The sequence below is a fragment of the Enoplosus armatus genome, chromosome 18, assembly GCF_043641665.1.
Source record: "Enoplosus armatus isolate fEnoArm2 chromosome 18, fEnoArm2.hap1, whole genome shotgun sequence".
NCBI lineage: Eukaryota > Metazoa > Chordata > Actinopteri > Centrarchiformes > Enoplosidae > Enoplosus > Enoplosus armatus.
In genome coordinates, this window is record NC_092197.1 from 13,363,320 (window position 1) to 13,608,671 (window position 245,352).

General features: G+C 40.4%; 5 protein-coding genes and 1 pseudogene across 6 annotated transcripts; 5 read left to right on the top strand and 1 right to left on the bottom strand.

Moving 5' to 3' along the window:
* The first annotated feature begins 17,996 nt into the window (after positions 1-17,996).
* sfswap (splicing factor SWAP) lies at positions 17,997-63,382 on the top strand. Of its 2 annotated transcripts, none has more exons than XM_070924554.1 (19): positions 17,997-18,291; positions 19,961-20,124; positions 21,821-21,952; positions 23,863-23,939; positions 26,265-26,490; positions 26,711-26,811; positions 27,577-27,727; positions 31,163-31,424; positions 31,600-31,755; positions 31,935-32,028; positions 38,187-38,256; positions 39,242-39,345; positions 39,478-39,607; positions 43,450-43,646; positions 49,566-49,951; positions 51,745-51,876; positions 52,318-52,458; positions 56,327-56,399; positions 62,672-63,382. In XM_070924554.1, the coding sequence occupies exons 1-19, from the start codon at positions 18,092-18,094 to the stop codon at positions 62,735-62,737; spliced, it is 2,862 nt and encodes a 953-aa protein (XP_070780655.1). In that variant the 5' UTR covers positions 17,997-18,091; the 3' UTR covers positions 62,738-63,382. The 2 variants fall into 2 exon arrangements, with proteins under 2 accessions (XP_070780655.1, XP_070780656.1); XM_070924555.1 differs by having other exon boundaries at positions 31,603-31,755.
* Positions 63,383-104,579: 41,197 nt separating this feature from the next.
* Positions 104,580-173,057, top strand: mmp17a (matrix metallopeptidase 17a). The gene is made up of 10 exons (XM_070924776.1): positions 104,580-104,717; positions 141,353-141,485; positions 142,525-142,660; positions 155,865-156,151; positions 162,139-162,315; positions 162,814-162,916; positions 165,375-165,457; positions 166,146-166,298; positions 166,504-166,761; positions 172,732-173,057. Exons 1-10 carry the CDS (start codon positions 104,580-104,582, stop codon positions 173,055-173,057), a joined length of 1,794 nt encoding a protein of 597 aa, XP_070780877.1.
* A 9,229-nt stretch (positions 173,058-182,286) lies between these two features.
* ulk1b (unc-51 like autophagy activating kinase 1) lies at positions 182,287-204,439 on the top strand. Its single transcript, XM_070924211.1, has 27 exons — positions 182,287-182,646; positions 183,684-183,776; positions 184,195-184,236; positions 187,343-187,375; positions 188,188-188,224; positions 189,644-189,817; positions 191,075-191,148; positions 191,388-191,489; positions 192,454-192,512; positions 193,063-193,145; positions 196,209-196,259; positions 196,689-196,780; positions 196,971-197,136; positions 197,441-197,495; positions 197,678-197,764; positions 198,403-198,546; positions 198,633-198,781; positions 199,704-199,963; positions 200,076-200,281; positions 200,762-200,883; positions 201,197-201,322; positions 201,775-201,962; positions 202,365-202,558; positions 203,093-203,211; positions 203,361-203,518; positions 203,923-204,058; positions 204,356-204,439. Exons 1-27 carry the CDS (start codon positions 182,557-182,559, stop codon positions 204,409-204,411), a joined length of 3,096 nt encoding a protein of 1,031 aa, XP_070780312.1. The 5' UTR covers positions 182,287-182,556; the 3' UTR covers positions 204,412-204,439.
* Positions 204,440-208,400: 3,961 nt separating this feature from the next.
* Positions 208,401-212,345, top strand: ccdc74b (coiled-coil domain containing 74B). The gene is made up of 7 exons (XM_070925254.1): positions 208,401-208,754; positions 209,694-209,741; positions 210,147-210,264; positions 211,475-211,664; positions 211,797-211,897; positions 212,008-212,067; positions 212,219-212,345. The coding sequence occupies exons 1-7, from the start codon at positions 208,463-208,465 to the stop codon at positions 212,343-212,345; spliced, it is 936 nt and encodes a 311-aa protein (XP_070781355.1). The 5' UTR covers positions 208,401-208,462.
* Positions 212,346-217,513: 5,168 nt separating this feature from the next.
* On the top strand, positions 217,514-228,392 carry crkl (v-crk avian sarcoma virus CT10 oncogene homolog-like). Its single transcript, XM_070924446.1, has 3 exons — positions 217,514-218,651; positions 219,419-219,893; positions 226,022-228,392. The coding sequence occupies exons 1-3, from the start codon at positions 218,341-218,343 to the stop codon at positions 226,154-226,156; spliced, it is 921 nt and encodes a 306-aa protein (XP_070780547.1). The 5' UTR covers positions 217,514-218,340; the 3' UTR covers positions 226,157-228,392.
* Positions 228,393-232,511: 4,119 nt separating this feature from the next.
* On the bottom strand, positions 232,512-235,971 carry LOC139301738 (T-box-containing protein TBX6L-like; annotated as a pseudogene).
* Between the last annotated feature and the right edge of the window lie 9,381 nt (positions 235,972-245,352).

Below are 245,352 nucleotides of genomic sequence, written 5' to 3' on the forward strand. Positions count from 1 at the left end.
GATGGATGAATAGACTGTGTTGAAACTTTAACTTGTGTTTTTCTTGTGCAAGATTTCTTCAAACATAAAAACTCCTGCACATGTAGAGTCAAACTTTTCATTTGTTTTCATCACTAAACATTCCAGTTTGTTAATTTCATTACTGAGTAACATCACTGCTTCTGAACATTAAATCCCGGTCAAAAGACACATTAATATTTTACCACTTACAAGCCTAAACTGTGTTTTTTTTACTCCAAACATTTTGTCTTCTGGCTTCCTAGGGAGATGAACCCAGTGGGCGCTGCTCTCCAGCTGCACCTCTCACTTTTGCCTCTCCTTTTCCAATTACAGTGATGGGGGGTAGCTGTTTACATTTTACCATCAAGTATGGATTGGCAGGGGTTATGGGATTTAGAAGTTGTGCAGAGGGGTTTAAGGGGTTTAGAGGTAGCACGTAGCATAGAGTTAGCAGTGTTGGTTTATGTGAGGCTGCTGGTGACATGAATATTTAGAAATGTGTCTGTGAACATCCGTTTGAGAAAGGCACATGTGGGTGCATCTGTATCCTAATGAGGGGGCTTTTCCTGTTAAACAGAGCAAGGCGGCTGCTCTTGAGAAATTCTATGGAAATCAAGGACCCGGCCTGCAAGTTCGACTCTGATACAAGGGAGGTACATTTTTCAAAGGCTGGCACCTTGACAGATCGAAAGACAGATTAGGAAATGATAAACTCCTCCTTTGAACTCATATCACATGGCTTTCATTTGGACATTGAAATAACACCTGGATTCCTTTTCATAATGGTTCCTTTCAAACGGCAGATCCACCAGGTGGTAATTCCAGGCAACCCACTTCCTGGTTATATTTTTACATTTACTGAAGAGATTTAATTCATTCTAATCTGTCTGCAGTTGTTTAAGGGAATGAAATTCTGTGAGGGATTTATTGATTCAACTCTGGAAGCTGTAGTTTGTAGCGCTGTGAAACTATGTTTAAAAAGTATCCTGATATTTACTTTAAACTAACTTTTTGACACCGGTCAGCCAGTAAGAAACAAGTCACATTGAACTCACTGTGATATAACATAATAGCATCAGTTATTTTTTCTGAGAAAGCCAGACTGACCCAGTTTTGAATCTCAGGCATCCATTTATAAATGTTTGATTATGTCTGCAGAAAATTTGCATTGTTCTTGTACTGTCAGATATGTAAAGACAATGTTCCGGCACTGACAAGCAGCAATAATCAGCATGTCCTACTGCAAACTACAAAACAACACATCATCACAGCTTAATACCTCCACAACTCTCTCTCTCTCTCTCTCTCTCTCTCTCTCTCTCTCTCTCTCTCTGCAAAACAGGCAACCCATGCTGCACACATTTCCCTGGACCAACATTTCTTTGTTCCTTTTTTAGTACAGACGAGTGCACACACTATCAATAACTGCTTTCAGCTGCTGTTTGCTCTAAAGCTAGATTTTTTGCACACGGAAAACGGAGTCATCTTTTTCCATTTTTCCATGAGATGGTGAGACATCCATATCCCTTAATTGCACAAATCCGGTAGCACCACACCACATATTTTGTCTTGTGTATTAAGTTTTACATTCACCCAAAGCTTGTAATGTTGTGTAGTGGTGAAGCAGTGATGTACTACAACCTGCTTTTTGGCAAATGTGTCTTTTATAGAAGCTTGTTTAAGAGATGCTCTGGAAGTGAGTGAGTAGAGGGGACTACAGGGCAAGCAGTTGGGTTTGATGGTTTTGACAGGGCTGGTATTTGATGCCCTGTTGATGCATCACGCTTGGCATTGTGACCCTCAATCTACAGGCTGTTTGTTTGCGTGTGGAAACTGCATGGAGGCCCCCGCTGTTCTATACTGTGGCTTGAATTCAGACCTCTTCATCAGCTGACAACCATCATTTTTCTTGAACTGCCCAGAGCCAGCGTTCTGCTCATTGGTAGGATCTGGTGAGTTAAAGTATGCAGCCAAGCAAGGAGACCAGAGGATGATAACCAATAGTAACGACTGATCCCCATGGAGTCTACATCTGTTGACAAAATCTATATACATAATGCCCAGCTGCTGCAACTGACCGATCAGGGATGGGTATCCTAAACTGCATAGGCAGTATAGCCTACTGGCCACATTTCTGGACAAAAGCTACTTCAGTGAAGCGGGGTGTCTTTGCATTTTTCATGTACACACAAATCATGGCTTGACACATCTCAGACAAAATATGCTAGTCATTAAAAATGTGAAAAAAGGAAAGAAAAGCATAATTGTAAGAATGACACATTTTGAAACATGACTGCAACCAGTTGTAGCTGAAGACATGTGTCCCAGGTGTATTGAATCAACCTCTCCACACATTCTCACCCGCCAAAATTTGAAAAAGAAAGATAAAATTAAGCTAGAGTAGCTAGAGTATGCAATGCAAATTCAGTCACTGTCCTAGGGCATTAACAAGAAAGGAAAGAAGAAGAGGAACCGTCTTTGAAATAATATTGAACAGGTTGTTTTGAATGTGTGTGTGTTCAAACTGTAAATGAAAGCGTGTCCACACCTTGCTAAATTAGGAGTGGCATGGATTGAAATGTCAGAAACTTCAGCGAGGCTGAACACTCAGCATGCAAACGTATGCTGACAAGTGTGTACCTACTACTCACATGCGTATGTGCTACACAAGCTCACATATACATTTGCATTTTATGAAAGTTCACCTTATGCAGTTCACTGTTAATTAGTTAATGTCAAAAGGAATTTGGCAGATTCAGATTAGTAGTTCCAGATGTCATGCAGGCGCTGCAGCAGCTTCTTTTCAGGGAGCTTAACCAGGACGTTGTAACACACACAGACACACAATCAACTGTGTTCACCTGGCCAAGATGAAAACAGCATGTCTTGGGATTAAACCTATGAACACTTCGGAAATTTAAAAAATAGAAACGTGTTTTTTTCTCTAAATTTAGATCAAATGAGTGTGTTTAAACATGTATGGATTACAAATGTATGACATACATATCAAATACAACTGTACACTCTTAGCATCATGGCCAGCTCCATTTAAACAATAGTACACGAGATGTTCAGCACCAGGGACAGGGACATGGTGCAGGTTTAGCCCAGGTATTAAAGTGGAAATCCTGTCCAGATGTTCTGCTTCAAAAAGGGGATCATGCGCCTGGGCATACCTGGGACCAGTTCCCTAATTACCCACCCAGAGGCTTTCACTGCCTCTCTCTGTAGGAGCCAAATCCCTTGGCCCTCGTGAAGCTCAGAGCTGTGGAGACCAGACAGCATGAGATAGGACACTGCAGCGGTGGGTGAGAGCGTGCTAATCAGCCAAGCGATCGAGGAGATGGAACTTTGTGTGTGGTCAGTAAACAATGCCTCTCTTACAAAGTCTCTCTTTCACCCAAAGCAGTACTACTATAGCTCATGAGTTGCAGAGAGCAGCTAATTCACTTCAGTTTGCCGGGATCACTGCTCTTTCTATTTTTCTAACAGAGTTATAAACTTAGTACATTTACTCAAGTACTGTACTTAAGTACACTTTTGAGGTTCTTTACATGAGTTTTTCCATTTTATGCTACTACTCCACTACAGTTCAGAGGGAAATATTGTACTTTTTACTCCACTACATTTATTTGACTGCTGTAACTATAGTTACTACTTACTTTTCTGATTAAATTGAATAACAAAAAAACATATAATATGCTTATAAAATAAAATGCATTGTTAAAGTCAAAACAGTTGTTCCTTTTTGCCATCCTTTTTTGGCTTGCAAACCCTTACAAAAAAAGTAGTGTGTGGCTGGAGTTCCTTCTCATGTTTCAGAGTTGTCAGTTCCACCAAAAGTGATTTCCCCTCTAAATGTTTGAGGCCAAAAGGGGTCAAATGATCTAATATTTCAGACAAAAAACATTATTATACAAAGGTTATAGAAAAGTCCAGTGCAGCGGAAATTTGGTTTTACTTCCTTCCTTTCCCATGAATCATCTTATGACCCCTCAGATTTACCTTGTGACCCATTGAGGGGGCCTGACCCCTAGGTTGGAAACCACTGCACTACACTACTTAAAGTAACAGTATAAGTAGTAAAACCTAGCAGCTACAGCAGTAAAATGCTGCTTACACATTGATGTATCAGTATAACAATCTAATAATTATGTAAATAAGAATATTTCAGCCAAAGGGGACATTTTACTGCAGAACAAGAAGTACTACTTTTACTTTAAGTACATCCGACAGCTGATAATGCTTCTGTTTGCTGGTAATGGATTTTTTAGACTGTTGTATTGGTACTTTTACTTAAGTAAAGGATCTGAATACTCATCTACCACTGGTAATTGAACAAATACAGGTACACAAAATGCATGTATCCTTTTTATTGTTAAACAACAAATGAGCAAACAGGAGATATATTGATGGAAGAACTCGTCAGAGGTGCAGGTGCAGCACACACAAGGATTACAATATACATTTCCTTAAAGCAAAGCAAATTTGTCAGACTAACGCTTCAGAAATAGCATGTCTAGCTCACTTTTATTTCATATTCTTTTAAAATAGTTTCTTCTGCGACTGATGTTCAATTCTTTAATACTTTAAAATACATTTTAACGACTATGTGGTTGTGTAGTACATTTTTCACGTCTTGAGGGCTTACAAAACTTATGAAAGTTCAAATCAAAATCTGTGTGTATTTATTTTCAGCATGGTTACAGGCCCTTTTTCAAGTTAATAATACATCGTTTCCAACAAGTAACCAAAATATGCAACATAATTCTAAACAGATACAGTATCTGTGGGTGCGCAGGTATGTTTGCACATCTTCAGCAGTTTGGGGGGGTTATCTTTGCAAGAAATAACGAGGAGTTTGTTTGCGTGGACATATATGTACTTCATAAATGGTTCATGATAGCAACAAAGCTGTGTGAAAGAAAGTAATGAATGCTCCTGCTGTCATTTAGAAGTAAAACAGTACATCAGTAAACTTTGTTGTATCTTTTGACTTTTGTTTTTCCTCTAAACAAACAGAGAACAGGTAGCTGTATATCACATTTCCATAATGCACGGCAAGATTGAGCTATTTATGAGACTTAATTACACCATCAAAACAAATTAAGATTCTGCTCTCCATCTCCAGTAATGAGAGGTGTGCCTTCCAAAAAACACATTATTGACAACAGAAGGAACAAATTGACTCATAAATCAGATTCTGTGGGTGGCTGCTGCCATGTCTAGCTGCAGGCTTGATAGTAAAAATACAACAACAAAAAAGAACAAGGCAACAGGTGCCACAAACGCAGCACAGGACACCCATGTTTTCATACCTGTTATCATGCATATGTCATCATGTTGTTAGAGAACTGACAGTGAAAAGCAACAGGAGAAACTGGAAGAGGATGTTATGCTACCATGTAACCTCAACATACATGCCTAATATGGCTAGTCTAACAACATTTGAGGGTATTCAGTGCAGTCAGGAGCTTGAGACAAATAACTCTCTAATTTTGATATTAACTTAAATCCACCAATCTGTTTTGTGATAACCAAAACCACCTGAGCAGAGCAGCAGAAACCCTTATAAGCAGGCCACAAAACATGGCTGGAAACATTTTCTCTTTTCTGCTCCCTCTCTCTGGACCATCTATCAGATCTCAGACTTATTAGGTGTCAAATACTGTGTGCTTAATCATCTATGCAAGTCTTGTTTTCTCTGTGTCATTCTGACAAAAGAAAAATGGAAAATGCAGACCTTACTTTATTCCTGGTGATTAATTCCGCTTTTGCTGCTTATGCTAGGCTCAGGATTTGCTGACTGAATGACTCCCTGTGGGCAGTAGTGATTACAGTATTTCCACTGTTTGCTCTCTCATTATATGTGCATACATCACCTCTCAACAGGTTTATCAGCAAAAACTGAAACATAAATTAACCTTCATGTGGACAAATAGAAATTAGATATTTTACTCTATTTTTTTTGAGTGTCCAAAATGCCAATTCAGTGCTAATTTGTAAGTGCGTTTTCAAGCATACAGCAAATAGCATGCGTATATCTCATAATCCCTAGGAAATAAATGATGGAAATCTAGCTGTTCCCTCTATCTCCTGTAGCCCTGAGCAGATGCTGCTTCTGTTGCCTGTGGGTCTAGACAGAGCCTGGGGATTCTTTCTTCTCTCCTCTCCTCTCCTCTCCTCCCCTCTCCTCCTTCTCTATTCTTCTCCCCCCTCCCTCCAACCATTTCCAGCCCTGGTGGACTGTGGTGGAATCATATCCTCATTACTTGCTTGTCTATACGACGCCTTGCAGCATTCTCCACCAATCCACACAAGTGATCATTTTCTCACAGACTGCTGGGGAGGGGGAAAAGGAGGAGGAGAAGGAGGAGGAGAAATGATAAATGAGATGGAGGTTTAATCCTTTTCATATATGTAACATCTGTGCCTGCGCTGATAGGACAGAAGCGAAAAAGTATTATGCTTACCAGTGAAGTTTTGCAGCAACAAAGTGCTAATTTACCAGATAGGTGTGGAATTTTGATTGCAGTTTTGTTCAGTTCTAACCAAAGCACATTGTGTGAATCCTTCAGGCTTAACAAACATGATGAATGCATTTCCTTCCTCATAAAATATTTGCAAAGCCTTTTTTTTGTTTTGAAATCTGCTTTCAGTTGTCTCTTTTTATTGGCAAATTAAAACTTTTCACGCATCATTACTCCCATTAGCTGTTGACAAACACTACGCCCCCTGTAGTCAGCCAAAATCTATATACATAAATATGTATCACGTAACCCCCTTTCACTGGATAAGTTCTTATGAGTGCATCCATGTTTTGTTTGTCTCATGTACGTGCACGAGGAGACGTGCACGTTGGTGGCACGATACACAGCCCTGCTGATTTTATCACACTATTCCACTGATCTACAGGTGGCGGTGACGCACCAAGAAACGTAGCAATGTGCCAGCAAAGGCAGAGAAGAAGAGAACTGTTAGCGAGTAAACAATGCAGGTTTGAAACTTTAAAGAAGAAGAAGAAGATTTTTTAAAGAAAAATCTGCTTTCCAAACGTTTTATGAGGAGGAAATATATTCAACACGCTTGTTAGATCTCAAGGATACACAGTGCGTTTTGGTGAATAACACTGAATGTTAACATAGCTTTTTCTTTGTTTACAACAAAAATCCACAGGGCATCTTTAACTCCTGCAACTGCATATGATAGTAGAATGAAAGGAGATTTTTTCAGTGTTCATCTTTCATGCCCTTTGGTCAATCAGTATAATGTTGAAAGGGCCAGCCAAACCCTCTAGATTAATCAAAATCCAATCACTGATATCTGTTTAATCAGAATCAGAATCAGAAATACTTTATTGACAAACAAGTGAATGAATAAAGACAGATCAATCTATGGTCCCCTGTCAAATCCATCTACAGCAACGACAAATTACAGCGACCAATGGAAGACATGATCATCTGTAACAAAGTATGTTTGCTGAGCAGTCTGGGGTTTGAAAGAAACACGGCGTGTAATAAATTATCCAGAGACACCAAACTCTAATTTGCTCTGTAGGATGAAAAGAAGTGGAGGGAGATAAGGACACACTGGACACAGAGCAATTGGCTTCCAATTGATTGTCTCTGAACAGGGACCTCATTACATCTCATATACATGATCAATTCAATAGTTGCCTTTTAGAATCTTGTATACTCAGGTACAACACAAGCTCTCGGGCCTGTCACAGGGAGTTGAACCACAGTGGTGAATTAATTCTTCAGCTAAACATTCCCTACAGCAGCAGCTGTGCAGAGATGCCATATGCTGGCTGCTTTATACAAACAGCGTAATGGAGTGTGGGTGCAAGACAATAAATCATTTTTCATGACACTTTCAACAGGTAGCTATCTTGAGTTGAGACTGTTTCTTCCAGTCTTTGTGTGTCCTAAGAGGAGGTATAGTGCTCTTTTTATGTGGTCCAATTGCTGTTACCTTCTGTGGCTGTGTGATGCGATGTGAGATCTGATAAACATATACTAGTTACCACTCTAATATCGATGTGTCTATGATGAATGTGAAAAAGGTTCCTAGCAACCACTGCAGCAGCTTTTGTGTCAACCGTAAATGACTTTGGTGCAATGGATGCATCACTCGCTAGCGATTTAGTTAGGGCAAAACAAAATAAACCAACTTTCAACAGAAAATCAGCTAAGATAAACACAATGTCTGTCTATATGAAGGAAGTGGAACAAAAAAGGCAATTCTGATAATCAGGCTATCATAAGAGATATCCATGTTAAATGTAGTGCATAGAAATATCTGACGTCACCTTTTTCCACCAAGGCCTCACCCAAACTGCCTTTTAAGCTGGTTAGGCACTTGTTTTCCCACTCAGCAGTAATGCAGTAACTTTGTGAACACCACAGCAAGGACCAGCTGAGCAAGTCAGCAGGCTGTGACGTCTAGCTTTGCATCTACTATGTTGATTAAGACGTAAACTGAGTGACTGAATTATCCTCAGTGATGTCCAGTATTTGAAATATGCCACTGTTCTGCCCTCCCCTGCCCCCTCTGTCACAGACTGTCAGGCTGCCATTCCATTAGACTCCAACCAGGCCAAGATGAAGAATGAGTCCTTTGCAGTGTACTGACCACAGCCCAGTCAGTGCCACTGAATTGTCCTATTTATCATTTGCTCGGGGAGAGGCTCACAGTTTCCAAAGATTTCCCCCCAGAAACACTCAGTCACATCTGAAAAGAAGCAAATTTCACCAGTATCTGTCTGCTGGCTGTCCCAGTCTGGTGATCACCTTTTGACTTTCTCTCTGCCTCTCTCCCTATATTTATTTCTGTCATTTTGCATATTTGGCTTTTTGGCAGAAGCAGAGGCAGAAAGTTTCTTTTTTACTTTCTTGCTCTCTTTCTGCTATTATGTATCTTTGTTTCTGTCTTTGCAAAATATGTTACTGTAAGATGAAAACCAATTATGCCCCATGATTGATTATAAATTGCAGGGGTAATTATTCGCAACAATCAATACATCCTAACAATAACTCACAGTAAGGCACAGATGGCAAAAGAATAAATGAAGGCTAAACAGTTCTGTTTGAATCATTTGTCTCCTGGGTTTCATTTTGAAAAGAAATCTGCATATGAATGCAGTGCTGTTGAGCAGCCAATTTGGAAGTTATGACTGTTACTGTAAGATCTGAAGACACAAATACAACATAATAATTATTTCTACAAAATGACTGCATAACTAAGTCCAAAAGCCCCACAGCCACATCCCTAACAAAGCTGTTTATAAATTTTAACAAAACAAAAAAAATAGCTTAAATGCTAACATTAGCACGGCAACATGCTAACAATGACATGGCTGACATGCGCGTGCTTAGCAGGTATAATGAACCAAACTAACTAGCACTAAACATAAACATCTGCTGACGATCCAAAGTATGGGACAAATTCAAATATTCAGTGATAGATAAAGAGTCAGAATACCACCAAAGTAATCAGGTGTCATTCTTTGGGGACCATGAATGTCTGTACTGTGACCCACTTGTGGTGCCACTGGAAAAGTCAGGGGATCCCCGAAGTCAGGCTTCATCCTCAGGAAACTATGAATGTTTCTACAAAATTTCATGGCAATCCATCCAATAGTTGTAGTTCAGCCGACATTGCCGTCTCTAGAACCACGCCACTAGCAAGGCTAAAAAGGGAGGGAAGTTTTACTCTTATGTCTGCTCTGTGATCAGTGCCAGCTGAGGTGTTTGGTCTCCTGTGCCATCACAGATACTTCCTGTGATTAAATAACTTGGTCCTGCAGCTCAGTGAGTGAAATGCCAAGTCTGGGCTTTATGGAAGCATCTATATATTCTGAGACAGTGGTCAGGATAAAATGGGCTTTACTCCGCACTAATTTAATCCTGCCGAGAGCTGCTGTCACATAGCATTTCAATTATTCACGGGAAAAGGCCACAGGAAAAGGTCAATTTACTGAAAGAAAGCTTCTATTGATTATTGAAATGTTACCTTTAAATAGTTAATACAATAATAAGTTTTGATCATTCCCACAATAAAACTTTAGTTTACTACGAATTTATATATTTTAAGATCTCCCGTGTGATTTAGGTAGAAGTCTATTCATCTATTTATGTGGATTATGTATCTGATTGACTTTGACTGTGGAGACTGGATGAGGCCTGATAATTCTGATAGCTCTTTTGATTTTAGTGTGTAATTTCCCTCTATGACATTGTGTGACAAAAACATTAGCATTACTTGAGAGTCCTTGCTCAAACCAATGGCTTCTGCTTTCCATAAATTAATTGAAGTGCAAATATTGGTTGGTGAAATTAAATCAACTGGATGACAGTGGTACCCTTCTGAGCCTTAGGTCTCAACAATTACCTGTTTCGTTACTGAGGCAGAGCAGGTCTGAGAACCCATGGAGGCAGAAGCTTCCATGAAATTATCAATTTATTACTTTTATTATTTTTTTACAAAAAAATGGAATAGTAATAAGCTGTTAGAAAGTTAGAGATGAAGGACAGAGACTTTGAGAAAAGAGACAAAGACACAGAAAGTTATAGAAAAATGAAACAATGGTCCAATGTAGGAATAGTCTGATTAAGAGACTGCAAAAAAGAAAATAAAAGTACAAGACCTGCACCAATGGAAACATGTCAATTTATAATACAGAAGATTAACCCACAGCAGCTTCACTCAAATAAACACGTGTAATTTAACAAATACTGCAACTGTCATTCAATATGTCACATTTTCCCTTCAAGTCACATTAACCTAATCACAACAGAGATCATATACAGAACGTATTTAAGTAGTTTTACACAATGCTTTCTGGCTCACCTGATTCACATCTATCTAAACATTTCTCATCCAGGAAACTCAGTTTCATGTCTGCAGCCATACTGCATGTGATTCTGCTGAAATGCTAAATATGCGTATAAGGTACATATGGAGTTATGTGAATATGGAGGATTGGATTTAATGTATAAACACACAACATAGTGCACACAGAGCTGAAGTGCAAGATGTTGATTCATGCTCTGGACAATCTTATCCTCTTTCTATGTTTTTCAACATTACGTTGCACACGTACACTTGCTGGAATATCTGTGTGAGTTTATGTGCACCGCTGAATCACTTGAAGACAAATCATAAACACCTTGACGACAGCACCTTGGTGGCTAATAAAAGCTAAAAATCTGTCTGAGGTGAGACTTAATCACAGCATTAATCACTCAGATATGGTGAACAAAGCAGATAAACAGCCCTGAAGGTGCCAAGCTCAAAATATCTCATCTACACCATTCTGACAAAAAAAAAAATCCTGATGGATTAGCAGGGCCTCATTTGAGCGGGCCATAAATATTCATAAATTCATTTCATACTTTGTTTAACCCCACCTGGAAGGGTTGGCTCTTTGTGAAATAATGATAAGAGCCCAGGGGTCCCATTAAGTCTCTGACTAATCCCAATAAATCCACTTGCCTCCGCAGTGCAATCCAACTAGACCTGTCTTGCTCCTAAATGAAAGTGACAGCTGCAACACCAAGACATTTGTCCTTGTTGGCTCATGTCCTGTCCAACCTGTCACTCATGGATGCGATCACCTGGATTGATTGCGCAAACCTTGATGTGAAAAGCGCATGAGACATGTCTGTTCTCCTGTGGATGTGTGATACAGCATGAAGCAGGTGATGAGGGGAGTCAAAGCGTCACTTCTAACAGCCTGTTAAAGACGGAGAAGAGCTGACTGTGCTTTCCACAGTCGGTTGCGGTCACTGGATCAGTAAAACAAGCCATGCTTAGTCATGAGAATTTGTTCAGTGCGCTGCTGGATGCACGTTGCTGCAACAATAAATTCAATTTTCATATTCAATCTTTTTCATGCAAGGCTTTCAGATTTGTCTTTCCCGTCACCCTGGTGAATTTTGACATGTTGTGCCAAGCAGAACGAGAAAAAACAAAGTGTCTAAATGTGGAGAGATTTGCATTTTTCATTCATTCTGCCACACAATCGCTTGATGCAACAGGTTATGATTCTCACTGCTGGGAATTGGAAGATTTATATTATTCTCCACAGAGGCGAATCTATCTAATATGACAGTTTAATCCTCTCAGAAAACTATTCAGCAGGATCAAAGAATAGTCTGAATAGCGTTCAAAGTTTCCTCATGTTGTTGCTGCAGTCTAATGCCCTAATTCTGAGGGGTGATTACTGAGGCATCTTCCCTATGTTACTCAGGAGACATTAATACCATTGTTTAGATATATTCTTCAGCCATATTAAGTATTAAATACTTTCTCTGAATCCACTACTCAGATCATGCAAAACCTATTTGAGATGAAAACTAATATTATTGTGAGACAGCAGGTGTTTAATAATACATTCTATAAATGTAATAGTCAAAGTAATGGATCTGTGTACCCATGTTTTTCTTTTTAGTAAGAAATACTGTATACAGAAGGCAGACTAATAAATCATGGATCTTTTGATATATATAAAGACCTGTAAAGAGAACTTTTAAAGGTTTTTTTATTCCCAGTTCTCAATGTGGACTCACTGCAAAGCCATATTACTGAGGCTCTATATACTGACTGTAAAGAAGAGGCACTTGGCTGGACCCTGTAATCTCGCCATAATAGGTCCTGTAGAGAAGATATCAAGATGTGTTGTTGGACAGGAAGCATGATTCACCTGCAACCTTATCTAAATGTTGAAGTGGTGAGTGTATTATTGCATATGTGTCTGTCACGGCTGGTGAGTACAGGCAATAAGGGAAGGACAAAATGCAGACAGACCAGGTGGGCAGCAAGAGTTCAGGAGTGTATTGATAAATTAAAGGTATATGCAGGCAGACAGGCAGGTTCAGGGTCTGGTGGGAAGTGGAAACAGGTGAGCAGGTGGGCGGGGAAGGTCAGGTTAAAGGAATGGCTGAAAGGGGGTACTGCAGGACAGGATGGCATGGCTGGATGTAGGGTGAGGTGAAAAAGTCTGAGGGCATTTGGTGGACAGGTAGGGAATGGCAATGAAGGGACCTGTGGAATGTGGGGAATGTGGCTGAAAGGAAGGACAGAGAGGCACACTTTGTGACAATGCCAGTATGTTGGCTTTTTGACAGAGCTTTCATGGTAGCTTGCTGCCATCAGTGAGTGTGTGTGTGTGTGTGTGTGAGAGGCAAATTGTAAAGCACTTCGGATAAAAGTGCAAAATAAATGCACTCCATTCCACTCCATTTTAGTCAGTCTGACTTCTCTGTTAAAGCTGCCAAGAACGGAACTGTATCCCAGCCCACATTAGAGGCCTGGACACGTTCTATTCATTTAGAAATTATACACCGAAATTGTTAATTAGCGGTCAGCATTAAAAGTCAATCACTCCTCGCGTTATTCAGTCCGCCTGTGGGATGTCCTTATGATATAGGGGTGGCAGTGTGTATTGTTTTTATTGTATTTATGTATGTTGTGTACTGTACTTTGTGCCAAATAATATAGAACAACGTTGTCTTGTTTAGTGCAGATTTCTATTAAAGGCTGAATGAGTAGGATTTTCCTAAGGCATGTGCACCATTACAATAAAATGCAATCAGAATGCAACACAAACGTGCAATCCTCCTGCTGTCACATTACTAAAAATGTTATTTAAGCCCTGACCATTGAGCTGTTTACATCTGGCCTTCTTCACACACACACAGTGATACAGGCGCAAAGAAAAGAGGGAGTCAGCGGGAGAGAGGCATAAATTATCCACATAAATGCCATAAGAGTGGGGGGGCTTTGCTGCCTCACTTAACATCTGCCTACCAGCTTCAAAATGGCCCTCTCACTCTCATGGTTGGTTCTCTGTCCATCTGTGAATACAACTCCTCAAGGTGTTTAATCACCACCTAGTGATGGCTTATTACAATGCCTATGAAGGAAGCCCAGCATGACCTACGTACCAGCCCTTGTGAACAACACATAAAAGATTTATGTATCAGTATGTACCAGTGGTAATTAGGGCAAATTTGTGTTACTTCATGGTTTCAAACCTGTGGTTTGTGAGTACAAAATGTACTTAGACTGCACTGCGTATTAATGACTGCTAAACTTGAATAGTTCATATTCTAAAAACATTATTTTAATGTGGAAAGATATGCAGTTTTCTTTTTTTAATATGGACTTCTTCTCAACTCCTGCTTTTGTTAATAAACTGCATAGTTCACATGCACCAATTTACTCTAATTATTTTATCTTTTATTTTGTTTCAGTCCATACTTAATATTATGCTGCATTAATATTCACAAGTGAATCTTGCATATTAATGTGCAATTGGAACCGTGTAGACTTCTGTATATATGTATACATACATATGTTCTAGTTATACTAGTTGAACTAAGATTGAGAATGGGTTTGTACAAGATACACAACTGTTTCCACTGCAGTACTACAAACCATACTCCAACTACGTTAATGCTCTTTGGCCCACTTGTTTCATCCTCTGCTTTCATGAGTGTGTTAGTCTGAACCTATGAACACAATTTAACAAAACACAGTCAGCGGCTGTAAATAATAGAAGGGTGAGATAAAAGCTTTGTGGCAAGGGCAAAGCCACAAAGCCAATCTGCTCCATCTCCTTTATGTGACTGTGGTACACCAGCTCAGCTGTGTACTTCATTAGGCCGAATGAGCTACTTAGATTTTCCGTAATGCATAATTTGACATTAAATAGAATTATTGTTTGTGTGCATGCAAGTGGTGTCAATGCTGCAAGCATCCACAACAAATGTTCTTCTCGCTCTTTATTATTGTTATTGTTCCACTGCTTTTTTTGCAACTAGTTCCACGTATTTTTAATGTGGAAACTACATTCAAAAATCAACATATTCAGCTCAATTAGGACATTACTGCTATCACTTTTCTCATTCATACCTTTCATACTTTCTTAAATATATTCAATGTTTCCGGAAAAATTTCCATCCTGGCTACTTAGACTGCTTAACTCTCAGTCTAATATCCATGCTGGTTCCTCTCAGCCATTTTAAGTAGCGTTAATGCTAGCTGGTGGCTAATTTAGTTCATCCCACTTGATGGCGCTGACTATTTACTGGCGGTTACCAACTGACCAGTTCAGACCAAGCATTTATGATGAGACAAAACCATATTAGAGTGTTACAGGGAAAAGTTGCAACAGTGTAAACTGGCCTGTCTCAGCCCGACTCAAGCGGCGGATGGCGTCGCCTGTAACTCAGCTGCGTCAGTGGCTGGTTTTAGAACGTGAGGCACATCACCTGTTTCAACAGCCAATCAGCTCGTAGCAAAATCCACTGGTCAACTAGACCCTCTCTTTTTTTCTGTGTTTTTGGTGTTTCATCAATACTAGAAATGCAAATGTAGCAAGTAACTCACAATCACTATATAAGTTCTTCTACACTCACCTCTAATATGTGTGATTGTTATTCAAACCTCTCCTCCCTCACACCTGTCCTTTGGCTGTGTAGGTCAGATGCTGTACAAAGGTTTGATACCCATGTTGCTGATGAAAAATATTTTAAGACACATAAAAAGTGAAAAATTAATCATGAATGTCCCGAATGGCAAGAGAAAACAATAAGTCCTTCAACATCATATTGGGAAACAGGTCCAGTATGCTTTTTATTCCCAAATATTTTTGGCGCCAGTGCATTCATCAGAGAAAACAATGGACAGTGACTGCTTCAATTCCACCATCTGTACTGCCAGATTTGTGTGATTACTGGTACAGAGGCATGTTTGAAAAGAACATGACCTGTTCATTCTAAGCCTGGGAAGGCTTAGAATGTTTTCCACAACTGATCTTAGTTTACCTGTCTAAATAAATTACTGGAAATGAAAATCAACGATTTAATCCAAATCAGGGACGCAACTAAATTACTATAAATAAATCTATGGAGGTAATCCTTTCTACCCATCCAAAGGATGGAAGAGTACCCTTTATGATCTGAAAAACATTTCCAGACATACTTCCCTTTCACCTGTACCTTGTACCTCACCATGCATGTGGCAATAAAACCTAAATATACTGTATGTTAGATTCATAGTCTAGGTCTAGGGGTAGCATCAATCACTGCCTGTAATACACTTGTATTATTATAAATCTCCCAAAAATACCGTATGTAATGAAACTGTTGCACACTTTATCAACATTCATTGCACTTAATTGAATGACAACTTGAATGTTACCATCAGTGTTTTACCTTATTTTATTGTCCACTGTGCCTGTTTTTGTGTCGACCTGCTTATTTATTGTGTACACAGAAGCACTGAAGGAAAATAATCTGTGCCCCTGTATACTGAGTTTTGTACACAAAAACGGTGATAATCAAATCTACCCTCAGCCTGATCTTGAAACATCTTTCTGTGCCCACTGAAAGTGTAACCTGCAGTTCCAATTTTTGGCCACTGGCTACTCCAAAATTGCTGGGGATTTGGAAAGAAATCTTATACAAATCTAAAACAATTACGCAATCTGAACATGGTCAGCAGTAATGAAGAGTGCAATATCCATAGTAAACTGACTTGAACATGGAAACCAATATATATTAAGCAGGGGTGGAGGAAGTATTGAGATCCTTTACTACTAGTAAAAGTACCAATACCACACTGTAAAATGTACTTTTCAATTTTAAGAATTAAAATTAAAAGTACTCAATGCAGAAAAATGCCCCCTGTAACTGTTATACTATTATATATTATATCATTAGATTATTATTACTCATGCATTAAAGTGAAAGCAGGATTTTACTGTTGTAGTTGGTTGAGGTGGAGCTTATTTTTGACTATTTTGTACTGGACTGCAACTAATGATCATTTTCATTATGGCTTAATGTCCTGATTATTTTCTTGAATAATCAATTCGATTGATTGTTTGGTTTATAAAATACAAAAAACAAATTGTGACACCTTCCCAATGCATGTTTAATATTTATGCATTTTTACTTTTTATTTTTTTTTTATTTTTACAAATTATTATCATAATAGTTGCCATTCATTTTCTTTCAATCAATTAATTAATTAACTAATTGTTTTAGCTGTACTTTATAGTTTATAACAAAACGTCATGTTTTATAAGCTATTCATATGTTTTGTATGTAAAAATCTAAGTATTTGTAAAGTAACTAGTAACTAAAGCTGTCAAATAAATGCAGTGAAGTAAAAAAAAAAAAAAGTACATTATTTCCCTCTGAAATGTAGTGGAGTAGAAGTAGAAAGTAGCATGAAAAGAAAAGACTCAAATAAAGTACAAGTATCTCAAATCTGTACTTAAGTACTTGAGTAAATGTACTTATTTTACATTCCAACACTGAGAGGCCTACTAAGCATTTTTTTTCACCATCACGCCAAGTCTATGAATGGGGTCATAGAGGATTTGACTGCATGGAACTATTGATGTTATGACAGAAAAACAGCACTGGCTTCCATGCAGGGGGCAGAAACTACAAAAGTCTGAAATTTTTAAAAGAAAAGATTTTGCTGATTTAAACTCAAAGCTTAATCTATAACAGTTATGTAAAACTTTACATTATCTCACGTTTGCTCACATTATCTTTATCTGGGGTAATGCGATTTTTTAAAAACCTAAATACTCTTGCCTTTGACTCGTAATGCTCTTCATGCTGCGGATAATCAGATGTAATGTTGAATGTTTGAAATGTATCATGTGCTGTGGGTTAGCGGTTCAGTTCTGCTGTAACGGCACAGGGTCGGGTCCATTGACCACCAGCACATTCGACAGATGCGAAAACGACTAAACCGGCGAAGATACGACTAATATACACAATGTCTACTTTTAAATAAAAACATACGGCTGAAAAAAAAAATACATATTTGCAAGTAAATATTCCACATAAAGTTAAGTCGTAATGAGTCAGGCAAATTGTCGTAAGTGCGGACCGGAAACAACGCTGCATTTACTTGCTTTCCAACATGGCGACTAACTGCACGTAGAATTTTGTTTTTGGGTACAACATCACGGATTATCGTAACATTTGGACCACCTGCAAGTTATTTGGTTCTCAGAAAACCACCACTGTACCGTCGTTTTGTTTTGACGAGTAATTTGGAGATGTATCGTCGTGGAGCAACAACGAAGGACCACAACAACAAACCGGTGAAGAAGGACGTGAGTGACAGTGATAAATACGCCGACCTCTTGGTGTTCGGCTATGCCTGCAAACTGTTTCGAGACGACGAAAGGGCTCTTTACCACGAACATGGAAAACATCTTATCCCATGGATGGGGAACAAGAGCATCATGATTGATAGGTCGGTTGAACAAACTTAGACCGAAACATTATGCTAACCATCTATCATGTCCGCTAGCCTGTTTCAAAATTCAAGGGACCACTTGGAGTTTGTCTTGCAGAAGCTTGGAAATACTTGCAAACTGACGACGAATATTGTATTTCTTGCCTGTTAACTTGTTTTTGGATGTCCTGAACTGACAACAAATGGTATCTGAGTTTTCTAGAATAACATAAGAAGATGCAAATCCCTGCCAGTCTTTGCTAACATTAGCCATGATGCTGAAGTATCAACATACATTCCGTTGTCAATTCATTAGGCACACCAGCTAAAACTACTGCAGTCTAATACAACAGCACGGATACAAATGGGGTGGAAAGTCTAACGTTAATTGACACCACCGTAAAACTGTGAAAATGAAACTTTAAAACCTTCACGAAGATAGGATTTATGGCAGAGCTGTTGTATTTGACTGCATTAGTTTGTGCTGTGCACCTACTAAACTGGCAATGGAGTGTATTTTGGAAACAAACATGAAGATATTTAAATTTCATGACCTTTTAAGACTACTTAAGTTAGCTCTTAGGTGGGCTTTGCATCTTGGCATGTTGGGAGAATTTCCTCTGGAAACTTTCACTCTGGGACATACTACATAAGATAAACTGAAAGCAAAAAAGGAGTTTGACACAGAAGATTTTTCATTCTTTCTGTTCGAGTTTTGCCGAAAATGCCAATGTGTTCACAAAGCAAATGACCTGGGATTTTATTATGCTTTGCTGATACCCACAAGGCCAGAGCAAATTCTAACCAAGACTGAAGTTACTGCAGTTAAGGTGATTCAAAATATCACAATGTCAATGTGAAACAAGGGGGATTGACTAAACAAGAAAAGGTTTAAAGGTGCGTTCAGCCTTTCTACAAAATGTTGCTGCATGTGATGGAGTAATGTTTTATTGCCAACTTCGTGCAGAACACCTAATAATTTACTCTAACTTTTAAAATAGTGCATTTATTCTTTTGAATCACCTTGATTTGCAGTGGCCCAACTTGTGTTTCATTTGTACAGCCTTTGTATGTGTGTCTTTATCACATAACCAAGTTTTTTCCCCAGCAAGGTAGGCTAAGGGGTCCCGCCAAACCCCGAATGCCAACCACAGCACCCCATTTCTTTGTCTTCATGAAGAAACTGCAACTGAGAAGTGGCGTAGAGGGACGAACCCTGGAAAATGTCCTCCATTTGGGTTCTTACGGATAGGTATTTATGTGCTCGGGTTTGTGTGAATGTAACTTTCTTTGCAGATGTAGACGTAATGATGAGTGTTACAGGGGGGAATTGAACCCTGTAAGGTAAGAGGCGAGTTGCTTTGTTTTTTTTTCATTCGTTCTTTCTTTTGTAGGGTTGTTGGTTTGTAAGAAAATAGCAGCAGAAAGCTTTTGAGGTATCTTAAGAGCACGATCGACAATTAAGCCCAAGGACTTAATTAAGACATTATTGTGTTGTCAGTATTTTGAGAAATGTTCACAACTTCTAGTATTTTACAAGTATACTCCCTAATGACAGACTTACAGAGGTAGAACATTTTTGATGTTGTAAATTTTGGGTTTTAGGTCCCCCTTGGTAAGTAGCTCCATGTTGTGTATAAAAGGCTTTGTCGACTTCCGTCTCTCTAATCCTTTTATCATCCAACAGATACGATGGGCGTGGTCACTTACATGACCTTTCAGAGTATGACAGCGGGTCATGGAATACATCCTACCAGCTGTCGGAGGAAGAGGACAGGATTGAGGCGCTGTGCGATGAGGAGAGGTACCTGGCTCTACACACTGACCTGCTGGAAGAGGAGGCCAGACAAGGTGGGTAGAGTGTTAGTTCTGACATTGGGCAATAAGAATATTTAAATGAGGGGGGGTTAACACTCACGCGTATAGCACACCTTAATGTGACTCCTTAGTGGGTCATGCTGGATGATATTGAAGTAAATATCTGCTTTCATTACTTGAATGAGTCATGGCCTTTCCCACTTAATGAAGGCAAACAGCTAGCTAGCAGACGATGTAGCTATGCCTATATGACTTGTAGTACAGAAGGTAGAAATTCAAAAGGTAAATAAGTAAATGTGACATAAATCAAGAAGGTCATGTGTTTTTAAAATGAACAATTGCTGTTATATATTGCTGTACAATATATACGTACATTTTGTTTACATGTACTTTTATAAAAATATTTATTCATTTATTTGTTAGCCGTTCAATTAAACAGAAGGAAGGGCTTCTGGTTAAAACATGACTGACAAGAATGTCCCTTAAGGTTTGTTAAATTGCTGCAACATATCTCTGTGTTGTTTCAATGGCATATAGTAAACATAGTAAACATTGACATATGTTGCTACTTTCCTACTAGCATAATGTTATGACCCTTACAAATGGCTTGAGTGTGAGTGTGTATTTTGCCAGCAGTTACTGATGCTTGCAGGCAGCCGTCACTTAGGCTGAATGCTTTTGTAGTAGCCAAGGTTGCAGGGCAAGCCATAACTTAACACAAACTACCGACATGGCACAGCAGCATGGCCGCTGTCAAACTGAAATGCTCCCAAAACAACTCTTGAAATTGCTGTATACTTTAATCTAGGCTTCTGAACAAAATCTTGATTTTTCCAGGACAAATCTTCAACAGACTTACATTCCCTTCTAAGACATGTTCAGCTTTCCGTCTCTTTTAAAAGGACTGGCTTTGACTCTGAGCTCAAGAGCGCCCATTTCTATGTAAATCACCTTCGACTCTATGATACTTGCATCTCAGTCCTCTTACATTATAATGAAACTGGCTGTTTTGATGACAAAGCACCCTTCTGAAAGACAGACTTAATGACTGTAATTGAATTAATAAGCCACAGTTTTAAGTGAAATATGGTGTCTTATGCCCAAACTGACAGGACAGAATGAGTCAGCTAATGATTTGTGTCACACACACACACTTACACACCCACTGTAGAAGGTTCATCCCCCAGGCTGGTTTGCCCTTGAATTTGGAGGCCTGACCCCATTCACTCAGGCTATTACCCATCTGTCCAGTGAAGGGACAGCAGGAAAGCATTAGAAATATTGATAGTTTTAGTGGAAATTTTGCCCTTGCTTCTTTACTAAAGAAATAGTTTGCCATGAATTTCATGGCAAACTATATCTTTCCCACCAAAAGGGATGGTGTCTGGGGCCAAGTAACGATGTATATTTGTGGGGGAAATCAGCATTTGCATTATGTTGCCTGCTTGATATTTTCTGTGTGAAAAGGAAAACATTAACCAATTCATCCACTGATTCGGACCAGAGCAAACAAACTATAGTTTTGAAAATGCCCCAAGAATGACATCAATCATTTGGTACCAACTTGTGATGCTACTTAATTATTATAATTGATACATTATTCTTAATAGGTGGATGTTGTAAGTTATCCAGGGCTACATCGAAATATAAAATCATGATCATGGATGTAAAATGATCATCAACATTGTAGTAAATTTTCCTCTGTTTTTTGTTTCCTTGTTTTCCACAGAGGAGGAGTACAAACGTCTGAGTGAAGCTCTGGCTGATGAAGGCACCTACAATGCAGTGGCCTTCAAATACAGTGCTGACTACTACGATCCCTCTCAGCCCACTGAAGAGGAGGATGCGAGAAAGGAAGCTGGTGAGAACTCGCATCACTCACAAACTGGCCTAAGGAGTCACATAGTTAGTTAATCACTCTCAGGTACATGTGAGGCTGTTCAGTCAGTTGGATATACTCACAAATACACACACACTTTGTGTAGGAACGATGTGACAAAACCAGGAAAGTAAAATGCATAACACTTTTAGAGGTAGAACTAACACTGCAAAGTACAGGAACTTACAAATACAAGTCTCACTATTTTCGTGCTCCTACATGTTTCCTGTAGGCTACCACACATCCCTCTGGACTTGTGGTTTTTCAAAGTAATCACGTTATAGTGTGCATGTAAATGTACTGCTTGAAATCTTGGATCTTTGATAGACCTCTTGTGTCCTTGACATGCTTGTGGTGGGATGTGTACCATAGCTGCTTGACTTTTGAATTTTTGGCTGTTGCAGTCTGCTGGGAACGACACAGCAGGTCTGTCTAATCAATGTGCAGAAACGCACCCAGGGGGCTACTGAAGTTTAATTTCTGCCTGCAGAGCACACAATGAACGTATTTGAAATGTTTCATTTAATTCAATATTACGCAGCGATATTATATTAATAATAATAATAATCACCTTTGAACATCAGCGCCAACTTTGGTTTTCATCCATCCATATCTGATTTCACACACACACACACACACACACACACACACACACACACACACACACACACACACACACACACACACACACACACACACACACTCACTCACTCACACACAGTCCTGAAACTTTAAATATTTGATGTAGAGATAGCTGGAAGCACTTTGTCCCAGCCAGTGGCCTGACAGTTAAGCAGACTAGATGCCTCTCCTCTGGGGAGATTGTAGAGCTGCGTCCAGGGTATGAATGCACTTGCTAAAGCTCCTGATGCCAGTAGAATTGGTCTTTTGGGAACAAGTCAATACGGGTCATGTCACACTGGCCATTAATATTTTGCTACAGTTTTAGGTTTTTGTCAGGTTTTTCCCCTTCTCTTCTTTAAACATTCTTGACATAAGTCCCCACCACAATGCAAATGTATAGCCACAAAGAGAGACTGACTATGGAAACACATAATCACAATATTAATCAAGCATTGTCACTGTCATTAGCTCTTGAGTGAGGCATAATACCCAAAAGGTTAGTTGCAGTCTAATTTATTATTAATTCATTTATTACATCTGTTGTCTGTCTAAACATGAGGTCTTATCTTCCTGTAAAACTCACATACAACACACTAATTGTTACACAGTCATTTCACAATACACTCATCAGTTTCACATTCTGTCAAAATATGGAACTTGATTGAATGTGTTGTATATCTATTAGCTGAGCTTATTTAAATGTACCCTCCTCATCTACACTGAAATACCTGATTTCCACATATTTGTACCTTTTGGGACTGTTGGCTGTCCTATTCAGCCTGTATTTCGTCTTTCAAAATTGGGGCACTGTTTGGAAGGCCTTTGTATGATAATTAAATTAGACATAACATGAGATGGATTGAACACATGGGCACTTTGTGGATTTCAGGCCTTGCCAAAAGCTGATATCAAAACAAGCCAAGTGAAATATGTAAGAATGGCTATGTCTTCAATTAGGGGCCTGTCTCCTTCATTGCTGTGTAAACATAAAAATATGTTAATCTAGTTTCCACTTGATCTGTACATTTTCATCAAGTGCAGATGAAACTAAAGGATAGAGGATGAAGTGTGTAGTTTACTGTGATATATTTGTATAGTGGATGGAATAGCGGAGGGCATGTGGTTCACCCACTTTTAAAATGTTTTAGGAACGCAACATTAAACTCAAGATACTGTTCAACTGGGTATATATCCAGCGGGGTATATTTGCTTTTTGATACAGGAGTTAATCTTATTCTTTTTGTCCTAATATCTCTTCACTTGCGTAGAAGAGGCAGAGCCCGAGGAGAGTGAGGAACCATTCGTTGCTCCCCCAGGGCTCGCTATCCCTTCTGATGTGGAATTGGTGAGTATTAAATATCCAGCTGGCTTACTGATGTGGATCCCTTATTGTGCTCTTATACGCAGTGTATATATGCACATAACATATAAACATGCATATGCATAGTGGGTTTACAGAATACCAGGAACATCTGTAGGCTATAATGGAATTTAATACAAAAATACTTAATAATATAAATAGATAATAAATACTTCCTCTGTGAAGCCTTTCATGCTCAGATATTATGTAATAGTCCACATGATGAGGAAACGGATTCTGATGTCAGTGTCAGCCATTTTTCTATTGGCAACTTCTAACCCTAACCCTAACCCTAACCCACTCCCAAAGCAGTAGTTTGATTTTGCACTATGGTTTATTTTGTAAACAGAATAAATGTTGTAAACTGCGAAGGCTGCTGGAAACTGTCCATCTCTATACTTATCCCTGCTGCCGTCGCCTGCTCTCATCCCCTTTCCAGACGAAGTGCAATCTTGTCCAAAGACATTCAGTTTACTATCATAGAAAACTAAGAAAACCACAGAAATCAATTTTACAGATTCATTTTCTGTGGATTGACTTATTCATTAATCGTTTCAGCTTTAGTAGAGATGTCTGAAATGAAAGAATGGTTGACTGTACAGGATTTCCACCAGAAATTGATTAGCAGAGGTGGTAAGCCACCCAGATACTGACACATCCCATCTCAGGATTAATTTAGTTATTAGAGGACAGTCTAATCAATAGCCATTCAAAAGTGTGTTATGTGAAATAGCACCTCTTCTTCTTTCCTCTTAAAGTGAAAAGTGTATTCATCTTTATGTTGTTAGCACACTTCTGCTTCAGCACATATTCGTTATATAAAAATATACTTCTACATTTATGCTTCACATTGACATAGCATCCAATAAAAACAACAGGCAAGAAGTAATAAACTATAAAATGTATTGCTGTTGTTTTGTTCTGGGTTTTTTTTTGTATCAGACAATCTTCCCACAGGAGCAGGCCAGTCCGCAACCAGAACCCTCAATGACCCCCTCCAGCTGCTGCTTTCTTATGCATGAGAAGAAAGACTAGCTTTAATGTTGGCATGGACTGTGTGCATATTCAGTATATATCATGCTGGGTTTAAACAGCCAAAACACCCTTGTGCATACATACAGAGCACAACCTGGCTGCAGTACATGATATGCATTTAATATTATTGACTGCTCCCTAGATTTTGAAGGAATATCCTTCTCTCTGTATACATTTCAGTGTAGTGTATTTCTCATTATTTCTTAAGACTATTCTCATTTTATTTGACAGTTACAGCAGAGAATGACAGGCAGCATGGATAGAGAGCAGGGGAATGATTCGCATCAATGACTTAGCCAGAATCTAACTGGGATGTTGTGATGCATCTCAGACCGCTACCTTACCAGGATGCAAATATGAATTATTTCATTGCAGTTTACAGTGCAGTATCAGTTTATTGTTTATATGTTTATTTATCAACCTTAAGAATATTGTAATGGATTTTGCTTTTACTAGACAGTCGACAGTGGTCATAACAGAGAATACAATATGTGATCAGATTAGAAAGGATGTCGTAATTAATTGGCATGGACCTTAGTTGAAGGCCAAGATGACTCTTCTTCTCTGTGCTTACATGAGATAACAAATGACTGTAAACTGTACGTTATACTTTCAGGATGCTTTATGACTATTACACATTAGTTATGCTATTCTTTGGGTCTTTGACGTGGCAGCGCTGTAGCTCAGTTTCTTTGTGTATGTCACGTCAATATAAAAAAATGTTTTACACTCCCTTTTTACCTAATGGCTAAGTTCTGAAATTGGAGTGCGAAAGGCCCTTGTATGTCAGGAAGTCCTTGGCAGCTTAGAACACAATAATGGCCTGTTAGCATTGGACATTGGCATCTTTTTGGCCAGTGTCTTGAAAGGTAGTATTTATTATGACTTTCATCTTGATGAGATATATGTGTTCTTTTGGAGATTGCTGCACCTTTCTGTACTCGCTTGGTAATGACAATGATTAATCATTGAAAGCACACAAGGGGAACAATAATGAATGAATAATGGACCATTTCTTGTTCCACTGATTTCCACCCCATGTGTATTTTAAGAATTAATGTTGTCACAATGAACATAAGAGTGCCTGGCAGGAAAATGCTTCTGAGACAAAATGGCCTGTGTCCTTGGTATGAAGAAGCCATTCATTAACTCTGCATTGTATCTTAATGTTATTTGCAGCAGTCATGTTCGCACACTGTTATCTGTAGTACTGCTGCTTATTTGTTACTATTTTGCTTGAGCTTCAAGAGTGTTTCTTTCTTGACTGTTTTGTAGCCGGCAACCATCAAGACCCATAACATCATCGAGAGGACAGCCAACTTTGTATGTCAGCAGGGGGCCCAGTTTGAGATAGTCCTGAAAGCTAAGCAGGCCGGCAACTCCCAGTTTGACTTTCTTCGTTTTGACCATTACTTGAACCCTTATTACAAACACATCCTGAAGGCCATGAAGGAAGGTCGATACAACCTTGTCTCCGCCAGCAAGCAAGAGCAGTCGCAGGGTGAGTTATAGAAAGCAGTGACTGAAGCCATAGGTGTTGTATCCTCACACAGACATTACACTTGCAGAATCGAGAAGTGTCATGTACGGTAATCAATGCAGAAATATATCAGATCTGTAATACAAACAGAGCAGAAGAATACATTACAAACATTAACATTCTGCATTGATTATAATGTTAAACATTTGCTCATACACATATTCATTAATTTTTACTGTAGAATCCCACTCTGATGATTCAGATGAGGATGGGGATGGCAGTTACCTCCATCCCAGCCTGTTTGCCCCTAAAAGGAGCTCTCGCCTGGAGGAGCTGGTGAAGGTAATGTACATAAAATGTTAACCTGTTTGACACAGTTGCTACTTTACATTGCAACGCTGTCATGTGAAAACCTTGAATCTCCAAACATTTTAATGAGCTAGGAAAAACAATCTGAAAGGGGGGTTTAAACGACTTATGTAGCTTAAGATGTAGGAAAATGGTCTTCATTGGACAATGACTCTTTATTATAATGTTTTGAAATATGCAATTCTAACTGGTCGGCGACCACTGGCCTGCCATGTAAATTATATTTACATCTTCCTAGTACTGTCCATGTCTGTTACTGCATTCTTTATTCTGTTTTCTTGTCAGTCATTAGTCTTTGACAGAGCACCATGAATGGAAGCCTGACTTCTTACAGAAACATAATGAGCTCCTTTTAGTAGCAAGCTGACTTACAGTTGCCTCCCATCAAGAGGGATTTTCTTTTCAAATCAGCCACTCTAATTTTTTACTAATGATTCGTTTTTCATATTTTATGGGGTTAACGCTTAAATTCTGTAGATCTCTTTATATTGCACCAAAGAAGATTAATGCATAAGATTCCTTGCAGAGTAATGCTTAAATATTGCACTGCATTTTGTGGTTTCTGACTTCAGAGAGCTTTGAATATTTGGTGCATGTATTATATTATTACTGTAAAATAGTTCTGTCTCCTATAATACGCATGTGGTTTGATCTCTATGACGTAAGCATTCCTTTACAAAATATGACATAATGGCGTCGATAGACTGTTTTTACCAAATAAGCCTCATTCTGCTGCAGCCTCTAAAAGTAATGGACCCAGACCATCCTCTGGCAGCTCTTGTACGAAAAGCCAAACAGGAAAGGAATGGCACTGCAACAATGGAAACCAAACCAGAGGAAGTGGCAGACCCAGCTGCATCCAGCACACCAGCGCAGTACACTGCTGATCGTGAGTATAGATTTATTTTTCCTCTGAGAACAATACACAACACATCTGAAATGTCTGCTCTACTTGATTTTGTTCTGTCTTTCTCTCAGCTGAGTATGGTTGTTCTTGTTTGTCTATCACTGAGCACAGAAATGAGGGAATTCTGGGAGGAATTTCATGTCTCATATATATATATAAATATATTTATAAATATATATAATCCCTGCCCTACTGTACAGGTATTAAAAGTGCATTTTCATTATTGTTTCTTTGTACTGTTGACCACAGAAAACAGACATTTGACTTTTGGACCATTTTCTGCTGATAGTGTTCTGCCGCTGCTGGTTGTGCAGTACAGTTCCCCACTACTTAATGCTGACCATAGTTGATGTGAAGGCATTTTCAACACCTTTCAGCAAAGTAATATTGAGCTTAGAGCTGTTCTGGGGCAAACTTCTTGAAAACCAGAGGGCCTGACCTGAACCACCTCTGAGGTGGATCTATACTTTCTAGTCCACCTGGGTTCTGGGTCAGGTTTGATAACATGAGCAACACATAGTGCATCTCTAGTAAGGGGATCTTCATTGTGTTAGAACTTGAGCATATTACATTAAAGGGATAGAAGTAAGTGCTCTCATTCTTGCTTGGAGACACTAGAAGTCAGAATAAATAAATATCTAAGTTCTAAAATTACATCGCATACATTCACATTCTTTGGATGCTCACCATATTTAATTGCAATCACTTTTCCCTCAGATAGTCTTAAATTAAAATGAACCTGTACCCAGCAGCCTACCTTAATAAGCCTTATTTTTATTTATATTTATATATAAATATATATTTATATTTATTTTTTGATTATATTTAACTTTATTGCCATTGGACCGAGTACAAGTACTGAGACAAAGAAATGCAGTTTAGCATCTAACCAGAAGTACAAAAAGCAGTAAAGTGTGAGTAAATATATTAACTGTGAGGGTTAGATATATACAGTGTGCATAACATGTGCAGCAGTTACAATAGATTGTGCAGGGTTAAGTGTGAGTATAAAATATATAGTGCAAGTGCTAATATGCTAATTATTTGACATATATACGGAATAAAGAGCTAGAGGTATGTATGTATGTATATGAATACAGTGTATACACTATAGGTCTGATATGTACAGTATAGACAATACTACTACTACTACTACTACTACTACTACTACTACTACTACTAGGTGGATTGTAGCAGTGAACTTTTTGAACCTAGTCACAGACCTTGGTAAATTACATTATTATGAGCTACGTAAGAAAATCACATGAATATGACTAGCAGTATTGAGGCTAATGTAATTGCTTGATCATTCGCATACATAAAATATTTAACATTCAGATGAAAAGTCATCCAAGAGATTACATTTTTAAACTGAATGATAATTAAATTTTCAGAAATTAATGAAACAAAACAAGAATGCCTGGCTTCTATACATACTATATGCAAGGTCATGTGCGTATCCATCCACGATGAGTCACATCCACCCCCACTGCACGTTATTCATCACTCTGTCGCTTAAGCAATTCCTTATGTATGTGTTCATCCTTCCCTGAAACAGCTGCTTAAATAAACCTATAGTCATGGGCCCTCCTGACCCTTGAGTGTTTGCTTGTCCATTACTGCAATTTATTCATCCCTGAGACAGTCATGGAAGGTGTCCTTTGACTTGGTCTTTGCTACAGAAATAGGGCTGATAATAAATTGGTTGTGGATGCTAGCTGCTTAATGCTGTTGATATGCATTGTTGCTCAGAACATGCTTTTAATTTGCCCATCCATTTGGCAGTGGTTTGTTTGGTCCAATGAGAAAGCCCTCTCTTGTCTTTTGAACATTTTTTTGTTTTGCCACTTTGGATGTTAATACAGGGCATGGATAATAAGTTGCTTCATTACCTCTTTTGTACTGGACTGCCTCCCTTAGATTCGTGTATGTAATGACTATGCTCAAGACCTAGCAATAAGAGCAATTCCAAAAACTCCTGCTAACTTCAACATGAAAGTCAATCTATGTAATATATCTAGCTATCTGATCATCTGTCTATCTGACTATCTATCTGTCTGAACAACCATTCAACTAAATTTCCTTTTTGGCCTTCCACTTACACATCTTTAGTCTTTATCTCAGCTGCAACATTTCAAGTTTTGGTTTCCATTTTCCTTACTGGAGAAAATAGGATATGTCATTAAAGTCAACCAGCTCAGTGACTAATGTGTTAATATCACACTGTCTCCACTTTGACACTATCCATTTATTTTGTCTCTGTCCCTGTGTTGCCCCCCTCCTCTCCCCCGCTCTCTTTTCAATAAGGGGTCTTTGTAATACAAACCCACTGATAGTGAAGAGGACCCAGTCAGCTCCATACATATTTGGACAGTAACACTATTTTTGTTATTTTCGTTCTTTACACCGCCACCATGGATTTAAAATAAAACAATTAGTATGTTCTGTCAGTGCAGACTTTCAGCTTTAATTCAAGGGTATTGACAGCAATATTGGGTGAACTGTGCAGGAATTACAACCATTTTTATACATAAACCCCAGATTTCAGGGTACCAAAAGCAATTAGACAAATTAACATAATAAGAAATAAGTCATCATACTAAATAGTTGGTTGCAAATCCTGCCTGAAGTCTAGAACCCATAGACATCACCAGATGCTAGGTTTCTTTCCTGGTTAGCTCAATTTGATTCAGATTTCACTTAGTCATCTAGTTGTTAGGTATAAAATTTGGAGATTGCATGCCTGTGTATAAAACCCCCCACAAATAGCTCACATGGGGTCATTGGGGTCAACTTAGTACCTCAAAAAGCTCTTGGAAAGGTTTCTGCGGTCATGAAGGTCTAAATCTTTGTCCAGCTTTTCCATTTTTCCTGCCTTGAAAATGTAATTTCAGCATAGTGACTGAGCGCAAATGTGGCATTTTATGTTATTTATAGGCTTTCTAAACAAGCTTGGTTTTGACAGTTTCCATTTCCAGTGGCAGATGACTTTTCCCTGACCTGTTGATGTTCTTCACCAAGGCTGAAATAGAAAGATTGCCGTGACAAGACTCTGAAATTAATTAGTAAATCATTCCTTGACTGTCATGAAAGCACCATCATTTCACATCAAATCAAAACAATTGTTTCTCTGTACGTCCCGCTTTTCAATGTAACTGACACAAGAGCAACACCCTACACTATAAAGCATTACAGCATATGGTCACCATAGAGTTGAATCAACGACTGTGACAGTCTCAAGCTAAACATTATGATCCTCTCAAAGCTATTTATTGCGTGGCTGTGGAAATGGATGGCATTATATTGTGCAGTTTGTGTCCACATGAAGTAACAGTAAATGTTTGTCCTTTATCAGGCACAATTGAATCATTTCTGGGAGGAATTTCATGTCATAATTTCCGGCTCATTTCTTTACAGCCAATGCAGCAGCAATGTACTATGGGTACTACATGCTTCCTGATGGAACGTTCTGCTTGGCCCCGCCTCCCCCAGGGATCGATGCCAGCTCCTACTATAACAATATGCCGTCAGCTGTCATGGCTCCTCCTACATCTTCTGGAGCTTTGCCTAATCTGGGAACTACACCCACCCCTCCTGAAACTATCGCAACGCCACCACCAGCTACAGCCCCCTCTCAGGTCACCAGCTCTGCTGCTCCTGCTGTTGTACCAGAAACCAGGTCGGAAGTAATTCCTGTATAATACTATTTTCTTCTTGATAGTTTTAGTGGCATTTTAAATGAGTCACTCACGTAAATAAAACACTGTAATTTGAGGAATTACACCAAGGTAAGAACCAAGCACACCTGTTTTAATAGCTGAAACATTTCTGTCATCTTCAATTGTCCCCGAAAGCAGTTCGAAAGCCGAAGCTCCAGTTTCCACACAAGCAGCACCAGCCATCATCCCCCCACCACCGGACATCCAGCCAGTCATAGACAAGCTGGCCGCGTACGTTGCTAGGAACGGTCTTAAGTTTGAGGCCAGTGTCCGTGCCAAGAATGATCCACGGTAAGTGTTCTTACCAGAAATAAATCTGTTGCTCCGGTCAGGTGTTGGGTTTTAAGAACTCTTATCAGTAACTTTCCCGTCAGATACTGCAGAACCTCTTCATCATCCTCTGGCTCATCTTTTATGAGTGCTCACCTCTAATCTTATACAGTATGTGTTCTTCCCTGTGCCTACTATAGGTTTGACTTTCTGCTGTCTTGGCATCAGTACAACACCTATTACGAGTTTAAGAAGAATTACTTCCTGCAGAAGGAAGGAAAAGGCTTGCCAGAGGTATTAATCTATGTATATTTATGTGTGTGTGTGTGTGTCTGTGTGTGTTTTTCTTTGCATAAGAATTAGATAGAGCCCCTCCAGCTTTTTTTAACCACTTAACATTCCTGTCCCATTTTTGGCACTTGAATGTGTTTGACACAGTTGACCAGTAGCAAAATTGTTAATGAATTCTAATGGTTATGGTGACCGTACCGCAGCAGTTGTAGCACAGCTGCCACAAAATCATAAATTACTCCTTTCTTTCCTAGAGAAATACTTTCTTCATAACAGACATTTTGAAATTCATTCAATCATGACATTATTTTTTTCTCTTAATATTTTAATTTTCTAGATGTTTTTGCTAAGTAGACGCAGGTAAAAGCTCAGTAATGGCTATGCTAATACTTCACCCTGGCAGGTGACCTTCACACCTACGAGCAACACTGTTCTCCCATTTGTCTCCTGTCATCAACCTCCCTCTTCTCTACACCTGTATGTAATTCCGTTAACAGCATTTGCAGCCAAAGTTTAGACATGGGAAAAGGTTGTCTAAGCATTCACTGCACTTACAGTCAACCTTGAAATTAGCTGCTTTTTTGTTGCTGATAAGCTAGGACCTACCATGCTAAAATTAGAGGTGTCCTGATCCAAAATAGGGGTGAGAGTGACGCACAGAACAAGGAAGAGATTAATTGTTGCCAAAAAGTAGATCCAGCCCTCTTACTGGGTAGTCTCGTTTTCCACCTTCAAGACTTAAGGCTCAAAATTTTACCAGTGAGGTTATTCCAATTGTTTCTAGTACAGTCTCTCGTTTCAGGAATTTTATACAATCGAGTTTCAATATCTTGAAACAAAGCAGATTTCTGCATCACTATCAAAGCCTAATTCTTGAAACAAATTGATTGACTGCCCATTTGCAGACGTTTCGTTTGTTGTTGTTATACCTACTCTCCATCACTGTCTGTACACCCGCATCAGAACTGAAATCCAATAGTGGTGTATCAGGACCTTAATGAGGCATCCCACCCAATTAGCAGCAGTGGCAACAGACGCTCTCACTGACTCTTCTGGCTGGGATGATTGTTTCCTGGGATACATTCCCCTTGGCCTTAATTGTCCTTAGTAATGGGCCCCTGTGTCACTATTTTGAATGAGGCTCTCCCTTTACCTTAGTACACAATCATTCTAATAATGTGGTGTCATTATATTCATCATATAATGTCGGATTAGTCAGACACACTAGACATTGTATTACTGACATTTCATTAAAATCACTGCAGTGACATGTAGTCAGATACATTTAACAAACTCTAACATATAAATATACCGTCACATGACTTTTACACATAAACATAACACTTTTCAAGAGAGGGATAGTAACACAAAGAGGGAATTTTATGCTAAAAAGACTTGGATGATAGCCACTTGATTTGACTAACTCAGATGGCTGAGGCCTCATATTTATGTCAGCTAAACTTAATTATGCAATTGCATCAAGGACTGTGTATTTTGTCCCCAATCTCTTATATTCAAATTGCATTAGGAAGGGATCCCTTCACAGTCAGAATGCAAAGTAGGGACAATGACAGCAACCAAAACCTGTTTGAATGCACATATGGGCATGTTAGTACTGTTTTAAGATTTGTGAAAATGTGAACTTATTCTTTAAAATTAACTTTACTAAAGGGCCCACTAATAAAAAGAGGTATATTATATTTTCTCTGTACTGGTGATAAATCTTACATACTGCGCAACATCAAAGCAATTATGAGCTCAACTCCTTCAAAGCACAACCTGTTTTCCTGCCAAGGTGCCTTTAGAATCTGATCTCATGATACCATTAAAGACAAATGGACTTTGTATATATACCAATAACACCCAAGGCCATTTTTTCTATCTCGAGTAGTTGTAGTTGGGTAATACAATTGTTGCTAATGCAGATAATATTGGAAAACTTCTCCAGCATGGTTTATGTGAATAACCGAATGGCGCTTTAGCCCTCATCTTTCAGCTTGCTGTTAAGTGTAAATGCACCATTTTAACAGTTCACTTACTGAGGGAAAATTTCACCTTTTTATTTGAACAAAAATGCGCCAGAATGTGTGTTTGTTTTTCAGGTCTCATAGCTCATCTGTTATATTCATAGTGTGTTTAAGTTCACAGGAGCCCCATCAAGCCATCATCCCCTCTCAGAATATGTGATTTGAACAGTCAAATAGCTGCGTTGACAGATATAGATGGGTAGATAGATTGATGCTTCTTATATATGTACATATAATGCATATGTATACTTACATATATTCAAGGGTTGTTGAGTCTACTTTGTATGAGAGTGAGAAAGAGAGGAGTGGGCGAGAAAGTTCTGTAAGGAGCAATTTGTCTTCCGACGAATCAAATCAATTAGCTTGTCAGAGTGCAGAGGAGTGTGGCCCATTATGACACAGCACAGGCTGCTCCAACAAGCCGCTGCTCGGCTTTTCTATCAAGAAACCTGTCTTGTATTTGTGATTGGTACTGTGGGTAATGGGATGCAGATATCGCTGCTCTCAGTCAGTGCCATTATTTATAGTTTCGTAGTTAATGAAGAAAGTGAGAAAGGGCTAAAATCAGTCAAAGCAGACCGCAGCAGGGTGTCGGGCTGCTTTTGCTTTGTATAAGTATCAATAAAATCTGTAAAATCTTCTAGAAATGGCACTTTTGGAGTGGATAAATAAAAACTGTTATCTAAAAAGGAGCATTTTGTAAATAGTCCAAATCATCAGTCTGCCTCCTGTTTGGAGAGCTCTACTCATATTGTGTATAGAAAGTCACCAATTATGCTTGGTTTAATGTGATACTGTGCGTAAATCATCAAACACATTTTTTTTTACAGATAAAGTATATGCTTTCAATCTGTTCTGGCATCTAATAGAAAGCTGAAGTCTCGCTCCACTTCTGGGACCACCTTGTCCTTTTTTCAAAAACATAAAACACCAATTGTTTTGTTAGCATTCAGCTGCACTCATGTGGCTTTGACAGTGCGTTTGTGGCTAAGATGAATGGAAGCCTCAAAAAAGGATTGTATTGTAGCCAATTAAAAATAAATAATGAACTTATGTGAAGTCAAATTTCTGAGAATATTACAACAGGGAGACGAGTTGACACGTTCACCAAAGGCATTATTCAAATGAAGTCTCAACAAGACAATTAAATTTGGGCACAGCACAGCAGTTTTCATCCCCTCTGCTGTCAGATTATCTCAATTGAGTCAATTGAACATGTAAAGTTCTATTCTTGGCTGGACATATCACTATAATCTGACAGTTTTTCCTTTGCAGTGAATTGATTTAATTTTCGTGAACAAAATGTAACAATGACAATGTTTACTGTTGATTATTATTATTTTTTTTTAGAATTGAGCTGACAATTTAATGCCGGTTGGCAGTAAAGTCACTTTTGACCAAATCTGTGAAATGAAACAAAGCAGAAATCCCTAGCACAACAGTATCATTTAGATGAGGAGGGGTCAAACGCAGGCTTTGTGAAAGTATCCAAAATGTAGAGCTGCACTTGGGTCATTTCCATTTTTCATTTGCAGCAAACATTTTACATTTTTAATTCCTGTGAAATCTGACCATTTGCCTTTTGTAGTCTTGGTTTGCAAAGCTCATGAGCTCTAACCAGCACAGGATTTGCAGCCCCGCCACTGGTGCTTGTTCCCATTCAGAATGGAGGTTTATTACCTTCTGAACTGTCCTGTGTCTAAATGTTAGAGCAATGCATGTCAATCAAGGTAACTAAGGATTCTAAAGGCTAAGCTCAAGGTGTGTATGGGAACACGGTCAAATTCCAACTCAACTTCTTCTTCTCAGAATGGGTTAGAGTGAGTTTCCTCCTGCTTCTTCTCCTGTGAACTTTGATTTTTAGAGTTTTTTTAGTTATATTCTCAGGGGCCTCTGTAAAGTGCTTTGACTGTTGAAAGCACTGTTCAATTACAGCTGAATAGTAGGAAGCAGCCTTTGAAGCATTCTTCAAACATGGTAAAACGTACCTCATGAGGTAAGGTTTTTTTCCTCTTGTGGTATTGGCTTCATCACCACTTTTTCCTTTCATCCCATCAGCAGTTTATATTTGGGATAGCGGCTAAGAGCACTTGGTCCACAGGTATTACTACAGAGGGTTTCTGGTTATCTGGCCAGTGCACACAAGCCAGCTATAAGGGCTTTGTGAAGATGCTTTGTTGGTGTGAGGCGTGACAGACCACACAGCGGGATATTAGAGAGCCATTTAAAGGTGTTTAAAGCTATTTAAGCTATTTATTTACTGCCAGATAAGTAAATGGCACAGAAAAGAGAGGAGAGTAAGAAGTAAAAGCAAACAAATAATATCCTGATCAGATATGTGCAGGACCATTCAGTGAAATAATGGGATTATTTACATGATGACATGACTTTCTACCTCTCTAAACCCCTGCACGTTGACAACTATTAGAAATAGGTGTTGCATATGTAAATGTTAGCCCCATTCTGCTACTGCATCACCAACACTCTTCATTTCAGGTTTTTACTGAAAAATAAATACATTTACAGAAATATGGTCACATAGATTTTATGTTCAGTTATGTTTCCTGCTGCAGAAATAACATTGTTCATCACAGTCTACAATCAAGAAGTGTCCTGCTGCAATGATTACAGCTAGAAAATTCTTGGAAAAATGGGGGAAAAAAAACACAAGTTAGCTTCTGATTATACACCAAAGTCAAACAATTAGTATATTGTTAAATTACTGTCTTTGTACTGTTCATTGTTTAATTAAATACTTGAATAATTAATTTTAATTAATATATATTTAAATAATTTTTCAAACAAAAATCGTGGCCTGTGTGCCTGGCCAATTTCTTGTTTAAATGTGGTGGATAGTTTGTTAACTCTTTTCACCTCAAATTGCATTCAAAGATCAATGCCATTCCAGTGAGTGGTGAGTTTTTTCAGTCAGGTGTGAGAGGAGTTCATGTTGATGTGTGAGTGAAAGAGACTCATGTTGCTCAGATACACAGAGAGGCAAAACGTGACCTAACCCTTGAGACACTACTGCAGTACACAAGTTAATAATTTCCATTGTCTGCTTTTTTTCCTTACTTTCCATTACTGTGACAGTAGTTCTTCTCATTTTATAGGATTGGCTCAACTTTAAAGAGCCTGTGTTAATGCTTGTGTTAATGGTCCTCTGACCTTTTCTATTCTGCTCAGCACCTCTGCATGCTCCACTATAGAAATGTAAAGTAGGATATCCATTAGGCCACAGCCAGAAGTTTCTGTTCTCCACAGTTGCTGTTGGTACCTCCACAGCAACATTTACTGTAGCACATGATGTCTTCAGAGGTGTAAACCTTGACTGTGGATATATGCTGGTGAATAATTACAATAATTAAATGCAACAGTTAGAGTTTAATTGGAAACCAAATCAACTATTTCAATAATTGATTAAACGTTTCATTTTTCAAGGAAAAATGTCAAACGTGCTGGTTCCAGCTTCTTAAATGTAAGGATTTGCTGCTTTTCTTTGTCATTTATGATAGTAAATGAAGAGTCTTTGGGTGTTTAATTGTTGGTAGGGCAAAAGAAGCAATTTGAAGACGTCACTTTATAGACTAAACGATGAATCGTGAAAATAATCAGCAGATTAGTAATGACATTAATTGTGAGTTGCAGCCCTACAGAGAAGTGAGTCATCCTAACATTTCAGATCTATCCACCGGTGATATTATACAGTGAAGAAGCACTCATACCATGGATGCGTTCTCTTTTTGTATTTAACAAACTAAATGACAACAAGCAGATATTGTAGATAACCAGCTCCTCTGGATGGTTCTTAAAAAACTTAACTTCCTAACACCAACTTTTTGCACACATTGCTGCTACACTTCCAACCCAGAATGGAAGTGCATATGTAAAAATGAAGAAGAGCAGGTTTCCAGGGAATTGCATTTTCAGCACCATCTGTGTCTTGTCACACATAACGTGGAAACACTGTAGGAAAAACAATCAAGTTTAGATGGTATGTAGAAATTGTGTGGCCTCTGAGACATGTTACATGTTTAACAGTGTACACTGGAACCAGGAAGTTGATTCAGATAAGTTTACAAGGTATATTTGCTCTCTTCCTCTCTCTCTCTTGCTCTCTTTTGCTTCATCCAGAGTGAGACAGTAGATGACGGTGATAAGCTTGAATCAGACACGTCATTCAAGGAGTCCAAGCTGACAAAAGGTAGGACATTAACACAAGAAAAACTCCACAAGTACACACAACATAGTACTTCCTCTTCTTTAGTATATTCGTTCAGTAAATGAGATGCAAAATCTCTGGGTTAATATTTTTGAGACTATACATGCACATATATACTCTGGTGTGTATGTGTGTGTATGTCATATGTTGGTGTTTATGCACAGCTGTGTGTGAGTCTTTTGGTATTTATGCTTGCAATTTCATTTGGTGATATCAGGCTGGAAATGTCTATGCAGAGATGAAAGAGTCTGCTTACCACAACGCTGGCGGGAGCCTTAAACATGCACATATATGCAAATTAAGGCATGCACTCACACAGACAGGAGGAGACAGGTCTCGGAGAAGGCCAGGCAAAACTAATAACTAGTTCAAGTAGCGCACAAGTAAACTACCCAGCCTTTCATAGTGAGGATCAAGGTTCTATATTAAGGTTATTTCTTTAGGGAATGAGGCACACTGTCTGCCAGAGCAGACATATTTGATTTGCAAAAAAGAAATCAATGTGACACACCATTGCTGCTTAACATCTAAACAGTTGCTTTGTGGCCGACTCTCTCTGTCCTGCTGTTTGTCTGTCTGTCCATTTCTCTTTCTACATATTCTGCCGCTTGTCCTGTTTGTTTGCCTGTCTCTCTGTGTCTGTGTCTGTCTGTTCACTGTTTTGTAAACTCTCTTGGCTCCCCCTTTCTACTTCTTCTCCTTCCTGTTGCTCCATCTTTCTGGCCACTCTCTGTCCTTCCCTCTCTTAATTCCTCCTACAGCTTCTGCTGTCTTCTTCATCTCCAACCTTTTTCTGCACTTGTCATTGTCAAGAAGAAGTCTTAATTGCTTTAGTCAATGCATTTTTTATTTTTCTCTGAATTTGGCCATGGTGTACTTGTCTGACTGTTATCAACTTGTACACTTCTGAAACCTTTTCGTTTTCTCTAAACCACAATTCTCCTCCTGTCTCTCTGTGCCACTACAGCCTCTTTTGCCCCCATTTGTTTTGCCATCAAGGCAAAGGAAAATGACATGCTGCCGCTGGAGAAGAACAGAGTTCGATTGGACGATGACTCAGACGAGGACAAGGTCTAGTTCAACTTGGTTTATTCAATGCACGTAGATCTAGGGTTGATTTGTTGTGGATAGCAAACTGGTCCTTGAAAATATATATATTTACCTTGAAATTAACAATGAATTATCATACATGTTTGCCTGAAGTTAAAGGAGGAGGAGGGGCTGGAAGCTGTGATGGGTGGGCCTGAGATGGTTGACAAGGAGCCTCCTCCAGTTAGTGCACCAGAAGAGAAGAGACCCTCCCTCAGTTTGGAGGAGTTGGAGGCAAAACAAGGTAATATCATCAAAAAGATTATTGGGGAAATTTAAAAACTCTGTTGTAAAAATGTTTCCTGCACTGCTTAAGGCACTGTACCTCTTTTATGATCAGTTAGTAGGCCGCACTAATATAGAAAAAATTTCATTTTTCATTTAAAGGAAAGGACAGATAAACAAAGTTTGATTTTGGGTTTGTAATAATCACTTTACTTAGTTTATTAATTACATTCAAGTTGAAAACATGTTTCAAATTGAATCTGACCGCATTTAGACTCTTATTTCCCTGTTTCTGTCTGTTAATTTGTGTGTTCAGAAAGCAGTCGGCCTCATTCTGCCTGTGTGATTGACAGGCTGTTAATACAGCACCTGATGATGGTTATGACGGAGCCTATTTTTTCCCCCTCAGCTCAATGGATATTTAATGTGGGTGTGCTTGAATTTAGCATCAGCATATAAGTACAGGTGCTTACAAGACATCTCTGTCACACCCACTGGCATGCTGTTACTTTCTTAGGAGGGTTTGGAGTTGGAGGAAACACGAGGGGAAGGGAGGAGATGAAAAAATCCATTGAGTCTCAATTATAAATTCTCTGAACAGGGTGTACCCTGCAGTAAGAGACGAGCAGTGTAGTACAGCAAACAACAGTCATATATCGCTCCAAAGGCCCAGGCCTGCAAGAGGTTTGCACTCTGATCAGGATTTTTAGTATATATACCATAAAGATAAAATATAATAAGAAATCTAACTCAGCTGATCTAATAAGATCACTGCTTGGTTGATGAGAAAGAAAGCTTGCGCATTAGGGAACGAGAAAAAAACACTTTTTCCTCATGCATGTTGCCAATTTTGTTTTCAAGGTTGGAGTCGCTTCTCTAAAATATTCTTATGTATCACTGGCTATTAATTTTAAAAGTCATAGGCTTTTTTAATGGAAGCTATTGTACTTGAAGTTGATTCATTGCTTGTTGTTATACTTTTACACCAAAATCTGCAATTGCAACCTTTTAGCTTAAAAAAAATGGACAGCTTCACTCTCCTCTGCATGCCTTTTTCACAAAGCCAAAATATAAAATGACACTCTCACATCTCAGAATAGAAACTGACAACCAGCAGATGCTGATGGAATTGCGATTATCAATAATCCATTTGAAGATTTGTACTGTCATCTCAGAAAATAACCATCATTTGTCTGCGTGAGTTGATCAATACCAATGACTAAATTACTTGAGCAGATATCTGCCTCTCAAAGTCTCCTCCATGAAAGCTAAAATACGTCATTCTCAAGCCAAAAAAGCAAATGACAAAGAACAATATTATAGTTGTTATATGATTACTTTTTTGCGAGAAATTTCTGTCTGATCTCTTATGTCTGTCTTGTCATAGATTGCTCTGTGAAGAATGCTAACGCTTTATCGTGTATGTGTGCTACTTCAACGCCCCTGAAAACATATTCTCTCAACCAATCAATGAAAGTAGTGATGTCATGTAATCATGATTTAGCATTATTCAAATCAAAGCGATAACAAGCCACTGTCAATCAAATGTGCTCAAACCACACCCACAAGGTCCTGATGAAGCAGATCGGCTGACTGTTTGAGAGTTAAACACTTTATTAATAACTATGGATGTTTTTCATTGCTTATTTAGTGATAAATATTTAGTTTATATATCAAATGAAATACTTAAAATTTAAGTGATTAAAATACCTGTCATTCTTGTGTTCAGAAGTACAGGCCATAAAGTACTTTGCTTCCTAAATGTCTATCTCCATGTTTGCGCTTGAGGTAATGATATTTCCCACAATGGTAACCATACTGTACTCTGATGCCTTGCAGAGACACATGATTGTCAGTTGTTCAGCCAAATGCCCTAAAGACAGTGTAAGTCTGTAAAGACGCCGATTTCAGCATTTCATGAGATCTCGAAGGACAGAGCAAAAGTGTGGTAATCTCCCTTAGACCAGAAAGACAGTTGCAAGATAGAGCCAGGAAAGATGGACGGACAGACAGTTAAGACAAATGTGCTACTTTTCAGCATCAGGGGGGCTGACAGGTCCCGTTTAGGTTCAGTGGAACAGTCTCAGAGTGTAATGTTCTCTCTCTGAGCTGACAAGCGGCAAGAGAAAGAAGCTGGAAAAGCCTAATAAATAGCTGACTGAATTGGCTTTGCTGTGTGGCAAAGTGGCTGTCAGTCAGCAGGCCTAACTTGATCAGATAGCAGGAGAATAGGGGGCAGACAGCAGAACGCTAATCTGTATTGATGGGCTGGAAAACAGCCACACACTCTAAATGAGGTTTCCAATGATACATGAATCGTTTGGGTCGCTGCAACATTTCCCAGTGGAGGTGTATGTTTGTTGTGGTGGTGGGAGACTTAAAATACCAGTATATCTTAATTTACTGTAGATGGAAAAAGTTCTAAAAACCCACTCAACGCCAAGCTGCAGACACTCAGTTATCTGTAACTATGACTAGACTGACTCAGTAACTAGCTGGTGAACATAGTGGAGGATTTAGCAACTAAAGAGCCAGATATTTCCCTCAGGAGTTGGTTGAGACCAAAAACAGAGCTAAAAGGAGAGTGAATATTGGACTTACATTTGCCAGGTGGCCAGAAACAACTCCAAATGAAGGATTATGTTGCCCTCTATCTGCTGGATGTGTAAATAAGTGTAAAATGCCAACAAGTTTGCCATATCACCTTATAAGGGATGATATGTCAATGTTGTGTTCACAACTCGTTTCCACTGTATCCAAGTGGCAAAAACTGTTACTAATGGTTATTTTCATTATTAGCCTGTCAATTCATTTTTTGATCAGTTGCTTAATCGTTCAGTCTTTAGTCATTACAATACAACAATGCAAATTCCTCCATGACAAGCTGGAATCAGAGAATGTTTGGGATTTTTCTTGATAAATGACTTCAATGATCAATGAGTTTTCTAAATTGTTTTGAAGTCATTTTTTTTCTCGATCACTATAGCTTACCATATAAACATACAGGACAAAAGAAGTAAAGCAAGATCCTTCATGATAAGTTGCGTCACTGTCTGGAGTACAGATGGATTCTGCTCCACTTGGCTATTGTTCATACTGTACTCAAATATGATTTGCCTCGGCAGCCAGCCTATTTTTAATCCTGAAGAGATAACAGTAGCCCCAGCGGTTGCATAACTTAAACTTGTTTTCCACAAGCATTTGCTTTATACGTCACTGTCTTGTCGTGTTTTCTCTCTCTCACTCATCCTGTTGCTCTCTGTGCCCCATCTCATTCTTGTGCTCTCCTTACCTATCCATCCCCCAACTGTCTCTGTCACTTCATCTCCTTTCCTCATCTCTCAAAACTGTGCATATTTTCATATTTTTCCATCCCCTTTTTCACGCCGCTGTCTCTTCTTCTCCACCCACATGTTCCCTCCTACTTTGCTTTTTCTATATAAACCTTGAATTGCATGAAATTATCTATCAGGCCTTATCATTTAGAGCAGGACCTCAATTCATAGCAGTTGGACATCTTTTCTTTATTTCTGTCTTTCACTTTTTGTCCTGTCTGTCACTCTGACATTTTCTTTTACGTTTCACTCATCATCTCTCCATCTTCCCTCTCTTTTAATTCTTTGCCTTCCAAAGCCCATTTACTTGTTGTCAGAAAAAAGCTGACCGAGTGAAAAGCAGACCATAACCGCTCTTTCTCTCCTTTTCTCTTGTTTTTTCAATCACTTTCCCCTCCCTAACAGCAATTTTGTAGAGGTATATCCAGCTGCGGTGAAAACAAAAAGGGGACAATAACTACAATTTGTTTCATCTTCATTCAACTCTGTCTCTCCTGTTTTTACCCTCTCATCTCCCTGCCCTTAGCCAAGCAGAAACTGGAGGATCGTCTAGCAGCGGCCGCCAGGGAGAAGCTGGCCCAGGCATCTAAGGAGTCCAAGGAGAAACAGCTACAGGCGGAGAGGAAGAGGAAGGCAGCGCTCTTCCTACAGACCCTCCGCAGCCCCTTCCCTGGGGAGCCTGAGGCCAAGAGAGCTGAGCTAGACTCTTCTGCGCAGCTTGAGGTATGTGAATGGTTGTTAAAGGTGCGTCAGTATTTGTCATGTGTCTATGCATTTACATGTTTTTAACTAGAAGCTTAACCAAATCACCTTTGCTCAAATCATGACAAGTGGTTGATCCTAAATCACAAGTCCATAGTTCTACTTAAGTGTCATTTCAAGTCACATGTTGGAACATGCACCGTGTATTGTATTGCATCTCAAGAGCTAAAACAGTGTAAATGAAGTAGTGCTGTAATGAGTATGTGTGCATTTAATGACATCTCAATTACTGTAGGTTGTATTAATGTATGCTAATGATGTTGAGACAATACCAAACTGCTTCATCTTGCAGTTTGGGACATCATATCAAGGGTGAAATCATTTTAATATCACATATATCTTGTAATGGGAGACTCATACCTGCTCGGTGTGATACTTTGCCACCTGAAATCAGGGGCTGTGCTGTGAGTCACTTTACTGGGCTAACTGCTACAAGTTGCCGTCAGAATGAAAATAGGAGTTGCCAGTTATGTTGGAGGAAAGACACAGTGTCTACAAGAGCTGCATGTCCAAGTTGTTTCCAAGTGGCAGAATTGCAGTGAAAAATGTCACTGCATTATCTATTTTATAGGTAAGAGAGGATGGTTGTGTGTTAATCCATTCAAATTCAAGTTAAATGTATGTAGACATTTCTTCAATTGATGATGTCATATTTTATATATGCAGAAGCATGTAATCTTACAATTTTAGGAAAGTATATCAGCGTAAACAAATATTTTCAACTGACATGCATACAGACTTATTAGCCCTCCTTGACATATTACATAACCTACCACTCTGTGAGATTTTTGTACAGCTACAGTCAAATTATTCTTTTTTTGTAATATGTAGTAGGATAATTTGAGGTAGAAGAATTACACCCACTAATGCACCGGTGATGATAAATAAGTGCAAATTTTGTCAATATAGAATTGGAAAAAAATGGAGCCTGCTACATCTAATTGCTAAAGCCCACACTCCTGGCTAGACCTGTCCACTCTGATGGTGGTTCATTATTGATTATGTGCAAATGAAGTCACAGGCACCTACAGCTGTTAGAACCTATCTGTGTGTGGCTGTATCTAAAGCAGTTTTCAGTTTATGTAACCATGCAATAATAGATTAAGAGATGAATGCCTGGGTGCTGAGGGAATATCTACATGTACATCAGTCGCATATATGTGAATGTTGGGGAAAACGGCATATATTTAAAGGTCTCCTATATACAGCAGATATCGCACATTGTTATTGAGGGAAATCTGTGCTTAACTCACCACTTAGACTGCTCTCCATGTACAAGCATATATTCTGGGTTGTGACAGCAATTTCAGTTAATCATTTCTAAAAGAAATAGGAGGTGGGATTTGTATGCTGAATATGTTTATCACTACGCAGCTGTTGGCACTTATAATGAAGCCTAGTATCTTTTCTTGGATTCATAATGTACTGTTTTAAACAAAGACTTACACAGAGGCAGAGGGCTGAATCTTTCCCAAGATCTTAAAAGCTTTTTTTGTAGGTTTTGTAGGAGTTTTCATAGAAATCAGTGTGTTCATCAAGTGATCAATTGTTTGCTATTTTTGTTTGGCACTCTTATTAGAACATGTTTAAAAGTGATTAAACAAGTGCCAACCAAAGGTTTTTTGGCATTATAGCAGCCTATATTTCAGTATTATCTGGAAATTGTTTAAGTAATTACCCATTCTAGTAATTATCAAGAAAATACCATATACCAAAATAACATCAGTAAATGTAATAATACCATTTGTTGCATGTTGTTTTGTGCATTTATTGAGATCATTATTGGAAGGACACCTGACAATGTAGGAGAATGGCTGCAAGATCACTTGCAAATTTCAAGTATCATTTCAGAAGAGTCAGAGGTGGAAAATCAACCAACGTGGTTCCTAATAAAGAAAGATAAAAATGGAATCATAGAAAACTTTCTTCTGTCCACCAACTTCCCTGCTCTTTGCTTTGGTGCCCGAGAGGTAATGCACGGTATCTCTGTTTTAAAATTCTCTTTTGTTAAATTTCATAGGAGTGCTGCAATAATGCAAATTTTAAAAGCCTTTAAACATAGACACAAAAGGCAAGAATACTTTATAGTGTAAATAAGGCTTGTTGGTGGTCATTTGATGTGTAGATTGCCTGTCCATTTGATGGATGTTGCATGTCAGCTCCTCATGTGTGCCCAACTGATGCGTGCTGAACTGGCCTAATGCCTGTTGGGCCAGGTGGCAGTGAGCAGCCTCCTGTCACTATTGCGCCAGCTCTGTCGCTCTTCTCCAGATGTTCTATGACTTCTGCAGTGGCCATCAGAGCGTTCGTATTCTGAAGGAACTATCAACATTCAGTTCATCGGCCTACTAATGAATATATGGATGTTGTGGTTGAAAAAATGGGCAGTTAGAGTTAGTGAACTAGTAAGTGCTCAGTTTACAAACTGTATGTCTGGAAAGACTTTGAGAGACCAAAAAATATATATTTCCGATCTAATCAACATTAAAATGGTAAACATCGGACAATCCATGTTGAAAAGAGGGTTTCCATCAGGACAATGTGCAGTATCTGCTGGGGTGAGAAGGACAGTAACATGGACAATGACATTAGAGGGTCTAAGCAACTACTTTATGTAACTATAGAATGGCTGTCATAGAACATACATGTGACTTTTAGTGTGTAATTTGGGATATAACTGTGGAGCTTCAAGAGAATTCTGTTCCCTAATTGCAATGGGGAGCTCAGTGAGAAAAAAATGTATTCTGTTTTTTCCCCTCCTTGATTCTAGGGGTGGTAAGGTATTGAGCATTCTGCCATCAGAGAGCATGAGGGGGCATAGAATTAATGCTGAAGTCAGATAAATAGGACACAGTGCAAGTCTGTGTAATGATTCGTTCATTAGTGGAAGCGCTTTGAAGAACAAATTTCGAGCAAGTGAAGGGAGATCAGATTGGCTTTAAGGTGTAGTGAATATTCTGGCGGCACGTAAGTAGATGTGGTATTTAGGAAGACAAGGGCACAGTATGTTGGGGCTTTTGATTTTAGAGGTTTGGGGACGGATGTGAATGCTGATACCAGGTCTTTGTAGAGTTGGCTGACTTGGATCTGTTGATGTAAGCTCTCCATGTTTCCCATCGTGCTCATCATGTTTATTGGACAGCACTGTAGTAGCTACAGTAAGCTGCCATGAGTAAGCAGAACCTGCTGAATAAGCTTTACATGCCTCTTTGCTTTTGTAAGTGACTCTTTTAGTGTTGTGATTCTGTAACTGTTTCTTGATATACATTGGCCCATCATGATATGATGAAGGTGGTGCAGACACAGTAAGTGGTCAAGTTGCATTGTGGGTAACGAAGGGCCCAGGGTTTGACAAGGAAAAAGAATGCGTGGAATAAAAAACTGTCCTTTTAACCTGTCACGTTTTAAACTGAAGTGCAATGCTAAATCGTTCAGTTGCTGGCTTCATCTGTCTGTTAAAGTGAAAAGATTGGGGTTTTTTTGTCAGTCAGACATAGGTAACTTCAACATAAATGTTTCTTATGGGTTCACTCAGACATGACAAGATAGTTACATAAAGAGCCCCAATGGCTGGGAGGGGAGCCGTGGCACTGTTGAGATCAGCAGTGAATTGGAGAGTAATGACATGAAGGAGTAAGAGTGTTCTCAGTTTTCTCACAGGCCGCCACCAGTGATGGATTTCCAAACTTATTTTTCAGTTGAAGCCTTAATTAATGACCATTGTGAGCATGAGGGAGGCTTGCCTGCTTCTGACAGTGAATCTCCTAATACATTTTCTCATCAATTTCCTTATTAATTAGATAGAGATTTCTGCTGCCTAGCCTAATTTCTAATTTCCAACAGTGTGCGAGCACAGAATGACAAGAAGTAAATGTAGGATTGTTGTATGTAAACTGAAAATATAGACAGGGAGTGCTGCTCTGATTATTATTGTGATTGTAAGCTTTTTTTGTTTGTTAGACTAATATGACATGAGAAGAATCTCCTAAATAAAGTCTTTCATAATTAATTAAACTAAGTGATGCATTTATTACTGTGGTTTTAATCAGGCCAAAATAAATGTGTTTAATCTCTCTGTGCATTATTTGCCTCATGGTGTTGTAGTATTTATGTTAATCTGAAGATAATTCAATTCAGATTTATGCCGTGTTGAAAATTATAGCAAAAATGTTCAGCTTTAACAATTAGATCGACAGGACTCCTGTGTTCCTCCTCTCCTCTCCTCTCCAGAGAATTCCATCTTCATTTCTCTTCTCTCCCATCCTCTGCCCTCCTGTCCTCTCTCACCCAGGGACTGTAACTTTTTATTGTCACTGCTCTTACTGTCCGAACTTCCATATCTTGCCAGAGCAGGTGTGAGAGGGCAGACATTTTCTCACCCTAGCGTTGGGATAAGCGTCCCCATATGTCAGCCCGAATTTTAAACCAAACCTTGCTTCCTATCATTTCATTATCTCTCCCTTAGCCCAGACTCCAGATAGCGTGCAAACAGAAAAGTGTAATAAATATTCTTCCTCTCTCTGCTATTGATTGTCATCCGTGAGCACTTTCTCTTGTTTCTTTCCTGCCTTTTCGTCTTCGCCTCATTTGTCTCCTACTTTCATCTTCTTTCATCATCATCCTGTCCCTCTCTATTTCTGTCCCTCCCTCTCTCTCCTTTTATGCTCCACCCATTTCTTAAAATTTTAGCATATGGTTAATAGAGGTGGGGTGATTGAATTAAAGACATGGAAGTCACAGCACACATTAATTGCCTTTCTGTCTTCCATGTTCATTACTTATCACAGGGGCAGTCATATCATTTATGTTAATGTTAGCATATAAAGTATGCCATTTGATGTCTGTCTTTATCCGAATGATCTTACAGTACCATACATATGTAACGTGAGTGACCCCAGGAGCAATCTAAGACCTAACCCTGAAAGATAAAGTCTGACCTTTGAAGATTTAGTGTGATGTTTAATCCACTGATGGACTGAAGCTGTCTTTTTAGTGTGAATCCAGCTCTAGGCCCATCTAATATGAGCAGACAGACACACATTGGAGTCATTAGAGTAACTTTGCAGCTGACAGTTGTAACTCAGTGTGTAGCCAGAGGGCTGCACTGTGTTGTGTAACTCACACCATTTAATCAGTTGAGGTAGCCGGTTTTGATCCTTTGCCCCTTTTAGTGCACGTTTCATTATTTATAGTACTGCCTTTCATAAAAATCTGCTGATTTACATTTTATACCACCTTCTGTTGTTGTAGCTACAGCCACACTGCTTAATATCGATAAGAAATCAAGCACAGATAATAATTCTTTTTTATATTTCATTCTGTTAAATGTTCCTAAACAAAGTATGTAAATATGTGACAATAAATATTTACATTTCGCAAATACAGGAGTAGAAGCACCTGAATTATTAAAAATCACACAATGAGATAAGATAAGCAAACACTGTTATGTTGTCTACAAGGGAGCTGAGAAAAAGTATTCCTCAGTTTCTGTGCAGAAGGTGGTTATCCTTTCAATCGCGTAAACTCAATGTTATTTTTTCATCTCATTTGTATTACTCTGTAACATTGACAAGGATGGACACAGGATTATTGGATAGATAAATCTCTATACAAAGCCAACCTTGTGCATCTCTGCAAGCGGACGGGCCCTGATATTGATTGTCCACAGATGTACAGAGATGTCAAGCACTTAGGAATTCATTCAATGTCCCTAATGTCAAAGAGGGAGACCCTGACTGACGGTGTAATATAATCAATACAGTGTTTGTTTCCTTTTTATCTTTTAAACCAATTAAAAAGAGAAGGTCCCACGTCCAGATGTGTCTGTCAAAACAATGCCTTCTCTGATATTTTTCTTATTCTGTATTCCTTTGTCTCCAGATGCAAGAGGCCCTCTCTATTCTGTCTGACCCTGCACCTCCTCAAGTGACCTCTGCACCACCTGCGTATCCTCAGGATCAAAGACCCCCCACGGAGAAACAAGGAGCCCATCGCAGCAGGGAGGCCCCATCCAGCTCGTCCTCCTCATCCTACACTACCTCCAGGGGAGCGGCCAGAGACCGAGACCGAGACAGAGATAGAGACCGAGACCGAGACAAAGATAGAGACAGAGAGAGAGACAGAGATAGAGATAGAGACAGAGACAGGAACAAAGGGAGGGACAAAGACAAAAAGAAGAAAAAACACAAGAGGAGGTCAAGATCAAGGTCAAAGTCAAAGAGCAGACACTCCCTTCCCAGTGCCTACAGGAGAACGCGCAGGTCTCGGTAAGACACCGTGGACGCAGCCGTCTACTCAATCAAAACTGTCTGTGGTTGGGAATCTTTAAGTATTCAACGATTCAATTTGATCTTGATTCAAGGTGCTGTGATTTGACCACACAATGTTTCATGATTGCAGCTCAATTTTTGATATACATGTTTTTCCTCATTGTATGACTGTGTCATGTTAACTTTTCCGTCTCAGCAAGATAAATGAGCCTTTTGTGCTGACAGTGCAGTTGCCCAGTTCACGTTTATTGGCCTCTGCTGCTCGTTGCTACAGACACAGCACCTTTGTCTTCTGTTTTATTGTGCCTTTATTGTTTTTATGCCGCCTTGCTGCAGAAAGAATTTCCTTTTGTGGGACAAGATCTGAACTGAACTATAATCTTTGAGCAAAATAATCGTATTTTTTAACAGGGCAAAGACCGACATATGTAGTCCATATTCCCAGTATTCTCCTGGTTTATGCACAATAAATTGTTAAGGAATGAGCCAAGAAAGAATCTTTTTTTTCATCTCACTTTTAACTTTCCCTGGATAGACATTTGTGTGTATTATTAATTTTATTTAGGACCACTGCAGACTCACTAACTTGACATGATAGTCACAGTGTTGCAAAAATAAAATTCAATTATTTCACATCATTATATTTGCAAATCATCATGACCAGGCTTTAATATCTCCACAAACAATATAAACAATATTACTTACCGAGTTGGAGCAGCAGGTCTGTGGTTGGTGCTGCTGCTGTTAAAGGTATGAGACATGTAATGTGACAGGCTGAGAGCAAAATTAATCACCGTCTGTTTTATATTCCACTTCAGCTGAACCTTTAGTGCACAGCGCACTGCATCCATATGAACAACACTTCTCTTGAAAGAGGAAGAAAGAAAGTGTGAAAGTGAAAGAATGGAGAAAAAAAAATAAAAAAAAAGGGAGAAATAAAATAATGTATGAGAAAAAACATTTGAAGAGAGAATTAACACAAAGGGTAAGGGTTGAGAGAGGAAGTAAGCAAAGGTACAGATTGGGATGCTTTGTTTGTGCCGTTTATCTATTTGGCTAAAGTGAACAAAACTGACCAGACAGCTGTGTTTTGCCACCCCAGCACAGGCTGACATTAACTCAGCTGGCCTGTCCTTTCTGGCTTTGTTTTTAGAAAAGGGGTATAATTTCCTTCTCTAACCCTGGCTATTTCATGTTTGTAAATGACATGCATGCTCTGCATACTAGCCAGTGGGAGCATTTAGTTCTGCCCTTTATGGAAAGAAATCTGAGAAGTGAATTAATCTCTTGCATAAATATTTAATACGGTTTTCTTTTCAGACTAGTTCGGAAAAACTGTGTTTACATATTGAGAGTCCATGTAATATAATGGGTATTAAAGTAATTCCCAGAATTATGATATGTGTTTTTGTCCTGTGGCCCAGTTGCATAGACTGTCTTTAACTGCCTTAATGTAAGTTGTGCCACATTCGGGTCTTCAAATATCCTAATGGAATAACTGCAAACCTTTCTCAAACCCTACTGTTCTTGGTTTTAAGTTCCTTGGAAAACCAACTGCTTTATTTCTTTATCTTCAATTCAATTCAATTCAATTTTATTTATATAGCGCCAAATCACAACAAAGTCATCTCATGACACTTTACAAAGTAGAGCAGGTCTAGACCGACTCTTTATAATGTTATTACATTATCTTGCACATCACCTCAGTCTCGTTTCTCTTCTGTTCTGGTTCTTCATTTCAAATTCATCAGCATTTGTCACACTTTTCTTTTGTCCTCCCATCTGGCCAGATCCCGCTCACACTCCCCCGGGAGAAGGGATAGGAGCGGCCCCTCATCAGAGAGGAGACGTGAAGAGAGAGAGCGGGAGCGCCATCATCCCAGCAGCAGCTCCAGCCTGCCCAGGGGGCATTCGAGATCCAGGTAAACCTAAACAGCAGGTGTCATCAGTCTGTGGTGAGAGGAAGAGCCACTGAAAGCATTGATTATTACACCTGTCAAGGCAGAGAGGGGGCAATAACACTGTCACAGTAAGGTGTTCAGTCTTACATGTTTATTTTTCATTTGTTTATCACTAAAGCCATGGGGAACCTCAGCTTGGTAAACTGATAACTCTGTGTATATCTACTATACATTGAGCAGTGATTGAGATTGTGTCTTTACATGTAGCTTTAGCCAACATACACCTGACGACCACTGATGGAAACTGCAATGGACAGCTTCCACTTTCATGAATTTAAAGCAGGACTTTGCTGAACACACGAGCACTGCCTTCAGAAAGTATTCCACGCCCTTGATATATCGTGTATCCTGTGGTGTCACTGCCTGAATGTGAAATGTTCCCTCCTCGCGTTTGTCTCCCAGGTCCCCTCCTGAAAAAAGGAGGAGCTCCTTGTCAGCCTCAGGACCGATGCAAACTGCGGGTTCCTCTCTCTCCCCATATTACTCACCCAGCAGAGTTGTGTCCCCATCAGCTAGCCCCGCCTCCAGCCTGGCCCACTCCAGGTAACCCTCCACAAGCCTGTCAGTCAACCAGCTAAGCATTCAGACTGCGTTCCCAAGTGTGACTGAAAGTCTCTTCACTGAAGAGACAAAAGGTTGTTGGGAGGACTTGAGCGTAAAGCTGACAGCTGAGAAGATTTATACGAATTACACTCCTTTTGCTTTTAAATGCATCTTATTTGGACCAATAAATTTCTGCTTCCAGACCTGTGAAGCAGCAGAAACAGTATCATCAAATAGCTCAGTACTTCAGAAGTGGGATATTATAGCAACCTGTCAAAACTGTGCTGATGCACCCTGTCAAAGGCCAAACTGAGGATGATGCCCAATTAATTTCCTCTCTTTGAACACTAACATGTTTGTACTATTATTTTTGTCATCACATTCACTGTGTAGTATTTCCCCACTGTGTGGGAGCAGGTCCAGGGTGCCACTATATCAGAGTGTAGGGTATTTAGCGGCTTTGTTCTGCTCATTAGCAACCCCAGCCAAACTTGTTACGTCAGATAGCGTTAAGTTCATCAAACACATTAATCCTAAACCCTTAAAGCCTTAAAGCAAAACATTTCAGTGTTTGAAAATATGAACAAAAGCATAAATCTAACCTCTGTCTTGCTTGTCCAAGTATATCAGCCACACAGTTATGTTAGATCTAGCCTCAGTCTTTTAGCATGATATTAAGTATGTAGCCATCATATTTATGACCCTTTTTAAAAGTTAGCTGGAACAATTAAGTCAGCCACAGAGGCTAAAATTAGCTTAATTAGCTAGGCAGCTACAGCTGAAACAATCAGCCAGCGACAGGTGTTTGTTCCAACTGGCAAAATTGATAGTTGCCGGCTAGAAATGGGAAGCCTACTGTTGTCTACCAAGGTGTAGCAACAGTAACTAAGCGGGACGGGGTTTAGTAACCAGTCAACTAATGTATGTGCTGGATTTCGTAATGCACTGCTCTCCCATCCAGAATTCAGGAGACTGCATGAGACTGCACGTCAGTTTATCTTGTCCTGTAATTTTCATCCATATGTAGTGTGTGTGCTGTCATTATAAACAGCAGTATCATCCAAAAGATGCATCGAATTCTGAAAACTGTAATACTAGCTTCGTGAATATGAAGCTCCAGTAGTAGGTCAAACAAAGCTTGTCCACGGTGTCCAAGGAATTCTAAATCCAGAATGGACAGAAAACACTTGAAGCATTAAATCCAAAAGAGCCAGTGATATGATGGCTTAGAGCCAATATCTTTCAGCTTCAAGGTCTTAAGACACAAAGGCATTCATTGCAAGGGACATAATCTCTTCTGATGTCTTGGGGTTGTTGGTTTGCTCTTGTTTAAAATATTTAGAAACAATTAGAACTACATACATTAACTTTTGACTGTCAGAGGGCAAAATGTTGGGCTACATGGACTGCAAAATGAACTTGGGGCTAAATCGCTCCCCACCTTACCCTCCCTGTCTGTTCCCAAACAAAAATGTATGCCCACTGCACTACGGGAGCTAAAGTAGGGCAAACCATTTGCAGCACCAGACCATGGAGGATAAAAACAAAACATTCCTTTTGTATGCACCAGCAAAGAAATCACTGTTGTGCGCTCAAACATGACAAGTGAAACAATAATTAGTTTACTGAGTTTTTGTAGAGATTGGTATGGAGGATGGGGCTGAAGTGGAGCTCCCCATCAATGCATCAAGGAACATAAGAAAGCTGGAAAGTGGCAGTAGACAGGCTGGCTTGCAGGTAGAAAGGAACACAGAAATGCTGCCCTTCACATTGCATTGGGTCGCATCACTGCATGCAAATGTCAATGTTAATTTATGCTGCTCTCAAATCTTTACACATATTGAAGCAATTAAGTTCTCCAGAGCAGCGGTGTCATATGATAGATTGGAAATGCATATCAGTAAAATCCATTTGTAGGTGCCTGAATATCATTGATATGTCATGCCGTAGGTGAAGGAGCATCAGCCAGTTGAAAAAAAAACTGGCACCTCAACTGAGGCAGGATCTGTAAAGATGAGATCTGGAGCACACGGTTATAGTAAGAGCTTTTTAGGTGCTGCAACTAAAGTTACGACAAAAAGCCTGCGCCCAGGTAATGGCTGCCTCTTATTGGATGGACAGGTTCTGCTTATGCAGCATTTTCAGAAACATAGAACAATCATAAAACATAATAGATACATTTCTTCATTTACTCCATATGGCTCAATGATGATCAGCATCTAAATCCATTAGCTTTCTCTGGATTATGATGTCCCCTCCCCATAGAGGATGAGGAAATACTTTCAATACCCCAGAATTTCAGAGTAGAGGCCGATCCATGATTTGCATTCACATGATGACGTCTCATCACATCCTCAAGATTCTCAGTGCTTGTTTAATTTGGCCGACATACACAAGACCAACTGGATTTGGTAGTTCAGAGGCTTTTGACTAGAAATCATCTGCCTCACTACAGTTTCAGCGTTTCCTGAGAAATTGTCCTACTGGGGTGTTTTTAATAAAGTTCCTTGAGTAATTACTGGTCGCTGTGAGGAGCGTGATTTTGCGAATTGGTTTTTGAAAGAGTTTCAGTCTGCCGTTGTCACATATGTAAATCATGAGATTTAAAAAGTTAACATGTCATGCATGAGCTTTTGTAAATCATACACTAAGAACACAAAAACAGAAACACCTCTAGGCCAAATGCAATGCACTACAAAAGTCATATCTTGTATAAGGAAAATTCTGTTCTTTTCCAGCCAGGGACTTTATCAGTTTTCATAGTTGTGAAAAGTTGTTTGCGAATCTTCGATTTGTGTAAGACAGTGTCATTTTTAAATAACTGTGATGTTTTCCTCCAAAAACATTTTTGAATGGAGACACACAATGTAAATATTTTTTGCTTGTACAAGAGACAAATATAAAGGCTCCTTATTTTGTGCAGGGGCAGCTTGCTTATAACTAAAGTATTTCATAGACCACAATTTCATGATTATAAAAGCGTTGTTTTTGTCCAACAACATCTAACCTCACCAGTAGATGCCCTTTGTTAAGGTGACAATGCTTTTATTTGTTTTATTCTTTTTGCTTTTGTTTGGTTGTACGCAGTTATTGGTCTGTCTTTTCAGAGAGGGCAGTTAATAGAGCTGGCCACATAAACAGAACCCTTCCAGGAGGAGTTTGGCTTGTTTTTCTAGGTTTTTGTTATCAAAAGTTCTGCGTAGGTGGCTCCCCAATAAACCGTTTGTGTGGATGGAGCTGGTTTCTGTCAGTTTGGGTTTAGAAGTTTACTTTCTGCTAGAACTAGAGCAGCATACCATAATAATCCCAAATTATGTATGTAAAGGGGTGTAATACCCAAGATTGACATTCACAGATACACACATTCCAGATCGTCCCACTTTTTCAGGGGACTGAAGCCTGAAAACATCAGCAGCGGTCTGTTCTGCAGTTTCTTGTCACCTGTTGTGTTCAATCAAGTTGATGCGCGTGACTTCTTCTATTTTAAAAATCCCCTGATGAATTATGAAGTGTTAGACGGTAGAGAGATTAAAAGTTTTGGGCAGAGCCATGAAGTTGAATTTGAGGCCTGCGGTTTTGTCACTTTTGCTGTTTGTCTGCATGATTATATACTCGGCTGCGTTTGACATTGCTGATGTGGTGGTTTTGGCTCTGGTGGATATATTAGTTTTTACAGGTCACATGCCATTCCTCTCTTACCTCTCTGTCTTTCCCCCGCTCCTCTCCTCTCCCTTCCACAGCTCTTGATGCCTGTCCAACTCTGAACATTTCAGAAGATATCATGAATATTGTATAGCCTCTCCTGTTAACATGATTGGTTTTCTCCCTCTCTTTTCTTTGTCTCTCTCTCCATCTCTTCTCTCTACAGGGGTGGTTCTCAGGAGAAAGACAAGGCAGTGTCCTCATCCATAGTATCCTCTGTTCAGTCCAAAATAACTCAGGTATTGTTCTTTGCTTTTATCCCAAATATGTCCTCTATTGAACTTAAACAGCCTGCAGAATGCAAGTACTCTGTGTTGTTCTGCATTTCCATCATGCAAAGAGAAAGGAAGGCGTATGCTGTTTGACTTGCACCTTCTTGGGAAATGTTACTTGAATTCATTGTTTATTCTGTCTACATATTCTGCGTTATCTACAGTTGAGCTTGACTTTATTTTAGGCTACAGTTTCTGGTGTTGTATTGCTTAACATAATTGAAAGGTATACAGCAGGTGTCATCAACATGAATTCAACGCCATCATCATCACTATGCGCTACCATTTTAACGTGCTAACAAACAACTATAGCATCTAATTTCTGGCTGATATTGCACTTCCAGCCCCTGCACTCCTTCTGGGAACGTAGCCAAGAATTTAGGAAGAGAGAGGCGAAATATTTCTTGATGCCAGTTGAGCGGCAGGCGAATGCGGAGGCCTTGGTGAACTTGCCCCTGACTCTCTTTGGAAGTGGATTTCACTCTGCTGAGGGAGGACGCAGAGCTAATGTGCTGTCCTGAAACTGTTTGTCTTCCAGCAAATTCAGAATAAAAGGGGAGTTACTACTTTTGCTGGGTCGCTGGAGGTGAAGAAATACATTGTTCCACCCAAAGTTGTAAATGTATTAATAAGTCAACCTCTCATCTTTTTGGGTTTGGGTTTAGAATTGGGTTAGCGAACGTATTTTTTTGTGATAACAAATATCAAATGGTAGTGTGATACTGTGAAATGTGTCGCTCATAGTGATGAACCTACAGAGAATTATCACCTGAATCTGCAGCTCCACTCGCCTTTACGGAGCTTTATAGCAAATTTCAACTGTTTAGCTCTCTGACTCCCAACTTAAGTTTGGTTCACTCTCATCGCTCTCATAGCCTCGTTTTCATGCTCCGACACAGTCAGCAGACGGGTACAGCTGGCAACTAGCTGGTGAATACAAAGTTGAGCATTTAGCAGCTCAAGAGCCTGATGTTTTCCTCAGAAGTTGGTGGAGACTAAAAACAGAGCTAAAAGAGAGTGAATGTTGGACTAGCTTTCCTCTGGTGGACAGAAACACGACTCCAAATGAATGTTCATGTCGCTCTATAACTGCTGGATTTGTAAATAAGCAACTGTTTGCCATATCAACTTAAAGGGTGATGATATGTCAGTGTTGTGTTCACAACTGGCCAAAAAAATCAGTTTGCAGGTTTAACAAAAACATGCGGTGGTATGCTTTTGACATGGATGACTGCCGCTGTCGTCAGGGACAGAAGCCACGGCCTCCTGTTGAGTGTTAAAGACAGCTTAGACAGACAGATAGACTGCATGCACCCACTCTCTCACAGTTATCTATACCAACTGTCAGAATGAAGATGCTTTGTGCATTTTACTTGTCACATCAGTGTCCTGCTGGAGTAATGTAATGCACTTGTAACACTTATAGAAAATGATTTCTGACACAGTCAGATTGAGGTGGCACAGACTTGGAAGATGGCAACCGTCCTGTAATTTTCTCCCCTGGACAACGGCAGCTAGAATTTCCCAGACTGAAAACACTACTAGCCCACCCATTCATTTTGTTATTTAGAAACACACCACACGGCCAAAAGCATGTGAACACCCAAACATTACACTCTTTCTGAACATGTAATTCCAAAACCAGGGGCATTAATATGCTGCAATAACAGCCTCCACTCTTCTGAAGGCTTTCCACAAGAGTTTGGAGCCTGGCTACAGGGACATGATCCCATTCAGCCACAGGAGCATTAGTGAGGTCTGGCACTGATGTTCGGTGATCAGGTCTGGCCCACATAATGCTTGTATGTGACATATTAAACGCAGCTAAGTGATTTGCTGTGTCTGTGGTTTGTTTAACTATGGAACACTGTGTTCCTCATTTGGGTGTTAAGAGCTCACAATAAAGGGAAAACTGTGTCTGAATAAGTGGTACACACGTTACTCACAATGCAACCTCACACACTCTGCAATAAATTGTGACCCCGGTACACATTCTCCCTGCTCCACCCGGTTTAAAATTATAATGTCTGATTTGTGGCTGCTGTCATGCTGCTTTCAGAAATGCACCTTGATCAGATGCATGCACACGTAGCAGCTCCGGGAGAAAAACATGTTGTATGATTGCCGATAAGCTGGATAGACGACTGGAAGGAGAGAAGAACGTACAGATCACCAGATGTTATTTTTCTTCGCGTCACCTCACAGCACGTTTGTGTCTCCCTCGCAAGTTGTTAAATGAGCAAAAAGGCTCCCAAGTGCTATCAATACTCATGTGAGCTGCAAGTCGATGCTTGCTTCAATCAGTTATCATTTAGGCAAAAGATCAGACTGTTCTCTCTTCAGTTTACTGTTGTTCTTTTAATTTATTTTCGTCTAACTTGCCTCTCTCCTCCAGCACTTAAGTGCAATATTTTGACACACTGTTCATTTACTTAATCTTGACTGCTGTGGAAACACGAAGAAACATCCCTCAAGACAAATTTGAGAATTATCTACCTCAATTTGTCAAAAGCCGTAAATCAAGTCGGAGATCAAAGACATTTCTGGAACTGTCCCGTGACTTAAATTATACGTGCTTCTTTGCATTTTCAGCCTAGATCACCATCCTTGATTAATAATCCTGAAACGTCAGTAATTTCATTTCTGCTTGTCACTGCGTTGCATTAAGTGATGTAGTATTGATTCTCATGCAACCAGTGTGCAACTAAATGTACTAAACATGGAGAGTAGGGCCCAGTGTGTGTAGGCATAGAGAGTAAATATGAACTGTAGCTTCAGTAATATCTCGTAAGTAAATTATTCAGCATTGAAAGTATAAAACGTGTGATGTAGGAACAGTTATACCTACGAGCGAGAAAACCAGTGTTGCTTCAGTGTAGGTCAGAATCCAAGAAGCATTGGGACCCAAGCTAATGGAGGTCAATAGAGTGTGAATGGAGAGGCAACACAAGCTATTCTGGTATTCTCTCTCGCTCTCTCTCTGGGAGAGTGACAGTGTGTGTCTCAGAATGAGTGTCCAATGTTTACTCCCCAGATGCACCACAGATACAAAACCACACATTTCACATAAACTTCTTTCTTTCTTTCTGTTTCTCAACAATCACAATTTCTTTTCCTGCCTTCCTCTCAACATGCATCAACATAAGATAGCTCATGAAAACAACTCGCTGCTGTTGCAACTTGCACAGATTCACAACCACTAACTACTTATACCCCATCTGTGATGTTTTACAAACACATCTTGAATAATTCAGCACGTCCTCATCTGCCTAATGGTCTCTTCTTCCCTGAGGGTGCCTGGTTGCTATTCGCCTCATCCCGTCTTTCATTTTGCTCCTGTTTGTCTTTGTTCTGCTGTCTTCTGTCCCCTCTTCTTCTCTGCTATACATTTGTTGTGGTTTACTCTGTTTGATAGATGCTCTGTGCACTTTGAGAATAGCTTTTAGACATGCATTTTTTTTAACATTGTAGTATGTTGTTGTGTTTTTTAGGGGGATTTATTTTTGGATGTGTAACAGTATGTGTTCTTTTGTTTTTGAAACTTACGATGACTGAAAGGCTAGGTACAATCTCACTTGTCTTCAAGAAATGATAACAGATAAAGGGAAAAGTTGAGGAGAATTTATCCCAGGGAAGTGTGTGAATGTGTGAGATGGCGAGAAAGCTCAAGATGTTGCATAGCTCCCTCAAGATATTTCTAACAGCATATCATAGTATTTTTGTTTAACCTTGCAGTGTGGGTCTGTTTGAAATTAGAAGCAAATTCATGAAATGTCTTCTTATGTTTGTGATGCAGCTATATAGGATTTTAAAACTCCTGTAATTTGAGCCTGGACTAAGGCTACTTAAGTCCTCAGTAAGAGTTTGAAGCAGTGTAGTGATTGCACAAATTTCCCATGAGGTTAATTGTTTCCTTCTCAGACCATCACCGCCCGGTTCTCAATAATAACTCCTTTTTTACACAATCCAAAGTGTGTGTTTCAGTTTTAACTTCTAACTTGCATCTTTGCGAGTTAAGAAGAGTAATACAAGACAGACGGAGAACAGGGAAGAACAACCTATAAGGAAAATAAAGGGGGAAATCAGTTTGAAAAGTAAACCAGCTACTGCAAAGTATTGTGTCCTTATAATATTACTGTCATTTAAGTTATAATCCTTAAGATTTCAAGCCATTGTTAACAGCAAGTGCAGGTTAACACTACAGCCAACACTCCGCCAGCAGAAATCCAACAGAAGAGCAATGGTGTGTCTGTTTACAGTGCAGCCATGCTTCCTAAATAAGGCTGTGGGTAAGGGAGGAATCTGATTACTGACCAGCAGCATTCATACGGGGATTTATAGTTACCAGGTTACTTCAGTGCATGTAAACTCACTGAGGGAGAGAAAAGGAGAAACGGTAACGCTGGATTACATGCTGCATCACTGCCTGGGAATCCCTCGTGTAGGTAGGCAAATATGAATCCCACAAGCATTGAAAGCAATGAAACTACTACATAAAGAGCTAATTACAGAATGAATACATTGAATGACATGAAGATTTTAAGGATTCTAACTTTTAAAAAAATGGCATGCAGTTGCTGCATCACTTTTAATGCCTCATGATGATTCTAAAACCCAGCATATCGCCTTTAAGTGACGCCGTTGCAGACTTAAAAATACAAAGGTTGCATGAGGCTAAAAGCTGCAGAGAAGAATCAGGTGGACTGCCTGTCGCCTGTTACCACAGGCCGTTTACATCCCACACTCAGTTTCACTTCCAAGACAGGGTCAGTAATTTGGGTGTCCCCTTGAATTAATGACACAATAAGAGAACATTCCAATTACAGGACCACCGCGGGTAAAATGTACCTCATGAAGTTTAAATATGCCACTGCAGACTTACAGTGTTGCGATAACAGATCAGTGTGGAGTACGTTGTTTCTCAGTCAGCGGTGGGTTTGGGTTATTGAACTGTTTTCAGATGTAATCTTGCATTTATCTTTAATAAAATGTCGGATGATATAAAGAATATTTAGGTTAACACCCTATGTATTGTTTATTGGACTTCTTTGTCCTAAGTGGGCTGCATCCTTTTTCAGTATTATGTAACCACAGCTGGCTATCCTGTCTGACAGCTGTAATGTAACTTGTGATGAACTATTAATGTAATGCAACTTCTGCTGCATTTCCAACTTTCCACTCAGTTGACAATTATTTGGAGCATTGTTTGTTTGTCACATTCTGTGAACACTTCTTTGTGTGTGTGTGTGTGTGTCTGTGTGTGTGTATTTGGATACACTAGGGTTTAGAGAGAAACAGCCTTTTGAGTGATTTGATATGACAGCTCCTTCCCTCTGTGATTACAGCTGTTAATTTGTCCCATCTGTCAGGAGAGCTCAAGGGTTGATATTTGCCCATGCGTGTATGAATCAGTCTTGGGATGCAAATTAACACTTCCTGTTCAGCAATACAAGCATTTGCCTCCTGGTCAGCAAAATTTCCATTTTTACCTGAAGAGGGAAAGAATGGAATTCCGCATTTTGGCAGCTCTCTGCTTTAGATTTCTCTGTTATACTCTATACTCATTTTTTGCAACTGCAGCTTTCTACAAAGAGTTGTTTTTTCACATCATTGACTTATTTATATAATATATTTACTGTTGGCCACAGAGCAGGTCAGCTGCTGAAACCGAGGATTAAATGCCTGTAGATGGAAGAGTTTGGAGAGAAGGCATCTAATTTTCAGTGCTAAAAGCCTCTGAAAGCTGCAGACTTGGGAAGTTGATTCCCAGTGGGAACAGCATTACTGGCAGCTCATTCACGCTACAGGGAGTAATTTAAATCAATAATAATAACAGGAATGTTTCTTAAGGAGCTGTAATACACTGGAAATAGGAGAATAGAACATTTCTCTCATTACCAGTTAATCCTGTTTGTCAATTACTTAAAAATAAGATAATTTGCTCACTGCTACTCCTTCAATACTTTCAATGCACCGTGTTGATCCAGCTTAGTTGTTGATTCTAGATCAATTGGATTGTATCATAGCAGTTTGTTGCAGGAGTTGGAGAGGGATACAGAGGTGGTTTTAAGTCGAATCAAAAGAGAGAATGGAGAATGCATTGACAATAACATCATCATATCATCAGTTGGTGCTTAAAGTCCATTCTCGGTTATCCACTGACACAAAAAATATTTGTGGAGATGTGTAGTGCATTAAACTCATCTCTCTCTTTCTCTTTTTGTCTTTTCTGTTTTCAGGATCTGATGGCCAAAGTGCGAGCCATGCTTGCCACCTCCAAGACCTTCCAACCTCCCAACTCCTAAAGAGAGGGCATGGCTTTCCGTTAGCCACGACAACCTTGGCCAATCAGCAAGCGGCATTCTCCGATTTCCTGGAGATTTATTTGGCCTGGTTCTGTTTCATCTCCCCATTTTATCCCCGATTTATTTTTTCATCTTGATTTGTGCCGACAGATTCAGTTTGGCTTACATTATGTCGTCTGCAGCGTTGCAGGAGTGACGTGAAGGCACTCCTTGAGCTGAAATATCTGGTGTCTCACCTGACCTGAAAAAGCAGCTCATCAGCTGGGAGATCATGTCAGCAGTTGACATGTGTTGGGGAGAATCAAATGTGGGAATAATCCACATTATTTTGCATCCTGTTTTAAAACACTCACACAATACTTTTCAGCCGCGTGGTGGCGGTCATTCTGTGCAGCGCTACCTAAAGCTGCTGGAGGTCTGTATTTTCTCCTTCTATGAAGGGTTGCGTTGTTTTGATCATTTCAGTTCTCTCCTCCCTCATCTGCTGTTCTCTGCTGTGGTTTATTTCCACCCCCAGCCGTCTTCTCTCTCCAGCACCTCACCATGTTTTAATTTTCCTCTCTGTCCTTCAGCTCTAGTGCGTGGCCTTCTATTTCTGTTCCTGGTTTGTACTGTAATGAATTTAATGCAGAATGACTTTGTAATCCAAACTGTCAATAAAGTTTCAATTATGATTTACTTGTAGCCGTTACTCCTTTCCTTTTTTTACCTTTGGGTAGTTGTAAATTGTAAAACGGATGAAAATAGTTGGACACCGTTTTATTGATCATGACCCCCCCCCCCCCCCCCCCCCCCCCCCCGTCCTACTCTTCACTGTCCTTTATTTGTGGTACACTGATAAGATGGAAGAAATGATGTTACTGCCCCCAAACCTTCACCTCCATTGACTGTACCAAGTTTAGTGACTCAGCAGCATTCCTGATAAAGCCGACAAGCATAACTGTTGATCGGCTGATATTCTGCGGGTGTCTGCTTGTGCCCCAGTGAGCTGATAAACTGGGGGCACAGAAATTGTTAGGAGACCAGCCTGATGACCTCAAGCAGATTACAAGCTCATAAGGGATTAAATGTTCAGAAACATGACCCTTTCAAGGCCATGTAGTGTCTTTAAAGTAATCAATAAAATGTCAGAATCTACTCTAAAACAAACAAATGAAGAGACACGAAAGCAGGGGAGATATGGTCCTCTCTCCACTCTCATTTAAAGTTTTGCTACAGCATTCTGAACGTACTGGTGCTGTCCTGTTATTGGTTCTAAAGGTACGTTAGGTCAGGGACGGAGAACGACGTCACCTGTCAGGAGATTTATGACGGTCTGATAACCCACTGTGGGGTCTAATGATGACTCAATACATCATCTAACATAGGTGCTGGGCTTCTAAAGGTATGCTCACCCAACTTTTGGCTCATTTCACCATGTGTAGATTTCCTCGGGTGCTTCTGGTTCATAAGTGAATTATATTTTTCACACAACATTGAACATTTATGCAGAAACAGCTTGACTCCAAGGTACTGCGGTGTGTCATCAGCGAAGCATTGTCTTCAAATAAGGTTAGAGAATACCAAAGCGTGAGCACAAACGGTCTTCACTTCAGAGGGGCTGCGGTTGCTCAGGGTCTACCCGGCATATGAGCTGACATTAAAAACAGTAAAGTAGGCGCAGCAACTGCTCATCCTAAAGAAAGTCAATGCATTCCTGCCCTCAAACCCTTTCACAGATGCAACATCAAAAAAGCATCCCGGCTGCTCCGCTGACGCGAAGGCTCCACAGAGGACAGTTCAAACCTCCTCTCACTGCAGCAACAGTCAGTTCTCGTCTTCACCGTCAGGGAAAGTCTACAGGAACATTAGGACTCTGCACCAACAAAGTAAAGAGCTGCTTCAGGCCTCGGGCCATGAGAATGCTGAATATCTCCCTCCCTCCTGACAAACAAACAGCTGACACAAACACAGTTTGGCTGCTGATGCTTTTGCCCCCCCACATTATTATTTTCCCGCATTATGTCATTGTTATATGTACACGTGAGTTCATACACTACTATGCTGAAGTCAACACGTGAGACATCAGGACTTAATCATTTTAACTTAGTCAATAATCAGCTAAATTCAATTTAAATAATCATTAATACTCGCAATTAAAATTTTCATTGGGAGAAATGGACTGGAAGGAAATCGGTACTCTGCTATCCAATTATCAATGTATCTAATTATGTAACCGATTTGTATGTCTTTTTTTTATAATGATACAAAATGTAGACAAAGCATCAATTCCAGTCTCAAAGGGAAAATTGGTTTGCACAATCACGGCACTACATGTTTTGTATTAAAAAGTAAAAGAATATAAGAAATCGTTAATTAAATTGATTAAATCTGTTCTATGGATAAAGCTGATAGTGCAGCATTTGAGAACCAACATCACCGCTGTGATCCCTGCAATACATCCGCTGATCACTGTGGTTAAGACCAAAACACACACACACACACACACACACACACACACACACACACAGGCTCTGTAGCACGTTGTAAATAGAGGTTTGTGCCTCCCAGCAGGCAGCAGCACCTGAAGACTGGGTGTCATGTAGTGATGTGCCTGACCCTCTGAGGCAGTGTTACTCTGTCAGACAGACAAAATGCACAATAGTGACATCTTAGGCAAACAGCAAAACCTGACCACTTTGCAAGTTCTGCTGGTGATTTTAGAGCCCTCACTTTTTTACTCCTCCTCCTGTGTTTCAGGATGGAGGTGAACGTCTTGTAGAAAAGGCATTGCGGGCATTGCTCCTAAAATAAACCTGTAAGCTAATTTGGTAGCAAAGATAGCAGCTTAATGGCTGAAAGATGATGACTATAAAACAAGAAGAAAACTATTATGGGACTCATTTTATTTATTTTTTTCTTAATTTGGCCACTCTCTTGTACAACAGGCCTAATAAACAAACACAATGGCTTGCCTGGTCTGTCACTCACACCATTTGAAAATGAAAGTGGTCTCTCAGAGTGATGCCGTAGGAGGAGATTGTTTTTTAAGTTATTACAAGGGACCTTTAGCCTACCCACAGGTTTTTCAAAGACCTCTTTGTACCGAGTTCTAAAAAGAATTTCAAAAGCAGGTGTTTCCCACCAGCTGGCATAAACTAAAAACATCTGCCTCTACATCACTTGAAAGTTTCGGGAGAGAATGTGCAGCAACAGTTTCCCGCTGTGTGTGAATTAATGTGGCTTGTCTCATACTCTTTGTCACACTTGATGAAGTGCTCTCTGAAGACCCGCTGATAGGCTAAAATGTTCCATGTAAATGTGACGGCGTGACATCACTGCAAGGAACCACTTTTGGTTAACTTGCTTGCATTATCACAACTTGATCATTTAGCACATTTGGGCAAAGACCTTGAATAATACAAAGTTTCTTATTGTTTTCATGGTACAATGTGAAAATCTATGTTTTTATGAGATGAGAAACAGCTCAATGAATGACAAAAAAGAAGATAAATCAGGAATCTCTGCCATTATTTGATTAACACTATCTGAAGTTAGTCAAATCCCAACTGTATAGCTTGGGGAAGGTAGCGGACAAATGGACAGTATGCATTGTCTTCTTGCTTGTTAATTTTAATACAATAAAGGCAACAACAATACACATTTTCCACCATTTTTCCACATTTTTGAATATGAATTATTTGACATCATGGTGTGAATTCACTTGGGACTTCCTCCCATCAGTGGAAATGACAACATTTTGTTTTGACTTGATGTTGTACCACATGGATTAGTGATCCAGACATGTTTGTCCACATAATTAAACAGTTGTAATGGATCGATGACACTACTTTAAAAATAAATCCATCTTTTGGTGTGCGGCTGCACAAACCTGTTAGACCGCCTTAATAAGTTTATAAACTGACAAATAAACCACTTTTTTTTGGCATTCCTTACTCGTATCAGCAAGTTGCCTTGTCTTGATACTGTACGACACATGGGTCAGAAATTCAGCAAGCAGTTCATCTGGCCAATCCAGAGTGTGTGTGTGTGTGTGAAAAGACACTTATTTCATTATTTCTGCCCTTTATCTGTCTGTACAGCTGCAGTGGCTTTGATAAGGCAGGCAAGTGATGCCTTATGCAGCATTTTCCAACGGGTAATTGTGCGCTACCGCTGAGGAATAGATAAGTATGAGTCAAACAGTCTAGTGAGAGAGATTTGTACGGGGGATGAGCCTGTAACCCTTTACTACCGAGGCAGATAGTCTTATGCTCCTTCTAAGCATGTATGACGTTTGTGTAACATTCAGCAAAAGGCTGTAAAAATCTCTTTGGGAACTTTGGTGTCATGTTTAGCTTTGTTTAGCCCCTCTAATAAGAGTGTACAAGAAGTGAAAATGGTCGGAGTCATGGAGTACGACTTGAGGAGTCTACGTCATGATATCAGGAGAAATAGTCTCGTTTCAGGTGTTATGTGTCCTTTAAAATCCTAAGACTTCTCAAACATATTGTTGTTAAGGTCAACAGTTTAGCTGCAGGTATCCATGGCAATAGCGTTAGCAACAGTAACCTGTTTGCTAGCAGTTAAGCTAATGCTAACTGGTGAAAGGGTTATAGCCACGGTTTATATTGCTGTGGACACTTGTTTTTATGTTAGCAATTTCAATTCCATAATTTATATAAACGTATCAGAACACCTCGTCCGGTGTCATCGCACACAAAAACACTGAAAGCATACAATTACTGCAATCTAGTAGATCCTGACACCCACAAAGACCTGGGGAGACATTGAAGTGGTCATCTCTGTAACAGCTAAGTTGATGATTTTTAACATCTCACATCTTTAGAAGACAATAACAGACTTCCAAAAGACTCACAACAGTGTCAATACTCTATTCTTATTACCCGACACATTAGTGTCAAGAGCCTGTCAAGAAAACAACAAATAAGTCATGTGAATAGTCACTTATGTCTTGCCTGTTCATACCCCCATCAATGGTGACTTTAATAACCACAAGGCCCCAGCCAAACATTAAATCACAATTTTATATCTAATCAAATCGAGCTCATCACATCTGCACTGATTGATTCTTGACTAACTTGCTGCCTGGCATTTGCAATTTCATTAACTCATACTGGCAGTGTGTGTGTGTGTGTGAGTAATACATTGAAAGTAGGGGCAGGGGAAAGTGACTCTGGGAAGTAGTTGGAGAGAAACATGAGGGCAGGCAGTGATTTGTTTGTTTTACGGGACCTGAGTGCGTCATAAGTCAGCGGGACATCTGAGGAGATGACAGGAGGAATAAAGGACGGTGGTGGTGAAGAGGAAAGCGTCCGTTCCATGCTGCAATTGATGTTTATTAAAAAGAATAATTGCCCATATTAATGACTTTATAGCCAAAGATTAAGATGATTCAATCCTCAGTCTAATCTTTTTTTTGGTTTTGTAAACATTACACTCATACTGATTGATGATTTAATTCAAGTGACTGAACCGTGAGAGGATGTTTCCAGTGCATGGCTATTTGATGTTTCGCTTTGAGGAAATACTGCCGTATTTTTGTGTAATCATGGTTCACGGCTCCAATATATTTCAATATATATATTTCTAACTCTGGGGGGGGGGGGGGGGGTTGAGGACTTCGGGCACCTTGGCCACAGACCCAGACAGAGACACAGTGGTCTAATTAAGACATGTGGCACGGAGAAGGAAAGCAGACTGGCAAAAGTCCCAGCAGTAAACAGAATCTAGGATGAGACAAGCGTAGAGATCTCATCTATCTATCTATCTATCTATCTATCTATCTATTTTATTCTATATGCTCTGTTTACCGCTGGCTAGACCGAGAGTCGGAGACTTCTTTTAGATTCCTCTCTGCCTCGTTGCCACTGGTCTTAATTAGAGCACTATGTCTTTGTCTGGGAGAAAGGTGCCCTCAGTCTTCACTTCCTGTAGCTACTACTATATAGTCAGTGGTTTAAAGTCTGTCCCGCTCACAGCAAAATAGAGGAGACAGCCTGCCTCACGGCCCCCCGTCAGACCCGGTTACAGTTTTTTAATTTCTGTCGCCTTGGTACGTTTCTTAGATCTGAATGGAAATTCTCAAAAATAAATGTTCAACCTCCATCAAGTCGCTTGTGCATGTCATAAAAGCAATTTCTCATTCTTTTGGACAATGTACTATTGTCTCCTTTTCCCTACATTATCAATGTCTTATGTCATGTTGATCAAAATGTATCAAACATCTGACTTCATTGCATAAGTCATAATCTGTCAAACACATTTTCTACACATTTCTATTAGACTTTCTTTGTAAACGAATTGCTCTCAGGTGAATCTCGACTTTCCCTAAGGAAGGGGGACGTGTGAAGCGTTAGATAAACCAGTTCTCTAAAATAGCTCATACCTTCAATTGGCAAGCATATATAGACAGAGCACAACACAGCGTTACAATTTCTGACAATGGAAGAGCATGAAGGAAATGAACAGGGTCAACAGCCAGGAAGAATTCTCCACGCAGCGCTGCATGTACAGTTCTGGCCTAAGGGGTCTTTCCTATGTTTACATTTCTAATTTTGTACTTTTTTCCTTTGTGCTCTGCAGTGCTGTAAAACAGTCTTTCCTGTTTTTTCTCTTTTCATCTCTTCTTTTGCAGGTACTCTATTGTGTGGTGCTGTTTGTACACATTGTTTCAAGAAATGCAGTTACAGTTTTGCGAATGTTAGAGAAATGTAACAAAGCTGTAATGTGTTTACCGTCCTCAATGCGCCTGGATATTCTTCCATGATAGGTTACGCCGAAAAGGGCCGTTTTATTTGATATGCGTTAGAAAGGAGTGTGGAAGATCATCATAGTGCTTGCAGAACACATCTTGCTTCAATATCAAGATCCATGTTACTAATGAGATTGGACATTTACTGCTAGAGTTGGTGTCTGGCCAAATTCCTCCGCCTGTTGCTTTCTTTTGGTTTCAGTGTTGAATGAGGGGATGAACACAGACAAAGAGATCCCCCCTGAACTGAAACACACATGGTTTCCTAACAAGCACACATGCTTATAATGGGCTACCCTGTGTTGTTAACTGCGTCTTCAGTGTGCGTGTGGTTCTGCTGTCAGGGTGAAAATGACTGTTGACATAGTGACGTGGAACATGGCTTCAGACAAAGTACCTTGTAATAGGTTTTTGGCCTAAACCAGTCACCTGTGGCCGCTCCTCGTTCCCCTCATCAACCTCCCAGTATAAATAGAGGCCGGTCTTCAGTACCAGTTTGTCTGTGCTGTCTTTATGCTCCAGCATTTTAGCCATTCCTGTCTGTTGTGTGTCTGAAATCTGATTTATTCTGATTTGATGTCGATGTTGATACCTGCTTTCACTTTGATTTCCACCTGCCTGGCCAACCCCAACTGTTAAGCCTGTATGACCAAGTCAACTTTCTTTAAATCCACCTGCTGTGTATCAGTGTCTGTATTTGGGCCTATTGCCATTTAACCTTTATTTCAGTTAGTTTAAATGGAGTTAACTGTTATTTGTACATTACTAAACTAATTCTTAAATGGTTTGTGACATTTTGTGAAACTATGTTTGTGAGGTCTAATTCTGCTTAGAGACTCAGAAATGGTGACTCTGACCCTGGTGTTTAAAACCCACAAAAAATGTTTGAAAGTTTGAATCTCAGTTCAAATCTTCTTTTGGCTTCAGTACATCACGCAATAAACGTTCACCACACCTGACTGCTGCCAGGACAACGCCTCTGCGGGAGCTGCTGAAAGAGAAGCGCTCTGGGAGTAAATGGTGGATTGTTGTGATGGAAAGGGATTGCATTCTACTTTCCCCAGCCAGATTTTCTGGCCCACTGCTTCTGCCAGAGTTTAGCTTTGGGACCCAAAAGAATAAAAGGAACATTACCCACCCTGTGCCACTATGTGACGGTTGTTGTAAAAAAAAGTTTTCTTTTCCTGATAAGAATTTCAGCCAAGCTTTTGTCAAATAAGCTCTGAATTTGCAGGATGTGAGCATGCAGCTGAGTTTCATGCACAACACTACCATGACCACTTTGGATTGTGTTAGAAATAAAATAACATGTTAGAAATCCTTCCGTCAAACACGCAGACCTTTTGTGGAGATTATGTATTTCACAATCAGCAGTGTGACAAACAGTGCTGCGCTCACAAACACACCTATCGTTACTCCATTTATATTTAGTCACATCACATCCCAGTCTCCCTGCAGCAGCAACAGGATAATAGCCCCTGGGATCTGAAAGTCAACACATCTTCTTTTTTTGTCCTGATGGAAGAATCAGAAAAAGAGACGAGAAAACCACAATTTAGAAAAAAAGGGAATGTGTGCCGAGAATCTCAGTCAGAAACTATTGAATAGGGGATTTGGAGGATAGTGATGGGAATTACAGCTCTTTGAAGGGAGCCGATCTTGTGGCTCCGTTCCTTTACGAGAGCCGTTTATTCTTTTTTCTCTTTTTTTAGTGGGCGGGGATTACTAGTTAAGTTAATGTTAATACTAGTTAGGATAATGACAGGATAAGATTTGGATCAGATTCAAACTCAGAGATCCCACCAATGTAATTCAATTTCGCAGTGTGCACTAAATTAACTGCCAGAGCGAATGTCAACGATCTGCGGTGTAAACATTACACAAGGTGACGCCGTGTCCCTCTGCTTTCTCAGTGAATTTACCACTTTGAATTTACCCTCTGTATAAAATGTGTTCCATAAATAAAGTTGCCTTGAATGCAATTCGTGCAACACTGTGGCTGGCTGGTTCTCACTGTTCATGTAAAGGGGAGTGGATTTACACAACGATAAAGAATACAACTCGGTTCCCTTTGTTTGTACTAAAGAGCCGCTGGAAAGAATCGGATCATTGGCGAACGTAACCTCATCCCTGACATACTTGATTGTACAGCGTAATTACTATAATTTGAATCATGCCCCATCATGTGATCTAATCTTGGCTCCGTTGGTGCCACACATTTAGCAGCTATAGTCTGCAGTGACGACTGTTCATCATTACAACTCTCTTGTTTGTCTCTTCAGCCGGCTGAATGCAAACTGGAGCAGCGACAAATTCAGTTCATCCAGGTTTATGCTACCACCTCAAACTATGATGTACTGGTTTTATTGCAGAACTTGTCATACATGGTAAATAGGTGAGTAGTTTTTATGTAAGAAATTGTAGATCTTATATATGCTGAAAATGAAAAAAACGTTTTGTCTTTATTGTGTATATATACAGTGCTTAACAAATTTATTAGACCACCTGTCATAAAAATGAGAAAACACAAATATTTTAGAAATCTGTCAAAAACGTGTTTCAAACTAAAAATTGTATTGTTATTTATTAGGCAAATAACAAACTGGAACAACTAAATAGTCCTTATTCACATATATTAACCAAAAATCTTAATATTTTGTATGACCTCCTTTGGCCCTGATAACAGCTTGCATTCTTGCAACCACTGTTCAGGAATGCAAGTAAATAACTGTAATTTGGCATCTCAATCAAAAAATAATAATGTGCTTCACTATTCTTTTCTGCTTTTTTGTAAAACAGTAAATTTGAGAATTCATGGATAACAACAATAATTATATTTTAGCATTAAAGATATCATTTTGATTAAAGAGCTTGGCTTGCACATACTGGTGGATTAACCATTACAGAAACATAAAATATTTTGGTAATCAGCAATACTGTTAATTGAGGGCAGCGGTGGCAAACACCTTACACTGGGTGGTGGTCTAATAAATTTGTTAAGCACTGTATATATTTTTTCCTTTAATTTCTTTTTTGTCTCATTTATCTATCTGATGTAATGCATATAACGCATGATGTGTGTACTAAGCTATGCAATTTCACTAAAAAAACAGTTATAAACAAGCCACACTTATAGTTGCATCTTTGCTACAAAGAGCACTTTGCTTTGCGGCCTTATCTTAACTAAATGTATTAACTGTAAATATAAATATTACCTGAGAGAAAAGCGTTGAGTAAAGCAGAATGGCTTAAGAATGAAAGTTAAGCCTTGACCTTTGATACCATACTTGACAACACAATCTCACCCCAAGCTCTCTTTAGAAGCTGTTCTTGACCTTTCCATTGTATTGCATGATCTTCTCGCAGCAGACGGAGCTCCATTTTTCTGTGCACCATGAGGGCGTCATGTCCGTGTTGGCTCAAAAGTTGTTGAAGGGTGAGCTGTTGTGTGAGATAGTTTTGAAAGCTTCTGTTTTCATCTCGAACTTTTAAGCCAACATGGACAACGTGTCTTCAAAGTGCTCAGAAAAGAAGGAGATTGGATCATCTACAATTCCATGACAACTGTACAAACTCCATCTGCTGAGGGAGGTTGTGTGATCATATCAAAAGCTACTAAATTGACCTCGAAGTGAGACTGGTTTGTCAGCTATCTTCTATAGAGGTTTTAGTAATCCTTCAGTAGAAACGTGTTGTCGAGCAGTGAGAGATCTTTGTAAAAATCAGAGTCAGTAGCAGCGTTATGGAGCCAGTTCCACTCTGGGTCACCGTGTGAGTCTGAAAGAGAAAAGAGAGTAATGAAAAATGTGACTTTTAGTGAACTGAAAAAGAGCGGAGACGGTCAACAGCTTTTTGTTTTCTGGGCCAAATTTACATTTCAATGGGTTTGGCAGAGGTCCTAGTTTCTGAAAGGTGAGACAGCGTTCAGAGTGGATGAGCGGGAGGAAGGCTAGAGATTTGCTCCTTCTGGTCTTTGCCCACATTTTATTGACAGCAAGCAAGAAGCCAAGCACAGGATTAATTTGTGCAGCCGGTGTTTGACCTTTTGGGGTTTAATTTAAGTCTGCAAAGAAAAAGTATCCTTTTTCAGACGCACTCTCCTGGTTTAACATCCAGGCTGCCACGTGTGAGACAAAGGCAGACTGTCTCTCTTTCTCTCTGCTAACCAACAATCCCCATCATGCCGCTGAAAAATTTAAACTCGTTGAGAGATATCGAGGAGAATTTCAGTCCCATTCGTCGCTGAAAGGCAGAAGTCTGAAAGAATACTAGTGTGTACCGTGGAGAATATTTGGTGTTGGTAATGATGCTTGTAGGGAGAAGATGAAGGGAATTCCAGTCTGCTCTTCACTGCTGAGAGTTGGTGTTGTTGAAAGCTGTCAATGAATATATAGTAGCCTGCTTTTTGGAGGCTCAGGAGAGAGCACGATAAGTAGCGAGGTTCGAGGTTGGCCGGTTTCTTATTTTCTTGCTGTGACTTTACGGTATGGATTTTGTTATAAATTATCATCAGTTTTTGTCAGTGCTTTCTTTGAAAGTCGGCGCTATTATCGACAATAAGATTACCATCCAATGAACTCCGGTTCTTACCTTCCATCTTTTTGAGCTGTGCTCTGATTTGTGGGTAGAGTTCAAAGTGCCGCTGCGAAAGGTCTTACATCCACACAAGCAATTTTCAGTTTTGTACAATGTCTACTGTCCACTTCAAAACCCCAAACCAATCTGACCATCTGCCATGGAGTGAGACCCTTTTTACAAACTGCTGCTTACTGTATCTGCTCGTTCTGTGTGTGATAGCATTTTCAAAAGGTTCATTTTCCACATGCATGCAGTTGGGAGTATGTATGTGCACTTGAGGCAGATCAATCTATACATTTTTAAGTTTTGTTTTGCTGAATTTGACCCCTGTGGTACAGATTTCGTACAACAACATATTTGTATTATATGCCTGGATATTTATGTTGTTTGTTTTCCACAGTGGAGGATGCAGTATTCAGATCTGTTCCTTCAGTAAAAGTACCAATACAGCAATGTAAAAATACTACATTTAAAGTAAAGTTCTGCATTCAAAATTCCGAAGTACAGAAGTATTATCAGCAAAATGTACTTAAAGTATCAAAGTAAAAGTACTTCTAGTTTTGCAGTAAAATGTCCCCTGTGAAGGAAGAAAGTAAAACCAAAGTTCTGCTACACAAATCTGTAGTGATTCTTTGGAATTTTCTTAGTTTTTTCTGTGAAATATTATAATAATATAATTTGACGTCTTTGGGCCTTGAACAGTTATTTAAATGAAACGTTTAGAGGGGAAATCACTTTTGGTGGAACTAATAAAAACTCTGAAACATGACAAGGAACTCAAACCACACACTTCTTCTTTGGGAGGGGCCACAGACAGATCAGATTTTTATTTAATATCTTAATACAAAAAGTAACTAGCAACTGCAGGTCTCAGATACATGTAGTGAAGTAAAAAGTATATATGGACTGTAGTGAAGTAGAAGTATCAAGTAACATAAAATGGAAATACTACACCAAAATTGTACTCAAGTACAGTACCGGAGTAAATGTACTTAGTTACTTGCCACCACTTGCAAGACATGTAGGTCATAACATATTAATACTGTATGTGGGGGGTCATTGTAAACTGTCATATACTCATAGATTAATGTGGTATGAAATGTGCGTGTACAAATACCTTTACGATTCATAAATCATTTTTTGAATTTCTTCAAATGAATGAACTGAAATATCTGATATAAACCTTCCATCCTGCTACATCAAAGCCCCTCATCATCACGTCTTTCTCTCTCAATCTGTTATCCAGACACATGCACACAATCTTATGCACACTACACATGCAGACAACAATGATTCGCAACAGAAGAGTGAGCAAGCTGCATTCCCGTGCCAATTTTCACCCCGAGGACTGCTGATTGCAATGCAGAGTGGCACCTAATTTCACCTGAGAATACATAGCATTGTGTTGTGGCATTGATTGTCACAAGTAAACAGAAAGAGAAGGAAAGAAGAAAGTAAGAAGAAAGGAGAGACATTTTCCAGATATGGGAGAAAGACAGATATATATAATATACCCCTTATTAGTTACATTAAGTTCATACTAAATCTCATCAGTCAGAATCAGCTGAATGTCAAGCGTATGTACAGGAATACGCCTTGATGTCACTGCAGCAGTGGCATTGACAATGAGGCCAGTGCTGCACCAGGCTTCCAGGGAGAAAGAGAGGGGTTATATATACAGAGAGGGATGGACACAATAACAGCAACAGCTTAATAAAATACAAATAAAAACCTAACTCCCCTCTGACACTCGTTACGCTGTGAGCTTCAAAATGTTGTATTTATTGCATTGCTATGTAAGATGTATCTTGCTTACACACACACACACACACACACGATAACCAGATCACAAAATGCTCCAATGAGTCATTAAAGTTATTTTATTTTTATTTAAGCAAAAAAAATCAAAAAAATAAAACCTACCTACATTGTTGTTTAAGTGCGAGGACTTGTATATATCCAGGCTTCCCTGCAGGTATAAAGTAAGGATGCAGGATGTGTAAAGCTGCCGTGACATCAGCCTCACCTGCCCTTCTCTTTCCTTACACCCCTGCCAAGGCTTGGCATCTTTACCTGCCCTCCTCCATCTGAAACACCTCGGCTCAATTCCCACTCCTCCAGCGCTTTGCCAGATTGCTATGAAATCCCGGCTAACATATTGACGTTGAAAAGGTGTTGACACAGCTGCTGCCTGCCGAAATACCAGAGCTCTGTGTAAATATACTATAGCGTTGAAATCAATGTTAAGTCCGTTTGGAATAATGTGACTGTTATAGATATTTTCCCAAGGTGTTTTAATAGGACTTTTTTTTACTTTATAATCAAGCTTTGAACTTTTATTTGTACTTTTATATTGTATAAACCTAAACTTCTGGGCTTTTGGCCGCTGCCTGCAGGTCACTGTGCACCAAATCCTCATGGGGCTTAAAATGTACTAAACATAGACGCACATGCACACCCTGATACACTTATTTATGTGAGTACAGCTACGGTCAGTGCTGAGCTTTATCTACTTTTTTTCTTTACCTTCTTTCTCTTCAGCAACTATTTTACAGCCATCTGAAAATGTCTGAGTGCCTTCAAGTACACGCTTCAATTGTTACACTCCTCTTAGTGGAGCAGCACAGCAGGGAGACATCTTCCCATGGTGCTTTCAAAACCACTCTGTGCACTCTGTACACACAAGTGTAGAACTTGGATAGCCATTAGTTTTAGTCCTTCACACGTTCTTTTAGCTCTCATTATGAATGAACTTTTCTACGTCGTCTCATGTTCAGTACCTTTTTTAAACTTGTCTTCTTTTTTCTGTTCCTGTTTGTCTGTTTGCCCCTCTGTGGCGCTTTGTCTATCATTGTATTTCCCTGTTTTCTCACATCACTCTCTCTGTTTGTGTCTTCGCTCCTTTGTATTCTAAAGGAGGAGGTAGCCCAATCCATCTAAATGTGATTCTACATTTTTTTTTATCTGAGAGCTTTTTTCTTAACGGTTGCAGCTAGATGTGGCCTTGCTATATGTCCTATTTTTGGGGGGCTTTTGTTGTCTTTCTCCTTCTCTTCTCTCCCTTCCCATGCAAGAAGGACAATCAAACTGTGGGAGAACACAGGGGGAAGGAACGCTTGGGTTTCTGCCTGAGTGTGAGGACATCCACAATGGTGCTGCTCCTGCTCTCAGCCCACTTCTGTCCTCTCCTGGTGTGTGTTGCAGTCTCTTGGCATGTTCTCACAGACAAATAGCCCTTGCTTCTCTGGACCCCCACACACTGTAGAGCAGCCATTGTTCCCCTAAAAATATAAACTCCTTCATATCCATCCTCTCAGGCTCCAAACTCTGGAACATGGGCAGAGCTGTCTAAACAATGGCCCCTGAATAACCGTGACGCTGGATGTGCAGACAGCTCCACTGTAATTGGAAAAGACCTCTAATGAGTGGAGCTGAATGCCTGACCATGGGCCACCAAGCCTGAAGCCCGGGAGTTTGTATTGTCTTTCTCCTCTGAAGGCTTTTTGGATGGGACCATTTTGGCATTGTCTGTGCATGTCAGCCTGCATGTGAGGATTTGCTGGGTGAATATTCATTTGGGAGAGCAGGTCATTCCCACAGTGCACATCCTACCCTTTGGTCTTGCCTGCTTTGCATTCACTCTAAAAGCTGTACTGCTATTCACTCATCAGCTCACTAGTCTCTTCCTGTGCATCCTAACTACCTTTCTAGGAATGCGCATGCAAATCCCTTTTTTTTTTTCTTTTACATTTTATCAAAGACTTTTTATATTCCTTTTCTATTTCTCTCCCCTCTCCATGAATAGACGTGGTTAAGGACAGCTTGCTGAGGTAATGCAATTTTTTTGATAATGAGCTTCCAGTCAGCGGAACAGCCCAGTCACATCTAATATCTCCTAATAAAAGGAGTGGTTGCTTCCCTCAGCAGGGAGTGCTATTCAGCTCAGACTTGTTGGAATGGCGGGTGAGGAATGCCTTTTAATCAGGGTTATTAAAACTCAAGAGGGAACACTATGGAGCCTATGGGTGCCATGTGTTCATGCCTCCTGTTGACATCTGACCCTGAATATTGTATCATCCCACAGACGTTCTCTTGGCTGCCAAACGATTAAAGCGAAACATCAACCTCTTCTCTCCCATGTAGCAGAATTTCATCCTCTCTCTGTTACGGCTTCTTTCTTTCACAGCAGAGCAGCAGTGGTTTACTGCCTGCTCTGATATTACACGGCAGCCTCTCCACATTCGACAAAGAGCAAGGTCGCAACCTGTCTGAGCTTCATTCTGACTGGCAGGCGTGATGGCCCTGCTGGGTTTCCTCTTAATAGTAGTAGCGTGCATTTGATCCGGCTTTTGACCAACCAGCCATGTGTGTGTCTATAATGGCATAACCTCAACCACCTACATAGCAGCAAAGCAATAACAGAGCTGTGACACTGTGCCCCTCTGTGTTTCCTACAGGGAGTAAGACTTTTCTGTTTTTTTTTCTTTTCAATCTGATGACAGCTGTATTGACCCATTCCCCTGCGGCGCTCTCTTTATATTATTATTGTATAAATACACCCGGTTGTCCACTGTATAAATAAATAAATATTATGACTGTAGTAGTTCCTCTTGACAAATCCTCAGCACTGCAGTGTCAGTAACCGTGAGTGAGGTGAGCTAAAATCAGCGTCCCTCAGCAAGAGGCTTTCTGCGACCAGCTGTGGTCTCCAGCAGGCGGGACCACTGAGAGTTTAACAGCCGTGTCAGTGCTTAATTAGAGAGCCAGACCAAAGGAAACAGCTCATGTTCCTTGTTAAACATGCTGAAGGCCACAAGCCCACTGCACAGACTGTCTGGGGGTCAGTGGGTCAGACTGGGATGAAGTTTCCCATACGTGTTTTCTGAGGTTCGAATGAGGTAAGTGTCCATTAGTAGCATGTGTTATTATTCACCAGCTGAGTATCATCATGGTCACTTGAATTCTAGCTTGAAAACTGTGTATATCCACTTTAAATCCATTTTTAAATCAGTATTTCCTAAATATATACGGAATATTGTCTTATAAAGCCGTCGCTTTGTTAATCTATAAATTAAACTTCATGTAAAATTGAATACATGGTGTAGTGTGTTGATGCTGAGTCATGCCTGGTGCGACTTGTGTATGCTTCTGTTTGCCTCTCTTGCCATAGCGTTAGCTGCTTAGTGTTAGCTGCATGCAATGCAGCAGAGAAGCACTGTGGCTCAGTGTAAACACTGTTTTGATGCTGATCTAGTTCCATGTTCAGATTAAAAGTTTAATATATTTTTATAATTGATCAGAGGATTGTGCTACTGCATCTGAACTCCATAACTAATTACTCGCTGCATGAGAGCTGATACAGCTCAGAAGTTAACAACTAATACACATATGGACATTTTAAGTAAAACACACAAGCATTAAAATATCAATATACTTGAGGCACAGGTACCAAACTTACATACTCATACTCATACTCAAGTAGACATTTTTTACTTGCATTTGTAGACAGGTTGTTTATGTTGAGTGTATCTGTAAATGCTTTTTTACATGACCTACAAAGTACTTTTTCAGTTGCCTCTAAACAAGTTTAAACTGCCCACAATCTGTGTTTCCAGTGGCTAGTTTATGCAAAAATAGTTATTATTTAAGTTATGATTGCATTTAGTTGGCAGCACAGTTTCATTTAAGAGTACAGTTCATGGAGAGTTCATTAGGTATGGGCAAGGACAAAAAAAAACACATGCTAACAGGCTACAATTGTGCACATATTTTAGGAGTGACCATGCTACACACACACTCACAGACATTTACCTCTCTGATAGCACTCCTCCACTGTAGCTCCACGGCCTACAAGACAATTGTTGTGTGTAATGACCCGCTGTCCTGTTACTCTTGGCTGATCCCTCTCTACCATCCCTGGGGTGTTTTATTTTGCCAGCCTGATCGAGCCTGTGCAGTCAGTTGGATCCACCAGACGAACCCAGACAGAGAATCATAAAACTTTAATCTGGGATGAATTGTCATCTTGGTTCTCTTCCCAAACCACATTTTTATAGAATATGTTCCGGTTGGTACTGTAAAATACATGTGCTAGATCTATCTATCTATCTATCTATCTATCTATCTATCTATCTACATGCTCTTTTAGGATAATTGATGCCAGTGCCATGGACATTTTGAACATTATTCCGCCCTCAAACCTGATGTTCCTAATCTGTGTTAAACTCACAGGGGAATTTTGGTCTGCCAAAAAAAACCAAAAACGTAATTATTCAATTCCTGGCTGACTAATGACTTGAATGACGTTCCTCATAGGATTTAGCACAAATACCCTCCAAAAAGATTTGATGGATTGCTCTTAGCCGTTTTAATTCACTTTGGAACCTTGACGGACAGGCGGACATTTCAGAAATGTAATTGATGTGCAGCTGTGCAGCAGACTACACACTGCAGACTAACCTATGCACTGCAGATAACCTATACATTGATACATCTGTCTCTTTAGCATCCAGATGTTTCTCTTGGCTAAAGCAATTTTAAATTAGAGTGAATCAGTGGAATAAGTTTAAAGTGACAGAATACCAACATTTTAATTTGCTCCATGGTCCTAATCATAGGAAGGTGATTTAAGGCCTACAGTATGGGGTAAAATTAAAACGTAGAGGAGAGTTTTACTGCAATTAGATTTTGAAAAAAGTTTATGTGATTCAGTTGAAAAAGAGGAGCGTGTGGAACTTGTTTTCAGCTTACAAGGGAAGATGAGGAGTGACTGTGCAGCCGTGAATAGAGGGAAAAGGTCACCGAGAAGAGAGAGACAAGTGGCTGATAGTAACAGAATGCTGAGATTTTTGACTGCACCACAGCCTTGGTGTTAGGGAATAGGTGCCATCACCAGAGGGAAGATGTAGTGGTAACAGGGGAGGATAGAAGAGGCTGACATGCTGCAGTGTTCTTGAGGAATGGAAGGGGCTGAATGGAGTTCAGGAAGTCAGCTATGAGGGAGTTCCAGTTTGAATGGGAGATGATAACTCAGTGATTATAACTGAAGAAAGAGCTGGGCAGCGTCCCTAGTGAGTAAGGATCGCATTCAATCTGTGGCATAGAGTGCAAACACACAGTAACAGATCAGACTGTAGCAGAAATCTGGGGCTGAACCACCGTTCATAGAATCATACTAGAGGATGTTTAGAGATCTTGAATAAATTGTAGAAACGTAGAAATGGACGAAGACCTACAATGTGTTAGTCCGTCACTCAAAACTCTCTGACTTCCCTACCTTGTCTGTGGCCCATTTGTTCTTTAAACTAGTCACAGATTTCATTTTTAAAAGAAGTAATGTCCGAAAACAGCGAAGAAAAATATAGAATATCGACAGCCTTGTCCTTTAATTCAAGACGTGCACTGTCAGAGTCTGTGAACAGAAATGAAAATTAGAATAGGGTGTCATCAGGTAGATAAAGTTATGGGAGACAACAATAGACCTTTATTCAACTGTGAAGTTCAGGTTCAGATAAGACCAGGGAAGAGAAATTTGGAGATGCCATGATTCACACTTTTTAAGCTATTAATCAAATGAAAATACTGCCATTTAGAATATTATTCTTTATTTGTAGTCTGTTTGGTAGGAAGGAGTGTGCAGCATGCAGGGTGTGTGTTGCAAAGAATAATATTCCTCATCAAGTCAACTAAAGTCAATTGTTAGTATGTTTTAGAATATGATTTATTGGAGTCATGGTACAATGTAAGATGCCTTATTTTAAATGTTATTTCCATAAGTCTGCATTTCTGCTCCGTTCACCTAACTCACCTTGTATGAAAAGGATAAAGGAAAGCGTCAACGATGAGCCGCCTCCTTAATATGGTGCGACTGCAACAGCAAGATTGGAAGGGAAGTTGATGTATTAGAGATGCAGAAATGAATACATAATACATCCAAGACGTCTTATAAAGTCATTTGAATTTTGTCAAAATCTGACACAATGAAGGAGATTATCATTTTACAACTGGTGGTTAAAACGTCAGATTTCTGACAGTAAAATATGTACATATTCTGTTTTTTAATGATGTATGCATTTTTTCCTTGTATTGGGCATCTTAACCTCCCATTTTCAGCTCCTTATTATGTCTCCATCCTAAATTCTCTGCTCCTCATGCCCCTTCCCCCCCGTCCCCTTTTGTTTTCCTTTCTCCATCACCCCAACTCTTGCCCTGCCTCTGTCTAGAGGGACCTCAGGGGGCCCAGGTGGAGCATTAACACTCAAAACCTTGGGCTCCCAGATCTGCTCAACCATTCCAGCCACTGACCTGCATACACCACAGACATCTCAGTAAATGACTGAGCATGTATTTCCTCTCAAAGTGGCCTTTGTAAGTTAACAAGAATAAGGGTTTTCAGCCATGCTAGAGGCTCTGTGAGGTTGTACTTGTACAGCAGTACTTTGAGTTGCTAACGTCGGCATGCTAAAACAGTATGCTCACAACGCCAATGCTAACACGCTAAGTAATATATAATAGTGTTCATCATCTTAGTTTGGTGTGTTAGCATGCTAACATTTGCTAATTACCACTGAACACAAATTACAGCTGAGGCTGATGGGGATGGAATCAATTTTGCAGATAAATTTAAACTTTGACTTGATGATGGATCTAGATGAAAAGGTAAAAGATCACCAGAGTGATTATAATTCTGTGGAGACACCAAATTTCATGGCAATCCATCCAAAAGTTGTTGCGACATTTCACTGAAATCCACAAATGTCAACCTCATAGTGGTGCTAAAGGAAAAGTCAGGTGATCAGCAAATTGGTTAGGTACCCAGAGGATGAGGATTGCTATAAAATCATATATAAACATGTACTATATATCTCTCTTGATATCCCCATCCCAACACAAAAACAAATTGTTTAATACGAAAGACAAAAGTTCCTGTTTATTTTACCAGAGATCTGCAGTCATGGAATGCAGCATTATGTTGCCTGGAACTACCCCAGAGATGTTGTGGTTGCTGGCAGGCAAGCGGGTATAATCATTTTCAATTCTAAATGGAAATGTAATCAAAAGATAATGGAAGTATCACAAGTCTCTGTATGAATCAATCTGCATTTCAATCCTGTGTTCACGGTGCATTGGTTTAACAGTGCGCTGAGAATAGAAATGGTGTTATTTTCGTAATTCAACTTGACTTATAAGGCTGGTTTTTATGAGAACAGGAAACAGTTTTCTCTAAGAACCGTGCCTTAATTAAAGCATTTGGTGTCTCTTAAACAGTTGTTTCAGAATGTTAAGTGCATAGCCTAGGGCGGAGATGAATACCTTGTTTTAAATGCAGACAGATAAGTGCATCTTTACATGGATAGCCCTTGGAATGTCCTTGCAGATGCGTAAGACCAATGAATAGCCTCTACTACAATGGGTCTTATCTCCTCCTGTGAAAGAGGGCTGCATGCTGAAGTTGGCTGCCTCAAGACCATCCCACAAGAACGGAGGGGAAGGGAGAAGAGCAGTCAAATCCTCTCCTCTGATCCCATTGATGTCTAAGCTTAACTCTAATTGAGGAGGTGCTCACTTGACAGAGCATGAGTCTCTCCTATATTACTCACTTAAGCAGCTCTCCTTGAGCTGCAGAAGATGTCCTTTACTCCCTGGTGTCCTGCAGTCAACTTTTAAAAGATCAATTGTAATTTGGGCTGAATAACCTCAATGACGTCTGATGGATTGCGCACATGGGCTCATGGGGATCAAGGGATCGATACATTTTAGAAAATGAAATAGGCGAATGAGTTTTCTATGTTTACTGCTATCAAAGTGAAACACATACTCTGTTTAGCTCCATCCCTACAGAGGCTGGCATTGAGTTATAGATGAATGAGTTCTCTAATAACAAGTCGGTATATAGGCATGGTTGTTTCATGTGGGGCTGTGGGAGTTTGTGCTGCCATTTGTTCATTTTGAGGCGCCGCATGTTGACATTCATGGTGATTTGGTTAGGTTGTTACAGAGAGCAGCAGAGTGTGTGGAGCTTGAAGGGGTTTTGTTGCTGTTTGGGGTTTACTGATGCTTGTTTAGATTCATGATGGATTGATACCTAGCTGAGAACTGCTTTTCCATGTTAAGCAGAGGAGAGATGGCAATATGACTCCAGTTACAGTAAACAGATGGACTGGCTCTAGCAAAAGACTCTAGACTGTGTATGTGATGGTGCATTTTCGTTGCTAATTTTATATGCATGGTTAATGACGAATATGGAAGACAACATGAAGACTTCTAATTCATTCAGTGAACAAGAAAACAGAATATTTGCAAAAAATGCAATCATGCTACACGTTCTTCCGTCTGTGTAAACCTGTGTATAGCGGCTGTTCGAGAGAAAAATGCTTGAAACATCCTCTTCCTCGTATGAGCGACCTCTTGGCTACCAAACTAGCTTTAGTAAGGTTGCACTCAATAAAACCAAAAGAAATTGAGAAGGAGTTGAAAGATGATAAAATGCTCCGAAACGGTGAAGAGTTGGGTGATAATTATCTGTGTGTTTGTCACTACGAGTGACACTTCACACACTAATTATTAATTATATATATTATTAATATAAAATATTGATTATTGCAGCTTTGTTGTAAGTTGTTTTAGTTGCCGTAAGCTAACCAAAACCTTAAAGGAAAACTACAGTTTATGACAACTTGGTTTTATTTTTGTTCCTCTGGCCTTTAGTTCTGTCCGTTATGATTGTACTCAGGAAAGTAACTACTGAGATCTTGGAACACGGCACCATCGCTAAAATAAGCTCCAACAGGGTAACGAGCACAAGCATTACTCACATTAGTCACAGTTGCAGACTTTTTGGTTCAACTTTGACATATACCCCCTTGCCGTGATTGTGCGTACTCAGTACTCAGGATTATTAACAAAATTACAGGTGTGCCCCAATAGTGATGGTCTGACTACTACAGTTTGTTGCCCTGTTGGGACAATTTTTCGTGATGCAGCAGCGTCCTGAGATCTCAGCAATTAGAGCTGAAGGCCAGAGCAATGAAAATTAAACCCAACCCACAGCCATATGAATTATAAGCCTTACACTGCTCATCATGACACCAGTTGCCAGAGATATAAATAAAAATGACACGTTCACACAACAACCAACCGTTTGAGCGCTCCGCTCTTCTGCCAATTGAACATGAATATGTGCAGTACCGGAACACCAGATTCCCCCATTTGAGTCAACTGGTACAAGGAATTGTCTTTTGCTCCACAGGTACGTAATTGGCATAGCTTTGTTTAACAACGTGTCACTGGTAAGGGATTTTCATTGTTGCCCTCAGCTGAAAAAAAAACGCCTGTACCCAGTGTACAAAAAGACACTCAATTACGGAGACTAGATCAGTGGAATATGGAGTGACTCTGTGTGCCAGCACCAGAGAATGGGATGAAGGATGTGATGTAGTCCTCTTAGAGCCTGTGGGCAACTGATCCTTCTGAGGGGAAAGCACAGATGCAATCACGAGCTTGCTTATTTTCAGATAAAGTCACAGTAATAAAAATGACACATGCAACAAATCAAGGAGCTTGTCCAGTGAACCAATCTCGGGATTAAGGGTTTAAGGGATCAAAGGTTGTTGAGCGTGTAACTGCTAGATAGCCTGTTCTCTATATGTGTCGTTATGGTCTCTGCATGTGGCAGCATCACACTCCTCAGACTTAACATCACCTTAATATTTTGCGGTTACTTTGAGCATCTGTGGAACAGCGCCTCTTCTTCTTTTCTGCTTTAGTTGTGAGCAGATGCACAGTGTAACTCTCTTTGTATCTCAGATCCATTCCACCCATGGCCAGTGATGCTAGACTAGAAGTGGAGTCACCGGCCCATCACATCTATTATTCAAAAGAACATGTGTTGGCAGCTGTTTATAGGCTCATTAGACAGAGATCATACAAAGACAATTTTAGTTGTGATCTGACTTGTGCTTTCAGTCAGGCAGTATGGATGCCACCATCAACACCACCGTATAACACAGGCCGAGAGGGAAGAACATAAACAGATGTAGCTGTTTGCAGAGACACTGTCTTGTTTTGTTACATGCCAGAAAAATCTTCTGGCGCGCACTGTTTCTCACATTTTAATTTAAAGACATCTTATGAATGATTAATGTTGATCAATGTGTAGCATTTGTAAATTGTGAGGACGTTAACACAATTAGAAAGTTAAATTTGGAGATGAGCAGATGTCACTTTGTAAATTTGGAGAGGATCGTGATACTGAATGTAAGATTATCATTTGTTTGATTTTTCTTTTGGTCATGTTTTAAACAAACAGGCAATGCACACACACAAACACACATGCAGGATACTACAAGAGGATGTGAGAAGATTCTGAGATTAAAATCAGCCACAGATCATTTATTAATGCCATGTAAACATACAGAACATGTTTTCAGGCCGTGCTTTCCTGCCATTTTACTACAGTTTACCTAAACTTAACCTCTGATGGCTGGATTATACTCTACAAAGTTAACAGGATTAACTAGAGTTGAAATGTGTATGATTTTCAATGTACAGCTCTTTACAAAATTCAGTTTCTGATATCCTCCTGCAGGATGACGAAGGGGATTAGCTCTGGTAACATAAATAACATCAATGACATAATCGGCTCTGTAATATTTAAATTAAGCTAAAAGTGAATGCTGCTACCACTCTGATGGATTTCTCATTAATTCAGAAAACAATGTGATGTCAAGACTGCATAATGCAATACAGTTGAACTAATGACCGAGGTAATGCTTCTCCATACTTGTCAAGCTGCATCCATCACACACAAAGAGTCACAAAGATACAGATCATAAATCTCTACCCGTGATGAGAACTGGAGGTTCAGATGGAAAATCTGCACTGCTGATGTTACCGAGTCAGCATCCCCACACGATGTTTCCAGCACCTTGTTGAAAGGCAAAAGGAGGTCTTCCACTGCACAAGGCAACAATTTCACTGTCTCGCTGACTACTCCTCATTTTTCAGATGAAAAAAACGTTTTAATTACCTATTACCGTATGATATTTTTCTATTACATGACGTGTTATGGGCCACAAACTGTGCTATTAAAATGTTTAAAAATGAGTGCCGCTACTGGAATAAATCTTTATCATAATGAAAAGATTTAATGCGGATTCCTGAAGGGTAGTTTGCCCATCCAGTCTACATGTGTTTTGTGGACTTGGAGAAGGCTTATGACCAGTTTTCATTTCAGATTCCATTAAACTAGTTCCTTCAAAGAACATCATCAAATGAATTGTTGCAACCAGAAAACAAATCTGCAAATCCTTTTCCCTCTTTTGTAATATAACACTGAGCTACACTCATCATTCTCTAGTTTTACCTCCATGGGCATTTCCCTAGACTTTCTGCGACCCAATCTATTCATTTCATTCCAAAACTGTTGGGGATTATGAGCTTGTAAGTAATCAATATGCAATGAAAGACCTCTATTAAAATTACATTTCACAGTGCGTAACCTCTTGTCAAATTTGGTTTGCCTTTTCTTAAATTCTATCTTCAGCCCTTCCCTGAGGTTTTTGTTCATCTGAGAAATCTCATCTAAATCTAATTCTTAGATTGTCCCATGAAGGATGCAAATCTCGATTCCAGTAGGGTTTTGTAAGATTATCTAAAACTGTTATGGCTATTAGATATCCTCTTAACACATGTATACTGCTGTAGAGACACAGCCACACAATCTATCATAGCAAGCATCCAAATCCCTTTGGCTATTTTTCATACACCCCATTGAATAGAGGACAAAAATTTATCAGGGAATCGCTTTTGTGAATCCTCTTTAAAACAATAAGGTCTTACTTGAACCTTTGACATCATTAAAAAATGGTCAGGTAATTTACATCTATCACCCAGTTGTTGTTTACTTTAACTTCATAAAACTCAAACAGTTTGTTCTTAACTAGATCTTTTGAGTGCCTTTATGTTCATTGTTCCAGGTATAAGCCTGTAAGTCAATGACGTCATTGCGTTTTAGATGTGCTTCATTAAGTGAGATAACATCAGGGTTATGGTCAAGTAGTATTCTTTTTCTAAGGTCACAGTTCCAACACTGAGAGACACAGTGGCTGCAGAAAAGATACAAATGATGGAGAAATTCTTCGCTTGCCGCTTGGCTTGTGTGGGTTATGGACTTTATTACACATGCTCTTTGATGCCCCTCCTGTCTCCTCAGACACCGGAGTTAGAGGGGTAATTAAGGGAAAAGCCCCAACCCCCCACTGGTCCTCTCTGGTACGCTCCGCCCTGCCATTTACTGGTATCCAGCTGCTAATTAACAAAGTGCTAGGAAAGGGTTACCCAATCAAATCACTGGACACATAAATCAAAGACTTTTTCTTTTTTACTATGGGATGCTGGCAGTATCATTGGAGCGAAATAATGTGATAATAAGAGATAAATAATGTTGAATAAGTGTACTTACTGGCATGTGTTTGAATGTTCCTGGGAGTGAGCTTGAGTACAGGCACATTTCGATTTGCACGTGCACGCGCATGTATGCGTGCATGTTTTTGTCTGCAGGTCGGTACATGCACATTTTTGTGGCACTTGCTCTGATCGGTTGCACAAAGGGCTGGGCCCATTAACCAGATTAATTTGAGAGATTGGATGAACGTGGAAGTGCGGATGAATGGGAGAGGGGACAGAAGCCATGACAGCAAAGAGGGAGGGGGGGGATGAGACGGACTAAGAGATTGATCGACAGCTGTGTGGGACTGTAAAGAGACCCGAGGAGGGAAACAGAGAAAGAGAAAAATAAACAGAGATGAAGAGAAGTAGCAAGAGGGGAGGATAGGCTCATGGGAGAAAAAGCCAGAAAGAGAGAGTGAAAACAGGTAGGCGGCAGAGGAAGATTAAAAAGTGAGACAGCAGGAAGGAAGGGGATATGGATGTGGGATCTTCTTGTGGTGGATAATGGCTCCCCTCTTCTCTCTCCTCTATTGCTCACTGAAGGGCACAGAAGTGTCTGTGGGCAAATATGTATCAGAGTCTGTGCAGCTTAGGCAATTTCATGGAGCTAAAGAAGATGATGATAATCCAGTTAAATTGAAAAATGGGAATGTCTATGGATCCTCGTTCATCCTGTAATTAATCCTTTCTTACATTCATGGAGCCAGATAGTTTATATGATTAGGACTGACTGAGGATAATACTTCCCTCAGTGCTGCCCTGCTGAAATGTTATTCGCTGCCATGCAATGTACAAATTTTACTTCAACAAACAAAATAGGCCTGTATTTGTAAAGCAGGGTTTTAAGTGTGCTTCAGTGATGCTTGGCCATAAATAAAGCACCTCTAGGCCCTCTAGTGTTTAATGGAACAGTTAAATGGGGTGTCACCAGGACGGACAGGAGAGCTACTGAGGTTTCACCCTGTGTGTTTGAGTGTGTGTGTGTGTGACTGTTTTGTGTCACATTTAAGGACCAATTTTGGACTTTAAACCAGTTGATTGGGGAAAGTGTAACTGGGGGCAAAACCAGCATCTCCAATTCTTTTTTCATTCATTCAGCGTGCAGTAAACAAAAGTGTGTCTTTGTTGGGGGATAAGGTAAATGTAAAAGCAGGCAAAGTAAAAGTTGTCAAGTATTTGTGGTAAAATGTATACACACACATACATGTTGGGAAATAAGCTTATTTGCTTTTGTGCAGAGAGTTAGAGCCAGGAGATGGTTGGCTTAGCTTAGCATAAAGACTGGAAGCAGCAGGAAAGCTTTTGCCTTTACCTTTGGATAGAGCAAAAGGCTAGCTGTTTCCCCCTGTTTCCAGTCTTTATGCTAAGCTAAGCTAACCATTTCCTGGCTCTAGCTTCATATTTACCCAACAAGTCCTCCCCATTAAACAACAAAATTGTTTGTTCATACCCTCTAAAACAAGTGTTTTCTTCTGTGCCTTGCAAAATTGCTACAAATCATTGTTGAAGGATAAATCAGTTTTGTGATGTGACAACACTATGGTTCAGGTTTGGTTAGGTTTAGGCACAAAAACGACTTGGTCAGGTGTAGGAACAAGTGTTTCGCTACAGTTAGGGAAACATTGTGGCTTGAGTTAACTTGGGAACGATAAAACTATATTCACTCACGGTTAGAAACTGAAAACAAGCAGCTGTCTCTCGTGTTAAAGTCAGGTGTTGTGTGATGTAATACCTCACCTCTCTTCTCTCTCTTGCTCGTGTTGTAATTCCTACGGCCACTGATGCTGCCGTTCTTCTTGGAGGACAGTCTATTTACCATACAGACATGAGAGTGGTATTGGTCTGCTCATCTAACTCTTGGCAAGAAAGTGAATAAGCGCATTTCCCTAAATGTGACTAACTCGCTCCTTTTCTAAAGATGTGTTTAGTATGAATATAAAGCTAATTTTCAAGGTGGCATGTCTGCATACAAAATCAATAGAAAGATACTAGTGGACACAAAAAAAATGTAAGTTTGCTCGAGGCAAATTTGTTTGTACTACAGCTAGGACTCTACTTCATGAATATACAGAGACAAGAGGAGAAAGGAGAGGTTTTGGAGGAAATACATTTTATAGGTATCTAGGAGCTAAGTAGACTCAAGGTGCAACATGAACTGCAAAAACACTCCAGCGTTCAAATGAATGGCAATAAATGAAAATTTGCTTTACGTTCAATGTGAATGCAAATTCAACTAGACATGTTTTAAAAAGATTAAATGGTGCAGACCATTTTTCTTGGTGACACTGGCCTAGAGACATATGGACAAAATTATGTGTTTCACAAAAACACATCCGGTGCTGTTGTGTAAAATCAGTTTGAATTCTCCACGCAAATGGGCTGAATCATCCTGTAAATGATCTAGGCAACATTAAGGCAGCTCCCCTTCAGAGGTGTTGCTACAAAATAGCTGAAGGTGATGAGCTGTATCTCAACGGAAACGTTTGCCTTACCAAATATAATCTCTCTACACTCATTTGTGCCCCAAAGAAAGCACAGAGGACATTTTCCAGATTTATGAGGGACAACAACTTCTTAGAGAAGCTGCTTAAAGATTGCCAGTGGGTTATGCTTTACTAAATCTAAGAACTGACATTTTGAAGGTCTGACCCTTCTGAAGGGTACATTTATCTTTCTAAAAAGCATCACGCAGTATTGTGGGGCCACTGTGCTCTCTGTCTCAAGTCAGGTACTGTAATACTGGAAGAAATATTTTGAATGCTGTCTTTTAAAAGTGTTTTCAACAAAGAATTGGGCATTCAGTTAGATTATTTATATATAGTGACCTCAGATACGATTCAAACTCTTTACTTTTTACACAATTAGATATGTTACAGACATAGCTATATTGAGTCAATTTGTTATGATTTGGAAAGGCATGATGTAACTAAATAAAGTGCACATTGCATTTCTAAGCTGAAACATGTCTTTGTACACCTCTGACTTGAGGCAGAAATTACCACAAACAAAGGGAATAAAGAGATTGCTAAAACATAAAGTTTGTCAGGAGCAAAGTGGAATTCATTGTTGTAATGATTGTAAGTGTGTGGCACAATCAGAATTCGAGCTGGAGCTGGCTGTCTGGCTCAGACAAGACAAGAAGAGTGTTGGTCAGAGAAGAAACCCCAATGGCCCCTCTAACAGGGCATCTGGGCTCCTCTGAAACACTGGACAATCAAGAAATTGTGGTAGAGTGGCAAGATTTCAAACACTGAATGGCACAACAGCACAACTGGGGTTTTTAAGGCACTTTAGGACTTGGAGCATGAAGGAAATTATTGCCGGCTTGAGTGCCAAGCTCTACATCTGGGGAAAATCACGGACCGTGCATCCCTGAATTCTACAATCTCTATGGTGGAAGTATGGAGGACCCTGAGTCCCTAGAACCCTCAAACAGAAAGAAGGGCCAACCCTGAAATCCTCTAGTGGAGTGCCTTTCAGTACTACAACAACAATGCTGGAGTAGCTTAGAGACTCTCTGAATGTCCTTCAGTTGGACTGTTAAAGCCTGTCCCTCCATAGCCACTCTGACAAAGGCAAAGAGGAACAACTGTGTGAACATGACAAATTATGGAAAAGGTGAAAGGATCTGAATATTTCAAAAGCGGATGCTGTTGAACCACTGAATCAACAGAGCAGTCCTTCTAGGCTCCAGGATTATTTCTCTCTTGCTGCAATTGACTGAAACAGCAAAAAATATAACTTCTTTGCTCGTCATTTATTCCCATGTGCACCCTGAAACAAACACTGAAATCCACTAAACACACATACACACACACACACACACAAACACACACACACACACACACACACACACACACACACACAAACACACAAACACATAAACAAGCAGAATTTATAAGCTGGACTCTGGGGGAGATGAGGATGGGGTGGAGAATAACATTATTTATTTATCAAACCAAATGGAATTTCAAAATGAGGAGCTGAGTTGATGGCCGGTCAGTGCTGCCTGTGTCAAAAAACATCATAAAGTCTCATCAAATAAAGTTAGCTGTTTAAAGCTTAAAAACGCTAAGATGATGGATAAACAGCAGAAAGACCCGGGAACAGAGCCGAGTGCACTCAAGCAGCACAGAAACGCTGCACTCTGTTTACTTGCACTCTGATGATTCCATTAATGTTAATTTAAGGGAGGAATCAAAAAAAGGAAATGGAATATTTTAGAAAGCCCAGAGCTGGGCACATTTATCTGAACAGTGTTCATATGAATAAATAATCAGGGGAAAGGTAAAGACAGGTTATTCTTGTGTGCATGGGAGGAATCTCTAACACCAGACAACAGATTTCTGAACTGACAATCATATCAATAATAAGACCCACTGTTGTTAGGAGAGCACCTTGTATCTCCAGTGAGTATGCCTTTTTCATGAATATGTGTAACTTTTTCTATCAATAAGTAATTAGGGACAAGGTTAAAACATGATTTTAATTTATTCATGGGATGGCTCTCGAACACCAGATTGACAGACTGAATAATGACTTTGTACTAATTCTGACAACCTCCCTGAACTTCTTTATCAGAGTCAAGATGTCTGATCCAAGCAAACTTTACAGATGTGATGGTTCCAGCTTTTCAGAAACAGCTGCTTTCCTTGGATGTGCCACATTTGCCTAAAAATTACCCAGAATGTGGCATAAAGAACATGAATCCAACCTGCTTTGTGAGGGGGTGGGAGCGTTTCTTACTGGGCTCCTTGACACCTGGTGAGGATGCAACAGTGCACCTCCGCATTGTAGACTAGGTTTATCCCTTTATGGTCACAGTGTCACAGTGTTACTTTCAGATGCTTCTTGCAGAATGATGCACCATGTCACAAAGTATTCACCATTTCATGGTGCTGAAGTGGCCAGAAAAAGCTCCAGGTCTCAGCCAACACAGCACCTTCAGATTCAGGTGGAACATGAGGATTGTAGGCTAAATACAAAGCTGAAAAATTCTATTAAGACAGCATAGACCAAACTTCAAGGGATCTACTGTTCCTCTTTGAATCTCTGCCTTAAACATGCAGGCTTTTTCTCGAGGCAGCTGTAACTATTAAAGCCTAATAAATGTCAAATTTCATTTCATCAATCTGTGGATGACATTTGGACCTAATGTACATTTAATCTCAGACCCAACAGTGGTGCAAGCACAGTATTCCGGTTTCTAGACTTGGCTTCACGGAAAGTCTCGGGCCGTTCCTTGACAGTTTGTTATCTGAGCCAAGAGCCAGGAGATCTTGCCATGCAAATTTTGACTTGTGATTACCACATTGTGTCTTTCAATTCACTTGTAATTAGCTGATATTCAGGTGGGAGCAGGTGACAGCAGGTTTAATATTCATGAACTTTGTTCAAGATTTCACTGTACAATGTTCTCATTTCCAACATCTTAGGGGAGATAAACACACAAAATTTGTATTTCCTATGAATGCCTTTAATCTTTAGTAAGTCTTGAGTCTCAATAATATAACATTACCGTATCTCACACATCAGGAAAGCAAAAGCAGAATACGTAAACTAATTGGGGGGGAATGGGCTGATTAATGGTTTGCCTTTTTAATAAATACTCAGGGGTACTGAATGTAATTAATGAATTAATTTATTAAAACAAGGAGGCACCAGTGTTTTATACACTTATGCTCCTTGTGCTTTATTTCTGTGTTTATATGCGCAAAATAAGCTGCCCATAGTAAGTCTTCCATGGCATCAAGGGGCAATGACTGCAGAAAAGAGCCTTTTCAGCACCCTTTCTTGAAGTATTTCATTATATTTAAGTACAGTGCTATTATCCTTCAAAGATGTCACGCCTCCGACTCTCACAGTTTTGGATGAGGACACATGGAGTAGCAGGGCGCTGGCAGCCAGCATAGTGCAGTCAGAACTTCCTGCTGTCTTTTCCCTTATCAGCATTTGCTAAACCGCCAGAGGACATGTCAAGCCTTTAACACGGCCTGCAAAACTGTCAAAGCCCAAATATTTGGCATCGTAAACTCCTCCAAACAAGTAATAGGCAAAGCCTTATGGGCACTCTTAATCTATCTCATTCTCTTTCCTCCATTGAGTATTTCATTGTCTTTTCTCATTGTGTCACATTACGTCTCCCTTGCACCCTCAATAAAAAATCAACACATTTTTTAATTATTAAACTATTTGGAGGATTAAAACTTTATATTTGACCAAATCTGCACCTCCTGCACTCTGTGCCGGGATAAGACACAATGCACTTCATAGAATCGCAGGTCTTTAAACACACCACTGTGGAAACCTGGGCCCTGTAGGACTTGCAGGAATCTGCAGGCTGGTAATTAAGCTGGATAACTAAATAGCTATTAACCCCACTGTTTTTACTGTTGCTTGTTAATATTAGAACCTTTAATGGGACTCCTTAGGGTGTTTCCATGGCCTAATTCTGTCTGTTTCATAGAAAGTGGAGGGAGCCATGTACCAGGCTACCATGATAAATTATAAGCAAGCCTTTGAGGGGACCATATATTTAGTTGTGTGCCGATAATAATAATAGACTCATTAAAACACAGTTTTTTTTTCCTTTCCATATACTTTTTCCTGTGGTTACTCCTGTACCAGTGTCACCTAGTGAAATGCATAACAAGTATTCTTGTTCATCTAAGCACATGCACTTTCCAGGGCTGCAGAACTCCTTTGGTTGTTGAATAGCGTGTAACCTTGTAGCACTTAGGCACTGCCTCACACACAAAACTATGCAAATGAGGTTGGAGTGATCTTTTCTTTGAACCGCTCTACTTGCTAAACACTAGCTGCCGATGTTTTTTTTTATTGTGTTACAGGCAAGACAAAGCAGACCTTCAAAGGCAAGCGGCGTACACTGACAAATACAAATTATGGGAATGACATGGGCGATGGACTAGCAGGATGTGTGAAAAGCAGATGAAAGGGGAATACAGAGAAGAAGAAGAAGGAGGGCAGAGTGACTAGACCATTGCTTCCATGATGCATTGCTTTGCCGCATCCCCTATGGTGCAGCTGTTTGTTATCTGTCAGAGTCCCAGCACCGTCGAACTGAGGGAAAGCAAGCAATGTTAACTAGCCCTCCCTGTGCTGACATTTATTAACACTGAAGAATGGAAGCTAAATAGACCACCCAACACGTAAACATACACAGGGAATATTAATTGTCATACAGTATGAAGTTACTGAATGAACTTAACGTAACATAACATAAGGTGTATCCATTGTCACAAGTTCTGCTTTATCAGGCATTCAGACAGAAAAGAGCCCTGCGTAAAGAGGCGCCTGGATGTGTCTGTTAATTGTGAGTTGTCTGAACACGGCCTGAGCCTCCTTTGCTCTCCATGTGATTTTAGGAGGAGGGCATTTGCCACATTTTCGAAGTGATACTGATTAGCATTTGAGGGAAAGAGGAAGCTGAAATCGGCGGTAAAAAAGTAAAAGGTGTACCAGAGAATAGTGTATTTTGGAGATTGGGAAAATTGGGAAAAGGGAAAGGGGAACATTGAGAAAAACGCGACGCATAGAACACCGTTCGGCTCATATTTGTGAAAAGTCCCAGTTTGTAAAATACATTTAAAATACAAAGGATCATTTTTTAAAAGTTCATGGAAAGTCTTGGGTTGCAGGTTTGTTGTAAGTAAATTATAAGTTCTTGTAGTGGAAAACATACCCATTAGATTGTTCCTAGATATGACTAGAATTACTTACAGTATGCCATGTCCACTGCTGAAATCACTATCACAGATCCTCTGGGCACAAGTACCCACCGGAACTACACTAGAGTGATTAGCATGAACAGATGAGAGATGTATATCTACAGCTTGTAGATCTACACCCTCTTGACCTCTCTGGTGTTCATTCAGATTCGAGAGAATAGAGGGGAAGGAGATGGTAGATGTTAAACTTTGAATGTTCAGCTGTTTTTTACAGTGACAGTGTCTGCATGCAGCCCAAAATGTCAGATTTCATTACGGTGTGCTGCAACTGGGCTGCAGCCACAGATTTAATCAAGCGTGTAATCATACTATTGCCTCTAACAACAAATGGAAATGCATTCTGTGATCAATATGCATGTCAAGAAAGCAAAGCAATACACTGTAACATTAGTTCAATGACCATCCTCTTACAGGCCTCTCAAGGCCTGGCCGCTCATCTCTTTATCTCTGCACAGTGAAAATTTACATGCACATGCTCGGCCAAAGAGCATTAGCCCACAGGAGCACGGAAGCTGTGGTCCATTTGTTGCACTGCATAACTAATGTTCCATTTCAAAAAGTCAGAGCCCTCTAATGGAGCTCCTTATGGTTATAAGGCTAAAACTGATAACTTTGTCCTCTGCAGCTGAACTAAATCCTAACACTTTACTGGTCACACTGGCAAGGGACGCCACTTGCAGCTTCTCAGCAAAGGATAAGAGGACAACAATCTCTAACTCCAGACACAACCCTGACTGTCACTGTGCAGGAAATCAGGCTGAACCACTACATCCCACTTATCCCTGCTGCCATGCAGGAGCTGGTGGACTATCTATCTGACTCAGAGCTGGTGGTCTGTGTACATTAGGTTTACTTCTTCAGCTATTTTGAAATGGAAATAGGACAGCAAATTTCAGTAGCTCATAAAAAACATATAGTTCACATTTCAGTACCTCTTAAAAAACATTGTGCTTTCCAAGACAATTCAGATATATGGTTCATTGTGAACTTGTTATGCAGTTTGCAAATGTCCGCAACATTTCTGTGGCTTACACCAAAATAGTATTTTGGTGGATGTAACAGTTTGTCTCATCTCTCTGTCTTCTGCCGTGGTTCCAGACCTCTGAATCGCCGCCCACATCTCAGATTTGTTCAGATTTCAAATAGGCTCAGTGTTGTGCCCACTGACAGCTGTTTCCGCCAGTTGACTCAGTCAACCAAGGTGATATTAAGAATGGGGAAGGTATCTTCCTACTCAGCTACCCAGCCACATTCATGAAAGATAGTGACAGAAAAATGGCGACAAGTGTGGAACAGATCAATGCAGCTACAAGTTGTTGTTAGTCTACATACAGAAATAACAGCTGTTAAGTGAAAAGGTTTCATGTTGTTGTTTTGGGGCGAATAAAAAGAAATGGCCCAGCAGTGAAATTTGTGCGAATAATGGAAGGTGAAAATTCACTTCACTTTCTATCTGAACACACCTTTAAGCTGGCTAAGCAAGGCTTAAGATGCTTAGTGTGTAACCTTCAAGTCCCACCTTTGTCAGATGTCATTTTGCTCCTCCTCTAACATTTCCTGACTCTATATAGTAGCAAATTAGAAGCAAATCACCCATAGGTGCCCAGTATTGTGTGTGGAGTCTGATAAGAATCTATCCAAAGGGCTTGCTATCGAAAGAAAAAATGTTTAATTAAATCTCATTAATTACACTTCTCTCTCAGCACAACGGTTTACCAGGCCGAGAGTATGATTGATAAAAAGATGTTATACATTGTTGGGGAAGCAGAGTGAGAGTGAAGGTCCTTTTTGCTTGTTGTGCCACTGTAGGAAACAGGAGGACAATTGATAACGTTTCAGTGATGAATGATGGCGCCAGCACACCTGCGGATTCCTGTTAAGGAGCGAGGAGGAGTGCTGTTGATCTAAATCATTGATGGCTCTCTCCGATGGCTCACGCTGAGGTCCTGCTGATGAGACGAACCAGTTCTTAACACAGAGCACGTTTCCTATTAGAGCAGTCACTGTAACAAGACAGGAGCAGGTGTGGGGCTCTTTTCGCTGCTTCGACCGCTGTACTGTAACACTGACAGTAACAGACACCATGTTTAGAGGACAAATGTTTTACAGGATTTTTGTGTCCTTTGGATACAAGCATTGTTTCTCTTAGAAACACAGGTCACACATTTCTTCCTTTCTAATGCTTACACGCTGAATGATTATTTGTCTTACTGCTTTTGTAATCTTTTGTTGCGTGTCTTGAAGTTCTCCTTTGTAGTGTAGCTTATGTGTCTTATAAAAGTACCTAAAGGAATTGTTTGACAATTTTTATTCTCTTTCTTGCCAAGAGTTAGATGAGAAGATTGACACCACTCTCACATTTATCCGTTAAATATGAAGGTGGAAGCAGGAGACGGTTAGGTTAGGTTAGCTTAGTGTAAAGATTGTAAATAGGAGGACAATAGCTAGCCTGGGTAAGAAAATCCACCTACCAGCATAAATCTAACTAAGCGATACTTGTATCTCATTTGTTTAATCTGTACAAACACATGTAAGTGTAATAACGACATATTGCAGTTTTAAGCCGGATTGTGTTCTCATCTGTTTCTTGGCTCTAGGCAGTGACTTCCTGGATTCTCTGCTGGTTGCCTGGCAACCACACAGTGATGACAAGACTCCAGAAAGTTTTTTGTCCCAGAAATGTTTCAATGTATTAAACAAACAAGATATAATGTGTTCATTTGTGGGCTTTAGCTGTGCTGGTAGGCAGAGCCAGGCTAGCTGTTTCCCCCTACTTCCATTCTTTATGCTAAACTAAGCTAACCATCTCCTGGCTCCAGCTTCATATTAGATAGGACAATGGTATCAATCTTCTCTTCTAACTTTTGGCAAGAAAGCGAATAAGGGCAAGTCTCAAAATGTCAAAGTATTCCTTTAATTTATTTCATTTAAGCTCCAAAACTTCCATTTAATAAAGTTATTTCCAGAATTACTAAACTAACCTAAAAGTTTGTCCTTTATCTTTGGAACAGGCACAACTATTAATGAAAGTGTCTTTGTTTTAGGGTGATAAGAAAATCCGACAGATTTGCCCCTTATAAAATCCAACATAAACTTTATTGATCCCAAAAGGAGAGATTTTAAAAATGACCCTCATGTAGGACTTAAATGGATACCCTGGTACTTGCAGGGGGGGACAAGGATATAGATGGCGTGATAAATATCCAAACTGATAGCTTTTATGATGTTGTTAAGAATTAGGGTGATGCTTTATCATTATGCTAATGGATACACAGCAGCTACATCCTATTGTGGGGGAACACACATACAAAAACACACACTCATCGCTATAATATCTGTAAAACAATCTCATGGTGTAACGCAGCTCTAGAGAGTCTTTCAAAATGAGGCCCTCATGGTAAGAAGAGTACAGTACTCCACATACTGAAGTGGCATTTCTCTGGCCTTGCATAATTCTAGCTTTTCTGTCTGAATAGAGCAGTTTTACTGACAATGAAAAACAAGTGCTGACTACTGTAAGTCGTACAAACACATAACAGATACTAGTCTGTGGTCCGTCTGGTCTTTCACCATGTAACATTTATCACTTATCTATTGCTATCATTGATTCGGAGGCACTTTAAACTGAAGGTTTTCCAGACATACATTTGCAGAACAGAAGACTGAGTAAAATTTTCCATTTTCAAACCTCCACCAGCTGACAGATGTTTGATTTGCATTCATCAAAACTGAATTTCTCTCGACCCATGATAGACCAGTGACCTCTCCAGGGTGTTTCTTCTGCATTCTGCCCAACGCATGCTGGGATGAATAGATAGAATTTTCTAATGCCCTGTGCTCCTTCTGTATTTTAAACAGCTCAAGAAGACTCTTTTTTTTGTATAAGAATAAAGTGTTGAGGGGTGTTTTTTTTGTGCTGCTGCACCAGAGTGAATGTGAATGGAGCAGTAGGATATGTTCAGCAATGTGACAGAAATGCAGTCTTTTGAAAAAAAAAAGTTGAAAAAGAGTTTAGATAATATGACTTGGTCTCTGGGGATCAATGTGGGAGAAGCCTTTTAATAAATCCTGTCTCCCATCGGCATAAAAAAATAAAAAAAATAAAAAAACAAACAAAACTATTGTTTTTTTATTTGTTTTGAACCTCGCGCAGTTTTTACTTTTAAATCCCCTTTAAATAACTTCCTTTGGGTGCACAGGTGGTACAGGGGTAAAGATCCCATCCACCACCACAGAGGCCTGGGTACAATTCCTGGTACATTCATCTCGTTCACAAACTGGGTGGCTCGCGGGTGAGAAGTTGGTTCAGGTCCTTGTAGCTGCAGTGACTCCTCGGTTGGTCATGGTACTGCATGACCTTCCTGTAAAAACCTACCTTTGACTTGATCCATTCCTGTTATTGTTTGTCATATTTGTCCTGAAGTACCAAGTAGTTTTGTTGCCTAAACCTAACCAAAATGAAAACTGAAAATAATTATAAAAAAACATTAAAATAATAAGTCAACTAAGTCTAAAAATAATAAAGCACCTTTGTCAAACTTTGCCTCACACTGGAATTGAACTTTAAACTCCTCAACGCAGGGCCTGTGTTTGACCCTTTCATCCACCACAACCTTCTCCCCTCATAGACTTTATACTATGTTACCTGACTTCCTAAGCGCTTTCTGCCAGAAGACTTTCTTCCTCAAATGCAAGCTTCTCCCATGTGCAGGTGAGGCATCATTATAATCATGATACTGAATGCACTTCCATCTTTCTTGTAGATTATTTCAATTAACCCTCACCACGAACATGAGAAAAATTATGTATTTCAACTTTGATAATGCTAAAAGTTTCTAATATTACGCAGGGCGTATAACGAAAATAAAATGTTTGCATTTAAGACTACACTCACAACTAAAAGTGGAACACACACAAAAAGTAGATAAGACAAAGAGATTAATGAATGCCATAATGGTTTTTAACACCACAATGTTAACTTGACTAATGGGGAAGCCCATTAAGCAGAGCTGACACAGTGATTACAAAATACATTAGGTATGAATTATGTTATTAACAATTACAAACACTCTCTCCACAATCAAACAACACTCCACTAAGCCACTCAAAAACATTCACATCACTCCTCTGCAATATTACATGACATGATTTGATGGTATAGAAAGATATTTGACAATATCAATTAATCCTCCGGATATTAACCTCACCAATGCAAGAGGTCTGCCGCCAACTTGGCACAAAATGCTACAACAAATATTAAAATGAATGTGTTACAATGGCAGCCAACCAACTCAATTCAGTCCACATCCACTCTGGGCAATGGGTTTTCCTATAATTATACGATTTGACCAAAGAAAATGAGCTAAATCTCTGTGGGAAATACTGTGAAGATGGCGAAACACTTCAGGTAAAATGTGCGCAGCAGACTTGAGATGAGTGAATGGATGTTGCAACCTTCTGTTAATATAAAACTGAATGACTGGAGCTTCTCTTTGCCAGCAAACATGCTGTGAGACACAATACTCAGATGCCAGAATTATCATAATGTTGTGGCTATACGACAAGTCTGACTGGAACTTGAAGCCGTAAAGTTGTGAAGTTTTAAGCCTTCAGCACTAAGACAGCAGAACTTAATGCTGCTGAGCAAAAAACACATTTTCCATGTCTTTCTCCTGTGGGCCCGTGATGAACGACTGCTGTAATGGATCTGAATAAGAAATGGAACCAGCCGTGAAGTATGTATGCGTGTATGAATTGATTGATCTGTTGATCATAAAATGTTCCTGGATTAGCCAGTGAATGTTGATAATTATTAACATAAAATGTATAAATCAATTAATGAAAGGAAGCAGAGAATGCACTGATGGACTTGTATTACGCACTAACTGCAAGTGATTTTCTATTTGTCATGTTTTCATGCAGATTATCTCTGCATGGTTCCACAAATTGTGTGCTTTTCTGTCATGTTTTCTAAAATGGGGTACAAAATCTTTGCATTTCAGAGACATGTGCACTTTCTTCACATCAAGGGGCGAGCTTCTGCTGATATGTGTATTTAATTGGGTGTCAATTCATTCCTAAGTGTTTCCCAGCACATTCTGTTCCTAGACTTTAATGGCACAAACAGCCACATCATGTAACACCAGTTTTCAAGACCTTCTGGTGGAAAATAATGATATAACTGTTAAATGTTACATAGAAAAGCATTTGAAATGGAAATTCAACAGTTCCAGCAGCAGATCAACTGGATAAGCTTAATTTGTGTATGTGGGTGCTCGTGCCCGTGCACTCATTATGCGTTTCTTTGCAGTCGAGTCATGAGGCTGTGGCACAATAAAGGAGTGCTGTGAATCATTAGTGACAGTGCAGTAAGGTTAAGGAGACTGTCTATCAAAGTAGACACAGAATAGTTAAGATGCTTGCATGTGGGCGCCCACATGTGGGTGGGCACAGAGATGTGTGTGCGTGCATCTGCATGATGATTCAAGATTTAAATGGATAATTCACCTTGATATTGTGGAAGCAGTTAACAGTGATACAATTATGTTGCACTGTTTAAAATTCCTCCTGGAAAAATGTATTTGAGGTCTGGGTGCAGTGGTGCAGGGTCGACTTTAGGTCAGCACTGCTAAAACTAATAAGGATTCAGTCTGGCTTGAGGACATTTCATGAGGTTGGATAATTGCTATATTGGGGGCTTGAACTTGGTTCCCCCAGTTGAAGGATCTTGCTTGCCATTAAGCTACCAAGATGACCTAAGTTTCAAATTGATAAAAAATAAAATGCGATTGCTTGTTGTTGAAGTACTTCCAACTTTAGAGTTCAGTTTAATTGACATCAGGCGTCCTTTGACTTTATTTATTTTAAATGAGGATTTTATGATGCTTGTTTAACCTCGGGCATGGCAAACATCCTTGTCAGTGAGTCATATCCAGGAAACAAAACTCCACTATTGAGCAAAACTCTTTGTCTCTGGAGGAAATAGAAATAGTAATTACTATCATGACCAATATTATTAGTCAGCAGTAGCAGCAGTTATTAATAACTGACGTGTCATCTGTTTTCCAGCATCATATTAAAGAACATTACTACTGTACCGACATGGCCATCCTTTAATTACCTTCTTTAGGACATTTAACGTTTTATTTTTTAGATGAATCATGATTAAAGGCCAAAGAGATTAAATAAAAGGTGCCTCAAACTGCATTCAAATTCTTTCACAGCTGTTTAAATAAAGCCAGAAAAGCCCCTCACAAGTAGCCTACTGGAAGTTTGAAGATTGAACTTCAAAATAAAAGCATGAGCTAAAATTGGTGGTTGTGGTTATTGTACAGGATAGGAGGAAAGACAAACAAGCAATCGATTTAACAAACAAAAGGCTGCTGCATGGTCTTTTCCAAATGTGTCCTTTGACCTATCTTTTTTGTTTAATTTAATCAACAGTATAAACAATTAAGTTAATCTAATTGAATTTTACTGATGAATTCATGTAATAATTTAGTCTATATAAAGTAGATTAATGCCTGTCACAAGTTATTACAGCCGGAGCGATGTATAATTTTTAATATTGGGAACCAACAAGCCTACGTATTTAATTGACAGTGATATGAAAGGGTGAAAAGCAGCAAATATTCATATTCTTACAACTGTTATCAGCATATGTTTAGTATAAATATGACTCACAAAATCAATAGCACTGAAAATTAAAATTAAATATTTTTCATCGATCATTTCAGCGTAAATTAACTTAAATATCACATTGGTCAACATGTGCATTATCTGACAAATATATTTAGATTCAGGGACTTAAATCCCTGAAAGGTCTAGTGAAATTTATTACTTAAAATCTTTCAAGTCCAGCAGCGAGGATTTTATTTGGGGAATCTTGTCCGGAAGTGCAATGGGTGATTGTTGCGGGCTTGAGGTTGGTCTCCGCTGCTCGCGACACAACCGCACGCAGCTGCTTTCATTTTCCAGCGCTCGAGACGCAACGACGGAGAGGGGAGCTCGCGCTTCTTGCTCCAGGGATATCACCTCTGATGGACTTGATATAGGACAGGAGCACGCAGTTTATCTCAGATTGTGGCCACTTGGGTGTTAGTTACAAGTGCAGTTTTGCGGGACATAAACTGCTCTAATGGTCTCAAGTGTTTGTACCCGGGCTGTTTGAATGTGTTTTATGTGTTTGCGCTCAACAGTGAGGTAGACTTGTTCGGGCTAATTCTTCAGGAGTGTCGGCGTGTGATTTATCCCGTGGATGCGGCTGTCGGGGTCGGTGTCTGAGCCCTGCAGGATCAGCCTGTCTTAGGGCATCATGGTTCCTCTGATTCTTCACAAGTGGATGAGGAATATTTCTCCGGAGATGCTGCTGCTGCTGGTGCCGATATTGTGGTTTGTACCTCTGACTGGAGCGGCTCCTTCTCTGACTACCGAGCAGCTGGACACGGGGGTGGTAAGTTTTCTTTTCTACCTACTTAAGGAGAAGAGGGGGTCGGAAGTTTTTCTACCTGCTAGCACCCGTGAACGTGGGGTGGTGGGTGTTCATTTTTCTATCAAACCCTACCACGCTGTGGGGCCGTGGGGTGGCGGGGTTGCCTCTCCTTTCTTGGGCTACTCTTGACCGTCCAGCAAAGAGCAAGTGCCGTCTTCTCCGAATACTTGCTCTGAATTTTAACACCGCTGCAGTCCAATGCACGAGGCAGAGTGGCGGCGGGCTACACGCCGCGTGATGAAAAACACACGTGTCTATAGGAACTTTATTCACCTGATCACGTCCCCAAAAAAGAAATAAAATAATTACAATCAAGTTGCCTGTAATAAATAAATGTAGGCTGTGTGAAGGGATTTGCCTTGGCGTTATATCGACCTCTTCCATAGTATGCTGACATATCCTGTGCTCATAAAATGACTGGAGCTCACTGGGACAGACTGTAAACCCAAGAGGCATTATAGGTTATTTGATCAAGGCTCTTCTCAGTCATGCCTATGAAAGAGCCCATGCCCAGTTCAGGCAATTGCTGTGTTGAAAATAGAGGATCCCACTCTGTAGTCTGTGGTGGAGAGGTAGATGGAGCTAAACGAATCCACTCAAACAGGCAGCACCATTGATGAAGGATATAAACAAATCGATTTGAACTGAAGTCGAAGCCCATATTGAAATCATAGTGTTTTTGTTTTTGTATGTGTTCAGAAGCTATTTGCCCATAACAGATCACCCCTAAACATCTACTTAACATTGAATTTAATATATAATTTTATATGAATAATCTTACAATATAGTATGGCATACAGTCAAACCAAGAGTTGTAAATGAACTGATGTTTGTAAGTTTGTGTTGTGCATATTGTATCATAGATGGATAATACACTATGCTGTAAGTAAAATAGGAGATTATTCTAATTTTCCTTAAAAAAGCGTTTTATTTCTTGGCTTGTAAAAGCTGATTATCGTCTTCGTAATTTCATCCCCATTGAAGCTGCATTTTTCCACAATTTCACTCCTCAGGGCAACATCAGTTTTTTGTTGCTGCTCATCCCAACTTCTGTCTGGCTTTCTCTCAGCGCTCAAACTCTTCTCTCTGAAACCCACGCTAGGGGATGAAGTTTTTCTTAACAAAGACTAGAACAAGAGCATTAAAATAGATCAGTTTCTATTTCTTTACTTTTTCTTTGCTTCAAGTTTCTCTTCCACCTTGAGGCGGGGTACCTTTTCCTTCTTTGAGTTACTTTGTTACACTTCTAAGACAACAGACGCTTTAATTGTGAGATTTTATGAGCCGTCATTTTTAATCTAGAGAGTGTGTGTGTGTGGGGGGGGGGGGGGGGGGGGGCGAGATGAGGAAAATGTTAATTTAAACAAATAGTATGTAGGCTACCTAAATCAGTACAGAAGTTACATAATCTAAGAAACTGTTCTTAAGAGAAAACGGCACACACAATACACTCAGTAAGCTTACAGTGTCCACGTGTTCCATCAGTGTGAAATACCCAGACTCATTCCTGAGGCGGATGCCAACAACCCTGACATCAGGACACGCTCTGTTGCACCTCAGCTCTGAAATCATTTTTTTTTTGTTTTCCAAAAAGGTCAGTTTGGCCTCATCTGACATCTGGGTTTTCATCACAACCTGTACACACTTCTACCTTGCTGTTTCGCTTTGTCCACAAACAACCAAGGCCTTTAAAAAGGCTATTACATTGACTTTTAACTTGTTGTCTTGTTTCATTTTCCAGTTGCAACATAAAACTATGCTGCTCACTCTGAGTACTAGCCATATTTTCCTGCTTCATCTGACCCTTTTGGAACTGGAATCATTTGGAATCAATACTTGAAAGTTTTCTTTTGTGTATCTGTATTTCTTTCTCTTAGTCACACACATAACTTTGCATCTCTTTCACTCTGAGATGATGAGATACAGTAGCAAAGCAGAGGGGGAAGGTTGAGGATTTAAGTGAAAGTCCAAAAAGAAAACAAATGGAACAATTTGTCTGTAGTCTGTCGGACCTGTGATGGAAAATCAATGGACACTTAATCAGTGTCAATGTCTGGCAGGCCCTGATCAGCCAATGGTTGTGTACAGTTTTGTACAGTAACTCTGAGACAAACTTTTTCATCTTTTCAACTTTTGGGAAAATTGGGTGAACACTACAAACACAGCGGTATCACCAGATGAAAAGCTGTGGTAACAGCAGTAATTTGTTCCTCCATTTACCATGGCAAAGAAAATAATACTCAAGGTGGAAGCTTTCCTGCATTTCTAGATAGAGCTGTATGATACACAGAGTCCAAAGTGGCACTGCAGCCCGTACTCTGAGGGCCATTACTCTTGTTGTGATGTCTGGGATGCGTTGCCCCACTTCATGTGCCAGTAAATGCAAAGCAACACTGCCAGTCCAGTGATGGATACAGAACTGAAAATGTCCACATTTGTTCTATGGACTTGCACTAAATATGCCTCTTGGTGGAGGTCACCCAGTTCATGCAATGAAAGTTACCATTTCCCTGAAGTTAAGCCTCTTTTCCATAGCAAGCTTGTTTTTGCTGAGGAAAGCCTTTCAAACAATACTTGCCTGCAGATAAAGTCCGAACATTACTTAGACTTTATAATAAAAATATATATATATGATCTACTAAAAGCCCCTATGTGTAGGATTTGAAGACCTTTGTGCCATGCATAGCAAAAGACTGAATCTTTAGTACATCTATTTTTAAACAAAGATTTCCAGTTTGACCACTCTGTCTGTGACACCCAAACTAAAATCTCTTTTAGTATCAAGTGCTCACTCCCTGTAGGCTTGCATGGTGGCTGTGACATGTTTGTAGTTTTTTTTTTCTTGTAGAAGAATAGCAGCTTTAGTGACAAGAAAAAAAATCCACTTCTCTGCTGTCCCTTGGTATGTTCAGAAAGTTCCAATCATTCCATCATTGTTTCACCAAAACGCAGCTTCGTACACTGCTTCTGTCAGAGTTACTGGGAGGATGGATGATCGTGCAACATGGACCATCAGCCGTAATGTACTGGGCATTGATGGTGAGGTTGTCTTGGCTGAAGAAGACATGCATTCCCTTGCACCACAGCATATTTCTCACTGTGTCCACTCTATTTGAAAAATGGTAGCATCTGAAAAGTTACTTGCTGTACTCTTAAGGTCCAACCTGAAAGGCAAAATGTAGGAACTTTCTGTGCCTACAAACCACAAAGACATGAAAGTGCCATTCAAGTTTATCGTTTTGAACCAGTCACCCAGCTTGACCAGTTCTTATGAGTAAGCAGGACTGGAATACAGACTCTTTCTTCTGTCCTGAAGAGACAGCATGGGAATAGGATGTCTTTGTAGAAGCCCCTGAAGCTCCAGGGAAAGTGTGTCCTCCTGCCTGCTGTTCAAAGGCCACATGTGACTCCTTCACTCTGGAGATCAGGGGCAGTTGAGCGCAAAAGTCGAATTCATAGTCATACCTATTCCACTGAAATAAGTGACCATACTACATGCAGAAAAGCCCTGTAAGAGAGGAAAGCAGGTGTGAAGTAGAGCTCACTGCAGCACCTTTATGGTAGAGGGTACAACTGCGAAAGGGGAAAAACTTAATGTAGACATACAGTGTCCTCAATTACCTGAGAGATGAAGAGTTTTTCCTGCTTTATTCATTGCAAAAACAGAGATTCTCATGTTTGATCACCGATAGCAAAGACAATTTGTCTAGACAATGTAATCTAACTGCAGCTCCTAGTTCATCATGAAAGACGGAGAGAAAGTATCAGTGTAGACAGCTCCGATGATGATGAGTTGGCCAATGACTGATCTCATGTCACCGGGGTGCTGCTGGGAGCCAGAGGACACACAGAGAGCACCATTCAGTGCCACTGGGAAGGGCTGTAAAATACAGATATGATCAGATGATTGCACACATCATTCTTTCTCCACAGTGGATATATGAGTGCGTGTGTGTGCATGCTTGTGTGGGCGTTTGTCCGTGTGTGTGTGTGTCTGATTATAACTGCTATTCACTCAGGACTGGAAACACAAAAACAACCATCTAACCACAAAACAACCCTCTGATCTCTATTATTGCTCCAGTCCCTTCACACTTCACTGCCATGCTGCTCCATCACTTGGCATTTAGTTGAGATTGTGAATCTTATGTATGGTGTGTTTCTGGTGTGTTTTCTTCATAACAACCACACACTGAGTCCTTAAGCAACTGAACACTCAGATCAAAGGTATTCATTTTATAGCTTTGCTGTTGTCTGGTTTGACGTATGACTGCATAGTGCCGATTTGCAATTTCAGCACTTTAGGGCAACTGAGTCATAACAACTAAAAGGTAATATGCTCTGTGTTTTCTGCTCATCGTATTATGTTCCTCGTGAGGAGTATTTTCTCCACTGAAACAGAACCGCTGAGCTTCCCAAAGGAACTATTCACCTGAACACTCAGGGCTTTCCCTTTTGATAAGCGAGAGTGAGCTGACCAGATTAGCAGCTGATAAATTACCTGAATAACTGTATATTCAGCCACCTGTGGAATTTTATTCATTTAAGACCAATGATCCCAAAACCTTACAGACTATGTGTGTGTGTGTGTGAGTGTGTGTGTGTGTATGCACGCCTGGAAGGACAACCGCACCCCAGTCCATTTCTCACTCTCATTTTCCTGTTTCATTCCTTCAATGACACAGCCATCTGGCGTCAATTCCTCTGAAACAGTAGGCGCCCACTTTCTGCTCCCATACCTCCGCCACTCACTCTCCCACCCTGCTAGAAATCAAAATGATGGGTTCTCATCAGGTATTGAAATTGTATCAAGGAGCAACGACAAAAAACAAAAACAAACATCATTTTCAGGAATATGAGGGAAGATGGGGTGTGAAAAGCCGGCATCCTGCTCACCGTTTAAGTGAGGGTTGTACTCGAACCGATTGGTCTACCTAGTTGTCAATTAACATATCAATAGTTCAGACCCTTATGAACAAAATGAACTGTCACACTTGGTTGTAACTCGTCACAAATAGGGAAAAAAACTGTTTTGGCTTTGGACTGAAAGGGTTAAAAAGTGAAGTCAGGTATTTTGGATAAAAAAACTGAAACTGTTATTTTGATATTAATGAGTCCCATCAGGATTCTCTTTGTGATTATTCCAACCCAAAATTCCTCATATTGTTGTGGCTTTTATGATAAATTCGAATGCAATTTACAATCCTTTTGGGTTATTTGGCAGGACTAAAAATTGCTAAGTTGTAGGAAAGAAAATATAAAAAGGGCTCAATAATACCCATAATATGTTCAGTAATTAGGTCAATAATTTAAGTGCAGCTGGTGTTCGAAAGAGAACCGTAACAATGACTCAAAGAGCTTTCAGCACTAAAATCTTCGCTTCAAACATGCTCATGGAAGAATATCCTCTCACTCTCTACTGTTTGAATCGCAACTCATTTTCTTCAAGTGCCATTAATCCTCCACCCTCCACCTAACAATGGTTCAGGAACTTTTTGCAATACATGATGGAAAATGTACATTTTAATAATTCAGTTTTTGTTCTGAAGGGTATAATAGAGAAAGAATTTCCTCTCCGAGGTCTGTTTCTCATACAACTAGTCTGGCTGCCAACAGTACCACTACCCTCATTAGTACCGCGTTTGCCTGTAATTTGTGTACATTTTCTCCTGCATTATATTCACTCCCTTCACTCTGTCAGTCTCTTTCCTTCCATTTCACGCCTGCTATTCAAGTAGGAGGCTTTCTTTCTACCAGCACATCATGGTTCTTCTGAATACACCCAGGGGCCCAGGGATAGAGGAGGCTCAGAAAGAAAACGGGACCCAGTTACAGTCAAGGGAACGTACAATGGAAGGAGTCCTGCGCTGTAATTAAGTGACAATTAAGTGAAAGCATGTACTAAATGACGAGGTAGAAGGTGTTTCCACCGAGAACGTGAAATAATGAATATTATACCTGTAATATACAGATTGGTTGGTTTATTGTTAGCAATAGCTAAGTGAGCGAGTGAAAAGTTAAACCACGCCAGAAAAACACCCTGGATGCTAGTTTCCATGTAAATCTGTTATTACACTCTCAGCCTGGATTATTAGGACACTTTTAGCACCGCTGTCCCACTTCCATCAAGCAGCGTGACCTTCTGTCTGTAGAAATGCATCGTGGGACTTGTATTCAGGTCGAGAAGATTATTTCAGGAACAATGTCATGTGGGAGAGGACTTGAACGTCGGAGAGAGTATATTTCTCCATAAAGATTGACGGAGAGCGAATGTTCAGTGTGTAATATATAGCACATTCTCAGCTTCTCTGGAAGAGGGAAACCAGTCCTTCAGCCCGCTCCTATCCAATCTGTCACCTCAGCCTTGTTAAGAGTAAAAGTTCTCCAGAGACATGCAAGTTTCTGAGTAGACTGTCAGCATTACTGAGGAGTTTATGATTTCCTTAGAAACCAATTCTCAAGGTCTCAAGAGCCCTGACACCTCATTGGCTGCCACTGTAGCATAGCGGTTTGGGACTGATGTGTGGCAGCTGCGAGACTTCTGCACGACGCTTTCAGACAATGACAACACATCGATTTCCAGATGAAGTTTGACAGCGTGAATTCAGAACTTGATTTTCTGTAGGCGATCCTCGTGTTGGCTCATGAGTAGAATAAATAGAATTGTAAACGAAGTCTGACAAAACTTTTAGTCACATACGCTACTCCCAACTTCAAACTAAAGTATAGCAGTTTGAGGCCCGAAGAAGAACCATCAGCAGTCATGGGGCAAAGGTAATTGTTTTGGTAAACAACAGAAGCCAGATGTATAAAGGATGGGTACACACAAAAAACATGCATAAGCCATGTCCCACACATAAACTGATATTTAAAATAGCAGAATGTGCATGTTAAGTGTATTCTCAGGGCTTTTGTGTATTCAAGTTCACTAGATTATTTTATCCCTTGTTTCATCAGTTCCCTGTGTGTATGTGCTTCTTGTTTTATACTTTGTTGAGAAGCATTGGACTCTTTTATTTGACAGCTAGAAACAAAATTATTACCATTCCGACAATTGATCACGTTGAGTTATAGTATTGCTGCCAATGGTAGTTTACAGGTGTGTGTGTGTGTGTGTGTGTGTGATGGATGCTGTGGGCCATGTTTTAATCATGCAAGCACAACAATCAGCGAAAAGTGGTAGGTCTTGGGCACAAGTACTGTGTGGGCATCTCTATGTGCAGCAGTACAAATTGCAAAAGGTCCATAGATAGATTTGATGATGACGATTATATGATCGCATCAGTCCAACGCTATTTCAGTCATAATCCTGCTGTATCTCACATCTTAAAGGGTCACATCATATCGTACATGATGTGGTACAGCAATAGCGTTTGCACCGCAATGCATTTCAAAAATTACTTACAGTAAAATGGCAATGCACAGAATTGATGAGCGCCAGTAATCCGATGTCTGCTTCATGAAAAGGCAGAATACAGAGTTGTAGGAGACACATGTGGTTATTTTGTAGCAGCCTGGTGTCGTTTGCATGTGATTTAATCAAGGTAAACGGCCGTGCATAATGGCACTGCTCTCTGGTGCAGCACTTCTCAAATTGGAGGCTGCAGATTTATCACATACGTCTGTCCTGCTGCCTTCAGATGGCTGCAGGGATTTAATGAACTGAAGGAGAAGGTTTTCAATCAGTGTGAAGCAGCTTTAGATAACAGATACTGTACCTACCACTCATTAACTTATAAATAACTGTATTCTGATTTACCAACATTTCTGCTTTAACCACATTAATTATGCTGAGCAGTGTTTATTTAGAATAGTTAAATTACATTTTAAGCATAAGGACTCGCCTTTCAGTCTGTTTTTATCTTGTTCTGCTAACCGACACATTCAGGTGATGCCGTCGTAAATGTCATGTTTGAAGTGTTTCCACAGACCGGGTACAACTCATGCCACCATGCAAATAAGGCCCCATGGGTGTTAGAACTAGCCACAGTCATTGGTATTGCTGCTCTGGTGCTGATTGAGGACTTGAGTCAATTGAGCCAATGCAATTCTGTGAAATTGTGTTTCATTGAGAGACTGGGGGAGCAGACTTTATCTGCAAACAGTCGACTGAGGGCGTGTAGATCCATCTATGGCTAACTGTGCGAGTGGAAATCAGGCTTGTGCATGTCTCACGATGAGTGACATTTATAAACAGAACCATGCATATGCACGGCTTTGTGAATCTGACAAAAATGATCTGTTTGCATATTTCTCTTTTTGTTTGTGCACAGAGTTTTAATCCTGTCTACACAGAGTTTTGGCACAACCAAATGTCAGAGCAGGTGAGTTTACAGAAGTAATGGACCAAACTGTGTAAGCAGTTGAGCTGGAATTACTGCTTTCCTCAGCTGCATGTGATTCTCTCTCCCGTTGGCTCTTGCTGGTTTCATGACTTACTGTAACTGTGGGTTAGAAGCATGCAGGCCCACTCTCAGGCTCCCCATGTAGAAAACCCCAAATCAACTCCATGTTGCTGCCCTATTTTAACTGAGGCATCCCGCCCACTTATAGTCATATACCAGACCAAGGTTTTGGTTGCCAAAGCTATTCAAAGGACTGACCAGATCTGGTAATTATGGTGGTTTCTGGAGTTCTGCTGCTTGCATGTTAAAGTTAAAATAATCCAGAGGCCCTCTTACTGAACTGGAGGAAACCCCAAAGTAACAGAACTCTGTTGAACTCCTCTGAAGTTTGTCTTCTGAAACTGGCAGAATTGTAATAAATACAGTATGTATGTGAAGAAAAAGGCTGTTGCCTACTGATTTTCATTACTGACATTGGCGCAGGAGTGATGGGCACTGCTGGCTTTTAGTTTATTTCATATCAAACTGAAGGACAGTTTGTGCAAAAAAAAAAGGAAAAGAAAAACACTTTCTGAGGGAGCGTTTGATGTGTGCTTTGGAATTAAATTTCAGTACTGTATCCTCTCAAAATGAAGGCACATTTGTCTGTATGTCTAAGTGAAATGAAGAAAGGGAGAATAACAGACAGAGAGATAAACTGCACAACTAGGAGACGTTGGGTGTTCAGCCAATGTCTGTGAGTTTATTAGAATGATCATAAAAGCCTGGATGCAATAAGCATTAAGGCATAAAAATCAGCCTTTGCTACTGAGAGCAGCATCACTTTGTCCCACTGCACAATACATAGCCCCATTAATTTTGAGAGTGACTGTTACATTCAAGATTTTATCTTGAGGTGCCCATTAGCTCAGCAATTATTCATTGGTTAATTGGGTATTTGCAGTGGTTTTTTTTCTCTCTCCAGCCCATGGGAGACAAACAAAAAGACTTATTTCTCAGTATGTCTCTCCCTAAGTGACAGTTCAACTAATTACATATCATCCACAAAAGAACAAGTCGTTTAGAGATCAGACTGTTTTTCCAAGTACTGTAAACTCTACTTGAATGAAGTTGAAATGACATCAAAGTTCAGGATCATGAAGAACAGAAGTTACTTGAAGAAGGTTACCAGTCAAGTCAGTTGTATTTATATAGCCCAATATCACAAATCACAATTTGCCTCAATGGGCTTTACAATCTGTACATCATACAACTCCCCCTGTCCTTTAGACCCACGATTTGAATGAGGGAAAACTAAAAAAAAAAAAAAAACTCTTTTAATGGGGGGAAAAAAGGAAGAAACCTCAGGAAGAGCAAGAGGAGGGATCCCTCCCCCAGGACGGACAGACATGCAATAGATGTGGTGTCAACAGAACACAACAGAAAATCATAGAAAATAAAATGATACTGTTTACAGCATACACACATTGCAAGAGCAAAATAGATTGGCCTTGATCAATTATCAATACATTGATTATTACACTGAAAGTGCTGTATATGCCTGCAGAATGTGAATGAAGTTAGCTGAGCTTTGTGTTAGTAAATAGACTGCTTATGAGAGGCATGTGCCTATATGGGACCTACAGCAACTGAACATGATGTACATAAATTCATTTTCAAAAGAATAAAACATACGATCTGAAAGGGACCCTTAACAATTTCTATCTCACGTCAAAATACAAAGACAAGCTCCCCGACCTTTTTAGATGGAATATAATTTGGACTCTCCTCGAGTTCTTGGACTGGCCTCCCATACTAGGAATGGAGTAACGTTGAGATTCATCGATTGGTGCAGAAAACTCCTCAATTCAAAGAGCTCCCCCAGCATCGGCTGCGGGCTAAACAGCCGACGACTCACCTCAGTCTGTCCGATTCTTTTAATATGCCATGATGAAATCACGTTTAACTGATCATAATGAATGTAATATTAATCAGGGACCACCTGCTCCTTTTATCTTGTCTGGTTTAATTAACTGATCCGGGTAAGTGTTCTGTGGCTCTTCCAAAGACTTTATTCTTTATTATCCTTAAAAGCGTCACTCTTTGCATAGGCATTTCTAGATAAATGAACACTTCATTGTTACTTGTTTTGTGGCCATTTTATATGCTCAGAATACAGTCTACAGCAGTTTCTTCATGGCTGAGTCTGAGCTGTCATTCTGGATTTTCCCGCAATCCAAACGGACACATTTTGGATTTTACAAATTGAATGGAAAAAAGGGAGCTGGATAAGAGCCATACAGTAAGCAAACTGGGTCATGGAAAGATCAAATATTTCAGCAATACAACTAACATTCACATTATACTTTTCCACCTGGAGCTGGAGGAGCTGTTCATGCCAAGCGGATAACCCTCGAGCAAGTGTCAAAGCAGCACGCGTTATTTTTGTTTATTTCAAAATTCACACTGTTGGAGAATATGCTGACTAACCCACGCATGCAAACCACAACATGAAAGCTTTCCTTTGCTGTGTCTTTAATCGCAGCACCGTCAATTGTAATCAAATCTTAAGCTACTTAGAGATTAATCTTAGAAGAAGAAGATATAGTACACTGAAGAAATAGACGATGTACATCCTTTTCACAAGGACTATGAGCATTTAACACAGGCTGTGGCTGTGTATTGATTTTATTTTAGATGCTGACATTTATTAAACTTGTAGGTGTTAAATAAATCCTCAGATCTGACAGCCTGTCTGTAATCCATGGTTGCTTTGACATTCACATTCATTATTATGGGCACAGAATTGAAGCTATAGTCAGAGAGTAAACAGAGAGTGTCTGCAGCGAGGCAGCAGAAGTGACAGGACCAACAGATGTAAGCATATGTTAGCATATGTAGGAGCACTGTATCACCCTCAAGGCCCAACTTTGCACATGCTTCCTGAGTGAACTCTGACAGAAACTGTTGTTGGTTATATAGATTGTACATTTTTTCATATTCATCAGCCCAGAAATATTAGTCTTGGTTTTTATGGTTGGCTCTAGCAGTATTCAGGTTCAGGGAGCTACAGTATACTGTGTGATCAAACTAACAGACCAAATCCAATTTTAAGATTGTATACCAAAGATGACTTCATCATTAATTAAATCAAAATTAGATAATGATGACTAATTATTCACGTCACGGAATAATGGTCATTCCAACTCCCGGAGCCTGACAACAACAAGGTGAAAAAACTCAAGGGGATTCTGTCTTTACTGATCTAAGATGAAAAAAAATAAAGTCTGCAAATACTTTCCTTGGAGAGGCTGGAACCGATAGATGTGGGGCTCTTGGAGTGCATTGCAATTTCTAATGCATTTTTAATGCATGTAAAATTTGAATGAAGGTGCATCTTTACATCACTGCAGAACCAACCAGATACTCTTTTTATAACTGTGCTTGCTTAAAGCACTCTATTGTTTGAAGTACTGCTGAGGTAAACTAAAACCCTATAGCTCCACAATCACAGTTGTACCTCTTAGACTGAGATCCTCCATTGTTTCTCCACTCTCCTATCTAGTGCTCTTATCAGATTTTGTCAGCATGATAAAAACATATTTATTATATTCCAGGACTGTCTGGTTTTCTCTCTCCTTTATCTGGCTTTCGCTATCTTTGTGCCATGAACACGGGCTCAGTCTAAATCTTTACTTTTTTTATCCTCTGTGCAATTGTCAAGCAGATGTTTGTCGTGATAAAGAATTTGTGCCCACGGTGACGATAGGAAACGTTTCTGTTGTAATTTATTACTGTACATACATATGTAGCTGTACTTGATTGGTTGTTAATTGGTTTTCTTTTGGCTGTTTTTGTGGTCTTTTTGGCTTGGCTCATTTTGGTATATTTTGACTTTTACAGGTGTTTTGTGGCTTCCTCACATTGATGTTTCTTCAAAATAATTGACTGTTAATGTGCCAATACCATATGTATATACTGCGTGATTTTTGTGTGTGTGTGTTTTTACTATTGGTCTATGTGGAACAGTTGATTAATACTGTCAGTGATTTTTAATACCATAAGTACATTTTAAGACATGGGACAGGGTGCACCTGTGTGTTGGTTTTGCTACTGAAACAGTGAAAAGAGTTTATGTCTAGTTTATAGTCTATGACCGTTTGTTTTAAAACTCTGGACAGGTGCTGCATGAAGTTAAATCCCTATTTGTGTATCGTATCCTCCATGTTTGTTGTCTTTTCCCGTCCTGCGTGCACATGCTGTACTTGTAAGTGTGTAAATGTATGATCTCAGCTGTGCATTTTTAGTGCCAGGTTACCCTCTGCGGACATCGTAAAAAAACAACAGTTATTGAACTCGAACATTTTTTCCCCGACCACCAGGCTGTCATGAGTGTAACATGAGCTCCACTTGGATTTCTCTGCAACTACTGACCAGAATTCTCCCGGTATACACTTTCACACTTAGCTATGCAGCTGGACTGTGCTCTGCTAGTGAAGCATGTAATTACCATATAGCATCACAGCTTTATCCACAGGAGGTGAGTTGAAAACACACACACACACACCGCCATCCACCTGACATCCAGCATGGAGAAAGAGATGCATTAGGAATAAAGACATAAAAGAGTAACTCATAGGCCATGAAATAAATTGGTTGTTACACATGCCTGTGCACACACACACACACACACACACACACACACACACAGCCAAGCTGCCTGTGTCAGTCTGATGGGCGTGGCCATATCACAGCACCGCATTTCACTCCCAGGCCAGAAGTATTGCCAGAGTTTGAACTTTGACTTCATTTCCAGGCTACAGCCGTGTCAAATAGCAAAGCAAGCAAACTCCCTCTGCACCTCATTTTGTCCAATTTAACTTTCCATTCTTCAGCCTTGAAGTTTGACTTTGTTGTGCTCTGGACTCACGACTGCAGGTTTCAGTGTCTGGCTGTGGAGGAATCAGCTGATCCACAGCGGGCCTGTGGCTTCTTTGTTGCGGTTCTATTGCTGTAGGTCCAGTACTGCTCCTCTCAGCTTCTCTTCCTAATGAAACGGCACATATCCAGACAGCTTGTGTCGTTCTGCAGGTGCAGCACACACAGCCACACACACACACACACACACACACACACACACACACACACACACACACACACCAACATCCTACCTTCTTCCCTTCTGGTACTACTCGTCTTTTCTCAGATAGAGCTTCGGTGGTGTCACAATAACTGCTCATCACAACATGTTTGTTGTACTTTTCACAGCTGGGAGGTGTGGGGGGTTGCTGTCCTTTGTTTTATGACCTTTTTTTGGGGGGGAGCTACAGCAGGTGATGAAGTTTTTGCATGCTGGAGGGTGAAACAGCTTGTGCGTGAAAATGAACTAGAGTTTGAAGCCTTGTAGGGATGAGAAGTTTGTTTGACAGGTAAGGAGGTGTTTTGCTTTTGTTGTCAGACGCACTAGCCCACATGAGGTATCACATAGACAGCATACACATTACAGAATGTTAGGCTGCACCCAGAGTGAAAATATCCCTGAGTGCAGCCCGAAAGAGAGTTTAGGGAAAAAAAACTCTGTCGGCTAAAAATTTTAATCTGCAATTGGGCAAATCAAACAGATGCTAGTGCACATTCCGGGTAGATCACTGTGGGGCATATACAGTGCAGCGTTGTGGTAGTTCTACTGTTTGCAAATTGTTGCTACCATTGTAACAATGTAGAATTGTAAAATCCTGCATAACCCTGCTTTCATACCAAAGGTACAAGTTCAACATTACGCAGAACAAGGTCACTTATTTCAAAGGAGAGGCTCTCCTGAGCTGTGCCGCTAACTGCCCTGACTTTCCGTCTGACTTTGTGGACAAATTTGACAGGACCGGAGAAGTACTGATTTATACTTTGATCCCAAGTATTCTGACCTCCATGACATGTCATTTTGAGGCAGATGTTGTGATGTCAAGACATTATGGCTGTAGAGAAGTTTTGAGCTCCTCTGAATTCCTGGAGTTATGTCACTCTACTCTTTGATCCTGCTGGGACTTCATCAAAGATGGATGGAGACACCGGGTTAGAAAATGAATGTTGTGATTGTTCGTATCCTGATGCAGTCCATAGTATCCTAGTTGTAGTGCAGAATAGTAATGCACATCATTACACGCTCTACCTTGCACAAACTATATCTTGCACATTTAGTGTGGAACCAGCGTAAACCACTGTTTCATTTCTTGGCAGCTGAAAAACCGACCTGGACTTCCTGGAACAGCATGCCCACACCAACAGAGCCATTTTTATTTTGTCTGAATATAAGTTTTAAGAGGAAGAAAAATCCAACATGGGAAGAGATCTGGATAGTGTGTGTGTGTGTGTGTGTGTGTGTGTGTCTGTGTCTTTGTGTTTAAGACCAGTTGTCACCAGTTCTCAGTGTGTGTTGTCATGCGCTGGCCCCATAGCTAAACCCTGGGGCCTATAAATTACATACAAGACCCATAAATACACTCATATATATTCCTACAGCTTGTTTGAACTTGGAGCCGGCAGAGATATCATCTCTCAAAACTTCACATGAACGCAATACGAGCCAATAAACCTATAAATAAAAGAAACACATCTGTCTCAATTCACTGGATTTATCTTGACTGCCACACACATAAAACATTGTGCAGAGTGAAACCCACTCGCAAATTCACCCTCTCGGACAAACACTCAAAAGTTAAGATTATTCATGGCAGAGGATCGTATGCGGCGGTTCAGCAGATCTGTCACGCAATCAAGCATGTGTGTCTACTTGCGTTTGTATGCATATCAGTATGTGTGTGACTTTGCATATTTCTTCTTTATTGTGGCACATGTGATGAATGCCCCAGCGGGGACACTGGGCAGGCGTTATTCAATCCTTGTGTTTGTGGGCTTTGGCTGGGTGCCATGCCACATTACCGCCCACTGAGAGAGGAACTTCAAAGAAGGTTTGGGGCCTTTTTCCCAGAGTGGAGCCACTGAATCTTCTGCCTGTTAAAATAAACTCCAGTATGGGTGCATGTCCTAATTGGCTCCAAAAGCCATCAGTCTGTTTATCTTTAAACCTAGGCCGACTTATTTTTACTGCGTGCACTCTGTTTGAATCCCCTCTGGAGCTAACATAAAATATACCATTTGATGGATAATTTTGTCCAATGTTGCTCAGAAGTCCACAACACTCTGACAGCTGCGGAAAGACTGACACCTTTGTAGTGTTACTGCTGCGCTCTACACTTTCATGGGACCACAGGAACAATTTATAAACCCACACATAGCAGCTCAGACACATAGAACAATGGATTCTACTTTGGTACTTCAATTTACTTAAACACTCTTCTTTATGTTAACTGCACTTTTTACTTATAAATAACCACACAGGAATGAATATCCACTGCTAAAAAGGGCACTTTCCTTTTTGGTATTCAAAAGAAACACAGATGTAATTATGTCAAAAAGGGACATTCAGAAACATCCTTTGTGGAAGCAGCAGGATTCGTCTAAGTTGTTTTAGCACTTGTATGGCAAAAGGTTTGTTTAATTAAATGTACATTGTAAAGGTGGAAAAAGTCCACACCTGAAGATCTCCAATAAAAACACACAAAACTTAAACCACTGCAGGATGGAAACATGCTGTGACTCTCGGCCTGCAGTGGGAAGGACTTCATGGCCGTTTACAAAAGTACACATGTGATAAGTATTTATACCTGGAATTAACACATTTAATGGGATGCATAGTGTTCCATGGGCTGGATTGGTAATGTTGATAGTACTGCCACAATGGACAGCCTGGCCGAGCTTTCCTTTCACTTTGTTGCATTTGAATTCAGTGGACTCAAGCTGCATTGACAACCTCAGATGAAGAAACCATGAAACCAGCCGCACTCTTCTTGTAGTTCTACCGAGCATCAGTCATATGTGTGGGGTGAGGTGCCTGCGTAAAGCCCGAAGGACACTAAGAGACAATACCCACCCCAGCCACAGGCTGTTCATCCTGCTGCCGTCTGGCAAGCATTATAGAAGTATCTGGTGTCGTACCAGCAGGCTCCAGCTTTCCCCAGGCTGTGAGACTTTTGAATTCATCCCCCTCACTCCATCAAAATTAATAGTTTATTGTTATGTTTTGCTCTGTGTTGCTGGTGTGTGTGTGTGTGTGTGTGTAGCATAAAGGGACTACAAACGTACATTTCATTATACAACCTTGTGTTGTAAAATGATCATTAGATAAACCCTTGTTCTCCCCCCTTCCACTGACATCAAAAACATCAATGCAAGGTGGACACTATTTACAGTGGCGGCTGTGGCTCATGTGGTAGGTCGCAGTGTCCTTGAACAAGACGCTGAACCCACTGCCACCATCAGTGTGCGACTATGTGTGTGCATGGGTAAATGAAAGGCGTTGTGAACAACTTGCATCCTGCAGCCTATTTACCATTTACAGTGGTGCTGATAGCGGCATGCCACCCCCATGACTACTGAGCTGAGTTTGAAACGGGTAAAATGTTCAACAGAGCTAATGGACATGTGCAATGTTGTGAGTCTCTGTAGGTCACTCTGCCCCATGCGCACAGCTTGAGAGTCATTAGATGCATTACACTACATTGTTGTCTCTGTCAGATACCTCCAGCACTGCTGCCTCTCACATCAATTCCCTCTATTACCAACTCTCCATCCATCCCTCCATCCTTGCCTCTTTCACTGCTCCATGTTTAACAGGATTGAACAAATGGCAGCCTCCATTTACCAGACTTGTCTAGGTCACTTAGTGCTGAAGATCCAGGTGAGAAGGTACCAATTTTAAATCTCTCCCTCCTTCTCTGTCGCTATACGTCTCCCTCTTCTGTCCTCCTCTCCCTCAGTTAGCAGACAGGAGTTGTGTCTCAGCTCTCTGTAGAACCAGCTGTCTCTAAGCCAGGGATTAAATGATTCACTTACCAGCCGCATTTTAATCCTCACTGTCACACTCTTGCTCTCAGACACACACACACACACACACACTCACGCACACTTTGTTGCTTTACGTGGGTCCACTAAATTGAATTATATTTGAATTATATCCGAGAGTTAGATATGTGTAATTAAACATTGACATTCGGCGGTGAGTGGGAACTGGGTTTTAAAGCAAGCCCATCCAGCAGAACGTATCCTTACAACAAGTCAGCCATGTGTTCCATTATAAGCACATTAGATGGAAGTACTTGTCTAATGAGGTGATTGAGTGCTTCAGCAGGCTGGGGTGTGTGCCATCTGCTTGCAGCAATCGTGGTTTTGAATCCAACAGATGACTATTATTATATGTCACTCCCTGGCTGTCGTCACCACTTCAGTCCACTGCATGTACAGAAGTGTCGTGCTGAAAGGATTTCAATGGTCGATTGATCGTTCAGGTCATTTATCAAGGAAAAATATCGAACGTTTGCTGGTTCCAGCCGCTGCTTTCTTCTTTTTTACATCACTGTAAATTTGATATCTTTGGATTTTTGATCATTTGTCTGACAAATCAAGCAGTTTGAAGGTGTCACTGAGGTAAAAACTGCCAGATAAATCATTAGAATAAGTTGTGTGAAGGAAATTGTAAAATTATATCGACACAGCATCTTCATCGTGGTCTTCTGACTAAATATTTCCTTGGTGAAGAGGAGGATAGACATTCAAACACTGACTCACAGCGATTCTTGTGCCAACCTTGGCTCCCTGTGTTTTGGTGTTCCAGCTTATTCATCATTTCTCTCTATGTTTGTTTTAACTCGGTGCCATGTGCTTTTTACTCATTCAGTATGAGCTTTTGAAGGTGCCAGCTTGCTCTTGATTTTATGTGCTGTCCCAAGGATATTATATGACTAAACCTAGCATTTGCTGAAGAGGAATATAAGACAGAAAAGGAGAAGAAAGGACAGCGGTCCTCTTCACTGCTGGAGGAAATACAGAATTCATGTGGTCTTTGTGGCATCTTGTTCAGATGCCACATAAAGCAGCAGCCAGCTCTGCTGCACCACAGGGCTGTTTACTCTTGCTTCTTCCTGTACTTTAATGCTTATACTGTATGTCAGTGGTGAGGTCTGCAGATGACACAATCCTACTGGCCTTACAGATGTGAGCTGGCCCACTTGGCGATGTGGTGCTCTGAAAAGAAACTTAAAGCTCAACACACTTAAAACACTTGAGCTGGTTGACTTGTGTCATCTCTCAGCAGCTATGAATGTGGTGGACTCCTTATTCCTGCAAAACATTTCCAGCTCTCTGTCATGGCAGGAAAACGAGCCACTATTGTCAGAAAAGCCGCTTTGTGGCTTCTCCACCTCAATAAACGTTCTTGTGTTCACCATCACTGTGTGGCCTCTCATAACCTGTCCTTGCACCAAGGCCAAACGACAGTATGTACTGTTATACACAAGGCAAAGAGGCTGACCGGCCACCAACTGCTTTCAACTGAGAATCAGCATGAGAGCACTGCAAAGTGCTCAGCTGACCCTTCCCACCCAGGAAACCATCTGTCTCTGAAGCCCCTCCTCAGGAATATGATACTGTTCTGCCTCAGCCAGCAATATCTACCAAATCAACAGCTCCTTATCCAGTGTGGTCTCTTAGCTCAGCAGGCCAACTAAGATTAAATGAAGTCATATCAACAGTATTTCACTGTTGTGTTAAAATTAGATTGTATTAATTGCAAGTCTTACAGTAGAATGGAGCACACAAAAGTAATGTTATAAGTGGTTTAAACCAAAATTGTTGATGACATCTAGTCTCATATCACTATATTAATGATTAATATACAGTGTGGCCCAGATTGAGAAAAGTCTTTTGTCAGTGGGGTAGTAGCTGGTCTGATCATGATGTGGCCAGCTCCCCTCACACAGATAATTGAGTCCCTCCTCCTTTTTCCATTTTACTTTTTGGAAGGCACAGACAGTGCAGATTCCTGCTGTAGTGTTAGTGATTATTTGCTCTCTGGCGCCCACTTGTAAAGGGACATAAGAGCTCATATGTATCATCTCTGATGCCTACATTTTATTAGATAATGACTGCAATATATCAGATTCGAACTGTGAGAGCACTGTGGCTACTGCAAGAATATAAGCGTGTGTGTGTGTGTGTGTTCTGCTTACAATCAGCTTTCTCTGCACATTCACCCCAGTGTGTAGTTTGCTTCATGCGGGTAAGCGCGCTTAGTGAAAGTATCCTCTACTTTCTCCACTTTTTTATGATCCAGCAAACACATTATCAGGGTTTCTCTATGTAAATTCAGAAATAAGGTAATCAAATAGGCTGATATTGTTGCAGTCCACCTACATGGGAGGTAATGTTTCATTTATATATATTTTTTTACGACATTTGATCTTTATGCATATTTTTACAGATAAGTAAACAGTAGCACAATGGCAGACGGAACAGTGGCGTCCACATTTACATAACACAGAAGTGAAAAATAACAAAACCTTGAAACATGTGCAGACCCCCTCTTATGAGCAAAAAAACACACTTCATCTGAAATTCCAAGAGTGTGCTGAACAGTTTCCAATTAGCTTCAGTAAACACGCTGGTAAGCCCACATAATAGCAGCAGATGTTAGCAGGATGTAGAGAGCAACAAATCTGGCCACTGAATTTGGCAGAAAGAGACAAAAACTAGACCACTGTCCCTGCAACAGGATGCCTCCAAAGGAAAAAAAAAAAGCAAAAAAAAAACTTTGCTTCAGCAGAGATAGCAATCATATCTAAAGTTTGGATCCGGAGAAAAAGTTTAAGCAGCGGCATTAAAGCTCCCGATAAGCACGAACCGTGGAAAGAAATCCTCATGCCGGTAATGCTGCATCAGCGGGAAACTACACAAAAAAATGAACTGATGAATAATAAGAAATTATTTTATTTAATATTTTATATACATGTCTCGCAGCCAAGAGAAGACAGGAGAAGGTCAACAAAGTAAAAATGGATGAGAAATGAATGATGCACATGTGGAGAGGTTGCGTTGATGGGTGTGAACTCCAGTTGCCCCCCTGGATTGAAGTCATCACAACAACTTGACTACAAAATGCTGAAAAAGTTATGAGGAACTGCAAGATGCAATCCAAACTATGAAGCCTCAGAGTGGAATCTGGCCTGCCCACTCGTTTTGCACTTTACATGCCCTTTCTGAAATTGGTTAATTTCATATCACACTGAAAGGAGTTGAGTGCTGTTGTTTAAAATAGCGATTGAAGGAAGCAAGAGTTAAATGTCCTGTTCTTTCATAATGTGAAATAGATTTAAAAAAACATTAGTCTTGAGGATTTTTTAGATTCGGCTCTTACCTATAAACAAATGGAAAATAAGATAATGTTGAACATTTACTGTAGGAAGATTGAATCCAATCTCAGTCTGTCAGTTCAAATCTTAATTTGAAGATTTTTGCTATGCTCTGCATGGATGCTGAATGCCTTCTGTGTGAAGCATGAATCTTACTGAATCTGAGCTGAATTTTATCTTTTGGACAAAAAAGAAAAAAAAGTGATTTAAAATCCTTTCCTGAATGAATGCCTGACATTGCAGTCCATTACCCATAATTTCTCCATTGTATCTCTCCCTTTAAAAGCCAGAAGTGCTTTGCCCTCAATCGGTTCTCCACAGGCTGTGTCTTTGTATTCCTTTCCTCCCCTTCTATTTCATACAGGACTCGACATTAACTTTTGACGGCACGTTGGACATGTAAATTTCACTTGTCTGGGTAAAAATTACAATTTTACTTTTTTCATTTTGTTTGTGAATGCAGAATTCAGAAGAACAAGCTGTTAAAAGCATCCAAACAGTGTCAACATACAAATGATTTATATCATTTATTAAAGTGGCCCTATGTAACGTTTTCATGTTGTCAGAGGGGACATCAGCCACTGTCTATTCCATGCCCGCCTCTAAAGTCTCAAAAGTCAACTTGATGAGCGAGTGAGCAGTTGCGAGCTTTTGACAGAATTCAGGTAAAACTTATTTGCTGAATTCATGTGTCAATGACATTCGTACAGACAGCCCCAAAAGTTTAAAGTCTGCATCCAAAACATCAATAGTTACATCTCCTTTCTGTTAATGTGACCCAATCGTGAGCACACCTCAGCCAATTGTCACACCCTCTTTTTATAGCATCAAATAACTAATTAAAACCAAACTTGTCAGAAAAATGAACACTTGAACAAACTACCTAAAATGACAGAAACCATCTTTGGGAAAAAATTTATTTGACGTGTACGTTGATATTTTAGTTTGGCCCATGTGCCATCTGCTAACATGGAGGGGGCAGGGCTTATGACTTATACTGCAACCATCTACCAGGGGCCGATCGAGATGTTTTGTGTGGCTTCACTTTTGGGAAGCTGTCATGTCGTCCATCTTTATATACAGACTATGGGTTTGCATGGTTGAGTGACCTGAGATTACTGAACATCCAGGCTAGCAGGCTAAATGTTCATATCAGCATGCTAACATGCTCATAATGATAGCATGTGGATGTTTAGGAGGCATAATGTTTACCATGTTCACAGTGTTAGTTTAGCATGTTATACACATACATATATACACATCCAGCGGACACAGAGCTGCATTAGTATTCATGTTTCTGGCCACACAATGAATATAAATCAAATGTTCACTCCTTCTGCTCAATATTCCTCCTCTGGTTTGGGCTCCACCAGCTCTGGCACTTTAATTCGCTAGCTGCTTTAGCTCACTGTGATTACCAGCCAGTTGCTAACATTGTGAATGTTACATTACACATGTGGCATTACACATAGTCATTTGATCCAGTGTTAATATATAAATATTGACAATTCAAGCTTTACGTTTTGGTTTCTTAAAAAGAAAGCTGGTGAAAAATTGCAATTGAAAAATTAAAATCAATGCAAGAGCCCCGATAATGTTCGTCCAGTAGTTCAAAGATGTGAACAGCCTGTGCAGCTCAGTCCCTCCAACCATCCTCAGTTATTCTCTTTGTGCAGTGTCTCTATCCTCTAAAGCACACACACCATTAGATGAAGAGAGAAATGATGCTCCTCTCTCCAAGTTTCCATTCAACTTGTCCTTCTTACCCTCTCTGACATCATGCTTGCAAGTGTGAATGTCACACACACACACACACACACACACAAACACAGGCACATACTGAAGGAACATCTCGGATTAAGCATGACCTGAGGGTCAACATATGCTGTTAGTGTAGTGCACACACAGCACTACTGTTTCAGTTTCTCACTCAACATGCTGTATCACACACTCTTACCAGCGACACACGTCATCCACAAGCCTTCTGGATCTAATACGTCCGCTTGCATTTAATTTAGATTCTTGGCAATTTTTTGTTTTCTTGAGATTGAAGATATTCTTACTTGAAAATGTACATTTGGAATAAAAAAGTAAAATAAATGAAAGAATAATAATAAAGGTGATGTACTGTAGAGGGAATAAATCACTGTAAAGATGACAAAGTGAAGTATTTTAATTAGAGTTTTTCACATTTGTCCATTCAAAACAGTTCACTTACAGGCCTAAACTAAAAGTCCAGGGCCAAAATGACACATTTTATAGGCAAAACATGCAACAAAATAAACAACACAACTTGTGGTCAAATTATAATATTCTTTCAATCAGTCATTACACGATGGACAACAAAATACAGCTATCAAAATTTTACTAGACATAACAAACCGTGCTGCACTCTGCACCTGCTTTCTACACTTTTTTTGAAAGGCCCTGATGAAATACTATTATACTGTTTTCTTCCTTTTATTCTTGTGTGCAGGTCTTTCTGTGCCCATGAACTGTCATTGACATGTAAGACCTACAGTAAACACCTACACAGCTTGTGTACTGCTTTCTTTCTTCACCAAAGAACCAATAAAGAATTTCTCCCAAACTCAGAAATATTTACTTACTGTACTGCATCAGATCATTCTTTTTGGCTGGACCGCAACAGCCATATACTAGGTTTTGACCTAGTCTTTAATCCATACTTTAATACAACTCAGAAAAGCTGAATACTGTAAATAGAAATAAAATAAACATAAAAGCAACCCAAGGAAATTTATGGGTGGAAAAATATATAATATATATAAAAATAAATAAATAAATAAAGGGTTGAAATACTCAGAACTTCACATTTAGTCCATTAGTTTCTAACGATCATCAACATTGCATTGGATGTTTTCCCTTGCAATGCACCAACATAAATGCCTCCTTGCAATTGCATCTCCTTCCCTGGCAGTCCTCCTGCACCTATTGCCAGGCAACCAGCGTTAATTGCCTCCAGGAAGGACATCTGGTCACATGGCCTGGTGATCATATACCTTCCATCTCCAAGCAGAGAAGAATTCCTTAGTTGGGTTCAGAAAAGGAGAGTATGCTGGGAGGAACTGCATCATCATACAGAACTGTGCTGCAAAACATTCATTCACAAGGCGAGAACAGTGGAAGGAAGCATTGTCCCATATGATGGCATACAGAGTCATGCCAGGCCTCATTCAGTACATCAAGAAATATGATGAGGCATTCTGTATTGCATGGGCTGATAGTTGGTATGTGGAAAAGGACCCCATCATTTGAGATTGCAGCACACATTGTGATATTGACCTGGCGCTGTAACAGTGACTCCTCTCCCAATGATGTTCCTCTCACGTCTCCTCACTTTAAAGAGGTTAAAGTCAGCTTCATCCACATAAATGAATATTTGATATACCTCTTCAGCTTCAAGCTCCTTTATTCTCTAAGAAAAAGCAAAATCATAACGCAAATTATTCCAGTAACTGTATGGTACGACAAAGCATTACAATAATAAGTCCTTACATACTGGAGTCTTGCCTCCTTCACAATGTCAAGAGTTTCTTTGGAATTGAACTCTTTACAGCTGCTTCATTCCAACATGGTTTCGTGTAACGACACAACCATACATAAAATGGCAGCCTCCTGTTCAGCACTAAAGATCTTTCCTCTGCCACCAGGGAGCGTGGTAGTCAGGATTCTATAAATTAAATGCAAAGTATGTCAAAATTGACTTTATGATAAAACTGCATTACTGTAGCCAGCTTGCCAACAGGGCCATACAGTAAAGCTGAAATGCACAGTAGTATACAGTAACATTGTGAGTTCCCCAAACTCTATAACACAACATTAAAAACACGATCTGGTCAGGAAAAGTAATGCATGGTGAAATGTAAGCAGTCAGATGGGGCTAGCAGGTTTGTGAATAGGCATATCATTTACAAACCTAGCTAAATCGAAGCTAAACATAGCACTTTCTGCCTCTGCAAGTGTACTGCTCTATGCTCTGCGCTCTACCTCGCGGTAAGAAAAGAGCAAATTTCTTATCATCTGAAGGCAGCTTTACTCTCCTTGTGTGCCTTTGGCCTCTTTGATCCATGCTTGCTAATAGCAACACAGGTGGCATCTTTTATAGATGGATGAGGACTGATTGCTGATTGAAGAGTTGTGCAAAGGAGTTTCACACAGGTGCATTAAAGATTCATAATTATGCAAGTTAATAGAGTTTTGGGTCTTTCTATGAGATCTGTGTTGCCTGTTTCGAAGAAGGGTGTGAAAAATGTTAGAAACCAATGACAAAATGTTGACACATTTGCAAGAGAAGACTTCTGCTGTGCTAAGGTGATGACACGGATCCCTGTTTCATTAAGCGTGTCTTAGCAATCGAGACAAACTGTAATGAAAACACAGTCTGTTCCTCTGCTGAACTCTTAAAGACATAAGGGCCTCTGTGATTTGTTGACCTTTACTTTTCCAGACCGTAAAGTAAAATGACCTCCATTCAGAGCAGAGGAATGGGAGTGAGAGAGAAAGGAAAGTTATTATCACCTGCATTACAATTACAGCAGTGCATTTTAAACCCAGTGAAAAGCTTGTGGACAGCGCATTAGATGTTTTGCACAATGGAAAATGTATGCACAACAACATCATCTGTGATCCTGTTGGCTTGCTATTACTAAGTCTGCCTGTGGATAAACTGAAAGCTAAAATGAGTGTAAACTACAAATGGTGATAATGTAAATAGATAATGGCCTATGTGAATGTTTCATGTTGCCCTACACCCTCTTGTTGCAGCAGAAAAATACTGTAAATGTGTGAAAGCTATACATTTTTCTGAAAGCTGGGAAAATTGTTTTGTTGAGAGTCTGCAGGTTATTTAGCGGGATATAAAAAAAAACATTATCCTGGTTCTTGTCCTGTGTTCCTGAGTGAATGAATGTGTGTTGCAAATTGCAGAACTCCCTTACTCTCTCATGCTGCTTATTCACCCTCAAAACGACCACTGTGCCCTGCGTTTCATTACACGAGATGTACTGTATATTGCACTTATCAGCTGAAAGGTGAATTTGGCAGAAGTAATTTCCACTGCACATCGCGATTTACTGGAATACGGGTGACTTTCTATTTACAGTCAGTGATGATGTCTGTAGTTTTGTCAGCACTGAGAAAGAGATTATCTCGACGCCACTGAGATACTGTAAGTCCTTCAGCATCCTCGTTGTAGATCAGACCAGTCATCTGCAGGGTGTTAAATCACAGATGTGGTCTGGCTCTCTAGCTGGCGGAAAGTTTAGTTCATCTTTCTGGGACTGGAGCGTCTGGCTCTCAGGTCAAAGAGAAGGAAGAAGGAACTGTTTGTTTGTGGGGGCACGTGAGGGAGAGGCATCACAGAAAACAGATGATATCTAGGCTAATTCTCACTTTTACTGCCTGGCAATCTGCCAGCAATTGTTTTGGTGTGATCAAACATGTTTCTAAGGCTGTGCAACCACCCCCTGTATATCACCTGCAATTTCTCTCTCCCGCTATTTCTTTCATCCTGTTTCTTTCACCTCCTCTGTTTGCGCAGGTGAGACTAAATCCTTTCCTTCAAAGCAAAATGGTGTTTGCTCCAAAAGTCTGCCATTGGTTTCAGTTTTCATGAGCTCCTTAGTCAAACACACAAGCTGTCATTGCCTGCCTGTTATATCATCCCAGTGTAATGCTTTGAGTAAACGATTTCTCAGAATAAGCCGGTGATATAAAATGGAAAGCTGCACCAACTGCTTTGGAGAATGATAGCATCGCTGCAGCTATTGCATGCTCTCCCTGGGTGTTAAGGAGAGAAACGCTTTGGAGAAATCTTCCAGGATGAGAGCAGAGATTTTGTGTTGATTGATGTGACTCAGAATGGGGCAGGATTTTCTTAATAGACTTTTTGTTGGACTTGGAGATGTTTTTTGAAGACAACAGTCAATTCTCAATGTGGGAGACTGTGGGTATTTGCTTGGAAATTGTAAATATATACTTGCACTTTAATTTAAGAGAGCTCCAAAATTGCTTTTTGTGATAATTTGCAGTGGTTGTGTAGACAGATGCGAGCACCCACCTTGTGAAACATGGTTTGGAATGACTGCAATTAAAGCATTCATAACGATGAACCAGACATCCTCTGAAGTAATATGTTTAATTCAGAATAGGTTAGTTTTAGACTACCAGTAGCAACTGCTGCTGTCTTGTAAACAGTTGGCTCTAAATGCACTTTGGATAAAGGATGTTAGCCCACTTTTTTGCATTTGCATCTGGCATTGATTTAGTTTGCTTTCCCTGCATTTTTGTTCCTGTCTGCCTTTGTCACACTGGTAGCACAGTATATCCCCTTTCTTACAGAGGTTTGGTTTTGTTTTTGCTGGTGTATCTCCTCAGCCAGCAGCAAACCTTTCCTCCAGTTTTTCTCCAGTTGTGGTTTTCTGTTTTTTGTTTCCACTTAGGCCAGTTTCATCATTTCATCCCTGCCTCATCCCTCACCGTCCTGCCGTTGATTTCATTCTATTCCACTGACTGACAGTTTATAGAGGTAACACACAAACAAACAAACATAACAATGCACCAGCAAAGGCTGCAAGGAAGAAGACTGCTAGCAAGCAAACATTGATGTAAACAAACCATTGTTTGAAATACTTTTGAAAAATTGGCTTTGCAAATGTTTTATGAGAAAGAAAACACACGTTTGTAAGATCTCAAGGGTACACACAATGCGTTTTGGTAAGAAACACTGCATGTAAACATAACTTTAGTTTGAAGAAATCTTCACAGGGCACCTTTAATTGCTCCCAGAGATATTAGAAAAAATATAAAGAGTTTTCAAAAGAAGTGAAAATGGGGCAAAAGTAAGTTAAATCCTTGTCTGACGGTCTCTTCCTCTCTGAGCATACATGTGATTAATCATTTGATCCCTTGAGAGCTGCTCTCAAAGGTTACTCCTATCTTTAGAGAATTTCCTAAATGGTCTTATGTTAGTATAAAACAGCCTTGAAACTGCAGTCGTCCAGCACAACATCCAGTCTTTTCTGTAAAGTGCTTTTCGATATGAACCCTTTTCCGTCTGCTTTGTATTAGCATTTTACTGCTTGATAACCTTTTAACAGACAGAGAAGTAAAGGTCTGCACTTGTCCCCGAGGCATTAAACAACAACGTAAACACTAAAGTGGCCACTGCTACTTCATCGAACTTTGAGAGACAGTGAGGTCGCGGGGTTAAACGTCTCCCTGTGACTCATTTCTTGTCAATAAGGCCGAGGGTGAAGGGAGTCAGCAGCTGTTCATTGGAGAGAAACAGAGGGAGGTTTTGTCAGACAGATGAGTTCATAAGCAGGGAGGATGAAACAGATTGAGCTTTATATAGAGGCTGAAGGGATGGCAGGATGAACTTTCACCTTTTGGGGAATCGGAAAGAGAGTTCGTCCCATCTGGCAGGATGTGTTGTATGATGTTGGAATGACAGGAAGATGAAGGAATGTAGTTGAGTTAAATACAGAATGCTCTGCTTTTGTCTACCTCTCTGGCTTCTGTGTCTTTCTGTCTCAGTGTCCACTCTCTCTTTCTATTCTCTCATCTCTTCACGGTGAGAATCACTCTTGTTTTTCATCAGAACATGCCAGTATATACATGAAGCATTGCCCAAACAGGAAAGGGAGAAAGGCTTTGAGTCCATAGAGACGAACCGAAGTGAAAATGAGAAAACGGTGTTAGAAAAAGAAAAGGGAGAGAGGGGAAGGTGAAACAGAACAACAAATATCTACGGTAGCTGTTTACCTGCTGTAGTCCTTACTGTATAATAGGATTCCACTGACCAGGGCTCAGCGTTTCAGAACAAACTAATTTTATTTCACAGATAATGTAGCACGAAACAGAACAAACAACCTTAGATGATTTAATACTCACTTTAATACCCATTGACAATTTGTATACGAGTGTATGAGAGAGGCTGAGAAGCGTAGAGAATGTGTGCCTGTGCATGTGAGAACTATTAAATTAAAGCAGAACGAAACTGAGAATATTGTATGGATTGATTTTCAACTCCTATTATAAAGAAGTGTGGATAAAATACAAACTGGATTTGTTGTTTACTGGAACGGAGTGCTTTGGCACTGTATCAAAGACCTCAGTATTGACACACTCTGGTGACTTACTTGTTGCTTTGCCATTTTTGGGATGTTTAAATGGATGAGGCCCAGACTGACGACTACATTAGTGCCAGTAATGTTTCTAAGTAGATAACTTATAATGCAGTGGTCTAAGTAAAATCCAAAGACAGATGCTTTATTGTTCTAATTCATAAAAGTCTGGATGTGTACACAAGAAATAGCAGCATCCCACAATACCTTTTACACTGAAAGCAATGGCATCACATCTAAATGAAACATGGCAAAACCTGTAAAGCACTCTGGGAACTGTTAAGGTTGAAAAGTGCTTTATAAGTGAAGTCCATTTACCATAACCCAGCCCTTTGTGAGTGGACATGCTGTTTTTGTGGACCCAGAAGACAGTCCAAACACTAAAAATGCTGACATGATGAATAAGCAATTCCATGCTGTATGGCCGTGACCTAACATGTTAGGGTTTTTGAATTTGTACAGTGGCTGTGTTCTCACTTAGCCGTGCAGCTCCCTGCGATATTGTAGCAGGGTGTTTTACAGCCACCCAGTGAAAAGCTGAGTATAATTAAAAGTGTACCATCTTAGCGAAGCAGTAAGCAGTGCAGTGAACGCTTTGCTGTATTATATTTTTTGCGCTCTAGCTGTTTACATTCACTGCTTCTACTAATCCTTTTCAATTCTGTGTATCATTGCATAACAGTTTTACTAATCTGAGAACTAAGTTGTTTGATGTTTTGCACATAAACCACTAAATATAGTGATTAATGCGAATGGGAAACTTGGAAAGAGCTACTGGACACGATAAATGAGTGTGTGCATGAAGAGACCGATACAGTGAGAACATTTTATATAACTGATATTACAATATCTCTTTTTTTAAAACTTGTATTTATGTGTTCCACGTTCTTTCATCTTTACCCTGCTGTTGCAGAAGTTCCTCCGTACTGCTTCATTTCTAAATTAAAACAAGATCAAAGTGTCTCATTAAGAGGCAGATACAAATCCCACAAAACATGTCAGACAACAGCACTTTCAACACACATCGCACAATGAATGAGTTTCAACCAAATTCTTTTAGTATATAATGCTTTATCCTGCAAGTAAACAACATTTTAAAAGAAGAAAAAAAGTTTGTGGAGCTTACATTCATTGTTTGGAAAGCATAATTCTGGTTATTTTCAACACAGGCCTGTTACTGTTATCCCAATTATGATGTAAATCGTATAAATCACTGTGCAGGTAATGCTCCTATCCAGCACGAGATGTGTGTCCATGTGTCTGCTTTCTTTACATCATCTTCACCTCACATCCATCCCTACCTTGTCTGTCTGTCTGACACTCACTGTCTTTGTTCTTGTCTGAGATCTACTCTCCCTTTTGTCAATCTGACTCGTTGACCTGCGAGTGAGATATTAAGGCGGGTCGCCACAAATACATCAATGTATGGGAAATACTGTGACAACATCGGCTTTATGTTTCCACCTCTCTCGCTAACGTGCTGCTCTTTTCTCTTCAATCTACCCCTTTTTCTTTTCTCTTCCCCCCCCACGCCTCTGTTTTGTAGGAGACTGATTCCAATCATGTTCACTTACTGACCTCATGTCAGGACGAGCAAGAGCAACACTGAGTCAGTGAGGGAAGGGGAGGGAGATGGGTTGAGGGAAGAGATCACCAAAATTATTAAAATTCCTCCTGTGTTTGAAAGTGCCTTTTTCCTCATTTGCTGATCCCAAGATATCTCTCACACTTCTGTCCTCAGCCTCAGATGGGCTGTCACACCATCCTTTTGCATGATGACCCCTTACATCTGCTTATGTCAAGGAATCGATCCATCACTTGATTAAAATATCCTGTTAAGAGGATTGGTCCCTCCATGCTACCCTAAGACTCTTTTCATTCCTTGTAAAGAAGCCAATCTTTATTGGTGCATGCACAATAAATGGTGAGGCTCTAACTTTATTGATCAATACCCATTATTCTGCCCAGCAACAGCCCGCAAATTACACAAGGCTAAACCAAATCCTGCTTGGGGCCCCTAAAAGTCTAGGGCCGACTGTGATTCTGCCCACACTTCCATCATTAAACTCTCTAAAATAGACACAAATGACTTTTTGTGTTGATCAAACTCCAGAATTAACTATGAAACCACCTCTTATAAAACTAATCACTTTTTCAGTTTTCAATTATTTCTGCTTAATGAATTCCACATTGGTCTATTTATATTTAAGATATGGTGAATCTAAATTTTTAGTATGAAACCTCCAACCACTTAAATCTGTCTTTTCAGTACAAACACTCTCCCTTTGTTGGCTTGAAAAGTGGCTGTTTAAAAAGTTGGGTGTTTTGTCCAACAGCAGTGGCGGTTGGCTTGAATTCGTGTCAGCTGAATAGGAAACATGTTTTCACACTGGAAAAAAGGAGTTAAGTGCTCACAGGAACTTATAAAACCAGTCTGGCAACAGCTACAACTTTCTCTATAAAGGTTTGGTATTAAAACACACACCGGGTGATGCAACTGTCCAACCTTGTTCTGTTAGACCATATATCCATTCTTGGGAAGGTCAGATCAAATAAAAGCCAATAGGAGTCATGGGAGGCACTTTATGTGTGTGTTTGTGCATCTGTGTGTGTGTGTGTGTGTTTTTTTTCTTCATGCAGCTCATGCATGACTCATATTTACGCACTCCCTCTCTCTCCCTTGTGGTGTGTGAAATCATAGTCAGTGGTTTGGTTTGATGTTTACAAGGCTGTACAACAGAGGGCTCCCTTGAGGATGAGTAGATCTTAAGACTCAAGATGCCTTTCTGATCAGAGGTCTCCCTCCATCTCCCTCACTGTCTCTCTCCGTCTTCCGTCTCCCCCCCCCACACACACACACACATACACACACACACACACCCTCCCCCTCCTTTTTTTTGAGGTGCTGTATGGGGTTCAGTCCTGACTTTACTTTGCTTTCACACACACTTACTCACACATGCATGCTGACACTCACAATCAGTCACAGTCACTGTACAGTCACCTTTCTTAACAGTAGGCAGCTCTGACAGTGAGATAGATGACAGAGTTTGGGATTCTTGACAGTGTAGAACAACGACCTTGCTCTGTGTCCACACACACCACAATGACATACCACTTTCTAATAAACAACCCAATCACCAGACAGAATGTTGATTTTTGGATGATTCTGCAAAACTCCAAATGATGTTCAGTGACAAAGTTTTTAACATTCAGCGCCAGCCTTTTTTGTCTCCACCTCCACACTCTTGATGTCCCGATTTGTTAAATAAAGGTCACCCTGTTTCTGAGTTGGCATTGGGCGCAAATTGTGCACTGCAGAGATGATAAATATGAAGATAATTTCTAGGGGTACTGGACTGCGGATAGAATATTAAAAAAAAATCCATTTGGCTGACACATATCCTCCTCAAGCATAACTTACTTTGTGTCTTTAGCCATGCTAACAGCCTGGCTCTGGGGATGGCAGTGTTGGCCTGTCGGTCCACCACTTTGGTACAGACTGAAATATCTCAACAACTGCTGAATGGATTGGCATGACATTTGGTAAAGACATTCATGGCGCCCAGAGGATGAATCCTGTGTCGTATTTGGTGAACTCTTGACCTTTCCTCTAGCACCACATGTTAGTGAAATGTCTCGATCAACATGTTGGCATTGTCGTCATGAACATGTTAGCATGCTGATGTAAGCATTTAGCTCAAAGTGCCACTGTGCTTGAGTACAGTCTCACAGAGCCGCTAGCATGGCTGCAGATTCTTAGCCTTGTTGTCTAATTCTACAAGAACAGGTTGGCAAGAAAGCTCCTCCGTCCAAAATATATTCATTAATTAACAACTTGGGACAGACAATGATGCACATCTTGTAAATATACGGAGACAATTTGACATTGTGAGAATGTGCACCTGCTAGTCTGGGACGGTGAGATCAACTACAACTACAAACGTTACAAATGTAGCAAAGTGTTTAGACGTAACAATGGGCAGTTTTTAGACATTTCTTGTCCCAAGTGATAATGTGTCAAGAGCAAATATTCCTCTGTTTACCTCTACATTTCTCTCCAAATAGCCTTTTGAATAAGTGTTACACAGGCACCTCTCAGTTCGTGAGCCAGTTGTTTACTTGTTTGTCAAATCAATTGTTCTTTGGTTCTGCTCAACAACTTTACAAGAAACATAAAGAATAAAAACTTTTAGGCGACCACAGCAGAGCAACTGAATCATGACAGCTTACTACAAAGAGAGATTTGGTTGTGGCAGCGGGCTTGGCAGAGTATGTTTTCTGAATACATTGCTCTCATTTGAGGTGCGAGAATATGGGAATACTGGAGTGTTAGACATCATTTTGTGCCATCGTTTTCTGTGTCTGCATGTCTTAATAATGCATGATTAAAGAAGTGTGGAGTCTCAGCCATCTGCGTGCTGCACACGTCGTGCTACAGTTAATCACAGATTTAGAGAGAATGAAGTCGTACGGGCGGCTTCAGTTCTTTCATCATATACAGCGTTTTCTCTCTCTGCATGAGAGCGAGATGTTTGTCCTCTTTTCACGCTACCTTTCTCTTTTCTTGTTATTCCTTTTGGAATCTATTGTAATCATCAATGTGAACTTTTATTGTCGTGCATTTTACTGCTGAACATTTGTTGCAAGGCATCTGAGCATCAGCAGACACTCGCAGTGGTTTACACTTGCTGCTTATTGTTGCAATGTGGCTTGTTAATGGTTTAGATACAGGCTACCACTATATACAGCAGTGATACATACTTATCTAACAAAAACTGCCTTTCAGTAGTCTTTCATATGGATTACACCCAGTCTAATAATACTCGGAAGCAGATACTGCAGCTACTGCACTGAAACTGAACTCTTTGCCAAGTCTTTTATTTTAATTTAATTTCTACGTACTGGTTATTTTCCCATTGAACATATCCGTAAATGTTCAAATGCATTTCTGTGCTTTATGTAAAGCACTTTGAATTGCCTCTGCGTTTGAAACGGGCAGCACATATAGCTTTGCCTTTTGGTGCTTTAAAACCAACAAAGACAGAACTTGTGATTGATGCTCTCTCATTGGTTTGATGCTCTGCTCAGTTGTTTCACTAAGGCATACAAGCCTAGTGTGGTTGTGTGTGTGTGTGTGTGTATATATATATATATATATATATATATATATATATATATATATATATATATAGTATTTCTATTTTTTTTTTCATATTGCATTTGTGTCAACCACAGAGTCAGTTTTCTGGATGTGTAGACCCTAGCTGATGTAACATTTGTGTTATATTTCTATTTAGCAGTAGCAGGGCGGTGAAGGGAAATCGTACTTCTGAAGGGACTGGGTTCAAGTGTTAGCAAGCTGGTCCTTGAGCAAGATGCTGAATCTATAGCAGCTGCAGGGGTGTTATTCTGTGGCTGGCCCTGAGCTGTGACCCTGAGGATAATCAATATTGCCTTCTATCATTTTTTTTTCTTTACATTCTGCCAAACCTTTCAGCATGCTGACATATCATTCAAACTCTGAAAAGTGGGCTGGGTGGATTTTGAACCTTAAAGTGCTTAGCTGGAACCTCTGGCTCAGCATAACCTGCTCCAGAATCCCAATGCCTTTGACCCAGACCTCACATACTATCACCTGTATCGGGCGAGAGACTTTGATGCTGCTCAGACTTCTGAATCAGATGCTTCTTTTTATTTTTCCACTTTTCCACTTTTTTCATTCATTTTTTTAACCCCCCCCCCCCCTCCCACCTTTTTAACCTTTTAACTGCTGGATATGTGATAATGCCCTTATGTACTCCATCATAAACCTGCCCTCATCCACCTTTTATGTCTGAGCCAGGTTTCAACCATCTGGCGTGAGCGCAGATAATAAAAGCACATCATCACATAGTTACTTCAGTTTTATTAGTAAATGAAAAGAGGCCTGTCTCCATGACATTTATCAGGACATTAAAATCATTTGTGTGTGTATTATTTTGTAGACATCAAAGATATAATAAAATTCAGTGCTCATACACACATGCAAGAACTTAACTCTTATACAAACTGGGATTTAAATCCAGATGTTGAGACCCCTTAGCTATCCATTAGTGGACACACACATATCTACAATTAGTTAATTTCCTTTTTATCAGATAAATCCAGAAACATTTTTGTATTTCCTTTTTTTTTTTTTTATTTAAAACCAAAATAATGAAACTTTCTTATTGTCAAAGTTGTTATTCAGACCCACATTCTTTGCCCTCCATTTCCTATACATTGTCAAACTTCTTCAAGAAGTGTTTTTCTTATCATCCTGGATGTCACTCAGAGTCATCTGCATTCTGTAAACCTTCCATATCTGCTAAGCAAAGCCAAGGATGAGGGCAAATATCAGTCAACAGACAGCTTTGTAAGAACTAAAGTAAATTATTTACTTAATGGGATTTTCCCAGTGTTTTCAGTAGAGAACAGCTGCCTTGCTATCGATCTGTGCCACTCATCTCTGATGAGTGCTGATCAAAAACCCATTAAAAAACAGACTTGTCAGACGGGCTATCAGATCATGGAGGGGTGACGCTGAGATTGATGGAGAGACAGAGAGAACAAGAGACAGCTAGAGAGAGAAAGCTGGATTCCGTTAGAACAAGGAAGAGGGAGTGGGGGTGTTGGCTGTATTTGGGACATAATTGGCTTGAAACTAAAATTAATCTTTCAGGAAACTAATAGTTTTCACTATCAAATGGACACGACTTGAATATGAATAAAAAATATCAAACCAAATTAGCAACCAAAGTCTCTTCAGCACTAATCACACAAGTTGCAAAACCCTTTTGTAAATCTTTACATGTGTTCATGCATGTGTGTGTTCATTTGCAAGTTGCAAAAACAAGCAAAACCAATTCAACAGTAATCAGAATATGAGGAGGGAACTGATGAATAGGGCCTTTCTCACAGAAGACATTTTGACATGTCACAGGAGGAAAAGCACAGGCGCAAATAATGAAATGAACGACCTTACTGGGACGCTTGAATAGAACGGAGCAAGTGTTAATGTTATTATTAACGCCTGTGCTTTTCCTACTGTGACAAGTCAAAATGTCTGCTGTGAAAAAGACCAATGGACCACCACTGGATCACAGACTTTTATTTCTGACATACATAAAAAACTAAGTTTACACCAAATGCAGAAAATCAATTTGTGAAATTAGACATTGTTGCCTTCACATTTGCATGATAGATTTAGGTTTACAGTAGCATGCTGTGTATGTGTGTTATTGGAAAGCAAAGTTTAATTTATATCTAATATTAGTTAACATTATAGGCCATCTCAGCCGACTTTTGTACCTTGTCACAGGAAAAGAACAGGTGTTACTGATATTGTTAATCATGGCTGTGTTCTATTTAAGTGTCCCAGTAAGCCATGAGCAGTGAGCCTACATGCACAACACCAAGGTCCTGGAACGAGAGCACCTACATGGAATGCAGCCATTATTAATGTTATCAGTTGTGCCTGTGCTTTTTCTTTTCCTTCTATGACATGTCGAAATACCTTCTGTGAAAAATATCTTTTTTTAATGGTTCATTTTGTGTTGGGAAGTTATAATATTTTAGATTGTGCTCACAGTAACAGAGTGTCATTTTAGAAAATGTGTTTACAAACTGTTCAGACGTCAAACTCTCACACAACCTGAATGTGCATAATGTGCATAGACACACAGTATCCACAGACGGTAAACACGAACAGGTGTCAAACCTTCTCAGCAGCTTTGGGATACTTGGAGTCCTTGAAATGCCTGGGATGACTTCTGAACTGTTGTCTCTACTGTTTCCCCTTCCAGGACTGGCTGAGCAAGTTTGGCTACCTCCCGCCCCCGGACCCGGTGACTGGTCAGCTTCAGACCAAGGAGGCCCTGACCAAGGCCATCAAAGCCATGCAGAAGTTCGGAGGGCTGAAGGAGACTGGAGTCTTTGGTATGTGGCTGCATGTGGTTGTGGTGAAAGGGGAGGATTACATTGGTACTTTGGATGGATGGAGGCACTATATGTGTGTTTGTGTGTGTTTACTTCGTGACTACAGTTTGTGAGAGTGAGAGATTGAGTTGCATTCTAATGTATAGTGTACCTGGGGAGGAAGATAAAAGGTATACCGTGCAATATAGTGCAATATAACGCAGTCCAACCAACAAAAACACAAACAACTGCCACAGAGTTGATCCAAAATCATTCTGGCACCATCGGACAGTAGAAAGTTAATGTTTCAGCTCTTTTGTATTGGATTGCATTAGATTGCACAGATGTCTACACACCTTGAGGCACCTTGTAAACGTACATTATCTCTACCTACATATCATACTTGCTGTCACGCACACACACACACACACACACACACACACACACACACACACACACACACACACACACACAAGAGAATGACAGTACTTCAAACTATGTATTATAAAACAGTGGTATGTGTACAACAGGATAACAGTATATTGATTGCACATACGCTCCCCACAATTCTCTAATATAAACTATAACTTTCTTTATCATACACACTACTACACCACCTCACAGGGAGAGAGAGAGAGTTGGAAGCATGATTCTGTGTGTGAATAGTTTTTAGAGAGTATGGTGGTGGCTGTGTGGGAGCAGGTATAATTTATGGCCTGAGCTGTAGTGTGTGGGAGAGTGTGACTGTGCGTGTAAGAGGTTATCGTACAGAATATGTTTGATTTATGGCCAAAGTGGACACACAGAACCACCTGTACATGTACATATGTATGCGTATGAGGACATACAGCATGAGTTGAGCCATAGTGGTGGATGTCTTCCACGTTATACATTCTTTATACATAATCTGCCTTCATGTGTTAAGTATCTTTGTTTTCCAGCAGTCACAAAGCTAGTAATAAAGAAATAAAGTTATATTTACGGTGTTATACTAATATTAGGGTTTAATTAATATACCGTCATTAGTGTGTGTCACAATTACTTCTCCTCTCCTCTTTAGACCAAGCCACACTGGGTCTAATGAGAACACCCAGATGTTCTCTGCCAGATGTGTCTGAGGCAGAGGGGACAATGGGCCGCAGGAAACGAAGCCTGACTCCTCAGAACAAGTGGAATAAGAGGCATCTGTCCTGGAGGTAGGGATAAATGAAATACACAACCTGCTAGACACCTCAAAATAAAACTGATCAGAATAACCGGAACTCAATGTCAAGATCAGTCACCTGAATGCTGGAGGGTGCTTCACATAGATTAGACTATTGAGTCAATGGATGAGGAGTTCTCATCCCGATCACAATGGTGTGTTTTTGGCAGTGAGAGGCATCTTGCTGTTGCTTGGCTACCACATAATAAGCTATTAGTCATTTACTGCTTATGCTCATGTTAGAACCAATCAACCAGCTATGTTTAGGTACCCCCAAGCACGGTAGTAAAAAACAAATCTGAAAATTCAGACTTGATGTTTGCTTTTTTTATGCCATGGTAATATCTGTCTGTAAGATCAAATAGACTGTTGTTAGCAGCAACAATTGCTAACTTTTCTTGAAAGCCTTCCAGGCTTTTTGAGCTCAGATTTTCAACTTAAAGTGCTCAGAGTGCTCTTCCAAAAAATCTCCAATTTTTGCCACCCAGAGTGTATTTATTTTTTTAAGTGTGATATTGTACAAAGACATACTACAGTGTACAGTGTGTGTGTTAGTTCAATCTGTGTCAAATGAGACCAGGTTATCTAAGCCTAACACAGTTCTGTTCAGTCCAACTCAGTGCATCACATAAGTGCAATACAGAGAGCTAGAAGCTATAAACCATCTAATTTCCTCTGTTTTCTTTCTCATCCTTTGGAGATTAGATTAGGTGACTTTTCCTGAAGATGGAAATCTTTAGGTTTTCTGGATCAATTTTGGCTCAGAGGAAGAGAGACCTTAAAGAAACCACAAGCACTCCCCTCCTCTCAGATGATATACAAAGAAACAAATTCCTGTTGTCTATAAAACGCAGAATGTGAAATTTCAGTAAGAGCACTGCATGGAATGTAATTACATCTCCAGGTCTGTGCAACGCCACTCATCAACCAAAGTCATTTGTATGCTTCCTGAAGATAAAAGGCTTCGTCACAGAGTCGCTCTACAGTTTATACTGTACATGATAAAATAATACGGCGCTGTTAAGTGCAGCTGGACCATCTGTCAGGGATACAGCTTAGTGCTAGAAAGCAGAGGAAGAGGCAGTGAAACATATGGTTGGCCTGGCTGATCCACACTCGCTATCTGGGGTGATTCACCAAGAAGATGATCTGAGCCGGTGTGTCGGCCAGTTTGTGTGATATGTGTGCGTGCCCGTGCAGCAAAAGACCTACACATTAATACAGTAGATACAAACACATATATGCACGCAAGGAACTCACACACAATACAATGTAAATACACCCACACTGTCCCCTCCCACACGAGGTTGGATTCCTCTCTATGTTCTCTCTCTCCCTGCTGGTGAGAAGTGTTTGTAAAGGGTCAGTGCTCCTCAGCCAGTCAGCCATCAGACACAAGTCATGACAGTCTTTCCACAACTTTCATCACCGCTCTCTTTGCCCAGTGACCTCTCCCAGATTTCGAGAGTAGTCTAACTTGTTTACTGGCGTGACTGTAGCGCCGCCATGAGGTTCTCACTTGTGGTTTCGAGTGAAATGCCTCGATGACTGTTGGATGGATTCCCATAAAATTTGGTATGCACATTCATGACCCCCTCAAGATAAATTGTAATCACCTTGGTGATTCCTTCACTTTCCATCCCGCACCAAGGTGAAAATTTTCAACTAATGACATTCCCATGAACCTCAGCTGTACTTGGCGTTAAATGCTAATTTGAAAATGTTAGACTGTTAGTTTGCACGCACGCTGACAGTTGATCAGTTGTTTATTCCAACACCAAGCGCAGCTTTTTTAGCTTGTATTTAATGTTGATTGCTCAGCCAGTGTTGCATTATAGGATGTAAGTTTTGGAATTGAAAAAAAAAAGCTGCTAAATATTATGATTACAACCTCAGGAGAGCTAACAGCTGCAGAATTAGGCATGCTAATGAGACATTTTGGCAAACACATAAAAAATAACATGAAATAACCAGAAAACCTACAGTACAGTTGATTTATGTCACTTGATATACAGTATGTAACAACCACATCAATATTCAATGTTGCTCTGCAAATAGGACTGTACTGTCATCTTTTTTTGTTTAATCTTCTTCGTCCTCTGTCATTGCACTCTAATGTGTGTTGTGCTGAGTGGTTTTTCACAGGTGTAAGTGGTTAAATTGCTTTTGTTTAGATGAGGAGCAGGGTGTTTACAGCTGACAGGTCAGCAAGGCATCTCAGCTTGGCGGGGTGTTGCTTTGCCACAAGCTGCAGTGTTTACCTGACAGCAGGAACACACTGAAACAGACAGGTAGGCTGTGAAAATCTTGGCTATGCTTTCAGAATGTGCGATGCTGAGATGGTGTTTATCAAGAAAGTAAGTTTGGTTTGAAAGTGTATACACAGTGCTTCAGCTGGAATGAAAATGATGCTGTTTTTGTTTTTTTTCAGCACAGTAGCACAGCTAGCAGTAATCTGTTTGGTGGACACGTGCCGGTTAAACAAGTATTTATGTAGCCAAGGAAAGTGTTCATTTCGGCCAGGCCAGCGCAGTTGAGGAGAGTCAGTGGGCGCACGGGCCAGATGGGCCGAAGCAACCTGCAAAGGAATGATGAATCGAGGAAGCTAATAGATCTAAGGTGGGTACGAAGAAAAGCAGAATGAAGTGAGATGCAGAGGGAAAGCAGGACATCAGGGCACTGGAGGGTTGAAGAAACAGGTCGATAAGCAGGAACGATGGGAAGGCTGTGGGAGCACAAGGCAGTGAGGGGGCTGCGGTAGTTACTGCAAAAGCAGAACAGACAATAAAGTAGAGCTCGGACTGAGAGAAGATGCTGAAGATGATGACGCAGCAGGATGAAAATGAGTTGTATAATGTTGAGTTGAGCTCAGATGTTTAGGAAATCTTTGAGAACTAAAAATCTGTCTGGTTGCTTCACAGATTAAAAGATGTTTCTGTTTTTGCTAGATTCAGCATGAAAGGCACAGATTTGAAATGATTTATTTAAAATATGCCGTCTATATAAAGTTTATTATTACTAGTATTTGTTTTAACATTGTTATTCATTTGAAATGGTGAGTGGTTCATCCGAACTTCATCACTAGACAGAACACTGATATTGGACAATTCTGCAAAACCCTGGATTACATACAATGACATTTTTAGCCATGATAGCGCGTGGCTCTAGGGATGGCAATGTAGGTCTGGTGTAAGTCCACAATGTCATTTACATTTGGTGTTTTGAGTAAAATGTCTCGACGATTGAAAGTGTGGTGGAAACTGGATTAAGATTTGGCAATTAGAAGACCTGATTATGGTTTGAGAAAGTTCAGGATTACATTACTTTACATTGTGGCAAGTCACGAACATGAAAGTCACCCTGGTTTCCACATCCTAACTTTCTGCCTTGCTACATAAAGGGAACATGACTTACTGAACGTTGGCATTGGACGTAAATCATGAGATGCAGAATCCTCCAATATAAACGTATTTCCTAGAGCCAGTTCATCCAGCCAGGATCAGCTGTGGAGAGTAAGCTTCATCAACACGAGGCTTTGAGTTTCCTGCTCCACACAGCAGCAAAAGTAACAGATCAGACTGCCAGAGGGATGAGTTCAGAGGGATGAATCACTTGTCACCAGGGGCAGGATTGTTATGGCTTATTGATAACAAATTACCTGGTGGCGATATGTCCCTGTGGCATTGCCTGGTTGAAATAATCCCCAACATCCACCCACTGGAGGCTTTCAGTCAGAGATACTGAATTGTTTTGGGGGTCAGGATATGATTGCATGGGAGCTCTCATAAGGTCTCAGCTGACCTGGAAAATCGTGTGGCAGCAGTCCAACATCACACTGCACCAAAACTGCTGTACGGAGTCAACATCTGCTTCAGGGGACCAGCATGCACACTTGCTTTGAGGACCTGCTGTTTTATGACTGGAACGTTTTGCTTTTCCTCATCACTTGCTCTCTCTTCCTCTTTCCATCCTACTACCGCCAACCTACTACCGCCAATCACACGCCTTACGATGCTCACCTCGATGCTCACCTCAGCCCCACTCGGCTTTGTGAAATAAGGCAGCCTCTGTTTTCAGTCCAGTGAAGCCACCTTTGTACTCGCAACTCTCAGCCAAGTTTTACTGGAAATTGAGATAGATAGACCTTGTGTCTTTTGTAGGTTTTTTTTCAGCCTGGAGATCCTGCCTAGAAACAGATGGCAAATTTACTGTGCTTTTATTGTTAACACTTGTGGATTATCTTTTATTTCAGATCAAGTCACATTTTGAGAGGTTTCCATATGTTTTGGTTTATCAATAAAGCAGCATAGGAAAGCATTGGTATTCTACACCGAACTGCTGCTTCGGGAGCGTTTGGGTGTAATTAATTTTTTTTTATCCAGGTATTTTCTTTAATGTGGAAAATGTAAGTACTGTAATGTTCATGTTGTTGAGGTGGAAAATCACAACTCACACACTCAAAAACATCCACTGTACTCTCACACAGAGTCTCACACCTTTTGCCTTCTATGGTCTCCTGTGCCTTTATTCAGCTCCAAGGTTCCTGTATTGTTGGCGCCATTCTGGGAACATGTTTATCCATCTGCAATAGAAGAAATACAGAGGCACTGAATTATAATCAAAAGCTTTTATGTCAGTTAGAGGAAACACCTACCTAGACTCTTCGACTATGAAATCTGCGCTTTTTCTAGAGGTGTGTTGAAGCAGCATCCCAATATAAAAAAGCAACATATTGTAATTGGACTGTTGTTTTCCTTGACCAGGATTACTCTGAGACAATATTGCGTAATAGTCTGTAATGGCAAAACTAATTTCCCTTCTCATGACCTATTTACAACATAGTTTGGCTGAAGACCTTGCAAAGAGGGTTTCATAGACATTTTCAGTAATGGTAGTTTTACATCTGTCAGATAAGATGTAAAGCTTCCTATAAGCACACAGTCACTCTAAAACTGTGAAAGAGATCCCAACTCCCCCACAGCCTTTTTATTTACACAATAACTAGAAGGTTTATTATGTTAACTTTCAATACTCTTGTTATACTTTCTCATTTCCTGTCAGTGCATCCATTATCTTGACTCGTCTCACTCTGTTCCAGTGCAGCAGAAAAGCAGCCTATAGGGAGGATATGTTGTATGGAGTATTATTTTATGTGTGCATGTCAGGCTTTATTTGCCATTCTCCCTGTCCCTCCCCAGATAATGCATTACACTCAAAATGAATTGGAAATCTTTGCCCTCCTCTTATTGATTTAAAGGTAAAAAGATTTGAGCAGTCTCCAAAACCTGTGTTTCTATCCATTTAATAGCTTTTCCTACAACTTGATGAGTTGGAGATTTCCTCAACAGACAAGGGGAAATTAAGAGAGGCTAATGCCTTCACAAATCCAATTTCTCCCAAACAAGCACACCCTGCTTTAAAAGAAGTCAAGTAGTTTTGTTACTTTCTAATTAAAAGCAAGTTAATATCCACATTCTGGTTACCGCTGTTGCCATGGTATCCGCAAAGAAAACACTGATTTCAGTATAAAAATAGGTCCTTATTATGTGCATCAAGTCTATTTATGTGAGATTAACCCAGATTAATGTTACTACTGAAAAATCCCCTACTCAAATACAATAACTAGAATAATTAATTGTTCCCTTGGTTAAAACGAATGACAAATGTGAACATTCAGCAAGATTACAAATATCAATTTCTGTTTTTTGACAATCAAGGACGTAGTTAATAGTCAGGTTTAAATTTAATGTGAAATAATTGTATTAAATGCATGAACGAGTGTAGAATCATCAGGAGTACTGTGACATTGGCTTGCATATTTCATCTCTTTGCTCGCTTCCGCTCTCTTATCCCTCCTCCATTCCCATCAGCCTGTAACAATGCCCCTTTCTCTTCCCTCTCTTTCTTCCTTGTGCTATTTCCTCCTCTTCCATCCTCTGTTTGTCAGTTAAGCACCGTGGCGAAGGATTCACAGTCTGCCCAGGACTGCCTGCTCAGTAGTGTCAGGGTGTTCTTTGATGTAAGCAGTTCTTTATGGAGGTATTATTTTTGATTGATGTGGAAACGTCTGACAGTACACTCTGTTCTCAGATATTTATTTGTGAGTCAATGATGCACACTCAGGCGCTCTGTTGCTGCTAAACAGCCTTCAGCCACTGAGCCACTGATGATTGCTGCTTTATGCTGCGGCCAAAAAAACTCTTACATCTGCAGTTTTTTTTCTTCTCCAAACTCTGCTGGCTCGTGTGCTCATCGCTTTCTAACTGCTCATCAGTCACGGTCATGAAATTTCAAGAAAATAAACATGATCACACAGCCATCAGCTTGATCAGCCGTGAGTTTATTATTTTAGAGCTGAGCTGAGGAAACCATTCAACGATATGACCTGTCACGGCATTGTTGCCCACAAAAACTTGAACACAACTTTTGACTATCATCAGCAGTCAGGTGGTCTTTAGTGCACACTTGTTTCCCACTGAGGTGACAACAGTTGCGTGAATAAAAAGTTCCACAAAACTTACTCATGAAAATTTATTACAATTTACAATTTTTATGTAGTTCAGTCAGCCAACTCACTTGGAATGGACTGATATACCGAACATGTGCAGTGTTGATGTTTGGTGTGTAGGCTTTGACGTGTTAAGTGTTAGCATAACTGTCAGGTGAGTGGCAGCTGGCGTGCAGCAACGTAGCGACCACTAACGGCTTAAAATAATAGCTTGACATGTTGGGATATATAAATGATAATCATACTAAATATGAAGCTAGAGCCAGCATGTGATTAGCTTAGCTTAGCATAAAGACTGGAAACAGGGGGATACTATGTTTACCAGCATCTCTAAGTTAATTCACGTATCATATATTGTCTGTTTAAACTGTACAAAGACTGAGGTGTGCAGTGACTTCCTGTCATCGCAGTAAGGTTGCTAGGCAACTAGGGGAGACTCTAGGAAGTCAGAAAACAAATAAGCGTATTCCCAACATGTCGAACTATTCCATTAAGTACACCGCCATGATCGAAAAGGGTGCACTGGATAGATGTGGCAGTGAGAGAAGTAAGTGAGCGTGGCAGCAGACTCGAGTTGATTGCCTGAACTAGCTCGCAGGTTTCGCTTCATTAGACAATGAAAAGTTCAGCTGCATATTGAAATGCATTTATTGACATGAGGATTAATCACATTGTATTTAGGAATATAGGTAGGTGAGATACATTTGATTAGGAACAAATCATTTTGGCAGTGTCAGTGGTTTATTTCTAGTTCACAGCTGAAAACAATGTAGGAAGTATATGACTGTAAAAGATTGTTCATTTTTATTCATCATTATCTCAGTCTTGACTTGTTTTGGTCAAGAATGTCCTTCAGGAAAAGTGTCGTCATATTTTAGTCATGACATTAATTCAGCATAATCAATTCAGTTAATCTCTGGCAAAAATAGCTAATCATTTATGTCAAGTAAAATAAAACGGTTGATATGAGGTAAATATGTCTGCACAGTTCACCTGTAGCATACAAAGAAATGCCAAGACTTTTATATAACATATTTATATTTTCAGACATTGTATTGTACCATTGTGCCAGAGAAAATAGAAAATGTTTTGGCTCAGAAACATTTAATTGTTTAATGAGTTAAACAGAAATAATTTAAAAGGTTTTTGATTGGATGAAATATTTAACCAATGCCCAGCATGTATATTTATTTATTATGGGGCAGTGTTTTTGTTTTCATTTATGTTCGTCAACAGTTGAAAAATTATCTCTGATATTGTCATCATTTATATTTTGACAGGATGAACACTAGAACATAAAAAAAATGATGGACTTGTGGACTTAATGAGGACAAGCTGTTTAACAAACATGAGATCCAACCGCACAGTTGGTCGCTTAATTAAAACATAATCAATAAGGTTGTTGAAATCAAGGTGTAAGATTGACAAACTGACAAGATCCATGCCATGCTCTGTAAGGTTAAGCAAATTTAAAGGAGGCACCGCTGGGATATGACACCTGGTTCATTCTTTATGCACCTAGAGTCTCCTTATGTAAACACAAACAGTTCCCTGGGACTGCTCAGTTCATCTGAGATGCAGGGCAGGAGTGTTGTGACCTTGGTAGACTTACTTACAATTACATACAAACACACACCCACAAGCCGACACGCACATTTGGATGCACATAACACACTAACACACTGACAAAACCTTGCACTCTGCCTCTCCATCTTTCTCTCTCATCAACATTCTCCCACACACACACACACACAAACACACAGACTTACACAATCACCCACCCTCGTCTGTCTGAATTAGAACTAATAAGCAGGTGAATTGTCTGTGGACATTGAGCCATTTGCAGTGACCTTGGCTAACTGTGCTTTGCCGTCAGGGTCAGACGCTCTGGCAGTATGAATAAGTAGATTGTGTAGGCACATTTACGTCAACAAATCAACGCCAGAAAAAAAAAGACCTTACTTACTGTACACCACAGGTCTCCCCACAAAATAAGTGATCTGATTGAGCTGCATACATTTGCATCTTAATGAGATAAAACTCATTTTCAAACTACTTCTACGACTTTAAGCTAAGGTTGCTTATACCGCCCATGTGTTTTGTGACAACATGTTGACATAGACATATTTGCTAATTAATACATTAATTAGCTGCACTAATGAGCTCATTCGCATCACTGGGTGTGTTAAAGACACCGTGGCAACAGCAGAACAAAAGGCAGATAAAGTGTTCACTGCAGTGAGGCACAAGAGAGAAATATCAGCTAATGTAAGCTGAAACTATGGATGTTAGCAAGCTACCAAGATGACCTTGAAAGGATTTAATTGGAAAGAAGTGATGTGAGAGGTGACTGTTTTCTTTTTATAATAAAGGGCTAATTGTACTCATATTCTTTACTGTTTTTTATATATATTTATATACTGATTCATGAGTGTTCAGGACTGCTCAGCAATGCCGTCTTATGTATAGCAGTAGTCAGAGAGAGAATCCGATGGTGATACTATGGAGTGTGACTGAGTATAAGGTTGCCTATATATACATCCAGCAGAAATACCTTTGGAGTCGTGTTTGTGTCCACCTGTCAAACGTCCAATATTCAATTCCTGAGGGAAATCTCTGGCTCTTTAGCAGCTAAATCCTCCACTATGTTCACCAGCTAGTTGCTAACTTTGTCTTTCTGACGCTTGGTGCTTGGCAGGTAGTGTACAGTGGGTTTCTTCAGGCTTTTTGTTGAAAGCAGCTGAGAGAGTAGCAGGCTGGAAAACCAAAACAAAGAGCTGAAAGAAGCTAAACGGAACTGAGGGGAGCTGCTGAATCAGGTGAGAATTCTCCGTGGGTTCATTAGTTACTCCTTTCACATACGAGTAGTCATGTGATCCATTGCTAAGATGAAAATATTGATTATAGCCACTTTAAGTACCGTTTCAATTATATGTGCTCTATCTCCAAATTTAAGGCATTTTTAGATTATGAATTCTGGTTCAGGACGCCCGTATATACTGAGAAAGTTTGTGTAGCTTAGATGAAAGAAAAAGTTATTTTTGGTTGTATTATATTTGTTTTTTCTAAGAATTGTCTTTAAGGTACAGATTGTTTTAACATAAAACATGATGACAAGAAAGCTTACGAAGGCAAAAAACTTTTCAAGATCTTGGACCCCTAAAAGAAAGTCAAGTATTTGCTGTGCACACATACATTATATGGCCTCACAAGGTGAAATGGGGAAATAATGAAGGGATTAACTAAACAGGAGACAGGAAACACCAGAACAGTGAGGGAGAGAAGAATAACTGTCTAATAACCGTATATGTATAACAAGATAAATTACCAAACATTCCCGAGTGGATAAAAAAGTAAGCAGTGATGAATGAGAACAAAACTGAAACAAACAAGAGAGAACTTGCTTACTTGTACAAGTGTGCCTTGAGAAGTGATATAAAAGATTAAAGAGATCTCGCTGGTGTGAGCTCCTCTGGCAGGTGTTCAGAAGAACTTTGACAGTAAAGGTCCGGTCAACCTCAGCTACAAACTGAGTCGCTGAAACAGCTGCCGCTCTGGTTCATGAGGGGATGAAAGGTCTGAAATGTAGCTGGTGGCGAAAGTTGTTGTGAATTAGAAAGTTCTCCTTTGCTGTAAAATAAAAAAACCTCAGCAGATCATCAGGATAAAGGCTTTAAGATGGTTGAGCAAACCTCTGAAACCTCTATGTACCTATCTTGTCAGTAGAGCTTGAAGGGCCACATAGAGCTTTGTGCCTTTTTTCCTTGAACTTCAAGTGGAGTTCAGCTGCAGGTAACTTCTGACCTGGAACATACAGTAGATGTTTCGCCAGAGGTAGGTAGCCATGTCCACTCAATAGGGCATGTTGACAAAAGTGGTTAAGTCAGGTTGGCAGCTGTTAACTGTGATATGTTTGGGACATGTAAAGCCCAGTTCAGACCAAAGATTTGTGACGAGTTGAAACTTGAAACCTATTTGCAACGTGCCAGTCAACAGCGTTCAGAAACCTGCCAGTTTACACCAATACAATGTATTCGTTGCTATGTATCGTTTCCATAGCAACGACTCCCTGTACTTGTGAATCTTTGGTCTGTACTGGCCTTGTTACTTTGAACCTTAAGAGCGGTCAGAAAAGCTACTGAGAATGCTTCTACTTTCATTACTGGTTGATACCTGTGGTGTTATCTGCATAACTATGACATCCTGCAATGATCAGCAGCAGTAGAGTAATTTAACCCCAAGGAAGATACATCAGACCCATTTATTTAGATAACAATTTTTGAGGTGAAAATTAACAACATAATCCAAATACTGTCCATTCAGTGTAAGAACAAGTATCACCAAAACAACTCTGAACATGTTTAACATTACCCAGGGACCACAGATGAAATGAAGCCTCTTGGCTAAATCTACACTACAGTGCATCCGGAAAGTATTCACGGCGCTTCACTTTTTCCACATTTTGTTATGTTATACCCTTATTCCAAAATGGATTAAATTAATTTTTTTCCTCAAAATTCTACACACAACACCCCATAATGACAATGTGAAAAAAGTTTTTTTGAAATTTTTGCAAATTTATTAAAAATAAAAAACTAAGAAATCACATGTACATAAGTATTCACAGCCTTTGCCATGAAGCTCAAAATTGAGCTCAGGTGCATCCTGTTTCCACTGATCATCCTTGAGATGTTTCTGCAGCTTAATTGGAGTCCACCTGTGGTAAATTCAGTTGATTGGACATGATTTGGAAAGGCACACACCTGTCTATATAAGGTCCCACAGTTGACAGTGCATGTCAGAGCACAAACCAAGCATGAAGTCAAAGGAATTGTCTGTAGACCTCCGAGACAGGATTGTCTCGAGGCACAAATCTGGGGAAGGTTACAGAAAAATTTCTGCTGCTTTGAAGGTCCCAATGAGCACAGTGGCCTCCATCATCCGTAAGTGGAAGAAGTTCGGAACCACCAGGACTCTTCCTAGAGCTGGCCGGCCATCTAAACTGAGTAATCGGGGGAGAAGGGCCTTAGTCAGGGAGGTGACCAAGAACCCGATGGTCACTCTGTCAGAGCTCCAGAGTTCCTCTGTGGAGAGAGGAGAACCTTCCAGAAGGACAACCATCTCTGCAGCAATCCACCAATCAGGCCTGTATGGTAGAGTGGCCAGACGGAAGCCACTCCTTAGTAAAAGGAACATAGCAGCCCGCCTGGAGTTTGCCAAAAGGCACCTGAAGGACTCTCAGACCATGAGAAACAAAATTCTCTGGTCTGATGAGACAAAGATTGAACTCTTTGGTGTGAATGCCAGGCGTCACGTTTGGAGGAAACCAGGCACCGCTCATCACCAGGCCAATACCATCCCTACAGTGAAGCATGGTGGTGGCAGCATCATGCTGTGGGGATGTTTTTCAGCGGCAGGAACTGGGAGACTAGTCAGGATAGAGGGAAAGATGAATGCAGCAAAGTACAGAGACATCCTGGATGAAAACCTGCTCCAGAGCGCTCTTGACCTCAGACTGGGGCGACGGTTTATCTTTCAGCAGGACAACGACCCTAAGCACACAGCCAAGATATCAAAGGAGTGGCTTCAGGACAACTCTGTGAATGTCCTTGAGTGGCCCAGCCAGAGCCCAGACTTGAATCCGATTGAACATCTCTGGAGAGATCTGAAAATGGCTGTGCACCGACGCTTCCCATCCAACCTGATGGAGCTTGAGAGGTGCTGCAAAGAGGAATGGGTGAAACTGCCCAAAGATAGGTGTGCCAAGCTTGTGGCATCATATTCAAAAAGACTTGAGGCTGTAATTGCTGCCAAAGGTGCATCAACAAAGTATTGAGCAAAGGCTGTGAATACTTATGTACATGTGATTTCTCAGGTTTTTTATTTTTAATAAATTTGCAAAAATCTCAAAAAAACTTTTTTCACGTTGTCATTATGGGGTGTTGTGTGTAGAATTTTGAGGAAAAAAATGAATTTAATCCATTTTGGTATAAGGCTGCAACATAACAAAATGTGGAAAAAGTGAAGCGCTGTGAATACTTTACGGATGCACTGTATGTGTCGTCAATGGTAAATACATTAATAAAGTAAAAGTTCATTTTGTATATCCCTTAGATGGTAAAGCAGAGAGCAAAATAACTGTCAATGTCATTTTCAAAGTAAAATAATTTATTTTCGGCTAAAGAACTAGACCTTTTTCTTTCCAAACACAAGAGAAAGTTCTTCTTAGAAGGAACAATTTATTCCGGTTAAGAGTTGCGTCAGTGAGCCTGAGTCAGTGTCCCAGGCAAATTACAACTACGTCAAAGCTGCACTAAAAATCAGACGGAGTCACCTTTAATTGGCTGCAAAAAACAGGCTATTTTTAACTTTTTGATACAGTACTACAAAGGGCATTTTATTTCTAGTAAATGTTGGATAATGGACCTTACAGAGAGTTAAAGGGTAAGGGCCTATGTAAGGGTAGATACCTATGTATGTTACTTTAAATGTTTGGTAGGTACAGGGGACATTTTTGTGAATTTTGCTCAGGATGCATGTAAAATGGTGTCTAAGAAAATTGCTGAAAACTGCTACAGGGCTTTTTGAGAAGGTAAACACAACTCACCTGGGAGTGGAAACCTGGCACCTAATAATCCCTGCTTCTTTTGTTATGTAACATATCTGTCTTCTCCCTTTCTTCTTTCAGAGTGAGGACCTTCCCTAAGGATTCGGCCTTACTGGGCAGGGACACAGTTCGAGCCCTGATGTACTACGCCTTAAAGGTCTGGAGTGACATCGCACCACTTAACTTCCACGAGGTGGCAGGAAGTGATGCAGACATTCAAATCGACTTCACTAAGGCCGACCACAATGATGGATATCCCTTTGATGGACCAGGCGGCACCGTGGCGCACGCATTTTTCCCCGGAGAGAGGTTCACAGCTGGGGATACACACTTTGATGATGACGAGGCCTGGACCTTCAGATCTCCAGGTGGGGAACTTTGCTTTTAAGTGTCAAGTGTTGTAGACTGGAATATGCATGTATTATATTCATTAGTGAAAGTGTGTGTCTGAATCAAAAGAAGGGTAAAAGATGATGGGGGACTGATATTCTGGGAAACATCTCACTAAAACCTGTCTCAGGGACTCCCAGAGTGTTATAAAATGAGGAGACTGAAGCAGTCAGTGTCTAGAAAACCTAAAGAAAATGAAAAAGAGCCTGTATACTGTTTTGAACTCCCGTGCTCGCCAAGACTTCTATAGCCGAAACTAGATCGCTGACTGTATTTTGGAGCCAAGCTTTGCTTCTACCCTTTGTTCACGTTCCAGATTCTCTAATTAATACTTAATATGCTAGAACTATAAATATAACATACAATGGCTTCAGATACAGGACTCAGAGTAGTGACTAAAGCAGCGGTGATTGTTATCACAAGCTTATTAGGAGGCATAAAAGGCACCCTTTCATTTCATTTCCCCCAACTGCCATACACAAACAGTCTATTACTGGTACACATGAATTCTTCTTTTTAGCAATCAACAAAAGAAATTAAAGTTTAATGTTGACTTATATTGATTCCACTTGATTGTTAAATTATGCCATAAGGTTTTTACAAGTATTGAGTGTTTTAATATCTTCTCAGATGAGTCCAAAGCTCCATATTTAGAGTGATTTAAGTATTTTTACCTGACACCAAAATGTTTCCCTTGATTTTTGGCAATAAAAAGCTGAAAGGAATACGTCTCTACCAGATCTCGAAGCAACACTATAATCTGTGATGTCAACTAACAGCTGCTCCAATGAGAATCGATGAAAGAGTGATTTGGACACAATGACAGTGATGAGATTCGCACTGTTTTGTGCAGAAATAGTCTTTATAGCGAGGAACAGTGCTTGAAAGTTCATCTGCTCAAGTACAATTTTGAAGTCCTGGTACTCAACTTAAATTTTTTCATTTATTGTACTTATTGTAATCAAGATGATCACTTGATTTTAGACAGATAAAGACACAATTCTTCATGGCACATTGGTCTACTCCTCAGGCTGAAAAATAGGCCCCTCTATGCTGTCATACTTCCTGAAGATGGATCTTAAAGCTTGTAGCACGGTGTAGATGACACTGACTGTACCAGCTGGTGCAGCCAGGACCTGTGTTCATTTCCATTCTTTGCGTTTGCCCTGTTAAAGCTGCGAGCCATATGTTACAGCAGCTCAATCTGCTCCAATTAGACCTCCCAGCAGGGCGCAGCGGTGGCAGGACACGATGGCATGACGCTGAAGTAGTTTACAGAATCATCTGCATAGATGGGGGGTTTGGTTAATGGGAGCAGGACACTGAAAGAGGGAGGGGTCAGGGGTGTGTGCTTGTCTTTATGACCCCAATCTATTTCTCTCTTCCAAATCATGCATACATCAGCATAATGACAAACAATGATTTGAACAGAGAGAGAATAATGTTTCCAGCCATTAATTACTGAACAGGGGTGGCCTGATGGAAGACAGCCGTAGTGTTCGAAACGCAGACTTTACTGTGAGCGAGAGTGAAAAGCTGGCTGGCTGTGGCAGATGCTCCTGCAAGGTTACTTCTTTCACTCACAGGGATGAAGGAAATGTGTTCAAATACAACACATCATACTTTTTCATTTGTAAATCTGGCACCTGCCTCCTCGGCTGTACTGTAGAGGCACTAAAGCCCTGTGTTTCTTATGGCCAATCAATGCCAATAAAAACAACCTTGCTCTGTATACTGCTGCCTTTGGTTTTGTAGCATTCTGTTGGAACAGAATTAGGGTTTATGCGATTTTAGATATAGATAGTTTACCAGAGACAACATTATTTGTGCGCTATGAAAACAAGATGTTGCCCTTGCAATCTTTCCCATGCTACTTACTTTGAGACTGTCTACTCAAATGCCTTCAGCAATTTGGGACTTACCTCAAGGCCAAGGTCCTTGCTAATTATAGAATTTTAAATCTTCTCTTTCTTTCTAATGCACTGGAAAGAATAATAGCTACCCAATTAACTGTGTAACTCTAAAGCATTGTGGTATTCAAATGTTCCAGCCCAACATTTAGGCCATTTCACAGCTCTAACAATGCACTTTTATCAATAAATGACCTACTGCATGCTGCACTTACACTTCTCACTGTTGTAGTTCTACTCAAATGATTATGTCACAGTGTACTTCTATTTAGGCTTTCTCTATTTCTTAAATGTGCGTTAACTGATTGTAGCTGTAAACAAAACATTGACATATAATGAAAGTTAACATGGCGAACATGTTGCCTATATACACATCCAGCAAACACAGAACATTCTTTTGAAGTCATGTTTCTGGCCACCTGATGAACTCCTGAGGGAAATATATGCGGCTCTTAGCTGACAAAGTCTCCACTATGATTGTCGCTAACTTTGTCAACCTCAAGGATACACTCTGGTGAGAAACACTCAATGTAAACACCTTTAATATCCTAATATTACATATTACAACAAACCTAAAAACAAGTGTTTTTTCGCAAGAGAGGCTTTATGTTTTTTGTTTTTTTTTATGTGTTGGCTTCGGCTTTTCTCTTGATCAGACCACACTGTACCTTACAGGCATGTCGGTCAGGAGAAACAACAGGTGGCATCTTCTTCCTCAGCGTTTGTTTACTCATTGACGGTTTTGAGCCCGATGCGCCTGCATGTTCATTGTTGCTCATTGTTGCAATGTGAAAATGTATTCATTAAATTTGGACCATTGATGTGACAGTCCCACGTCTCCTGTTTTGTTTAGCAGCCATCCAGTCTGTTGAGTGGCTTAAAGGATCATTTTTCTAGAGCTGCCAACTTGCCTAATTTAACACACTAAATATTCACAAAAGGAGCTGATGCAGACTTCCATTCCTCTCAATTAAATTTTTGACATGACATATTAGCCATAACAGCTCTTTGTATCCACTTTGCCTTGGGCAGGCCAAAATCACAGAGAGGGGAAGTGTCTCCTGGCACATAGTGATTAGCTGAAAAGAGAAAGTTACATTTAATAACAAAAACAGAGCCTGACCAATACACTGGCAGATTATTAAGAAATGTCAGTACAGGGATGCATAAAATATAATCAAGGTAATTTGGAAACAGTGTTGCCATTACATAGTTTGACCACCAGAGAGCGCTGACAAGTGTGGTTTTTGAGCTATAAAGTGTCTCACTCATATATTATACATATTTCACTCAACATTCCCAAATGTAATGTACTGTAACTCCATAACTTATGAATGAGAGTTAAAGAATCTGAGTTCTGTTGTAGTTTCACTTCTCGGAGCCTACATGGAGTTCAGTAAACCAATAAATATTTCAAAATGCAGAGGCCTAATTTTCACTTCTCTGGACACCTTTTTCATATATTTCCAAGGATTCGAGTCCATTCCTCCGCAGGAATATGAATATTCACCATCAGCTTCCCATTTGAGTTTTAGCAGATAAGGGTTAGTGTCTGAGCTTCACTGGAGCATGGGATAAAATTAAGCCTTCGCAATTCCATAATTTAGTATACAGTATATTGGTAATGGCATCCCCACTCACAGGGAAATAAGTGGGTCAACTGTGGCTGTGGATATCCAGCCAGAATGGATTTTTAGGGAGCTCATGAAATCATTTCATCTCGCAAAAAAAGATCAACCAAGACATCAGTTCTTCTGCGTGAACAATTCTTCCATTAAAAACTGAGACCCTTAATGTTTGTCCTTGGCCATTTACACTATGCTAAACACTCCGAATCAATGTTTGTCTTGGGTATAATGAATTCTAAGATATTGTCAGTTCAAGCTACAATCTCTCAACTCATGTCACTGTGAAATGGGGAGCGCACAACACTTGACTTTGCCGTGTCTGTAAGCAACTTTTAATCTATTAAATCATGAAATCCAACATATTTTCCGACCTCTGATTTAAACTGCAAGGGGGGCTGCTGGAATTGCTGTATCATCGTCCTCTGCTAATTTCACCTGCATGCTCATGCATAAATGAAGTGAATGTATTTCATCCCAGCACTTTAAGATGGTTTTACCTACTTTAAACATTGTAAAAACAATTATATACCTCAAATATCCTGATATATTAATATTGATTCTAGAGTCATTAAGGCACAAAGTAACGCAAGGTCACAATACTTTAAGGATTCACATATGGAAAGGATAGCCCTCGGGCCAGTTGTGCTCCTGCGTCTTTGCATCTACCGTATGGTACACCATCTTCATTAAACTTTTAACTAAATGCTGCAGGCTATGTTTGTAGCATTTTGGATTTATCACTTTATATCCAAGGCAGAAGTAGCCCTTAATATATTGTATTGACTGTGCATCAAAGTAATGAGATTTTTTAACACAGTATGTTATGATACCCTAAAAACAGTTCTGTTACTGATCATGCCCTCTACCACGCAGTAATATCATTTTATAGTCTGTTTACTCTAAATCTCTCTTTGTCTTTCTGTCTCTCTTCTGCTCTCTGCCTTTCTGCCACGAGTGTCTAACTCAATGAGTCTTGTTCACCCACCCAAATCTCTCAGCTCTGACTTTGTCCGCAGGCATTAGGATTTCTTTCTGTCAACCTCTGATGGACTGTAAATACAATGACATGGTACCTACTTTGTTCTGAATCCCTCTCCCCCCCCCCTTTTATCCACCTTTCCTCTCTGCACCATGTGCTCCTGCAGATTAGACTTGGCATTTGGCCTCTGAGCATCCCAGGTGTTGTAAGCACAAGTGCATGTCTCCAAATGTCCTTTGTCTTTTGACAGAGCGCAGCACTGAGATGTTCCCAAACCGAGGCTAACATAAGGTTAACAGAATGCAGACATCAGCCTAGCCACCAAGGAACTCTAAGCTAGCTTGGCTCGACACGCTAGCACTCACATTTTTGCAAATCTAAATCTCTAAACCCCAGGTTTTGTCTTGCTTAGCAGAGCCAGACAAGGAGTTTTTGGAGGCTTTGCCTTTTCTTTTTTAGTTGAACATCGAGGGAAATGTGCTTTAATAGCCTGCAGCCTCTTTAGGTGTCTTTCCGCACTCAGGTTTTGATTGGCAGCCCAGGGGCTCAGACAGTATTACCATAGTTATCTCACTACACCACACGCCTAACAGCACTCACAGCCACCAGAGCTGTCTGTCACGCCTCTTAACTTGCAACCTATAGAGTTCACTCATAAAAGGGATAAACATGCACACGGGCTGTGTTGGTTCTACAAAAGTCATAAACTTTTAAGAAGCAGGGTGATCTCCGTCAAAGCTGAAGCTATGACATTAGCGGTTAAACTAAAAGTAATTAATGGTTTATAAAAGGTACTAATACTGTCTGTGAAATGTGTCATTCTCATTATGACTCCTTTAACAATGTTAAACATCTCTTGCTTCTATGTCTGTTGTTTCCTCTTACGGCCCCAAAAGGGTGCAGATTCATTTGGAAATGTTGAGAGTGAGGAAAGAGCAGCTGTGTCTAAGATTTTGAGTGTGCAATTTTCTTGTCAAGTAATTTACTACTATGCTGGACAGCAATGATTGTAGGGAAGAAAAATATGCTGTGTGCAGCAATCTGTCGCTGCTTCTTTGATTGAATTGACTGCTTAAATGAGGTAGGCAAATTTGCAATTTTCAAAATTGGAAGACGTGTGTCTCCCTGTTTTATTCCAGTTTCCAGTTCAAATATGTGCATAATATTTATTTGATTTATTTTTAGAATCTATAGACAAATGCCACATACCATATCATTGACATTTACATATAGCTGAACAGGAACACACGTACAAAACAACACAAACTAATACAATAAAGGTAAACCCCTAATGAAAGGCACGCGATCACCCATGACTATGTCAAATCCTTTTTAAAGAACAGTTTCAACTTTAAAATGTCCCCCCATGCATGGTCCATTTTGAATGGGTAAGGAGTTGAACATATGGATAGAAGAAGATCATTTCCATCTCTCTCTGTCTCCTTTAGACTCTCATGGGATGGATCTGTTTGCGGTTGCAGTCCATGAGTTTGGTCATGCCATCGGCCTGGTCCACACCTCCGCCTTGGAGTCCATCATGAGACCGTACTACCAGGGTCCTGTAGGAGACCCTCTGAAATACGACCTCCCCTATGAAGACAAGGTCCGCGTCTGGCAGCTCTACGGTACGAGGGAACATCCATCCGCTGTTTGTGTGTGTGTGTGTGTGTGTGTGTGTGTGTGTGTGTGTGTGTGTGTGTGTGGGACAGAGAGAGAGAGAGAGAGAGAGAGCAATTGCTGAGCTCTGTAGAGCAAGGTTACTGATGAATGAAAACATGGATTGAGTTAATTGGACCTCTTTATGGCATATGACCTTATCACACCATTCACTGATATAGAGAGTAGCACTGTGCGGAGGAGAGACTAATGATCATGAAGACCAGAATGAAGTGCAGGAAAGGATAATTGAATTGAATTAACAGAAGAGAACGGACGCTAAGACAAAACTAAAAGTAAACACTTCAGGCTGTATATTATATTGTGGTACAATGAAATAAATGCATAATAATGCAAAGGGGAGGAACTGAGTTGAGAAGCTAGAATCAGATGAAAAAATGTATTCTACAATGAATTGTCTTGTCTTTTGTGTGTTCATTTTATCTTTAACCACATGTCCTCCCTAGGTGTCAGAGACTCTGTGTCCCACACAAACCGACCAGGCAACCCCTCCCAGACAGCTGAACCTCCTGTCCTGCTGGACCTCCCTGAGAACAGATCCACTATTCTGTAAGTAGAAGATCTGGTGTCCTTTTAGTGCAACACAGACAACTCAACCCTTCTGGTTGTCAAACATGAAATAACCCACTTTAGCCCCTTCAGAAATAATGCTTTTTTTCTTTCCCTCTTTTTCTGGCCCTCTTAAACACACACACACACACACACACACACACACTTGTGGTTAGTTCTTTTCTAAGCTCCTCCAGGCTCCTGTTCTCTTTGTCCACTCTCTTGGTGACGATGGTGGAGCAGAGGCTGTTATAAATGTCCCCTGTAGATGAACACAGAAAGGCAGTTTGAAGTAAAAAGACCCACTAACAGCCCCTAATGCTGCAGTGCAGAGCCTCTAGAAATAAAAGTGGATGTTAAAATCATTTTCATACAAAGAATTGTATGCAAAATGAATTTATTAATTTACAATCTCAACTGTTTATTCATTACTTTTAGCTATTTTAGCTGTTAATCCATTACTTTAAGATGTTTTAACCATGCACCCATTACTTTTAGCTAACTGTTTCATCTTCTCTGCTTCCTTGCTAGTTTTCTCATGCTCTTGTCACCACCTGTGGTGTTCAGGTGTTACAGCTGAATGTGGATATATTTTTTCAAATCAAATCACAATTTCTGTTTCATCACATTAACTGAGCAGCTCTTCAACCTTCCGATGCACTCTGACTTCTGCAGAAGTAGAGTTGCTGTTCTCGGAGAACTAAAGACATACTGTATAAACATTGGCTTAAGCGCTCCACACACACACACACACACACACACACACACAGGTCAGAGTGTGCTCAGTGTCATGGCAATGTGCTGAGTGCTAAAGTCTAATGGATCACCACAAGAAGTTTCATCCTCCGGCCACCATTACCACATATTTCATGACCATCTGGGCATTTACTGATCATTTGGCCCCGGGGGGGCATTAAAAAGAGACATAATGCAATTGTCAAAATTTCCAGAAACAGTTGATGGAGCATAAATATGATTAGCGGATATGTGCAGGTGGATATTTTGGCTGAAGAGTGGTGAAGGGAAGATCACCACAGGGTTCATCCTTTGTGGACCAATACAAAATGGTCAGCAACAACTTGACATGAGGGTGGCACTACAAGGAAAGGTGATGGGGACATAAAAGTCATTAGGAATCGTCATCTGAGGACCATGAATATTTAATAACAATCTGTTCAGTAGATGTTAAGATATCTCACTCGGGACCAAAGACTTGGACAGACCAACAGACCCACCTTATATGCACAGCAGTGCAGTCGGACTACACAGCACATGAACCATAAGTGAATTTTTAGTGATGACCTGGTTTCAGGAGTCTTTTGTCTGCTATTTCCCATGATTCCTCACAGCAGTAGCCAGGCTGCTGTGCTACAATATCTCTCCTCCCCACCAGGAAATGTCTTATTAGTATTATCTTTATATTGCTGTGACTGTGGCTCGCATATGTCTGAATGTTGTTATAATGTACAGGGCAAAAAAAGACTTATCTATTCAGCACAGTACATTTTTTTATATTTATGCACTGAATAACAACACCTTTGTATTTTTGTCAACTTGCCATTATACTAACCTTATACATCTTGATATGTTAATTATTATCAAACATAAACAGAGCCTGGTTGCTTTGTAAATGAGTCAACTGTACACATTGTCTCTTTACATTTATAGGATCAAGAGGGGGCCGCTTGATCAGCGAGTGATCAAACTGTGTTTCAAACTACACTGACAACAAAATCCAATGATCGCTGACCCCCATGCATCCACACTAACATACAAAGACCATGGAGCAGCTTAAAACTAAACAGGCATATAAACCCCTCTTTTCCTCACTGGCATCGGCTTTTCACTGCCCTCATTACCCATTTTTCACCACCTCCGTCTGGTCATGATGCGTGGAAAAGCTGGATTATGCTCGACAAGGGTCACCAATGCTGACCACTAGGCAGAGGTGTCGTGTTAATAGAGCTCTGAATGGAGATCTTTGTTGATAATACGCGGGCGGCCTCCCACTCACAGTGGCAGCCCTGTGGTGCTAATGGCTTCATCATTGGCAGGCCAACCACGTCAGTGCTTTAAATCACTTAGCCCCGGGGATAAATGCACTTGGGGACCTCACAGTGTCAGCGTGGTAGCATTTCACCTAATGTTTAGCCTATTTAATTGACGGAAACACATGCACATGCATGCACACAGACTCAGACTCTCTCAGTAGGTGGCTGCAATTATCACATAGTTTGGTTTTTTGTATGCAAATTAATTCTTACTGGTTTTGGTCTTTTTTGTGAACTGCATGCCTTACAATAAGTGAGGTTCTTTTATGTTTTATATAAAAATTAGGTATGTATGTGTATAGCCTCAAACACTCAAATAACAAATAAAACTTTTGTTACTTCCTCTCACTTCCTACTCTATTCTCTCCAACTTTTCTTTCCTCCATCCTCCAACTTTCCTCTCTCAGGCTGGCGCGAGATGCCCCAGACAGATGCACCAGTCACTTTGATGCTGTGGCCCAAATACGAGGGGAGGCCTTCTTTTTCAAAGGTATTCAAGCCTAAAGGGAGAAAGTGCGCAAGAGAGGCAAACGGACAGACAGAGAGATAGAGAGTGACAGTGAGAGAGAGGAAGAGGTGAATGGAGAGGAGATAAAGAGAAAGAGCAAGGGACGGGGGTGGTGGCTCCAGCGATCAATAGAAAGCCAAGTCATGTGTGGCTCCCAGGGCACGTATCACAGGCTCACACACCATCACATATTCTGCAGTCTAAACAAAATGGTCCCATAGGGCCCAGACTGGTTTGCTGTATGCTTGTTATCTGCTGAGCTTGAAATGGATCTTTTTGGCTTATTGGCCAGCGTGGCTAGTATATTTACAAGTGAGGAGAGCTTTCATTTGCCAAAACATGTTAAATAAAGTCACATTGAAAAGGATTTCTTAAAACGTAACAGTACATGATGTGCCCAACCACTTTATTTCCCAATACTCTTTTTCCCAGGTTGATGAAAGTAGCCAAACAAAGGTAACAAAATCATTATTTTTAAAGAGGAATTTAAAATTTTTAAAAAGCTTTAATTCATCTATTGGCTTTAGTGTTGTGAAGGAGAGGGGGAGGACCTGTAATATGATTACTGCAGACACAGCGTGTCCTCACTAAACATGGCTTTTCTTGTAATAGACTCCTACAGGATATTGTAAAGAAGCTCCAAGCTCTAACTTGTTCCTGTCTGTCGCAGGGAAGTACTTTTGGCGACTAACTCGAGAGAGGCACCTGGTGTCTCTTCGTCCAGCTCAGATCCATCGCTTCTGGAGGGGCCTACCACCCAATCTGGACAGTGTGGATGCTGTGTATGAGAGGCCTGGGGACCACAAAATAGTCTTTTTCAAAGGTAAACATATGTATCTGATTTCAAGCTTCTCTTACAAGAGCATCAATTTTGTATCTGTCTGTGTGGATTTAGTTGGCTGACTAGGCATTTGTTTTCTTTCTTGCTACTCCATATAAAGCACATTTGACATTGGTGGATTTTTAAATTTGAATATAAAGGTGTTATTTCTCCCTTTAACTATGACCTCTGTGTCCTCCCTCTCCAGGTCTGAAGTACTGGGTATTTAAAGACAACAACGTGGAGGAGGGTTACCCTCGTTCAATCAGTGACTTTGGTCTACCCTTGGAGGGCGTGGATGCGGCCTTTGTTTGGCTACACAACGACAAAACGTATTTCTTCAAGGACAACCACTACTGGCGCTATGATGACCACCTGAGGCATATGGACCTGGGCTACCCTAAAGACAGCACGCTCTGGAAGGGGCTGCCACCAAACCTGGACGACGCCATGAGGTGGTCTGATGGTGAGTGGCCTTAAAAATCAACATTTTTCTTTACTTGTCTTTTTACTGCAGCTTAGTTGGTTATGTGCTCGGTGTAAAATTCATGAAAAAATAAACAAGATCAGTAAAAGAAGAGTTTTCACTTTTATGATCTGTCCCTAGTCACATTAGTTAAATAAACCAACATTTAAGCGCAACCACAAACAGAAATGTCCCCATCAGTGGAAAACTACTCAGACTGTGAAGACAGCTTTATAAAGCCTTATGTGGCTCCAAAGGGAGCTGTGAAAAGTCAGGGAAAAATTGCATCACCCAGGTAATGTTAACTTGCAGTTGGAAACAACAACTTTTATAAGACAAATACACTTAAGCCAACTGTTGGTGTGGAATTTGGCAGAAGTGGATGTTATTTAGGCCTGCAGCAGTAGCTGGCAGCTCTGCTTCTAAAGGCTACAAACAATTAGCTTAGCTTATGTGAGCATAAATCCAATCCATACACATACCATACATCCACACAAAACTCCTACAGATGCACTTGGTAAGTATGATGTACATACTCAATAACAAATAATCAGTGACCCATAAAAGTGAGCTGTGGTGATGGAAAATGAAAAGCACAGCAGTATGTTTGCCTTTAGGGACCTTTTGGATGCAAGTTTCCAGACAACAAACTTTTTAGATTACAGACTACAGAGTCAGTCTACCAGAAAGAGGTTGTAAGACTGGAATCTCGACTTGCCAACAACAGCCTTGACCTTTACACTGCAAGCACAGTGGAGAGCCGTGTTGGGTGTTATGAATCCACAAGCCGGTCTCCCCTTATTAATCCTTGCTGCCACTCTGAACTTAGTGGAGTTGGTCAGATTCATGGGCCAGGGGGGCACACTATTTGAAAAACACTAAAATGGCATGACAAGGCCGCTAATCTAATCGAGGAAGTCTAATGGAGAATGTTCCTCCTGCATTAACCTCTACAGATCCATCTTCTGATACGACTCTGCTCCGAGATAAAACTGAAGTTTGTTATTTGAACAGTTGAGCAGTCCGTCAGCTTGCAGTTGTCCTCCGTGAAAGACCCGAGCGGCACCAGAGCCAGAAGAAAGCCAATGAAAGAAACTGCTGATTTTACCCCTTTTGGGCAGCCATGCATTTTACAGACTGCCCCCTGGCGTACAGCCTCAGTGCATCAGTCCTCACACTATCTGCATCAGCATCAGTTACTGCCCTGCAGCCATCACCCTCCTCAGCCAGCCTTCCTATCACATATTGAGTCTATAATATGCTGCTATTTTAATTTGACTTGTACTTTTTCAAGACTTAAAGCTGCACAAATCAATATTTTTCTATCAACAATGCATCACATGAAAGGTGTCGGTCTTAGTGACAAACCCACAGAGAATATCTCTAGACCCTGCATTTCTCCTCAGCTCTACCGAGCGTTTTAGCATCTTTCAGCTCGTTCAATTCACACTCACAGCTCCCATCAAGCTCGTTATATTTCTCTCAGGAGTTTGTGGAGAGCTGCTTGTTGAGTAAAAAGGCAAATGTTTACTAACGCAATATTAATTATATATTTATATCACTTATTACACATCAGGGGAAGTCATGCTTCCTGTTTGGCTGTGACCTGCCACATGCAGAAACAACATTGTTGATCAAGAACTGATAATGTGTTGAGAATGAGACTAATTTCAGCTTGGCACAGTAGGTGTTTATGCATACATACACAATAAATAAAAGGTCCAGATAACACTACAAAGGTGCATTCAGGCACAGTTTTAATAACGCAAATCATCCGCTCCTTTCTTTTAAGCGGAACACAAATTATTATTAAAACGTGTTCAGTGATCATTAGAGTGTATGTTCAGAGCATGAACGTTTGACGAGCATTTAAAATCACTGTTTTAGTTTAACACGTTTCTCCTCACCATCACTCTGCAGCCGCCTTGCTGGGAATAACGGGTATTTTATCAGGCTACCAAGTTGTCTCTGCTCATCTCCACTTTCAGCCTGAACTGTTTGTTAAACTTCGATGTGTGAGTACCTTCCTCACAGCGACTGCAGCCTGCAGTATTTGAGCTGATTGTGCCTCTCAGTGACCGCAGCCAAGACTTCACTCTTTCTGAGAGTGTCCGACTCGTCTGTTGTCACTGAGTGGTGGGAAATGTTTCATTGTGGCAGCATGGGCGATGCCGTCTGTTCATAGATAATTAAACTGGTCTGTGAAATGTCTGAAACACACCAGGGAAGAAGTGTCAGAGCCAGATGGACGACATGAGCACTGTTCTTTGCTACGTGCCAAAAATTGGCATATAGTTTTTATGACATATGGTGAACCGCAGACCCAGCAATTGACAGTTACTTGGAATAATTATAATCTTTGATCAATGAGTGTGGCTCCGCTTCATAGTTAACTCTGAGTCAGAGGTGAGAGTTCTTGTTAAAATAAGGAAAAATGAACACACAAACCTTCTATGACAAAGGAAGACATGTTGATATTATCTGGGGTTTGTTAGACACTGTGTGACATAAGCAGTACAATTGCACTTCTGTTACAGATCTCCATAGATTTCCTGGGCTGTGTGTGACTCACAGAGCAGATATTAATATCAGGTGTCTGAGCTGTGACACGTGTTTCTAATTAACACGCTGAGGTGGCTGGAAGGAGGCAGTTTAATCTAGTACAAGAAACACTCATAGAATATTATTGAAACATTCACAGGAGCAGAGTTCTGAAGTACTGAACATACTCTCTTCAGATACTAATATTTACTAGAGTGTCCAACTCAGTAAAATAGCTTTGTCAATATGAATTGGACCAAGCATTAAAGCCCAAGGTGATATTCACACACAACAATTTGAATTAACAACTAGTACACCGATAAAATGCTTTAGTTCAAATTCATATTTAGTTTATATTATTCAATTAGTGTGTGCGTTGATGCGTGTGTTCCTCCCCTCCTATCTCTCTCCTTCACCTCCCCTTTACACCTTCTCCTCCCCTCCCCTCGCTTTTTTACTCCTCTTTGTTGTCCGAATGTGGCGAGCTTTACAGGAGGAGGTGGGGTGATCATTACTGGAGCATGTCATGCCTGGATCTGCCATGTCAGTAATCTTTACAGACTATGTGCATATGTGCCTGTAAAACATTCTGGTCTTTTATCTCCTATAAAATGTCTAGTGCCTTCTATAAAACCCACGCATACACTGTATGTGAGAGCAAAAATATATGTGTGTGTGTGTGTGTGTGTGTGTGTGTGTGAGCTCACAGCTGGCCCTGTGTAATTATGTGTGTCATTAGCATGACATTACCCATTATGAGGAGTCATTATTAGGCTGTACCGACAAATGTATTGCAATGACAAGAAAAATATGATCAAAAAAGCACCACTCAGAAATATACTGTATGAACACAGGTTTGCACACGAGTGTGAATGTCTTGATGTAGAAGTATTGCAGGAGTTGAGTAAGTTGTTTCACTGAACAATTCTATTATGAAATGTTTCTTGTTTTCCCTTTAAAATGTATTTTCATAGTGTGCATACCATGTACAATTTTTGTCTGCAGCTTATTTCTTTTAATGTTTGAAAGTGAATTCATAAACTGAGAGCCTGTTTCACAACTTGATTTAATCACTGTGCAGCATAGGAGGATGTAGAGGATAATAGTATAAGACTTGATGAGTGACAAAATATGGAATAAATCAATAAGGCAGCTGTCATAATGTCAATGAAAGCCTTGAATAATATTAACAGTGATGAACATAAGGCCATTTTCACACCAGACATATTTGTTCATTCTTTTGAGAATAAAAAAAATCATTCAACTTAATCATATGAGGATAAACTGATTTGTATGAACGTATGAATGAACGTTTACATTTATTAGGTGTATTTATTAGGTGTCTTCTGTTAAAACCACTTTCTTACACATGTTCTTTGTAAAACCAGTTTAACCATATCAGTCCAATTAGCCAGCGTTAGGTGTTTAAGTGAGACTTGCACACCAACCAATTGGTGTTGGTGTTGATCTCGCTGTCACATATTATAGCTGTGATCCAACAAGCAAAATGAGCCATCAGCTTGGTTGTAACCGCTCCTTGCATGTTGCTATGGCAAATCCAAGCAACACGTGCACATCAAAGTTGTTGGTCGTTTCCCATCCTCCTTAGTAAGGGAAGAGGATGTAGAGAGTTCACTTAATAGTTGCCGATGTTATTGGACTGGTTTTTATGCTTTTGTGAACTATTCACATTCTAGGTGTTGACACTTGTCGCTGCACTTTGTCAGTTGTTGATGAGCACATAGTTGCTGTTGATTATACCAAAAATATACATAGATGTCACCTATTACATTTGACACCTTCAGAATTTTCCAAAACCAATTTTGTAAGAAATTATTTCGAGGCTACACATCATAAATCTTCAATGCAATAATCCAATATTCCATCCAATAATCAAATACTTCCACATTTTCAAATAGGCCGAAAAAGAAAATGTGCAATACATCTATATTTGAAACACTGAGAGGAACCTAAATGGAAAAAAACAATTTTTGGCCTGGGACTCCAAGGGGTAAAAGAGATATAGGTTGTGATATAAAGTTTAAGTTTAAGGGGTAGTTAACTCCATTTTATTAGAGATAATATTTAATATATATTTACCCTTTAAAATTATTTTATCGGCTTGGCACCTTTGACTAGATAAGGGCCTTAGATCTGGAGTTGGTCCCCAGGTGCTGTTCCTGAGCAATTGCAATAGGACAAATGCTGAGGACATACTACCTTCCCATTGGGATTAATAATGTTTGCCTTAACTTGCACTATTTTGGCAGCCTTTACCCCGCAAATCCCCTTTAAGGAATGCCTCCACCAGTTGGCTGTACAGATTAGGCTTTGATAAAGCACTTGTAGGTGTTCAAAAACTGGCACAAAAACAACTAATTAGCAGGAGGTGCTCAGTCCTTATTTTGGGCCACTCTCAGTGGGAGCGAGCAGCACCACCTCTCTCCCCTGCAGCAACTCCCAGCTGAATGTGTGGAAGCTCTTTTCCCTGTCAGGTGTTTAGAGGTCTGTGTTGTGTCTGAGCTTCCGCCAGCTTCAGAGGTCCTGCTCCAAGCTCTTTGATGTGTGTGTGTGTGTGTGTGTGTGTGTGTGTGTGTGTGTGTGTGTGTGTGTGTGTGTGTGGAACAAGCCCAATGCAAAACAGGGGACTGTCCCAATGAAATCCCCAATTCTATGGAAAGACACATAAAATGCTTGTATGTACTGTGTATATGCAAGAACACGCAAATTCACATATTCGCACACCTTTGGGCCAGGGAACTGGAGCCACATCAAAGCCTTTATCTGCCTTTAGGCTGCTTCCACAAGCCTGGGATAAAGAGAGAGCAGTGAGATAGAGAGAGGGGGGGGGGGGGAGAAAAATGAAGACGATGTGGTGACAACTCATGGTGAAGAGTGAGTGAGAAATCGCAAGTTTAAGAGGTGGATGAGAAATATGCTGAAAGGAGAACAGGAATGGTATGATGAGAACAATGCTGGAGGGGAAGCAAAAATAAGTCATAAGAAGCAGCAAAAGAGCATTCGTGTTATTAGTTATACATTTGTCTTTCTCAATAATCCTGCTAATATATTTATGTTTGCTGTATTTTAATACTGTATTTGCATCTTCTGCCCCAAGGTCAAAGTAACGTGAAGAAAAGTGAAGTTACTATTTTATGCTGCTCTATTCTGTTCTAGTATTTCACTGTAATTCAAAACACACACTAATACAACCCTGTACCCTCTCTCTCTCTCTCTCTCTCTCTCTGTCTCTCTCTCTCTCTCTGTCTCTCTCTCTCTCTCTCTCTCTCTCTCTCTCTCTCTCTCTGTCTCTCTCTCTCTCTCTGTCTCTCTCTCTCTCTCTCTCTCTCTCTCTGTCTCTCTCTCTGTCTCTCTCTCTGTCTCTCTCTCTCTGTCTCTCTCTCTCTCTCTCTATCTCTCTCTCCAAAGGCTCGTCCTATTTCTTCAAGGGGAAGGAGTACTGGCGAGTGCCAGGCAGTGACATGGAGGCGGAGGCAGGATACCCCCGCCTCATCGCTAAAGACTGGCTGCTGTGCACCGAGATGCAGTCGGACTCTCCGGACACGGAGCCCAAAAGCACGGAGACAAGAGGCAACGCGCACCATCACCCGGACCACGCAGAGAACGGGTACGAGGTGTGCTCCTGCACCTCTGACACCGCCTCACCTTTAGGCGCCCGCCCCTCCACGTCTCCCATGTGGCTGCTGCCACCTCTCTGGACGCTCTCGCTGGCCCTCCGCTCTGAACTGCTATGATGCCAAAGCACGGGACAAAGTTCTCACGCTGGGTGCAAGAAAGAGACTCTTTGGGTGGAGGGCCAGCAGACACTAAATACAAACTGGAAATTTTTGTTTATATAAATATCAATTTGTATGTTTCATGCTATTATTTTGCTGTTATTTATTTCACATGCCATTTGATGGTCATCTAAAGCGCCTTGCAGTATGGGTAGTACACATACATAATCATATTATCATACTGAGGTAAATCTAGCATCAATCCAGAGACAATGACAGTGCTAATACCGTGCTTTACAAATTGAGTTACACAGAACCTGAGTTTCCTCTTGAATGGCTAAACTGTCTCATCTTTGCAAGGAAGCTAATTGAGTGGGACTGTTCAGAAATATGTTCTCGTGAAATACAACAGTATTTCAGCAACACCCACAATAATTACTTTTACTACAAGTTTACAGCAATAATGAATGGCGTCCTGGGATATAGGCAGTCAATGGCAAATATTAAGCTACAGCTAGCAGCCAGTTAGCTTAGCTTAGCTTAGCATAAAGACTGGGAACGGGGGAACAGCAAACTGGGTAACAGAGAAACTGAGGTGTAAAAACACCACGTTGTGGTTTTACAGGCTGTTATGTGCTGGTAGGTGGGTTTTATTACCTTCGGACAGAGCCAGGCTAGCAGTGTCCCCCTGTTTCCAGTCTTTATGCTAAGCTAAGCTAACCTGTAGCCTTATATTTACCATTCAGATATAGGAGTGGAATCGATCCTCTGTTGAACTCTCAGCAACTCTCAAGAAAAAAAGCATATTTCCCAAAATGTCGGACTATTGCTTTAAATTGTGTCTGGCGAGTAGAACTTCCTGCCAGGCTGCTTACTGACTCCCAGCATTCTCCGCCACTCAAAAGGTTATGTTTAAGTTTAGGTTGGTTACAGTTATGACCATGATTGGACAAGATACAGAGCAGATACAGAGTGTTAACTCAGCCTGACAGGAAGAGCTGCCTGAAAGACTCAAAGCAGGACAAAGAATGACATGCTGGGATATAGATACTGTAGTTAGACAGGTGACTGACACCCCAGCATGTATCTAGGCAGACAGTTGAAAAGTACCCTGGGATGTAGTGTGGCTAGATAGTGGATTACAGATGAATGGCCCCATGGGATGTTGACAGGAAGACAAATGAATGGCATGCTGGGATGTTGGCAGGTTGAATGGCATCCAGAGCTGTAAACAGGTAGACAGGCGAATACCATCCAGTACGTGGAGAAAAGGGCACCCTGGGCTGTGAGAAATAGAACAAATTAATTATTTCCTGTATAACAGAAAGTTAGAAAAGAGTTTCTCAATGTCACGTAACGCCATTATCCTAGCTTAAATCCCTTACCTGTACTCCCACACTGAGGAACTGCTGCTCATGCATCTCCATAAACTCATCATTTTCAACCCAGATACAGAAGCATTCCCTGCCATTATCAGAGGCAGTATTGGTTTCGTCATATTTTTTTGTAATAAATATGGATAGATTGTGATTCCATATTGCTGTGATCAGATCATAGTTCACAGAGCCTTTTTTTCTCCCTCACCGCCACACAATTTCCTTCATCAATCCAAGTTCTTTCTGGTGACGTCGTTGGCAGACTTCACAAGATAGCAACCGGATTTATTCTTGCTGATATATTTACCTACAGTTTAAATATAGACACAGATATATTTGAGTTGAGATGTTCCATGGTTACTCCAAAGCCACATGGACTGTGTATATTTCAAAGTGTGTTTTCTAATGTAAAATATTTTTGTAGAAAAATAAAAGAATCTGAATGACTTTACTGTGGTCATATGAGTTTGTATCGAGACAGGACTATTTGGAGTACTCAGTGTTGCGGCAGTGCGGGCTGAGTGTGTAATTATTTAGCAGGATTGAAAAGGAGCCCAGCCTTGAAGACAGATGAAGGTAACATGACAGCTTGCAGACACCAACTGGGAGCTGCCCTCCATCTCTCTGATGTTCTTAAGCGTCTTTTCTCTTGTAATGGTCACTGCTGTTCATCAGGAATACAAACCACATCTTGTCAATCACTCCACACTGGCTTTATGAACAGATTTGCTGGCAGAGGATTTTATATATATATATATATATATATATATATATATATCCAGCATTTCTTCAGGGAAGTACATCAGAGAAGTAATGTCACCTGATCCACTAATATTCTGCAGCTCAGATACTGCTTAGCTGGAGATCAAAGTGTGTGGGTGGCAAACAACTAAGACAAGTGCTTAGGAGCATTGCACACCACAAGAACCTCATGTCAGTTACAGATGTAAACCTGCCTTCAAAATCACAGCATTGAAATTAACCAAGAGGCTGCAGATGACCTCTACCAGAATATGCACAGTCAAACTCCGTTTTGAGGTAGAATAAGTTTAAAAAGCATCAACCATTATTTCTGCTATAATGGCCCTCCTGCTTGACTGTTTATTATTCTGTTTACAATTCTGTTTTGTATTCTGCATGCTGAGATTGCATGCACAAACACGCTTGCCATTGTGTTTTGTTGTAATGGTTTATACTTCTGTTGTGCTTTTCAATGGACTTTTTTTTTTGGAATTCTCGCAATTTATTATCATGTTAGTTTAAAATGAGTCCATTGTTATTCCCCCTGCATCTCCCTTTTGTCACGCCTTGCAGGCCGGGGTGTGACACCACTAAGAGCGGCAATTTTTCTTCCCTCCTCTTGACACACTTGAGTGGTGTTAATTAACTGGTGTGGTTCGGCGGCCACCGGGAGAGCACCTGCTCCCAGGGGGCGAATGCAGAGGGACGGGTCACTTTTCCGCAGTTTGTCCAACTGATCCTATTTGAGCTACTACTTTAACCAAACCTAAGTGTAAAAAATCAAAGATTTACAGTTTGCAGGTATTGGGGATATGTTTTTTAATAGAACTGAGTATAAAGTTAGTGCTTTTTCAAAAATCCTTTCATTTTTAGCAGCAGTTCCACATTAACTGTATGTCATTAATCTTGACTCTTGATTGACACTACTGTCTAACAACTATGAAATATTTATTAAAATTATCATTAAAATTAAGAATTCTCTGTCTCCTGAGGCCCTGAACTGTGACTGTTTAGTGTTGGAGGACCTACAGCATAATAGAATAGATTACATTACAAATACACACACTAAATAATATATTAGCCGTGATATGCTTTACTTTTACCCTGGTACATTTCATAAGAACTTCGTGAAAAATGAGCCATAATCATCATGTTATGTAATGAACATCTGGATGGAACACTCAGTGAAGCCAGTGATACAGCTCTGATGATGAGATTTGGATTTTAGCAAGAGGGTATACAGAAAAAAATAATAATACGAAGAAATTAAATCAAATAGGCACACAGACAGACAGATGTAAGGACATTTGGACTGCCATGGCTAACATCTGGAGAAATTAGAAAGTAGATCATTTTTTAATTCCAAAAGCAAACCGCAAACAGGAAAAGTGTCTACAATGAACACTCAACAGCAACTTTGGTCTGATGTCTGTGGCCCCTTGACTAGCAGATGCCAGAAGAATTGACCTGTGGAGTCCTTTGTAAACAGTGTGTGTATGTAATTGTGTGTATGCACGCACCAAATTACAACTGTTCTCACAGTCACTGTGCCGTTGGGAAGTGATGCTGTCAAGAGCCCGGCTCTGAGTTGATGCATGGCAGTGAGGTTGAGGGGAGGGTTCGCAGAAGGAGTTGATTCAAGCTTGAGAATCATTCGGCAGACTTGTCAGACTGGGCTCTGGCAGCCCTCTGCTGTCACATTCCTCAAAAGGTCACATTGCATTCAACTCTTGCCTACACAAGCCAGGGGGATTCAACAGGAAGGAAGGGTGCACCCGTTCGTCTTGACTCGTTCCTCCAAAGTTTGAGCAGAAGCATCGCCGCCACTCTTGACTTCTGGTGTGACAAAGTGACAGCTGGACACGGGAAGGTTCACCTTGATGGAACATGTATGGACGAGTGCTGTAATAGCATAAACGCAATGCATGAAGCCACGATATCATGTGGGCACTCAAAGCACAAATTAAAAAATGTAAGTAAGTATATAAGCAAGGCTGTCAGAATATACAGTATCTTGTGAAGGTTTCCATTTTTCTTTTGTCAGCTTACACCTCATGCCAGTAATTTCATCATTATTCTGCCACAGTCTCGTTGAAGAGGAGAGCAGAGAGGACACTCAGGTCGATGTTAGTATGACGTACAGGCAAAGTGAGCGACTGAATTTTAAAAAAGTGAAATACTGGGCAGTTGATGAGGGCAGAGACTCAAGATCTGGGACTGGACTGTCAGTCTGGCCTTTCTCTGGTGAACAAACTGACACATTTTATCAGGTGATGACTGTGAAATGCCCCCTGAGGCCCTTAATCCAGTCCAGATAAAACAGCTACACGACTTTCGAAAGCTTACTGCTCTCATTTATTATCCAACAGGTAACAAGTTGGACGTGACTCATTAATGCACTCCAAACAAACAAGGTGTACTGCTTTGCATGTAAACAATTCAGAGGTGTGTAAGCATGTAGGTACCAGAAATTACAATTTGAGATTATAATAATTGGCAGCCATTTCAATTTGTATTTATATCTCCAGGTTTTAAGGGGAACTCCACCAATTCTACAAATCAAAGTCTGTTTACAGGGCTTGGAGAGTATTACTGCATATGTGAAAAAAGTTGTGTAAAGCCTTTTGTAGCTCCGGAGGGAGCCGCGCGAACTCAGATAAATAGCCTCAAGTGATTACAAGTTTGAAAATGACAGAAATCTGGGGTTGAGTTAGAAAGAAGTGATGTTATATTAGCTATATTGTAACTAGCTTAACACACCCGAATCTCCGACCAAATTCTGCCTTCAAATGGAACTCGATAGCTGGTGGTTACAACGCGATATCCTTGCCGTTAGGTGGTAAGTTGCGAGAACACCGCTGCTAGGCAACGGCAACATGGACGCCAAAAGATTCCTCGTCCACTGGAGCTAACAATTTAGCAAGCTAGTGTGAAGAGTGAATATTTAGCTCCTAACAGCTCCTAAATACTGTTGAACATGACCGACTCCATAAGCAAAACATTTATCAGGGTGTTTTTCACTCAGGGACTGTAATATTTTACTGATCTGTAATTTGACACCACCAAGTCAACACTGATATGTTAAACGACTTGTGTTTCCAACGGGAGTTAGAGCTACTTGATGCTTTAGAAAAGCTTTATATCCAGTCTATGAATACCAAAGTGCCCCCTGAGTCCAAGCCTCCCTCAATTGTAATAGAGTGTATTGAATTTCCCTCCGCTTCTCAGTTTAATTATCTGGCGTGACCTACTGGTGGGGATCACACGCTTGAGCATAGCAAGGCAGTATGCAGACAAAACTATTATGCTGATCAAGTCCTAAAAGTTCATTTCAGTACGGAGATGGGTTTGAAAAAGCAGTGACCTTCACGGCAAGATTCGTAGCTATCCATCTACATGAAAGAGTTGGCGACCATTCAGTTGTGCAACTTTTTCACCCAGTGATGTAGTATGAAGCTTGATGTTAGGCTGAGGAGATGAGCAGGGCACAATGCCACAACACTTGATGTTAGCTAAGTAGAGAGTGGCCTTGGAGGAGGCAGCTGCCCTCTAGACATCTGTCAAGGAGAGAAGGACCTTTATGATGAACGTGATTTTTGATGCACTCGGTATGTAGCTCAAAGTGGTTTACAATGAGGAGAAACAAGAAAATATGGCAATAAAGAAACAAGAAACTGTATTAAGAAACACAAGTGCGCATTGATGGTAAATTTTTGCAAAAGAAAAAAGTAAACTGATGTTCGTTCTAATGTAACAGCATTTAGCCACATCAGAAACACTACTTGATTCAGAAATCAATTTAGGAGATAATTTGAGATGGTAAATGTCAAAATAGAAAGTTTGATCAGACAGCTTAAAATGAAAGCTGCACGAAAAGACAAGATGGAGTAGTCTTCACAAAAATGCAAACACACACACTCACTTGTTTCTCTCAATTGTGAGGAATGGTATTGGCAGTCATTCTTTTCAGGAAGGCTTATCCTTATCCGTACTGTACCCTTGCCTCATTGAAAGCCTCACCCTAACCATATCCTATTCTAAATTTAACTAAAAAAAAACAAATCTTAACTCTCAACGGTTGACCTCACCTTGTGGGGACCATGTTTTGTACCCAGAGGGAAGATAAGTCGCTGTATGAAGAGGTCCCACACAAAGTGTACACACACACACACATAATAATAAGTATAGGTACAATGAGGAGTTTTATATATATGTGAGTGTGTGTGGGAGTACTAAGTGTGGATACATGTGTGTTAGTGTACATAAATGTCAGTCCAATTACAGATACAAAAGTTTGTATTATATATTATTTATAATGTGTCTTATAATCCATTTAAATTGTAGTTTAACAGACAACTTGCATTAAGTTTGTATGCAGTGTGGGAGTATATTGAGACTCTGCTGGCTATGTAGTCTCCTCACTAACCAGACTGAACACCTGAAGGCCTTTGCACCAACTGTCACCAGCAGAGACTTAATGTGGGCCAGGGAGAGCCAATCAATCATTCTGGGGGAACCACAGAGCAGCTGAAATATTCAAACCAGAGCAAACTCCTGCAGAGTGGACACCTGTGATGGTGACTGGTGGGCCGCTTACAGCAAAATACACCAAACTGTCCTGCATAGTCCAACTTTCTGACTCAGTGAAACACACTGAAGAGTAGCAGGGTAAAAAACTGACATAACATTTTTTTTATATGCATGAACACGTCACAGCATCAGCCTAACTGCAGCCTGCATCATTATGCAGACCTGCACAGTGCTGTGAATGTAGTCTGCTTCTTGGCTCAGGAAAACCACTGACAAATTCATGACAGCATGCGCAAGTGTTGTTGGACAATACTGCACCAGTATTATACAATAAGTGATGCCAGCTAAGATACAATACTCGTTGATGTCAGATTGCCGGTGAGAGCGGGCTGAGAGTGGGATGGGTGTGCCAAAACGTCTTTCATTCCCAAAAGGTGGTCTTCCTTTAAATAACTGATATTTGAAAGCTCAACTTCTCAAAAGATGTTTTCAACTTCAGACAATGTTTCCAGGTAAACTTTATCTCATGATGCTGTCGCTGGTGATTATCCCATGCTTGAGGAAAAGACTGAGATGAAATTAAGACATAAAATGACATGATGACTTAAGATCATTTGCACTTTTTTTGTTTTCATGATATCTTCATACCAGTGCTTAAAAACAGTGAACGTCATGATCACAGTACCATAGACATGCACTCTTTTGCAGTCCTCTACCACCCTCTTCTGGTAATTTAATATACAGAAAGTGTTTTTGTGTGTGTGTGTGAATTTTGTGTTATGAATTCATATCACAGTCTTTTTGCTCTTGTTGTGGTGTTAAATTATGAGCACATTTATCATCTGCACCTGACTGTGGAAAGATATTCTTCTCAAGGACAATATATAATAATTAAGTCATCTGTATTTGTCAGATATGCATCAACCCATCCAAACAAATAGAAACAAATGTACCTTGCATTAAATTTAGCCTCTCATTAAATTTTGCACATTTAATTCTTGAGAGACCCAAACAATTAACAGATTGACGGATTGAAGGACGGTTATGCGCTTGGTCTGAGTTGTTTGTAGTACTTGTAAACGGTGATGTTGCAGACATGTAACTAGTGATAATTTAGTTGCGTTTAGAGACTCTGCAATCTACACCAATTCAAAACCAACTCACATGACTAGGCCAAAGTAGGCCAATGTGTCTATGGGCAATATGAAGGGGGAAGTAAAAGATTGGAATACAGTAAAGACATACACTTAATATTTTACCTTTAGGGGAGCAGTTACACTAGAAATTGTACACAAAATACATAATTTCCATCCTGGCCTAGTACATGTATAAATAAATAAAAACTTAACCGATAGTCTGTCTTTTGTGAATTTTTCCTTGATTACATTCACCCCGTTTTTAACAGATTATAGTCACCGGGTTCCTCCCAATTCTCCCCGTGGGTCTGGATGTCTCTTCCACAGTAGCCTTCTTCTTCTCCTCTGCCTCGCTTTTATTTTTAAGCATTAAAAGAGCCCTAGGAGAGATGCCTGCCTAAAGCAACTAAAAGTTGATTAAATGGTCATTACGCAGCTTACACAATGCTGGACACTGGCGCAAGTTGAGGTTACTGGAACAATTTGGATATATTTCACACAAGTGTTGGTTACTATCCTCCTGTCCATTTCTGTGATGTTCCTCCATCTGCAACTGCTCCATATGTCTCTGCTGTCATCTCAAACTCTCTTGGCTGCTGTCTCATCCTCTCATCCTGTCATTTTCTTCCATTTAAAACAAACCCCCTCAGCGAGACAAACTGTACAATAATCATGCAAAATTGACACTCCTACATACAACAAATAACGTTGATTATCACCTGGTGTTGGAAGCCCGCCCTCTACACCCCATGATGATGATGATGATGATGATGATGATAATCATGATGATGATAGTCCTTCTCTCCACCTAGTGGTGAGTCTAATAAAAATAAATTGTGAGGTCACCAGTCAAGGCTTTAATCAAGGCACTAATTTATTATAAAAACATCAAAGAACTGTGAGGACATCACCATGACTTTTTTCTACTGAACATTTTCACCTTGACATTTTTATTCACGTTTGTCTCATAATTTCTCCACCTTTCATTACTTAGTATACTGCCTCATGACGTTCCAAACTGTTAATAATATTAACATTATCATATATTAGAGACACTTTCATCATTTTCAAAGTCTAAACTAAACTAGTTTAACCAAGCCAAAACAAATGACCCAGGTCCTCTGACGTCAAACCTACAGCTGTAGTTGCTCTGCGCATGCGCTGTGTTGCAGAGGCTAGACGCCGTCTGCTTTGTCAGGACCATCGATGCTGTTACTTTCGGCGAGATAGATTAGGAGGAATATTCGCGGTCTCTGCTGGTTATTAGACATCGTTAACTTCTTTTAAGTTCACAGCCAGCACTTGTTTCGCCGTGTGGACGCTTCAGGCGACAGAAGCGAGGATCCACTGTATATAAACAAAACGCAGCGAGCTGCTTTTTAAGGTGGCACGTCAAGGATAGCTGCGACAACAAGACTTGTCCGAGTCCCGTTTGTTAAGTTAGCGAACTTCGTGTTGGCCACGTTGTCAACGCAGTGATGGAAACCACCGTACAGCTTTGTTAGGAGTTTAACTCCGAGACGTGTGCGTGCGAACATGAGAGAAGAGGACAGTTTGTTGTCAGGAAGGCAGCCCATGGCAAGTGAAAGAGGGGGTGAACATCCCTGCTGCTGCTGCTGCTGCTGCCCCGACTTGACGGAGGAGAAAGGAGCACTTGCTATCAAGAAGGCTGACCTGAGGCCTCCTGGTCATTTGTCCGCCTCTAAGTAGTGTAAAATCAGACTTTGGCACAACATGGAAACGGTGGGGAAATTTGAGTTCAGTCGGAAGGACCTGATAGGACATGGCGCATTTGCTGTCGTCTTCAAAGGCAGACACCGAGAGGTGAGTATTGTCCTCTGTATTACTTTAAAAAAATATATATATACTATTGCCAACATAGACGAAATAAAAAGTCGCTTGGTTCGGTTGCATTGTTAGGCGTGAATCGCATTTTATTGGCCATCTGGTGTATTTGTTTTTGTTGTACGGCCTTAAGAGGCCTGGGATCACATACAGGATGTTCCTTAAAATAACAGGCAGTTAATGGATAAAAGGCTGAAATACTGTTTAAATACTCGCGGCACCTTGCCTTAATGCATGTATAGACACTGTGTGAAGGTCTGTATTTTTCTGCAGGTTTATAATGCAGATGATGCACGTCTGTAATCGTGGCAAATTTCAATGTAGAGAAGCAGACATTTGTTTCTCTTAGAAAGCTCCATTACTGAGGCCATTAGTGAACATGTTGAAACATGTCCTATACCTGGAATGAAAGAGTATACTATACTATTATAACGGCTTTACAGTAATTTGATTACACACTGGTAATATGATATATCACAACAGCTGAGACAAATAAAACATCCAGGGGAAATGTAGGTTGCTCATTAGTACATTCGCACACAGATACATTTCATCCACACTAGAGGATAATGGCATCTAATAACACATATTGCAGTGCATACATAATACAATACATTCAAATATGCTGCTGTGTGGTTGCTCTACAAAACCAACCAGACCTCCTGGCTGATTACAGCCTCAGCAGGTGATAAGTAATCAGTACCAAATTCCATTAGGAAACCCTTCGAACCAACAGCATGGAGGAGTGTGCTTTAGTGTGACACCTCCAATATATATATCAATATCCAAGTATGATAAATGTGCTAGAATCTGTGAATTTGACAAATAAACTACGCAGAGATGTTTTGAAATGTTTTGAACTCATTTGCTGCACATAATGACACTTGTGGTGTAGGGCAAAGACAGTAGAGCTTCATACACCAGACAAAGGCTCTGTGTATCAGATACTACACATACTGCACTGTATTTGTTTTATGCACCCAGAAAATGATTTCACATGTAATGTTTTCTCTCAGAAACATGACTGGGAGGTGGCAGTAAAGTGCATAAACAAGAAGAACCTGGCCAAATCCCAGACACTGCTGGGAAAAGAGATCAAAATACTCAAGGTAAGTCAGAAGCTCTCAGAAAATACTCCTTTCCAAGAGTTCACTAGGTTACTATATTATGTACTTTATTATAAGAAACACATGCATAGTAATGTGTATAAACAAACCAACTAAGAATGGCAACCTGAGCATGAACAGCACTTTCTGTACACATCAGCAGTTGTAGTGAATATTCCAGTATCTAGAGCTGGAGAGGTGCCATATGTTAGAATGAAATATGAGCAGTGATTATCTCAACATGATCATCTTGCTGAACATGGGAATGTCATAGCGAAAGTAGATGTTCTTAAGTTTCCTGCAGACTACAGGAGGCCCTAAGTGGACTGTACAAGTCAAGTTGAACATCTCTTTAAAGTTAAACATGTAAAACATTTAGGATGCACCATCCAAACAATGCTTTTCTCTGTCACCTCTGCAGGAACTGAAACATGAGAACATTGTTGCATTACTGGACTTTCAGGTATGTAATACTACACTCACAAATTACATCTAGATCATGTCAAGAAAAGGCTGATTGCACAGTGTCAAGGCTTCTGTTTACATACATGATTATCACACCTCTTATTGTCCCAGTTTTCCCATCAGTCTATGCTTACAAAGTAGAGCAGATGGGTTGTTCTACATGATCCACTTCTGGCTCGTGCAGCTTGAGCAGTTTTGTTCTCCCTACTTGTTAAATGAGGCTTTGCTACATTTGTTTGCTCTTGAAACAGTTTCTGTTTAATGTTGTTCCGGCATGCTTTCCTCTGCTCTTCCACGTACAGCAAATCCTTGTAAAGTTTCAGTGAATACTTCTGCCCTCGTGTCCTGTTGAGTTCAGTCATCATCTCCCTTGTTTACATTGTGTTGACAGTCACATGGGCTGTTGAGGCGTTCTGGGAAGTGTAGTTTCTTAACCTTTTACTTGCCTCAAGTATTTCTGCTCATTACAAGAGACTTGTTGCCACCTTGTCCAGGCACAAACCTGGTGCCTAGGGTGTAGACTAAGTGTTATGCTGCCATACAGCATGTGCATATTTAAATACCAGCGTTAACCTCTAAGCTCAGTGCCATGGACTAGACAGGTGTTGCATTGTAAGGTGATGAATAAGAATCCACAATCAAAGCAATGCTCTTGCTTGTAGCCTAGTAACCAGTCTGACACTCACTGTGGCAACACCTGCCAGGTAGTTTAGATAACATGAACACCTGCCTTGACACAAATGTTTATCTTAACTCACCAGGTGTTTCTTTTATCTTTGTCGTCCATGACTAACACACTGCCATCTGGTTAAAAATATTGAATGCACTGATCATGCTAATTGTAACATCTAACAAGACTACAATATTGCAAGATGACAGTAGTAATACTGGGCAAGGGATGCTCTGCTGTTGAAGAAGTCGATCGGATGAACTGTTGTCGAGATATGCCAAGGCAGTGATACACACATACATATACAGACAGAGATTCTTTCCTTTATAGTTAGATGATGTTGCCACCTATTGGTCAAATGGCTCCAAATTTGTCACTCGTCACATACATGGTATCTACTGGTCATGTCCACCAAATGTGGTATAGCATAAAACTTTCAGGAGATATGACATTTTTTGTAGTATAAGCCCTGCCCACACCATTTGAGGAAACTTTAAGGGCCAGTTATAGCAAAACTGCATGGAATATCAAAAATCAGAATGGCAACTTTTTCCGGCTTGGTCCAGAAATGTTCTGTACCAGATTTTGTGACGATTGCTCAACATTTGTGGGAGGAGTAGTGAAGAAAACAAATTTGGACAAAATTCAAAATGGCGGAAAGTTGATCTAGACGCAAAACATTGTGGCTTATATGGAGAGATTCTTCTGGAACCACAGAATCCAGGAAAGTGCACCAAAGCAAAATACCCACCAGGTGTGAAGTCGATCGGATGAATGGTTGTCGAGATACTCGAAGGACAGACAGACAGAGATTCCTTCCTTTATAGTTAGATGCTGAGCTATTTAGCTTTTTTCCCATATAATATGTCATATTTGAAAACTGCATATTAAGTATGGATGAGAGCAGATACTGTGGACTTCCCCAGACCCGGAGATTTGTTTTATTGATTTAAGCTGACCTTTCATCCTGTCCCCTTATCTGTTTTTGTCAGAGGGCTTAGTCATCATGCAAAGAAGGTTACAAAAAAAGTCATGACCAATGATGCGCACATGCATATGCTGAGCACTGCTAGCTGCTCAAACACTCCACGTGGTCACCTAGTTGTATTGATGGCAAATGGGGATTTAAGTTCTTTGTCCAAGAGCTCTTCATCAAAAAGAAAACTATTTTCAAGTGGTTATAATGCCAGAAGTATTTTACTCTCTTATCTTTAAACTGACTCACAGTGGGACCTCTCTCTGGGCATCTAAGATAGTCTGAGCTGGGCTCTAAGATTACAGGTTTGTTGTTGCACAGCAGCAGACAGTGTAGATGTTCTGTGCAGGGGATCTTACCATCCAGCTATCTAATTAGGTCAAGAGGAAACTGAAACTAAACCAAACGCTGGACACCAGAGAGATGCATTTACTTTTTTTTTTTACATTCACATTTTATCCAATTGTTCTATCCAAAGTGACTTAAAATGAGTTTGCGCGTCAATTAATCATCATCAAGTTACAGGCCAACACTGGTGTGACAGTTGCAGCACCAAAAGTACTAAACATTCTCTGGTTCCGCCTTCTCAAATGTAAGGGTTTGCTGCTTTTCTCTGTTTTATGTCATTGTAAATTTTGTAAACGTTTCATCTAACTGAAAATTGGTGCTGCAATACTGTTAGATACATGCCACAGAGAAGCAGCCTGGGGAAACCAGATGGTTGACTCTCCGGCTGAAACGGACCGGCTGCTTGGTTGCCGTCCATCTCCAATAAAGCCAAAGACAACCAATTTCAAAAGGCCTGACTCAGCTGAACTATAGAAAACAGTCTGGCCTCTGAGTGGTGGATTCAACAAGATACTGAGATGAGGTCAGAGTGAAAGACTGCAGTCATCTGTTGCCATGTGATAAGAGGGCTCTTTCAAGCAGGCCACACTGTTTTGCTTCAGACAGAGAGAGGAGAGTAAAGGAGAGTCGATAACGGATGTTAGAAAAGTTGCTGGAACTCTGAATCCCCCCCAAATGTGCACAGTAATAGGTTACGAGTTAAAAGTTAGGCAGTTAGCTACTTCTCACCGTCTCTCACTTGTTCGTGATTTACTCATTGTTTTGATCAGGCTGTTGACAGCATAGCCAGCCATCTGACTCCCTAATTGTTTTTGGCTCAGTGTTAATGTAGCTCACTGATGCCAGGCATGCTTTTACTTTTTAATAAAAAAGAACAGGCCACATTCACAGTCTCTGTGTCTTTCTTTCACAAGACTCAAACAGTTTTTTGTCTGAGCAGTTAATCCTTAATTTGTCTGCAACCATTTAAGCTGTTTTATTTCTCCAATCCAAATTGCCAGCTTCAGTTTGCTCGAACACGATCGGTGAGCACAAGTACCACCTGTTCCTTCCTCTGCCTGTCATTGACTCGTGTTTGTTTACCCCCTCTCTTATCTCTTCTCTCTTCAGGAAACTGCCAGCTCAGTGTACCTGGTAATGGAGGTAAGCTCGCTGTGATGTTTGGCTTTGTTTGCTCAGCGCTGTATTGTCTCAGCTTTTCGGCTCTGACAGCGCCCGGGCTATAATTAGCTGTGTCCTCAGGCATCAAAAGGGGGGTAAATGGTCGCCAGTCAGCATCCAAATGCTAATGCGAGTGTTTTTTCTGTGTCTTGATACTATTTACCTGATGGTGAGCCACAGGTAAAATATTGTACTACCGCTTTACTTTACTAATACTTTGGCCTTTGTTTTTTTTTTTATATTCGGCATCAGTGATAGTATCGTATAATTATTTTCTCTAACCAGTTTAAGTGCTCAAAATCACATAAAGTAATAAAACAGCAATTAAACGTCCCACAGTATCAGCGAAAAGACAGAAAATGTTAAACACATATGTAAATGGCTTGAATGGGACAGCTGATAAATCTCCGTAACTCGTTCCAGTTGTTATTATCTTCATTGTTTCGTGCTTATCTCCGTGTCTTAGAAAAGGAAATGACTTGTGAGGCAGCCTTTCAGAGCCTCACCTTTCATAACCCACCTCGTCCTTTCCTGGCTTCATTCATATGGATGCTGGAAATGAGAGCAAGGCTATAAATCTGTAAACACGTCACTCTTCAGCAAATCACTGCTCTGATCTCTTTTGATTTCTAGTCCCTTCAGAGGACCAGATTCACTAGAGTTACCCTCCAAGTTACCTGTGTGTCCTAATGTTATTCTTTTTCATCTCTCTCTGTTTCTCTCTCTGTGTCTCTCTCTCTCACTCTCTCTCTCTCCCTCTCTTTCTCTCTTCCCGACTCTCTTTCTGATTCCAGTACTGTAATGGTGGCGACCTCGCTGACTACTTACACTGTAAGTGCAACAATTCATCTACTCAAAGCTCCAGGTGCTTCTCAGTAGAAAAATCGAATGACTTGATGGTGAAATGTTATCTTTGTTGGTTGGCCTCTTTCAATTGTCTAAAAGCCAAGATCACAAATGTTCCCAAGCAAAGGAGGTGAAAACTAGACATTTGAAATATTATTTATTGAGAGTGGAATTAATTTAAACTAGATCCAAATTTTGCAAGGCAGTATTGTTTATTGTGAGATGTTTTTTGAACTCACAGTGTCCAACAGTAGAATAATCTTTCATTTCTAGATTGAAAATGCAGCAAGCAACCAATAAAGGCTATCACAAAACTATCACAAAACTTCTTGGGATCCTAGAATATTTGGATAGGAACAGCTAGTTAAGACATCAAGTAGTAGAAGAGGAGAGACTCATTATTAAGTTCTGTTCTAACTTTACAGTAACATATATGCCCCAAGGCTGAAGCAGCCTTTTATCTGGGGCCCTGAATACAGAGACAGATTTGGTGCTTCAGTAACAGCTTCAGGACCTGTGGGGCCCTAAGGCTTGAAATAGACTTTGACAGTGTAATACAACGAAAAGCAGAGAAACTTTCCCGCTGCAAGCTTCTGTCTTTCACACATACATCACATACATACAGTACACCACATCTTGTAAATACGCTTTTGAGTCAACATTAAAATGAAGTCTACAATTCTGTCCAGGTTTGCCTCATCTCAATAGCCAGGGGTGGCACTCTGAGGTGTCTGTCAGTGTGGGCGGGTTGGGAAATAAGACGTCAGCCGCTAGCCGTTAGCAGACAAATTATAGCTGTAGCTGCTAACTTTGTCTGTCAGGTACCCAGAGTCTAAATACAGGACGTTTTCCAAAAATAGTCTCTGCCTGCCTGGTTAAAAAAAAGAGTGTTTTTGGATCCACTACCCACTGTGGTCAATGAGCAAACCTTTTTTCCTGGCCCAAGTCAAGCCTAAGCCTGGCTTTAAAAAAAATGTGTTAGAAGGGAGGTGGAGCCAAAGAGAAATCCAAGACAAAGGAGGGACTCTCACATAGAACCATACTGTACCACCGTGAGATGAGGGAGATGATTGGAGGGAAGGAAGGGACAGAGAGCAGGAGGTGGCAGTGGTGTGATGTGGGAGAACAGAGAAAAAAAATACAGATATTTCTAGAGGTAAAATGAGATGATCTGTTTTGTGTAACACGGTCTGACTCCAGGACTTGTTTGGAAAAAATTGAGAATCCAGGAAAGAGGGCCATTCAGTCCCTATCTGGCTACTATACCCCCACCTTGTGTCCTACATTAGTACTTAATTTCTCACACACACTGTAGCGTATGAGAATCCCTCATTACACCCAATATACCAAAGTTAACTTGTAGTAAATTAACGTTTTATTTGTTCACCTGTTGGTCCTCTGCAGCCAAAGGCACGCTGAGCGAGGACACTATTCGGGTTTTCCTGCAGCAGATTGCAGGGGCCATGAGGGTCCTACAGTCCAAAGGCATAATCCACAGGGACCTCAAACCCCAGAACATTCTGCTCTCCTACCCACCAGGACGCAAGTCGCACTCCAACAACACCTGCATCAAGATCGGTAGGTGTGGCGGTGTGAAGAGTCTGCGAGCATGTCCATGTGACATGATGGCATGTGCACATATTATCAGTTTTCTGTTGTTGCCTTTTACCAATGGGCTTGTCACACAGTGCTACAGAGTGACATTTAAAATGACTGGCATTGATATTATTACATCATGACTCTATTAGGAGGTATTTGGATACACAACAGACATCAACAACAGAAAAAAACTAATTACATTAAAAAAAACACACAAACAAACAAATTATCGAAAATCAAACACGTAGCAGTGCTTGGTCTAACCCTGTAGTATCTATTGATCAAACAAGTATATAAAGGTAGCCTGAAATAAAAAGAGCAAAAACATTTTCACACATGAGATCACAGCTTGAAGGTGTACATTGAGATTCAATAGGAAAGCACTAGAATCCTCTACAGGAGCAAAAACTAATTGAACCTCATGAAGCAGCACATGGAAATCCTTACACCGCAATCAAGCTCAGGAGCTAATAATGATTTCCCCAAGGCAATTTATTACACTAAGGTTGCAAGACTAAACTTGTTAGAGGATATTTGTACAATTTTATATATAGAATTTCACATTTTCCCTCAGCAGCATTGGTAGTCTTCCTCTGATAAAACACAGTGAAGAAAAAATTACCAAGAAAGAGAAAACCCCCTCAGTTGTGAGTTTGGCTGCTTTCACCCAAAAGATGATGTTGCTGTGACAACAAGTGATCACCATAATGAGTGTCATGACCAAGTACAGAGAGCGAGTGTGTGTTTGGACACTGATAACCCTTAAGCCTATCAATTCTTGTTCCTCTGGAGAGAATTGATTGCCCCGTGGGAATGAAGTTTGAAGCTTGTGTCAGTCCAAGTCACTGCAGAATGTTATTAGCAAAACCTGCTCAGTCACACTAACAAACACACTGTTCACACATATACACTCATTGTACCTACTTAGAAATTATTTTGTTGACTTGTTAAATAGGGTTAGGGTTAGGGGTTAACATTTGTTGAGTTGATGTTGTAAAATGACTAATATGATGAGTAGAATCAGCCAAATATTGTGACTGATCAATACATTTTAGACACATTTTTCCCTTTTTTCATGGGTTTGTGATTGTCCACAGGATCTGCACATTTTCTGTATGAAGATCCAGCTGCATTCGCTTCCAGCACCAAATGTTAACTCATCCTCTTTTGGTGTCTTGTGTTCTTTATGTCCCCCCCACCTTCCTTCCTTCCCTCCCTGACGTTCTCTCCCCACAGCGGACTTTGGCTTTGCCAGGTACCTTCAGAACAACATGATGGCGGCAACACTCTGTGGGTCCCCTATGTACATGGTAAGCACTTTTTGTATTTTTTTATAGATGTGAGGGAAAATAATTGCCAGCATACTCAAATGTTTTAGCTGGTTGTTCAACCCAAGCAAATTCAGATTTAATGACTTCTGTGTTTTCACTCAGCATTTCTTTGTCATTTTTAAGAAGTTGACATTTGGAAAACACAATTTTTTGATTCTCAGAGCTAATTCTTTTAATTTTACAGTTGTGTCGCGATCTCACATTTTTTCCCTCACCAGGCTCCTGAGGTCATTATGTCTCAAAACTATGATGCCAAGGCTGACTTGTGGAGTATAGGAACCATAGTGTTTCAGTGCCTGACTGGGAAGGCTCCTTTTCAGGTAAACACAGTCACAGGTTCTTTGCAGGCTACATTCTTGAGCATGCTTGTTTTTTTGCAGTATGATCTCTTTCACACACAGTTACCTAATTTAGGGATGGGACAGCATCAAAACTCCACAGCAAGACCAAATTAACAACAATCATTATGATATATAGGACTTGCTGTTATCACTAGCTTTTAAGTCAATTATAAGTATATGTACGGAAAAGTGATTATGTTGTGAGTTTTCTTCTGAATTTCTTATCTGAAAACTAGCAACTACAAGTCATTCTTTTCAGTTTTCTTAAACCACGCAACACTGTGTTTATCAGCTGTGTTTTCAGATAGGCTTCAGGCCAAGGATAATGTAAATGTAACTTTAGCCTTCATTTCTGTGAAAGACAGCTGTGGCATTATTTTGGAGACTGCCGACTTATCTGGAATGGCCTTTTACATTATATCTAATATTTTAATATGATTAAAGTGATGGAAGACACGTGCAGTAATTTCAAACACTAACAAAATGAAGTGCATTAACACAAAACCTAGCCGAATGCTCCTATAACATGTTTTCATCCTTGTCCGCAAACTGCAGCTCAGTCTGTTTGTTGTGGCTGTCTCTTCTCTCCTGAAAGATGTGAAAGATGAGCAGGAAGAAAAACAGCAATTTGCCTCGGCTGACTTAAATTATGCTGTAAAAGATGAAACGCATAACTTCTGACAAACGATCTTATCTTAACTGGTCCAGCAGCATTTCTAAAGCTACCCAGTAGCTTCCCTCTTTGCTTCATTGACAGGCATGTTAGAACATGTGGTATTTTGTCATTAACAGTGCCTGGCTTAGGGTTCAATCTGTGCCATCAAAATGTATGCAATTATAGTATGAAAAGGGTGGTATGATTATGTGTGTACATACACACACATTTACATTTGCAGACATTTACATATTTTTAACTCTCTCTCTGATCTTTTGTCATCTTTAGGCTAGCAGTCCCCAGGACCTCCGGCTGTTCTACGAAAAACACAAGACTCTCAGCCCTAAGTAAGGGGTTACAGTAAGATGACAGCATGTGTAGTTTTCATGTGATTGACAGATGCTACTGTAAAAGACTGAAAAACATAGTGATGTGAAGCTCTGACTGAAACTCTTTCAGATAGACCCCATTATCTTGTTATTAATATCTGGTATTTAGATCAGTCACCAAATCAGTCTTCTACAGAGATGCTGCCAGTTACAGCCATACCAGCTGGGTTGTTGTAACAGTTGAACAGCAGTTAATTTACACCATTGTTAGAGATGACAAGCCCCCCACCAACCGAGCCTTTTACAGCATAATGTCTGTGAAGGTTTTACATTGCAGTTTATCACAGCTTCCTAATGAAAGCCTGTCTAAAAGTTCTGTTTTGAATGTTGACCATTTTAATTGTGAAAGATAAGAAATACATATCTTTTTGTTTAATTCCAGTAAAAACATAAAGAGTGTAGCTAAAAGTGTTGTAGTAACAATTTTCTCTTGTGTTATATGACCTTATAATCAAGTTTTTTTTTTTGCTCAGCAGCACACACTAACTGTGGTGTCATTGGTTTGCAGCATCCCCAGAGAGACTTCCAGTCATCTGAGGCACCTGCTGCTGGGTCTGCTGCAGCGCAACCACAAGGACCGCATGGACTTTGGTTAGTGTACGTCAAGCACAGTAAAATGAATGAAACAGTTGACTATATGGTGTTGGTGCAGACCTACACTGATAACTTACTGATGTAGCATTTTAGAAATGTTTATCCAGTCACGTTACCCAGACAGCAGATGCAACTAATATCCCTGTGAATATCGTCTTTCTCTTTCATAAAGAAGTGTTACATAAAGCAATAAGACCCATGGAGAAAAATATAAATTATGTCTATATCTCAACACCCGAATGCACTCATTGCTATTTCGGGTGACTTCAACCACGTCACCATGGCTAGGACACTTCCCACCTTCACACAGTATGTGAGCTGTCCCACTAGAGAGGAGAGGACCCTGGACTTGCTGTATGCTAACGTTAAGGATGCATACAGCTCCTCTCCCCTCCCCCCTCTGGGTAGGTCAGACCACAACCTAGTGCACCTCAACCCCTGTTATGTGCCTCTAGTCAAGAGCCAGCCTGCAACCACGAGGACAGTGAGGAGATGGTCAGAGGAGGCTTATGAGACACTTCAGGGATGTTTTGAGGTGACTGACTGGCAGGCGCTCTGTGAGCCGCATGGAGAGGACATTGATGGGCTCACAGAGTGCATCACAGACTACATCAACTTCTGTGTGGACTCCACTGTACCAGCAAGGACTGTCCATTGTTATTCTAACAACAAGCCATGGGTGACAAAGGACATCAAGGCCATACTGAACAAAAAGAAGAGGGCCTTCAGAGCTGGCAACAGAGACGAGGTGAGAACGATCCAGGGGGAACTGAAGGTAAAGATCAGGGAGGCCAAGGAGAAGTACAGGAGGAAGCTGGAGTGGAAACTCCAGCAGAACAACACCAGAGAGGTCTGGAGTGGAATGAGGACCATCACGGGCTACAGGCCGAGCAACAACAGAGGAGCTGAAGGCAGTGTGGACCGGGCCAACGAACTTAATCTGTTTTTCAACAGATTTGACTCTGTGGGCCCTGCTCAACCCCCCCATGACTCTTCCGCTGTCTGCCTCCAACCTTCACCTATTCCACTCCCCCCTCCCCCTCCTGCTCCTCACAGCCCCCCACCCCCCTGTGAGAGCTTTCCTCACACCTCGTCCCCCAGTCCCCAGGCTGACGGCACTCTTCAACCTGATGACTCCACCCCTCCCCCACCGGTCACCTCTACAATGTGCTTCACTGCCGACCATGTTAGAAGACAGCTGAGGAGACTCCACTCCAGCAAGGCTGCAGGCCCCGATGGTGTCAGCCCCAGGGTGCTTAAAGCCTGTGCCCCCCAGCTATGTGGAGTACTTCACCACGTCTTCAACATGAGCCTGAGTCTTCAGAGGGTCCCCGTGCTGTGGAAGACATCCTGCCTCGTTCCTGTTCCAAAGACGCCGCGACCCAGTGGCTCCAAGGACTACAGACCCGTGGCACTGACCTCCCACATCATGAAGACCCTGGAGAGACTCGTCCTAGAGCAGCTCCGGCCCTTGGTCAAGACACACTTGGACCCCCTTCAGTTCGCCTATCAGCCCCGACTTGGAGTGGAGGATGCCATCATCTACCTGCTCAACCGCGTCTACGCCCACCTGGACAAGCCGGCGAGCACTGTGAGAGTCATGTTCTTTGACTTCTCCAGTGCGTTCAACACCATCCGTCCGGCTCTACTGGGTGAGAAGTTGACGGAGATGCAGGTGGATGCCCCCCTCGTGTCCTGGATTGTCAACTACCTGACTGGCAGACCACAGTATGTGCGCTTACAACACTGTGTGTCAGACAGAGTGGTCAGCAACACCGGGGCCCCGCAGGGGACTGTCCTCTCTCCCTTCCTCTTCACCGTCTACACCACGGACTTCAGCTACTGCACTGAGACCTGCCATCTTCAGAAGTTTTCTGACGACTCAGCAATAGTTGGATGTATCAGTAAGGGTGATGAAGAGGAGTACAGGGCTGCTGTGGACAACTTTGTCACATGGTGCGAGCAGAACCATCTACAGCTCAACGTGACAAAGACAAAGGAACTGACTGTGGATCTGAGGAGGACCAAGGCGCCGATGACCCCTGTTTCCATCCAGGGGGCCAGTGTGGACATTGTAGAGGATTACAAGTATCTGGGAGTTCACATAGACAATAAACTGGACTGGGTAAAGAACACTAATGCCCTCTACAGGAAGGGCCAGAGCCGTCTCTACTTTCTGAGGCGGCTGAGGTCCTTCAACATCTGCCGGACTATGCTGAGGATGTTTTATGAGTCTGTGGTGGCCAGTGCTATCCTCTATGCTGTTGCATGCTGGGGCAGCAGGCTGAGGGTGGCGGACTCCAACAGACTAAACAAACTGATCCGCAAGGCCAGTGACGTTGTGGGGGTGGAGCTGGACTCTCTGACGGTGGTGTCAGAGAGGAGGATGCTGTCTAAGCTGCGGGGCATCTTGGACAATGTTTCACATCCTCTCCATGACGTACTGGTCGGACACAAGAGCAGCTTCAGTGGGAGACTCATTGCTCCCAAATGCACAACTGAGCGACACAGGAAATCATTCCTGCCTGTGGCCATCAGACTGTTTAACTCCTCTCTCTGAATGTCAGACACTCAGGAAGAGACTGGAATCCGTATCTGTATCTACCTCACCTGTTCATACACCACCTCACTATTTATTCAAAATGTTTAAGTGCAATACATATATAGTCACACACTTTAGTGCAACACATACATACATATACATTGTTATTGTATATATTTTTACCTCATTTCACTTAAATACTGTAAATGTGTATATTTTGTATTTTCATTTCATTTTTCATTTCACCTCATTTCACTTAAATACTGTAAATGTGTATATTTTGTATTTTGTATTTCTTATTTTTATATTTTGTACAAACTTTTAGTTCTAAATTATGCAACTTTCTACTCTTGAATGGGAGCACCGGTACTGTACAATTTCCCCCCGGGGATCAATAAAGTATTTCTGATTCTGATTCTGATTCTGATATACTGTAGGTCAACATGATTGTAAAGTAAGAAATGTTGCTCCACTTCACTACCTCCTGCTAATTCTGTTTCTTCTTGTGTTGTTGGTAGATGAGTTTTTTTGTCATCCTTTCCTGGAGGCCAGCTCATCCATGAAAAAGAGTAAGTAAGAATAAACAACACACTTCTTAATGGAGCTTGGTTTGGTAATTGTCTGTAATACATAAGTACCGAACTAAATCTGTACACTTGTCTTGCACCTATAATGTCTCGCACTTTGAGTTCACAACGCATAGGTAAATAAACATTCCACATTTTCTTAAAACAATAAGACCAAAATAAAACGTAACCCTCAAAAAAATGCAAGATTGTCATGTCATGCCAAAACCTTCCAAATTATACTTTTATTCCATCTAGCAGCAGAGCCAGCCTCGTAGTATTTCTTGTCAGCAAAACACCACAGAGTTATGACATGAAAGGTGCCCTATGGACTGTAACAGACAAGGTTTCTGTTTACATTCTGCGTTTCTCACCAAACTGCATTGTGTGTATCCTTGAGTTGTCTAACGAATGTGTTGCATTTTGTCACAGCAACTCCTACTGTGTCCATGACCTGCTTCCCAAGCTCTGCGTCAGCCAGCTCTTGTAGCAGCTCTTCCACCTCTCACCTTGCCTCACCACCGGTTTGTGTTTCTTCTTTCTATATTGTTTACTTGTTTCTCTGTCTGCACCTGAGTAATGAGGCTGTGTTTTTATGCGTAGTCATAGAAGTCAACCCCTAAGTGGCCTTCCCTCACTATTTGCTCTTTTATTATTTCTTTTGTGCTTTCTTTCTTTGTTTATCTGCTACTTTCTGTCTCCCTGTGTCTGCAGCAGTCTCTTGCTGAGGTTCAACATTTGCGTGCCAAAGCTCTGGCCTCCCCTACCCAGGAGGCCGCTGGTTTTCTCCTCAAGGACTCGTCGGGAGGGGGCGGCAGCAGCAAGAACTCCTCCTCCTGTGACACAGATGACTTTGTCATGGTGCCTGCTCACTTCACCAGTAAGAAAACTTTTTTCATGGGATCCCAGCCTAAATGTCAAATGCAGCTGTGCATAGTCCTAGCCTTGGCTCTGGATTTATGGAATCAGTATTTATATCTTTTATTTATTTATTCAGCTTTCATGTGGCATTTACAGCATTTCATATGCTGGAGCTCTACTCTGTCTAACTCTGTCATTCTTTTCAGTCTTTGTTCTTGTTTAATATTATTTAATGTTTATTGTTCATGTAATTGAATGTAATTAATACAACACTTTCACTCTTCTTTGATTTTGCTGTTCTTTTGATCTTCCTGGTTTTCCAGCAGCTGAGCTGACATGTGAGAGCAAAGTGCTGCCGGACAGCCTGATGAACAGCGGGTAAGAAGCAAGGATTGGGTATTCATAGATTGCCGTTGCCTGTATTACACTAATGCCATGTTAGTAGTGTGACAGTGTTACAGAATACAGTATGTTATTATTTACAGTAAAACTCAGAACATATGCTGTATTCCTTTTCAAAATGGCACCTTTAATAAAGTCTCCGTCTCCTCTTTAATCAGCTCTCTTCTGGCTTCTGCTGGTCTGTGTAGCCAAGCCAAAACGCCACCACACTCACCTTCCTACAGTGGGTCTCCAAGTCCTGTCAGGTAACTGCACAAAGCTGAATGTTTGGTGGTAGTGATACATGTGGTGCTGTGTAGCTTAGAGGGCAAGACACTGTAAGATTAATGGTAGAAGAAGAAGAAGCAGCAATGGCCAAAGTGAAGTCCCTGATATCTGCTAAATTAATTCATTTAATGCTCGAGAGTGTAATTTAAGGAACACAATTATATAAAATGACTTCTATTAATGTGCTGTGTATGTGTGAATCATGTTACTCTTTTGAGTTCTTTGAGTGGAATTGCATGTTGAGAACTCAATAGCCACAATGTTCATGTAAGTGTATATGTCAGTGTTTCATCTGGATAAACAGATTATATTATATATTAGAAATTCTTCTAAACGCTTAAATACTAGTATCAGGTAAGTTAAATAAATAATTAAACATAGCCTTTAATTAACCTCAGTTCATGTCATGTTATCCTTAAACACAATGTAATGTTTGTTTTCACATTACAAACATTGTACAAGTTTGGCAGGATGGTCAGTAACCGAATATCTCTTTCCGGAATATTTGGTGTTCCTGTTGAAAGTGTTAAACTTGTTCACACACACGCTAACCCTCTCCTCCCTTGTATAACAGTTTTTCCTCGGCACTCTCTGTTTTTCTCACTGATGGTGGCAGGCCCAGCGAGTTCTCGGGAGGTAACTATGGTTGTAACTATGGAAACCATGGTCAGTCATTGCCTATCCCAGTCCCCACTCAGCTCCAGAACTACCAGCGCATGGAGCAGAACCTCCATTCCACCAAACAGGATGGCTCACCACGGTCTGTATCCACAAACACACACACATAACACACTTACATTGACTGCAGTGACTCATGGACTTATTTTATTTTTATTATATTATTAGGCTGTCGACACCAGTGCGTCGATGCAGCAGTGGAAGCTCGTTGGGCTTTGCTCGGACCGGGCCCTCACCACCCTACGGGCAGGGAGCAGTCACCACCAACCGTAGGCTCTCCCTGGGAGGGGCCAGACCTTTCCAGCTCTCCCCTCAAGGTAGCTCAGAGGCTAGTTTTCACTTTGTAAACCTCTTTCACAGATGCAGATCACAGCTTTCTCTTTAGTGTATCTACATCTTTAGTGAAAATGTGGACAATGTTAGCAGGATCGGTGACCAGTTTGGAGCTAACTGCTTGTGCAAAAGGTGCAATGTTGACACAGTTGACATGAGTTGTGAGCAGTTCAACCAAAGAGGGATTTTTCTATCTCAGATATTTCATTTGAAGGATTTTTAGAGGCCTGAAGAGCTAAAAAAGCTAAAAAAAAAAAAATTTGAGAAAAGTAAGAAAAAATAAACTTGGGGCATCCCAACCACTGGATTAGTTTATTAAAAGATTGATCAATTAATCCTTTAAGTCAAATACTCAGCAGTCTCTGGACTGAGCTTCTCATATATGATGAACTATTGCTTTACTATTACTTTAAGAAATTTGAAGACATGATTTTGGGCTCTGGGAACTTTTCGCTTTAGAGACTAAATGGTAAATTTATTAATCATAAAATAATCAAACAGAGCAATTAATTACAAAGTAATTATTAGGTACAGCCCTAGAAAGGTGATTGGCTTGTTGTAAGTGGTATTGCCCTGAAAATTTAACTGCAGACAAAAAGAGAAATAATGTAGTGGTTAGCATTTGCCAATGTTTCAGTAGTTTTGAAAATTAGTGGTTGAGAAAATGAACCAGCCTCCTACGTACACCAACACTCTCCTTCTCACCACCAGTTGCTCTCTACTCCTCTGTGCCTCATGCTGCCACAGTCCCTCAGCTGTCCAGACATGCTCGCCAGCAGGGCAGCGGGGGAGTCAGGCGGGACTTGTCCATCTCTGCTATCTCTTAGTAGATTTGTTGTCTTGTCTGATATTTCAGTTTGCGATGCAACCTGCTGTCTAAAAGCAGAAATATTCTTCTTCTCACAGCTCCGCAGCACATTGAACCCCGGCCGACTTCTCATCAACGCCCACAGACAACGGGACTGGGCACGCGGCTCCACAGTGCCCCCTGTTTGTTGGAGTGTGCCAGTGGTGGTGGCAGGCAAAAGATCAGGAAGCAGCACTCGGACCCGGTGGTGGCCCCCTCGGCAGGCCTGATGACTGTTCGCCCTCTACACTCTTCCCCCAGGCTCAGTGAGCTGATGCAGCGTAGCCCCCTCCCCACCATCCTGGGGTCCCCTTCCAGGGTGAGTCTGCTCTGTGTGTGTGTTTAATTCTGTTGAGATACACAGAAAAGACTACCAAGCAGTTTAAACAAACCTCTGGCACCTCTCTCCTCTCCCTCTTGTCTCTCCTCAGACCATCCCCCCATTTGAATTCCCCAAGCCGCCCAGCTCTCCAAACCTTGTGACCTTCCTGACACAGCAGGGTTTGGTCATCGGCTCCCCTTGCAGCAGGACTGCCCCAATGGAGCCCAGAGACCCGGCACAACAATCCCCCACACAGGTCACCCAGCCTGCCCACTGCATCCACAGGCTGAATGATGATATCAAGGGCTTTGGAAGGTTAGATTGTTGTTTTTGCTGTTGTTTTCTATTTGTTATGCTTACCTCGCTGATGCTGCATATCCAGGAGGAACTGTTCTTCTGCAATGGCAAACTTCTCGGGTTTAAAACAAACTATTTTCGAGTTAGAGATGCATCTTCTTCCTTCTTAAACCATGCCTTTCTGGGTTTAAATTTTTGTTTTTGAATTCCTTTCACCTTTATCACATATAGCGTGTTGTTTTGTTATATATGAAGCTTTTTTACGTCAAATAAATTACATTACATTGTATCTACATCTTCTCATGTATGGAGAAAAAATGGTCAAGACAGGGATTATGAACCTAATGGAGTTAAATATAGCGGGAAAAAGTAAGTAAATGAATGAAGGAAATAGGCAGCTAGTACAAATATATATTAAACAAGGATGTTTGTGGAATTCATATCATGTGTCTTTTCCTCCATGTTCTCTGCTCTGTTTCTCCTTTCTCTGTGGTGCAGGTCTCAGAGCGCCGGCCGCCTGTCTGATATGCTGCTGGTGGCCGCGTTTGGACCAGGCGGACTTGTGGGTGACCGAGGCAGCACAGAGAACCTGACGTCTGAAAAAGCCATAGACATAACAGGTAGGCATTAACAAACATGTGTGTAGTTTGGGATTTCAGTGTATTGGATTAGTTACAGCAACAATTCATTTTAAAATAACAACAGTTTCTAAAGTTTGTGATTCAGCTATCAGTATATTGCAAGAGAATAGAATGTCAAACATTACTATTCTAATTCTACTATTTTAATTTTGTAATTCACAGGGAGAGCTTGTATTGAAATATTTGGTGTTTATTGGAAAATGAAAATGGTCAATGATATATACAGCCCCTATCTTCAGGGCTGCCCACCACCCTCTCCCATCGTCAATCATTGCTCTTTTCTGCCCTCTAGTGCCCCCCGGTGGTGGGGGAGGCCTTGCACCTGGTTCCAGCAGCCCAGCACAGGTGGTCTTCACTGTGGGCTCTCCTCCCAGTGGCAGCACCCCTCCTCATACCTCCAGACAGAGGAAATACTCAGGTAGCACATTAATTATCAAGTCATTTGTCTCCACATCCCTTCTGCAGCGAAAGGGAATCAAATTCCACTTACACAGCAGCCTCAGTATTATGCTCTGCACATCATACAACACAGAGCACTGGGGGGGGCTATTACTTTCATTTTCCATGATGTGGAAACTTAATTAAATGTCATGGAGGTAAGCATTAAAGGTTGATTTACTGGCCAAGATTCAAATTAAGCCAAACTGTGCAAAGGTGTAGTTACATTAAGGGAGTAATAACCCAAATGACTGGTTTTCCGAACACGCAGTTTTCCAATGGGTAATTTGGAATTAATGGTTGCATAGTTAGAAAGCAACCCACTAACTGTTCTCTCAGTGAGTTGTACTGCAATGGAAATGCATGGCATTTGATAAAAACATATTTATGTATTAAATAAATATTAGATATTTCTTTTTCTGATTCCTGCAGGCTCCTTCACTTCAATCAGCCCTGCAGGCTCCTTCACAAGCCGCCATCCCCAGATAGGCACCTATCTGGATGGCTTTGAGGCTCCTTCTAGTCCACGCTACAGTTTCACTGATCCTATCGCAGCCAACATGGGCGGCCATCATGTAACCTTTGAGGCTCCTGAGCTGCCCGAGGAGACGCTGATGGAGGTGAGAAGCAGGTTTTATACACAGCTCTGGAAAGTGGAGAAAAGGAGTCATCCCTTGGATCCTATTTATTCTCTGGATGTGTGCAGTGACTTCTTTGTTGTCTACATCAGTCAGGGGTTCGTTCTCACAAAATGTTGAAATGAAGAATCCCTCAAGAGAATGTAGACTGCGAGAAACATAGAAAAAGAGAGCATAGTGTGGTTGAAGTGTCTTTAGCTCAAGTCATCCTGGCAAAATAGCCTAAGGTGGAATCTGAGAGTGGAATAATGAAATGACCTGTCTCCTGTTAATGCTTGTGTTCTTTGAAATCACATGTGGGTGTTTTCTGTTTAAAATTCTAACACTAAACCACCTCCTTTTCTTTCTCTGTCTGTCTTTCTTCCTGCCTCTGTCGGAGTGCAGCAGGAGCATACAGACACTGTGCAAAGCCTGCGTTTCACGTTGGATTTCGCCCGCTGTCTGATGGAGGTGGCTGGAGCCCGCGGGGCCGCGGTGATGGGGGAGCTGGTGGAGCTGGGGGACATTTCTCATCCCTCCCTCCTTCAGCAGCAGAGCCTGGTAGCAGATCAGATAAGCTCACTGAGCCGAGAGTGGAGGTAAAGCTGAATCAGCAACAGAGTCTTTGTTGATGACGATGATACAGTTTATCCAGCCTGTGCACCATGTTTGGTGAAAAATGTCAAAATCACCTGAGGGACAATTTTTTGAATTGGGTGAATTAGCAATAAGATCCTTCAAGTCAGACTTTCTGATGTTGCAATTAGCAGGTTTTTAGAGCCCACTCAGGAGTACTGACTGAAATATGTCAACATTTCTGCTGCTATAACACAAGCTTGAATGCATTTTTGCACCAGAGCCAAAGACACGCTGACATAGATACAATAAAAGAAATAAATAAGGTGGGTTTTAGAGTTGGAGTGCAGAGAGAAATGGCATTTGGGAAAACAAACTGCAGACGAGTTTGATAATGGGAAGCATTATGAAAGACTTTGGTCAGAGATAGTGTCTGCACCCTACATTACACAATCCATACATCTCCTATACAAATCTATTATACAGATGTTTCACTAACTTTCAAACAATTGAATTGTTTGTTGTAATACTTTGTGTGTGTGTTATTCTCTCCTCAGTCATGCAGAACAGCTGGTTCTCTACCTTAAGACTGCAGAACTCTTGTCCACTGCCTTACACACAGCCATGGAGCGAGTTAAACAGGGCAAACTCTACCCATCTGCTACAGTCAAACAAGGTATTTTGTAAGGGGGAGTTGGGGGAGGTGTCTAATATGTACATTAAAACTAAATATACCATTTTGATTTTAACAGAATGCACAATGATTGTCTTATTAAATAGTAATATTAAATTACATTTTTTTTCAAATGTTCTGTCCATATACAGTCGTGAGGAGGCTGAATGAGCTGTACAAGTCCAGTGTGGCATCCTGTCGCTCACTCAGCACCCGTCTGGAACGCTTCTTTTCCAGGAAGCACCGTCTAATGGACCAAATCACCTCCATCACAGCTGAGCGGCTGCTTTTCAGCCACACCGTGCAGATGGTAAGCCCAGCGGAAATGTTAGACTGTTGGGAAGCAGAGAAGGAGATGAGGGTTATTGACCAGCAGTAGATAATTAGCCCTAGCGTTTGTTACCAACTTAAGTGCATGTATGGTGAAAACATCCCTCCTACCTCTCTTCTTGTCTCTCTCTACACTTAGGCGCCAAGCATTTGCTCTCAAATGATTGCTTCATGGTCAAAGGAATATTGTAATGCCACTATGTATATGTTTGTGCTTGTATATTTGCTAGAATAACACACAAAGCAAGGGGGAAAAGTTGACAGCATGACTTCGAGTGTCATTTTCACAGAACTGCATTGCATATCTCATCAGCATTATATTGCTATTTTAATCAAGACTAAAATCAAACATGTATTAACTTGAGCCTCCTGGTGTCGTCTCAGGTTCAGGCTGCTGCGCTGGACGAGATGTTCCACCAAGGGGAAGCATCGGCCCTGCGCTACCATAAAGCTCTCCTGTTGATGGAGGGCCTGTCTCTGCTGCTCACCGAACAGGAGGACATCCTCAGTGTTAGCAAATGTGAGTATGTTTGCCAGCTAATCTCACAAAAAGAAGGGATGTCTCCACTCAGCACCAGAACCTACCGTAGTTTGGCGTGCAATGTTCCTGCAGCTAAAAAGCACCTTTTATGATTATATTTGAAAAACAATTTACTATTTCTTAATTCGGAATGTTCGATCTACACAGTAATGTTAATGAGCTAATGCATGCCCCATGTCTTTGGAATGGAAACAATAGCACCTAGAGGAAACTGGACACGACTTGTCATGCTTTCCCACACACTTTTTCTCTTTGTCTTTCTCTTCGTGACTGCAGGTAAGGAGTGCATTGAACGCCGCCTCACAGCTTTGCAGTCAGGACTCTGTGTGTGAGAGTCCTATGCGGCCTCTTAGAGTGTGGATATGATGTCAGTCATTTGCACCCTGCACATTTCCACGGAATCCGATCTCCACCCATATCTCATGGTTTTCACTCAGAAATCCTTTCATTTTCACAAGAAAACCACAAGACTTCAGTTTTCACCGAACCTGCAGGGGTTTGTGTTCTCATCTCAAGATTTGGATAGAGGCAGTGACTTCCCCCAACGCTAAACTTGTACCAGCGTTGGACATGAAGCACTCGTGCTGTGAAAGAATGACTTTTTGCCAAGAAGATTTCCCCTCACCAGGCGAAACACATGCAGGAGCAATTATTGCCAAGTAGTCGCATACAGCACTCATAAACTAAACATAAACAGATAGCGTTTTAAGATGGACAAATATTCATGCTACGAATTTGCAATAGGCAACTCTATAGACAAAATGTTATCTTTTACAGAGATCAGTTGCTGGAAGCAAAGCGCAGTATCTGCTGTACACCTACATAAGGTACAGTCAGAACGTGTGCTGATGAAGACCTGGAATGGCCAAGTATCATTCTCATCAAATGTGTGTTTGTCTTTTACCCTTGTTTGCTTTTCTGCATTTTTCTGGTCTAATTGTTGCTTGCTGAAGGGAAGTATAATAGCAATGCTACAGATGTTGGCTGGAAGCGCATTCAAGCGCTATTACAAAACTGTTGCCAAATTGACATAAAAAAAGAAGCAGTTTTGTTTTTGTGTTACATTTTATTTTTGATTCGCTGTAGGTAACTATGCTGGTTTGGAGAAAAAACACTTTAATGATATATATATATACTTGCTTAATGTCAAAGGCCACGTCCCATCATTATCACAATGATGTAATAGGCATTTTGTCATTTAAATGGTGGCAGAAAATGGGTCCAGAAAACACTCACTACCCCACTGCTACATGCAGAATATAGCTTTTAATTCAAGAGGGCCTGAAACCGGTCTGTTGGCATCCCTGATTACAATCATGTTAAAGATGCTGCAATAACCTGGGATGTATTCTTCAGGTATACAGAAGCTTAGGTGCTGCTGTTGCTGGTTATTTCTTAACACGATTCCATATTCTGTCTGTTTTATATGTTATCAATCAATCACGTCGGAGTTTAGCAAGTACAAACACATTTGAATGTAGGGTTGACAGGAGCGAGACAGCATTAATATTAGCCAAGTGTTGGATAACTCAAATTTAGGTATATCCCAGGGCTAACGTCTCAATGTTTTTGCACTGCTGAAGTACTGTACAGAACGAATCTTGAGTGGAACATGCTAAACATGTCCAGTTTTTGTAGATACTTAGACAGATTTGCTTATACTTCCACTCTTTTCTTGCAGTTTTAGTTGTATTATAGTTACTGTCAAAGGGTAATGTATGTTAGATGTGAGGATGTTGACGAAGAGATGGTATAAGCTATGAAACCATAGAGGAACCAAGATTTCTTTAAGAAGGAAATGGCAAAGAGAAATTGCTTTACACTGAATAATGATTTATGTTGTGTTCTATTTCAGAGTAGTCAGTGTGTGACGATTGTGTTTGATTTTGGAGTGCTAGTTGAAAATGTGTATTTGACCTGAAATATTTGTGTATTGTTGATGTTGACCTTAGCTATACATCCCAACAGGATACCTTTACTCCCCTAAATTGTTGGCCAGTGGGAAGGGTCGACTTCTACTTGGGTTGCTTTCAAAGAAGTTTTTGCCTGCAAGCATGTGTGAAGTGATGTTGTTTGATGAATTAATGAACAGTGGGATTTGCTCCGTATAGAACTAATGACATTGCTCTGTAACAAGATGCGACTGATTTGATTTTGACTCCAGTTGACTTGCGTGGATGTAGTCGACTCTGGGTAGGATCCCACTTTGCCATATGAAACTAAAACATCCACTGAAACCAAGGGTTCCTCTGGTGTAACCCACTCCGCCCCAGTACTACTTTCCCTGAGGTGTATCCTCCTCTGCCTTTTTACGTTAATTAAGATGGCGACTAAGTGCATATTTTAGATTAAGGTGTTGATGTATGGTCAGGGCTAAAAATAGTTTATGGTGAGATTATGAAGCCAATATAGTAGCACTGTCAGCAGAACAGAATGGAGGAAAGGTTTCTCAGTGAAGATTTCTCTAAATATACATTATGTGTATTTGCTTTGTGGCCTTTTGTATTTTGTTAGAGAACTTTCTCTGAAATTCTCATAGATATTTCTCCATCAAGAGCATTCTGCGTGTTCCTAATGTTTGTTGATGCGTACATTCCTTATATCAACACATCCACAGGCTGTCTCTTACACATGCTGTTCTTTTCAGTAGCGATGTCTCAAAAGATACAGTTAGCGATGACATCTAACCTATATAAAACTGATGCATGTGTCACTTTTTATTGTTCCCTACAATCATTGCTATCAGCCATCTTAATGATGATTATCTTGGGTCCAAAGCACCGTAAAGATAATCTGTGCAGTAGTTGAAATAATAAGAGTAATAATAAGAGTAAAGTAGTAGAGTACAGCAGGCTGGTGTAGGAAGTATGGAGACGGTGCCCTATGTCAAGCACGTATCCACTCTGCTAAAGTGTCCTTGAGTGAGATACCGACTCCCTAAAAGCTCCAGGGCTTTTGTTCAAAGTATCACATAAAGATAAAATGAAGTGTAACCTTCATGAAGATTCTGCCATGTGCACTCCCATGATGGATTGATTTGGATTTGTATTTATGTATGTTTGCTGAGAACATACCTGAATGTTTTCATTTTGTGTTTTTACTTTACTAATTCTGTATTACCTGTAAATATTGTAAATTAAGTTATTGTTGTTATTGTGTATATGGTGCTGCAGGCATGGAGAGGACAGTACCATACCACCTACACATTTCCAAAGAATAGGCCTTCTGCTGATCTTCCATATTGTCTCTTACTGTTGCAAAAGCATTTTAATGTTGTCATATCTACGACAGACACACTATCTCAGTATCCCCTGTGTGTAATGTAACCTTTACTGTTTGAGAGTTGCAACATGAATAAAGTGAAAGGAAAGTTAATTTGTCTTAAGATTATGTGAGTTTCCTCTGCTGCCATGTCACCTCAGCTGCGGAGATTCAAGTTTTATTAGAACGGAAGTTTCTTTTAGAAAGCTCCTTAGCTCCTTTAGAACCGTGACAGGTTTTATGATCCTACACACCTGAATCTACTCAATTATAAACCTCCCCATGCTCAACTTGGCCTTGGAAGAATCCAGATTACAATTTAACAACTACCAATAATTGTTACCCTCATTAGTCCACATAGCTAGGCAGGTAGAGCTACTTTCCTGCTGCTGACCTATTAAACTGCTGCTAAGACCAATTAAACTGGATATCAGGGACTTTACATTAAGTCGATTTAAAGGAAAATACCAGTGTTTTGGCATGGCCATTTTCCATTTGCCACTGGTTTCCATTAATTTCAGTTGTCAATGAACAAATGCAATATATAACACATTACAAGTTATACAGCAAGTGAGTATTTTTTTTAGGTCTCCTGTACTGTACCTAAACCCTTTAGCACATTAATTGTTGTTGTTGTTTTTTGTTGTGAAACATACATTATTTAAAATGGTGAAACAAATCATTTGCGGCTGGGTGCCGCCCTTAACAAGCTTGACCAATCAAACAGTTATGGTAAAATGCTCGACCCATACCGCTGCCAATCCTAACCGAGGAGGCGGGGCTTTATACAGCTTGCCTGAGAGATTAAACTCGGGGCAAAAAGTAGGACAAGCAATGTTAGTTGTCACGGCAACGTTGCTTATGAGTGAAGTGCATGTCAAACGAGTACAAGAGTAATTCAGGATACTTGAGCTGCTTGCAAGCAACATACTTTTGCTAATGCTAACTAGTTAGTTGGCTGTTGTCGGATAACGATGTAGGTTAAACTGTTATAATGGAATATAATGGCAAGAGAAAACACAGTTCGCTAACGTCATTAGTTAACTTCGTGTGGAAACTGTCGCCGCCTTGCTAGCAAATAAGGCTAGAATGGTTCGTTAGCTAGCTGACAGGAACAAAGTAATGTCAAGTTATAACCTTCCACCGGTGAGGCATTTGCCACAATGGACCCGAGTTGGGCGCCTCGAGAAGCCTTGCTCTCCACGGCGTTTACCGGCGAACCAGCTGCAGCCGCTGCCTGCTGTCCCGCCAGCGGACAGAGGAGTGGGGAGAGCGGCAGAGGTGTCCTGTCACAGCGACATGGACCCCCGCGTCGCGTCAATGCAGAGGAATATCCAGTTCCTTCAGCTACAGCACAAGGAAACTCTCGAGAAGCTCCATGCAGAGATAGAGTATCTCAGACGGGAGAATAAAGGTGAAGGAACCAGTGGGAGGAGGAAACATTTCAGTAATGTCAGCGAATTGACGTGTTTGTAGGAATTCACTCAAATATGTAACCTAATAATTTGGGATAATCATAAATGATTAGTATTTGTTGACAATTGCATTAGAGACCAGTAAACTAGCTTATGCTCATTGGCTGGGTTTAACAATTAGCAATAGCAATTTTCAAAACAGAAGTTACAAAGTGCTTTACAGAAGGGAGGAAGAGGAGAAAAGTAAAAAGGAAATAAAAGAGACCATTATTTATAAAAATAAGAACACTATATAAAGTTATAAGATCAACAAAAAGCCAAAGAAATTAAGTGAGTTTTAAGGTGCTTTTAAACAATATGCTTTGATTTGGCCTGTCTGAGACATTGAAGGATTATTTGAAGTTGAGGAGCAAAACAGCAAATAATGCTTTTCATAGAGAGAAAGATAGAGTAGTTTATTGGACAAGTGACACATGGACCAGAACAACCACATGGCAACCAATTGATCTTAAGAATCTATATCGTTATTTTCCATTTACATGGGGTGAACTCTGTAACCTGTTGTGGTGTTCACACCCTCTATGTAATGAATTTAATGACAAAGACCTGACTGTCTCCCGATAAGGTGCTGACAAGAGAGACATTCAATCTAGGTATGGTGGTCGCATAGCAACTCCAGGGTTTTGATGGTCTCCCAGTGGGAGGTGGACAGAGATCCAGTGTCACTCTACTGAACAGGCCGCATGCTGTTCCATATAACTACTGCATCTCACCACCCATCAGGAGACTCCCCAGTCATCTGTCTTCGCGCCATCACAGCAGTCAGGCCCCCGTGGAAACATGGGCTGTTTGCCGGGGCTGTGTTACAAGATTGTGCCTCTTGTGCGCCTCCCTACAGTATATCGCGCTCTAAAATTCTCTTAATATGGATGTTGCAGAGTTGCAGTACAAGCTGATAATGGAGCCTCCCAAGTCAAGCCGAAAAGGTAAAATGTAATCCTGACTAAGTGTTTTTGTTTTGCCCTCCTATGCACAGCCGATGTTCCTGCAGGATTGGGATAGTTTAAAGTAGTGGGCAATATGGATACAATATTCTCTCATAGTATATGTAATATAGTGATATTGAATAAAACTAGTTATTAAAGGGATACTACCTTGGTATAAACAGTATTGCAGCAGACAAATGTCACACAGTGTAAATCATCATATTGCCCAACCCTACTGTAGTTCAAAAGCATCCCCAGAATAGAAAGGCTATGTTCTAGTTGTTAGTATCGCATGTTAGGCCAATTAGGTGTACTATTGGGTGAAGCTCAGTCAGCCAAATAACATTTAGGACACAGCAGTTGACAATTTCTAACTGTCTTCATCTTGGTTCCTCTTTCTTCTAGGAATGACACAAAGTCGACGAGGCATCAGACCACCCACTCAGGGAAGTGAAGCCCATACGGGACTCTATCTGGAGGAACCGCTGCAGGACACACGGCCCTCACAGGACCAGGCACTGAGGTGAGTTCCCATCCAGCTACATGTGGCTCTTAGTCAGCACTTCACCTGCCTACCTACCTCTCTACTTATTTGGTTTAATTAGATTTTAGGAATCACATTTTGTTTATTTAGAATATATTCACACACAAAAACTTTTAAGGAAAAAATCATTAGTACATGGATATGATGACAAAACAGGTAGCTGCATTCATTGTTAATTTTACGCAACTAGGACAGTAAGATAAACTCAGACACTTATCTTACTGTCTACCTACTGTCTACTGTTCTGCCCTAAATTAAAGTATAGCAAAACACTGATAAGAACTGACATGCTGGTCATGTTGTTTAAGAAATGTTGATAAATACTGACAGCATGTACTTGAGATGAGACAAAATTAAGCCACAGTAAGCACATTTTAGGTGAAACATACTGTACAATACTGTAGCGCATAAAGCAAGTGGGATGTACGTGTAAATAACATTAACAGCAACATAAATCACACTAAGAAGATGTGAAACAAAGAACACATCAATCATCACATGCAGTGGTATACCACAGTTACAGTGTGTGAAGAAGCAAAAGACAGGTTCCCAAACTGGTGTATCAGCAGCAGCTGTTTTAAATGTCTGCAGTCCAATCAGGTAGCTCCTCTGATTATATGGTGTGGGTGTCTTCTTACACTAGAGTAAAGAGTAATAATACCATGTATTATATAGTGTGTGCTTATGCAAAGACTGATTTTACTGTAGTGCAGTTAGCCTGCAGCCACATTGTGAAACAGTCATGCAAAAAGATGCTGGTGTAACCACATTAGATTTGTCACCTTTCAGCTTTCCAGCAACAGTTCCTAATGTGGCTTAAAGAAAATGTGAAATTTCATACAATGAAACAATCTATTTTTACGTGCAAAATATACATTATTTTTTGTACAGCTATTTATGTCACACATTTAGACACAATCAACAAGTGTCCCTTTAGTGATGTTTTTGTTGTAGGTTGACCATGATTACACTGCAAGTTCTTAAACTTACCAGAGCTCACAACTCCCCGGAGCCCGGTCCATAGTGTCCATCTGGTCTTGTTGTACAAACCAATGAATCTATTTGAGTCTCGATCCGTACCTGTAGGAGTAGCAACTAGGCGTTTTCAACCAGAACTGCCTTCAACAGTTTGTATGTTAACCCTAACCCTTTTAAATTGATGTTATCTCACTGACTACTGGGGGAGAAGCAATGGAGAGGAAATCCTTGGATCTGCCAGGCAGGACCATGGCTCAGAGGTGAAGGGGGGCCTCATCACCTCATTACAGCCTCTAAGAATTCACAGCAGTCCCTCCCATCCACCTCGCGCTCCGACTCTACAGGAGTGTGAGGTCATCATTCGGCAGCTCTACAATGCTAACAGTTTACAGTCTCAGGAAGTAAGTGCCCATCATCAGACATTTGCTTTCCAGTGTTGTGGAGTTTAAAAATATAGTATTTATTAATTTGTATTATTTTTGTAAATACGTCTGTGGAAATATTTCATGACTTTATGACTCTGTGTCATTTAGATTATACGTGTGAAGGCGTTGCTGAGAGATATTGTTTTGAGCAAGAAAATCACCCCAGAAAACTACATTATGACCAAGGCCTACCTTGTTGATGGTACCCGGTAAAGTGATAGAGAATATTATAATTTCTTATCATCTCCAACATACAGTGTTCCTTGGGAAAAAAAAGAAGCATAGTCGTGATAATGGTTTCTCTTTTTTTACTTCTCAGCAAATCTTCAGAAGAAAAGAAATTTCCAAAACTTGGTCTTCAAACCTTTCCGGAAAAAGCGTATGTAAATCTGTCTCTCCCTTTGCTTCTATGCAACAGATGGCTCAAACCTCCATAATACTGCATTCACTGCCTCTTGTAACTGATACAGAGGCTTTTCAGCAATTTGGACCCTCTCAGTTAGATCTACATATATTTTTTCTTTTCCCAGGTCTGGACCCTCTCAGTCTGGGGTGGTCCTCCCAGCCCTCAAACAGAGCCTCAGCTCCACCATTGCAGAGAGGCAGAGGAGGACTCGCGCTGTGCAGAGAGACCGCTTCAAAAGGACGGTGCAGTGACACGATCAAAACGACCACAGCGTTAGTGACTTCCATCTCAGGAGTGGGGCTTTTCACGGCTGTTTTGAAAAACGTTAGTTACAAAAGTGTGCTCTGTGGAATAAATTCTGTCATGGATTTCCATATGAAGTGTTTTTTAAAGATGGCTAAACAGGAATAGAAATGTACTCATGAAGGACAGGTAATATTAAAATATATAAAAATGTCAATAGGCTTAAAAGCTTTTAATTTTGCACACAAAAAGAATAAGAAAGAATGTCTCAAATCTAGCTTTGTACTGGGAATGGTACATTTATTTATTTTTATTTTTTACCAGACTAGCATTTTAGTACATTTGAGCTCTTTAAGTTCATCATCTCTTACTTAACAGCTTGTATTAGTTTTAGTTTAGTTTTTACTGCATATTTGTTGTAATTCTGCCAAAATGATGGCGGCATTGTTGTATTTCATGTAACTATAACTACATAGAACTAATTACACTTTTTGAACTGCAAAGTATTCAAAACGTTCATCAGTGCAAACAACCAAATTTAAGCCTCTAAAAGGACATGCAGTTACTGAAACGGAAGACACTACCAGGCTTATTTCTCAGGCACGTTTTGTACTGGTTTGTATTTACACTGTATTTACACTGTATGACCAGCTGGTATGCAGTCATGCAGCTACAGTACAACTAAGCACAATAATACAAAACTCTATTAAATTGTCACACAAAATACAGCTGTCCTCGTGTCTTTTCTTCCCAGTCTGGTGACTCGTCCTCTTCCCAGATTATGTTTCTTTTAGAAAGCAAAGAATGTGCACAATTTACTATTTATTGTTAGTGTTTATTGTGATGCTGCGTATTGTATTGTAGATTGTACAGTATTTTATATTATGACCCAAAGTAAGCGAGAGACACTAAATAATCATGTACATACACTAATATAAGTTTAATTATAATAATGTAATAATGAGATAAATGAAACCAACATTACAGACTTGCCAGACCATGCAATATATATCTGTAATTATTGGTGTGGATTTTCCTGCATTAAGAAATGTACGGTGTTCACTTTGTTTCAACACAGTCAATAGGAATTTGGTTTTGGTTTTAATGAAAAAAACAAAAGAAATGACAGTGAAGTGAATTGGCCACTCTGTGGTTCTCAGCCTTTGCTACACTGACTTGCAACATTGTCAGTCCCACTAGATCCCACTATCGTTCTGTCTTACTTTCCACTAGCAATGCATGTGAAAATAAGTGAAAATAATGTTATAAGTGTGGTAAAGTGATTGTCGGCCGGTTCCAGTCCTCTGAACACACACATGCTGCAGAGAATTTGTGAAAGTTTCAACTTGTGTTGTGTAGAATTTTGGCTAAAACTATGAGGAAGTGTTTACTTAAAAAAATGTAAACAGAAGACATATCAAACTGAAATATGAGGAAGAAGTTAAGTGGGTGTTTGCTCGTGTCTGTGAGGTACTTTTCTAACTTCTGTTCTGATAAAATCTATGCATAACATTATTATAATACGTTATGTTTGTTGAGGAGAAGCCTATTATTCAGATCTCGCACGACTTTATGTTGTTATTATGGTTCATCTGTTGCACAAAGAATGAAATGAAAAAGCATAAAATCAGAATATTCATGGCATGTTCCAGAGACTTTGAGGACTTTGCTTCATCGATGATTTTGAACACATTATTGTATGTTCATTGTTAATAACTAAGTACATAACCCAAAAGGAATAAATTACTTTACTCCCTCAGCAATGGAACTATGTTTTGGCAGCTTTGTCAATCATGTAAACATTTATCAGCGCGATGGTACACAGGCATGCGAAAGTCAACATATTTAAAAGCACCTGGCCTAATTTCACAATGAAACTTAGCTTGTAGTTGTGCAACAACGTCGGGCAGGTTAAGAACTGCACGCAGCCAGGCGGGGCAGACAATTCCTGGAATGAACCTGGCTTAGCATACTCCACCTCTAGAACCTTTAAGAAGAAATATCCATTCATAATCAAATGATTATACAGGAATCCGGTGTGTTAATCCTGGCATACAACTTAATACTCATGTCCATTTACCAGAGGCAAACAGAAGGACTGAGATGGAAGTGACTGAATTCACTTCTGGTGAAAGCAGAAAATCATATCTCAAACTGCACCTCTCAATGCCAGCTCTCCTATACTCATCGACACAATGCCCACTCTTCTCTGAAATGACATCTACACTTTGTCAGCAACATCTCATGCGAAAGCTCTGACTTTGCCATTAGTCTCAACAACAATAGATTAAGGGGATGGCTGACCCAGCAGGCTTAAATGACCACTCTGTCACTCAGTTCAAAGCTCAGCGTCTACAAATCCACATCATCAAGCCTCCACAAGGTGCAACCCTAGCTTTATTGGATTGTTTTGGCTACCTTTCTAATGATGTTCTTCAGCTCTCATGTGCCTTGCACAATTTATATGCCAAGGTCTTGTGGGTAGGTAGGTGGGAAATAAAAATGTTATGTTTGTAAGTTAAAAGAAGCTATTGTTCATGATCATGGCCAACATTGTTGTGTTGAAGTAGCTACATTTATAAAACATAATGTGCGCCAAACTCCATTGCTATAATAGTTAAATGTAGTGCAAATGATGACGTATAACATTTCAACCAAGAAAATGGTTTTACATGCAGATAAATTCATCATAACAATTCCTGAGCAGTCATATATTTTCTATTGGTGATTTGAACCTGTCGCAATGCTGCTCCCTCATATAGCCCAGCCCATGAGGCGCATTCTTAATACAGCAGTAATAGCCAGGGGGTAATGGTTAGAGAAGCAATCCTTTGCCTGAGGGGCACTGATTCTGCTCCTAGAAGTGTCTGTAAAATCAGAGGAGTGAGCAAGATACCCTCATGTCCCTTGGCAGGAATTGTCAAAGTGCCATTGTAGGCATTTGTGCTCAAGGCTGCAGTTGTGCTTGACAGCTCTGTGTCTGTCAATTTCGAGAACATTTCATCTCTCTGCAACAGTTTAAACCGTCAAAATGTATAAAACTTAACTGTTATGTTTAAATAAAAGATAGACATTGTCCCTTGCATGCACCCACTAGATGGTGGTGTTTCAGAAGAAACTCTTCAGCGAGCATCCATTTAATCAAAGCCTACAAATGTTTGACAGCAGGTTACACACAGGTATGTGGTAACTTACCTTAGTCTCCTTTCCCAAATCTCACAGAAATGTTTTTGTGTTTGTGTTTCTTTCCATTTTATTTAATTCATATTCAGCATTGAATTTGTGTACAAAATGCAATTATTTATAAGTCTAAATTATGACCTCCCAAATCATCCATCTTAATGAATAGCTTTCATGACCATAGGAAGGTTTACACCGTGAATGAAGGTTTAAACCACTAGTTAAAAAGTATTTTGTGAAAAGTTAAACAATATGTGTCCCTAAATATCAGCCTACATTTTGACTTATACTTTTGAGGTGGAAGAGGTGTTGTTTGTTTTTTTTTCTTTCCAATTTGTTGCATCACTGCGTCTTTGTGGAAATGTGGGAATTGGCAGGCATTAGCCATTTAGACCCAGTGGGTGCAAATCTATTAACATTCAGACAGTGCTGCAGTGATGAGAGCTGCTCTGTGCCAGCTGCAGCCTCGTGAGGCATGGTCACTGAAACCTAAATAACAAGAGGAACAGAGCTACCTCTTTATATATTTTACTTTCATCAATGAGCAGAAGTTGCCCTGCCACATTGGACGGCTTGTCATGCTCGGTCAGAGTTTCCTAACACATTCTTCCGTTTGTATTACTCTTTATTAAGGCGTCTTTTGAGGCACTGCCCCCTGCATTCAAATTTACTCTCTCCCTTTCAGCATATTGTGTTGCGGGTTGGGTAGGTTGGGGAGCTCCAAATCGATGTGTCACAGTTCTGTGCCAGATAAAACTTATTATGAGATTGAATGGAGGGGAAGTTGGAGAACAACAGGAAATGAAAATAGGGAAATATGTAAAACGCTTTACTGGTGGCATGAAATAACTGTTGACTTAGCAAATATACTGTACTTCGCAGATCAAACACATGAGCTACAGTAAGCTACAGACACAATATAATAGGCTACAAAGAAAATCCAAGTCGAATACAGTAGATTCACATTAAAACATGCGCATGTTTAATTGGACACCCAGTGTCCTCGGGGAAACCATCTGAGACGATTGAGTTGTCAGATATGACAGATATGTCATCTGAAGCCACTCGTTTATCATTATACAGCAATAAATGTGAAATTACACTATATTTATTCAGCTCAGGGAACACTCTTGAGGACTGTGATCTTGCTGTATGACCATGGCCTTCATTTTGAGATGTCTATAGACCTATACAGTGGTGGAAAGTAACTAAGTACATTTACGTTACTTTATGTTACTTTATACACCTACTGTCCTACATTTCAAATGCAAATACTGTACATTTTACTCCACTATATTTAGTTGACAGCTGTAGTAGTAACTATGGTTACTACTTACTTTACAGATTAAGATTTTACATAGAAAACATATGATTATCTTGTGAAATATTGTGCATTGTTGGAGACTAAGTATAAAGTAGTTCAAATTAGCTCATAAATTATTATACTCATATATTATTTATTTTGCTGATAAAACTTGTATTTTTACATAAACTTTTACAAGTGGATCCAAATCACGTTTGTACAAGATATGGATGTAAAAGACTATTAGAGATTTACCCATCTTTTATGTTAATATAATAATAATAGTTATCATTTCAAAAAAAGAAAATATTACTATACAAAACGTAGAAAAACAACATAGGCTCGAGCTGCTGTTTTAAATAGGCCTGTGATGTTGTTTGTCCTGTGGTGATGACATCACTGCTTTATCGTTTGTCATACAAAATGTCCTGTCACTGTGTCATGGAAACATGATTGACACCTTGCTCTCTTCATGGGGGGGGCTGTCCGTGTCCTCGTCACCCGCCCACCCCCTTCCTCCTCCCACCCCCCCACCCCAGGCGTCAGTGACGTGCGGATAGAAAGCGGGACCTGCCCTCCCGTCGCCATTTTTCGGTCTCGTACTCGCACTTCTGGTGGCTCGGGTGAGGGGGGGGACGAGCAGAAATAAGGGAAAGTAGAAAATATAGAATCGTTAAGCCGGGATCCCTCGTGAGCAGTCTGGAATGCACACGAGAGCCACAGTATAACGTACTAGCTCCTGAGATGCACGCGCAGGAGACAAGCCGCTGCTGTGAAATAATTTTTTGTGTGAAGACGTGTTGCGGGCCGCCATTTTTTTGCTGTGCTGCCTCAAAAGTCTGCTCCGACTCGAGAGAGGGGATTCAAAAACGCATTTCCATGACGCGTGCCTTACCGTAAGATCAAGAAGATACAAACTAATCAGTTCGTTTCCGAGCCGCGGCTGCTGGCTACCTTTAGCAGACATGAGGATTTAACAGATGAAAAGCTGAGGCCACCTTTTCCGTTCTCTTAACTGACACTGACTGGAGGAGATAAATTATTAGAAGAGAAGCCTGGTGTTTTCTCGGAAGGCGGAACGAAAAAGGGAAGCTTCATTGATCATTTGTTGCTTCGGCCTCTGTCGATGTTTGCCTGTCGTAAGTTTTATTTTTTTTTCTATTTTGGCCGCTCACAATCACTCAGCCATTGACTGCTGAACACAGGAACCACGTTATGCTCCAAAGTTGGACCAAGCCAGTCGCAGCCTGTCTCTGAAAACGCCAGGTTGTTTATGTTTTTTTTGTTCATTATAATTTTTTTTTAATCCGAGGTCTTCGGAGCCTGCAGCGTTTGTGCAGAAATCACTCGAGAAACCTCACAGGACGACGAATGCCCTGCCCTGCATCTTCCAAATCCTCCAATTTGCCGTGATTGGCCAATCCCAACCACGCATACACGTTTTAACTTATTGTCTAGTGTGTTTTTGTAATTCTCTTTTTCTTATTAGTAGGCCGATATTAACTTATTTTTGAACAGAAATGTCAACTGCAAGGTTTGATTCAGCTGATCGGTCCGCCTGGTATTTTGGACCCGTGTCACGACAAGAGGCACAGAATAGGTTACAAGGACAGAGACATGGCATGTTTCTTGTTCGAGACTCGTCGACCTGCCCCGGCGACTACGTGCTGTCAGTATCTGAAAACTCCAAAGTGTCTCACTATATCATCAACTCTTTGCCCAGCAAGAGGTTTAAGATAGGCGACCAGGAGTTTGAACACCTCCCTGCCCTCCTGGAGTTCTACAAAATCCACTACCTGGATACAACCACGCTGATAGAGCCAGCCCCCAGGTAAGGAATTAACCTAATAACTTAACCCACAAGCTACCGTGATTGTAAGAAGATGTACACTACGATAAAACTCCCTAACACCTGGGCCTCGTGTCAGAGTGGCTAATTTATCTTAACTAGGTTGTCTATTTTTATCAAAACTAACCCACTTTCAGTCAGACTGCAGTACCCTGCAGATCTACCATGAAGCATCCAGTTTCCCAAATATGAAACTGGTGGACACACATCACTATCACCACACATCCAGGTTATTGTCTTTAGTAAGGCTGTGTGGTGTGAATATTCACATTCACCAGACAAGATGCTGGTAAAGTTTGTGGTTTGTGTGTTTATGTACTCTATTAGCAATGTTTGTTTACCTTCAGCCATACGTCTGACTAGATATTACATTTTGCTTCATTTGAATTAATAGCAGTGTTTTATATCATTCTATATGTGCATTTTTTCACATCTTGCTCCAAGACATTGGATATTAAGATTGTTTGTTTGTTTTTCATTTAAGCCTTTTTGCCAACTACTTTTTATACGCTACATGAGGAAGTGTTCCTTGGAGAGGCTCATGTAAATCACATTTTCACAAATGTAAAATGTGTCTCTGACCTGACATCAGCTTTTTATTTTTCATTCAACAAAAGATAAATGTGATGCTTGAGGGAAACCTGTCTCTGATTTCATTAGTCCCTCCATTTTTATTTTATTATCAACTTGACAGTGGCCTTAACCACATTATGTCTCCATCCTTTGCCTCATTGTAAAAATCTCTCAAGGTACCCAAGCACAGTGAGTTGTCCCATCCAGCCCATGGGTGGCCCAGATGAGAACCTGGAGTATGTGCGGACTCTATACGACTTCACTGGTAGCGATGCAGAGGACCTTCCCTTCAAGAGGGGGGAGATCCTCATCATCCTGGAGAAGCCAGAGGAGCAGTGGTGGAGCGCCAAGAGTAAAGAGGGACGCGTCGGGATGATCCCTGTGCCCTATGTGGAGAAATTGGTACGACCTTCACCTCACCCTGGCCAGCCTTCCCATGGATCTCGCAACTCCAACAGCTACGGGATCCCAGAGCCCTCCCACGCTCTCGTACACGCCTATGCCCAGCCCCAGACACCTTCGCCACTGCCCCCTGGAACACCTGGAGCAGTTATCACCCCTCTACCGTCCATGCAGAACGGCCCCGTCATGGCCAAGGCCATCCAGAAACGAGTGCCATGCGCCTATGACAAAACAGCCCTTGCTCTAGAGGTAATGTAGAAATGGGATTTCACTTTATCCCCCTATTTTACCTAAAATGTCCTTTTGTCTTTTGTCCTTTCTCTTTCCTCTCCTCTCATCCCTGCTTTTCTAGGAGATCACATTGATGTCACTTGCTGTTTAAAATTGTTTGTGTGAGACATTGAGTATTGTAGTCAACTTTGGTATTTTATGCAGTGTGTCAGATATTTGAATTCTGGGTTAAGTGGTTTGCACTAACCAGCTTTTGGTTCAAATTAGGTAACATTGCTAAGCACAAACATCCTTTTCAGGATATAGGTCATGTGAGAAATCCAGCATATTGTTTGTCACATAACCAGTATATCAGATTTTTGTTCAGCTGTGCCTTTTGATTATGCAGTAAATCTCCATGCCAAGAAAGTGCCAGGGGCAAAACTTGAGTAGGCTACTCTGCTTAAAGGGTCTCTAAACAGCAGACTGAAAAGCACTGCTTTGCTGCCCTCTCTGGTTAAAAGCTTCAAGCTTGTTACAACTCCTACCTCTGTGGTTGGGTGTGGTCAAAAGTGTGCTCTGTTGAACTTGTAGCCACACCCGAGAGTGATTTCACAGGGTTTTGGAGTCCACCTGTACATCACTGTAGCAAGGCAAGAAGTTAAACCACTGGAGGTCAGATGAAACAAGATTTTTTTCAGGGGGTGTTAAGTTACCCTTTAGAGCTGTACTGCCTCGTTGAAGCTTTTGACTCAACATTTCAACCACAGTGCTATAAAATATGTCCAACTGACACATTTAACAAAAGACACTTGGGTGCAACTCAGTCTTGCCTACACAATTAATTATGTATACTTCAATACCATCATTTTCATTTTTTAAGTTAAGACATTGTTTAATTGTTTTAGTGTAGAAGTGTTTCATTTTAGTTTCTCACATCCTGACTGGGATCTCTAGGAGAAGATGCTCTACGATTCCCAGGTCAAGCACATAAATGTTGACAGTCTTAAGCAATATTCTTTTACATGGACAACACTAATCAATCTCGAGATAATGGGGCAACAGAATTCATTTATTTTCTATCTGTAACTTTTGTTACATTTGGAAATGTCTCAAATTTGGAACTTCCCCACAGAACCCATGTCAAAAAAATAATTACACGGTTAAAAAATTAACGAAAGTATCCATTTCACACCTAAAGTGGAATATTTCTAGCACTGCAGCGTTTCTTGTAAGGTTCGACTGCATTCTGCATTAAAATTGCAGTAGTCAGTAGCTAGTAATGAGAATAGGGAAAAACACCAGTGCTGCCTACAGAGTTACCACAGCAGTCTTGCTGATTCTATGTGTGAAAGTGTCTTAAGATAACTTGCAGCTCTTCTCCAGTCCTCTAACATTTAAGACTACTCTCGCTGTGTGGTCACACCAAAAGTGTCAGAATCAAACAGCCGCTCCGGACGCTTGCTGTCCGCTGTTGCCACGGGGTGGGGCGTGGCACAGTGCTTCAGATGAAATCTATCTATTTAGTGTAGCTTGAATTTAGTTTCAGTATATTTTAGGTCAGGAGAAGTCAGACCTTATCTGCAGTGGATTCTTATTAATTTGCATTAAGGTGACTTCTGGTTAACTTTTTGTTTTGGGAACTGGCATCCTGCTGATGCCACGGTGTAGGATGCTACTTGTTGCCAGCATTGATTGAAAATGAATGAATGCCAACCACATTTTTTGTTTGCCGTTAGACACGGATTCTCTGATTAATAAGTGGGGTGAGGGAGCAGGTGTTGGAGATCTGTGATAGTCTGTCTATCAGACAGCCTGGTGTTTCTTTCTTGAAATGATAAATTATCAATTAAATGCTAAACATATTTTGGCAGCTATAAATTGTGGGTGGGTGGGGACTCTGTGGTGAGACTGATGACAGTGTTGTGACTCAATTTCCACAGATGGGTAAGTGGAGCCCCTATTCTACCAGTTGTCTCTGGCCCTCAGTGGCTCAGTCTTCCTGCTAGCCAGCTAGCTCCTAAACAGCCTGCACCTCTGTCAGCAGCACTGTTGCATTTCACAGCTCTGTTGCATTTCTCAGTGGTGCACTCTGGCTAGTACAAATCTGCTTTGACTGTGGTAACATGTTGAAGCATGTGATGTAATACATAATGTGCACTTCACATATATACTGGGACTCCAAAACGCTCCACTTTTTATAGCAGACTGAGCCGAAGTGATGTCCCCAGGGGAGAGATGAAAATGAAGGGTATCTTATTCTATCTCTGCTGCCATTCACTGACATCAGAGTGCGTAGGTGGATATAGGAAGTAAACCAGGCCGCTACAGCTAAGTACTGGGCTACACGTTGTGCCTATGGCTCTTGGTGAGGGTGTAAATTTGGGCCGTGAGCAAACCTGGTGAATGGTATTCATGTTAAAGGTTAGACAGCTCTCTTTAAAACATTAGTCCTGTGTCCCATTTTACCCAATGCCTAATACCTCATTCAGACTGGCACTGTGGCTCGAGTTGAATGGGTCAGCAAGACACATCAGCTGGCCTGGGTCTCTCCGCTGCTCATCTTTTGTCAACAGCTGCATTGAGTAGAGTTGGAGATGGGGCATTAGACAAAAGAGGGAGCGTGCACAAATGGTCAAGCAAAGCGAGCATGTGAGAACTGAAACTGAAACATGACTTTTTTTGGCACTCGTGTTATGCAATTCTGGGTAATCATACGGTGTAGCAGCGAAGTGTATGGAGCTACAATTGCAGACTGGAGTCTGTTAATGGACGGCTAGAGATTAACCCGTGACTGCGGTCTCATACTATATGAATGGGAATGTATGCTCAGTAGACTCATGTCAAAAGTGTGTTACTATGTAAAAATGAGGTATAAGTCTTCACAAACATCTTCCCATTCCTGAGCACCCCTGATTCACCAAAGAATATCCCAGATACTGTTTCACATTTACGTTCATAATTGCTGCATCAAGGATGCATTTAAACCTATTTTGATCCAGTTATTAGTTGTGTTCAACAAAAGTTGGAGATGTCCCAAGCTCCTATAAGTGTTGTTAGCTAATAAAGCTAGTTTGCACTTAATCACTGTTACTCATAGTAAGCCCAGTTAATTTAAAATCTGTCTTTCTTGTTTGCCATTACACCCTGGCTTAGCCTGCTGCCAAAAAGGCCCACTGTTTTCCTTTTAAAATACTAGAACTTGTTCGTAACATGTGAGTAAAATGCAGAGTGCCGATGAGGATTCCACCTGCATCAGTGACTGGAGCTGCTGTGAGATAAAGTATTCATGTTGTCTCTTTTTCAGCAACATTTTCCAGGCCTACATTACCACACCTCAAATGTGCCGCTGTTGTGAAAACTGTATCTGAACTTCCATATTTTGCTAATCCTGCAGATGAAGAGAGGCTGTTCAAATGTGTGCTATGGCAACAGTTTCTGACTGATACTGCACCATACACAGGCACAACACAGAAGACTATAGGAAGGAAAAACTGTGTTGCAAACTTAGTCTCATTGTAGTCTGTCCTTGCACATTGTTGATAAGGTATAGAAGGAATGGTTTTTTTGTAAAATAAAGAGCCATATATTTTGTTTTTGTAGTAAATTTAAAGAGTACTATATGCAAGTTCAGTGTGTGAGTAAGATTGTCCTCTAGATTTGTTCTTCTCTCCTCATACCAATCAACCCACCTAACTGTCAGGGCTGACTGTGTGTCCACTGTGATATGTCTTGTTTTTTTGCTCCTCAGACGTGCTGTACGTTGCTCTGGTCCATCTTAGTTTATGTTATTTCATCCTGTCTTCCTGGGTTTTAGGAATTACTGCTAATTGTGGCAGCAGCAAGCTTGAACCTAACACTGTGCAGCTGTCACTTTGTTTTCACTGGATACAAATAATCTAAAGTTGCGATGGGTACAGAAGCTGTGTCTCTATACATTGTCTATGTTAAGGCTGCAGGTGTTGTTGTTTTTTAAGCACTGTCTATCCAGCAGGGACAGTGTTGGCTCTAGTACGTACTGTGCAGCTCAAAGAGGGGCAGAACTTCCCACAATGACTCAAAGAGTTCAATTACTAGAGAGAAATTGATGCCGCAAAAGCTTAATTTAGATAGTATAATGTTTTGCTTGATAATATCTTATGAGTTTTTGTTTTTCTCTAGCTACAATTGAGAAATAAAGATGCTATTGTCATTGCAAGTGGTGTGTGTAAATGGTCCCCTGAAGACTAGGAAGTAGCTAATAGAGACATTTGTAGGGTTTTTCTAAATGCATATGTACTGAATTGTCTTACAAATCTTACATTCAGTCTCTAGGCACTTGTCTTTCAATGTTGGAAATGAGATAAATACATAGGATCTAAGTAGATAGATAGTAGATTAAGCACAAAATCTGCAATTTAGAACTCAAGCAAGGGTGTCAAAATGACTTTCAGTGAGAGAAGCAAGCCACCAGAAACCCTAGAAACCACTAGAAAGAAACTAGCTGAAACTCTCGTATTTCCTGTGGTATTTGTGATTTACTGGTCTAAACCTTGCTTTGCACCGAAAACGCATACCTTACCTTGGTTCATCATGTCTTCTATCTGTCTGTGTCTTTGGCTCAGAATAGATCATGGCTTACAGCGAAAACCCTTTAGTTTTGTACTGTGGCTATTTTGGAGCCTCTGGGGTTCAAGAAGCAGAAGCTATGAGTCATTATTTATTCACTTCACAGGCAGGCAGTCCACAACAAATGAAATCAGGTTACTGATATTTAGGCTGTTTTCTTCCATTACTGCTTTTTAAAAGTTAATTATATTTATATATATATATATATATATATATATTAGTTTATATATTTTATATATTAATTCTAGTCACAAAATAGTTCAAAGTAAGTGGTTAACAAGGGCTTATTCAAAATACTTTATTATTTTAGTCTTGAGTATTTTCATAACAACCTACCTCTTCTGAATGAAAATTCACCCTTGAAATATAATGAGATCTAATTCAACACACAAGTGAGAATGTAAAACCTTAGCCTTAAGACTTAACCCTAAGTCTTTTATTGAATATAAGTGATTGCAATCTCGTTTCATTACGACATGATTCATTCATTCAGAGTTTTTTGTGATCATTCTGTGACTGATGGGTTTCAGCTTTTTATGACTAAGTAGCATTCTTGTCATTCCCGGGTGGCGTAAAGGATTATTGTTGCAGATAATGTCTAGGACTAGATGTCCTTGAAGCCTCATTCTGAAGTTAAAGCTACAAATAGTGAGCCCTCGCATTCACTTTTCAATCATGGTTTTGATGATGGAGACTCTTCCCTTCTAATCCTGATAAAGAACATATGGCTTTAACAGATTGGGGTCGCATTCAGTGTCACAAACCCATCTGAGCGTCAGCTCTGTGCTTCTCTGACGTCTGTTTAAACTACTGTGTGATGTGGAGATTAGACAAACCACTTTCATTTCAAAAAGTGTGTATTAAGAAACCAGTTGTACTGGATGTTGTGTGAGCTCAAACGTACATTGTTAGTGTAGTTTAGAGCAGGTTTTAAAATAAACATTGGCCATGTCCCAAATGCGTTTAGTTTTTCCTTGGGCTATGGAAAATTTTGATTAACAACTCTGCTGTATTTTTCTTGTCTTATTTTGTATGTATCCTTACAACAGAGTCTGGTGCAGCAGTTAATCGACATCTTTAAATTCAAATGAACCCTTTGACTTGTGTCAATTTATCTGCAGGTGCATTGTGTAGAAAATCACACTCTCAAACTATGATACCCTGTTAAGTAATTATATAACTTCTTTGCTCCACTGATTATGTCATAGCAAATGGTGTAGTGCAGCCGTGACCAGGAGTTACAGGTTCATCTTTAAGTGGTGATATTTTAATTGACTTGTTTTGTAAATGCGTTCTAATCTACCCAAACCATTCAAGTGTCCGTGGTGGTGGTGGTGGTGGTGGTGGTAGTTGTTATTGTTGTTGTGGTGTTACAGAACCTAAACTGCAATACCATGGCTTGTTGAGTTACATTCACATCATGGTCACCTAAACAAAAAGTGTATGCGCTCATTATACTGTAAGGCACTTCAGTTAAATGTGTCCCCCCCTACACTCAGATTTACTGCAAACAAGCCCTGCTCCTCCTGTAACTCGTTCTCCTGTCCTTCTTTCCTCAGGTTGGTGACATCGTCAAGGTTACGCGTATGAACATCAGCGGTCAGTGGGAGGGAGAGGTGAACGGACGGCGGGGTCTCTTCCCATTCACCCATGTCAAAATCATAGACCCCCAGAATCCGGATGAGAGTGACTGACCTAAGAGTTCGTCTGGACCCTCTCGCCAGTATCAACCCGTACCTGAATGTGCTGGCTCTCTCCACCTTTTCCCGCCAGTGTCACCACGGTTACGTGCTTGCCTGCTTGGGGCTGTACAATGATAGCGACCCCTCTGTTGTTGCCAACCGTTGCAAGGCTTTCTGACTGTTTACAGCTTTGGACATTGGATCCAAACTAAAACCTGACCCCACTTCTCCCAGTTCCCTTTCCCATGTCTTGGTTCCAGGCTGGGCAGTGTTTTTTGCATTAGTGTCCTTTTCATTTCCAGATCACTGGGCATCAGTGTGAGCGTGTATGTGTGTGCGTATGTAAAAGTGTGTATGTGTGTGTTCACAATAGATATTTACCACATTACGTCACAACATGTCTGTTTTTTTATTTGATTTCTCTGAATATTTGTCATGTTTGAAGTCTTTTGGACTTAAGAACGTGTTGGTGTGCGTTTGTTTTGTTGATGTGAGGATATTTGTACGAATTAGGGAAAAGCAATATCCCTATGGACTTGGGAGAGCACTGAGGCAATGAGGAGCTAACCAGCCAGTCAAATGTTATTTCTCCAAACAATCAAGTCACTGTTGTACCTTAACCATCACACCATGCAGACACGTGTACACACACTTATTGGCCATGAGTTCTTCAGGTTGACAGGTTTTGTGATGTGTATGTGATGTGTGACTGGAGTCGGGAGGAAGCAGGAGAGATGGGGTTTGTGGAGGATCTAGCTTGACATAGATCCCATGATCCCATCCACTCTTCAACCTGGCACAAGTCTGGCTGACAAGACTTATTTATCTTTTGTTAATAAGACATGACACGGCCATATGTGATTTCATCTTTTTGTTATTTGTGCCACATGATCAACAATAGTTTTCTTTTTTTGTGACATTGAGAAGATGTATGGTAGAGGTATGGTAACTTTGCATGTCCACTTGGTACCTCTCTTTACTGTCCTCCACATTATTTTTAACTTAAAGGACATTGCTTAGAGATTAGCAGGTTTTTAGTGCTGACAGCACCAAGCACTAGAAGATATATTTCAACTTTCTGCATAGCAGTGCAAAGCTTTGAACAGGTTTTCAAAAGTCAAATAGCAACGGCTGTAGCCCTGGGCAGCACTTCCCACAAGCATCTGACTACAAGGCTAGCTAAAAACGCAGTGTGGGCACGAGGACTGAAGGCTATCCACTGAGGTGAGAGACTCCACTCAGTGGCGTAGGTCAGGGAATGAGGAAGCCAATGAGATCCCATCAATGCCTTTTTTTCAGAGAGTAAGATAAATGCATCTTTTATCGCATGCAATCCCCTCTCTAACCTTATGTTTTTAATGTGATGTTACTCCTGTCAATTTAGGATTTCAACCAGCTTTATTCCTTAAATATTTGGTCCTTGCACAGTTTCTGTCTCTCTTTATGCAAACAAGACTCTATCGGAGTAGTGGAAAAGCATCTTTGTTCATACTACGCTGCAACCAATTCTATTTGATCAGTAGGAGCCGAGGATTAAACAGTTGTGCAAACATTGTCGACCCCTAGATTTCTGCTGTAAAAATGATCTATTTCACCCCCGCCTCTCCTAGTGCTTTCTGTTCAAATCATTGCTCAGCCCTTCACTCAGAGTAATATTGTGCAGCTTTTGGTTGTATCCCAATTTTGTTTTGATTTTTTTTGTTTTCTTTATAGTCCGCTATTAAATCAAGCATTTTTGTTAAAATGAGTGATGTTATTAAAACAAAAGTACCTATGGTGACATTTACAAAAGGGAAAAATGCCTGCTGGTTGCCTCTGTGCATGACCTCTTGGCTGGGGAGATGGTTCTACCTGGCCAAATGCTGCTTAATGTCATTTATGTCCTTATTAAATAACGGTTTCTGTTATTTTCATCCCTCCTGGTCTGTGCAAACAGATGAGTGTGGGTTTTCCTCGTCAAACCTAATGAAATCTACTAATTAAGCAATACACCCTGATTTATTTCCCTTTCTTGAGGTGAACTTGCTTTTCTCATGCTTCTGAGTTGTTTTGTAATGGCATTAACAGTATTACTGTGCTCTCTTCTCATATTCTAGGAAAGCCTGTCTTTTACTTAAGAATTGAAAATTGTGCCTTTTATTTTCTTATACCATTTACATGTGTTAATATTTCCCATGGTTAACACCTGTGCTGGTATTGACCCTTTATGTACAGAACAAGTAAATAAAATTTACGTCTACTTCTTTAAGTTGCTCCGTCTGGTATCTCTGTCCTCTGTATGCATGTTGTCTTTATAGCACTGGTGGGTGGGTGGGTGGGCGGGTGTGGACGTGTTTGCAGCAGCTTGGCGTCACAGGTTGTGTATCTAGAGCACAGGATGGTTGCTCTTGCTCTAATTTTTGACAGTTCCAGTTTTTGATTCTGGCTGCGCCCAGGAGAAAGGAAGCAATTAATGAATTTTAATGAAGTGCTAATAAAAGAAAGTCAGCTGACCTACAGATGGGGAATGGAAAACTTTTCAAGGGCAATGTTTCAGATGGACATGTTCTGTGACTGTTGGTTCAGCACTTTTCAAAGCAGGTGCAAATAACGTAAGTATAAGCCAATAGGTCCTAAAAAAAAGGTCATGGATGTAGAAAATGGTTGCATATGCAATTAAGAATTCGCATATCCTTACAATGACCTTTACCGCTTAGAGATGAGCATGTTTTGAGGTACAATTGTTATTAAAACAGAACTATTCTTCCCGTACTGCAAGGCATAGATCAGTGGACTCCAGATCAGATGTTTCTGGTGATGGAGAGCTGACATGTAACCCGGCGCTTAAGGGAAACGAGGCTTTAAGTAAATGTAAGAGGATTCCACTTACCATGACCATACCATTCAAAGTGACCCCAAATTGGGACTTTAATGAAGCATATATGTACTAATTATATTAGGAATATTTAAGGTTATGCAACTGTTCCCATGTGTTGGGAATATCTATATATGAAGACATATACAACATACAGACACATAGACTGCTCAATCACTGATGACCCAGCAGCCTAGAAATATTTATTTATTTATCACCACCATATCATCATAATAACAAGTATGGGTTTTAATGAGATTGTGAGGGAATTGATAAATGACAGGACCAGACTTTATCACGTTTACATCACAGCTAATTTGTAGGCAAAAATACAGATGTTCGATCGATCACGTGAAGATGTAGCAGTTTTGAACCAAAAAAATGAAAAATGGAGAAGATTATAAACTCTAACAGATGAAATTTAAGCATAGTGTAGCAGATGATTTGGATAACTTCCTTAATCTTCTTCCTAAATTTCTCTTATTTGTCTCAGACTACCTGAAGCCAAGCAGGCGCCCAACACCCCATTCACTAGAAGTCAGAAGACTGAAAAGATTCAGATAACATTAACACGTGTTTGGACTTACGTGTGAATAATTACATGTTTTAGGTTCCTTAATTTCAGTAAAATGGTTTTCAAATCATGCCTATGGTATTTAGTTCACTGTCTGGCCTTTACCCCCGTGTGTGTGTGTGTGTGTGTGTGTGTGTGTGTGTGTGTGTGTGTGCCAGGTTAAACTGCCATTAAATCCAATCGATGTGTTCCTCTGGACTGTGATAGGCGCTGTCTGCAGTGAGAATGAACATAATGAATCAAACTTAGCTGAGTCTGACCTCTCCTCAGGGCACAGTGTCAGTGTGTGTGTGTGTAAATGGATGTGTGTCGCTGAGGTCGATGAAGGCCTTCCTACAGTCCATTACCACCACTGCCCTCAAACTATCTGTGATGGCAGCTGCCATGCTGTAGAGTATTTGGCCCACAGAGGTGAATGCACAGTGAATCTTTGCTGTCTAAAAATGAAGATAAATGATTTACATAAAGACTATGATTAATTTTTTTAAGGTAAACAAAAAACATTTTGTCCCTTATCAATAATGTAATTGATTTAAAATCATAAAATACATCATTCATCTTAATATAACAATCTTAATATATGCTGAATACTGTCTAGCAGTAAAAACCACTGATTCTGTGAACTTTCACTCAGTGACTTGAGCTACAGCAGCTCTCACACAGAGAATAAATGACACCATAAGGTAATCGTAATGTTCATCAAAATTGTGCTCAAGAAACATGAAGTCTAACTTTATTGCTTAAGTCGGCATGCTGCCTTTTTTAGGTTTACAACAACATTACATTTTGTGGTTGAACCAATGTGAACATGTTGAGTGTTTTGTCCATTGGTTGTTAGCAATAATATTAACCTTGTCCAGTAGATTGTTCCAACTACTCTTGAAATTAGAGAAATCATTTTTTTTATCAGGGACATCTTTAGCTTTTTTAAATTTGATGTTGTCCAGGTACAGAACAGAGCTCGATAACGCTGCTTAACTCTGGTAAGAAGCCTTGGCTAAATGCTCACATGCCCTTCAGTGCTGGAATTATAACTCAGGCACACTAATTGACCCCATCTGTGGTCTGTAAATCGTTTTTATAGCGAGGTGAGAGGAATCCAGGATGAGCTATGTGGGTGACCCAGATGACCCAGGCCACCTAAGGAAAAACGACCATCCTGTAATCAGAATGTCACACTTTCAGACCTCCTCACAGCCAACATTTTCTGTTTGTCAGTGACTGAAACCATATCTGCTCCAGGTTGGGCACCATTTTAAGATTTTGCCTCTCTGCATGTATTTTTACAGTGATGTTAAAAAAACACGTCAGTTGATGTGCTCTAGAAAATTCCTTTGCACTGTGTGCTCCCTGAAGCTTTGTAAATGTCCCAGATATGGCTTCCCTCTCTCTCTCTCTCTCTCTCTCTCTCTCTCTCGTAAAACATTTACAGCACAGACGTTCCTGCCTTCTGCTGGGGAAACTATGCCAGACTATGATGGTAATTCCACACTCGCTGTCTGTCATCACTTTGTCGGGTCAGACTCACTGCTCGGAGACAGTCTCTCGTCGCTGCATCGTTCTCGCTCTTTCTCGCCCCAAAACATGCTGTTGTTGTGTAATGCTTGTACTCAAAGGATTCAAATACAGTTGATGGAGACTATACATAGTTGTAGTATAGCAATGGATTACTAGAGCAGCAGGGTCATGGTGGGTAGATTCCAGGACATCACCACCTTGTTTGGATTCATTTGCTCATGTGTTGTTGGTGGTAAGTGGAACCATGATTGCACCTTGGCAGGTCAATATGAATCGATTAGCCAATTCTTTTAGCCGCACTAGCAGCACAGCTCTATAGATGTCAGTTGATTGGTCGTTCAACCACTTTGGTCCAGACTGAAATATCTCAACAACTATTGGATGGATTGCCATGACATTAATGATCCACGGAGGGTGAACCCCTTGGTTATCCCTTTGCATTTCATCATTTCACCTAGCGCCTTCTGCTGCTAACCAGCAAATGTTTTCATGCTAACACACTAAACTAAGATGGTGAAAATAGTAAAGATTAAACCTCAGCAAGTTTAGTATTGTCATTGTGAGCATGTTAGCGTGCTCAAAGCGCCGCTGTGCCTGAATACAGCCTCACAGAGACACTAACGTGGCTGTAGACTCTTGGTCTTGTTCATGAATTTGTATCAGAGTAGCTGTATGTGCTTAATTCTAATCAAAATACCCAGCATTCCTGAATGCCACACAGGTTTACTCATTGTTGTTCATCTCATTTATTGTCTCAGCATCTGAACGCCAATAAACAATTTTGTCACTTTTTGATGCCAATACTGATCCTGACATCATATGACTTATCTGGTATGACTCTAAACCTATATATTTGTTCACACAGTTTGGTGTTGAATAAAAGTACATTTTGTTGTGTATTCAATTCTGTTTAGTCATTTTTATACAATATTGCGTTTTAAGCAATTCCAGCTGACAGCCATAGATGAGCACAAAATCAACATTAGAGGAAAACCTTTGATACCTCAATATGATACCTTAACAGTCTTATTAAATGTCTGTTACAGTACAGATGGGTATCTTTTCATCGCACCTGCAGATTCAATTTCATACTTATTTCCCTGCTGACTGGAGGCGGCACATAATATACAGTATATACTGCGTCTCAAAACACATACTGTATCTACTTCAACACAGACAACCGTGCAAGCTCAAACTGAACTAGCATGTGTGAGCAGGAATATAAAAAGACAGGAAAACATGATGCACCACTTCAGATGAATACAGACATTTTTGTCCCGTGAAAAATACAATACAAGCTCTTGTACATGAAACTTTATACAATTTTAACAGAAACTACTGGAGCGGTCCGTCAGCTGCTGGCCCAGTCATATTAACAGCATTCCTCCAAGGCTTTAGTGGTTTTTATAAAGGGTCAAAGTTCACCAACAGGAGTAGGAGAAGAGCGGGTACTGGCTCCAGTCTGCTGCATGGCTGTGGTGGTGGGGATGGTGGTAGTAGCCGTGTTGTTGGACATTGTGTTCAGCTGTGGCGAGTGGATGAGGTGGGTGATGGATGGGGGTGTGCGCTGCATCTACGTCGTTGGAAGGCAATGGGAATCTGGCGTACTCTGCGGATCTGGAGAAAAGAGAATTGTCATCGTCATCATCATGCTTACTGCCCATGTATCTCGTTCCTTCTTCCCATTGTTACATTCTGATTTTTCCAATGTCGTGAATGTTTATACTTTATTTCCCTGTGCTCAAGTCTCATTGGGTTTGATCTCACCCCGGATGTCTCAAATCATACCTGTAGGGCTGGTATGCCACGGATGCGGGCACCATCTGTTCTTCGCAGCTGTAGTCATACTCGTGCAGCTCCAGGGGCTCAGCGTGTAGACTCTCAGATAGGTCCTGCGCCAGAGCCCCGGCTGGAAGGTCACCCCCCTTCAATGACTGCTGCGTAGAGGCCTGGTTCTTCCCTGCCTGCACCGACTGAGAGGTGGAGGGCATCCTCTGCAGGCCTGAGAGGGAAATACAATCTTTAATACAATCTCATAGAAGTATAACGACATTGGCACATTGATTTAAAGGAATACTTTTTCATGCAACCAGGATTTTTGAAACTTGAAAATAACTTACCTGGAGGACTGTCGCAAAGAGCTTCCCTGTCCAGTGTGGCTCTTTTTGCAGGAGGGCTTCTACTTGAACGACACCTATGAAAAAATATTTATTTAAATCTTTTTTTTTTACATTGTGGCTCATTCAGATATACTTTTTCACTGTTTATGTTCATACTGGTCTAACACAACATCAAAATAGCATAACACAGACAATGTTTTAGCTACATATGGTGATAACAAATGTCTGTTTATGCTTTAAATACAGAAGACTACAACAAATTAGTAAAGTCATTTCATATCAACAAATACAACTTCCAAAAATGTCCAGTATACAAACTATTGCTTTGTTTCATTCAAGTAGCTCAGAACTGCTTGTGACAACCCTGAAAGAAATTCAGTCCCTAAAAACGTAATTCCTACCTTTTACTGTGGGAATGGGTGCCTCCCTCCCTGAATCCCTTAGCGAAGGGGTTGTGGTCAATCTTCAATTTGGTGATCTTAAAAAGAAAGAAAGAAGAGAAAAGACAGTTGTCAAACTCTTCCAATCAAACAGAAATATCATTGCTTCTGTGTCTGGTTAATGTTATGTTAAAACTGCAGTCTAAGTTCCTACCTTTGGGTTTTGGTAAGCTGTCACTGCAGTGAAGGTCGTCTCTGGGAAGGAGAAGGTCTGAAATGGGCCCCAGCGGACAGTGTAAGGACTGTCTGCCTGGGTGACGTGGAACCTGGGGTAGTAGCGATGCATGGAATGCAGGATGATCTGAAGGGTAAAAAAGAGCAGAGTGAGCAAAAGACACATAGAGTAAACACAGCATGTTATAATCGTGTGACTCTGTGTGCAAGATGGTGTCTTACATGGCCGTGCTGGTCCAAGGTGTTGTTGGTGAGCTTCATCTTGAGAAAAGACAACGACTGCTTCATCCAGTGACTTCCTGGGGCAGGGGAGTCCGGGTGCATGTATGTCCGACACGGGGGCTGGGGCTCTGCCTTCCCCGCGACCTCCCACTGCTCCTTTTTCCACTACAGAGAAATTGGGGAGGTGAGGGGTGAAAGCTTACCAAGTGTGAGACCTAAGGACATGTCTAACTAATCAGAAAGTCTTCATGAAGCATAAAATGCTTTTTTCACTTTATAATGACTGAAAGAGAGCTGTGGTGCATGAAAACTTATCTATTGGCAGGATTTATTGCAGGGCTATTTTTCACATTGTGTTACAATGTGCGGGGAGTGTCTATCTTTCTAGTCACTAATATAATTTAATCTATAATTCAAGGAAAAACCTTTTTAAAAAATCACTGTTTTTACTAATTCACCGCCACTAAAAACTCTCAAAACTCCAACAGTACTCTCCCTTTATTATGCACCTCATTGTTTTCAAGTGTGTGCTAAAAGCAATATCTGTGACCAAATGGGCCACAGCAGTTGATGTAAGAGCCGTTGAGTGTATGGATGGCCGACTGCTCCTCATTCACCGATTGTGAATGAGGAGGGATGCTAATTGATTGGGCCTCCAGCCGAGGGTGCACAAACAGGAAGCAATGAAAGGCTTTGATATGCAGCGGTGAACAGCCCAGAGTGGGCAGGCCAGAGTCTGGCTGCAGACTGCTTTGCTTTACATACTGCAGTCTGTTGCTTTTAGTCCCCAGCAAACCAAATGTGGAAAACAATGAAAACAAGACATTGAAAAGCTTCATACAGTACTCAGTGTGTGTACATGCATTTACCTTATATTTGAAGCTGTCTACAGGCACCATGTCCACCATGATGACATAATTGGCAAAAGGTTGGAGCCCAGATAGACTGATGCTGCAGTGTGGGAACATTCTCCTGAAACAAATACACAAAGTCATATAAGCATAAGCACAGGCAATTTCTTGTAGGTTTTTGGTCTGTGTGTGAAATGATACAAAGCACTACTGGTCTTTTCAGAAAGAAGAGAAAACCCCGGGAAACAAGACTATGTATTAGGTCTTAATTCAGCAGCCAGCCTTACCTTCCATGTTTTGTTATAATCATCTCTGTTCCGATGCTGTGAAAGGACTTCCAGAGGTCTGAGTTCTCCAGGGTCATCCTGATGCTGCCCTGCTGGTATGAGTCAGCGACTGGAGGGGACCGGAGCATGCCTAGATTCGATTTGTCTGTGGAGAAACACACATGTAAACAATTCAGTAAAAAATCAGACATATTTATTGAACAAATGACTGGTTTATTGGAGTGTGGAGTTTATAGGAGAAATATATTCTCACAAAGCATGCAGAACTTGAGACATCACATCTCTCTGTGAACAGTTCCACTTCCAGAAATGTTTTACACTGAGATGACTTTTGCACATCCTTATCAATAATCATCCTCAAATCAGTAAAATATTAATATCAATGATTAATTGCACAGTTTCTCGTGCACTGGAAGAAATGTGGGTGTTTGTGTTAGAAAGTAATCAGAAATCAAGCAAATTAAACAACTCTAATACATCGTGGACTATCTTGCATTTGTGATTATTTACCTACAACCCAAAGTGAACAAGCCATTACAGTATATGTCTCCCTCCTCCCATCATTGAGAAGTCCAGTGTCACATTGCACATGCATGCTCATACAGCATAGTTTGATCTAATAAAACTTACCAGAGATGTGTTGCATGTTGCTGTGTCCTCCTGTTGTCACCACCAACGCAGAAGTTTGGAGACAAAGTGCTGCTTTCAAGGTGCTCTAACACTGAAGTCCAATATGCCAGGGGTCTCTATCCTTGGTAAGGCCTGAGCCTTGAACTTGATTGGTCATCACAGAAAGGGTGGGGTCTAAACAGCCGGGGGGGGGGGGGGGGGGGGGTTTAGTCAGAGCAGAGCGAGGGGGCAGGTGAGAGTATTATCTGATGGTGAGGTCCTCAGCTGCCGTACTGTGGGACTGTGTGTAGATGTTGGTCTCCTTTTGTTCATTGACGTGTACATGAGCTGCTTCAATACTGGCATGTTGGGGTGAAAGTCTCCCTTTATACATACAGACCTCGAGTCTGTCTGTCTCAAGTCATTCATTGTTGTTGTTTTTTATCGCAGAGAGACATCTGTGCAAAAGCTACAATGGAAGAAAAGTTTAGCTTTAATTCTAAGACTATCTTTAAAGAGATATGAATGATAATCCACTAAACAGGAACACAAACATGTCTAATACCTGCGTGTCCATTCTTGATTTGCTCTGCTTACTCTGTTGTTGTTGTTGTTGTTAATGAGGCACATTTGAACTGACTTTTAGGGACTCAAAAACAATCACCACAATGGCTTCTATGATTTTGTAGATATTACCTGGAGACATGATAATGTACCTGAGACTTGATTGTTATGAATCTAGCAGTGCTCACCTATATGCCAGTCATACACTCTGTACTGTATATACTAAATGCATAAAGGATTCTCCTTCAGTCCAAGTTGAAGTGCCCGGGGGGGGGGGGTAGCAGACAAACAGGTCCCTTCCTGGCAGCTTTGGTTGTGTATTGGGAACACGTCAGGAGATTACAGAGGTGATTGGAGTTGGGGTGTAGCTCTGACAATGGCAGACAATGCTGCTAATCCTATGAGGCCATTTGGTCATGCCCCCCCACCCCCTTCATGCTACCTCCAGTTCACTGGGAGATCGGATCCTCTTCATCTGATGGAGCCAGCAGTTAGCAGCCCGTTCACATGAAAGACTGATGGGAGGAAGGGACGAGCAGCATGTCTGGACTCAAGAGGACAATGTTCAGAGTTTACAGCCCAATGAATTTAAGCCTACATGAAAATGTCTTTGTTCAAACTCACAGAACTTCATTTTAAATTCTAGCGGAGATCTCAAGGTTTCCAAAGATACCAAATATGTCAGGCTGGATTTTTTTGTATGCAAAAAAAATTTCCAAAAAAAACACCAAAACAAAACATGGAATCTTAGGGCTTTTAATATTTCCATGAGAGTAAACATCGTATAGCTTCAACATGCAGAATATATATATAACACTGTCAGACAGAGTGGAATTTTGCAACCTTAAAACTACTTAAGGAAAAAAAGGAACAAAAACTGGATGAGGGGTTAAAACAAAGTAGTATCTGGAAAAGGGTTATGATTGTTCACTTACTTCAAGAAATAAAGAGTATAGTATATCTTAAAAAACATACGAGAGTGAATCATGTAGCTGATTTAAATCGATCAACATTCTTGAAACAAGTTATATGGTGGTGGGACAAAGGTTAACTAAACTAAAACCCTATTAAACAAACTAGTAATTGAGTAAATATGAATTCAAGATTAAATCATGTGTGTGTATTTTCTACTTTGCAAAGTAACTAGAGTGCTTTCTTTACAGTTTTGGCATTTGACAGGATATTGGACGTGTGTTTCGAGAATGTAGATACTGTGCAGTATTATCATATTATTTACCCGGGCAGAAAGGATCCACCTCTTCTGATTTTACAGCTCTCTTAGAAAGAGCGCCTCGCTGCCTTTATGGGGCCTTTTCCGCTCCAACTGCAGGCATGTTGAGACATTTCTCCTCCGCCTAAATCAACTTCAGGCTTGAAGATGGAATTCAGTCTGTTCCCGCCTGCGGCATGTGTCACCTCTGCAACTATGCTGCAAAGTCATGGAGAGAAAGACATCGCTAACATCTGCTTCTGCTATTGGTGTTTTAGCATGATTGGGCAGCGCTGTGTTGGGAATCCAAATGTCAATGTTTTACATTAGATTTGAGGTCACAGTTTTATTCAGTGATTTGCAATGGATCCAACTGCAGAGCAAAGTGCAGACCACCAGTGATACTGCAAACCTACAGCTCTGTGTGTCAGTAACATTTCTCCTGCGTTGCATTTGGTTCGTGTGTTCTTGTTTCTGTAATGCATCAGTTCTGCTGCAGTAAAAATATCTCATGGCACAGGAAATGTTGTGGTTTCAACAGTTTCGAAAAGTTAGTCTAAGCTGCAGCTGGAAGATGCAGTGCATGACCCTGCTGGTGGCAGTTCGGAGACGTGGCTCTGTGATCTGTTCACCGCCTGGATGAAGTGGGTGGGATGAAGAATCCTTTTCTTCACCTTCAGAATCTAAAAGGTATTCCCAAGCAAGGCATTTCATTTCTAGGGAGAAAGAGAGGTGTGTGTTTGTGTAGGGGGGTGGGAATTCATGACACTTTCATCCCTTCAAAAACAACCTCCCCTGGCATCTCGCAAAACAGCAACCCAGAACCGCAGCATCGACCTAAGATACAAAACTGATAATTGATCTAAGTAGGACAAAGATCAAGAGAGAGTCGTGTAGCTGCGTTCAAAGTTGTTCCACTACTTTAATTCCTGAGATAGATACAGTATGTGGGGTAAGATATATTAGGGTTTACTGTAGCTTTACCATGAATTAATACACACCTATGGTACATTAATGTTGCGTTGTTGCACAAGGTTAGAGATATGAGGAAATGTTTAGAAACCATAAGAAAGTTTCACTAACTCTCTTATTTGCCAACACTGCCACCTACTGGACCTCTCCTTAAAAACTCACGTTGCTGTGAACTAATGATCCATTTCACCCATACTCACCATTTTTTTTAAGAGTATAAATATATTTGCCGTGTTGCTGTCTCATTTTGTACAAAAGTGAGGAATGCATCCTCGTTATCAATAATACCCACAATGCAATCCAGCATTCAGCCTCAGCAGTTGTCCATTAACAGTTCCCTGAGAAGATCAAATCAAACTTTAGGAGGGAAATTGTTAGTATGTACAAATAATGGGAAAAATGAACAACATGTGTAAATGATATAGATGTATATATAACACATAAATATGTGATACATATAAATATGAGATAACACAATACAATGGAATACAGTAGCAATTACAGTACTCAAACTAACATGATGATACAAAACAATTGAAAAAACAACTTTTCAGCAGGTTCCTCTTGAACATTATAAACATATTCAAACTAATTAGAGAGGGGTTTTGAAATGCCTGTAGGAGAAACAGCAGCACTTTCTGTAGACCGTAATTCCCCGGTCTGCTGAGCACGCTGACACATGCAGTCAGGGAAATGAGCTTTTCTGCACCTAATATAATAATGCAAAGTACTCTCTGTGAGGGAGCGTCAGCAACACATAATGCCATTTTACCAGAGCAAAAATAGTATTAGGAGGGAGGTAATGTAATTCCCAAAGAAGTACTCAATTATTGCAAATGATAGACATTTTTTGCAGTTATTACTTCAGCATAGAGAGGTGATTTGAAGTTTATTCCAGCTCTGACCACCTAAACAACTCACAGAAAAGCATGAAGGCTGCAAATAAATAAACACAAATAATTCATCATTTCCACTTTTGTGGTAAAATATGATGTTTTTGTGTAATGAGATTGACTTGAGAGTCCTTTTCTAAGTTCTCTTACAGGTTAAATGTCATGTTTCTAAAGACAAATTCACAGACAAATGATATTCAGGATATTAGTTGTGATAGTGTTTAACAATATACTGTATTGTAAACTGTTGTGTCTATGCCTCGTACTTTGTCTTGTGCATTCAAGATGTTAATAATATTCATGAAAGCTACGCTGATATGTGGGAGATTGAACAAGTTTGTAAAGATTCAGAAGGAGGACAAAGTCATATTTCAAAATAGAAATACAACAGGAGCGAGGAAGATAAATATACTGTAAGTGCTGTGAAGGTCTCATCAAGGACATCTTAAAACTCAGAGGGGGAGGGAAAGATTTTCATGCAAAGGGAAGAATGACTCTTTGACTTTTAGCGTGACAAATGAGAGGAAATTGAAAAGGAATTGATGAAAAAGAGGAAAGAGAGAAATTAATGAAATGATTAAACTGAAAAAATTAGCGGAGGAAGACAGGAAAAAAAAGTCAAGACAAGGAGAAGGGCAAAGAGAAAGTGAAGGCAGAGGAGAAAGGGATGAAAGATGAGGAAGAAGCCCTTGAGAGAGCACACAACAGAAGATTAAAAAACCTCTTGAGACTGGCAGGGGCAGCTAAAGATAAAAAGGTAGAAGGAAATTGAAAGGACATTTCTTCATCTGGGAAAAGAACAATAATAAAGAGAGGAGGTCCTCAAAGTAAGGAAACAGAGCTCAGAGCTTCATACAGAAATAAGTTTGTTTCAGAAGTTCCGAAGTTATCAATAATAAAACTTTTTGACGGGACAGAAACTCAAGTGGCTGTAGATCTAATAAAATAAGATTCAATAAAAACAGAGGGTCTAAGGAAGACTCGAAGTGGGCAGACCTTTAGTCACAGCCTCTGAACAGAAGCCCACAGAAATATTTAACAAGACGCATGAGTAGATCAGAGCCGAGACCCCTGCGGATACTTCTGCTTCCAACACTGCTTCAGTTGGCTCAGGTGAAATCTGAAGGAATGTATGAGAGAAACACTGAAAGAGCTTGAACTTAAGTCATTTTTATTTCTTAGACTTTCATAATCTACTGTACACACTGTATTTATTCCTTTAAGTGAATTAGATGAGTGGGATCATGCTTGATCTGACCTCCAAGACTCTGCCCCCCCCCCCCTTTTTATAAAGATCAACATCCTGCTGGTTCGTCACCTCAAAATCATGTCAAAATGTTATATTTTATCACCAGCAGAGGGCAGCACAACACCAACAAGATGTGTATACTAGGTTTCACTTTTCTGCATATTTCAGTGGTTTTGAGAATAAATTAAAAAAAAAAAAGAATAAAGAACACATTGCCCCCAGTATGAGTTAATAGTTACAGTAAAAGCTAAGCTAAGCTCATGATGATGGTTGCCTCCTGTGGGCAAATTAGAGTCCGTAATTCACCTGATCACAAACACCTGCATGCGTTCGGAGTGAGGGAGGAAAGTGGAGCACTTGAAGGAAACAAAAACACAAAAACACCCTTATAGGTAGATGAATTCAAACCCAGGCCTTTCCTGCTGTGAGGAACTTAAAATATCTTTCCTTATCTTACATTATCTGAATAAGTCACGAAGAATACAGTTGCTGAAAATTCACATATATGTTTTAGAAAGCAGCGCTATGCCATTTGCTACCACCACAGATGGTGCATCTCACAGTTAACATCTTACCGCATGCTCACAAACCATCCCGTGATAGAGTCCACGTTTAGCAGGAAATTGCTCCGTCAGTGAAGATTTCAGCTTCAGTGTGGTTCACTTCAGACCGACTGATTGCCTCAGGCTGGCCCATAATAGGTGCAAAGGCCCTCAGGTGGCCAGCAGTATCTCACATACTATAAGTTTACATATATTTACATATATTTATGATATATGATGGGTACCATGACTGTACCCACTCATATCTGACTGAGTCACACTTGCAGAGGGTGTAAGAGAGTGCATTTATACCTGCATTTTATGTTCTGTATCCTCGTGAAATCCAAACAGGTTTTACCTTTACAACTTCTTGTATTTCCTGCAATTGGACTGCTGGAAACTACTCCAGCATCCCGTCTCCTCGCTGCATCTCCCACGGCTCAAACACTGTTTCTTGTCAGGTGTTTAGAGGTCTGTGTTGTGTATTCTGCACCTGTGTCAGCTTCAGGGGTCCCGCTCCCAGCTCTTTGATGTGTGCGTGAGGACGAGCGAAATGCAAAATGGACAGCCACAACAACAGCTGCTCCTCTCCCCTATGACCACCACCTCCAGGTCTATGGGTGGCCATCCTGAAAGCCAAAAACCTACACACACATGCACACACAGAAATAAGCACATGCATGTGTCTGTGGGGTTAGCCAAGCTACCTAGAGAGCATTGTTCAGAATTCATATCACTGCAGGGCACTAACCTCCCCTGTCTGAGACAAAGCCCTCGCTCGCTCTCTCTCTCTCTCTCTCTCTCTCTCTCTCTCTCTCTCTCACACACACACACACACACACAATTAAACTCATATACAGAGTTGATTGATTTCATGTTGCCCTTCTGGTAGTAACATCTTGTCATAGATTTGACAACTGGCCTCTGTCTGAACAGGAGGACCTTTGGTTCTGACACAGTACTCCCTGCCAGACTTCTATTTAGAAATTGCTATTTTAAAACACAATTCTGTTTACTGCAACTTGGGCCTTATTTTGTTAGTTATTCATTTCACAAAAAATAAGTCAATAAACATGATGATGAGACAAATTTGGATTTAGGGAAGAAAACAAAGGCAAGCGGTAAAAGTATTTCCCAAACTGTCTGTTGTAAACATCCACGACAGTTAATAGACCAATTTCCTGATATTTTGTATGCGCTCACTTCGAGTTTCACCTCCGAATGAAATGTTTATATAATCTGGCTAAATGGCTTTTTTTATAACCTGCCTGATCACCTTGTTGGACCTTAATGTACTCAGATCTGAGCAGTTACACTGGTGAGTATATTGTTATCATAAACGATAGAAACAATGATCAAAAGTATTCAAATAAGGCCCAAGTTGTAAAAAAACAGCATTGTCCTTTCGCAGACTGTGTGAGCAGCTACTGTGTGGAAACTGTTTTCTATCTCCTCTGTGGAGATGTGCTTTACTGCTAAATTGCTTCTTTATCTTTGTCACTGTCCCTGTGGAGATGACATTTCATTTTTTCTTTTGTTTGTTGGTGGTTTTGTTCTCTAGTTGCCAGTTTCCCTGTTTCTAACCCTGGTGTATCTGTCTATTAATCTGTCACTTTCTGTCCATTTGTTTCTCCTCTCGCTCTACGCTCTGTGCCTGTAAACCATCCCGCTGCAAGTTCTCAGCTTTACAAGCCGCTCCTCCACTCTTGAATATTTTAGTTCCAGAGTGATTGATTGGTTCTGCCTGACCCATCTGGGGACTCAGGCAGTGAGAGTGCCATGTGTCAACTATGGAGGAAGCACCATGGATGATGACATTATTTTAGCATATTCAGATAAATTATAACTTTCTCTCTTCAATAATATTCCAATATTACTAAATGAAACACATCTAATTGGTCCACGAATGGTATCTTGCCAAACAGGACTCACAGCTAGAGAGTCACCCATCTCTGCTGCGTTTTTCCTGTGGGTGCAGGTGCTCTCCACTCTCTCAGCGCCAGTTAATTAATACTGCTCCAGTGTGAAAAAAGTGCTGCTGATGGCAGAAATAGCTATTGAGTGACTTTTTAAACGTTTAAACTTCATTTTACCTCCAAAAAACAGAGTGAAGCTTTTGGGTCTGCATTATTGTGGCGGGGGTTCATCCGCAGCCTTCGGGTAGAATCAAACACAAACACCTGCACAGGCATATATTTGTGCCTCTGCATGATGATTAGGACATCACCTCAGTGTTTAATGTAACTGTAAAGTAAGACGTCAATGAGTGGGGTTCATTGTGTGTACAGTATTTCTATGTTTAATTAATTCAGAAAGCATATGACAAACTTAACACAATGATGTGTTATTTTCTAGATTTAAATGAATATGTAAAATGCCAGAAATAGCATTCACAATTTACATACTGAAGAATTTTTGACTTGCCCCCTCGCCCTTTTTTTCTGAAACCAAACCCTTGGTGTGTGTGTGTGTGTGTGTGTGTGTGTGTGTGAGACATCCAGTCAACTTTGATCTCTGAATTAGCAGTATCCGAGCTGCTGAATATTTTTGGATTAGGTGATATGTTTCTTGAGGAAAGGGAATCAGAAAAGTAATATGTATGCTGTATAATCCTCTGCCAGCCAATCTGTTCATAAAGCAGACTTGTGGGTGTGTGTGTGTGTGTGTGTGTGTGTGGCGTGATTGACACGGTATGGTTTGTATTCCTGATGAACAGCAGTGACCATTAAACAGAGAAAACACGCTTAAGACTATCAGAGAGATGGAGGGCAGCTCCCAGTTGGTGTCTGCAAGCCTTCATCTGTCTTCAAGGCTGGGCTCCTTTTCAATGACACTAATAAACACACACTCACACAGCAGCAATTCAGAGCACTCCAAATATTCTGTCAATAAAGTTTATTTAAATTTTTCTACAAAAATATTTTACATTAGAAAACACGGCTTAAAATATACACAGTCCACTCGGTTATGCAATAACTGCAGAACCGTTCAACTTAAATATATCAGTCTATAGGTAAATACAATATATCTATCTATATTACAGCAAGAATAAATCCACGGGCCAAGTTGTGACTCTTGTCTTCAGAAGGAGCTACGGGCGATTAAGGGAATTGTCCAACAGTCACAAAGAGGCTCTATAAACTCTATGACCTGATCGAAACAATGTAAAATAAACAGGAATATCATTTCATCTGAATTTGATACAAAAGATACGACTAAACCGAGAGCAGGGAATGCTTCCGAACCAGAGCAGAAAATGATGAACTCGTGGACATACGCACACGAGCAGCAGTTCCTGGCTTCAGGGTGCAGTTGAGGGATCTAGGCAAGGAAACTGGTGCTGATTGGGGTTCATCCACCTACTCATCCATCCATCCTTACGGCTCTGACAGTAAGAAGTTTGCAGACTCTCAGCAAGAGTCATGCTTATCACAAGCACTTCAGTCGAGCTAGTTCAGACCTTAGACTGAACATGGATGGATGTGTGTGTGTGTGTGTGTGTGTGTATGTGTGGATTCTTGGGTTTATTAAAAGGTCAGTTCCCCAATTTACAAAAACGATATATTGTTTTTTTTTTTTACCTCTTTCTGACCTTTTGACCTATGACCTCTGGTGCTGTCCTGCCATGCAGATAGTTTGGGGTTTATTTCCCCAGTTTCTGAGACAGACAATTGAGGTGAATGGGAAGTGTTAGTGGTGCACACAGCATTGAAAAATTACTTTTAAAACAAATTAAAACAAATAAAAACAACAATGTGTCTTATCAGAAACAGTGTCCCTGTTACCCATAATAATGTACAGACCCTGTTGTAAACTGTTTTCACTGGAACTACTTTTAACAGAGAAAATAATCCCTATGCGTTCTGCAGATTATCCAAAGTAACACTGACATTGTTTTTGCAAAGACACACTTCAGTGGAGTTTTTCAAATGTCATTTTCCAGTGTGTTGAACAGCACACTCTTCACCTCCATTGTATTGAAGTGGAGGCAGAAACTATTACATAGAACCTGAACCATGTACATGGCTATATACCACTAGAAAATATGTTTTTTGGTCATTTTGAACTAACTTTGAGCTCATTTTGGTGAACCGACCCTGTAATAAAGCATCTGCTGTAATTTCATAAA

Excerpts from the sequence above, each read along its gene's own strand:
- sfswap (XM_070924554.1), top strand. The coding sequence starts at position 18,092 with ATGTATCGTCGTGGAGCAACAACGAAGGACCACAACAACAAACCGGTG. Across the intron at positions 31,756-31,934 it reads CGTGCCAAGAATGATCCACG|GTTTGACTTTCTGCTGTCTT; the intron begins GTAAGTGTTCTT and ends TGCCTACTATAG. Across the intron at positions 51,877-52,317 it reads AGGGGGCATTCGAGATCCAG|GTCCCCTCCTGAAAAAAGGA; the intron begins GTAAACCTAAAC and ends TTTGTCTCCCAG.
- mmp17a (XM_070924776.1), top strand. The coding sequence starts at position 104,580 with ATGGTTCCTCTGATTCTTCACAAGTGGATGAGGAATATTTCTCCGGAG. Across the intron at positions 141,486-142,524 it reads GAAGGAGACTGGAGTCTTTG|ACCAAGCCACACTGGGTCTA; the intron begins GTATGTGGCTGC and ends TCTCCTCTTTAG. Across the intron at positions 162,917-165,374 it reads GAGAACAGATCCACTATTCT|GCTGGCGCGAGATGCCCCAG; the intron begins GTAAGTAGAAGA and ends TTCCTCTCTCAG.
- ulk1b (XM_070924211.1), top strand. The coding sequence starts at position 182,557 with ATGGAAACGGTGGGGAAATTTGAGTTCAGTCGGAAGGACCTGATAGGA. Across the intron at positions 198,782-199,703 it reads TTTCCAGCTCTCCCCTCAAG|CTCCGCAGCACATTGAACCC; the intron begins GTAGCTCAGAGG and ends TTCTTCTCACAG. Across the intron at positions 204,059-204,355 it reads CATCCTCAGTGTTAGCAAAT|GTAAGGAGTGCATTGAACGC; the intron begins GTGAGTATGTTT and ends TCGTGACTGCAG.
- ccdc74b (XM_070925254.1), top strand. The coding sequence starts at position 208,463 with ATGTCAAGTTATAACCTTCCACCGGTGAGGCATTTGCCACAATGGACC. Across the intron at positions 210,265-211,474 it reads TCACAGGACCAGGCACTGAG|CAATGGAGAGGAAATCCTTG; the intron begins GTGAGTTCCCAT and ends CTGGGGGAGAAG. Across the intron at positions 211,898-212,007 it reads TACCTTGTTGATGGTACCCG|CAAATCTTCAGAAGAAAAGA; the intron begins GTAAAGTGATAG and ends TTTACTTCTCAG.
- crkl (XM_070924446.1), top strand. The coding sequence starts at position 218,341 with ATGTCAACTGCAAGGTTTGATTCAGCTGATCGGTCCGCCTGGTATTTT. Across the intron at positions 218,652-219,418 it reads CTGATAGAGCCAGCCCCCAG|GTACCCAAGCACAGTGAGTT; the intron begins GTAAGGAATTAA and ends AAATCTCTCAAG. Across the intron at positions 219,894-226,021 it reads AAACAGCCCTTGCTCTAGAG|GTTGGTGACATCGTCAAGGT; the intron begins GTAATGTAGAAA and ends TTCTTTCCTCAG.